At 44.8% G+C, this 235,291-nt stretch overlaps 6 protein-coding genes and 1 long non-coding RNA gene across 33 annotated transcripts; 5 read left to right on the top strand and 2 right to left on the bottom strand.

The window, feature by feature from the left end:
* The first annotated feature begins 4,733 nt into the window (after positions 1–4,733).
* Positions 4,734–15,501, top strand: LOC102100737 (transmembrane protein 45B-like). The gene is made up of 6 exons (XM_005528426.3): positions 4,734–4,808; positions 10,926–11,120; positions 11,623–11,835; positions 12,888–13,072; positions 14,020–14,165; positions 14,811–15,501. Exons 2-6 carry the CDS (start codon positions 10,937–10,939, stop codon positions 14,926–14,928), a joined length of 846 nt encoding a protein of 281 aa, XP_005528483.1. The 5' UTR covers positions 4,734–4,808; positions 10,926–10,936; the 3' UTR covers positions 14,929–15,501.
* A 3,699-nt stretch (positions 15,502–19,200) lies between these two features.
* LOC102100553 (transmembrane protein 45B-like) lies at positions 19,201–27,210 on the top strand. Of its 3 annotated transcripts, none has more exons than XM_088066818.1 (6): positions 19,201–19,329; positions 24,137–24,335; positions 24,598–24,810; positions 25,454–25,638; positions 26,255–26,400; positions 26,646–27,210. In XM_088066818.1, exons 1-6 carry the CDS (start codon positions 19,297–19,299, stop codon positions 26,773–26,775), a joined length of 906 nt encoding a protein of 301 aa, XP_087922944.1. In that variant the 5' UTR covers positions 19,201–19,296; the 3' UTR covers positions 26,776–27,210. The 3 variants fall into 3 exon arrangements, with proteins under 3 accessions (XP_087922944.1, XP_005528482.1, XP_087922945.1); XM_005528425.3 differs by lacking the exon at positions 19,201–19,329 and adding an exon at positions 20,662–20,693; XM_088066819.1 differs by lacking the exon at positions 19,201–19,329 and adding an exon at positions 23,263–23,406.
* An 11,703-nt stretch (positions 27,211–38,913) lies between these two features.
* APLP2 (amyloid beta precursor like protein 2) lies at positions 38,914–87,064 on the bottom strand. 7 transcript variants are annotated; one of them, XM_014257341.2, is made up of 18 exons: positions 86,926–87,064; positions 64,574–64,747; positions 63,230–63,359; positions 60,071–60,183; positions 58,412–58,578; positions 57,344–57,561; positions 55,579–55,746; positions 53,501–53,616; positions 52,804–52,878; positions 51,490–51,648; positions 50,922–51,050; positions 46,897–46,996; positions 46,173–46,343; positions 45,554–45,589; positions 42,771–42,853; positions 41,842–41,916; positions 41,189–41,344; positions 38,914–40,441 (listed from the first exon to the last, which is right to left on the bottom strand). In XM_014257341.2, exons 1-18 carry the CDS (start codon positions 87,004–87,006, stop codon positions 40,340–40,342), a joined length of 2,253 nt encoding a protein of 750 aa, XP_014112816.1. In that variant the 5' UTR covers positions 87,007–87,064; the 3' UTR covers positions 38,914–40,339. The 7 variants fall into 7 exon arrangements, with proteins under 7 accessions (XP_014112816.1, XP_014112817.1, XP_014112819.1 ...); XM_014257342.2 differs by having other exon boundaries at positions 42,774–42,853; XM_014257344.2 differs by having other exon boundaries at positions 42,786–42,853.
* A 7,111-nt stretch (positions 87,065–94,175) lies between these two features.
* On the bottom strand, positions 94,176–109,581 carry LOC148182578 (uncharacterized). The gene is made up of 3 exons (XR_015774506.1): positions 109,504–109,581; positions 99,165–99,219; positions 94,176–94,940 (listed from the first exon to the last, which is right to left on the bottom strand). It is a non-coding gene; the product is annotated as an uncharacterized LOC148182578 (long non-coding RNA).
* On the top strand, positions 109,547–154,558 carry PRDM10 (PR/SET domain 10). 10 transcript variants are annotated; one of them, XM_088066740.1, is made up of 25 exons: positions 110,558–110,785; positions 111,806–111,904; positions 119,751–119,944; positions 121,685–121,852; positions 123,420–123,479; positions 123,964–124,029; positions 126,069–126,188; positions 127,134–127,341; positions 127,727–127,968; positions 128,996–129,199; positions 131,088–131,160; positions 131,800–131,917; positions 132,857–132,986; positions 134,990–135,214; positions 140,241–140,588; positions 142,366–142,521; positions 143,225–143,404; positions 144,285–144,395; positions 145,455–145,655; positions 146,221–146,364; positions 147,441–147,611; positions 148,847–148,987; positions 149,618–149,786; positions 150,393–150,505; positions 151,252–154,558. In XM_088066740.1, the coding sequence occupies exons 3-25, from the start codon at positions 119,852–119,854 to the stop codon at positions 151,486–151,488; spliced, it is 3,678 nt and encodes a 1,225-aa protein (XP_087922866.1). In that variant the 5' UTR covers positions 110,558–110,785; positions 111,806–111,904; positions 119,751–119,851; the 3' UTR covers positions 151,489–154,558. The 10 variants fall into 10 exon arrangements, with proteins under 10 accessions (XP_087922869.1, XP_087922867.1, XP_087922868.1 ...); XM_088066743.1 differs by lacking the exons at positions 110,558–110,785; positions 111,806–111,904 and adding an exon at positions 109,547–109,612; XM_088066741.1 differs by lacking the exons at positions 110,558–110,785; positions 111,806–111,904 and adding an exon at positions 109,671–109,687.
* A 1,045-nt stretch (positions 154,559–155,603) lies between these two features.
* Positions 155,604–173,766, top strand: NFRKB (nuclear factor related to kappaB binding protein). Of its 6 annotated transcripts, none has more exons than XM_088066826.1 (26): positions 155,604–155,706; positions 156,351–156,491; positions 156,892–157,093; positions 157,185–157,312; positions 158,387–158,561; positions 158,756–158,857; positions 159,434–159,507; positions 159,920–160,004; positions 160,234–160,414; positions 160,612–160,720; positions 161,253–161,379; positions 162,303–162,368; positions 163,303–163,382; positions 163,463–163,503; positions 163,927–163,984; positions 164,822–164,996; positions 165,319–165,425; positions 165,865–165,988; positions 166,388–166,464; positions 167,093–167,313; positions 167,821–168,100; positions 168,762–168,980; positions 169,412–170,188; positions 171,001–171,107; positions 171,839–171,974; positions 172,692–173,766. In XM_088066826.1, the coding sequence occupies exons 2-26, from the start codon at positions 156,369–156,371 to the stop codon at positions 172,815–172,817; spliced, it is 3,900 nt and encodes a 1,299-aa protein (XP_087922952.1). In that variant the 5' UTR covers positions 155,604–155,706; positions 156,351–156,368; the 3' UTR covers positions 172,818–173,766. The 6 variants fall into 6 exon arrangements, 5 of the variants coding, with proteins under 5 accessions (XP_087922952.1, XP_005528476.2, XP_014112823.2 ...); XM_005528419.3 differs by having other exon boundaries at positions 163,924–163,984; XM_014257348.2 differs by lacking the exon at positions 155,604–155,706 and adding an exon at positions 155,907–156,003 and having other exon boundaries at positions 163,924–163,984.
* A 5,898-nt stretch (positions 173,767–179,664) lies between these two features.
* ST14 (ST14 transmembrane serine protease matriptase) lies at positions 179,665–201,924 on the top strand. Of its 5 annotated transcripts, XM_088066814.1 has the most exons (21): positions 179,665–179,913; positions 180,096–180,258; positions 187,245–187,275; positions 191,029–191,188; positions 191,393–191,520; positions 192,063–192,133; positions 192,547–192,707; positions 193,147–193,182; positions 193,458–193,695; positions 193,831–193,970; positions 194,384–194,481; positions 194,970–195,079; positions 195,887–196,017; positions 196,259–196,363; positions 197,383–197,490; positions 197,832–197,945; positions 198,133–198,261; positions 198,635–198,821; positions 199,467–199,741; positions 200,036–200,172; positions 200,698–201,924. In XM_088066814.1, exons 3-21 carry the CDS (start codon positions 187,273–187,275, stop codon positions 200,857–200,859), a joined length of 2,493 nt encoding a protein of 830 aa, XP_087922940.1. In that variant the 5' UTR covers positions 179,665–179,913; positions 180,096–180,258; positions 187,245–187,272; the 3' UTR covers positions 200,860–201,924. The 5 variants fall into 5 exon arrangements, with proteins under 5 accessions (XP_087922940.1, XP_014112794.1, XP_005528475.2 ...); XM_014257319.2 differs by lacking the exon at positions 187,245–187,275 and having other exon boundaries at positions 179,666–179,913; XM_088066815.1 differs by lacking the exons at positions 179,665–179,913; positions 180,096–180,258 and adding an exon at positions 182,182–182,202 and having other exon boundaries at positions 187,241–187,275.
* The last annotated feature ends 33,367 nt before the right edge of the window (positions 201,925–235,291 follow it).

Below are 235,291 nucleotides of genomic sequence, written 5' to 3'. Positions count from 1 at the left end.
TTAGGAAAATTAAATTAAAGGTAGCAGAAATGATAAATGTTTGCTTGGGAAAGATAGTTGGAGCAGAAGTGCTGGAGAGGAGGATAAGGGCGGGGGGGAAGATTGTAAAGATGATGACTACAGGAAGAAAAGAAAAACAAATATCAGTATGGATGACACTTCCCAATTTTAATTTCAAAAACAAAGAGCTCAGTGTTAACGTGTGAAGGTGATGATCTGATTTTCTCTCTTTTCAGATGAAACTACCCACCACATCTGAACCTTCTGGTCCCTCACAGCTTCATGTCCCCGGTAATCTTACCATGACTCAGAGGTATTTCTTCCAGCTTCAGGTGTTGAAGATGAACGAATTCCTCCCCCCAAATTCCTCTTGCTTTATTAGGTGATCTGGGTATGGGTAGCAAGGCCTAGCCGGGCTGGGGAGGTGATATTCCTCCCTCTGCCACCGAGATGTGCCCTTGCTCCATCATTGCTGAATGGCAGCCGGATGGAGGGGGGAAATCCCCAAATCAAACCTTCCAGGATGTGTTTGCCTGGCTCCCAGGGACGATGTTGATGTCACAGTCCTGAGGACTGTCCAGCTCCCCTAAAACACCTCTCTCATATGTGTTGCTCTCCATGTGAGGTGTTTTAGGGGAGTATTTCCTTCCCTTCCCACTTATTATTTTTTTTTAACTGCTCATCAGCTGTGAGTTATTTTTTATCCTGTTAAAATTTCCCACAGAGTTTGGCCACTTTGTGCTTCCTTTTAGGTGCTGTTGTTTTCATCTTTCACCACCTCTCCCTGAACCTCCCTCTCTGTTGCCTGTCACTGTTTTCTGATGTTCTGCCTCCTCTTTCTCTTCCTCTTCTTTCGTCTGGCTATACAAATTTCCTTTTCTGTCCCTTATTGATTCTCTTGCTATGTCCAAGCATGCTACAGTTCTGGCATCCAGCTGGGACTGATGTAGCTGGAATCACATCAAGGTTGAGCCCTCCCTGCTTTTATTTAATTTTTATTTAATTCTATTTGTTCTTACCCAGTTGGAGTCTTGGATCTTTTCACAGGGGGTTAACAGAAACACTTATGGGGGTTGTCTTTGCTTATGTTACCTTTCCTTGCCCAATTCTGCCGCAAAGCAGTTCCCTTTTCCTCCTGGCTGTGCACCAATGCTGTTTACTCTCCACAGCTGCAGATATGCCATACTGGATTTATTCATCTCCTTTTGCCATTTGGCAAACTCCTTCCTCAACCTCTTTGGTGGGAACAGGGCATTTGCAAGAATTAGGTCACATTTTGGGCAGAGTCTGGTGGGTCCCTTGTCATCTCCCCAGGGCACTTTGGACTCCCCATCTTTCTCTATGTGGGGACTGAAGTGGCCCATGGAGAGGAATAAATTTGGGTGATGGTACCGTGGAGCAGCTTCAGGTCTCTGCCCCTTCCACTGTCCCAAGCTACTTCAGCGTCACTGCAAATCTGGGTTGCACACAGTGAATGAACACTCAGGCAACAAGCAGCACTGAGATGGGAGGATGCTGTGAAGGATCATCCTCTGGGTACCAGGAAGACTTAGGGAGGTGCCACCAGAAGGTGGCTCACTTAGAAATGGGAACATCTAAGTACAAAACCTTTTGCCTGCATTACACAGACAGTTTTGTGGGTGCAGGAGGTGGGGAAGGAAAACGAGACATCATCATTTTGGTTGGAAAATGCATCGATATTGCAGCAAGGGACCAGAAAAATATCTGTGTCTGGCTAGAGTGGCAGCTTGCTTTCCCATTTTCCTGCCTCTTAAAATTGCAGGCAGCCCGTCCAGCTCCTCTCTCCAGCCACGTGGCAAATGACTCTTTCATCTGTCCCCTCTGCCAGCACAGGAAAATAAGGGAACTAATTTCCCGGCTCTGACACTGCATCATTTCCCCCATTTCTCTGAGCTGCTTGTTCTGAGCTCTCTCTGAGCATCACCCCCTCGGCACGCTCCAGCCTGCATCCCAAGCTGCATCCATGGAGACTGCAGGTACTGTCTAACCACACAGCATACTGAGATGATTCGCAATCATCTGTTTTCTTTGTCATTCCCAGCTTTGCATGTCGATGTGAAGAGACTGCCAGGGTGTTATTTACTGCCAGATCTCCTGTGGATATGTTTAGGAGCTGCAGCTCTGCGTGAGATAAGCTGGGAGAAAATAGACATCAGGAGGTGGAAAATTAGAGATGGACAGGACACAAAAGAGCTTTTTTGAGGCCTCAAAAATTCCTAGAATAGGAATTCTGATTTTTTTTTTTTTTTTCAGGACTGATTTAATGGAAAGGCAGTAAGATTTAGAAAAGTTGCTGATCAGGACTGGTTTTTTTAAGCTGGATGTGCTGTGCTGACCAGAATTCCTACCTCCAGTGGTAGCCCAGTGTGAGGTGCCCCCGCCGAGGGAGGCAAAGACTTAGTTTTAGATAAGCATTGTTAAAGTGAGAGGCGTGGCTTTAAAGCCCAAGAAAAGTAAATTCCACCCTCTGCCTCAGAGGATGGGCCCTGAGAGCCCGGGAAGAGTTGCCCCACCCCGGAGCCTCGTGGGGTGGCAGCCCAGGGTGTTCTGATTGGGTTTGAGCCCCTGGGGTTTCTCCCTTGCTATGTTCCTATTAGACCCTGACCTTAAACTCCACCCTTGTTCTGTCCCATAAAAGCCACCATCCTGCCTCTGTTCTGGGCTTGCTCTCTGTCTCTGGATTTAAGCTGAGTTTGTTCCTGTGTTGAATAAATGGTTTCCTGAGATTAACCAAGCAGAGGCCTGTCTCGTCGAAGTCCCATGCCAGTCAGCAGAATCCATAACCTCCCTGGACTTGATCCTGCAGCGGCAGGACACAGCAGCCCAGTGCATTTGGATGGTGAGAGACTGAACTGGACACAGGTCTGAAGAATTTGCAGCCTTTACATGTTGTTTCAAGGCTGTCTAAGGAACTGTGAAGGTTTTAAGAGTGGCTGAGCTCTAGGAAGTTATAGATATAAGTTGGAGATGATGTCGGGTTTTGATGTGTCTTATCAAGAAATGATTGTTCAGGCCCACTTGGAAATGAGACAATTCTGCTAGGGTTCTCCATACCTCCAGATCAGGGATGGCCTTTACTACAAGAAATACACCCAGACAGGTTGTTTCCTTAAAGTAAGATCCACCCCCCTACACACCCCGTGATTTTGTTCTGCAAATATTTGAAGGTGCAAATTTCCTGGTAGCCAAGAAACACCGACATTACTCGGCAGAGTTTTGGGTGGGAACAAACTCCAATTCGGAGTCAGGTTTAACTAAAGTTTTGTCTTTAGCTAAACTCAGCTTTTCTTATGTAACAGCAACTTCATCTCTCATTTCTCTGCGGCGTTTTTTGGGGTCTCATTTGCATTTTTGGACATCCCTTGGGGTTTTTTCATGAACTCGTAGAAACTCCCAAGCCTAGTAATTCTTCATTTTTTCCCAGGCCCTACATCTCAACAGTTGTTTTCCTTCCATTTATTCCTCAGCCTCAGTTTTGGGGTTAGTTTTCTGGTGGTAAATCCTTCTGTGTCACTGGAGCGGGGTGAGTGTAAGCCCCTCGATTAATTCTGGTTTATTCCAGGGTTTGTGGGACACAAAATGTCATCCGACTCCTGGGATATTTGTGAAACAATTTAATAAAGAGACAAGAAATACTTGCAGCTTGGCTTTTGTCTCTGGAAAATTTGAATTATCCCACCTGAAAAATATAGAGGGTTTGGGCATCCAACCCCACCACTGATAAAAAAAGAGGATGACTGTGGGATGCTCTCTCCCTTCCAGCAGCACTTACCTCCCTGGGAGGTGAGAAAGGATGGATCAATTGAAAATTATTTATTATTTAAGAACTCATCTGTTTAAACAACACTGTGGGATCAGGAGAGGGAATAGGTTTGATGTCAATAAATAGAAATAGTAATACAATAATAAAAGAAAAAGACAGGGTTGGCAGACAGCTCTTCTAAACCTCAAGTAATTTATAAATCAGGGTGGATATACTTAAAACATTAAAATCTAGCTTTCTTACTACAAATTCCTGGTGGCAGGTATAGCTGGTCTCAGTGCTGTAAGTAGCTGCAGTGGTCCCTAAAAGTGAGTAAAACCCAGGGCTGGAGTACATAAGGCCCTGTCAGAGCTTCTTTACAAATAGCCATAATAACACTTCCCTCCCTCCCAAGAGTGTCATGAGGGTTAATTATTTAACATTCGTAAAGCACTTGCAGGACTGGAGATGAAAGTGGAAAGTATTATTAAGGATAGATTTGGTTTTATAGGAGGCCTGGTCAGAAAATTGCATTTGGAGTTGAAATATGGTTTATGAGTGGGGATCCTAGGAGGCTCATCCATCAGACCTGGAAAGCATGGAAAATGGAAAATGAAGTGCTTTGAAGGAGTTAATCCAGTTAATTATTAACGCAGTGTTTTGGGGATGAGGGGTGCAGGCACCTGGGAGTGGGAGGGTAATGCCCCACACAGCTCCCCTGTATCCCATCCTGCATGAGGTGGGTAATGGGGAACTCTGATGGAAGGAAATTTAATCGTTGTACAAAATCTGAGAAAATTAGGATATGGAGGGGGAAAGCCTTGAGACTTGCTGAAAATTCAGCAAATCATGGTGGATTACTTTTGTGGGAGAAAACTGCAAATTAAAGCACCTGGTGGGTCCAGGAATGAAGGATTTCTGTGTCACCTTTCCCTTCCAGCTGGGGTTTGGGAGGCAGGGAGGAGGCAGGTGAGGCGGGTGCCACGGGCAGGGGAGGAGCACAGATCACCTGGGAGCAGGTGCAGCACCAGGATCACCAGGACAGGTAAGGCTCTGCTGGCAAGGGCTGGCACAGGATGGGGGCTCTGTTAGGAAGGAGCTGGCATGGGGAGGGGGGAGGTCACCCCACACCATGGGATCGGAAGGGACCCCCTGCCTGCCCCTTATGGATCCCTCATTTTGGCATTCAAACTCCATAGGGAGAGAAGGGAGGGATCATGGTGGGTGAACCACTGCTTCCCTTAGGAAAGCAAATTTGGGAGAGATTTAAGGATTTAAGTGTCCTCAGCCCACCGGGATGTCCCCCTGCTCTGAGGTCCCCGTGAAGGGCCTCATAGGGGATTGGCTGCTGTCCCTGCTGGGCTGGGAAGCAATGTGGCAGCCCAGCAAACCCGCAGTTACTTTTTTCAAGGAGGAAGTTGGAAAATAAACATGATATGTGGGGCCCAAAATAGGCAGCGAGGAGAGCGGGGCAGCCTGGGGGCAGCAGGGCCCCAAAAACCCCTCACCACTGTGCAAGGAGCCCTTGCTGGCTCCCTGCTCCATTCCCAGTCAAATTAAATGCAAAACCTCTGCCTCACAGCCAAACCAAAATTGCTGCTGCGTGCACTGAACCAAAAACTCCCTCCCCACCTTCCTCTACCCACAGAAATGCCTAGAAAAGTCACTTCTAGTGCCTAAAACCTCAGAGATCGTATTTGTAGAGTCCCAGAATGGTTTGGATTGGAAGGTTCCTTAAAGTTCATTTTGTGCCACGTCCCTTGCTGTGAGCAGGGCCACCTTTGCTAAAGAGGAAGTTTTTTTTCCTTCTTTCTTCTGTTCTTCCTACCAGCTTATCATCAAAAAGCTACCAACCCCTCACCTTAGCAGTGCAGGGTGTGATGGCTGAGGCTCCAGGCTCTAGTGGAGGGGATGTTGGGGACCATAGCTCTGGGGTACCCAGGGACAAGCTGTGGTACTCAGCAGGCTTAGGGTTATGTGTTTTATGGATATTTTGGGTATATATTGCAATGGAAATGGTTTTAATCCTTTGTCTTGGATAGTTTTCCTTGAGGGATGTTGAAGACACTCAGTGCTTAACCTGTGTCACATTCTGAAGCAATTGGGACAGTTTGAGGACAAGCATTCATCTACTCTTTGGAAAATGCCCAGAGAAGTTGTGGAATCCAGCAAAGTTGTGGCTTTCCCACCCCTGGAAGAGTTCCAGGTCCAGGTTGGCTGGTACTTGGAGCAACCTGGTCTACTGGAAGGTGTCATTGCCCATGGCAGGGGGTGGAATTGTATTATCTTGAAATTCCCTCCAACCCAAACTGTTCTGTGATTCTAGGATTCTTGAATTTTGATTTTTGTGGCATTTTTGATGGTGATAATGTTGGGTTTGAGTTTATTTTGGGTTAGTACCTGTGAGGGGTTACTGGAGTCAGGGCTGCCCCATCACACATCATGGAGCAAGGGAGGCAATTCAGGGCACAGATGGCAGCCATCCCTTTAGAAAGCACCTTAATTTCTTTACCATCATGTAGAGGTAAAGAAAAATGCCTTTCAAGATGGTGAAGTGCATTTCCTCCAACAGATAATTTTTAAAGTCAGACCTCACTGTCTTATTTGTCCACAAATAAACAAATGCAGGTTGCAAGAGAAGGAATGACAAAATGCCTGTTCTGAGACCCTGTAATTAGGCTTTGGTTAATTTATTTTATTTCTCAGCTTTGTTCACTGGGATGTAGCTTCTTGCTGCTTCCCTGTTGGCAGGGCTCAGAGCAAAGATAGGGATGGAGAATCCAAACCAGAGGCTTATAAAACAGGAGACAAATGGAAGCAGAATAAGGAAGAGGAAGCAGAGCTGTATAAGTTCTCCATCACTAGTTTTTATATTTCTCTTCCTCAGTGTCTCTTTCTGGGTGGCTCCGTTGTGTCTATTAAATAGACTTCTAGTCCAGCATCCTGAATTTAAAGCTTTCATTCCTATTTGAACTTCCACGTTGGACTTTACTGTTTCAGAAGGATTCAGCTTGTGTTCTCTGTCTGCAGCCACTCCTACAATACCTGATGGTGCTTCAGATACTTCCTGGCAATTGAGCCTAATAGTTTCCAATGATGAAGATAATTTTTTAACCTAAGTCCAAAGCCCTTAAGGATCCTTTAGAGGCAGAAATGTTGCTTTCTTGCTTTTGCAGCTGCAGCTGAGCTCACCTCAGTATGAGGAAGATGATTGCTCAGTGTCACTGTTAACACTCCCTGGTGCAGACACAAACAGAAGGAAAAGAGAACCTGACGATAATGGGATGGAATGGTTCAGAGTAGGGTTTTAGCCTGGCATTAATGCATTAGGGATCCAGCTCCTGCAGGAGCTAATGGAAGTGCTGCTATGATTATTAGTGTCTCTGCAGACAAATAAGACAACTCTGGTAATGAGTGAGGCAGCACAGGGTACAGGGAGAGTTTATCACTGTCTGATGCCTCTCCTGATACCTTTTGTGTGTCTCCTGCCACCTCTCTGTCCTCAGAGACAGAGATATCTCACCCCTGTGTCTGGACCACTGCCATCCACATCAGGTGCCAGATTTGGACTGTGGGGTTATGTTGTATTCAGGGAGACATACCGAGGATATGCAGAATAGGGAAGGAGCTTACTGAGGATGTTTTTTTGAGTGCAGCACCTCAATAGCTGTCAGTCTGTAGGTCTGGGTTTGATGTGCTCCTGCAGCTGCAGATTCAACCAAAGAGCCCTTCTGGAAGGCTGGAAATAGCTTCATTATTTCAGATAAACATTTCAGTGGCGTTCCTCACCTGTGCCTGAGCTCAGCCTGGGTGGTTTTTTTGCAAGTCAATTTCTCCTCTTTGAGTCAACCTTTCCCTGGGGACCATCCCTGTCACCCACAGATGCTTCGAGAGCCAAGCACAGGTCCTACAGTGAGCAAGCCAGCTCTAGTGTGTCTGAACTGCCTGATTCACATGGGCTGAAGGGCAAAGTTAATTGTAGGGGTGATGGATGTCAGCTCTTCCCACTGGTGAACTTTATACTCTAATTTTCTAACTGGGGAAGATGGAAGTGATGCCCTGACTGAGACACTATCAATGGACTTAAACCACAAAAACCCCTCAGTAAAACCAAATGAGACATTTGGAATAGTAAAATGGCCCTGGTTTTGGCTAAAAAGAGAGTTTATGTCTGCTAGGGTAGAGTGAGAAGGAGGTGAAAGCCTAATTGGCTTCTCAGGCTCCTTACCATCCTCCAGATGCCTCCCCAGGTGGTTGGTGCATTAGCTATAAACCAAGAAAAAAACAGCTCCTCTGGGAGGTGATAAGAGCAGATGAAACAGTAAATCATTAAGCAGACACAGCGTAGGGCACTATAATAAACAGGGGGCAAAGAGCAGGAATGACAAGCCAGCAGGGACATGGGGTGTTGCCAAACGTGGCTGGGTGATGAGGGAAGGGACAAAGTCGTGTTCGGCAGGGATGCCCTGGGATGGTGGCTGTGGCCACCAACAGCAGCACCCACTGGACCTTCAGCTTGTTTTTCTCCCTGCTGATTGTAAGCATGTCTCAGTTCCTTTGGAGCTACAGGGATAAACAAGAGCTGTTTGCCCCAGGGCACAAACATAACTGTAGTTGGTTTTTTCCTCTGTGCTTACCCACTGCATGTTTTTAGAGGAGGAAGAGAAGCAGGAGAAATAGTTTTGCTGGTCACATGTACCAGCTGAGCCATGTGCTTCCTGCTATCAGGCATGAATGGAGACCAGCAACCCCAAGAGTCCCCATCACCCCCTGAGCTCAGCCCAGATCACATAAGCACTGTAAGGTGGCTGTGCATACCCCATTTAGCTGATCTTTTAATTGTGGTTGATCAGTGTATCCTTCAGGTCATCCCAATTTGACTGCATTAATCTCAGGTGGAAAACCATCAGGCCCCACTTTATATCAGCCTTAAATATGTAACTGCAAGAGCTACGTCAGTCATATATTTGACTGTATGTTGCTGTGGTCATGTTATAATTATAGCATTAATACAACATGATATGGCTGTAATCCTTCTTGTTGTGGTACTCTGGGATGGGTTTGGTTCTGCTTCCAGTTATTACCTTGATATTTTATCTTTCTTCCTTGTACCTAATCTAAATTTCCCCTCTTTCAGTTTAAAGCCATTAACCTCATTTCATGTATATGATGAGATTCTCTACTCACCCAGAAAATATAGATTTTTCAGCCCTCTCCATGGCTTGGGAATGCTGCTCCCTTAATCACGGGGAAACAGGTGGATGCTCCCATTCCCCAATTGCCCCTTTCAAAGGACTGCAGAGATGATTGTATTAACCCACTGGAGTGTGCCAGCCCTGCTAGTAAGCAGCATCTTGCTTTGATTTTCTGTTTAATTATCCAATGCACCCTTTGTCAATAATTCTTTCCTTTTAAGTCATGAGACAAGGCAGAATCCTGCAGTGCTAATAGTGACCTGCAAAGCTGCCAGCTCATACCCCATGCACAGCTTTTCTATTCTTGGATTAAATCCCCCCAAAATTCATCTTCATGAACCCACCGGGATATCTCAGAGGTGCTTGGTGACAGGGTTGAAACCAGCCTGGTGGCACTGCAGGGACATCAGCCCCATGTGCTGCCATGTGTGGCTGCATGTATCAGGGTGATGTTTTCATGTGGAGCCAGTGTTTGCTTAGCTGGAGCTGTTGGATTAGCTGTTTGGTTAAACCAGCTCAGATGAGGCAGGTTGGTTGCAGGGATTTAGGAGATTAGTTTTAACCCAGTGGATTTTCCTGCTCGGGGGCAGACTCCTCTGGGAGATGGTATCTGCATCAGCCATGGACTTCAAGGGATGAAACAAGGTGTCCCTGACACAAACCAACCTGAAATCAAATATTAATAAAGCCAAAGAAACAGCTCCCTTAGTCCAAGGCTGACAGCAACAACTCATGTTTAAGCCCACACACAAATTATCACCTGTGCAACAGCAGAATAAGAACTTTTTTTTGGTTTATATTTTCAGCAAGTGGGGACTGAAGCCTGAAATGCTGCTGGGGAAGGCAGTTTCAGGATAATTGGGATGTCTGGGATAGGGAGGTCAGATCCAGCTCCAAACCGTGCAACTCCTGCAATGTGGAGGGACAGCATCCACTCCACAAGGGAGACAGTTTCCACCCAGTGTTAAGTGTGGAATGGCACAGAGAAGTTACTAAACAGAGAAGGAAGTCCTGGGCACCATCAGCACAGCCTTTGTTATCAATTAAAACATTCCTAATTGCCCAGCCTGACATCACCTCACACCAAGGCAGCCCTCAAACGTATGGTTGAAGCCGCATGAAAGAGCTGGTAAGTTCTCAACCTAATTAAGAAAACAGCAAACAGGAGCTGGCTGGGTTTAATTGCTGTAATTCTCCCAGGGAATGGGTCCCCCAGCATCCTGCAATCCATGCGTGTGCACTCTGGCACAGAGGCTCCAGCAGCTTGATGCAAGTCCTGGTTTAGGGATGCTCAGGAGAGGGAAGAAGGGGTGTGAGCAGGTCAGGATGCAGGAAATTACTTGATTTGTTTGCCCAAACCCACAATGTTTTGTTTCCAGCAGCTTTTGGGGTATTTTTGAAGGTAGATTTTTAACAAAATGCTTTGGTTTATAGAATACATGCAGGGTATTTTTCACCTCTTCCATGGCCTGAAATAATGCCAGAGATTTTAAAAAATGTTGGACTTTGCACACCACTTCTGTGGCTGTTCATGGAGCTAAAGAAACACTCTGCTTTTTACTCCTAGACATTCCTGTTTTCCTTGTGTATTATCTCTCCTATCTGGTCCTGAAAAGCCTGCTCTGTCCTGGTCAGCAGCAGATCCTTATGCTCATACTTGCAGAAGAGCAATTAAAGCTGGACCTCCTGCTGAGAGGGATCCTTGGAATTAAAGGTTCAGGTTGGGCTGTGTCAGACATTGAAGCAGATTTGGGGTCTTTGAAACAACTGTCTTTGGCATTTCCAAGTCTTGGGGCAAGGACCTCAGAGAGGTCCCAGGGGTTCCCAGTGCTCCTTCCTATTCCAATGTGCTTGGTCAAGCCTACTCCAGTCCTCCCTGAAAGGCAAATCCTGTTTTTTCCTAGTGTTATGCCAAATAACTTGTGTAAATTGAATAATGACATTATTTTTCTTTGCCTTGTATTCAGAGGTTGACAGGATGGCGAATTTTAAGGGTCATGCACTTCCAGGCAGCTTCTTCCTGCTCTTTGGGCTCTGGTGGTCTGTGAAATACCCACTGCAGTATCTCAGCCAGAAAGTAAATAAGAAATCCCACAGGACTTATTGTTTCCAGCGTGTGGATGCCATTGAAGGGGGAATCAAAATCTTCTTTTCTCTAATAGGTAAGGGTTATATTCACTTGCTATGCCAGTATTCATCTAGCCTGTGGTGATGACTGTACAGAAGCCCTGACTCCAGAGAAACTGGTCTAGATGTGGAAGGATCAGAGAATCTTTGAATTCTCTGCTGGAAAAGACCTCTTAGTTCATTAAGTCCAACCACTGACCACTGCCAGGTCCACCATTAAACCGTAAACTTAAACACCACATCTACATTTTTTGAACACTTCCACGTACTGTGAGTCCAGCACTCTCCTGGGCAGCCTAGATGCATCCTCGATATCCATCTTGACTTGGTCTCTGAAATAGTTTGATGTCGAAAAGCAAGTCTCACACCCCTTCCCAAAGCTGAGCTGCCATTAAACACAGGCCTGGTTTTTCCATCTAGTCTTTTCTCCCTGATACAAACTCACCAGCTCCTGCTTCAGAACCCCCAGCAGCTAGGAGTAGTCTCAAGCATTGCAAATAAACCCCCAGAAACTCCATGCTCTTGGGTGGCCTGCAGGGATGCTGGCGGAGCAGTTCGTCCCCGATGGTCCCCACTTGTACCTGTACAGCGGGGAGAAGCGCGACTGGGTGAAGCTGATGAACTGGCAGCACACCACCATGTACCTCTTCTACGGCCTCTCCGGGGTGGTAGATGTCCTCACCCACATCTCTGAGGTGGTGCCGCGGGGTCTGGATCGCCTTATGTTGGCCGTGGCCGTGTTCGTTGAAGGTTGGTAGAAGGTGGTGCTTAATTCAGGGAGGGATATTGGGGACCAAGTCAGAGAAGGACTAAAATTTACCTGTCCGAGATATGGCTCCAGATGCCTCTGGAGAAAGGACACATCGTAGGGGATATTTTGTTGCAGGCTGGAATAGAATGAGATGGGAAATACACTCATGGATAGGTTCTTGCAGTGGGATTTCTGGGATTTGGGTTTGGGGTTTCTGGGGCTACTGTGGTGCAAAGCAGCAGAATGAGATTCTTCGTTATGATAAATGGCTGGTGGACTCTGCATTCCTCTGCCATCCACAGGCTGTTCTTCCACCCCATGTTCCCCCTGAGAGCCATTAATTGCACTGCAGGCATCATTAGCCTGATCTACTTGCGTGAGCACGTGGCAATTTGAAGTGATTTATTTCAACTTCAGCATATCCTGAATATCATTCTGTCCTCAGGCTGCCTTGCAAGTCACCAGCCAGGATTCCAGACCCCTCTTGGATGATAGAATCATATAAAGACATGCCTTGGAAAGAAGCTTAAAGATCATCTAGTTCTAACACTCTCCCATGGGAAAATAAGGTCTTGTTTATATAGAACCCTCAATGAAGGCACAGCTTCTGTTACATTTCCTTTCCCAATCACAGCAGTTTCTGAGGCAGCAGCAGCAGGAGCAGCTCCAGATGCATAGTTTGGCATGTAAGACCAAAAAAACATTTACAGCTCCCCAAAAAAAAAGGTGAAGTTTAGCAATAAAAAAGAAGGACACAGCAGAAGCCTGGCTAGAAAGAAAGGGTCATTTGAAGAGGTGATGGCACAGATGTGGGAAGGCAACTACCCTGTCCTTGGTCACTGTATTGCTCAGATCCTCCTGCCCCAAGGTTGGGCATCTCATCCTTCCAGGATGCTGGGATGCCAGGAGGCCTAGGGGATGGTGCTATGTGGAGTTCCTTTTTTCCATGATGGCCTGTCTCAATTTGCCATCCAGGCAGGTGATTTACTCAACTCAGTGGCCATGGCTGCTGTTGTTAATGCTGCTCTAAGCAGGACTCGTGTTTTGGCAGGTTGTCTCTTCTATTACCATGTCCTTAACCGCCCCATGTTGGATCAGCACATCCACTCCCTACTGCTCATCACCCTCTTCATCGGGGCTGGCAGCATCCTGCTGGAGGTTTTCCTGCGTGACAACATTGTCCTGGAGATGTTCCGAGCCAGCATCACCATTGTCCAGGGAACCTGGTTCTGGCAGGTCCGTTCTGCCTTCTCAGAGCAATGAAGCAAAGGGAAAAGAGGGGAACAAGTTGTACATCATGTATCAATCACACATCTCCCAAGGATTATTTTGCCAGGCTCACTTCATAAATAGCTCATAACCCAGAATGAAAATTTACTTATCACAGGTCATCTCTGATGGGTACTCCTGATGCAAGAGCTGCTTGTTTTGGCTTATTGCTTCTCCAAGGGGAAGAGCAAAAGCAAGTGAGCAACATTTTGCAGTACCTAAGGAACAAGTACTAATTGCTTATTGTGTCTAATGCTCCCTGCAGCCTTCCCTCTGGTTTAGTGGAAAGATACAAACTCCACCAGCTACAAAACAGCTGAGTTAATATACAGCCAGCTGCTTGCTTTGGTAGGAGTTGGAAAAGCAAAGAAATCAGTTGGAGATAATTCCTCTCAAAACTAAGCTGTCAAAAAACTCACCAAACAAACAAAGAAACAAAACCAAACCAACCAACCAAAAACAAGCAAAAAACTAACCAAAATAACCACCCCAAAACCAAACCACTTTCTCTTTTTCAAGGCTGCGCTAGCTCAAACCAGCCTTTCTTCAGAGATAGAAAACTGGGCTGAGCTTGTAAAATACTAAATCTGGAATATTACAAGGATGGCTTGGAATTTGGAATGCTGAAGGACAATTGTGTCTGAATATTGAGCAGAAAAAATCTGGGCACAGATTGGCTTTGTGTGGCCTGTCATTGCAAGGATGGAGTTCACTCTTTTCAGCAAAAACCTCTATCCTGGTCAGGGCTCAATTCTGAAGAAATTTCTCAATTTCTTCAGTCACCACATGAATAAAGGTAACTCTCTGTGAGAGTGATAAGGCTCTGGCACAGGTTGTTTCCAACTCTAACTGTTCTGGGATTCTAGCATTTTTTTCCCAACATAATTGTTCTACCAACTTCTTGTTCCACCCAGATCGGTGTTGTGCTGTTCCAGCCATGGGGAGGTCCAGTGTGGGATGAGAATGACCACAGCAACATCATGTTTCTCACGATGTGCTTCTTCTGGCACTGGGCAGCTGCTGTGGCCATCCTGGCTGTGAATTACACCCTCACTTACTGGTATGGCTGGGACAGGAACTGGGAAAGGCCTGGTGGGATGTCTGTAGTGAGACAGATGTAACTCAGCCCTTCCTGCAGTACAAAATCACAGCCAAATAAGCAGTCCCAGACTACTGCAGGTTTTAGGGCATGGTATTTGTTGAGTGCACAGAATGTAGAACAGTGTCAGTGAGAGATACAGGCATTAAACAGGGAGAAGTTAAACAACCGAGTCCCTAGTGGTACTCCTGGAAGTCACACTGCTTATGTCCCTGTACACTGAGTACTGAAGTAAAACTTTATTTTGATAGAGACATCAAAGCATTACCAGGACCCCCTGACACTTCATCCCCTGCCTTGCAAGGACTTCAAAGCGGTTGAAGGTCACTGTATTCTTGTAGGTACAAAAACTAAAATATTACCAGCCCCCAGTTTGGCTTTTTCAAGGGGATGGGAAAATTATCCCACTTTAAGGGATGTTCTGAGGGATGCTGTGTGAGCTACAGAACAGATAGTTCAGTCCATACCATCAAATAGACTTTATACAGAACAAAAACCACTGAATCCCCCATCAATAGCATTTTAGGATGTCTAGAATGAGGGTTCTGGTGAGTGGCATTAGGTTGAGGATTTTTCTAATAATGATTTATTGTTCCTGTGCTACAGCTGTCTCCAGAGGTTCCGGAGGGGCACTGGAGAGCCCTACATCAGCCTGGGGGTCCGGCAGCAGAAGTGTGACAGCAGCTCCCAAGCTGCCTTCTTGAATGGCTCTGATGAAGACTGAAGAGGGTGAAAACTCCTGCTCCAAATACATGAACAGTCCTTTTTCTGGAAGAAACCAATATAATGAAATATTTTTGTTTTGGAAGAGTGAGAGGTGCCCCCATGGTGCTGCTGGGAAGAAGGCTGATGGGGTGTCCGCCCTCCATCCCTACCTGAATATCTCTGGCTCAGACTTGGGCACAGCTTGAAGTGATTTCTAGCAACAAAACAAAGCATAGAAATTCAACATGACAAGATGTCTTCATTCTATGGGCTCCTCCATGTATTCTCATAGGGAGGGAGGGCATCCTTTGGCTGGCTGACTTTTCCAAGAGCCTGGAGGCTTTGACCTGCCATGATTGAAGTCAGAGAAATCTCCAGGCTGACGTCATGCACCTCTGGTGCAAGGCAAGGAGGATGAATAAGAGAGTTTTGAATGTGAGATTATGGCAATTTTTGCAACACCAGGGCTAGATTACAAACAATACAAATCTTATTACTGAAGCTTTGAACTAAAAAGGGGTTTTGTTAATCATTTTCATGTTCACTTAAAGGCTAAGAGAGTAAATAAATGTGAAATTAAAATCCTCACTGAGCTGATCGCCTTAAATTTAAGACTGAGAAATTATAGAGTGTATAATAATAGCTTAGAAAAATCCATCCCTCAGGCCTGCAAAGCCTGAAGAACTGCAAGATATACAACTATGCAGCAGGGATTCATGAAATGTCCCAGTTTCCATTGAAAACAAACCCCCTCAGCTTGGAAAGCAAGAGGAAAGAGGCACATGGTTTGTTTTTAGGCTGCCTTTACTAGCTAATTTCTTGCAAAAAGTGACTGGAAATATCATCTCCTAGACAGGAGGAAAATATGCTAGTAATATGGGGATTTAAAAAAAAATTGTATTACACATCTGTATATATAAATAAATAAAATAACCACCAGCACAAGGTAAATTGCAGTTGTTCATGTTGCAAACCCTGGGGCTGGAAGGATGCTCTGCACTGAGATCTTCTCCCTAGTGGGGAATGGACAGCAGAAGATTGTTTGCGCTCATGTTCATGACTGCACAGAAAAGCAGCTCCTGGCAGGTCCAAGGGAAGGCAAAGCTCATCCTTTAACCCTTTTCCCCTTGTGCAAAGAGCCTGTCACAGACTATAGAGACTGCAGCCTAGATTTCATTGCTTATTAACAGTGCTATAAAGAGTAGCTTTCCTTGAATGCCAGTTTTCCTGTGTATCTACTGCTATGCTGGTTTATTTTGCAGGGCTGGATACTGGGAGGTGCAAACAGACTGGGCATGATGAGAATGAATCAGCAGAGATGCATCTCTGTAAATCCATCTCATAAACTCATGACTGGGTCTCATGAGTCGTAACCACTGAACATGAGGAGCCAAGGCAGAATAAGTTTTCCAAACATCACAAATTCCTCTGGCTGCTGTGGGAAGACACAACCTATTTTGCAGATGCCACCTGCTAATGGCAGATAACCCCCGCCCCCCACCAAGAAGAAGGGAGCAAACCGAGTTAATGGGAGTGCTGCAGGACAGTGATGGGTTCACTGAATAGCAAAAAGGCCTTGTGTGATGCTCTGAATTATTTCTGGTCTTTTGTGAATTATTTTCTTTTAGGAAACAGCCCAAGCATCACTATTCCCATTAAACAGCCATGGGAGGGCAGCAGCTGCAGTTGGACTAGGAACAGATCCAAGCTGGATGCAGTCATCTTCCTCCTTCCCACCCCCGAAAGCCAGAGGTGTTTTCCATTCCAGGGCATACAAATGGAAGCTGACTTTGGTTTTTAAAAGCACTCCCTGCTTTTGGAACTGGGATAGGGTTTATTTAATTCTTCACAGTTCTTAATCAAGTTGCTGTCACCTTTCCCCTCTCCTTTCTTTGGCTCCTGTCACTGTATGGCGACAAAACACCTTTTCCCTCCACAGCACCCAGTGTCTGGAATAGTTTCTGTTTGCCTCATTAAGTCCCTGCTCCCACAAACATCCCAGGACTGTCAGCAAAGCACTCACTAATTTGTTTTCCAGCTCTGAAGCACATTCTTTTTCAAGGTATGAAGGTCAAGAAAAGAGGAGAGATCCAGCCTGTGATTAAGGAAGGAAATACAGTTTGGGTTCATTTCTGCATGAGTATTAATGATTTTCATTTCAACTAAAAATGGTTTGTAAATAGTTTAGGTACCAAACATGGTATGAAGGTGTCTGGATCAGTGGTACAGAGATGGTTTATTATATAGAAGTGCAACCATAAGCCATTCTCACATTTATTTCTTGAGTGATAGATATTTTAGGACAGTCCTAGATGGAGACTTGCTTTTAACAGAACATTAATATCAAACGGTTTCTCTGGATCATGCTTTTCATCATATAATCTTTGGACTTGGTGATCTTGGAGATTTTCTCCAATCTAAACCATTCTATGATTCTATGAAGTGAGTTAAAGTGTCTCTTTACTGGACCCATCAGCCACGCAACTGAAGTGGACTGGGGGTGTGTTTTTATCTATATCAACACTGATTTTAAAAAGAGCAGGATGCCCTATGTGGTGTCTCAGGGATATAGTTTTCTTGTGTAACTGTAGCCTGATGTTTGATTTTGTCACTCAGGTGTCCTGCTCATCCATGGCCAGAAGGAGCTGCTGACCCTACCCTTGTCTTACAAAGGAGCCCAGATAACATCCCCAAAGCAGCCAAAGGTCTTGGCAGCTGCTCTGAGATGGGGAACATACATGATTTTGAAAATTCAGAATATTAGAAGCCTATAATATGCTTAAGCAGGTGGAGGAGAAATAGAACACATAGCAGAAATAGTTTGTAACAGACCACATAGGAACTTGGTTGCGAGGGAAAAGCCATTAAGATAAGATATATTGCAAAGACTCAGCAAAGCAAGACCCAGGTATTGTGAAAATCCTACAAGGCAGAACCTGTGGCTCCAGAAACCAGCCAGGACTAGACAGGTGATTTTGAGCAGGACAAGATGACCCGAGAGAGAGCCAAGCTTCCACTGTGCCTGCCCTAAAGCAGAAGTCAAACAGCAATCACCAAGGAAAACATTCAGCCTTCATCCCAGAGACCCCAGCCCACGACCACCAGGAGCTGTGGCAGCTAATTATAATTCGAAGCGAGAGAAGGCGGAGAATGGGCGGGGAGGGAGGCGTGGGCTTGTGGAATGAATGTGTATTTACACCTGGAACCTGTCTTGACCAGGTATGCATGATTTGGAGGAGATATCCTCCCATGTGTCCCTGATGGAATAAAACATATCTCTCTGCATTTTCAAGTTATTAAGTCCTGATTCCCGAAATCAGCTCTTACTGCAGCTGGAAAGACAAACCCTTCACCAGGAGCCAGCACAGCCCATCCAGGAGCCACTCATTCCTGGGGCAGAGATAGGATCTCTCACTGCCTCCCCACACAACCACTTTTACATGAGGCTGAAATGGAGGTGTAGCAGCAGAACAAGCCCTGCCTCTGCTTTTACCACCTGCTTATGAAAGCTGGTGTTAGCATTTGTCATAATAATAACAACAATAATAATAATAATAATAATACTTTGCACTTCCAAACAACCCTCCATCTGCAGCACTCGAGCTGCTGGCAAACCTTTAATTAGACTGTGCCTCCCACCACCTCCAAGAAGGAGACAAACATTATCACATTTTTTCATTAGCACCGAGGCTGATGATCAACCTTCAGGGAGAAGATGTTGCAGTTACAGCTGAGAGAAAAAGAAAAAAATAAATAAATAAAATTTTAAAAAAATTTAAAAAATGAAATCAAGTTCAATTCAGTGTTTAGCTTTAGAAGCTGGAGGGGGTCAGATACAGCTCTGCCACCTTCAGTCTTTTCCTAGGAGTAAGAAGGAGGTATATTCCCTAAGGAACTGAAATGGAATCACATCCATTTGTGCCCACAGTGATTTTAGCATGCCCAGAGTGGCAATGACCTGCTAGGGGATTTGGAGGGATTTGCTATCTTTTCTCTCAACCACCTGTCAGAGTTAAATCCTCATTTTTCTCGTCAGGATGGTTTAAAAGAAACCTCTTTTTTTCAGCTATTTAAGACACTGAAAACTTCTTTCACTGTCTGTAACTTAATTTGCCCTTTTTATAGAGGCTTTCTCTCTGGCCTTTACTCTTTACTGGCCCTTTATGGAAAAAGGCACATTGATCCTCTGTGTAGATACTTTCCAGCTGGGCCTTGTTTCCTCCTGTCACTCTCCAGCTGTTGCATTCCCACCTCACTTTTCCCCGCTTTCTCCAAGGGCTTGACTCCTACTTCTTGGGAAGCAGCTTCTTGCCCTTTGGGGTAGTTGTTTGTAGAGGCAGGTGGTTGTAGAAAGGAAAATTGAGCTGAAAGAGGTCCCCTTCAGCAGATGGTGATGCTGCTTTTTTTCCCAGCAAAAAAGGTATGGTTTTTGTCCTGCATTATTTTCAGGGGTAGGTCTGTAAGGAAGAATTCCTAAGAGGGTTGTATTTCTCCTTATGCTTGGATTTAATGTTGTAACAAGTTTCCTAAGCTTAAGCTTAGGTGAAACTGCATTTGTGGAATTTGCTATTGTGGGCTTCCCAGGACTCTTTTGCAGGTGTACTCATCCCTGTTCCAGTCATCCTGCTTCTCAGGCACCATTGGAAGTGAATAGTGATGGATGTAGGGTACAGCCTCTTGTTTTCCTCCCTTTCTCCCACTTGATGTGAAGATATGGGAATAAAAGGCTTATGGCTATGGCTTGGTGGCTTTTCTGGCCGTGCTGGACCACAGCCCATCATCCTGGGGAGGCTGCTTTGCTTCTGTGCTGCTCCAGCCTTGGGTTTCTGTGGGGCACTGGTGCACATGTCTGGCTCTGGGCAGGGCTGGTCCTGAGGCTTGCTTGGGGTAGATTTGGCAACAGAGTGAGAGAAATATACAACTTCCCAGGAGAACTGCTGGTTTGAGAATGTGGCTGCCCCAGGGTCAGGGGCTTGGGCAGTGCTCTGGGGTGATGCTGAATGTTTCTGCACCATCACCTTGATGCTGTGGAAGGACATGGGGTCCCTTGGGTGGCCTGAGGTATTTATTTGCCTGAAGCACTTGCACTGTTCATCTCTGCAGCCATCAGTGGGATGGGCAGCAGCTTTAAGGTGGCTTGTGTCTATGGTTGCTTGGTGAAGGGCAGTTTTGTGTATTGGAGAGGAAAAAAGGAGTGGAAACAGGCTACTGTGTCCTGCCTGCCCATCTTTTGGGGGAGAGAAGGCCCTGGCCCCTGCCTTCTCAGCTGCTGTGGGCTGGGAGGTGAAGCTCTCAAAGGCTCTGCTTTGGTTTGTGAGTTCCTGGCCCAAAATCTCCTGTCCTCAGGCAACTTTTATGACACTGGACCCCCTAAAAGAGTTATCGTGTCCCTGGCAACCCAGTTCACAGACTTACAGCAGAGCCCTGTCAGACCTTGCTGCTGCCTTATCTCTTCTTGGCTCTTTCCCAGTCATTCCCAACCCTATCCTAACAACTGAATATACATGGTTGGCATGGGAACAGGAACTGGCTGCTTATGTGGATTTTTGTAGCAATCTACAGGGGAGTTGTTGGCTGTTTTTTTAACAGCAGACAGGAGGTGGCCCAGGTTGTGAAAGGTGGTTGACTCAGGGTGCTTTGAACTGGCCCATGGGATGTTTGGCTCCAAACATCCTGTCTAAGGGGCACCTCCCCGTGGTGGCTTCTCCCTTTATCTACCTCTTCTGAGTAATAACCTCCTTGCTGACACACCTGGTGAGGGAGAAGGACAGGCAGGAGTTACAGGTAAACTCTTCCATCCATACATTGGTGAGCAGCTGTGCCATGGGATGGACATGGCTGCTGGAATTTGGAAAGAAGGGACGTGGGGAGAATATCCATGAGAGACAAAGTTTCAGTGTAATGACAGTTGTGGGTGAGGCTGGTGGAAGTGGTGCTGATGGTGCCAGAAATCTCTGGCTTTAGATCCTTTTTAGGGGCGTTATTGTGTTTTGGAGCTGCATCATAGCAGAGGATGGGAGTTGTTTAGGCTGAAGAAGAGAAGGCTCTGGAGAGCCCTTAGAGCCCCTTCCAGTGCCTAGAGGGGCTCCAAGAGAGCTGGAGAGGGACACCAGGAGTGTCAGGACAAGGGAGAATGGCTTCCCACTGCCAGAGGGCAGGGTTAGACAGGATATTAGGAGGAAATCCTTCCCTATGAGGGTGGGGAGGCCCTGGCACAGGTTGCCCAGAGAAGCTGTGACTGCCCTGTACCTGGAAGCATCCAAGGATGATGGAAGATTCACAAAGAGAAGACCTTCTCAAGTGTCTGCAGCCAGGTGCTGAGCTTGCCCCCTGCACACAAGCTGTCTGTCCTGGAATGCAGATGGTGAAGGGCAGTTCTGTGTATTGGAGAGGAAAAAAGGAGTGGAAACAGGCTACTGTGTCCTGCCTACTGTAGGGAATGCTGGAGTATCCAGAGAGACGGTAGCAATCCCCTCCACTAGTGCAGGTGGGGTCCAAATCATGGATGGTGATGGATCTGGAGCTGCAATGGCTTCAGGAGAGAGCCTGGAATTTGGGCAGGAACGCAGTCCAAGCCAAGCCTGAGGAGGCTGCAAGCAGTCAGGCACAGCTCTGGAAGGACAGCAGGCAGCTCCTGTATGGTGATTAGGCAGGAGCATCACAGCCTGGAAGCTGTGGAGGGAGGGAGGGTAGCTCAGGTTATAACTTCTGTCTGCAGCCACATTTCAAGTGCTCTGACAGACAGACCATCTCCCAGGAGGAATAAATAACCTAGTGTCTCTGCTCTTTCCTGGCTCCACTTACTTGGAGCTAAATGAGCTTTTATGTGAGTGTGGGCTCCAAAGCTGGAGTGGGGAAAGCCAGCAGGTCAGGGGTGTCAGGGTTGGGCTCATTGGGCTGGTCAAGGGGCTCTGTGAATGTGGGGGTTGTTTTCCTGTGCTTCAAATATGTGAGCTGTGCAAGTGGACTGGACTGTTGCTTGGAAACATCTGATTTTGCTGCAGAGTAGTGGCTGTTTAATAAAAGGAGGTGGGAATTTTTTTCTTTTTTTTTTTTTCGTGAGTTACATGCGAACTTCTGCTTGTCTGATGGTGGTTTGGGACATCTCTGGTACAAGAGAGATGTCACAGGACATGACTGGATTCTTGGAATTGTTCAAGGCCAGGTTGGCTGGGGTTTGGAGCAACCTGGTCCAGTGGAACATGTCCCTGCCCATGGCAGGGAGTTGGAATGAGATGAACTCTAAGGTCCCTTCCAGCCCAAACCATTCTGGGATCTGTGGTGGCTGTTGAAGGGCTGTTTCCAGTTGCTGGGAAGCAAAGGAGACTCATGACAGCTCCCCAAAGCCTTGCTGGATTGGGCTGCAGAGGGGTTGCAAAACAAGAGGGTCCCTGGCACTGCAAGAGCAAGGCTGGGGAGAGGGATGGTCATGGTAGGAGATTCCAGGGACAGGTCTCAAACAGCAGGTTGGGTCTGCTGATAACTCAGGTGAAGGGAGAGATGGAGGGTGGATGTGGGGTGACAGATCCCCAGGTTAATTATGGATGCTGGCATGGATTGGAACAGCCTCTGGAGCTGCAGGTGGAACATGTTTGTCATTTCTGGGCTCTGGAATGTCTCTGCTCTCCTCTCTTCCACTTCATCACATCAAATTAACGTTCCTGGCATGTCTCTTCATCAGGGTGGACTCCAACTACAGGCTGCTGCCCTTGCAGTCACAAGTAGGACAATGGTAAAATTTGGTTATATATCACACAGTTGTGTTATGCTTAAATGTGTTTTATTGTTGGTTACCTCAGATGTAGATGTCTCTGCTGGGAAGATGAGTGTTCTGGCTGGTGTGCCCAGACTATAATCAAGAAAGATGTGGGCTCTCCTGAGGCATCAGCCACCTCACCCTAATGCAGGCACCCAAAATAGAGCAGACAGCCATCCCTGATCCCCAGCTCCTACCTACTAAAGGCTGTTTAGTAATTTCCATCCTGAAAGGAAACCTTAGCACACATTTGAGTCTTTCCCAGATTGCATGTGTCCCAGAGATGCAAAGGATGCCAGTGGCTTCTACATTCCAGTCCTGTGTTTGCCACACAGAGCTGAGCCAGCCTGACCTATGTCAGTTCTACAGCTATAACCTGATCTGGAATGTCTTGCAGAGCTCTCCCTCACCTCAGGCACTTGCCACGCCACATCCTATCCTTGTTTTGCAGAGCCTAATTACTTTCTAGCGTGGGAGGACTCGGAGAACGTGCTGGAGTTGTTCATCCAGCCTTTGTGATTTGCTTTGGTATTTATAAACACAGTGAGGATGTGATTTGTGATGCAAGGCCAGGTCAGTGTGGAAGCTTTGGGGTGAGTAATGCCTTCCTCTGCACATCTGAGCTGCAGAAAAGGACCAGAAAACCCATGAGGAGGAGAAAAGTGAATCCTCCTCAGGTGGTAGAAGCCTTACAGAGAGCAAGGAGAGAGGTCTTTCTGGAGGGAGCAAGACAATCCCCAGGTAAAACAATGCTGGAAACACATAGATCATTATTTATTCCTTTCTGTGCTTGCTGCAATTCTAAGGAATTTTGGTATGGGCTGAAATACTTTGTATATATAAAGATATAAGTTTTCTGTACCTTTGCTCCTCGTCACCCTTCTTGGTTGGTACTCTGTCATTCATCTGACTTAGTCAAGGCTTTTTTTATGCCTTCAGTCTTTGAGCTCTTCCTATGGCGAGGAAATCTCTTGTGTCAAATCACCACTTGTGTGCCACAAGAAAGTTGTGTGGAATATGCATGAAACTCTTTTTCCAAATGTTAATGGTTCCTAGGTTGCCTTGTCCTGCACAGCCCATAAAAGCCTTCACTGGCTGGAGCTCCTAATCTAGCACTGAATTTGCACCCTGGAAATTGCCTAATTTGAAGCAAGTTTATGGTCTAAGGAAATAACTGTCATGTTGCTTTTTATTGGTAAAAACTTTGTTGTGTTTCCTCTTCTAATAGCTGTTATGCTTTCTTGGGCACTACTGTATTGTTTTCTGGCATGAAGTCCTGATGATTTTATGTGCAGCCACATAAATACATATATACACAGTGGTAGCTTCCCTGTGCTGATATCCCATTTCTGCTATTCCCTGTTTGCAGCTGAGCCATGTGCACCTGCTCTGTCGGGATCTGGGATGTGAGCAGCCCAAGAGTCCCTTGGTGATGCTTAGGTTGGTCCTCAGGCATTGTTTTTCCTTGCAGGTGCAGAGAATGAGTCCAATGCCAACAAACTTCCTGGGCAGTGCCCTCCGGGGCACTTTCTTCTTCACCTTTGGCCTGTGGTGGTCGGTGCGGTACCCCCTGAAGTACCTCAGGAGGAAAGGTGACACCGAGGGCCAGCCGGGCCATGGGCGCACAGAGGTCTTTGAAGGCGCAGTCAAAGCTTTCTTTGCGTTAGTAGGTAAGGGAGGGTGATGATGAGTCTCTGCCTAAATATCTACTAGCACAGCAGCAACTCTCTCCCACAACACTGGGCCTATTTGTAGTGGGAAACATCTGGCACAGGAGGGCCTGAGGACATGTACACGTGCCCTGGGATGAGAAGCTTGCTGTCGTTTTCCTGGGCAAACACCACTACTGCTTCACACCTGCAAAGGAACATTCCCTCAGGCTTGTCATTTCCCTATGTATAAGGAAAAATGACCTTTTCTCTCTTTGCCCAGGGATACTGGTGGAGCAGTTTGTCCCCACTGGTCCACACCTGCAGCTGTACAGCCCCAAGATGCACAGCTGGACTGACCTCACCCACTGGCACTACTCCACCATCTACCTCTTCTTCCTCCTCTCTGGCATCACAGATGTGGTCTCACACTCCCCGCTCAAGCTGCCGCCTGGCTTGGACCGGCTCTCGCTGTCCCTGGCTCTGCTTGTGGAAGGTGAATTGCACCTGATACTAGGGGAGGAGGGGACACAGAATAAGGAATTGCTGCAGTGCTCATGGGTGTGACAGCTCCTGGGCAGTGTGGGAGCCACAAAGCCAGACCTGAAGAGGGTGTGGATGCACAATGGCACTGGCTATGTGACAAATGGCCCTCCCTGCTCCTCTTAAATATGGATCTAGCCATAGCTGAATGCCACAGGGGATGCTTGTGGGATCTGTGCTTCTCCTGGTTGCCAGCAGCTCTCTCACTCTGGAGTAACAAAAATGTGTCCTCCCCCCACCTTGGTTGGATACGGAGGGGCAGACCCTGATACAAAACTCCCCACCATCTTTTGAGCTCAAGGTTCTCATCCCCGTGCTCCTCCTGCAGCCCTGGCTGGGACACAGGGCTCCCCACAGGTACACGGGCACAGGGACTTCCACAGATACAGGGGTTCCTCAGGAGCAGAGCAGAGCCAGTGCTGGGGCTGCCTGGTCATTGCAGAGGGAATGTGGTGACTGCAGCTGGTGGCTCTCTGGTTCTTCCCCCCAAGGCAGATCATGGCAAGGCCTGGAGCATGAGAGTGAGTTTTCAGATGATTTTTTCAAAAGAACAAATGCCCGAGTGTCCTTTGCTAAGACAGGCTGGATCTTGGCAGGTTTCCTCTTCTGTTTCCGTGACTACAGTAATGCTCAGCTGGACCAGCACCTCCACTCCCTGCTGGCCATCGCTATCTTTGCCGGAGCCCTCTGTGCGCTCCTAGAGGTGTTCCTCCGAGACCATATCATCCTGGAGATCTTCAGGACCATCTCCTTCCTCCTCCAGGGCTCTTGGCTTTGGCAGGTCAGTGTGTATCCAGCGTTCTCCTCAGATCTTTGCACTCAGGAAGGTGATAGGGCTCTCTGCCCCTTTAGGCACATCTGTTGGAGTTAAATTTGTAGGCTGTTCAAATATCTTTGTAAATAAGAAGAGGAAATGAGGCTTAATGACAGAGCTGCCATCGTGAAGAAGTGCATTTGTAACGTAGCAGCATGGACAGATCTGGAATGGAAAATAGAAATTGGAGCCCACAGGGAAGGAAACCATAATTGTGAATTTCTATTAATTTTATTAGGTCCATTTTCTTCCTCTGTTTGTTCCAAGTAATTGGAAATATGTGGAAATCTCTCATGTAATGGCCCAGCTTTTGGTCTAGGGGGAAATGCACAGACTGGTAATGTCACTTTTTGGTATGTCACCTTTTTCTAGGATGGTGGGCTTATACTGCAAGCCCTAAGGATTATCTGCAGAGAATCCATCTCCTCCTGACACCCTAGTGTCAGTAGTTGGGGAAGCCAAGGGCAGCACCCCAGGTGTTATTTGGGGTTATTGTCCACAGTCAACTGCAGCAGATGAGCTAAAATCAGGAGGAAATCAGGAGGGATGTACTAAAGCCTGACTTCTCTTTCATCTGGACCAGATTGGGTTTGTGCTGTCCCCTCCATGGGGAGGACCAGGCTGGGATCAGAGTGATTCCAGCAACCTCTTGTTCCTCACCATGTGCTTCTGCTGGCATTCCATGGGTGCTCTCGCTGTTGTGACCACCAACGCTGCCGCATCCCGCTGGTATGAGGGGGTTCTGGCACTGTGCATGGGCTGGGGTGGCCAAGAGCCCAGTACTGGGCTGGGAAATCCATGCACCAATGTTCCATGGGATAAGGAGTGTGGGTGTCCATGCATATCTGAGTGTGGCTTGTCTGGAAAGGGTGGGCTCCATGCCACCATAGAGCAGCCTTCCCAAGCAGGGTGGGGGGAGCCAGTGGCTCTCACTACCCACAAGTCCCTGACCATTGTCGCTGTCTCTCCTGCAGCTGCAATGAGTCCTGCCAGCTGAAATTTGGGGACATCGACGTGGAGTTGGACTGTGGCTTGTGCCTCCATAGAGGGAAGAAGACCTCCAGTGGCGCCTTGCTGCCAGAGAGCAGCTCAGATGACAAATGAGGTTGTGGTGGATATGGAAGTCTCTTCCCTGATGGTTTAGAGCTCTTGAGATGAGGTTTTTAATTAGTCTTCATAAACTACAGCGGCACTTGACAGTGGAGCATCAGAAGTAGGCGGCAGGACCCTGAGGTGGAGCATGGCAAGGAATGCAAAGACTTTCCTTCTGCATCCCTTTGGTAGCCACAAGTTCTTAATTCTCTGAGCTGCAGCTCAAGCTGCAGGCTGCAGGACTGTTTTGCTGTTGGAGTCCGACTGGTGTGGAAAATCTGACTATTTTTTTTAACATTTTCCTTTCTGCTTCCTCAGAAGGGAGCCAAGCCAGCATTCAAAGCTCCTGGTGGCTGTCACTCACTCTGGTGTTAATGGAGAGGGCTTTGTGCAAAGCTGAATGTACAGAGTATCTGTGATCACCAATAAAGTGCTTTAACACCTCTCCTCCATGGATCTCTTGAATACCATGCTGCAGGCTAAGGCAATGTTGGCTTCAAAATGCTTGGGACAGTGGATGAAATATCTGAGGGGTAGGACTATGTGTTAATGTGGACAAATCTGCACAGGGAAGGGTGTGTGCCCAGTGGATGAAAAGGTGGCTACTCTCCTGCTTGCTTATCATCAGAAGCTGAGTTAGGCACATGAGCCAGGGGTTTGATGTTCCTGGGAGATAGGATGTTTGCTGGACAGGGCGCTCAGCTGAAAGAGAGACCCTTGAAGCAAAATGATGGTTTCAGCTGGCTGGGGGTGGGTGTATGGATGGTCTTGGTAAGTCTCTGAGAGCCCTGCAGTGATCTCAGCTTTTCTCCAAGACCTTTATTCCACCTTGGTCACTTCCAAACAAAACCTTCCAGCAAGGGGCATCACCTTGCTTTTGGGATCTCCTTTTGTTTGCAGAAGAACAGTGTGGGGAGAGATTCTTCCTGTGGGGAGAGTGGGAGCAAAACCAAATTTAAAAGATAGGATTAGGAAGATTATTGAAAGAACATCACTAATCATTGTCCAAAAGTTAATCATCAGCATCTAAAATGTTTTTGCCATGCCCTTGGCTGAGGGCTGGGCTGGGTAAACAGGGGAGTACAAACAGCATTGATTTTATTGTCTTCCAACACCTTTACTGTATTCCCCTAAGAAATGCAAGAGCCATTTTAGTCTGAACACATCCCTGCTGTGCTGCACAGGCTGGGACGAAAGAAAAATTCCCCCTGGCTCAAACCTGTTGCAATTCCCAGCCCCATGGGAGCTCTCTGGAAGAGTGAGTACTGTCTATTTAGTTTTTTATTTTGCATTTTATTTTTATTTTTGTATTTTATTCTTATATTTTTTCCTTTTGGAGCAGGGCTGGAAGAGGACCAGTGCTTCATGTCCAGAAAAAAAGCCTTGAGGAGCAGAGAAAACCAAGTAAATGCAGTATTTTGGGCTCCCATATTTGGCACCTACATACAGAGGATGGTTAATTTGGATTCTGAAGCAGACAGCCCTCCTGAGCAATGGTTTCTCCAGGATCTGGTTGCCTTCAAGTCAGGCTGATGTGGATCCCCAGTACTGGAGTGAGAGCTTGTATTGTGCTCCATGAAGGTGATGTGCTCTCATTGGTAATAATCCTCCTGGGACTAGAAGTGGGGGTCATTGTGTCAAGTTGTTATAGACTGACTGCCACTAATGGGAAGCCCAGTGCAGAGGTTACAACCTTGTGTACTGAGCTTGGCTTGAAAAGAAGGGGAAAAACAATCTCTTTCCCCTTTGATCAACTGATGTTACTTTTTTCCTGGGTTTTTTTTCTGCCCAAGTGTTATCTTTGCAGTGCTGAATCTCTTACTGAGGATTTTGTGGCATAAAATGTCCATTTTGTTGGCGATGTTTTTTCTTTCTTTGAATAAATGTAAGAGCAAATAGTAATCATCCTGCTGTATGTTTTGACAAGTTCTGTGGGATCACGCTCCAAGACTGAGAGGGTTTCCTTGAACAGGGCACCAAATTTACCTGTTACCATTTTAGGTGCTAGAGCTGCCCCATATTTGAGATATGATTAATGTTTGTCATGTTAATAGAATAGAAAGAAGATATGAGGTTGTTGAGGCTGTGGCTGTTTGTTGAACAGTTCCCAGCTAGCCTGGCTGTGGGATTGAGATCTTCTCTAACATCTCTCTCAGTGAAGCCTGAGTGGAATAAAACTCATTGAGCAGAGAGTCAGCCCATGGCAGGGAGTTGGAATGAGATGATCTTTAACATTCTTTTCAACCCAAACCATTCTGGAATTCCATGACTAGACAAGATGCAAGTGATCATTAATGTCTCCATTGTCCACCCAAAACCATTGCTGGTCATGTGCTATGGACACAGACAACCCTGGAATAGGAGCTGGACATGTGTTCTGTTGCAGTCCCTGCCTCTCCAAGGTGGATTAGGATGTGTGAGTTTACTCACTGGGGACCTCGTTATTTATCGTACATAGACCTGACAGATGCTGTTCCTGTTATTTTCTGACAGAACATTCAATTCCTTGTGTAGCTCCTGTGGTCTGTCTGCACTGCTGGTCCCCAGGGAGATGCAGAGATGTGGATGATTTTCCTTTTCCATGGGCTGTGGGCTGTGATTCCCTGAAAATACCTTGGCCAAAAAGCAATGCTCTATCTCTTTGTCATTGCACACATTGTTAAGCTTTAAATGATGCTACACAAGCCAGGATCTAAGGTAATTCTTACCTGCATTTTACCCTTTTTTCTTGCCTAATGGCACATAGAAACACTAAGACTGGTGGTTTTGATGACAACTATTTTCTGCTGCATAATAAATTTGGAGAATTGATTGAGATATCCAGAACACACGTGCTGAAGTGTTCAGAAGGAACAGGGACCTTTGCTCTACCAGATTGAATTCACAAGCCGTTTCACAGCAAGGGCTGGGAGAATGTCATGGTAAGTTTTCCCATTTCCACAAATCCTCTGCTGCTGGTAAACGTCAGAAATAGGCTTTTACCTTGGAGGAACTGGCCATAGAAACCTTTGGAGGATGGCTGAGTGTAATTTTGGGTATCCTCTTGCCTCAGCAAGAGAGACTTCTCGAGACCTGCTTTACAAACCCTCAATACTCAGATTTGTCTGCAAAACCTTTTATTGTTATTGATGAGAGATTTGCTGGAGATTCACAATTTGAAGAGGAGCTGAAATTAGCACTTTTTAAGCACCACTAAAATTCACTGTTTCAGCTTAATTATTAAACCTAGCTTCCAAATGTAATGCAATTGCTGTTCAGAGGAGGATTGGATTTTCTAGGTCACTCATCTCTTCCAGAACTTATAAATTTTCATTACTTTTTTTTATGTTTTTTGTAAATCTTAATGCATTTCTTGCCTATTAACTCAAGTGAAAGAAACAACAGTCAGCAGTACATGGTTACTTTCCCCTGAGGATGCACAACCTGGATCTCACCCAAGGTTGTGGTGAGGCTGCACCTCGAATTGTGTGTTCAGGTTTGGGTCCCTCACTACAAGGAAAACATGGTGGTGCTGGAGATTGTCCAGAGAAGGGAACAGAACTGGAAAAGTGCTGCCAAGGAGGGGGAAGTTTTCCAACTCTGGCTGGAGTAGTTTTCTTGGGAGGCTGGAGGTTCTGGGATTGCCTGGGTGGTGATCATGAAGTGTTTGGTGGAGAGGAGGCTGCTCCTGCTTCAAGGATTCTCTGGGTTCCAGCAAGAGTTACACAGTGTAACAGGGGTGATAAACTCACTGTCAATTGCTAATGTATTTCCACTGCACTTGGTGAAACTTCAGACCAGCAAACCATTTGCTGAACGCATGTGTATAATGAGATGCTCAAATACAATGAATCTTAAGAGTTAGAGTGGCATTATTGAAAAATATACAGTTTTCCCCTGGATGTATCATCTGTGGAGTCTCATAGTGCTCACCTCTTTCCTGACATGTCTATGAATTCCTGGTAGGTGTTTCTTTTCCCAGCACTGCTTTGAAAATAGATACCAGTGACTGTGTTTCGTGGGGGGAAAGAAAATTTAAAAATCCAGGTGTGCCAATGTGCTTCACCAAAAAAATTGCCCTGTTTATTAACCTTAATAATATTTATTTTCTCTGCAGGCCATGGGGAGGTTCATGCACTGTGTGAGTACTGAGGCTGGTGTTAGGATGCCTCCTGTACCCAGTCTCTGCTGCTTCTGTGACGTGTTTTGTATTCACTAGGAGCATCCTTTTCAGCACAGTGGAGTCTGGTGAGATGGTTATTACACATCCTACTGATTTCCAGAAAGAAGGTTGGAACACCTTCCATGCAGCTGTTTAAATCTGGTGAACCTTTTGTCCTCAGGACACCTCAGCAAACCTAGCTCATCTTTGGAGTCTCCAACTGCAACAGCAGCCTGGCTTCTCTCTGCCTTCTTGCCTCAGTTTAAAGTTGGATATAAAGAAAGTTTTCTCTAATGCTTAGTATCATTATCCAGTACTTTCCTCTGGTTTGACTGTGTGTGCTGGGTAGAGATACCCACATATGGTGATATTGTGGTGGGGGCATCAGTTACCTGGATTTGAACCATGAGCTGCCAGCACTACTTGTCTACCTAGCTTTAAGCCATCAGTAGTGTAGCAAAACCAGGAAAAGCTGCTCTCCAGAACTGGTGCTGGGATGCTGAAAGAGTAGAAAATTGCCTCTTGTTCACCTTCCTATACTGGTGAGTTCAATTACCCCTCATTTCTCAGGGTCATACCTCTGGAAAAGAAAGTATGTAGTTCTTGCGTTGATGCGTGAGCATAGTAAACAGGTGGAATTTGAATCTAATAACATTTTTATTTGATTTGCAGAATATTGTGATTCATCTTTCTGCTTACCTGATGTGTTGCTCTACAATATGCTACCAGTGCTCCATCAGATGCTGAGTGCTGTCACTGCCATGAAAGGGTGGAAAAAAATGTCCTTTCTTGCTGGGTTTAGGTGGTTCTTTTTTCCCCCCTGTGGGCTGCTGGCATTTGATTGACACAGTACAGCTCTTGTTTCTTCCTTTGTTTCTTCCTCTGTTTTTTCTTCACTGGGAGACTCTACTTGCAACACAATGGACAAAACCCACTTAATTCTGCAATTAATCAGAAAAAAAATTCTACCTGGCCAAGCTGTGGCACAGCTCAGGTGATGGTTGGGTCTTAACTACACCTTGGGCCCCAGCAATGTCACAGAGACAGAAATTTTTATTCTTAAATGTGAAACTGATTTAGTTTATCTTAAAATTGAAAGGATTTGTTTTAGATTGTGTACTGTTCTACACAGGGCCAGGAGTTTGAGTTTATTTGGTTTTAAAAAGGGGGTTTAGGGGTTTAAAAGAGAGTTTTTTAGGTTTAAGAAGTTTTTGTATTATGCTGTAGTTCTGCTTTAACCTAATGTCGTATCAAATATTTTTGTTACAGAAGCCTTTGGAAGGTGGGAGCAGAAAAGAGTTGGCCTTTCCTAGAGATCCAGTGAAGAATGGAATATGCTCAGCTACTGGTTTTAATTACTGACTGAAGGAAAACTAAGTTACTCTGTACGTGTCTGTGTTTAAGTTTCCTAATGTTCTGTAGCAAATTCCAGGTAAAATTTGGATTTAAAAGGGAAAATAAGAACTGGAGATATACTTCCCAGCTTAACTCTTGGAGGCACAGCTGTAGAGTTTAATTAACCAATTGATTAGTTATCCTGAGCACATGGATCACTTGATTGAGCTTCTGTAGAAACCAGTTTTATATTTAAAACCAGCTTTAACGGCAGAGCTGGAGCCTCTCCAACAGCACTGGATGTGTAAACATGACTGTAAAGCTGTTTTGTGGGCAAAGAAATTCCTCTTCTTCTTTGGGTAGAGAACATTTATTCTGTGTTTTGTGTTTAATTGGAAGAGTAGAAGCTTCACAATTAAAGATGATTTAGATGAAGCACATGGGATCTTTGTTCAAGCAAAAGGCAACATCCTTAAAATAAAAATAAATATTTTTAATTTTATAATAAAATAATTTTTAAAATAAAAGTAGAAATAAAGTAACTTTTACCTTAATTTTAATTTTTGCTTTAAGCTTTGCTTACTTTTATTTTCATTTATTGTTATTTACTTCAATTTTCACTGTTTTCTTTTTGCTTTTATTTTCAGTTTTTATTTTTACTTTATTTTTTAAAAAATATATATTTATAGAAAAAAAAATTAAAATCCAGACACCACCAGCTCCCCCCAGACTTGTGCCACCCCCGCCAAAATCCAAACAGCTGCAATAGGTTCCGCCCTGATGTTTACTACTGTAAAAATGAAAATTGCAGCTGTTCCCCCCCCTCACCTAGAGTTTATACATTAAAAAAAAGCCCCCCCAGTAAAAGAAGTGAAACACCAATTACCTCGAACTGTAGTCCTCTGGTGTATTAGGCATCCAAAACCATGGAATATCAAAAAATTCTTCCATGTGAGCCAAATTCTGTCCTTCAGAAAAAATTGACTATGATTTCCATTCTGAAGCTCCTTTTTTAAGCAAGATATTCCAAATGTACCAGTAAAGTGTCGTGGTGGATGGATGCATCCCAGGTTCTATATAGCTTATATATATATGTAAACAAATATATATACTCATATATGTAGTCTGTAAAAGTAAAGAACACTTGAACATCCTCAAATACCCAGTGTCTTGGAAAAATATGAACTTACAGCACAGGAATAAATGCACCATCTACACTCAGAGTGTGATTCAGGGCACAAACTGGGCCATTGGAAATTCAAGTGTTCTCTGCTTTTTAAAAACTACACCTGAGCAAATAGGCCTGAAATTATATTACAATAACTTTTCTCATCTGTGGCTTGTAGTTCTTGATACAGCATCCTGAAAAACAAAAAGGATGCTTCAAGTTCAATCCCAAAAGCTGGTTTTGGTGCTCACTCTTCAAAACAAGGAGAAGGCAATTAGCAAAAGATAGAACAAACAACATTCCCAGGACCATGAGCAGAGAAAAGCACTAAACACATAATCTGTACAAAAAGGATTATTAATTAACTGGAATAGCTGAAGGCTGGATCTGTGACCAAACCTTAGCATTGTCCCAGTCTAGTTCTTGATTCTCAGTACTGGAGTGAGCTCCAGTGATTTACTTGTGTCATGAGCAAGGGGTAAACCCAAAATTCAGTTCTCAAAAAACCTCAGACCACTGGGAGTCCATCCCAGCAGAGAACAGCTGGATCATTACTTTACCTGCAGTTTATTTCTTTTCCAGTGTCAAAGTATTCACATGTACTTAACATAATGAGTGTTTCCTTCCTTGTGCCTGCTGAAAACTCATGCCCATAATTACATATTCACAGGATAACACAAAATCTAGAACAGGTGATCCTGTTATATCCAAAAAAGTGACACCAAAAGGTGGCACAGCAAAGGCTGAGCCTCAGAAAAAGGGCTGTACAAAAATAAGCTTGCCTAGAGGAGGAAAAAAGGACAATATTTCCCTGTGGCCTGCCCTCAAGGTCGAGTAGGGATTCCCCCTTTAGACTTTCCTGGCCTCAGATAATCACATAGTTTTTCCTGCCCCAAAATCCATGGATACAGGCAAGAGAGCTGCTGCTGAAAAAGGCAGTGTAATACTCGACCATGCAGAGACCCAAGCTGGGAGTTCAGTGTGATGCCCTCCAGAAGCTCTTTCCAGTCTTCATTTCTCCATGAGCCTACACCAGCTGCAGGATTATTCCCTGCTGGACCACCACACTGAGAAAAGAATTATTCCTCACCTTGCATTTGGTGAGGTAGTGCCAGCCCCAGGAGAACCAGCCCCACTCTGTTCTCCACAGCGGGAAGCAGAGTCAACACACAGGAGAACAGCTTGTCCTCTCCCCTTTCAAGCCTTTACACCACTTTCTCCCTGCCTTCTCTGATGTCCCTGTGTGTGGGAAGTGGATGGACAGAAAGCTCCCAACGCCTGTGTGTGCAGGCTCAGAGATAGAGAAGGACACAAAGTTTGACTTAAGACCTTGGAAAAGGCTTGAAGATTTGGAACAATGAAGTTATACAGACATGAAGCAAGAATATGGGTTTATACTTTAAACCAAAATATGTTTTAAGGAGAACTGTGCTTTATGTAAGTGAAAAAAAAGTTGAGCAAAATAGTGAAAAATTTTCAAGTTTAGCAATAGAGCTTGCTCTAGAGTTAGTAGGAACCTTAAGATGTAGCTGTGTAAGTTTGTGTAGTGCTATATGATTTACATAAGGATGTATTGCAGTAGAGTCACGTAATACAAAACAGTTACTGATTGCTGTAAAAAGTTATTAGTGAGCTTTGTGGAAGTAGTTGTGTTAGGGGTTAGGTGTCCTTCCTTTTGTTCCTTCTCAGCTATGGAATTTTTACCCATCAGTGTCGGGAACATCTGGTACTTGAGAAACTGTGCTTGAGAAACACAGTTCAGCTGGGGGGAGGTGAGGGGAAGGGAAGCAGAAAAAAGAGAGGGCAGGGGCAGCTGGAGGCTGGCTGCTTTCTTGGGCTGGAGAGCAAGACACTCTCTCAGAGCTGCTGTGGTCTTGGGAGAAGGGAATTCATCATCACCCAGATGGAGCTGCTGCTTCTTCCTCTTTCTTCGTGGGCCTCGCACCCCCTGTCCTGCCGGGACATGCGGCAGTGCCAGCCACCACCGCAGAGCTGCTGATCCACCTCAGCCACCGGGCAGGGATCTCAGCTCATCCCTGCTGTTCCAGCTGAGTGTTCCTCAGAGCCCTGCAGGAGCACCGGGACTGCCCGAGGGGGTTTGTGAAGCAAAGCCTCTCCTCCATCCCTTCCCGTCCCGGCCGAGAAGGCTGTCACGGGCTCCCTGGTTCTGTTTTCTTGTTAATGCTGTAGTTATTGTTGTTCGTTTGCCTTGTTATACATACTAGTGAAGAACTGTTATTTCTATCCCTAGATCTCTGCCTGAGAGCCCCTTGATTTCAAAATTCAGAGGGAGGGGGTTTACATTTTTCATTCCAAGGGAGGCTCCTGCCCTCCCTAGCAGACACCCGTCTTCTAAACCAAGAGAAGTTGATTAGCTAAGAAATTTATAAAAGATACTGTAACTAGAATTAAGACAGCTTCTGATGTGATGGCATTGGATGTAATATCTTAAATGTCTCACCCTCCTATGAAACTGATTATACAATAAACTATTTTTTACGAAGTCTCTCAGTCGTCCCTGTCTTGATAATCCCAACACCAATGCTTTCAGCTAAAAAAATAAATCCAGCCTGGCACCATCCAAGAGACCAGAGTTTCCCTTTTTTTTGAGCTTGCCATAGACAGAACCCTTCCTCTCAGAGACCTTGCAGGAGAATACTCCCAACAGCTGCTATAATGTAATCCAGAAGGGATATTAAATCCAAATTAATCATCTGCATCACCCTTACTCCTTGCTGACACTCTCCAAAGCACCAGAACTCGAAGTACCTTCAGTGTCTTCAACATCAGAGCTATATGTTTTACAGGAAGAGATCCTTCAGAGCCACACACACATGGGATGGGCAGAAAGTTCAAAGCCAAGAGTAAACACATTCAAAGCCTAAGGTATTTCGCTTCCTGCCACAGTCAGGCAGAGGAAAGCCCCTGGTGCGCAGGCAAGGACTCAGAGTAGGGAATAGATGTGCTCCCTTCCAGGGAATGTTCCCAGGGAGCAGGTGAAGAGGAGGAAGGATCCCTGCTGTCACATGAAACAGGTGAGATGCTCCTGAGAAGTTCCTGCCTCCAGAGTGGCCTCCAGCCCAAGTCCAGAGGATGGATTTGGAGCAGCTTATGTTGCTCCTGAGACTGCAAGGGTGTTGAGGATGCTAGAAGGATGGATCACTCACAGGTAAACTGACCCTTTATTCCTTCACCTCTCACAATCAGGGATCATATGGGGAAATCTAAGGCATAGAAACAGAACTTTGGCTAATACTCCTACCTTCCCACAGCACAGCCAGGCTGTGGGACTCGGAGCTCCATGAAGCTGTAACATGGGAGGATGAGGAAGCCTTCAGAAAACTGGGATATCCCCAAGCTGTTCCAGTCAAACATAGCAATTCAGGTATTAAATTCCACAGACTCTGTCCCATCACCTTGTCCCTTTAAGGGTTGTTACCCCCTCCCACTGACACATGACAAAACATCACAGCAAGGTTTTGGTGAGATGGGACCACTTTGCTCAGGTCCAGCCCCACCCACCACCTTCAGCCCCACACTCCAAGCACCAGAGTCTGTTCAGAGATAGGCCCAGGGAACCTCCCGGATGCCATCCAGAGACTGATGGTATTGAACAACCAGCTCGTTCAGCCCACAGCCCGTTATCAAATTGCTCTCAGGAATGCAGTGGTGTTGGAAATAAAATTTTTCATTAACCCATCCTGGCAGCACACACAGAGAGCCTCTGGGCCAGGGGTTGAGTGCTCCTGCTACAAAGCACAGTCTCCACACAGGTCACTGGTAAATACAGCAAAACGCTTAAGCTTTTAACCCTCTCACTCCTGCAGAATCACACATACATGAATTAAAACACCCTCATTTCTGTCAGGTGCTGCACTCAGCAGAATCTTCTCCCCGCCTCTGCAGCAAAGCTACCAGTGCCTGGAATCAAAATGTGAATTTATGGAGAGGCACCCAGAAGATTAAGGACGCTCTGACTCTTGCACTGGAGAAAGAGCTTTTGTGCCTGCTGCTGTACAGTTCCCTGAGACTTCCATCCCATGATCAAAATCAGGGCTGAATGATCAAAACCACACTTACAAGTGTTGCTCTGCATAAGGCTGGTAAAATCAATCCACCCACGTTCCATCCACTTGTTCCTGTGCACAGAAGGGGTCTGACGTTCATCACTGTGCCCTTGCAGGAGGGCTAAAAACAGCTTCAGAAGAAGGGAGACAAACTGACCCAGTGCTTCCTCTGCTTAGCATTCCCAAAGACCCTTCTCAAGCATCCTGTTTCCTCACCAGACAGCTATACTGCTCCTCTTGAAGCACTTCTTCTTTAAAATCAGTTTTTTTAAAATCAGTTTTTCGGTTGAAATGCAGCTTTCTACAACATGCTCCAAGTCTTTCCCCAACCAAGTGCTCCACTGTGCTCTGAATAATTTTAAGCATCTTACTATCATGAAACTGCTGATATTTCCCCAAATCACTCCATTGCCTCTTTGCTGGGATCAGCCCCTCCACTTGCACACCTGATTCCAGAAACACTTGGGACATGCCTTAGCATCCACATTCAAGCAGCTGAGTGTCAACATGACTTTTCAGAAGCTGTGGTCAAAATCCATCCTAAAGAATCGATTCCAAGTGCTTGGCACTTGTGCCAAAGCATTGAAGTAATAGACTTTGATTCCAGCCTGCTGCATTTATTTTGCAAAACTAATATAATTTATCAAAGGAAAAATCTAATACCCAAATTCAATTCTGGAATTCAATCTGCAGCCTCTGTGATTTGTTTCACTTGCAGGTCACCCTACCTGAGGGTGCACTCCAAGAATGGCTTTGGGCTGCAGATATGCTTTGGCATAATTTAAATTTAATTTAATTTAAAATCAAAACTCTTTTCCAAGTAGTTGTGACAAGCCAACAGACGACATTTTCTAGGACAGCATCTGCTCTTTCCTTGGTGTCTGAATAACTTAACCAGAATACAGAGGTTCCAATTAAACCAAGGAACTAATGTTTAAGGAGAAAACGGGACATGCAAGTGCTTCCTGTTCAAAATTGCTAAACCTTGTTTCCTCCTCTCCCTTTCTTCCTCCAGACCTATTGGGAGCTGCACAAATCCAGGCCAGGGACAGGAACAGCTTGTCACCACAGAGAGCCTTGGCTCTGCTTGCTCCCACAGGCTGTGCCAGCAGCCACCTGCATCCTGGGAATGGGGAGAACCATCCACAGGACCTCCCACAAGCAGCCAGAGGCAGCAGCAGCCCCAGGTCTCCCCAACTTGCACTCCAGCAGCTGCTTTAACACTACTCAGGATCTGGCCACTGGTTTAGCATCCTGCCTCCTCCTCTCCACTAAGCTCATCAGGATCTGGAAATACCAAAAAAGACTCCAGGCATGGTTATACATCAATACCTGTGCAGTCTTTCTCACCATCAGGGAAAGGTTTTGTGAGTTCCACAGGACACGGTGGGAGGAGGGGGAATTAGAGCAAGCCCATGAATAAAGAGAAGAAACAATCCGGAAGTTAAAGTGTTTATTGATGTGTTTAAACTTTGAACATTCCCCACAGACCACACTAAGGAGTTTGCAGGTAAATCTGTGCATAGTGGGAAGAAACACGGAAAGGGGAAGAAAAAATAAAGTCACAGGAAAAATAGAAAAAATACACCACAGGTTACCAGAACCCCCAGATTTAAAAAAGCCGTGAGCATTAACACCAACTATACAAGCATTACAAAGACATGATGATGGTGAGTGGAACAATGCCCCTTCAGGTCTTCCTGGGGCCTATGCATCCCATTTCCCTTAAAACAGGCAGCATTCCTTTCCCAACATGTCACTCTCTTCCCTCTCCAGCTAAGAGAGCTCTGTGTTTGTCAGCTCCCAAGGTCCCAGTTATTGCAGTTATTTGTCATTTTTGGCCCAACATCACCCAGGGAGATGCAAAGGCTCAGAAACCTGCAGCTCTTAACTACTTACCATGTTGGTGAGGCAGGAGAGCTGGGGAAATTAGAAAGTAGTAGCAAGAGAGGGCTGTTAATGCCAGGTGAGTACTGAAGGAAACTGGATGAGAACAGAGGATTTCAATTCAATACCAGAACTTCCAACTCTAGAGCAGAACTGAATCTGGAAGGGCAATGTGCAGACCTCAGTATGCACAAACCATGTTCTAACAGTCCACTAGAATTACTATAAACAGAGATACTAGAAGCCTTTTAACTCCTTGCCTCCAGGGAGTCTTGATTCCTAGAGCCCGAGCTGCTAAGCAGCAAGGTGCACACCACCAGCATATGAAGATGGGTTTTTTTTTTCCTTTTTTTTTTTCTCATTATAAGGAATTTTGTTAAGTTACCATTCCAAATTCCTTCCCTGCTTACGCTGTAATAGCTCCTATACTTAAATTAATCTCTTTGCAACTCCCAGTGAAAGTCACTTAAAACAAAAAAAAGGAAAAAAGAATAATGCTTTATATATAAAAGCCAAAATGACTGAAGAGCCACAACTGTCTCCTTTTTCAAGGTGGGCTGGTACAAATGACCCTCAATATATAGGTGGTCTATCAGAAATAAAAATCAGCATTTCCCATTTTTATATATATATAGAACTTGTATCAGACAACAGTACAACAGAACTGGTATTTTCCAGATTATTTAAAAAAAAAAAAAAGAAAACTACATCTCAGTCAAATATCTGCAATAGATCCATTTTTCCCATTTAAGGAGATTTATATATCATATTGTTATATTATCATTTCTTCACCCATTTAAAAGAATGGAAATTGTAACTCTACAGTAGTAATTATAGTCTTAATGATCCAGGAGTTCTGAATGTAAGATGAAGTCCTCTTGAAGCAACTGTTGGTCAGTAGTTGATCCAAAACACTGGACCACTTTGGCCCTTCACCCCGCATCTTTTCCCACCGGGGCTATTCTATCTTCATCTCTTTTATATCTGCATCTGCTCCAGGTATTTGTAAGTGGGATTCTCATAGCCATGGTTTTGCATCTTGCTCAGATGCCGCTCCTCGGGGGTGAGCATCGGGTCAACCTTTGGAAAAAACACATGATACTGGTCAAGGATTGATTTCACAGAACAAAAGGCAACTGACAAACACTGAGTGAATACCATGGTGAGCAGCAGACAGGTGAAAAAGGTAAACTGCAAAAGGTAATTTGTTTAATAGAGTTGCTTGTCCAGGACCTGATGCCTCCTGCTCACCCAATCCCCTGTGGGGATATTCTCACAAATTTGTCATTGCTCAGACAACAGAGCAAATCAGGGACACACTTCTCTCATTACAGAGGTTGCTATGATCTCTTGCATGAATGGGGCAAAGGGAAAAGCAGTTTTCTCTGGGCTCCATTAAGTTGTCATAAAAATGTGCAAGGAAGAAGGAGCTGCTCTTCAGCATTTGGCCAATCACAACATCTCAATCGTCAATTAGCCAGGAGGACAAATTGCTGTGGATTGACTGACTGACTGCCCTGCTAAAGACATTGACTGAAAAGCTCATTTATTGCTAAATCCTACTCCTAACCAGTCAGGGAAGCCTAATTGAATCCTAGTGATAAGCAAATGCAACTCTGGAGTGGCAGGTGCCAGCACAGCACACTGGGGACTGGTAGCTGCACACCAAGGAACAAGTGATGATGGTGTCAGCAGCGACAGAGTTAATTCCTACCCAGCCAGAAGCAGAACTCTCCATGGCCTGGAAGCTGCTGCCATCCCCTACCCACACACACATGTGATTCAACACTGACTATTTTCATCCTCAGTTATGGAGCTGTTTCTCACCTCCACAATTCCATGGCTGATGGTCCCATACTGCCTCTTCCTCAGCATCACCAAGCTGATGACTATAACAGTAGCTATGGCAACAGCAATCACCAACAGACCAATAAGGGCACTGCTGCTGAAGCCGAAGTCATCACGGAGAGAGCTGTCATTATCCTGAAGGGAAGAAAACAGAGCAGGCTGAGGAAGAGCAATGAGGGAAATGCACTGTTGAACACAAACCTAAAGCATGGCCACTAGTAAGGTCTTTGACCATCTGTGGTATTGAGGTAGGACTGATTATACACTAGACAGTGTATATATATCATCCCTAAGTATTCCACCCCTAAATACTTCGCCTCTAAATATCCCATCAAAAGGATAATGAATGCAAAATTCTTTCCCCACTTAGTAGCTCTGGACAGACACTGGCCCACATCATTTCCCTATCCCACAAAATATCCCTATTCCCCTACTTTTGCAGCAGGAGTCAGATTAATATCTAACATGTGTTCACTGTTTACACCTTCATGGAGAAGGGCTGTACTGTGTTTCACTCTGCATGAGCCCCCATAGGAGCATCCAGGCAGAAAACCCTAAGTTCAGTCAAAATGGGAATCAAAATCCAGTTTTAGGAATTTGTCAGTCCCTGGATTCAGCGGCCAAAAACGTACCGGCTCATCCACTAGCCCTCCAACACGCTCGGCGTTGAAAATCATCTCCTTCACATCAAGGGTTTCATCAATCACCTAAAAACAGCCACAGAAGAGTTTTATGGAAGGATCCACACAAAACAGGGAGGAGAAGGAAGAGGAAGACAGACAGGAGACCTTTAATGAACACTAGCAAAAGCTCAGGACAACCTACCATCTCCCCTCTGCTCTCAACAACATGGAATGCTCCCAAACTCTTATACAGCCACCAGAGATAGTATTACAGCTAGTTACCTCCAGACTACCTCAAACAAAAGCCCCAAAGGAAAAAACAAAACAACAACAGCAAAAAAACAACAAAACAATAAAAAAATAGGTGCTAACTTTGGACCAAGCGTTTCTGTTATGCAAGATCTTAACCTTGGCTTTAAAACAGCATTGAAAGGAAACCCAAGAGCTGACTTTTTAATTTTTTTAAACCCAAGTAACTGATGTGAAGTGGCTGTCAATAGAACCTAGAGAATTCTTAATCCTGTGGATAGAGACAACTCTTGCTCACCTTCAGAGGAAGGTGAGGCCTTCCCTGCCATGAAAAATAAGTGGGAACACAGAAGGAACACACCAGCATTCGGTGTGCTCAGACAGTGAGTTACCTAGTGAAAATAAAGGGATATCAAAAGGTCTCTGCTTGGGAAAAGCATTCATAAATCAGACTTCTCAGATTCAGACTGCTAAAGATTTGAAGCTCTCTCCTTCCCTTCCCCTCCCACCCTTCTATTGCTAATCAGTATTAAGAGCCTATAACAGTCACCAAACTGACTCCCCTACACCATATGGATAATGAACACACTGACATTCTGTGAGCTGGAATGAGACATAGAAACAAGCCACTGATATTAATTAGTGTCCACCGCAGGTTTAGCTTCACAAAATAAAGGTGGAGAGCTCACCACATTTTCATCCACCTTGTTCTTGCTGTTAATCACTTTTTCTTCAGCACCAATCAGCCCATCCAGCTCAGTCATGCCAGAACCTGCACCAAAAGAGCAAGGAGAGCCCATCAGCCCTTAGGAACGTTTTGGAAGAGTCACCTACTCCGTGTAGAGCTGCCATGCATCGTGCATTTAACTGCACAGACCACTGAGTTAATACTGGTCCTCATGCTGTTGTGTTGTGTCAGATGACAGCTCACAAGCTACAGTGACAAGTGATTAGGAGGGCTATTAATGAGGGGAAATGAGGTGGCAATGAGAGAAGCAGACAGGACTCATCACCAAAATCAGGCTGAGGTGTCAATCCAGACAAACTGCACCGTTAAGTGCTTCTGTTAGGTGGCCCCAGACAAGGCATAACACGCAATGAGTGCAGTAACAGCTGCAGGTGTCACCCTGGGTCACCAACACCCTTACATGACCCTGGACAGGAGTGGACACACATCCATCTGCCAAAAGCCAGCACACAGGGAATACTTGCGGCATCGCCTACTCTACTGGAGTCAGGCACAGCAGCAAGCACCTCGGGAATGACAATTCCAAGGTCACCAGCAATGTAATGAGCTGCTGCCCCATACCTGGAGCAAGCCCAGAAACAATAAATCCTGGGGCAAGGGAGGAGCAGAGAACTATACCAGCCTTTGTACCAGAATACTACTACCCCATTTCCAGGCTGGAACTAGCACTGGCTCAAGAGAAGAATATCAATTAACAGAAGGTCCTGGCATAAACTGTTTGAATCTAAAGCATTTATAAATAGATCGGATCAGTAAGAGAGTCTGATGCAAACTGCCCTGACCTGACATAACACAGCATGTTAAAAGAACACTGGTGTTCCACAGGCAGTAGGGACAATGTAATGACCTGTGACGCACTAGTGCAAAAGCAGGACAGTGAAGCCTCAAACCTTCAGTGGGATCTTTCCAATGTTGTGGGGGAAAGTCAGGCTTCGCTGGTGACTGCAAACCCCCCGCTCCGCAAAAACTGCTAAACATGCAAGGTGCCCAAGACATTATGTCAACAGCTGCTGGAATTGGCAGCATGTTCTTTGATGAGATGCAAGGAAAGGCTACTTGGCTTCAAGGCAAGTTTTTACAGTGACAAGTTTGTATTGCCTGAAAATGCCACAGAAATAACATTTCACTACGAAGCATCTCAAGTTTTAGTGCATCACATTTTTCTTCAGAGGCAGTAATCAGATTCCAAGCGTGGCCAAGACTGCCAGTCTGACTTCTCACAACTCTTGAAGCACGTCATATTATTATGGAAGTCAATCACTGGGATTTTCAGGAGAAACCAACCACAAATAGTTTGTACAGAACTACTCTATCAGCTTTTGGCCTATGCTTGCTTTATTCCAGTCTCAGGAGCCAATCCAGTTCAGTCTCCAGGGCTAAGAGTTCAGCTGCTGCACAGAGCTCTGCTATTTGTCTCAGGGTGCTGTACCAAGTAACACACCCAGTTCTGGGTAGCTCAAAGGCACAGTTTAAATTACATACCTCACAGGGAAAAAACCCCAAAACCACACACCTGCACAAAATCCCCGCCCCCTCAAAGCCCTTGAGCAATCCAATGAAAAGGGAAGGGAGAGGAGGAACAAGTGGAAGACAATCATTGTGCCCAAGAGACTCTTATATTTACCCAGACAGGGAGGACTAGCACAAATTTATCATCCTCGAGTCAACAAAGCAGTCATCCAAAGATTTAATAAATAAAAAATCAAACCAACGTCTGTCCCAATTCTTGCCAAAGCAGTCAGCACACTGTACACTGTTCCACAAGAAGGATGAAGGTGACTTACATTTGCAAAGAAACACAGATAATGAAAATAGTTTCAAGCTATTTGACCTTCACTGTGTTACAAAACTACGTGTGCTCACATGAAATGGTGATTAGCAAAATCATCTGCTCTCCTTTGAGACCCACATAATATATTTGGAACCAAAGGCAGATTAAAACACTGGGTTTACTCCACACACAGCTCATGCAGCACTACTCTGCAAGAGCCTCCATTTTCTACTTATCTTTCCCTTATTCCATATCACTAATAGAGACATTATTTAATGCTAATATTTCTATGCTGCTCTTAAAGCCACTTTTTAGCCAGGCACTGAGCTACTGCAGAATTAATTCTGAGTTAAGGGAGAAGTAGAAAAACCACACACACTTTGCTGGTATGGAGAGAGGCTGCATGTGGGAAGGTGATGCTGAGGAAAGCACAAACATGGAGGAGGAATCTCCTGATTTATCTGTCCCATACTAGCTGCACTAAAGACATAAAGACATTTAGATAGGAAACAGCCTGTGTCCTGAAGAACACTCATTCCTTGTTCAGCGGTGTTGCAGGGCATCAAGGACAGGTTCTACAGGAGGCAGAAGAACCTCTGGACTATTCCCCACCACCACAGCAGGGTTTAATTTGAGACATGTCACACATGGAGAGATGCAAAGCACCACTGGAGACACTGGCCAAGGCCATCTTTCCCAAGGGCTAAGAGCCACTCCAGGCACTCTGAGACCCTTGTGAGCTCAGCAGGGAGGAACACACTCACAATCAGATGCTCAGATTAGCTGGCTTCTTTAACACTAGGCCTAAACAAGCAAAACTGAACATGACTGATCTAAGTGGAAGAAGGGAAATGAAAATCAAGGTGAGTATGGAACTAAAATGAAGCTATCAAACACACTGAGAAGGTAGGAGAAGGACTGTAAGCACTGTGAGGGAGCAGCTTAGAACCAACCTTTTTTCATTGGATGGTACAAATCCGGCTGAGGATCTAGCAGGAGGGAAAACAAAAAACAAAAATAGCAGAGAAAGGAGATTAAGAGAGAAAGGAAAAAAGGCTTGTGCATGATTTGTGACTCAGACCCTGGGAAAAGCTTTTAGTCTACAGCTTTAAGCTCAGGACTGTTCAAACATTTTTAAAATAAATACACACACACACACACACCAGCTGTCAACACCCAATGACAAAAAAATACATATACATTTTTTTAAAAAAAAGGGAATTCCTTCACCCCTTCAGCAGATCACAGCACAAAGATTTGACATTACACAAGAATGCTTTTGTTAAAGACTGAAAATTAATTCCAGAATCAAGACACACTGTAAAAACTGTAAATACTCTGTAAACACTTGCTGCAAAATGAAAAGAGAGGACAATTTTGCAAAGAGAAGAATCAGAAAATCATTAGAGCAGCTCAGCAGCCATTACTCGCAGCACTGCTTCTCCAGTGAGTGAGGGATCCTGTCAGGGTGACTGCTTTACATCACCCAAAGGGATGGAGCTTTCTCTGTTCCAGCTGAGCCTACTGTCTAAGGAAAACCACCAATGAAACCCAATGTTCAATTCCACATACCTTCAGTTTCAGGCAAGGCTGGGAAGGTTTTCACCTGGAACGGATGGAAAGGTTTGCCATCCAGGGGAATTTCTTCACTCTCCTCAGAGCTCACTCTGACATCCACCTGGGACTCAGAAATAGAGGACGTGAACTGATCCATGTCTGCATGCTGTTCCTGAAGCAGCTCATCTGAAAGGAGTAAGAGGAATTATTACACAAACTGCATGAAACCTGGCAGCGACAGAGAGGGACAGATGGTTTGAACCAGGCTGAGGCAGGACTGCAGGGGAACATTGCTCTCAGGGCTGCCAGGCTATTTTATCTTGCATATCTCATCTGGAATTCTCAGTAAAGGCATTGGTTAGAAATACATTTAAATAAGGGCCACGAGTTTTGATGTGGCAAGTGGTTTTGGCAAGATGAGATTAACCTATAAAGGGAGAAAGCATCTGGGGCTTTCTTACAGATCTCTTTCATCTCCCTTAGCAAGACAGCTTTGCCATTCTGAATACTGTTGATTTTTTTTATTTTTTTTTTAATGGACAGTGAGAATTCTTGAGAACAAGATATTCTGACTGGCTGTTTTCCAAAGTCCAGACAGTATCATCCCTGAGCCTGAGCCCAAGCCCAAGTGCTTGTTGTCAAGGGGACCCCCTCAAAGAAGAGAGCAATCTTTTGGGAGCTCATTGGATACAAAAACTTGGGAGTTTTTTCACAGCAGCATAGGGGCAGACACACTAACCAATCTCATCCTGGATTTCTTCAGCCACATATGGCACCTTGTAGAGCAGAGACAAGCTTTGATTCATCCGTTCCTCAATCACATGAAGATGCGTCATTACCTGCAGATGTAAAAGAGTGTGTTGGAGTAAGCAAAAACTGTCAGCCACTTCATGGTACCAGTCCTTTCCCTGCTCACTAAAATAGCTATTACTAGTGGATTTGCCATGGCAGGCAATAGAGGACACAGATCCACCCAGCCCAATTCTCTGACTGATGCTCTCATGCTTCACTGGAACTGGCCGTCTGTAGATGGTGCTCTCAAGAGTTTAGGAAATGTTGGGAGTAAGGGAGGATTCAGCTGACTCTCACTGTAACCAGCTCTCTACTGGAAACACTAAATTGCCACCAAAGCTGGTATTTCCCATATGCCAAACATAGTCATAATTCATCTCCTGTAACAGCTTTGTTAAATGGATTCTTATTCCTGACTGCTAGGAAAGATACAGGCAAAAGGAGCAGACAGGATATTTTATCAGCTCTGGTTTCAGAACAAAGGTGCCTTTCAAACCAACTGTGGCATTACATTTGTCCTACACACCCACTCATTGGCACCAGTATTCTCCCTTCCTTTGAGAAATACATTCAAGCTCTGGGCAAGCTCAGATCACTCCTCCCAAGTACATTAAATTCAGCGGTGAAGTCAGGCCTGACCTGAAGAGGGTGCTGCATAAACAGGGATCAAGGAGAGCAATGAAACATTTATACAGATGGCCAAACATTGCAAAAAGCTAAAGAGTCAGAAAGACCTGTTTCACAGTCTGATGTGTGCCTGACCTGTAAAAGCAAGGATGAAAACCATTTAATTTTGCATGTGGCACTTGTCAATCAAAGAAATCGACTGAGGAGCTTAAAGAGCATGTGAAAAGTAAAGGGAATGGAAATTGAACTGTACCACCCACATTCCTTGCATGTCAATTTGTTGACACTGAAGCCTTCAGAGTGAATTAAGGATTGTTGAGGATTTAGCTTAAGAACACAGTCCACACACTCCCTTTTGAACTGTGGCAGCAGCAGAACAAAGCACTGGTCTGGGCTGTGCTTGACACATCTCTGAAAACGTGACCATGAATTCCACATGGAGAGCCAAGCATCATCATAACCACCAGCTGCCACCACTCTGGGGATGTGCAGCTTAACAAGAACTCCACAGGCAATGGGAGGAGACACAAGGTGAATATTCACTGCCAACACCCAGAAACAACATGGAACCCGTGGAATCTGCCACCTCCCAGTGTGAGGTTTGCTTCTGGAAAATCACTGTGACACCACTCTGTCCTTCACCAAAGGTGACAGCAACAAGCTCCAGATCGTGTCCTACCCTTAACCCTTAACAAGGTGGATATTTCCACCTTGTGGTTATACAGTTTTTTTATGCATTTTTTTCCTCAGTGCCTCTTTCTTCCTCTTGGCAGCACTGGATGTGCTCCACTGCACTGTCTCCCTACACCTCTCTCCATTCTTTCTTCTTGCTTATCTTTTGTGCACTGCAGAATTCAAAAATACTCCAAAGCAGCGTACCAGCCACAAACTGGGACTAGGAAAACATTCCTAAAGCTGCAACTAGACAGTGAGTTCTCTCTGAACCTGAGAAAGGGCACAACCTTCCAAACAGATTTTTCAGTGTTAACAGGCCATTCTTGATTTGAATTTTTAATCAGCTGGGCCTTTCAGCACATCTTTCACCATTTTAAAACAAGCAAAAACAAGTATCAACATAATTCCAAAGACTTGTGGAGTATCTGCAAGTACTCTTATGAGTACAATAGCCAGGTTGGGAGCAACATATTCACATACACTACCCAGCAGAAGGAAAAGAATTTTCTGGATGTTCAGAAGTAAAATACAGTGTAATGGTGCAGTAGGTCTAATGCTGGCCAAATGCCAGTACACCCATTATAATTATTTACTCATTTTCTGCTGTGAGATAAGGATTGGGAGGAGAGCAAAGCAGGCTCAAAACTTTAAAGGGTATAAAGAAAACTTTATTAACGGAATTAGAAGAAAAATAGTAAGAAATCAGAATAAACCTTCAGAACACTTCTCCCCCCAACTTTTCTTTCTTTTTCTAACTGATAATATATATATGTACAGAGACAAATTTGATATTTTCAGTCAGTTTACCACTCTTAAAATAATCTTTCTTCAGTCCACTTAGGGAGAAGAGTCTCTCCTGCCATACCAAGAAGATGTTTCCACAAGAAACTCTTCTCTTGTGGTTATAATTTTCACTAATAAAAAGTTCCAGTGCAGCTGCCTGGAAATCTGCCATTGGGAAATCCCTCCCATGGTTTGGTAGTTTTCCCACAGCTACCACCATGGGTCATTTCAGATTACTGGGGTGCAATTTTAAGCATAAGTGGTTCTAGCATAGAAACAGAAGTTCTCATCTTTTATCTCTGGGAACAGAAGTTTTCTTCTTCCATTCCTGGGCCATGGTTTTTCATCTCTCTCATTTCTCTCTGTTCAAGCTTCTTATTGTATCACAGCTACTTCCACATCCGCTTGCTTCAATATGGGTGCCTCAGCTCATAGCTGTGGTTAGAACGTTACATTCCCCCACAGTGCGTTCTGTGAGTTACAGGGGGAAAAAAAAAGTCTGATGTATCAATTATATCTTCCCCTTAGCCTTACAAGAGAATTTCAGCCCAAGACTAAGGCATCTCCTCATTCTCCTCCCACCTGGGATTTGACTCCTTCTTCACTGACCTTAGTGTCTCCGTGTTGTTTTCTTTACATGTCTCCAGCCTTTCCTTTTCTCTCACTCAAGAGAGGATTGATGTCTGCAAGTTTGATCAGTACACTGAGTTAATATATTGCCCAGGCCTGCGGATGGGCATGCCAGATCTCTGCCAGGTGGCAGCCGCTCTGGCTGCATGGCCATTTCCTGGCCCTGCTGCAGTCAATTCCAGCTGTGGAGCTGCTTTCTGCATGGGGCTGCAGGGCCACCTCTGTTCTCAGCGGCTTGATTTTCTGCAGTGCCAGCAGAATGGCTCGGTGGCTTCTGGCTGGAGCAGGGCCCAGCTGGCCTCCACCTGAAGCCCAGCAAAGCCTGCCTGGTCTGCTGGACGCGGTTGGAACTCAGCAGCAGCAAAATCCCAGCCGAGCCGTGCCACGGACTGAGTCGGCTGGGCTGTGGGGTGGAGCAGGGCCCAGTCTGGCCAGCACTGCAGCACAGCAGGGCCCAACCCTGCCAGCGTCCAGTTACCTGGTCAAAGGCCAGAAGCAAGAGTGCTTTTTCCCAGGACTTATTTGTCTTTAAATGTGATTTCAGAGGCGTGTTCAATTTTCTTCAGTGGTTTAACAGGGTACCAATATTCAAAACTAGCCAGCTGATTGGTTCCATTTAGTCCAGAGGAAGCTGTTAGCAGTCCTCACAGAGAATCTCAGAGAATCACTTCTGTAACTGATTCATTTTCTCTTTCAAAAGCAATGTTAAACCATGACAAATGGTACAACATAAACTCATCAAAACCAGATTTTCTGATAAAGCTAACAACATTGATCAAGTGCCTGGAAAGGGTTATGAATTATGCTTTGGAGACCAGGCAATAACTCTGCAGAGACACAAGAGAATTCCCGCAAACCCCAAACACAGGCACTATGAAGAACACACCTAAGGAAAGAAACATGTAGACACTTGGAAGAAGTGAGGAAGTCTGTTCAAGATAACTAAGTCCCCAGCAAATAAATTTCAGGAGTGCTTGATAAAAGCAAACATAGAACTGATACTGACCTAGTTCTAAACCCCTCAACTTGTCACTGTGACCAACAATGTATAAAACAGACCTTCAATTTTTAACAGAGTCAGGCACCAAGGAAAACCACACAGCAAGTGTGTCTGGTGACAGGAAGTAAGCACAGGAGAGAGGGAGAGCTCCACAAGGATGAAGTTCCTGTAGTACCCAGCAACATACAGTTTCCAGAGCCTCCAACAGCCAGGGCTGGGCAACAATGGCTCCCTTGACAGAAACCCCCCCCTCATACCTGGGATTTCATCTGTGCAGCCTTCTCTGGATCCACTGCCAAGACATGCTGGTAGTGGCGGATGGTGTGCAGCCTGTCCTTGTTCTCAGCACGGACGTAGCGCTTCAGGGCCTGCAGGATGCGGTGGGGCTGCAGGATGGGAGCAGGGAGCAGGTCAAACTGCTGGAGTCACCCAAACCCGCAGCTGAAAACAGCACTTCAGGTGTGAGCCTACTTTGGTGCTGGACAGATCTGTCACCTGCTCTCACCCACTAGATACATATATATTTTTTTAAAATTAAGCCCATTTGACTTAATTTTAAGCCTGTATGACTCAAAAAACCACACCTTATGAACAGTGCCTTATGGACACCAAATAAAGCAGGGCTTTTTTTCCCCAGGCAGGAAGGAGAGGGAGTCAATTACAGACCCACAGCCAAGTCTGCAGCACCAATTCCCACAATGCAGAAGCTTTCCTAGGAACCAATTCCCAGTTTCTGCAAGTCACAGACAATCTTCTCACCAAGACATTGCCACCTGCCATCCTACCCAGAGCTATCCTATTGGAAAAATATGAGAAGAAACTCACACGTGGTGGGTCAGCCTGCAGGGCAGCCAGGTAGTTCTCCAGGGCGATGCGACGGCGATCATTCAGCATGGCTTCCACACGAGCCAGGTGAGTCTCCACCAGCTGCTGCTTCTCACTTGCTGCTTCTTTCTCCAGAGATTTCACCATAGCCTGGAAGTGCTAGAACAAAGACAGCAATCAGTGTGAAGTACACTGTGTGACCAACAACTCCTGAAATCCCTTCAAACTAACAAAGACTGTCAAACTCCATATCCAACCCATTTACAGTTAGGAGAGAAAGGCATGGAGAAATGCTGATGCAGATCTCATCTCTGAAAGTTCAGTAGTGATAATGTGCCTTCCAAACTTCCTTCAAAGCCATTTCAAAGGTCTGAAGACTGAAAAGGACCTTGCACATAACATGTTGGGGTTGGGAGATCCAGACTGTGCTAAAGAACTGACACAATATTAACTCTTTCCCTCAACCCTGCAATATGAAAACAGGATTCATCCCTGCAGCCTGGAGCCATTAATCTGAATTTGCGAAAGTTCGTAAAGTATTGCATAGGGAATTTTCCATCAGCACGCCTTCAGATTAAATCTCTCTGTATTCTTTTAGAAAGATCATAGACCTCATTTCCAAACCAACTAGAATAGTCCACTAAGTGTTATGTTTCAACAGAGATAATGACAAACTTCTGGATTTGCACGTAGTTCTAAACAGAGACTTAAATTAAAAAATGCAAAGAGAAAACTGTGTTCCAGGATAAAATCCAAAGTGGTCTTAAATGCTGGAGTCAATCACTTAGCTGTATATTGGTTTGAGAGTAATTCACAGAGTTGTCACTGCCAGAAGAGCCTTCCCCTAATGATCCCACACTGCAATCCCTCATTAACTTCACAGTCCAAGTGAACTCTCCTCGTAAGGCAAAAGATTAGCATTTTGGCAGCAAACCAGCTTTATCTGCTGTCTAAGGTGTATTTACCAAGTCTGCCCAAGCAGGAAATCTGTGCCCAGATAGCCAGGGCTGACTCTGAACCAGGCTCGGAGGCTAGTGGTTAGTGCAAAACAGGCCAAAAGTCTGAAATTACAATTTGGCTCCACTGTTGCTGCACTTGAGGAGCAAGATCACTTTCTACTAGTGTGTCTAGGAAAGAACCTGGCATAGTATCAGATCATCTCCAGTTTTAAGAACAAAGCAAGCAATTGAATCAAACCTCCTCTAAAAGGCAGTTGTTGCCAGAGCAGGAAGGCTGTTCTTGCACCTCACTTCTCTTTTGTCTCTGAATATTGCAATCTCTCCCACTTTCTCCTTTAGGTCATTCCACTCTTACCTGGATCAGAGTCTGCCTTTCTGCCTTAGGGAGATTTACAGCCTGGTGCTCTGCTTCTTCCCACTCCTTTTTCACCTGGACATGAAAAGGACAGAACACATGAACAAGACACAGATTTAAATCTTATCTTTATGAGCTGATTTGCCTTCACAGGTAGATCCTAGCACAGCTGGCTGGGTTTTGAAAACACAAAAGAGCTGTTGTGAGGGTTAAGCCTAGCACTTAATCCCTCTGAGTAACAAGCCATGCTTCACAGAATCCCAGAAGGATTTGGGCTGGAAGGGACCTTAAAGCTCATCTTGTTCCGCCTCTGGCTATGGGCAGGGACACCTTCTACTAGACCAGATGGCTCCAAACTCTGTTCAACCCGGCCTTAAACCATTCCAGGTATGTGGAATCCACAATCTCTCTGGGCAACCTGTGCCAGGGCTTCAGCACCCCCTGAGTAAAGAATTTCTTCCCAGCATCTAATCTAACCCCTCTTTCCCAACAATGGAGAAATAAAAATCTGACTCCTATGGTGTGGTCATACTGAAAGAAACACACAGAAGGCTGGAAACTCGAAAGCAAGTCACTTCACCACCAATTTTTCCAGTTTTCCTAGGGTGGCTCCTTAAACCAGGACACCAGTAAAACAGAGGCAGCAACTCAACAAACAAACAATTGCACAGCACAAAGCCTGAAGGCTGACACTCACCCGGTCCATGCGGTTGTGGTGCCTGACCTCCAGCTGCTCCTTGGCCTTCTGGAAGCGGGCATGTTCATTGTCATCAGCAGGGGTTTCAAAGTAGACATCCACATCATCAGTTGGCACTGCATGAAGAGGGAAGGGCAAGCAGAGCATCAGAAACCTGCAATCCAGGACTGCAGAGGGCAAGGAGTGGAATCTCCATGCCTGCCTAATTAGTAGTCTGGCAAGCTGAGCCTACTGAACCACCACCTTCCAGAGTCCATTTTGGAATCTTTATGGTGCCAATTTTCTGTCCAACATCAGCACCATCAGTCCAAATGGCAGCAATGACCACAGGTCCCAGGACTGTTTGGCCTGCATAGTGCTGAGGTGAGCAGCACTCAGCTCCAGAAACACAGTGCGTGGCACGGCAAGATAAAGAACTCCTTTTCCCTTCCCCTCCACATTGCTTTTGGATGGTTTAAGTAACATTCTGTGCATTTGCTGTTTGCTGATAAGCTGGCTCCAGACATCAGTAATATGATTAGGGAGTTTGACAATAAATCTGCACAAAACCAGTATGTTACACTTCAAACCTACCTTCCCTACCAGATGCACCAAGAAGGACTTGCAGGCAAGGATATTAGACAAGACAACAACAGAAGGAGGCTCAGTGTGACAAAGTGACTTGTCCAATACACTGGAAGGTTTGTAACTTCAAGACATCCAAATTTGACAAGGGGAAAGACAAAATTTCAGAACTGATAAACTTCAAGCATCTACAGAATCCACATCGGGGGCTCTGTATTCCATATGCTGCAGTCCAGGAAGCGCTGAAAATACTGTGCTACAGTATTAGGAACTACACATCCCAGAGCCTTTCTGAAAGATCTGTGGCAAACATGATGCACTCTCTTGTTGCCCTTTGCCTGAGGGAAGGTACAAAGGGGCAGTTAAGGCAACCTGTCATCCATGTTAGTTATTCCGATGGAAAAACCTCCAACATGTCATTAAAGACAGCATGCTTCAGGAAAAAAATTACTTGGCACTTCAGCACGAACACTGGGTAAGAGTTTAGCATGCACTGCACCCACCAACCTTCCCTCTAACTAGGGGGAAATAATGACAACATACAACACAGGCACTACTGTTGTGTGCAAGGGACAATGTTATATCAGTCCCATATTCTGGCCCTGCTGCTGGCATTTCTAAACCAGGCTTGGACACAGAGAACTCTCTTCCCAGTGCCAAATCTTTCTGTAACAGGACAATCTTTTGTACAAAAAGCTCCTGACATCTGCATCTTTTCTTTCACCGCCTCAGTTAGATCAGCCCAATCTAAAGCACTTGCATGAAGCACATTTTGTAAACAGGATTATGGCTGTATAGTCAGGCTGCCAAGCCCCAGATAACACAAAAAGCCTTTGAAAAGCTTTAATGGTAGCTGAAGTGGAAGTGCTGGAGTTCAACAATAAGATTAATAAGGAGGTTAAAATGTTTTTGGTAGTTCTATCATCTGACATAAAAGCCAGTTGAAATTGCTGCCAAAAACCTTAAGTACGCAAAAACACAGGGACTGAGTTGTGATTTGCATTTCATACCAAGCTGAAAATGGAAAACTGAATTCTATACTACTGGTCTGATATTTTCCAAAATTAAAGTAGCAAGAAAATGCCTACTACCAGGAGAAGAGCTGCTTGTTTTTCAGGACCTACTGTTGAACAAACGCATGGTAACATGACAGGAAAAGCAAGGGCTTCCTTATGTATATTTTGATTAAAAAGCCAGGTTGATTAGGCAAGAGGTCAGAGACAGCCCCTGGTCGCTGCTGTAGATCTGGAAGAAGACAGCTGAGCCCTCAGCAAGAGCTGCAAATCACCAGGGAGCACAGACAGCATATGGTTTGGGGCACCTTCCCCAGGAACAATCACCCTGTGGACCTAGGGAAGTGAAGACAGGAGGAGACTGCTGCAAAGGGACAGACACCAGAACCAAAGGGATAAGCTACAATCAGGCCCTCTATTGCCCAAGGGAAGGAGGAGGAGACACCACACGCCAGACAGACAGTGGCCAGCTGCAAAAGGCCAGTGGGAGGCAGGACTTACTCATCTCTTTACACACAGCCATACAATACTCCTCTGACTCAAAATTGTTCCTGTTGCCTCCGCAGCCTCCATATATAAAGCGAATGCATTTTCTCTTGTTAGGATCGAAGTACCAACGAGGCATCACAGCCCGGCAGGGCCCTGTCATGGCCTCCTGGGAGCAGACAGCTGTGTGGAGACGGGTAAGAACATGAGCTGGTGAGGAGCACAGGCCTTGCTGAGCGATTTACATGATGCAGAGGTGGCTCTATTTCACTCCTTCCTCTGAGGCACAGGCCTCAGCATCACTGCTGCAACAACCCAAGGGCCTCTGTCAGTTTTGGGGGGTTTAACATTCCAAAGCATCCATCACAAGCTGGTCAGGGAGATGCTTTGCACGTTGTGTTTTGGAGATAGCCAAGCAGCTCGCTCTGTCTCTACACGGAGCTCTCATCTGTGAGAGACTTCTCCAGAGCCAGGGGCTGGGACAGCAGGAACCTGTTCTGCTGATGCCACAGCATTATGCCCTGGGTGCCCCAGTGGGAGAACCTCCACTCTATAAAACCAACAGCGTGGAAAGCCAGTCAAGTAGGGCTGCTTACAGCATCAAAGGATGTCCAGTTCACTGCACTCTGCCTGGACAGATACTCCACATCTTACAGGGCAGGTGTAGAAGTAAGTGAAAAAGCAGGCTAAACAAAGGGAGTGATCTCCATGCCAGCCTCAGTCACTGAGGTTTTAAGGTTTTAAACATCTATGCACCAAATATTAAAATTTCATGTAGCCATGGCATGGGGAATGCTTCATGGTGAGCCAGCAATAGCAGCTGGGATGCTCTGAGGCAAGAGAACAGATATAGTGTATAAATTAGCAACTGTTCATGGTACTTCTGGGAAAAAAGACTGTATACCCCCAAAACAGACACCCCAATCATATTCCTCCAAGGCTCTTACAACACCTGCAGATCTGCAACAACCCTGTATACTCATGAGCTAAGCCTTGTTTCAGCAAGGAAAATCATCTGCAGCATGCTGGCATTTTTCCAGAAAGATGTGAGAACTGCTGGCAATGATTCAGTGATCTGTAGCTAATTGAATTTCATTCCCTCTCTGCTCCTCCCTCCTCTGCAGACACTTCTACATGCAAAGTGTAAGGACATCACATAATGCTGAGGCACCACACCATGAGCCCTCTGCAAGGGCACCTACCACCCAACAAAAGCTGCCACCAGCACAGTAGATTCTACTACAGTGGAAAATATACCTTAACATATAATAAAGTTGGGGCAGTTGTGCTGGCTTTCTTTTGTGGAAGGAAAGTGTTTATGCAAAGGCAGCACCAAGAATGTTCCTCACCCTTAAATGACCAGATGGCACTTCTATAGAGCATGGCCCACCACTTTCTACTTCCTCATTTTAAGCTGGTATAAACCACCAGATTTTAAATTTACAGTGTACCGTGTTCCCTTTAAGATTTTCCAAAATTTGCAGATACGGCTTTTCTGACTCATCACTGCATCTTCATGAGGCATTTGTTTAACATGCCAAACACTGGGCTTCCTGCCAGCAGAACTGCTGTTTATCTGGAAACATATGGTCCATGCTCTAGAGAGAAAATTTCAATACTTGAAAGAAGCATCATCAGCTTTCCTCTGTTTGCTAACGTATCTAGCAAATAAAACTTCCAAGTGGCACTTATTGACTTGATCAAAACCCCATCACTAACTGACATCCAACAGGAATGATCTCAAGGGAGCAGGAGGCCTGTGGACTGGAATGTGTCTTACATTTCATGTCACTGCTCACTTCTTTTTCAGCCATAGCCTTGTCACTGCTGGGCTCTGTAGGGGTCTCTTCATTGTAGTCATCAACCTTGTAGCTGTCATAGTAGTAATCACGATCTTCCACCACATCCTCCTCCTCTTCCCTTTCATCATCCTCATCCTCATCTTCCTCCACAGCTGTTCCTGTGAAGTCTTCTATACCTGCCTCTGTAGGGAACTCACTGGAGGGACAGAGATAAATTAGGGAGTAACGTTAAGGCTAATCAATTGGATGTACCAGAATAATGATTCTTTACATCTGTTCTAGAAATGGGAGAAGTAAGTGTACCAACTATTGATTAGCCCATCACTCACAGCAAGGGACATCCCTCATTACAGACACTCCTACTGCTGCAGGCAGTTTCTCCACGGCTCTGGCTTCATGTGGCCTCTTTCCATTTTTCAGTAAGTGAAAGTCTAACCTTGGGGCAGGTTCCTACTGCAGAATCTCAGAATGGTTTGTGTTGGGAAGGACCTTAATGCCCATCTTGTTCCACCCCATTCTCTGGGCAGGGACACCTTCCATTATAACAGGCTGCTCCAACCTCCATCCAACATGGCCTTGGACACTTCCAGGAATGGGGCAGCCACAACTTCTCTGGGCACCCTGTGCCAGGGCCTCAGCACCCCCTCACAGGGAATAATTTCTTCCCAATATCCCATCTAATCCTGCCCTCTGGCAGGGTGAAGCCATTCCTCGTTTTCCTGACACTCCACGCCCTTGTCCAAAGCTCCTCTCTTGGAGCCTGTTTAGACATTGGAAGGGGCTCTAAGGTCTCCCTGGAGCCTTCTCTTCTCAAGGCTGAATGATCCCAACTCTCTGCAGGGATGAAGGGAGAGGGGGTGTTTAGCTCTTCTGGTAAAAGGGGCACGACAAAGCCATTTGTCCTCTTCAAGCTCCGGACACTCCTTTAGGAAACTCAGAAGCACAGAAATTTGCTCAATCCTCACAAGGGAGCTGCTGTGTGAAATATTCTCAAGCAGCAGCTTCACATACAAAGCTGTCAATATCTACACCAGTAAGAATTCTACCTCTTGTAAAGGTCATAGTCTTCATCCTCATCCTCCTCTTTGGACAGAGCCTCATCCACAACCTTAGTCTGAGGACAGCACACATATTCTGTTCCATGGAACTGGTCCACTCCACAGGGCAGGAGCATCCCGTAGCTGTGCAGGATCATCCCTTCTGTCAAACAGGCCTGAAAGAGGAGCCCATTCATGTCAGTTCAGCATCACGCTCTTCCTTTGGATAAAGCTCAAGTTTACCTATCAGAGATCCCAAGAATGGTTTAAGTTTTGCAGCAAAAACAACATATGACCTAAATCTGAACATCAAAGGAAAGTGGATTTGAAACCTGTAGTGTAAAAAAAAAAAAACCAAACCATGAAAGTCCCAGATTCAGAAACACCCAGTACTTCCTGGTGTTAGCATTTCACACCCCGGCCCCAACAACTACTGGTTTGTCAACATGGAAAAGTCCAGGGGAAAAAAAAAACTAAACAATTTGTGCCAACTCAAAGGAGAACACTTGAAAGAACCAGAAAGGGTATTTGCTTTCCTGAGCTGGCCATTTCATTAAACTTTATCTATTAAACTTTACATTGGAGCAAGTGAGTAATTGCTCAAATGGACTTTGTATCAATATTATTTTACCATGCTGTAGATGAAAATCAATTAGATAATTAAAGAAAAAGTCAAATGTAAACTATGCTTACACATTACATCTTTACACTTCTCTTAAACTAAGGAAATACTTGGCTTTGAAGTGCCCAGAAAAGAATGTAGAAAAGCTTTATTATACCCATCAGAACCCTTTTGTGCTTTGCTTTGTTACAGATTTTAAATGAGCCAAATATTGCTAGAAAAGTTCTCCAACTACATTTAAAGTAAATGATTTTTCAATTTTCTAGACATTAACAAGTCAATTAAAAGATAATTTCTCTAGTACAGCTTTATTTAGATGGATTTTTGCTCACAGGATTTTAAAGAAATAGGAATTCTAAGTAGAGCATCCTTAACCTCATCTGGTTAACAACTGGTCTTTGTGTTGCTGTTTCTACAGTTGTTGCTTCTACAAAATAGAAAACATGCACATTCTGTCATGATCTTATTTTGATTACTCCAGCTTCAAATGGGAGTGCAGAGCTTTTGCAACAATTTACCTAGTCTGATAAAAAAACCACAAACTCACCCCACCAAAACCATGGGCTAGATTTATTCTGAGAATATAATCCACCTCTTATGTAAAACCTCGACTAATCAGTCCCAACAAAAATCAGATTGCTCCCAGGCAAGCCCTCCCAACCAAATCCCCAGCAGCAGAAGGCATTAAAGCAAGATGTGCAAGAAAAATAGGAACTATCCTATGCCCACTGTATCTCCCTGGAAAGAGAAAAGAAAGAGGTATGAACCATTGGTTAAAGCAGTATCCCAGAGAGCTGACTTCAATTCCTAGCTCTGGGGTATGGATAAGCTATTTACAACAGCTTTCCATGAAGAATAACTCAATTGCTACACAGGTTTAAGTCACTTGAGTACTTTTAAATTTTTATCTCCTTGCTGTTTGCCTCAGTTCATTGACTGGAACATGGGAACAGTAATACAGAGAGAAATACTGCTATGGTCCAACACTACAAGCATCCAAATGGACAGATCTGGAATAAACACTTCTGTCCCAGTGGCTCCATTACCTCCTTTGCCACAGTGTGCCAGTGCTGGTGGCTTTCACACACATCCATGCGCTCCTTGTGGAAGAACCGGCATTTCTCAGGAACCAGAAGGACGTCACTTACAAACTCACCCACTGAAAAACACAACGGCCACAGTTCACACTCATTCAGCTTCCAACAGCAAATAAAGTCTCCATGAGAACTTCCCCAAAGTGCACTCTATGCATGTGCCTTGAGGGCTTGATATATTCTTGAAGGAGACAAGTCACACCAGCTCTGAAAATTATTTCTGAGAATCTAAAGAAAAACAGAACCTCAGAGATTCCAAGGTAAAACCATGGACACAGGGTGATTCTGCTGACCCCTAAAGCCGAACTGAAGGCAGAGTTTAGAGTGCAAGTTAATAAATAGTTGTTCTTCCATAAAAGGATTGACTGAAGATTTCAAGCAAATCTTTGAGAAGTCTGTGTCTGCACTAGGAAGTTTCAAACTACTAATCACCTATTTTCAAATGAGCTGCATCATACTAAACTTCCTTCACGCTGCCTGCTGCTGTAACAGCCTGGAAATCTTTATATGCTGAGAGTGTTATCTATGTTTTCAGTATTTGAGCAAGTCTTGTTTGGTTTTGTTTTGTTTTTTTTCCAGATGGTTTAATTAAAGATCAACTGCAGCACATTCACTGTCCTAACCAAAACACATAGGGCTGGAAAATAAAAACTATTCTGCCTAAATATTAGAGTACAACCAGAGTCAGTAAATATACTGCATTCCAATATCAAGATAACTACAACCTCACCAGCATGAGAAAGCTTTGGCACAATCTTTGTGCCAAACCCAGACTTTTGCTTTTGAGGAAGATGGGAAAGAGAATCTCTCCACTGTACAGACTTCTACTTTAGCTGGACTTAAAAGCTATTTAGCCTGAATTTCCATCATCATTCAGTTTGGTATCAATACATATGAACTAAGGATCAGAACTCAATGAGCATCACTTCCTGTTCTTATCCCAGCAAACGCTGCCACTGGAATCCAAACGTGACATTTTCTCCAAGCTGAGGTTTTTCTTTTTTTCTTGCAGATTCAAATGCTGCATTCGGTAATTTCAAAATAAGGAGAAAGCTAGATACTCTGAGAAGACCAGGAAAAGATCTTCAGCCCAAGTGTTTCAAAGTAGCATTCCCTGCACACATGGCCAGCAGCTTTAGGAGCCATTTGTTAGAATTGGAGAATAGCTTTTAAGTCAAAGACTTTTTCTCACAAAGTCTCCACAAAGCAGAATTCTTCATCCAACCTGTCTTTCACACCATCTTTTCAAAATATATTTTAAATATTGTTTGTGTGACTAATTTTTTTGCAGCTCCCTACTGATGATACTAAAAGATCATAGACACATCTCCAAGTACAGAGAAGTTAAATAGTTTAGACTTAGATTACCTGACAACTGAAGACAATGAAATCAAATTACCTTCCTCATCCCTTTCCAATTACTTACTTTTAAACTAACAGAGAGATTGTATTTTCTCCATTTTCTTGTCTCTAAACAGGCCAGTTAGAATTTTGAATTAATACTCTTCCACCTTACTCTAGGTTCCCTAAACCTAGGAAAGGTTTAAATGCTTCTGGTAATAAAAGTAAAACTGAGCAAACCAAGAGACTGTGGTTCTGAGGGCTGAAGGCAGAAGATTCATGAGTTTTTCACCTACAAAGGGGTTTGCCTTGGTGGGGGAAGAGCAGAAAAGATTAAACAAGGTATGGTGACAGGATACTCAAGGTACTCTGTGCATTAATGTATCAAGGAAAACACAACCAAGAAAGGGAACAAAATCCCACAGTTTGACTATAATCCCAGAGAAACGAAACACCTATTTATAAAAGGCAATTTGTGGTGTGTTAGAGACAAAGAGGTTTTATAGATATATGGACTCCAGACTTGCAATTCAGATCTGAAAACCTAACTGCCTCACAGGCTGGGGCCTGCAAGTCATGAACACTGTGAACATGAAATACACTAATGAAAAACCTCAATAAATAGTTTAATGCTTATCAAATTTGAGGGCAGTGTCAGTAAAATCAGCTTATTTTTCAGCTGGAGAATAGGCTTGGGGAAGGATTATTTCTAATAGAGATGATTCCTTATAAATCCAGGGATCTTGCTTTCATCCTTATTTCCATCAGAAGTTCTCCTTATGATCAGTCGGGTTTGGTTGTTTCCCAAACCTGAATTTCCACGTCTCCCAAGAAAAGCACCTTTCTCCCAGGATGTGTCCACAACAAATTTTATGTTTAATGAAGTGCTTTATGATTGTCTAGTGGAAGGCATTACATAAAGGACAAAGCACTCGCATGGTTCTGCTGCTTTGCTGGTGTTCTCCCCTGTCAAATCACACGGTAACCTGAGATACAGATACAAATTATGAAAACTGGTTCCTACTGAATGATCCCAGCAATCAGACTCTACCAAGACTTCTTACAAGTCTTTTCCAGTGGATAACTGAAAAGAAAGTCAGCCAGCTGAAACTAAGCTCACTCCTAAGAACACACATGGGGCAGCACAGTGTCACCCAGAACCCACAGGTCAGAAGTCACAAGTTAACCATTTAAAACATGCTGCCTGATTCCAGTGGGTGGGGAGATTCTGGAAAGTACCAATAAATCCATCACAGTTTATCTCATATTCTTTCACAGTTCAAAATGGGGACAGGGGATACAGCTGCAAGAAAAAGGGCCTCTTTGAAACAGCAAAGTTTAAATATAGTCATTGAAACAGAATGGAGATCTCCTGCCAAGACCAAGCAGGAAGCCTGAGCACACTGAGCATTTAAGTCTCCAAGGCAACAAAAATATTAAAGCATCACAAAAATAGGATCAAAGTATTAAATCCGAGTGTCTTTGTGGTACTCAGATACAATAGCCTTCAGGTTTTCATAGCAGTTGAAGAGAGAATGGGGATTTGTTTTTCATGCCAGGCACCATTATTCTACCACAGCTGTTACCAAGCTGCTCCAGAAAGGCAGAGTTCCATCTTGTGGAAAGAAAAACATTTCAGTGGAAGCTGTGGAAATGACAACCTCATACAAGAAAAGTCTTAAAACTGAGTTGTTCTCTCTGTAAGAATCCAGAAGACAACTCCGTGATTCTCCCATAGGAATACACAGCTCACCCACAGCACACACTCACCCAGGCACTTGTAGGGCACGACGATGTGAGTGTGGTCCTTGCACTGCTTCTTCCCACGCCTGCACCAGCTGTCGATGCTGACGGGCTGGTTGGCTTCTACCACATTGGTGATCTGAAGATCTGGGTACATCTGGGGAACAGCACAAACAGAGAGGTTTCTCTCCAGAAAAACAGACAATGTGCAGAGCAGCTCCTACCAGAGTAGTGAGGCTGACTCTCTACACAGGAAGTTGGAGTTTGCAGATGGACACACACTGTCCTCTGTACCAAGCTCAGTACAGCTGGAGACATAAAAAAGCTCCAGCTGTCTGTCACACGGGGCTTCAGAAACAGGTATGCCACTGCTTTGAGGCAGGAGAAAGCCAGGTCAGGGCAAGTCCTCACTGGCACTAAGCTGAGAGGTCTGGATTTGCACAGGAGTGGAGGAGGAGCATTGAGGTATTTGGGTCTGGAGGAGATGTAGCTGTTTAATTCTTTCTGGAGCAGCACAATACCTCCAATCGCCAACAAATAGGGTTTAGTAACATCTTCAGACTCTCTCATCACTTGTCAAGTAAAGCACCCACCTCCTCAGGTTTCCTCATGCCTAGTCCATGTATGAGGTATTAATTTGACCCTTATGCCCTGCTCAAGTTCTCAAGTCCAGACACCAACTTATATTTAGGGTTCTAACAAATGAAAAAAATGTAGCCCCAGTTATATCAGCCTTGCAAAACAGTTTAAAAAGTTTTCCAGTCCAGACACAGTCCATTCTGTTGCTTTCCCATTAAAACAAAATACATTTCTTGTGGTATTTTACAAGCCTGTAACCTCAGAGAAGCAATTAAAGACACTGGACAAGACACACTGTAACACTGATCTGAAACACACTAGATAATTATACCTTTTTCAATAAAGTCTAAAGAGCTTAAAAATACTGACAAATTTGATTAAAATATTTTTTTAATATTATGGCTGAGCTGAACATGTCATCGAGAACAGCACAGCCGCATTCTAACTAGAATAGGTGTCAGGTTCCATTTTACACAACAGGGAGCAGATACTGGTTAACCAGCTCAGGGGCAGAACATTGGAGTAAAGCCCTGCAAACAGATGAAGCTACCTCTGACTTACAGACCAAGTAACCTTCTGTGAGCTGATCTGAGGCAGCTTCTAAATCCCACTGCAGTGGGATTAGATGTCTTCCTGGCTTTTTCTGGACAGTAACACAGCAGGACAGTGCAGGGAATTGGACTAGGCAAAAGCAAGCTCATCTCCTGCATGGTTAATTTGCTACTGAGCAGCTAAATTGGAATCCAATTCCTTCACAGCAGTGAAGATTCAGGATTACACAGAAAATCTCACCTCCTGGCAGTATTGCAGAATCTCCTCCTTTCTTCCAAAGCAGCTCTTGGTCCCAGAAGTGTCAGGTTCCCATTTCCCAGTCTGGATGTTCACATGCATATTTAGCTTCCCACAGAACATGGCAATTTGAGGTTCTGCCACTGCAAACCCTGTCCCAGCATTGGCTGCAAGGGCCTGTGAAGACAAACCAAAACAAAATACTTTGACTGCATTTTCTGATCAAAGGCTCAACAACTCAAAGAACCAGAAACCCTTCAGCATCTTCTCAGATAGCTCCTGCTTGATCTACAATCAGTGGAGTCTTGCAAACTACTTTGTAACAACATTCCTTGAGATGCTGAGCCCACATAGAGCTTTTACCAGCAAGGTGTTTGTTTTCCCTGACCCTTTTTTTTATATTTGAAACAACAGCTTACCAAAACCAGGAGTAATTCCCACTAAAAGGCTGCACCTACATGGGCTGAAACAGATGTCTGAAAAACTTACTAAATAACTAATACTAATAACTTTTGGCAGAAGGACCTCTGTGAGGTTACACACAAGCAGGTATTACTACTACTAATAAAATAAAAGAACTGTGTCCCACTGCAAGAATCCTGCTCAGAGTTAAAAGCTATGTGTTTATCCTACTATCATTGAATATTTGGGATAGAAATACCTACAATTTTTGCTGAAACATACAAACAAAGATAATTTCTGCTGAATCAGAAAAAACAGCTGTGACAACAAGCCTGTTGTGTCCCACTCAGTGCACTTTTATAGAGCTGTTTCAGATGTGTATTCTGTGCACTTCCCAGACTGTACCAGCAGACAAGAACCTGACAGCTCAAGCCCACATTTGGGTCAAACTGCAGACTGATCAATGAAAACAAGGTCAGGGCCCTTTCTGAAATCTTGCTGACTGACTGAAAGAGGAAAAGAGGAGTAAATTAAATTGCAGACTTTTTTTCTGAGAAGACCAAGTGGATGCTGGGAGCTGAACACACTCCTTAAATAACTGTTCGCTGTTGTAAAAAAGAAAGAGGCATAAGGCAAACAAACAGATGAACTCCAAAAGCTTTTTAAGGTGTTTAGGGGAATAGAATCCACTTTAACTGCTCCAGATAGAAACAGCAATGAATGGTCTGCTGGCCCTAAGCTCCTTTTTCACTGGCAGGCAACACAACCTCAGGCTGCCAGTCCTGCCTTCATATTTAACTTTTTGTGCACTGAAAAATGCATAAATTACAGTGGGCAGTGATCATTCCCTAATGCCTGCAGACCCCCATCAACTCCTATCAATATCTGTATGCTTAAAGGAAATAAAAGAGTAAAGAGTAGAATTCAACTAGACAACTTCTTTGTGCAGCTCTTAGTTACTGGATATTAGAAAAAATAGTAACTCCATTACAATTAGCTCATTTCTCCCCCTCCCCTTATCTCTCTGCCTGGAGACAAGTCATTTCAACACTTACAAAGTCAAGGATTGTTTAGTGCTGAACACAAGATTAGTGCTTGGGGGAAAAGACCAACTTGAGGCACAAAGTATTAATTGAAGTATTAACTGCAGAAAAATGACCCCTTGAGTTTTAAGTACTATTCACCCCTGCATCATTTAAGAGAAACAGTCTTATACAAGTGGTTTCTACTTTGACCCTTCCAATCAACAGATGCTCACTACAGCATGTTTTAGCAAAGACCACAAAGTAAAGAAATGCCAAACTATATGTAAGAGATAGCAGCACTGATATCCCAGTATCAAAATGCTGCCAAGTTCACATAGATTTTCAAGTTTACTGTGGGTATGTTTGTTGTACTCTCTGTCCTAAGGAAAAAAAGAGTCACGTAGTTCAGGGACAGGAGCAACTCTGAGGAATAACTGAGGCTGGAAAAACAGTGCAGTAACTTGGTTCTTTCAGAAATCAAGCCTTTAATAAACATCTTATAAATGCGCACAGCAGAATCTGTGACGGGTCTTGCACCACCCTCCTCCCTGCTGTGTCTTTTCAAAAAAAAAAAAAAAAAGCAAATGTAGAATGATCCTTCAGAACTCCCTAAACACACACAAACATTTTAAGAGGCCCTTTTAATCTTTCCCCAAACGAACGCCGCTTTGGTACCAAGAACCATTTTCCAGAGAGCACAGGACCTGACATGCTAAAGGAAACAATTCCCAAAACAGTTTTTTGTTGTTGTTTGATAACAACATTGCAACCACATCCAAGTTTCACCCCTGGAAAGAAAAAAAAAAACAACAAACGAAAAGACATGCAAGATCAAGAACCCAGGAAGCATTAACCCTTGTAAGAATACAAGGCATCAAAAGAGAATAAATGTATGTGCTATGGTGGTGCTGCTGATGCCTGAAATCTGGCTCTTTCAAAGCAAACTTAATGAGTCTGCATCACAATAAATGAACTTCAGAGCAGGAGAGGTGCAAGCTCCATCGAGATGCAGAAACACCCATAAGTTAGGGTTAGGATATTCATTACACCTGCATGAGCAAAACTCCTGTTCAAACACATACCAATCTCCTGAAATCATGACCACCCCCTATTTACATACTGATGCAGCCAGTGTTTGTTTTTGCTGTCTCTCCAGCTTACACCCTGTAAGGGTATAATTCCTCCTTCTTGGATTGCTCGCATAGTTTTCGTATCAGTTCATATCAGAGTGCTGTTGCTGTAGCTACCAGAACATGCTAAGCCCCAATTCACAGCTGAACAAAGGAGACTTATTACTTGCTTGATTTCATCAGGCAGAAATCTTCTGTTGAATTGTGCTGTTGGGTGAGTTGATGAACTTCAATTTTTCCTCCACTGGCAGTCCACTCCAGCCCTCAATCATATCAGTTTCTTAATTTAGTACTTTAATCTCATTTTAGCTGTAGAGAGAGAATACAGCACCTCCAAACTTCATGAAGCCCACACCTTTAACACTGATACTTAAACAGGGAAAAAGGTCACCTACAAGAGCCTTTTGGGACGAAGCAACTTTCTGATGCTTCCCACAATTGCCTTAGGTGTATGAGAACTGGAAGTGGATCTCTCAGGCTACACTAATGTATCACTTTGCAAAAGGAAGGCTGTGGAACATGTAAGCCAGCATGAAACTTGGGATAAAGCCATGTGTTTAGTTAAGCTCTTTAGTAGTTCAAAGAATTCACCCATTCCACATTGCAAAGGGATGAACAAACTGACAGCACATTTTTCTCTGGGAATTTCCCAGCCATAAATGGAAGCAGCTGCTTCTTTCCGTGCTGGAGAGCAGCTATTCAATCCCTTGAATAAGCAGCCGGACAGATCAGGAGGGGCAGCACACATGATGGAATAGAGTTCATCCAGTTGTGTATATCTTTGTTGAACATTATTTTAGTAGCTATTATCTTATTAATACATACTCATAACACGAGAGCAAGACAAATGTTATTTGGGAAAAGACTGTTACATAAATACATTACTTTCCTCACTCGAATTTGCATTTACAAGATGTTTCAGGAGAAACTGGCCTCTGCCTTTAGGTGTAATCCTGTAATTCAGTTTGCCTTCCAAGACCAAAGAAGTTTTTGATTCCATAAACACATAAATCTCTGGCCAATTAATGTCAGTTAAATTCCTCACCCTGCCATCCGGTGCCTGATTTATGGTCCTGAAACAATGGAATTCAAGCCTCTTAATCTTTCTTTTCTCTCATGGAAGTGTCTGCCCAAGTATCCTAGCTTTTATTTACTACTGGCCTCTTCAGCTTCTGACACAGGGCTTGATGTGTGAGCATTACCCACGTGGATGCCTGGGCTCCAGGTGCTAAAAAGGGTCTTGCGTGCTCTTCCCACAAGTATCCCACATCCCAAAGGAGGGACACAGACTAGAGACTCTAGTAAAAAAAAGAATATTTTACATCTACCCCTGAAACACAAGCAGTAGATTGCAGTTCTGGTTTATAAAGACCTGAACATGAAAACCACATGCATGTCCTTTGCCTTTTACTGCCAGGATCTGTTAAACCTCATCACAATACAACTTATTTCACATGCTGTCCATACAGCTCTCTATGGAATGCTGTTCTGGAAAACCTTCTGACATGCTGCTGGGGACTTGGGGATTGAAGGGTGATTGGAGCTTTTCTCTTGTGAAGAGAAGCTGATAATTATAATTCACAGAAATCAGTTTCTGAGAGCTTTCATTAATAGCACAAAGGCATCTGCAAAATGTCGTATTTAACTGAATTCTGCATTTTCAGTGAGGTCAAACATGACCGTAGCCTCATCCACCTCATCAGATTAGCCAGAATGAACCCTTATTCCAGCAAAACCAGAGTGGATGGGAGTTTGAGAAGCATGGAGAGCCTGTGAGGAGAGCGCACACTGCCCATGCTTTCCATCAGGCTTCCACTGCAGAAACACGTGAGTAGCTCTCTGCATAAAACCCTGGAAAATTAAGCTGTTTTAAGACTGGAAGTCCAGCCTCTAGAATTTATAAGCTGCTGAAGAAAACTTCAATGGGGAATTGCATTGACTTGATGACCAACGAACAGTTTACTGGTTGCTGAGGGCATATCCTGCCTTAAGTAACCGGAACCCTTTATAGGATTCTCTACAGGTCAGATCAGATTTCCTGCTCCTGAAAGTTACATGTATTCCACAAACAGTTGCTGCTACACTGACAAAAAAAAAAAAGTCAGGAAAAGATTACTTGCACTGTTTGTTTTTAATTAATCAAAGGCCCTTTGAAAGTAATCCTAGTTATTAAATCAGGATCCACGTAAAACACAACCTGAGGGACTTCAGAACAGGATGCTCAGCACTGTCCTTATTCAGATAAATTATGCTGCCCACCTTAAAGGTAGAACTTTTTCTCCTTTTAAAAAAAAAATTGCATTTCCTACTCTATCTGAACAACTCTGCAAATCTCCCTATGTCCGTGGAATATCCACAGATATGGAGGATATAAATTGAATACTTTCAAGACCACTGAGGAATTCCAGCAGTTCATTTTGACACAAAAAAAGAGCCCTGTTACCTTACCAGCCTTCCTGTGAACACAACCCTTCATAGCTGCTGCTTTTGAATGTGTGAGGATTCTAATGTTTTGCCCTTTCTGGGCTGAAAAACTGGTGTGTTTGTGCAGGGACTCAACTACTTCAACTGCACTCCCCCCCCCCCCAATACTACTGTTACCTCCAGCTGATCTCCACGGGCCTTTCTCCTTCCACAAGGAGAGGCCAGCCCCTGGCAAAATGAAAATTAAGAAGAGCTGCAGTCACAAAGTGAAGCTATTGGAAGGAAAACAGCTGGGCTGGCATCATAAAGCTCAGCCCTCCTGGATCACAACATGCCACAGGGCCCTTAAATCTAACATTCATTACCATGAATCTCACCTAGGAATTAATGGTAAGTCAGTATTCAGGAAACCAACACTTAACTAAAAAGTGAGGGAAGTTGGCAGAAGGACTTTACACACAAGAACGTCTGGACAGAATAATTAGAATTCCCCTGGTTTTGGATTTATAACTTGTGGATGCAAGCAGAGCTCTCAATTCATGCTTCAAGTGGTGTTTCATGCTTTGTTTTCCTTAGCTGCTCTTCCTGTTTTTATTCAGCAGATAGGTGGCTTGAACCCAGGAAGGCTAATGAATGCCTGACACAGCAGGCAGTAAATCTACAGACTAGATCTCAAGCTCGTCCTAGCTTTATTGCTTTATTTTTTTTTTAATTGCTGATAATTACAATAATGCACATGGGCAGGGGTCCAAGACAGGAAGAATTACTGTCTGCAGGCAGATCTGGTGTGAGCTGATAATACCAGGCTGTGTTTGCTTTATAATTTAAACGGCAGAAATCTCACTAAAGCAGTCTTTGGCTTGCTTTAACTTGCTGGAAGGGGTGGAGTTCTCATCTGCTTGTCCTTTATTGTCTTTTGTGGTGGGGGAGTCTGCACCGGCAAAGAATTGCAAGCAAAGGCAGGAGCTGTAGTGGTAGCTGGGGTGCAGTTTATATTTAGATGTTTGTGTTTATAGCCAACATGAAGCCTTGAACAGTCCGAAGTTCAGTGACAATAATCCATGTACTTTCTTATGTGCTGACAGCAGCCGTAGGATTACAAAGACCTGCTGCAGCCTAAAGCATTCCTTACTGCTTTGCACATTCCACTGCCTTTCTGCAAGGGGAGATTTCCAAGTACCTGTGAGTCATGAGCAGCCATTTTGCCCGTGGAATTTGTACTTAGGATGTATCAGATTATTTCCACCTCCCCCTATAGTTTATCATGCTCCATAATGGCATACATGAGTCAATGGGCACTTAATCTGGATGTGAGACATTTGCACTGGGAACTGATGCATTTCAATAGGGATTGCTACACTGCAGGTAGTGCTGGTGCACAGCTAGGCTGGGAGAGAAGTGATCAAATCCAGGAAAGCCACAACTCAGCACTGCCTCAGCTTCCTGAAGTTGCTTGTGTAACATGGTTGCCTTTGGCATCCTCTTTTCTATCCCTGGAGAGCCAAAGTTCATAACAACTCCACTGGAACATTCCCTGAACAAATGTTACTGTACCCAGAACTGAACCCAGAATTTCAGGGCCTCAAGCTTTCAAAAGTACAGCTTGGTTGTAATGGCTGGGACTGGAATAGTTTAACAAAAAGCCACCTTAAAAATTGGAGTGTTCCACTGCTGCAGGATCAAGTCCAGGGAGGTTATGGATTCTGCTGACTGGCATGGGACTTCGACGAGACAGGCCTCTGCTTGGTTAATCTCAGGAAACCATTTATTCAACACAGGAACAAACTCAGCTTAAATCCAGAGACAGAGAGCAAGCCCAGAACAGAGGCAGGATGGTGGCTTTTATGGGACAGAACAAGGGTGGAGTTTAAGGTCAGGGTCTAATAGGAACATAGCAAGGGAGAAACCCCAGGGGCTCAAACCCAATCAGAACACCCTGGGCTGCCACCCCACGAGGCTCCGGGGTGGGGCAACTCTTCCCGGGCTCTCAGGGCCCATCCTCTGAGGCAGAGGGTGGAATTTACTTTTCTTGGGCTTTAAAGCCACGCCTCTCACTTTAACAATGCTTATCTAAAACTAAGTCTTTGCCTCCCTCGGCGGGGGCACCTCACAAAAAATAAGGGCAAGAGAAGAGGAAAGCACAAACACTGATAATCCTCACACAGCAGACAGGCAGGTCCAAATAGGTTTAATCAGCCAGGTCGTCTTCTATGTGTCACAAGGACGTAAGGGACCATTTCGAACCTGTGTCAGACACACTCACGGCCACTTCCTTCCCCTTGCAGCGGAGCACTACCACGACGCTATTTAAAGTTCCCTTTTTAAGGCGCCACCCTAAGCTCTATCCCAGCAGAGGGAGCCAGGCCTATTTATCACCGGGCTAAACTGAGGCACAAAGTCAGGGGACTTGCCTAAGGTCACCCAGCAGCAGGCTCAGCTTGGTTTAGTGCTGTCTCCTCGCTCCAATCTGTGCCATCACTCTGTCTTGCACAGCCTGACTAATTACCACTTTCCCACAGTAATTATTTGGGCATCTGACGCACAGAAACCCAAGATGTCCTGTTAGCCAGTCAGCAAGTGAAAACTTGAATGCAAGTTAATATTTTCACATTCACTAATATTCTACTGAAAAAATGGCCATGGGGCAATTTTGACTTCCTGGACTACCATAAGGGAGATCCAAACCAAAGCCTAAGGACAGCAGCTATGGCATAATAGTGTTTGAAAAGTTTAACTCTCTTTAAATCTTTCATTTCTGAGCTGATTGTTAATATGAACCATCACTGCTGATACCACAAAGGCATGACTGAGAGCAGCACATGCAGAGGACTACTAACAGATGCTATTTTGTAAGTAACTTCTCCACGGTTTGATAGGAGAGGTCGTGCCATCTTTAGGCACTTTAGCTACACAAGTGTTAGGGAATATGTATACAGGACACTGTAGTTATCAGGATACAGATTCCATACACAACGTACATTCAGAAAATCTTTCATCACTTCAAAGCAATTTGCTCAAGGCAAAAGTAACTCCTGGATTAAAACTCGTCACAAGTCACACACCCACATGAGTTCACCACTAACTTCCCCCGTGGCCAAAACTGGAAGAAAGGAGACAGAATAATTTAACATCAGGCAGACAGAAAAATAAACCTATTACTACTGATTAGAAGTGATTTAGCATTCCAGGAGGGAACAAACCAAAATTCCCTCCTCAAAACAGCCTGCTTTCTTGTGAAGCTCACTAGGAGTCGTGCAAAAAAGCCACTGCAGGAACCTCTGGCTCCTTGCTCTATCCACTTGTCTGGCCACTTGGCTGACTCCAGATAAAAAGGCTGCACAGGGTTAGGGTTAGATTGTGTTTTTATCTAAAACACAATGATCCAAAAGGCAAGCAGGAAACTGAAGTGCACATTTTAGCCGAGAATTTGAAGTGGCAAGGAAAAATTCATGGGGGGAAAGAAAGTAAGATCAAAGAAGGATAATAAGCAGGAATGTGGGTTTGCAATGCAGTCTGAGTTTGGTTCAAGTATCCATCCCCTTAGAGATGTTTTTCAGCATCACAGATTGATTATTTACGTGCACAGATTGCATGTGTTTTCGAACATGATAAAATACTTAATCAGGATTTTCAAGCCCTGCTATTAGGCTACACAGCTATTTCCCGACAGCACACAGGAATGATTTAGCACGTCCAGCTCTGACCACACTGGAGCTCTGTGAGCCATGACTATTGCTTTCCAACCCTAAATTCTCAATCTTCTGTAAAAAAACCTCAAAACTCAACCCAATTAATTGGTAATTCTTTCTTCCAAACAATTCAGATGAAACTTCAAATCTGCAGAGGAAACCATGAGGTTTTTAAGTCTTAGGTTTCCAAACCATGCTAATGACTACCTTTTGAATAGTGGAAACCACAGCTAAAATACAGGGCTACTTTTGTTCTTGCTGCTGCTCCCTGAGCTCTGCCAAGCTTCTGCTGATCCAGACCGAAATTAACAAGTTACCAGAAAAATTATGGAATAGCCTTGTTGTTTCCAGCACAAAACCAGGATACTTTTATAATTTAAACTTTTTAAGTCCACCGAAAAGCACAGGTTACTTCTACAAATTTCAAGTCTGTGAAACAATCAGCAGTTAGTACCTGTTACTGAGAACAGGTAGCAGCTCTGGGTCTTAGTAAATCTATTTAAAAATAATGGAAACTGGGATTTTAAACCAAAACCATCTTCCCATACACCTCTTCCTGTTACTTATTCAGTGTTATGGAGCATCTTTCAGGCAGCAGCTTACATGACTGCTCACATACAAAACAAAATCTTTTAAGAGCCTTTAATGTTTAGGTGTGCATAAATCAGTGCTTTAAATATATTCCTATACTGACACCAAGTTTGTTCAGCTCCAGTAAACATCTTTTTCCGTAAAGAAAATTTCAGTGTAAACACTGTGCCAAGAAAGTTCAGTTTACAGTTAGCTGCTCATTAGGAAAAGTTCTTATCACTCACAGCAATAAAAAAAAAAAAAAAAAAAAAAAGCACAAGAGAATTAACATAGCAAAACCATCTCAAATTGTCACCAAAATAGTATTTCATTTTCCTGACTGCAGCTATTTCTGATCCCAACAATAAAAGTGGTGAAAGGCTGCCAGCTGCCTTCCACTACTACCAGCCAACTGAAGGTGAGGGAGAAAGCCCTCAAGCAAGGGCAGAATGAAAAATGGCAAGCACTACCCTGGTTAAGCATGGAAGAGGCCGGAGTCCAGGAAGAAGGCTTGGAGCAACACTTCTTGCTTACAAGAGCCTGAGGGCAAAAGCTTTATTTATTTTTAAGCTTATCACACACAGCCAACCAGCCCTCAAAAGATCCTGTGATTATCAGCAGAATTCAGATTCAAATTTCCTAGTTTACCTTCTTTCAAAGCAGGGGATGAAAAGTGGACTTCATCTATTCCCTGGAACTCAAACACCTGGACTGAGCAGTCTGACACAAGAAGTCAAATCATAAGAAGCGTTTTGAAGTACCCCCAAAATTTGTCAGCAGCAGGGTCACAGAAAGTAAAGGACCTCAACAATGGTTTCATGTATTTCTGGTTTTTCCAGTCTTTAAAAGCAATCCTTAGTAATTTAGCAAGCAGTATTTTATTTCTGAAGCATTAATTCATCAGCTGGGGTTTAACAGTCACAGCACCACCCCACAGCTAGGTTTGCACACAAGATCTAATGGATGTATTAGCCAGTTCCTTCACAGGAAGCAGCAGAGCTCTACTTAGAATAGCTGCCTAATGCTATTAGAAAATTAAGTAGTAATTTATAGAACAGACTCAAGGTGGCTGGGCTGAGATGCCCATTACTGATTTTGATGATCCAGTAAGTAAAACTAGCTCCACAGAAGCAAGCCTAGAACCTCCAGTATTTCAGGGCTATCACTGCAGAATATTTACCTGGCTTTGACATGTTGAACACCTGAATTTCTTATGCTGAATTTCTTATGCTGAATTTTATAGCTCTTCATTCTATTGAGCTGTATCAGACTGTGTAGCATTGCATGGAAATAAAACAATATGGAAGCGGTGATTTTTATCTTTGATAAAATGAGATTTTAATTTGTTAATAGTCTCTTCCAGGTTTCCTGTGTACACCAGTAATTATTTCCTTGATGCTTCTATGCATTTTCTGAAAAATTTCAGGGTAAAGGAGAGAACACACTTCTTTTCTGTCTGCTTAGCTGAAACACAATTGACCATAAGATTAGTGGAAGAATTTCCATGCTGCAGCTGCACCTACCTGATGGTATGGTCCTTGAGTTTTATGTAATTTGACACTTCACTGAGGGCTTCGAAGCACAAAGCTATCAGGTGCTGAAAGCTTTATTCCAAAGTTGGAAGCAAAAACTGCCTGCTCTGCAACAGCAAGGGACACTGCTCTCTGAAAACGAGCAGGTGGGACACTTGTAGACAATCTTGATATGCCGTAAAGAGGCACTATCCACCGAGAACTTCCATCACTTCAACTGATATTCCTCTTCAAGGTCTCTGAATGTACTAATATTTTTTAATTTTTTTTTTTAAACCCTTTGCCCTGACTGTCCATCATAGCAGCTTTTTCCTTTTTTTTTTTTTGTTTTGTTTTGTTTTGTATAAAGGCCAGCTGGAGGAACTGTAAAGAAAACTGTCAAGGTATGTTATTTTGAACATAAGCATTCCAAACAATTCTTTATTTTTCTGCTTGGAAAAGGCTATCAAGCAGGGAAAGAAGTGACTATTAACTTTTACTTAGAGAAGCTTTTCCTTCACCTGCTCAGATGCTCTTGGGAGACACACTTGAATGAAAAAGAAATAAATGGTCAGCCTTCCAAACAAGTTTTGCTTTCCTTGACCCCACAAGCAGACAAGAATGGAAATGCTGACTGAACATGCAAATCTAACCACTTGGGACAGTGGTTGGAGAGTAGATTGATCTGCCTATTGATGCAATTAGCCACTCACCATTTTCCTAGCCATGGGCTGAGTCATTTCAATAGTACTTTCTCAAAGTCAAATGACACAAATAAAACCCTGGGGGAGTGGTGGTTTTATGTTTAACTGGTTGACTTCAGACATGGCCCACTAAGGTTTTGAAATTTTTTAATTCAGAAACCCGGCTATCCACACATCTCAGCTGCAGATATTAACTCTGCCAGAATCTGGCAAACCCTTGATGTAGATTAGCCCCACAGAATCTATTCAGATGCCTCCAAACATAAGAGAGCAGCACACCAGAAAGCTATGCTAAAATTATAGCCTGATGCTACAGCACAAGACAGCCAGAAGCATACCTCATTCTAATATTCTTACTTTGGACATCTTACAAAAAAAACAAAACATTGATAGCCCAAATGAGTTCCTTACCAGACCATGCTTTAATTATCCTGGAGGCTGCCTCTCCCTGCACAATGCCCAGCCAGCCTGGACAGCAGTGGGACCAGTACTACATGGATTTGTGCTGAGGCTGGGAACATTCTGAGAATATTGCATTGAGAACTTTTGTATCTCATTGTAGTACCTGTTGGAGGAGGAAACGTTTGGTAACCAGCACAAAATGGATTTGCAGGTGTCAAGGCTGTGTGGCAACTCTACAGCCTGGACAACCAAGACAAATGGAGCAACTATTCAGTCACAGTCACACAATTGCATTAGAGGCTGCCCATATTTTCACAGTTATACCTGTCAATTAAAGGATGTGAATGTTAACCGAGAGAGATGGGAATAAATAAGAACAGTCCTCTGCTATGGGCTGCTCCCAAAATTAACTCACTGCAGGAAGCATCCTCATAAATAGTGCCAAGCATACCATTTTAAGCGGAACTCAGAAGTTAAGGTAGGGCAGATGGGACCAACTATCCACTCAAACACAGAAGAAAAAAATGAAAGCAAGAAAGTGTCTCTACAGATCAAGTGTTTTGATATGCAAACTAAGCCCTAGTTTTATCTGTGATATGAGCATTTCAAATCTGGCTCAAGTTAAAAGATGTTCCTACCCTGATTCATTCCAACAGACTGGATCACTCCAGCATGTTCAGTTTGTCTACATCTTTATTTTGTACTTTACAGGACATTTGGTGTTTTCAGCAGCTTAATTACTATTTTAATCCTCTTCATCAGTGAAGAGCATCATCCTGGACATGCTATAGATAGAGACTATGAGATGGATGCTGCTCAGAGATCTAGCTGAAAAGCCACTCCAAAGCACAGCAGTCATTCCAAGGCAAATACCACAAAACAAAAAGAAATCTCTGCTTTGCTTGATCTGGTGTATCTAAAGGTTGCTGTTATAAACAGTAAAAATCAGCTCTCTTTTATGGCCTGAGAAACAGCTTAGAGCAAGTCAGCAGCATCCTCTTAAAAAATGACAAAGGATTCTTAGTGGCAATGCATCTCCAAATCAACATGAGGGGAAGAGCTGCTGAGAGTTTGGCACATTAAACCCATTTAACTAAAGCTGCTGCCAGCTGTACCTAATGTTTGTTATGCGCCCAGTTATAAGATCAAAATAAATGTAAGAATCACAGCCTAATAAATAAAATAATAGAAAATTATGAGTAAAGTTATCAGCCACTTAGAGAATGAGAAATAATGATTCAAATTTTCGCAAAAATCTTTAAAGACAGTGACATAAAGCTTGAAAAGCCAAATTGAAGCCAAGGACAGCAAAGCAAATGAAGTAAAGTCATCTTTGCTTTTGCCTAGAGCAAAAGGCCATTTAGGGTCTTGGAAAGCAGTGCTCCTCATGTCTCTGCTACAGCACACATGAAGCTTGCAGCCCAAAATTTTCCTGGATGTGTCCAATTCTTCCTTGGAGCACCCAGTTTTGCAGTTTGTACACACACACCAGTAAAAGTTTGACAGTGGCCATTTCAGAACAGCACCACTCCTGAAATCCATCAGCATCTATTACCAAAGGACTACAATGCTGCATTCTACTCAGGGCCCTGCACTGAAAGAGGGAATTAACATGCTGTGGATGCTCTGCTGAAAGCCTCCCATATAGTTATACTTTGAAAAGTATTCTCCTCATCACGCTAATTCCCATGTGAAGCAAGTTGCAAAAGCTTGCTCAGTAGAATTGAGCACAACAAATCCATCCAAACCAGGAATTTCAGCCTCAACTTCAAAACGCCTTTTGTCTGTACTGCGGATTTTACATTTAAGCAAATTCGGAAGAAGATTTCCTGCCATTTAAAAGCTGTTAAGCAGGGAGAGATCAGCTGGTTTAGGTTTATTTCTTTGTCTCTTAACCTGAGAAACAAAGATATACTCTGCAGCAAGACACAAGGATTTAAAATTAAGCATTAATTAAAAACACTATGCATAAAACACAGCACTATGGATTCAAACATAGGTAATAGATTTCAGCCCTTGTGATTAGCGTAACTTCTTATTCACAAATTCAAATGTGCATACCATGAAAAAGAAGATAAAAAATGCATAAGCACATAGGCAGAAGGAAAGGGATGGAACAGGTGACAAGCTGTGTTCCAGTCCATAAAGCCAAGACAAGGTAGACAAGGTAAGGATACAGCAGTGCAAACCCTTCCAGCACATCCAGCCTTTGCTCTGACAGGTCATTCATTTCTGCCTCAGCTATTGGGAAATTATTTCCAAGAAAGCGCTTGCGCCCTAAACAGGACATCCACATACTGAGTTCCTTTGTTGCAAGGCAAGTATTGATGCAATTTGAACAAGATAGCATTGATCAGGAGTGACATGGGCAAGAACAGGATTCTTTTTCCTCTTGTTTCTCCAGTGAGTGTCTCAACGCTCTCTCCCAAGCCCAAGCTTCACACACCCACAGAAGCACTTACAACTTCATTCTGTGACACCCTCAAAAATTCCATCAGCCTCTCCTGGGATCTGGCTCTTGCACAGCACTATGTCCATCCATGCTCAAAGACTGAGCTCTAATACATCAATACACTGCAAATGCAAAATCTCAATTTTTCTGGCTGGTTACCAAGGGAAAACCTTCTCCAACACCTGACATTTCCAGCACTGAAGCCTCTGGAAATTAAGTGGTTATTGAAACCCTGCAACTCAAACTACTGAGAGGCACTTAAATCTTATCCCAAGTCCAAAAGGAAAATGCAAGTATCTTGCTCCATTCAAGAGTAATAACCAGTTTCCACGATAACATGCACCCTCAACAATTTCTCAGTCTCCTTTTTTCCTGGCAGGCAGCACATTTCAGTCTATGCACAAGGAACTGCTGTACTCTGCATTTCAGGATTCGTCTTTGACCAAGGCTGCTAAGGCAGGCTTCTGTGCTCTGCTTGGGTCCTGACACCATTTAATTCTTCTTTAGGGTTTCTAAACATGTTTGTGATCTTGCAGCGTAAAACCAAACACCTATCAAATTCAATTTCTTCAATGAGGGCTTTGATAAATTATGCAGGGAAAGACTCACGTTCAAATGCCAATACACCTTCTGGGAGAGCAAACCACAGATTTGAACCAACATTTTGCATTTAATCTTTTGAGAAGAATATTTATGAGATTAAAGCAAATCTGCCCCTCTCTATTTCAGGCCACAATTACTGTAAGATGACCAGTGTAAGAAGTCAACCAATGCTTGGTATTAGTGAATTATCCTAATTCATGCAGATTCCTCTAGGACCATTTTTGGCAAGTTACTTGGCCCGATATAAATGACAGAAGATTAAACACTGATTAAAAAAAAAAAAACCAACTAAACTTAGACTTGGCAATGGGTCATGTCAAATCCAAAACCATATAGAGAATTTGGTGATTAAAAGCTTTATGCTAGAGGGTACCATACGTCTAAGCGGCGACCAGCTTCTGTTGTGAATATGCTATCCAAATCCGCTTTGAATCTAACAGGACTGCATAATATTTATTGTAACAGATGGCATGGGTAAGATTTTTCTTTTTGTTGCTGTCATTTCACACTATGCAATGACATCATAACTAGTGGGATTCATCAACACAAAATCCAAAAGAAACGGAACAAAAGCTTTTGGCAGGGAGTTGAATCTAAAAATAACATAAGAGCCTTTAAAGAAAAGACCAAAGATTAAAAATGCAAATGTTTGGCTTTTGATTTAAGCATCTCTGTACTGACGTTAGCATAAGGCAACTCCTGGAAAATACCAAGTAGTTTGCTAAACCTCTGTTTCATCTCTGCATCATCACCAGATGAAGATTTTTGAGTTTACCTCAGTGGCTCCATTTAGAGCTTTGTGGTGACAGGTTAAAGAACCCAAGCACAACATTTTCATGAGAAAATGCAAGCCCTGCTATAGTAGAGTGTTAACAGAATAATAAAACTCTCACTAATGCAAGAATTGAAAGAAACCAACCCCCTGACCCACACCTCAGAAGATCTCAGACATTTGAAAATATAACCAGAAAACATTTGTTGGAGGAAAAGAGACCTAAATGAGATCAGGAACTTTCAAGGTTGAACACTGCTTATATTTAAACACGAAGTCATCTGTGAGAAGATGATAATTAGCTACTCGTAAATGGAAGCTTCACTGAGTATCAACTGCTGTTACAGTCAAGTGAAGCATGGCCCCAGCCAGCTTGGTGTGCCTGTGTCTGCCTGTCCCTGTCCTTGACCTGGGTCAAAATACACTTTGCACTGCTATAATTTTGTTAGAGAGAAGCTTACTGTATGAAATTACCTAAATGCATCCCTGTCACAGAGCCAGAGTCTGGGATCTGAGTATTGAGGCATGTTTATCATCTGCTGCACCTCGGCACAATACCACAGGTCGGTGACACACCAATGACTCAATGCCTCACAAAGCTTCTCCAGCACAACGGGAAACCAAGCCACAGCTCCCACCTTCTGTGGGTTTTGTTGGGTTTTTTCAGGCTGCATCTAAGTTAAGCTGGCAATTTTAATGCCCTTCATACCTGGTAGCTTGAAAAACTTGAGCTCATACTCATCATTTGATAATGGTTTTCCGTTAGTCTCAAAGCACAGTGAAGCCATCCAAGCCAAAAAATCATTGACTTGTCTCCTCCATAAGCTTCCTTGAAGCTCACACTGCATGGAATAACAGCTTCAGAACCTGCTTCATCAACTGAAGGCCTTGTCTAGCCACAGCATTCTACCCCACAGCTCACCTGTGCAGGAAATCCTGGCACTAGAAAAAACTGGGGAGACTTTTTTTAAGGTCCAGAGGACGAATCCCCCAAGAAAGCATTGGCAAAGAAGATTAGACTAAACTCTGTATGCAGCCACTGATCTGCAGGTTGAGAAATAAGAATTCCCTCAAACCACTGCTAACAGATGTTACTGCACAGCCCAACAGAGTCATCTTGAGAAACAAATCATCAGGAAAAAAACAGCTCGAGTGAAGCCACTATCCTTGCAGTAAACACACCAAAATCAGGACAGCCCAACTGCACCAGTCCTCAGAGACTACTGGGCCAGTCCTGCCAGGAAAGATCTTTAAATCAGATGAATACATATGTATGTACATGAACTGGGTCTGCCTGTAGTAGAGAACAAAAGGCTTTCTGGACCATGCCTCACCCAGCAGTGAGTTTCCCTCAGGAAACAGAGTGCCAATATGTGATTTGACTTCCCATTGTCACCAGCAAAAATGGAAAGTGAAATAAATCACCAAAAGCCCCAGAGAGCAGCAGCATTTGACTGTGCACACTAGTTAAGAGTGACTAGGAGGCTACTGAAGATATAAACCAAAATTAAGGTCTGCAACATATTAATTTATTTGTACAAGAGCATTATCATGGCAGGCAAACATGACAACAAGGAATTAGAACTCAATTTGGTACATCTGCAGGTTGATCTTTCAAGAATAAGGAGTACATCCTTTTCCCCAATGGCTGTATACAAAACATGCCTGTAATACCTCCAAATGAAGAGCTGGTAAGCAGCTTAGCCACATGTGCTCTTGATCAGGTGGGCACCTGATTACATAAAGCCAAGCAGGCTGGGTTTGGCTGTTAGAGAGATTAGTTTAACATCACTTGCAGAACACTGGTGTTTCAATCATTTATCTCAGTTTGGAACTTAAAACTCCTACAAGTGCACATAAAGACAAAATTTTGCATTTTAAACATCAATCCTTCAGAGCAAGCATTAGAACTTATGGACATTTAAAAGCCAGGCTAAAAGGTGGATTTCACTTCTGTATTCTTTGGTACATGGGTTTTCCACATTCTCAAATAAGGTAGTGTAGCATAGAGAAAACTCAGTGACAGATATATATTTAACTCCAATGGAGAAGGCAGATGGAGGTGAAAGTAGTAAATCCAGTGCTGAACAACTTAAGAAAAAATAAAAAAGTGTCATTCACAAGTAGATCTCTATGTGAAATGTGTGTGTATGTAGATATATATATATCTATCTATCTCCCTGCTTACAGTTGCAGGAATTCATAAATTAAAAGAAGTCAAATCTAATGTTAAGAAACTACTCTCAAAGAAAACCCCAGCCAAATTATGTCCCCCAAGACGCACTTTTTCCCTATGCACTGCCCCTCAGGAGTGAGAGTGCTGCTCCTACAGCACCAACCCTGAAATACCACTTGCCCTATATAAGTAATAGTATTAACAAGCTGAAGTTACTTTTATCTCACTGTATCTGAGGAGAAGCCATCAGCCCTTCCAAACCAGAAAAAAAAAACCTTAATTTTGGTTAATTCACAATAAAGAGAGCCTGACAATTTACTCCACTCACATCTTCCTTTCTTACCGCTTTACAACTCACACTAGTAAGCATACAGTAAGTATATATCTACATATGGAAAAATTGTGTTTGTACAATGTTGTCAACCCATCTCTCCCCACAAACCTCAGACTTATTGGCACCTATAGGAAAAAGGTGAAAAGGAAAATATCGAAAAGCAAATTATAAAATAATACAGTTAATGCATAGTCAGAGAGCCCTAAATATTCCATTTAAGATATCCAGCAAGTAAAACCTGTGGTAAGAGATGCCATTTCACTGTGACAAACTCACTGCAAGTAGAGAAAGCAGAACACGTGCATAATGGGTGACGATAACAGTTTTGTTAAGAAAAAAAAAGGGGCAATCTTGCATGTTCAAGTATAGTTCTGAATTAGGAGCCTCTCCAGAAGGGTTTCTAGGCCACTGTGAGTACTCAAAGCCGTCAAATTAAGAGCAAGCATCGTCTTAAATTAACACCATGTTGCAGAGGTGCTGACTGCCTGAACTTAAAAACAATGACACCAAGTTTTACTGCACGGAAGAAGCACGAGAGCAAGAGTCTGAGGGATTGCATCAATTTCCAAAACCTTGAGGAGTTAAGGAGCAGAGTGTGTAACGTCCAAGTGTAGAGAGGAGAAAGGCTTTGCCTTCTAACAAGAAATAGTTGGGGATAGTGTATTCTTCTATTTTCAGCTAAGGAACAAGGCTTTGGTTTAAGTACATGTGTAGAAGCAGATGCTGCAGTCAAAGTGACTTACACTTTCAAGATTGAGCCCATACGCCTCCAAACAACACACACACACAGGGAAAAGCAATGGCAGAAGCTTTACAAGGCACATCCAGAGAGAAGCACAACTGGTGCAGAGGACAGGGAACTGCACTAATCCCTCCCTGCACTCCCAGGTGCTGGAGGAGCAGCAATGTGTAATTATAATACAGCTAAATACCTACAGAACGGCTTTTAAATAATATGCAAGTGATGCAATGACCACATTAACAAAAAAGTCAATCTCTGGTAGAGCTATTAATGCCTAAATAACATTTAATAGATGTGATAATTATTTTGCAGGTGAAACAAGGAGAGCTGAAGGCATCCTCCAAAAAGGAGCACTTACCTTCATGTGCCATCCTACAATGCAGCAGAAAACCCAGAGCTCTCTGCAGTATGAAATTTGCTTTATTTCCGTATCTTTGCTTCCGAGAAGCTTTTATTGAAGCTTAGAGGAGGCACTGCATATAATTACTTTCACAGGATGCTGTATTTCCTAACACCAGGAAGCAAAGTTTTAGGAACTGAGGGCAAACTAAAGGCCACAGGCTCAAGACTGGAATTTTCCTGAGCTGTTTCTGCTCAGGACTCGAACACTGAAGTGGAAATTTCCCTAGGTGGAGTTCTTTGTTCGATGCAGCAGGCAATTAGAAGTCCCCAAGGTCTGCAGAAATGGCACAAGGCTGATATTTTTGTCAGAGAGAATTTAAGCAATACAAGACAAAAATAATAACATGAAATTCTGCTGCAAAACACACCTTTTTTTTTTTCCCTCCTCCAAATTCTGGTGATTTCAAGCAGGCAGGTAACAGATGTAAGAGCTTTTAAAAAATACTAAACCTTATTTAAAAAAAAAGCAATATCAAGTCTGCATTGCCTTAGATTTGATTGCACAAAAAGGTCAAGTAATAAAAACAAACTTTTCACCTCCAAAGGCCTTGAGGGCACAGCAGAAGTATTTTATCATTGGAATACTGATCAAATTAGCATAGATTCATTTTCTTTTCCCAGCTGGCATCAGTGTCCTGTTTGAGTTCTTGGGGCCTTCACAAGCAAAATAAGCAAAATTCAGACACATACTGTTATGGAAATAAACACATTAATTGATGGGATCCATGATTTATCTAAACTCTTCTATTCATATTCATTTAGAAGAGAGACTGTCAGAGGTTATCAGCCATCCCCATATCATGATCTGAAAGGGAGACCGACTGTCACCAGCACCAACCCCTGGGAACGCCCTAGTCAAGAGTTCAGATACAAAAATTTCAGAGAAAAAAACAAACTGCCACTCTTCTTGGTCTGCAGGACAGAAAGAAAAACAGATTGTAGTTGATAAGAAGATTATCGGGTGTTCCAGGGACAGGGAATGGAAGCTAAGACAATCAAGAGACAGAAAATTTACCTAATGGGACCCTGCCAATCCAGCTGAACTGATAATTGTAGACATTGTTACATGTTTTTCTTAACTTTCAAATGACATCCTGATTTTTGATAAAAAAAAAATTTAAAAATCGCTTGCATATTTTTCATCACATTATCTGAAAAAATCCAGTAACGATCACAGTATAAGACCCAGAATAGAACCATTTACTTCCTGAACTCCGCATTGAGAGCTGTTCTTGAGCAAATCTGGCAGCAATAAAGACCTGAGAGCTGCAGTATCCCCACCGACAAGACAATGGGAGAGGACACAGCAAAAATAAGGATTAAAATGCCACAGCTGACATTTTATGCCAGCAGACAAACAGACCATCATGCCTTCAGAGGATGCAAATTGAATTGCAGGATAAAATTTTCATTTTAATTCTTCTCAAAAAGGTCAGTGACCCACCCCTCCTGGAGCATCAAGGTGTGACATGGCTGCTGTCCCTCTATGCCAATCCCAGGACAGGCAAAACCCAGGATCTGTTTCATCACACAGACACCAGGCTTTGGAATAAAATGACAGCTAAATTTGTTTTCCAAGCTGATTTTTCATGGCACATGTCCCTAAGTAGTAGATTCCAGAAGGGATGAGCATAGCAACCAAATTTGTCTCGGATGTAAGAGAGGAAGTGACCTGCAGCTGTAGGAGCTGCCAAACAGGTGCAAGAGACTGGATCACCAGCAGCCAGGACAGTCCCCTGCCAGCAAGGCAATGCCAAGGAACCTGATCTGGGTATTAGCTCCATGCCCTCAGAGCAGCTCCACCATCCCTCCTGCAAAGTAACCTCCACACGAGTTGTTCCACAAATAGCTATCAACCATGTTCCATTGATTAACAGAAATTTAACAGAAGGATTGGTACAAAGTATGTGGAATACTATTCCTCAATAGTAACCAAACAAGTACAAATCATGGACTAGACCAACTCCATACAAAACATATTAAAAATAGCCAAGAACCACATTTACTGCCAGTCAGAGTTTTGGATTTTTGCATCATACTGAGGTAGAGGTTCTGCCTAACCAAGCTTGCTAAAATTTACTGTAAACTCTCAAATCAAGCCATCAGTCACAAGCAGCCACAAGCGTGCTCTTTATCCAGCCCTAAATAACCCAGAACACTTCCACAAGACGGATGCAGCTGTTTTGCATTTCCAAACAACATTCAGGCATAATTATTAAACTCTGTTTACATGCCATTTCTGAAGCTCAGCACATACTTTGCTCCTTCCCTCTAAATAAGACAGGTTATTGTGTAAAGTTTTTGAACCCACAAGATTTTCTCCTACCCGTCTTGTTGTCTGGAGAGCTAGATTACATCGAGCTTTTAGATTTAGACTAAAGCTGGAATTTCCTCTATCCAGTTATTTTCATATATGCAAATAGAATATGGATTTCGTATATACAGAAGTAATACCTACTCGTATATGTGTGTGCATATATATAAAAATAAAAATTTACATATATATATATATATATATATACACACACACAGACTCCTATGGGCATCTAAGCCACTTCTATATGAAACGCATAGCCTTTACAATTGCCTGAAGCATCATCCTCGAAAGCCGAGCCAACCCAAAGATCTATTTTAGATCCATCAGCAACCAAATGGATTCGTTTAACCGAGGTTTTTCTCTAAGAAATGGCCCTCTAACAGTCCTCTAAGATTCTAGACCCTGAAGGTGGCCACTCCGGCTCCCGTGCCAAGAATGCCGAGGTCACGTCCCCAAAAAAAAACAGCCCCAAGCATGACGGTGCGACGGAGCGCCCGTCCGGATGAGCGGCCTGAGGGTTACGGCTCTCCCGAAAACACGGGTAAAAACACGAACTCATCACCCCGGGAAGGTCTCGGAAAGTCTGGACAATCTCCAGGTGGCTCCACAGTAGCCGAGACACCCCAAATCCCGCTTACCTCCCGCCTGCGCATCGGATACCCCCGAGGAAGCCCCGCCCGTCCCCGCACCACCCACATACCTCGATGTATCCAGCGAGCGCGGCCGCAGGCCCGAGGAGCGCCAGAAGCAACAGAAACGCACAACCCATCACCGCCGCCATCACCCGCCGCCGCCCGAGTGCAACTGCGGCCGCAGCGCCCCCGCGGGGACCCGCCTCGCCAGGCCACGCCCCCGATTACAGTGACAGCCGCGCGCGCCAATCGAGAGGCGGCGTGTGGCCCCACCCCCGCGACTCTATCAGCCAATGGGTCGAGGTGCATGGCGGGTAGGGCCGTCCCGCGGCGAGAAATGGCTGCCGGGAGCCGTGAGGGGGCCGGCCCGGAGTAGGGCTGGGTTCTGGCGGCTCGGCCCGGCCCGGCCCGGCGTCACCTCTGTCACCCTAGGCTACTACAGAAATCAGTCCCCAGGTAAAACTCCGCATAGGGGGGAGCCGAAAAAGTCGTGGCCTGTATCGCCGTCTAAAGGCTAAAAGCTTTACCCCACCACTGCGGTGAGCAAGAATGCTCTGGGGTAAAAAAAGCCTAATGAGATGTTTTCCTCATCTAAAAATAAAAAAAAAACGTTTTCCACTCAAAAAAACATCTCTACATCTATCCCCAGTTTCTCAAAGCCCTTGCAAGCAGCACGTTCCCAGCTGTTCAGGTTTCATAATAAAACTTAACATGTGTCCGTCTTTATTTTTTTTTTTTCTCCTTAAAATACAGCTATTGAATGATAAGAATGATAATCATCAATGGCTTCATCCTGTTCCCAACACCGGGTGCTCACCAGGCACTACCTGGAAGACATCACATGTACTGCCACACATGCTGCTCTATAAACACAGCACAGCTCTCTTTAAACAATATGCATATATTTTACTAAAAAACAGACACATCACCATCGCTACCTCCAGTTTGTGTTTCTATTCAACCAGAGCATGGCAGCAGTTCCTTCCAGTGCAGATGTTCTGGCACTGCTGGTGCTGCTATTTCAGGACACGTTTCTGGCTTTAAAACCAGGCTTTTGTGCCAAATTTGCATTGAGGATATTTTAATTTCACCATGTTACTTATAAATAGAAATTTTAAATAATTGGAATTTTAGAATAAGTAAACCCTTCAAGAAGAAAGTAGATCTACTAAGTGCAGTTGCTGATACCACAGACTTTACACATCTGTGCTGAGTATTTATGAGCCCCTTTTTAGTACTTTCTTGGTTTTCCCAATGGAAATGTACATCAGTCAGTTCAGAGATCATGCCCACCTTGAAGATGCAACCACTAAAGATCCCACTGGTTTCAAGAACATAAGATCTTTAAAAATACCAATATATTTTAGACTACTTGGACTTTTTTCACACTGACATGCAGTGAACCCACTGGCATTAAGTTAGAAAAGTAGTATCATAGAATCACAGAATGGCTTGGGGTTGGAAAAACTCACCTCATCCCACGCCCCTGCCATGGGCAGGGATACCTTTCACTAGACAAGGATAGAATAACCTATAGATTCCATATATTTGCTTTCATTTTAATATGAAGATACGTGAGGTGTTTAGATGGGGTGGAAAAAGATCTTAGTACAAAATGTCACAGTTATAAAACATTTCCATTCTAAACTTTTATATTCTTTACTGGCTCTTCCAAGTGCTGTTTTCTGAAATCGGAACATTGCTGAAATGTTGCAGATGGGGTGAATCTGTTCACAGATCAATAAGCAGCCCAGTTTTAATTAAAATTGCTCACTGGCCCACTGGTCACTTATTATAGTCTCTTTCTTAACTATTTGAAAACTCTTAAATCTCTTTTACTGCACTCCTCTGGCATATATAATTTTCTTTTTACCCTGGCCAAGTTCAGTTGAAAAATGGAGTAACAAGTTGCTTTTGAAAACTGGTACATTTTAATGTAAATATTTTAACGTGCAATATGAATACAGGAGTAAATAAGACATTCTGAGTTAGGCTTTTCCCTTTAAGAGGAGGGATTTTTTTTTCCTTCCCAGTCCAAAATGTACAAGTTCTTTATAAATCTTTGAGTAGGGGTGTCTAGGTTTGGAAGACGGGTGTCTGCTAGGGAGGGCAGGAGCCTCCCTTGGAATGAAAAATGTAAACCCCCTCCCTCTGAATTTTGAAATCAAGGGGCTCTCAGGCAGAGATCTAGGGATAGAAATAACAGTTCTTCACTAGTATGTATAACAAGGCAAACGAACAACAATAACTACAGCATTAACAAGAAAACAGAACCAGGGAGCCCGTGACAGCCTTCTCGGCCGGGACGGGAAGGGATGGAGGAGAGGCTTTGCTTCACAAACCCCCTCGGGCAGTCCCGGTGCTCCTGCAGGGCTCTGAGGAACACTCAGCTGGAACAGCAGGGATGAGCTGAGATCCCTGCCCGGTGGCTGAGGTGGATCAGCAGCTCTGCGGTGGTGGCTGGCACTGCCGCATGTCCCGGCAGGACAAGGCGAATGGGGCCAGGAGAAGCAGAAGAAGCAGAAGCAGCAGCATGTCGCTGTATTAGGAACGGCGAGAAGAACGACACAGACTCTCTAGGAGTCGATCAGGAGAATTTCCCTCTGTTTATTGCTTCAGATCTTTTTTATAGGCGGATACGTGAAAAGTACAGAAAAGAAACTCTTATTGGCTAGTAAATTAACACATCACCATCATTGGTCAGTGGGGCTCACCACCCCCCGACCTTCTCTTGTCAGAAAACAAGGAACAGACAAACAGCACCTGCAAGGCTGTTTTCTGTCTCTGAGGATTGTTTTAAATCCTCCCCATGATTTCCCAGGCCACTTTCTCAGGCAAGACTGAGAAAGCTATGCGGCCTGCTATTCCACAGGCACTATGCTGCCTGCTTCACAGTTAGCATCCATAGCAGCAGACACTGCAGCAGCAGCAGCAGCAGCAGCAGCTCTGTCTGGGTGAATTTCTTTCACCAAGCAACAGCCCCGAATGTGTCCTGCTCTGAAGCTCAAGAAACGAGCCAGCCCGCAGCTGCCCCCGCCCTCCCTTTTACCTGACCCCCTTCTCCCTGAACCCAGCCAAACTCTGTGTTCTCAAGCACCCAGTAAGTACCAGCAGTCAGATTTCCCTGCAACTAATGGGGAAAAATTCCATAGGTGAGAAGGAGCAAAAGGAAGGACACCTAACCCCCAACATGGGGCTTTCATTCGAGGTTGAATTTATACAGTAGTTAAAGCGCTACATAAATGAATTTACTTTTAATATGTATGTAGTGCTTGGTGAGAATTTATGTTCACAGCACTGACTCCAGCAGTGTTATCCTTGTCTTTCTGAAAAACCTTAAATCTGGTGACCCTTGGGTAAGTCTCTCAGCTAAGTCTGAGGTACAACCTCCACTGCATTCTCACCTGCTCCTAGTCCTGCACTGTATATACACCAGGGTGTAAGAGCTGAAGTCCTGCAGCAAGGCTGCAACACAGGATATTCCTCTTAAAGAGCAATGCCATCAGTGCTCAATTCACTAACTAAAAAGCAAGTGAGAAATCAAAGTCTGAGGAATAACACATTTCCCTTCATAGAGACCAGTCCTCCCAGGACAAAAAGTCCCCAGAAAAAAAGGCTTAATTTCCCAGATCTTGGTCCTTCCTTGGTGATGATCATGAGCTCTACATGCAGCTAAATTCATATGACTGCAGGGTGGCAGGGAGAGAGATTGAGAAAAGAACCTCCAGCAAGATGTAAAGGGAATTCAATCAGTTGGAAAAAACCCAAAGGCTTTCAGCATGGAGAGGCTTTGGGGATGGTTGTTTTCACGTCTGCTATTCATAGAGGAGCGCAGGTCACTACAGGCATGGTGACACTCACAATGGCCATGTTAATTCAGTGCACAGGTCCATTCCTGGTGAGCACTGGTACTCATCTGTTGCCTGTGACAACACCACCAGTTTGCACCAATGCTTCAAGGCTGCAGCACTCCCTAGGATGCCTCTCCTGCTGTTAAACCCGTCAGGTAGATGACATCTTACATTTACTTCCAAGAATACCATTTTACACAAGTTCTGGAGCTCTTAGTGCCCTTTTCCAGGACATCTTACTAATGAAGCACTGAGAAACTCATCCTCACCTTTGGCTGCAAATGTTTAATCTATAAGAAATGTTTCAAGTGAACATCTCTGTCCCTTATCACTTCCAAGACCATGATTGTACAAACAGTAAAGTGCATATTTATGATTGCAAAAATGTGCTCTTAAAGAGTAATGTTAAATTCATTATAAAAGGAGCAAACAGAAGTTAACAAGGAATACATCTGGTACCATTAAAGTTTCTGGGAGCAGCAACTTCAGCAAACTGGTACATTGAGATCCTGAAGAATGAGTTCAGAGAAGTGACGAAATCTTTGAAGATTCCCACCATTCTCTTGAACTCCTGAAATTAAAGTGTAAAATTAGTCTAGCCAGTGAATTGTAATCCTTTACAGCTAAATTTGATTGAAGATTTAAATGGGGGATTACATCATTCATACTAGTTCTGTGTGACAGTTATGTGCAAGGTAGAGCTTGCAGAGGTAAAGTTGAGTCAGTGTGGGTTTTAGGAGTAGAATGCAAACTGAAGTTAGACAACTTAAGAATGTGGCGGGATTAAGTAAAGAACTCCCTATTGCTTATTATTAGTGGAGTATCATAATCATACTCCAATATTATTACTGCTGAACAGAATTCAGCAATATAAAAAATACTAAGCAGTGCTTCTAGGAAATATATAGAGCACAACATGCACAAATGATACCCAACTAACTGCCCCAACTCATCTGGAGCCATCCTGCCCTTCAGACAAGACCTCTACCTGTCAACAAGGCTGTGTAAGGGGCAGAAAGCAATACAAAACCGTTATTAGCCAACTCAAACTTGATACAACATCCAGCTATTTAAGTGCCTCTGGCACATAGTATTTCTCCAGACCCATAAATATATCAGAAGGTTGCCAGCCTGGTCTGGAATTGGACGTATGTATTTTGCTGCAGTACTTCTGTGTGGAAGTCCACAGTTCCTGCAGCCTTGTGGCTCAGCCTTCCATCTATGACTTAAAACGACAACACACTGGGGACAAGATGTAGGAAGTCCAGCAGCAGTCAGATGAAGGAAACTGCTGAAGAAACTGGGCTTAAGATACACAGTGAGAACAAAGATGCTCCATAGAAAGAGGGTAACAAAAAATACAGAAGCCTTGAGAGGCAGACAGGAGCTTAAAAACAAAAAGGTGATATCTAGGGGAATACAGTGAAGTTTAGAAGAGTTAAAGATGGAGAATAGCTAAGAACAGATGCATTACAAATGGGGTCATACCATAAAAACAGGGATAAATGGAATAACTGCAGACATGAGGGAAAGCAGCACAGAAATCTTTGAAAAGAAGTGACACAGTAAATGGTGGTGGACAGCAAGCTTTTATGTTTCTGCTCAGAGACTTCTTTGAAAGGAATTGGAAGGGAAGGGAGAAAATCTACCCTTCATTATACCAATAAACCCTTAACTCTTGATGGCCATTTTCCCACTGCTCTGGTTCATGCCTGAAACAGTGCCATTCATCTGGCTTCTACTGAGGTGAGCAGATCTGCACAGCAGTTTGTGTTGTGTTCATCTCAAACACCACAATCCTTGTCTACAACATGTAACAGACTGTTAAGGAAACTAGCCTAGTATTAATATTCCTGTAACTGAAAACTTAAAAATAACCCTTGTGTTAGATTTGGAGATATTATGGATTTGCTGAAGCACCAGCACAGAAAGGTGCAATTGCATTGGAAAATGAAAAATGCATCAATCCAGGATGCTTAAGGGCAGCACAAGAGAGTGGCTGCTCAAGAAAGCTGCTGCACCTTCAACATTCTGCATATGAATCTCAGCATTCAGAAAATGTGCTAAATCTATGATCTCCTCTCATTTCTAGATGGGGGGCAAAACCAATGGTGAATTTAATTAGACAATTTGTTTTTCTGAAGACTATCTAAGGCAACAGCAATGTCTGAGACACAAGGAATCCATTTTGGAATCGAGTTGCACATATGTAGGATTCACTTCCCAGGAAAAGAAATTACTTCTGATATATAATTCAACAGACTAATGAGCCCACACTCAGTCTGAGGATCCCAAATGCAGAAATAGTAGAGATTAACAACTTTTTTAGCTAATACACAAGCTGGGAATTTATGCTGCTCATTTTCTCTCTCCAGACGGATCCAAGGTTTTGAGCACTGGCAGGATCTCAAGGCAGAGCAATGCCTGATGCTTCTCCAAGGAATTGAACACATTTAACCTGACACAGAGAATTCAAAAGACTGAGGGTCTAGAGGTCTACAACACAGTGGGGAGAGAGGAAGGAGAGGCTGCTTTGCAGAAAATATTTAGTGAACTCTCATCCTCTTGCTTGGTGATACATACCTTCCTGCAATGGCATCTTGACTCCTTCATCTCTTCCAGTCCACCTGTGAAGACTAAAGTGACATTTAACCTCTAAAGATGGCAGAATCAGTCATTCATATATAAAGGCAACCAAACCTTTCCAACTTAAATAAGCTGAACCCCACACCTGTGGTAGAGAAGCCACCTGAAAAAGCCCACGATTAAAAAGAATCCATTAACACCTGATACTGGCTCATTATAGCACTGAGATTTCTCTTGTTGTCCTTGATGTTTCTTCCCTCAACCCTCCTCTGCTTGCCTCAGTCATTTCAGCAATCTGAAAGGTTGTTCATTTTATAGAGGTCTTTTTTGAAAGATGAAAATTCAAATATGTTATAATTAGCTGCAGTTTCACATAAGTCAGTATTACTGCAGCTTTTATATTAGATCCTAATTTGTCCCACAAACGTATGTGTCAAATATTACAGTAGAATGACTAATGATATCAGACATAATGGAAGGATTAAGCATTGATGCAGGATACTTGCTTGAGAATAATAATTTTAACTTCTTTTCACTCATAATTTATTTTTGTCCTCTACTGTAAAAGAAAGCTGAAACTGAAAATAAAAATTGCTTGTGTTAGTGGCAAGCAACAGAAGAAATCTGATTCATGGTTTAATTCTTCATTCAGTATTCACTGGTAGATTAAAAGCCAAATCATCATAACAAATAGCACAGCAATGAACAACATGGAATATAAAAACCTCAAGACTTGTCCCATGTAGTGGTTTTGGTTTGCTGATTTGAGTTTCCTGGCCAGTGCACCAAATAATGTGGTGGGTTTAGCACTGACTAAAATCATCAGTGCACTTACTCATTTCTTGCTGTGAGATAGGGATTAGGAGAAGGGCAAAACAGGCTTAAAACTTAAAATGTATGAAGAAAACTTTATTAACAGGACTAAAAGAATAAGAAGCATCAGAATAAAACCTTCAGAACCTTTTTCCTCCCCCCACCTGACTTCTTTTCTTTCCCAACTGACAACATAGAGACAAAACCTGAGATTTTAAAACATTTACCAATTTTACAATAGTCTTTCACCAGTTCTTGTAGGGAGAGGAGCTTTCTCTTGCCATGCCATGGAGACTTCTCCACAAGAAACAGTTCTCCTGTGGTTTTTCATTTCCACGAATAGCAGCTGCCTGGGGAAAGATCTGCAATCGTGAAACTCCTCCCATTTTCACAGCCCACCTACAGCTGCATTTATGGGCCATGTCAAATTCTGGGATATTATTTTAAGGATGAGCTGTTCAAAAGCAAAGGTTCTCTTCATCTATCTCTGCGATCATCTTTATCTCTGGGAACAGAGGTCTTCTTCTCTCCCTGGGGGCAAAGGGTCTTCATCACTCTCTCCCCTCTGTTCAAGCTTCTCATGGGATCAGTCCCTTCAGTATCTATTTTGCTTCATCATCAATATGTCTGCTCACATCTACAGTTTGAACACTCCATTCCCCCATACTTTCTCATGAATTAAAGGGGGTATTCCAGTGTGTCATAGTCCATCTCAATGGCCTACGAAAAGAGCATTCAGCCTCAATTCCAGGCATCTCCTCATTCTCCTTCCGAGACTTGACTCCTTCTTCACTGACCTTGGTGTCTTCATGTTGTCTGTCTATGTGTTGTTACTGTTATTAATGAAATTAGAATGTTGACAATTAGGTCCCTTGGGTTAATGGCAGCTTAATTAAAAATGAATACAATTTAATAAATAGAATAGTAATTTGGTATAAAAGAGTATAGTTTAATAAAAGAATATAATTTAGTAAAAATATATATATTTATAATTTATATATATAATCTACCAGTAATTAAGTATTATTAAAGCATAAGCAAATCCAGCAGGGCTACAGGGAGGGCTTCCCACCCCACCTCACGTACAAAACAAAGCACTTCAAGCTAAACTTGTATACCGTGTGCTTATACATATTCATTAATGCTTCCCATACGTTTCCTCCTATTTCCGATTTTTCTGGCTTTACATCACTTTTTTTCACGGCACATGCCTCACTTGTTGCTAAGGGGTCTTCAGTCTTCTTTTGGTGGTCTTTTGGCAAAGGCTTCTCCTCTTCCTCGTTGTCCTTTGGATAACCTTACAGGTTTGTGTGTGCGTACTAAGCCTTGTGTTATGTAAGTCTACTTATTAGTCTGATATTTACTGATTTTTAGGCCCAATGCCTAAAGTCGTTCTAATTTTGTCCATCTCAAGGCTGTTTTTGTCTTGGGACATCACTTATCTTCCAAACTACATCCTGTACCTCAATTTTAACATGTAACATCTGTAAAGCTGTGCATCTGTCTTGTAACACTGATTCTTTTGATTGCTTCTAATAATACCTTTAATAACTGTTACAATTTAGTTAGCACGAAACAATTCCATTTATTACATCACTATGTCCGTTTCTCTCCCTTGAGAGAGGATCCAGGTCTTCAGGTCTCATCTGTGCACTGAAAGGGTTAAATCTTACCCAGGCCTGCGGATGCCTATGTGATCTCTGCCGGGGGCAGCGGCCGGAGGCTGCGCTGCGGGAGGATGGCTAGGATCTCAGCAGCCAGGCTAGCACTCAGAGGCAGCACGCCTCGGGCCGATGGCTTCCCCTCCCCCTGCCTGGCAATTTGAGAAAGCCAGCAGCGGCAGAATCTCAGCTGAGCCGGGAGCTGACGCTGGAAAAGGCCTCGCGGGCTCCCCGGGAAGGGGCCGCAGGCACCACGGCGGAACGGGAGCCGGAGGGATTCCCGGGAGGGGCCAGCGCCACAGCCCGGCCCGGCCCGGCCCGAGCAGGGGCCAGCCCCCAGTTACCTGTTCCGGGCCAGGAGCTAAGAGAGAGCTTTCCCGGCCTTGTCGGTTTTTAGAATGTGGATAGCACAGAGGCTGATCCAACTTCTAAATGGTTTCATCAGTTGTCAGTTCTCAGAACTAGCCAGCTATTGTTTTTTTCCAGGCACAGGGGAAGCTCTCAGCAGCTTCTCTCAGCAAAATCATTTCTGTGGGTGGTTTCTTCCTTCTTACTAAATATCAATTAATGCAAAACCAGCACATCCTGCTAAGTTAATGTGCAACCATTTGCGTCTTTGAAGTGTAATTCAACAGCAAAAAATTGATCCATCCCTCTGCAATCAGGTCCGATTCAGCACCTGTTCCACCAGGAACCATGGAACTGCCTGTGCTAACAAGCTGTTTCATGGCACACCTCTTATTTCACCCCCAATCACTTGTTTGAGCAGTTACTCAGTTTGCAAGAACAGGGTGTATGAGAAGGAACTTATGACACAGGAGCAGGCAATAAGGAATTTAAAATGTCTAGGAGACACATCATGACTGATAATACAGATTACTAGGAACTATAGTTTTCCATCAGCTGCCTGGTACCTTTAAGCACTTTTTTTTCCTGTTGCACTTAAAAGCAGAATAACTCCAAAAGTCCCTTCCTTACTTTAATTTGGTATCAGTACAGAAGGCTGCATTTTGCATCATTCTATTTAATAATAAATATTAAGACATTTCCTGTTGCAATCATCATTGGGGCCTCACAGTTCTCAAACAGTGAGTCATCCTTCTTATTTCAACTCAGGAATATTGACTTTAGGTGCTGGAAATGCACACCTGGAGACATAGGACCTGCAGCTTTTCCCTTAGGCACTATCACCAAACCCAACGTTGGGAAGGAACTGCAGGGTCTTTTCTGAGTAGCAGCCTAGTCTTCAACTGATGAAAATCAGTGGTATACAGGAATTCTCAGGCACAAGAATTCATATTTATAGACTTTGCTCCGCAAGGTTTTTATTTCAATGCCCCAAATACACCCAGGGCTCTACAGAGCTATTCACTTACAAACTCATTCAAGAGAGAGGCTTTGTATTGTGCTCTAGGGTTTTTATAACCTTTGAAACAGAGTTCTTTGGAGGGCCTCAAGAAGTGAGATGCAGCAGTGCTTTGGCAGCTTTTAAACTCCTAAGGCAGCAGGAAGTTTGAACATAGGTTCTCTTAACAATAAGAAATAAAGAAATACATGTATTTGAAGTCAGTGTCAGTTGAATAAAGGCAAAGAGCAGGACACAGCTGAAAGGAACTAGGACATGCAAGTAGAAGCTGAATCCCAGTGTCTCCAAAGGAAGGAGGGGACCGCCTACAATTTCCACCCCAAACCTGTGGCCTGAGGGGGAGAACAACCTCTTTCTGAATCACATTTTCTCAGAAGATGAGTCAGCTCCTGAGAGATCTTTAACAAAATCCCTGTCCTACAACCTTCCAATAGTCTTTCCCATATCTTGCAAAAGTTGCAAGAATTTGAAGTTGCTCCTTTTATTTTACCATGATTTTCCCTCATGGGAAGAGAGAAGAGCCATCACAACCATCTTTTGCCATTGCAGCTTGCCAAGGCTTGAAGATCCCTTTTCTCTCCCAACATTAAAGACATTTTGCCCCACAATAACGAAAAACACCATTTTGCAGGAGAGCTTCACACTCGTATCAGCGTATTCAGCGTTTTTGGAGGCAAATTACAAGGCTTCCTCCAACTCTAGGCTTTCCTGCCTCGTCCCAGTCACTTGGTTGACTCTCCAAGGTCTCCACCAAGATGTAGCTATTTGGCTAATTAACTGCCAGCAAATTCCCTTTTGGGATTTAAGAGCTGAATTTCAAATGGGAAATGATGATACAAAAATATATATCAGAAAGCAATGCAGTGTGAGTAATGAATCCTTTGCCACATGAATACAGATTCTTGGGGTCAGAAGACATCTTTGTTATAAATGAAATTAGAATTTTGACAACTAGGTCCCTTGGGTTAATGGCAGCTTAATTAAAAATGAATACAATTTAGTAAATTGAATAGTAATTTGGTATAAAAGAGTATAGTTTAGTAGCAGAATATAATTTAATAAAAATTACAATTTATATATGTATAAATTGATATATAAATTTATTTATATATAAATAAATATAACTTTATAGATATTAATTTATATTTATATATATAATCTGCTAGTATTACTTAATACTTAAAGCATAAGCAAAACTGACTGGGGTACGGGGAGGGCTTGTTACCCCACCTCATGTACAAAACCGAACGGGGTACGGAGGGGGTTTCTTACCCCGCCTCACGTACAAAACAAAGCACTTCAAGCTAAACTTGTATACCGTGTGCTTATACATATTCATTAATGCTTCCCATACGTTTCCTCCTATTTCCGATTTTTCTGGCTTTACATCACTTTTTTTCACGGCACATGCCTCACTTGTTGCTAAGGGGTCTTCAGTCTTCTTTTGGTGGTCTTTTGGCAAAGGCTTCTGCTCTTCCTCGTTGTCCTTTGGATAACCTTACAGGTTTGTGTGTGCGTACTAAGCCTTGTGTTATGTAAGTCTACTTATTAGTCTGATATTTACTGATTTTTAGGCCCAATGCCTAAAGTCGTTCTAATTTTGTCCATCTCAAGGCTGTTTTTGTCTTGGGACATCACTTATCTTCCAAACTACATCCTGTACCTCAATTTTAACATGTAACATCTGTAAAGCTGTGCATCTGTCTTGTAACACGATTCTTTTGATTGCTTCTAATAATAACTTTAATAACTGTTACAATTTAGTTAGCACGAAACAATTCCATTTATTACACCTTCATTCATCTATATTTTAATAGTTTTCCCTCAAAATTGCTTTTGGCTAAATTCTTCCTCAACATGCCACCTGGTACACTCTCAGTGGACAACAGCAAGGGCAAAATTTCACCAAGTTTTCTATTTTTTAAAATCTCATAGATCAGTATATTTAGATACATCAATATTTTACTGTGTATGATAAATAAGACACTCACTTCTGTTAAGAAGTCTAACGAGATCTTTTCCATACTTACTGAAAATACAGCTGGACGACAGACCCATTTGCCAGCTCCTTGTCAACTGGGAAGACTAAAAAGCAATCCAAAAAAATGTAGCTGCTTAGCAAAGATGTTAACTCAATATTTGCTAACCAATTGCAAAAGTCTTCCATCTCCCTTTCTCCCTTTCTTTTTCATAACTACCTTTTTAACTTCTAACGGGGGGAAAAATAAGCATATATCATTATGTCCTTAGATCAATTTATGCTTAAACACATACATACACAAATACACCCCTGCAACCTTACAGGGACCTGGGGATCCAAGTATTGTAATCTGCATTTAAAATTCAGAGTGTTCCACTCCTTGCATGATCAGGCCTTAAGTACCTCAACCAGATTCCTTCTATTTGTTCTGTATTCTGGAAAATATATCTTTACATAACCCTTCAAAAGAATCACTTCTATGCACACAGACACTGGCTCAAACACATCCACCAGTTTTCATAAACTGAATTTTTCAGATGAAAACTACAGATCACAGCAAGCAACTGTGGAGCTCCTGGTCTATGTTTAGAAGGGCTTACCTGGGATCAGGTTGATAAACTATTTGTTATTTGTATTTGTTATTTTTTTGTATAATTATTTTGTATTTGGATGCACTTCCTTTGGTACATAGGTGCAGAGCTGCAGCCAGAGAGCACATGTCGGGGGTGAAAGGGGAGTAGCCAGGGGTTTGCCTGCCCTACACCATGTGCTAGAAAAAATCTAGAAAAATCATGTGGGTAGATCTCTTGGCAGGGTCAGTAATAAATAATAATAATAAATTATTATTATTTTATTTTAATATTATATATTATACATTATTATTATTATTTTAATAATAAAAATAATAAATCTGTGCCACCTCAAAACCTAAAAAACAATGACTTATTTCAAGTCATTTCAAGCTTTCCCTCTCTACAAGAATATATCAAATATATAATTTTTTTTTAATTTTTGCCCTTCGTTTCCATGTTTTTCTGCACATTGCAAACTGTCCAAGTTCTCCAGGCTCTGTTCTCTCTTTTTTTTTTTTGTTAGACTGACTTCAGTGAAACCCTAGATCTGAAAGTCCCCAAACAATCAACAAAGAACGTATTTCAGTGTGTTAAATTTGAGAAGTGACAATAAGGGCTGTGGTATGGTACTATGATATCACCCACAGAGGACTGTTACTTCATTGTGAATGGAAACAGCATCTGGCACAGGGCCAGAAGTAATTTGCCAACGGAGCATCCAAGAAGTAAAGCAATGAAAAATAAGATTCAAATGAATTTATGACTATGTAAGTTGTTGTCTTCATTGGGAAGATGTTTCTTTAAAATCAGGTAAGGAAAACTATTGCACATTATGTCTTTTTTCCACCTTCAAATCCAGAGTTTGCCAATAGCTTTTCAACAATTGCATGATTCACTATTGAGGATTCCATGCTGAGAGAAGATAGCATTCTGTACAGCACAGGGCTTTTTCATTATTTTTTATTTTGTATTTCTATTATCAACCAACATGCCAGCTGTGAAATAAAACCTGGAGAAAAACATTGAAAGGAGATAAATTCCCAGCAGGTGTCACAGAGATACTGAATTGAGTTTTAGTCTTAATTACACCTTCCATGTGTTTTTTCTGTGTTGCAGTTGCTCTATAGTAAATGAAATAGTGTTATTTTAAAATACTTTCTTCTACACTAAAAGAGAAAGTAAACAGGTTAAAATAAAACTAGGGAAGTGATAGGGGAAAAAAAGAGAAACAGGCATCACCAGCACAGTTCCTAAAAGTTCTGCAAGGTATTAATGAGGAAAGAGGAGAGAAGAGACAGGATGTGGAATTCAGTGCAGAGATGAATACAGGAAATCACAGAATTCCAGAGTGGTTTGGATTGGAAGTGACCCCAAACCCATCCCATTCCACCCCTGCCATAGGCAGGGACAACTTCCACCATCCCATGTTGCTCCGAGCCCCATCCAACACGGCTGTGAACACTTCCAGGGATGGGGCAGCCACAGCTGCTCCTCTCTGTGCATTTACAGTGTTTGAAGGTTGAAGAGAACCACTAGGATGTGAAGCAGCTCATTCAACCTTTCGGGTATTCTCGGGTGAAACAGAACTCACCAGGGAGATGAATTCAGCCTGTATCAAGCTGATCCAAGTAGTGAAAAATGACCTTGTCATCTTAGGCCTATTCCTGTCCTTTGCCTTCCTGAATACCTCAGCAACTATACAAATAACTTTCAAGATAATCTTACCTCAGTGGCAAAGACATTTCAGTGTAAAAATCAGCTTCTGAGGGGCCAGGCTGGCAGCTGGCAAGTCTCTCAATTAAAACTACTACAAAGTTTGCTTTGAGAAATGCCATTGCTATTACCATGCTCTATTATTAAGGCAAATTCACTAAGCAGCAGATTTTGGAAGTCAGGGATTAAAGTCTGGGATCTTATGATAAACCTGAAGAGTCCAGATCCTATCTGAGTTCTCAGTGGGGTGTACTGGCTTTAGAGACAGTCTTCCCAAGAAAACAGATTTTAAAGCCCTGGGAAATACCAATTGTACTCTAACAGTAAAACTCTGGAAACAAGTCTCCCTGCAAAATAAAGGCAAAGCAAACCTGACACAATGCAGGACACACAAGCACACTCATCTGGAACTGCTGCAAACCTTTTATTGTGAACTGCAGCCTCATGCTCAGGCAAGCAAATCTGGAATTTTTCCACTATGTGCAGGCTGGGGTTACAGGCGTTCAAAGCAACAGTTTAACAATTCCATAGTAACAGAGAAATGCAAAGTCCTGTCATAACTTTACCATGTAAATCTGCTGCTTTGAAGAAAACGCCTTTGTTTTGGGTCAGGCTTGCCAGGTGCCTGGGCACACCTGGAATACATAATATTTGGGTACACCTGGACAACATCACCTGAGCTTTGATAATGAGGATTATTTCCTGATAAAAGACTGGCTCAAAATAATTAGGTTATTTTCTGTTCACTAAAAGATACTGGGGAAGCAAATTTGTTATTTCTTCCCAGGCTACAGTATTGGCATCCTTCGTCCAGTGTTGTTTCACTGAAGAACAGCAGAAGCCCTTCCAGCATTCCCTGCTCTGGGCAGCTCTGTGCTTTTCCCCTGAACAGCACATTCTTATGTTTTTCCTGTCTGTGTGACTACTGAAATTTCTTATTTGTAGCCATCTACACCCTGGCAGAGGCTGCAGCTTCAATCCTAATGGCTGTCTTAGAGGATATCCTTTTATTTTTATCACCTTCAGAGATAAGGCAGCATTAACTCCCTGAAAAATCCTGGCACTTGCTCCATTTGATTCCTCCTGTTTTCCTAAACCAGCTGTTTTCAAAGGTATTCAGACATCTGTCTGAATAGATGTGAATAGTGAATTCCACTTACAGTGTGGGTGGAATATACTTACCTTCCAAATCAGTTAAGTTAGAAAACATTCCTTCCTTTTAAAACTAATCACTCACTAAACAAACATTTCTCTTCTACCTAGACAACTACCCTCTTGAAGGACACATCCAACTCCAGAGAACCATGCTGCAAAAATACTTTCAATGCAGTCCAAAATGTATTAAAATACCAGTTTCAGGGTCTGCTCAGACAGCACCTGCTGCAGGGTCAGGACTCACGCAAGAAATCCCAGTCTCCAGGTTGGTGACAAGCAACACAACCCCATCCACATACCATAACGGGTGTGGTTCTTACACTTAAAGTTCCAGAATGTGGAAAAAAAATTCCAGCACTGTTTTTCTTTCCAAGGACCTAATTTTTAACATGTTATAATAAAAAATTAAAGAAGGACTTAAGACCACAATAAATAAAGACTGAAATCAATAAAAAAAAAAGCCAACCACAATTGTCTCTTTTTTTCTGCACCAGTCCTATGAGCTGTTAACAAATAGGATAATGATACAAATATTAGATTTAAGACATACTCAAATTACACCTTTATGAAAAAAAAGCCAAACCAACTTCTCCAAGAATCCATGGCTAAGTCAGGACTAAGATCTGCTTTCAGCACCTGAACAGCACTACAGCACTAAGTTAGACTTCAGAGGCCACTAATCCTGATCCTGAGCAGCTTCACCTGTGACCACTACTTCCACACCTCCCCCTTCTCCCCCCCCCCCCCCCCAATAAACCCAGAAGTCCTATTTAAGCCAAGCTCAGAGCTGTTACTTCTTGTCTGAATAATTCTAGAGGAGTATTGGGTTTTAGCTTAGTATAAATTGAAACTAGCTATGGCTCTTGAGTCTGTGCTTATTGTTCTAGACTTGGTAAGTTATTAATGGATTTTGTCATACTTTTATTACCAGCCTACATCATAACATACAAATTTAATTCTAATTTTGGACTTAGATCTGCCTTGTCCTCTTGAACTTGCCTGCTCATCTGTATTTCTGAATGCTCTCTGGATGCCATCTCTAGATGAACCTTAGTCATCTTCCATAGGTGCTGAAGGATGTAATGGGAACTGCTGAGTATTTCCACAAGCTTGGCAATCCAGGCTTTTAGATAAGAGCTGGAGATATCCCTGGGGATGTTTTTTGCCCCTAAAAATCAACCAATTTCTAAAACTGTATCATCTATAATGAAATCTTCTTTGTAAAAGCCTTGTTGCCCCACTAGAGCCTCTACCCCAGAGGCTGGGTAGAGAGCTGGGCATGAGGAATGTGTTAGAAGGAAACAAAAGAAACATGGTTTGTGTAGTCTGACAAAACAGAGGGGAGGATGTGACTGCTGTTGATAAATACATCAGAAGAATAAACACTGGGGTAAGGATACAGACCCTACTTAAAATGGATTAAATAAGTAGAAACAGACTTCAGAAAAAAGAACCAACTTGTCTTCAATGATGTGTTTAGTCTCTTGCTCAAAACTGCAAGAAAGAAAGAAAGAATCAGTTTCTTATCAGGGAAAGCCTGCTCAGGTTATACACTGAGGTATCTGTGATGGAGATGACTTGGTAGCTTGGAAACCCTTTGCCAGCTCCTATATCCATGAGAAAGTCAGACTTCTAATTTTTAACTTATACAGAAGGAGGAAGACTGCCTATCTGACAGATAAGTATTTTTAGCCTTTATACGTACTGAAAAAGGATACAGAGTTTTCCAAGCTACAAGACTTACTTTTAGCTGTTCTCTAAAAAGCCAAGATAAACAGAGTATAGCGTTAGTACATGTACAAAATAAAATCTTAAAATACAATTTTTTTTAAAGGAAATGCAGCTGTTGTCTAAACATCTACCATAAGTTATCACTGAACATATTTTTACGTTGCCTCTTTTATTAATCTATCAAATGTATGCAGAACCAGGAAAAAGATCTCTGAAGAGCCTTTCTTTCCTGACAAAGGTGGGGGAAAGCTGACTGTCATCTCATCACATCTTGAAAAAGGCTCTCAAAGGCTGCTGTATCAAATCCTTTCCCAGTGCTGGAGACAAATCTTCTGGAAAAATTAGAAAGCTTGTATAATGCACTATAGGAATAATTTTAATAGAGAATATTAAATTTTATTTAACTTTCTAATGAACTTAGAAATATCTCAAAGCATGGAGAGTTTTCGGAGTCATTCTGGCCTGCTTAATGGAAAGGAAACCCAAACACCCTCTGTGTTTATTTTGCAGTTGATGCACAAATTATTTCCTAATAATGGCAATGCTTCTACAGAGCAAGGGCTGGGCCATGGAGACACCTGAACTCCAGTGGGAAATCAGCTGGTAGCGTTGGGTGCTGGCAATTTAGTGCTGTTGGGATCATGGTATCTGAGATCCTTTCCAGAGAAGAAATGTGTGCACTAAATCAACAGTAATCCCAGCTAAAAAAGTAGCTGACCTGAATTTGAACTACATCTGTCCAGCGCAGATTTCTGGGAAATGCTCCAGGAATGAACAAATCTGGCAATGCAGGGAACTGGAGTTCCTGAGTTGCACTGGAGTTCCTGTATTTGCCTAAACTGGGCTGACAGGAACCACAATATGCTGCCTGTGGAAAGGCTGAGCCTCCACAGGAGCGGCTGAGCACAAGAAGGAAAAATCACTTTCTAACCCTGCAGAATCTTGCAAAGAGACAGTTTGCAGCAAAAGCTGTGAAATGTCAAACTCCCAGTTGATTTCTGTCTCCTTAAAACCATGGACTTTCAAGGTATCATTAGGAGCAGCAGCTGCCTTTATAAATATTGTTCTAATGGAGTCCGGGAGATATTGGTGTGTGAGTGACAAAATATTTTCCTGCAGGCACTTTGGCATCAGTACTCACTTTTCCTATCCCAACACCCCAACAGGGCTTTGCTAAATAGATTTTCAGTGAACTGAAAAACTGCCTTTTCCTAAAACTTGCTGTATCTTTTACCAAATGACCAGTGAAAATTAGGGGGGTTTGGGAGGAGGGGTGTAATGCAAGTTGTTTCCTGGCTTATTCTCTGCCTCTTTATTATTAAATATTGGACAAAAAAATGCCACTTGGTTGGGGACAAACCAGGCAAAAACAGAGCCAATAGTGAATGCATGAGGTGAATGCTTCAGCTAATGGTATGTTTTTAATTTTTTTAAAAAATTAAAATTTTGAGTTTATCCAGATGCTGTTACAACACCCTCAAACTTGTTTTAGTATTTTTTTTTTCCCAGTTAAAGGGTTTAATTCAGGATAATAAAAGAAAAAAAAAAGACTAACTTATTGTGGAGGAATTATTCTGAGAACCAAAATAAAATAACTTTATTGTACTTCTATGTGTTTTAGATGAGGCCACTTTAATTAAATTTATTGTGGTTTACTCTAAACTAGTGAATTCATGTTTTGTGTTCTCTGTGCAGGATGAAGAGTAATTACATTTCAGTTGCATTATAATTTAGCAGGTTGTAACAGACACAGGGACAGAGCTGAAATTTTTCCATCTTTTAGATTGGGGTTTTAAATCACAGCCAGCTGATGACTTGCATGGGGGTGGGAAGTGGGTGCCACAAAGCGTAGCCCAATTCCATGCACAGTTTAATTTGGGAATCTAGACCTAAGTACCAACTTGTCATGCACAGAATGAGACTGGGAGGTCACCGGGGCCAGGGAGGCAGTAGCTGCTTCTATAATTCAAATGAGTTTAGAGAACTTGAGCATTTTTCTTTGTCATGTTTAATCTATATATTCCTCATAATGGGATTATGTCATGGAGAAAAATCCAATAATGCAAGCAAAACCTGAAATGTCCATGTAAATGGGGGAAAAAAACCAGAAAATCTTTCTAAGGGGTCTGAGAGAGGGTTGGGGAACAGCTTTAGGCAGTGGGGTCCAGGTGTGCGAGGCTTGTTTTTAAGGCAGAGACTTAGGAGTGGTTTTCCTAGGGGAAAGGAAGGGGTGAGGAGGTCCAAGGAAAATAGGGCAAGAAGATACTAATGAGTAAATTAAATTGGGTGGAGTTCCAGTGTGCTTTTCCACCTGGAATCTGAAAAGGGGAGAGAAGGCAGTCAGTAGTACGCTTGCTTCTGTGTGGGAACTAGTGTAAAAATAAATGTTGGCGTGACCAGAGGGAACAGACAGAACAGGTAAGATGAGAGAAAGTGCTGCAGCAGCAGCATCCAAATGCGATGATGCAGGGATGGAGACGTGGATCTGATCGCCTGGGAGCTGAGCAGGGAAAGGAGGATTTTCAGGAGAGTTACAGCACCTTCCAGACTGGAGGTGAAGAGGTATATTTCATGTAGTTCACTTGAACTATGTAGATTAGAAATAAATAAATGAACCTCATGTGAAGACCTCTCTGCCAGCACAAGGCTGTGGGGCTGTGCTGGGCCATCAGAAACAACACATGAAATGTGGGAATTACAATAGGCATTATATCAGATGCTGGATATTAAAAATGAGATTCACTTAATAAATTATAAAAAGTTTAATATAAACAAAAAGACAATTAGGAGACAAAGGAAATAAAGCAAAGGGTTAAAATGGCCGGGTGCCTTGGTGCACTGCCAAGAGCACACCTGGTATCTCAGGAACACTCTTTTTATCCCCTCCTGCTGTGAGGGTTTAATGCATATTCAAACTTTTTCAACAAGTATTTAGCATGTCCCCTCCCTGGTTCCACCTATTTAGAACATGATCTGTATAGTTTTTGTTTTTGCTGACAATCATTATTTCTGCTGGTCATCATTATTCTTGCTGACCAACATTATTTTGAGTCTGGTTTCCTGTCTTCTGCAAATGGTCAGTGTTGATAACAGTCCCCTCATCCTTCCTTTGAGGGCAGCTGGGCTTCATATCTTTCCTCCCTGTTGCCGACGACCTGATCTTGGCTTCAGATAACAATTTGGGCTCTATTGTTCTTCCACTGACAACAGCTTGGGCCCCACTGTCTTTGCCCTCTGGGGTTTCCTTGCTGGTACTTAGGAGATTCCTTTAAGCTTAAAACTTGTTAGCAAGAAAAAAAGTACATACATAGCAAAAAAGTATTTAACATATAATATTCATCTTAATAATTGCGAAAGCCAATATCACAATACAGATTTATAACATGGATATTGCAGGGGATGAATCAGACCAGCATCTGGCAGCTTGGTGCATCCACAGTGAACTTGCACTGATTTGACTACAAAGGGAAAGAAATAACCTGTGGAACAACTTTCAATGTGAACTCTGTTTCAGGAAAGGGCACACTTTTATATTCCACTGTGAGACTACATCTCTTGGGGTGGAGCCACCGAGTCTTCAAAAATGTTAGGGAGACTCCTGAAAACCCCCAGAAAAATGCGTTTTGATTTTTTTTAGAAAGTAACACACACAGCTTTTAAAATTTATAAGAAATAAAGCAGTTTTGTTTGCTTTTTTGTATTCCCTTGTAGTACTTGTTCTCCTAAAGCTTCTGCATGGTATAATGAAATTGAAACTGATTCTATGGGACAGGGAAATAAATTGTCTCCATGACTCCCATAATTTAGAGAACTGCCCAGAGGTGTAAAGAAGTATAGTTAAGGGGAAAAAAAACCCAAACAAATATTAAATATATTAATATATATTAAACAAATTCTGCTGACTTGAGGTGAACCCATATGCAACATTTTAAGATCAAATTTGTTAACACAGTTTAGAAAATTTGTATCTCTATGGGCTGTTTTTGAAATTTTGATTGCTCATGGAAGGGGATCAGTACAGCAGGAGATGATTTTAATTTACAACACCAGCTCTTAATTTAAAAGACCACTCCAGGCTTTAAAAGGACAGACATAATGTAGAGTTATACCTCATGGCACCAAGATCTGACCCTCTCGCTGTTCTCCCAGCACAGAGACTGAGCAGAACCAGTTCTGTAAAAGTAGTGATTAATATTTAACTCAAATTTCCCCTTCCTGTCCTCCTGGGCTTTGGTCAGTTGGCCACAATGGCCCATTGAGGGATCTGTAGCTGCCCACACTGCAGTGAACAGTGGTTTACACGCAGTCCATGAAGCCATTTAGAATAAAACTAAAAAGTCCTAAAGATTGTCTGGCTTAAATATCCACTAACCTACTTGATTAAAGCTATCTCAGTGTGTGCTAATGATAAATGAGCAATAATAAAGGGATGTTTTTCCTTGCTACCCTAATACAAATAGATTAAACAAACACAAGTATGGCAGTAACTGCACTGGAATGACCAATTAGTTACATTTTTGAACAATTGTGTTTATTATCCTTTGAGCAGACATCTAGGACTCAGACACATGGACCATGAAAAAAATTAATCTACAGCACCATTTAGGGTCATTTTAGGCAGAAGGAGCCCTTTAGCAGACATTTTCTCATGGGTTGGCCTTCAACAGATATTAATAGCTCACATTTCAGCTTCTACTTTATCAGATTTAAGTAAAATTCCAGTGGAATCCTCTGGTTTTGACAAACTTTTAGGTAATTATGCTCCAAGGGGCTGCCAGATAGCACTGAAGGGGCTGCAGAGCATCACGGATGGGAGCACACAAGTTTGTCAGTCACCTCCTCAGCCAGGATGGAGCGGGGGATGGCCCCGGCCCCACCTGTCCTGGAAAATTGGGAGTGAGGGGTGTGGGAGGTGTCGCCGCCCCGCCCCTTCCCTCCACCAGGGGGCGCCGGGCGCACCCCCACCCGCCCAGTAGGGGGCACTGCCCACGGTGCCCACATCACCTCCCCCACGGGGGGCGGAGCCCCGCTATGAAAAGCGCGCCCTGGTTGGCGGAGATACCCCTGGCGGCGATGAGAGCGGGGCTCTGATTGGTCGCCACCACCAGAAGGTGGGAGTAAAAACCCGGGCAGAGGATGCCCCCCTCCCCCCACTCCCCTCCTCGCGGATTGCGGTGTTCCCCCCCTTCCCCCCACCCTGAGCCCCTGCCCCCTGACCTGGGCGCTCCAAGCCTTTCCTTGAAGAGTTCTGTGCCCCATCGTGGCTGGCGGAGTAGTTTCAGCCAATCAGCGCGCGACGCCGCGGCTTGTTGCCAGGCAGATTATGGTAATGAGGCCTGGGCGGCCACCCCCCCCCCCCTCCCCCCCCCCCCCCCTCCCGCTCTGCAGCTACCATTGTGAGGTGAGGACAGGTGGGGGGGTTCGGGGCCGCTGCGGGGCCGGCGGCAGCAGCCGGGGCGCGGCGCCCGCACGGGACCCCCTCAGGTAACGCGATGGGACGGTCCGGGAGGGCAGCGCGGCCCGGGGACGCCGCAGGGACCCGCCGGGGATTTTAGACTTGTTGTTTTAGTAGCACCCAAGATGGCGCCCGGAGCTGGCGGTGCGGGGCCGGGATAAACCGTTCGCTCCCGTCAGTGGGGGGGGGGGAGGGGAAGTAGGGCGTACTCATTCCCCTTCCCCCCCACACCCCGCGGGAGAGGTAGAGTCCGCTTCCCCCCCTCCCCACCCCAGCTGGGATCCCCCATCTGCCCCGGACACGGGGTGAAGGAGGTGCCCCCACCCTTGCTCCCCCCTCCATGCGTGGTACGGTCCGGACTCCGGCATCTGAGCAGCGGGGGGAAGCCGGAACCATCTTTTTGTCATTTCCCCCCCCCACCCCCCCAGCACTGTGAGGGTCTCATCTCTCCACCATAATTTTGGGCCGTTCAGCCCAGCTCCCCCTCGGCGACCGGTCCGGCCCGTTCGCTCAGCTTCTGCCCTGGCCGCCTGCCCATGTCCCTCCTCGGCCCTCAATGGTTGGGGCCAGCTGGCCTCCGGGCGCTCTCACGAGGGGCTGATAGCGCCGCTGCCCTCAGGCGGGGGCGAATGGGGGGGGGGGGGGGGGGGGCGCGCGGCGTCCCCCCGCGCTGGGGCGCGGCGGCGGGAGCGGGCGGTGAGAGTGGGGGGGGGGCACTCACGCCTGCTGATTGGCCGTGTGCCTCGCGCCCCTGCCTCCTATTGGCCTAATTAGAGGAGGGGGCGTCTCACCCCGTCTTCGGATTGGCTGTTGATGGCCGTGGAGACTTTATCAGGGACTGTGGCTGGAGGTCCCCCAGTCTGCCCTGTGAGGGGCAGTGGCCGGGTGTGTTCTTGGGGTCCCGTTCTCATGAGGTTCTTTTGCCCCAGGGGGCTTTTTGGGTATCAGTGTGGCCTTAGCAAGGCAAGGCTCCTGGCTTGGTATGGTGGGAAGTTAGGCCCTTCCCCAGTCTCCTGAGGTGGTTGCATTCATGATGGTCCTAGTGTGAGTTAGTAGCAGTTGCTGCACGTGGAACCTGTGGGGTTCACTGTTCTCCTGACAGTGGTCTTGGTGCCAAAAACCCTGTTCCTGTGGTCTTGGGTGTGGTTGTAGCAAGTGGATGCTTGATCTTGTGGCTCTCTTGCTCTGTGGGTGTTGGTGTTCAGTTGTCCCGTTTCCTCTCCTGTGCCCCGGTTCCATTAAAAGTGAGTTGATGTCAGTTTGTTAAATGGTTGAGTTAGAATGGAAGAACAAGGTCCTGAATCTATGCCTTTCAAAATTACTCATCCTAAAGGGATAATTCACCTTTTTTATTTCCCTGTACAAGAGCTATGTGTAGTCACCTTTTACCTCTCAGCTGTACATTGCAGAGCCTCAGGAGGGGTCTTACAGGGTCCCTAAATTAAAATTTAAACTTGGTTTAGGCTACTGACGGTAGTCACAGTCCTGACAGTGAAATGAAGGGTCGGTGTTTGTGATGCACTTTTTAGTACTTTGGCATCAACCTGTCTGGTGTATCACTATATATACTTACGGTTCTTACAGGTCTTTAAAGAATGATCAAGTGCAAAGCTGAGTGTGTAAAATGCCTACCAATGTTGCCCTGTGTGTTTCAATGGGAGTAGAGACTATATGGAACTTTCACTTTCTTCTGTCAGATTTTTAGTAATTCAGTTATTTTCTTTCTTGTAGAAAGTATTTTCTTTCTTGTAGTTAGAAGATGAGATGCTAATGAATCACCAACTGATTTCAGAAGAGAATTCTTCGCATCTTTTGTGGATGCAATAAAATAATTGGCAGTATTGAGCCTGCTAAAACCTTTATTTCTAGGAAAAGTAATACAGGAGCGTGTATTGCTCTAGTCTATCCCTAAATGGAAAGCTTCTTTCTGAAATTGTGGCCATTTTTGGCATTTTGCTACATGGATGCTTCTCTTGTGTGAAAAGAGACAGCTTTATTACTTTGTTTATAGGATGAAATATCTGTGTAATTATTATTATTATTATCTGATAGAATAATTTACAGTTTGATTTTAGAGTGAAATGGGTCTGTAGTATTGTCTGCTCTCCTCTGGCACCCTTTGTTCTACCCTTTGCAGAAAATTCCTGGATGAGCTCTCTTGGGGTAAGTTTCTCTGCAGTGAGCAGCCACTTCGAGTGTGTTCCTGACCACCTGCAGCTGCTGGCAGCTGTGTACACTGAATTCTAATGGACTTCTAAGTGTATCTAATTAAGGAGGCTGGTTTTGTATGGTGAATTTTGTTTGGACTTGAACATGACATTGGGTCTATTTGTCACTTTTATCTCGTGCTAGTAAAACATGCAGCTGTTCTATCGTAGCCCTGAAATGGATCTGTATGTCAGTCCCCACCTATTTGAAGGTGCAGGTAGTCCGTTTGTTCTCTGGGGTAGCGTAGAGCAGCAGCTATTCTGAAGGAGCCGCTTTAGGTATGTATTTTTATGTGCAGAAAAAGGTAATTTTATTTTTTTGAATTTTACAACAGATAAAAGTTCAGAGGAGAAGTGCAGGGGGGTGGGAGAGGGAGAGAAGAAGCAGTACTGCCCACTTGTAGGAAGGGAAGGAATCCCCTCCAGCTGACAGTTCTTTTGGGAAGAGTTTGCTGGAGGAGGAGAAGAGATGGGAGACAAAAAATTAGCAGGAAGAAGCTGGAGGGAAATGGTTTGTTTTCTTTCAGTAACCCCTAACAGAGCCATCTCAAAGGTTGTGCGGACAGAACTGTAGAAGACACTGATACAGACATTTATTTTCCTTTTGTGTCATCCTGTAGTTTAAATGCATGTTTTTCTTGGTTCCTTGCTTTATCAGACTTCTCTGTCCAAGTCCTTTAGGAAGACAGGATCACTGCCTTGAGCAGCTGGCGTCCAAAAACTGCAGTATGTAATTCAACAGCCCACAATATCACAGGGGCTTCAGAGGATAAAACATTGGGAAGATGACAACATGAGGAACATGGCCATAGATTCCCAAAGATGAGGGTGGGAGGAAGAACTCCATTTGCTGGAGTGGATATTTAGATATTGAGCAAGTGGGAAGAGTGGTGACTAAAGAAGAGATTTGCATATGTAGAAAGTAATGAAGTTGACTCTTTGCCCACTGAGGGAGAGGACAGTGTAAGAAACACTTTATTATACAAGAATTAGGACACAAGAGAGATGTCCTTGGAGCATCTCTGAGTAGGTGTCTAAACCCAGCCTAGGTAATCCCCAGGAGGATGTTAACCTGTGCTCAGACTGGATTCTCTCCTGTATTCTGTGGTAGAAATGGATTTTCAGTTACTTATCTGATAACTTGTGAGAGAATAGTTATATTAGACTGTTGTGCTGTCACTTTTGGTGCCTGGGCACTGTCCCTTTAGGAAAAGGACTGTAACATGTGATAGGCACAGCAGCAGAGGACTGGCCTGGTTCTAAGAGATCTCTTCCAGTTCACTATTGCTTTAATGATGGATGTCCCATGAGGATGTGGATATAGATTCATTATGCACAATGGCAGTAAAGAGTGAGTTGGTGTTTGGCTGAGATCTTCTATTTATACTAGGACAAAATAAATTGAAGCCATTTTTCCCTTTGTGGAAATAATTCTTGCTGTCCCAGCCCTATTATGATTTCCATTTTTAACTCGCCAGTAAAACATAAATATTGTGGTTTGTGCATGACCTGATTGATAACATTCATGCAAAATGCACCAGGGCTAGAGTTCCTTGAAACAGTATGTGCCTGTGATGGATGGAAATGCAGAGGAGATTGACTGGTCCTCAATGAGGTTAGAAACCTTTTTGCTGTAATGAAAGCATGTTCCTGCTAAAGGATCTCAGGAAATGCACTGGCTCTGCCTTCTAGGCAAACTGGAATAATTAAGTGTGAGATAAAGTTTTTTGCAGGCACATGTGATGTTCCTTTCGAGCATAATAAATAATTTTCATATTAAGAGCTGGAGGAAGACTCAGAGTTGTAAAACCCTTTTTGTACCAATCTTGCTGCCCTTGCACATGGCTGGGGTGACACACAGTTGTCAGTGAGCTTGGCCATGGGAGGATTAAGCCAATAGTCCCTGCTGTTATTGCTGCAGGGAGCCTCAGACTATGGCAAGGCTCTTTTACACTGGGGAGTAAATCACATTAGCCAGTTTATGCACTATCATTGTGAAGTGGGGGTTCTCATTTGAGATACTGAGTGGCTTTATTGTTCCCTGAGCAGGGAGGTGGTCTTTTCCCCTTTGCTCAGCTTAAATATTCCTCCTTTCTCATCCCAGAGAAGGGACAAAAATGAGAGTTTGGCAGCCACCGGCTTCCAGTTTTTAGCAGAATGCCCTTAGTGAGGCTCACAGAGGTTGCTGCAGATGAAGTCCCCAGAGATCCTGTCTCTGTATCTTGTATAGTCGCAGCATTGAAAGAAATTGTCATTCTTTAATAGCAGGTTTGCCAAGAAAATACGGTTATTGTTGATTACAATTTTTTTGTGGTGCTTTTTTCTGACTTTCAGAGCTTACCTTTGAACCCTAGAAGAGTTCACTGGGTTTAACTTGTGTTTAGAACACTTAGACATCAAACACAAACCAACAGTGACTTTGCTGTTTGTGGTTTTCTCTTACAGCACCATTCACTCCTGAGTGTTTGTGGGGGGATCATGGATGAACGTGTGAGGGGCCACATGTGGAGCTGTGCTGGCTCAGGGTGTCTAATGCTGAGGCAGCAAAGTTAACAAGGATATTGCTGTTGGATAGGCAATGAGGTGCTTTGCCCCTCTGAGCAGTGCTTTCCCATACTCTGGAGCTGAATGCAGTGCACAGGGAAGCTGCTGGTTTAATAACACAGCTCCAGAGAAAACGCCATCCCGCAGGAACAGCAGGAAGGACTTGGAGAATGTCGCAGAGGTCAAAAGGAGGTTTTAACCAAGATTTCCAAAGTAAATGAAGAACTGTCAGACAGTGACACCGAGGTGCTTTCCAGGCATCAGGAGCAGCAGAGAAGTTTTGTCATCAATGGTATTTTCTGCATTGGATGTCAAATGTGAAAACTAAAGAGAGATGGCTGTAGGCCTGTGACAGCAGCAGGTCCCAGGTGGTGTTGAGAAAAGGAAGCTAAATGTGATGGTTGTCCTGGAGGCATGGTTAATTTACTTGCGCAGCTCAGAATGAGCTAACGTTCCACTAGAGAAGATATTCCAAAGTCACAGGAGCTGTGCTGCTTCTTGTATCATGTTGTGTTGTGATTCGCGCAATATATAGCAACACACAGGACTGTCACTGCCTCACCACTGTCATGCTGGAGTGGTAATGGATTATATTTGTACTCTTTAGTTATGCCTGTTACTGTTTCAGCTTGTGTCATCACCCAGCATGGACAGGGTGAGGCATGCCTGTTGTTTGGGGAGGAAAATACTGTGTCTGCAGCTACTGTAAATGCCTTAACATCTCCCACTGGCATTGCTTCTTGCTCATGTTTGTGATGCTCACTGGGTTGTATGAAAGCATTGGGCTGCTGGCAGAATTTTGGGTGACTATTGGGCGATGTGTCATAATTGACTAATCTTTCAACTTACAGAAATGTAAAATCTCATCATCTTCAAGTTACTGAAGTATTTTCTATGAGCATACAAAGAAACCAACAAAAAAACAACAGTAAAAAAACCCCAAAAAGAAACCCAAAAAAGATGGTATATTGAAAAATATTTGAGCCAGGCCTCTTATATTTTATAGTGGACAGAATATAATAGAGACATATCTAACATGTACATTTAGCATGAGTTTAAGCAAGCTGTTTGGATTTCTATTTTACTAAACTTTTACATGGATTTTTATTACAAAATGTAGCCTACTTTATACTGAGAAAAAGCTGTTTATCCTATCACAATGCCTTTTATCTTTAATTATCTTTTTTTCTTTTAGAATTTCTGCAATTGAGTTTCAATTTCTGTTACACAGTTTTATGGTAATTCCTTGGATATAGAAGAGCTTCCTGTTGAGGTGCATGTCTTGGTGTTTGTTTAGCTTGTCTGAAAATGTCTGATGTGTTCAATACAGTGAGAAAAATCAACAGTTGCAAAGGATAATCCATGGGCAAACAGTGTAAAGAGCAAACAGGGAGCGCTCCCTGCATGCCAGTGATTTGTCAATGCTTATGTCCAAAGTTTCACATTTATTTCTGCTAAAAAACTACCAGAGCTAAGAGAAGACCGCAGGGAAACGTTAAAATTTCGAGACATTGTGGCAGTCAGTGTCAGGGCTGTAATGGGTATTGAGAGCAGGATTAACGAGGAGGAGCATCCTATGGAGGACCAGTGAGCAAAGTTAGTTTGCTCTTCTCGTCATCAGTGTCAGAAAATTTCCTCAGGTGTTGGTGTTTTGTGGCAATTCTATTGTCAGTGATTTTGGATAAGATTTTTCCAGCTCCTGACCTTGACTGCAGGGCTTGTTTCACAGCTGAATTTCAACACCTTCTCCTGTCTCCCGCCCTCTTTATTGCCTGTCCCTGGGACCTCTCTGGGACACAGCCTGTCTGCTTCTGCATTGTCTTTGCTCTCAGCACATCTATGTTTCCAGGGAAATGTGCTTTTTAGTGTGTTTTCATGATTACAGATGAACTGAGGGAATGCATACCAGAGGCAGATCCTAGGATAGATTTGGAAGTACAGAAGTTGAAAGCATCAGCAAATCCTGCAGTTTCTACTATTGTCCCTTACTCTACTGCACAATTGGCTGGGCTGAGCTGTTTGTTATTTTCATTTCTGTTAAGAGCAGCAATAACTGGACTGGTTATAGAATCTGCAGCACTGGGTCACTGAATCTGGCTCAGCCTTGCTTTTTTTTCCCCAAGATTTTAAGTTAGTGCTAACTTTCAGAACCATAAAATGACTGTCCTCTGCTTTTCTTTCCAACTTCTTGGTACTTCATTTTTCAGAGATGAATCTTAATACCCAGTTTTGTCTTTTAAAGACCCTGCCTGAACCCTTCGGTCTCCTTTGTACTCAAGTTGTAAGTTATCTGTGCCAAAATGACTCTGCAGGAGTGCGTCACCATCTTCCTTCAGACCTCCAGTGTCTGCTGGTGGGGAAGGTCAGCCAAAAATTCTGCTACTTGTTGCACCATGTGGAGTTAGCCAGAACTGTGCCTTTCCCTTAATTCAATTAGTAGTTAATGTAATTGCATTCTTTTTAACAGGGTAATTATATTTTTTAAAAAAAATCAAACCACCCCAAATGGAAACCTCCAGTGTTTGTTTTTATTTTTAGTTTTCTAATCAGTTAGGTAATTGATTAAACTACTGGCTACTTTTAGTGCAATTACCTGAATTTGCTCTTGATTAATACTGGCAGTCTAGGAAAAGAGCTGTTGTGGATAAACCAGCTGAAGAATATCAACAGGATAGGTGTTAAATTTTGCAAAGTTGTTCACAGTATGTTACTGACCTAAATGCTGTCATGTTTTGCATGAGTAGAGGTGATCATGTACCTGATATATGTATATATTTATATATTCTGAATAGAGAACATATACTTGATAAAATGAGTGAAGGAGATCAGTGAATGAGGTAGGATTAGATACAAGAAAATCCCTAATTTAATCCCTAATAACATAACAAGTAGCTAGGAAAAAGGTTCTGTGTAGGGATGAATGGTATTTATTTATAGATCAGAGCACGTGTACACTTGGATATATAAATAAATAATATTTATCTGTAAATTGCCCTGGCTTTCCACACTTGGAGAACAAGTGTGCTGCAGTTAATTAGTTGGTACTAAACTCACGCATTGAATGCTGGTACATGGATTTCTTTTTAATTTTTATCCTAAGTGCTTTTTGGGGATGGTTTGTATCAAGCAATATTAATAGAGATGAGATTTCTGTCCCTGCATTCCCATAACTAGAGATGTTTGGATATAAGAGAAAGTCAGGACAGTTCCCCAGTGTGTCTGCCTTTGTGGGGCCCACGGCTGCTGCATTGCTCAGCATGAGACAGCAAGTGTTAACTCCAGTCACCAGTAACAGCATGACTTGGTGTCTAGCAATGCCCAGAAATATCTTTCCCACTCTTTTTCTTTGTATATATGAAAGTAATATGATTTTTTGCTCCACCACACAGTTCAGTGATGTTAGCCTGAGACTTTCCTGCCCTGGTGATGTATCCAATTGGCCAGGCCCAGTGGAACAGTCAGCACTCAGGTTAGCACAGCTGAGTCTTTGCTGGCAAAATTAGGAGGAGACATAAAGTGCCTGCTGCTTTTTTTACCTCCTAATCTGTTTGTCAGTTTGTCAATGACAAGGCCAAATGCTAGCATTTATAGGGATAAATTATGACTAAAATAATTTGCATTTAAAATGCAAATGAATGAAAGCGTCAGCAAGGAGCCTTCTGCTTCCTTCCTGGTGCACAGATGGGTGCTGGCATTGGAGCAGTGCAGCAAGGCACTGGATATAAAATAAAGTTAATTGGAGCAGCTGAGAAATGAAATGGGCTCAGCCTCATGCTAATTCATGGTCTGTGATTTAATATGACTAATTAGAGATGAAGGATTGGGGAGGTGCTGAACCACGGACTTAACCCATCACCTTCTGGGATCACAATGACAGATTGAGAGGCCCCAGTAAAATTGCAAGAGGTGAATAAAATCAAACTTGGAAGCACTTTGTCAGGATCTTTTGAGAGTTTAAGTTACATTGTTCATTTTTAGTAGTTGACTATTTGTCTCAGTTTAGAAGACGGGTGTCTGCTAGGGAGGGCAGGAGCCTCCCTTGGAATGAAAAATGTAAACCCCCTCCCTCTGAATTTTGAAATCAAGGGGCTCTCAGGCAGAGATCTAGGGATAGAAATAACAGTTCTTCACTAGTATGTATAACAAGGCAAACGAACAACAATAACTACAGCATTAACAAGAAAACAGAACCAGGGAGCCCGTGACAGCCTTCTCGGCCGGGACGGGAAGGGATGGAGGAGAGGCTTTGCTTCACAAACCCCCTCGGGCAGTCCCGGTGCTCCTGCAGGGCTCTGAGGAACACTCAGCTGGAACAGCAGGGATGAGCTGAGATCCCTGCCCGGTGGCTGAGGTGGATCAGCAGCTCTGCGGTGGTGGCTGGCACTGCCGCATGTCCCGGCAGGACAGGGGGTGCGAGGCCCACGAAGAAAGAGGAAGAAGCAGCAGCTCCATCTGGGTGATGATGAATTCCCTTCTCCCAAGACCACAGCAGCTCTGAGAGAGTGTCTTGCTCTCCAGCCCAAGAAAGCAGCCAGCCTCCAGCTGCCCCTGCCCTCTCTTTTTTCTGCTTCCCTTCCCCTCACCTCCCCCCAGCTGAACTGTGTTTCTCAAGCACAGTTTCTCAAGTACCAGATGTTCCCGACACTGATGGGTAAAAATTCCATAGCTGAGAAGGAACAAAAGGAAGGACACCTAACCCCTAACACAACTGTAACACTGTACTAACCTGGTCTGGGGTTTTGTCCAAGGTCAAATCTGTCTGTACATGGAAAACCAGTTGGTGCTCAAACAAAACCTCATTCAGGCAAACTGAGGAACTGGTGACGCAAGTCTGAACATAGTGTTTTCTTGTTGGAAGCCTCAGGTCTATTTTTTGCATTATTTATTGATTTCTAGGCCTGTAGGTACCAGAAGGACAATGAGGAGAAAGTGGTATGGATAGCCTGTGGCCAAGGAAAGACATGCAGGAAGAATTCAGTGTACTCTTTCATTGCAATTCGTGCAGTGGTTGATTTGTTTCCTCCTTAATGGGGCATGGAAAGTGGCAAACAGAGGACTTGTCCATACTCAGTGAGATAAGTTTTCTGTTCCCTTATTCCCATGATGTAAGGTGTTTGGGTCTTGTAGGAAGTGTTTGTAAAGTCAAACCTATTTTACTCTGTATTACTGAGGTGTAGTAGCTGATAATAATAAATCCCTCATAGCTCCATGCCACGTGTCATGCTGGTTTTAATGTCTCTGTTCTGTGTTTTTTTTAGAGCCATGTTGCTGAAGATCACCTTGTCTTCTGGAAGCAGAAACACATTGAACAGATGAATCCCTTCAGCCAGACATTCCTCCAGTAGATCTCTTTCCCTTCATGGAGCACTCAGGCAGGGAGGAGATGGACTTGAAAGAGGAAAGTCCTCAGGTGTGGACTGAGTCTGCAGCACAGGAACAGAACAGTGCTCAGGTGATTAACCAGAGCTCTGCCTCTGCTTGGGCTCTATTGGGATTGGTGGGAGGGTTAGTTTCCATTTGGCCCTGATTTAGAGTCTAGAAGCTCAGCTTTCATTTGAGCAGAAATGCAAACATTTCTGTGGTGATTGGGGGTTAAAGCTTCAGAAACTGAGCAGTGCAAATTGCAGCAGTGAAGACACAGAGCTCTGAAATGAGCTGAACAAAACCAGGCAGTGGCTGTAGAAGTTTCAGTGTACAAATATATTTATGTGGGAGAGTAATGAACATGGACAAAATCTGTGCTCTGTGGCAGCCACTTTTGATGGCATCATTCGAATCAGCTGGAACTGTGGGTGGACCTTGGGGAAGGCAATATGAATATTTTTTTCCAGCCAGACATCTGGGTAGTGAGGAAGGGAGAAATGTTAATTGTGACTAATGCAGTCAGGTTCTGCTGTATGCAGCTTGTCTCTCTGTCTCCGAGACAACGCAGCTGGGAATTTTCAGAATTCTGCAAATTGATTTACTCTTTTAAATATGGTCGGAAAAGGGTGCTGCATGGTGTTTGACCCACAAGCTGAGAAATTCTGCCTCTCTTAGTAATTTCCAGCTTTGAAATTTGCAAAGAAAGGCGGTTTTCAATGGTCTGTGTCCCCTTCTCTCTACAATGGGATAACCATGCTGCTGTTTGCAGTTTTAAGACTTAGTGAAAAACATGGCAGTTTAAAGGTTTAATGAGTATTTGCAGAGTGCTCTCCAAATGTAGTGTTTGTGAGAGGATTTATTGTACAGAATCAGCACTGAGCATCCACAGGAGAGTACCAGGTGTCTTCTGAAGCATAAGCTAAAAAGTGAAACAAGATAAAATATGTAACTGTAGCATCATTTTATGTGAAAGAATTTTATGTGACTATGAATACTTGTACTCAAACTAGGTTTCCTGCTCACTGTCCTGTTTTTCCCATTCACTGAAAATGCTTTGCAGGATATTAAGGATGGCAAAAGCTAAACATGTTCCTGTTTTCACTGGAATCCAGTATTCTGGCTCATTTAATATAGGCTGCTGATCATCAGTTATGATCATAATATACTGGTAAAATCGACTTGTTTAAATTTTAAGTGCTGCCCTAGACATAACGAGTTCCAGTAGTCCTTGGAATCTGTGCTTAATGTTTTCAGGTATAGGTTTGACCATTTGAATAGTTGAATTTTCTACTGATGCTGCACCTACATACTACAGAGAAGCAGTCTAATATGCCCTACTGCCGCCTCTGAGAACTGCAGTACTATAACTTGAGGAATATCAGAGTTAGTAAGTTCTGTTAGCCTCTCATCAGACAGCAAAAATTACATCCAGCTACAGAACTGGCTGAATGAAATCATTATCATAAATTCTGAAAGGGATATGAGCATAAAGGAAAACAATATCCCAATAAATTTAATAGATACATCAGTTCATATTTGAACTTTTTCCCTTAAAAATTTTTGAAGTATCATGCAAGAACCAAGTGTGGATGGGTGCTCTTCGCAGCAGTTACGTCTTGAGTTGCAATGCAGAGTAAAACCAGAGACTGATGGGAGTTGTATCCAGATTTCTATTGGTAGAATAATTGAGTGAGATTTGAAATGTGTTTTTCTGCATTCCGATTAGTTGGGACACAAGCTCTCTCTGCTTTCCAAGGCACCCCGTGACTCTGGTTCTGTGTCCCACTGTCCTGTGTTGGTGCGAGTCGAGGATCTGTTTGTTCCCCAGGTGCACTTTGTCCCCGAGGGTGGGGCAGTGGCCCAGATCATGTACAGTGACGAACAGGAGCGCGGCCCCGCACAGCAGGTGGTTTACACAGCTGACGGCACCTCCTACACCTCTGTGGACACCTCGGAGCACACCCTCGTTTACATCCACCCAGTGGAAGCTACGCAGGCACGTGTGGTTCTGAGCCCACCCTGGTTTTGGCACCTAGAAAAAAATCTTGTTTGGGATAAAAGCCAGTTACCAGCCAAGTGGTATGACTGGAAAATAGCATGCAGTCGCTCCCAGCAGTTTTCTCTGCCCACTGCTGAGCATGGACTTCATGCTGTTCATTTGTCTGATGTGCAAATCTGCTTATCAGAGGATGATGAGGCTATGAATTATGAAAGGTTGGTTACTTCACTGAAGGTAGATGAGATTATAATTTACTCAAAAATGTTTTCCAGAATGAGGATAATCTCAGCAGAAATTCTGCCTCTTGTATCCAGTAAAAAGCTAAGAGCCATCTATGTTTTTTCTGGAAGAGTCTTTGTTTTGTGTAGTACAGTTGTCACAATTGATAGTTATAATAGTCATGTCTTTTTGCAGCGCATCTGTTTGTTCAACATAATTTTTTAGTCTCTGCAGAGTTACTGATTTTATAGACCTTTTATATTCTTTTTCTTCTGTGTAATCATATTAAATAGCCTTTATTCCCTTACAGCACATGTTTATGTGGGGTAAATATGCTATGTATCTCTGCCTCTGTGTGAACAGGTTAAAAAGGAACAAGCACGCTTTGTCAAGAGTGTTTTATAATATCTTTACTGACAGGGCAGATCAGCTGTGCTGCAAAGTGCACATACCTGACACCCCCATCATGCTGGCAGGGCCTCATGTGACACAGTGTGTCTTGTGCAGCTCTCAGCTGTCCCAGAAAACCAGCTTCAATGTGGAGGGATGTCCTGAGAGAATATGTCCTGGGAAGTTACTGGCCAGCTAACTCCAAAACTCTGAATGCTGTCATCATGTCAAAAGATGTGTAGTATTCAAACACTCTTATGCATCTATGGTGAAATTATTATAGTGCTAAAGGAATTTGTATTATACCGTGATTTATTTTGTTGTAGCCAGGCTGCTACAAGCTCAGATATTTCTAGTTTTGCTAAGTAAGGCTGGCCTCAGTCAATCCATAGCCTTGCTTTTCCTGGGATTCTGTCAGGGCTGTTCTTGCAGAATATTGAAATTGGCATGGCTTCTATGAAATTAAACAGCATCCTGGCCATATCAAAGTCCCATATAGGATGTGCATGATGGTTCCTCAAAAGAAAGCATGCAGCAGTCTTGTGAATTTTCAGGAAGAAAAAGCTCACAGTTACTTTCTATCCTGCCCTGAAGTGTTACACATTAAGGGTATAGATAGAACTGTTGAATTTCATCTTGCAGATTTTATCAAATCGACAATTGACAAAGTGATTTTGGTAAATAAAAAAAATAAACCCTGTGAAACACTTCAGCTGTAGAGATACAAAGTGCCACATAAATATATTAAATCTTTATGGAACATTACCTAATTTTTAATTTCTATGTGTGTAGGTCTATTTGGGTAAGCTGAAGTAATTTGCTGTGATAACGGGCAGGTTAGGAGCTGACAAAGGCTCAAATGTGGGTTGTTCTGTGGTAGGCAGGGTAACTTTTATGTGAGTTGGGAGTAAAAACCCCCAGGGCTTGTTTGATAAGCCTTTTTCACTTTGTCTAGACTCTGTTTACAGATCCGTCCCAAGTGGCTTATGTCCAACAAGATGCTACCACCCAGCAGGTAAGGAAGAGATATTATTCATTTTGGGCCTAAAACTCTGAGGGAACAGTTAGGGAAGGTAAAGGGACATTTGTGTGGTGTGGGAGGGTAATGAGCTGTCTCTGAAGTTGTCCAGTGACAATCTTAGACTTGTACTAAGACCAATGACCAGCTTGAGCATGAATGACAATAAAAGTTAAGAATTATTTTAGGTTTATTCTCTTTAATTCATATTGAACAAGAATTCTAATTTACTGCCCCAGATAGCATGAAAAGTCTTTCAACAGTGTCCCTGCAGCAGATGGGGCTGATGTAATCTGAATGTGCCATTTTGGAAAGGCTGAGTGTTCAGTTGTCCTCATACAGATTCTGATCCAAATGCCTTTAAGGCCACAAAAGGTTCTCCAGGGATTGAAAAATTGGATTAAATTCTAGGTTTACTAGAAACATCACAGGAAGTTAAGTGTAAAACCTGAAGAAGTTCAGTGACTGGCTCTCTTACTAGGTATGCTGGGCTTGTCAGTGTGAGGTGGCCTGGGAAGAGAATAAAACTACAGCCTGTGTTTATAAGGTTATGATGATTTTTTCCTTATGCTTTTTACACCCATCACGGATGGGGAAGTTTTATTATTAACTCTTACTGGTATCTTTGGGGACTGCACCATGGTAATCAACTGTAGACAGGTGCTTTCACATCTCTCTGGTTGGAATACTCTGCTTGTCATAGACTTTAAATCGTTACTGCTTGGTGGGTCTTTAATGACATGTGTGAATGGATGTATTAGATCCAAATCATCACCAAATCCATCATTAGAATATGTATTTATTGAAAATCTTGGGGCAGAGTGAGGAATTGAATGTGTGCTGAAAACAAATTTTGTTGCTAAAAGACCTTCTAAATGGTTGAGGCAGGGATGGGAAGCAATGACTGACACAATAAAGGTGTTACTTGTCTTCTCATTCTCTGGAGTTTTGCTCTGGAATTTTTTTGTCTGTTCATTTCCTTGCATTAAGAAGCCAAAATTTCCTATTTAATTGTCATAAAGCTCATTTAACTAACATGTATATGATTAATTAAAAATAGAGATTACTTGTGCACAGTGCAGATGGCAGTAACAACAGAGGTGATCTGCTGTTATTATCCTAGAAGCACTTGTCTGTGTGTCTGCAGCCTGTCCTCCATTCCAACACTGTCTGACAGTAGTCCTAACACATATATTAATTTTTGGTGAATGGTTAATCCCTCATTGTATCAACTCCTGCCTTTGCAGTTGTTTTTACATCAGTGTTTCATGTGGGACATCCCTGAACTGACAACTAATGATAAAATAATAATTAAAGCTCCTCTTGTCTTTCAGAAGAAATTTTACTGTAGAAAGAAAGTGGGAGGTTTATAAAAATAATGTCCATAATGCATGCAGTGCCTGACATGGAAGTGCAAGTAAGGGTATGTTTGGTGTGATTAGTAGAAGGGAATGCTAACAGGGGTTACAAATAGATCCAAGTGTGTTTGACCCTCTCTCCTTGTTGGCACACTGGAGGAATAATGATGCCTCTTCTGTTGCCACTTGGCATCAGAAGTGTCATTATCAGACTATCGTGGGTGGTTTCCTCCTCACCATCACACCATTCCCCGAAGTCTTCTTGATATTGTTTTTCAGGAGTTTCATAAATTACTCTTAATACCTCTTTAAATAAAGCAACTAGTTTGGAGTTCTGAGTGCGCACATTATGGATTTTGTTGTCTGCTCCCTCACTACTGGAGCTGCTTAACAGTTAGAGGCACAAACTAGAAGCCACATGATGTCAGCTGTAGAGAGTGACGAGAAGTCATGCAAAATAATGGTGCAAATTCCTGTATAGATAAGCAGGAAATGAAAGGCAGGAAAGGTGATTCCTAGGGTCTTAATTGTGCTTTGTTTTATTGCTGAATGGATGAGAACAGTGTGGTAATATGCATTAATTTGGTTGTTACAGCACAAAAAAGTGAGTATGTAAACAAAAATGTATAGTGTGAGCAAATGTAAAGAAAAATAATTGTTGGGATCCTCTTGTTTGAGAGCTTGATCCTCTCGTGAGGTCAATACATCATCCTGGTTTTTTAATGGATTCTGGATCATAGAATCACAGAATGATTTGGATTGGAAGGGACCTTAAAGACCAGCCATTGGCAGGGTTTGCTCAAGGAAAAAAGAAGTCAAAAAAAGAGGAAATATTTCTTAGTCCTTCTTTTACCTTTTCCCTTGAAAATGAAAGTAAATTTGGTCATAGAGGAAAAGAGACCCCAAATCACTCGTTTTACCGAGAGCTAAAGAGCTCCTAACATCTGTTTTTAGTGTCATTTGAACCCAGGCTGGGTAGGATCTTAATTTAAAAATGTGTAATAGGTAATTCAGAATTTGCAATCTATAGATTTGGAGCCTTTCCCTTTGTACCAGGAGCTACAGGTTCTGTCCAAGCCCATCATCCTTATTTGAACCCCAAAAATCATGAGAATGCCACATTTGAGCGAGTGCGGAGCTCAAGGGCGCTATGTATGCCAGGCCCTGCCTGTGTGTTAAGTGACTGATGGAAATGCTGCAGTGCTAAAATGAGTGCCTGTGATTTTAGGTAACGGTGCTCTTGCCTGCTGCTGCTCAGAGCATGAATCCCACCAACCTGTCTGTGCTTGGCAGCGTTGCTGACCCCCCCCAGCCAGTGACTCTGGAGCAGGGGCCACAAACAGATAGAGTAAGTTGCCAGGCACCCTTTCCTTTTCCATGTACTAGTACACTGATTCCATTGCTCCGTCATCTCTGGGGATGAAATGTGGCTGAGTGATATGGGAGATGCGATAAAGCTGTAGCGCAGATTTGTACTGTCTTCCATAGTCTCACCATGGATTGTATGGGGGTTTAGGAGATTGTTTATTTAATATACAGAGAAACCTGTTTCGCAGATGGTTCTATGAGCAGCCACCTAAAAATTCTATCAGTGCTGAAAAGTGAAGTTAACAGAAGTGTTAACAGCAATATCCACTGGGTTTCCTCGTCAGTGTTTTCAGGCAGCTCTGCTGGGTAATATTTCTTGTTCTCTACCTGAGAAACCTGTGTGGGTGATGGAATATGTGCCAAACTTCAAATGTTGTGGTTCTTTTAAGGAAGGAAAGGGCTAAATTTGAAAATTAGTGGAAGAATGCAATGCCCTCAACTGTCTTTCATGTCCCGTAGTTTATATCTTGTCTCCACGTTACTTCACTCCTTACAGACCTCTACCTTTGTTCTCTGGGATTGGGTTTGTTGGATTGTAAAGAGAAGATCATGTGCCAAAGTGCAGAATTCTCTCACTTGTATAAAAGAAGTTAAAATACAGCCTTAGGCTCTAGGTAATATCCACAGAGCCTGGACTTTGTTTCAAACTTTGTGCAAGGGTCCAGAACTTCCTCAGAGTTCAGTTTCTTCTGAGAACAGAGTCCTTGGCAAGGTAGAGCCAGGGTGTAATACAGGTTTTTTGAGTGAGGCCATCAGCAGCAGCGAGCAATGCAAAACATCCCTTGGTAGTCATTTAGCACCTTTCCTAGTCCTCCTCTCCATTACCAGAGGCAGCAGGAAGGGTAGATTAGCAAGGACCTTCATTGCTTGTCCTTGTGGTTTTCTTCATGAGTCAGCTTGAATTGTTTGTGAATTCTCTCCTCAGGCATCATTACCGGTGCACAACCAGGTGTTACCTCCTATGGAGGCTGTGGAGGGTTCTGATCCTTTAGCACCTTTGCAGAATCAAATGGAAAGGATAGAAACAAAAGAGGAAGATGATGAGGATGAAGATGAGGATGAAGATGGGGAAGACACTGACATGGATGAATGGGATCCAGATCCACCTCGACCCTTTGATCCAAATGATTTGTGTAAGCATGTGCAGTAATATGTAGTGTACTACCTGTCCTGCCCACTTTTTTCTTCCCTCTCCATCAGCCTTTTAGTAAAGAAAGGCAAAAACTATTCGGATTTTAGCAGTAATGAATAAATGTTAGCCTTTATTCCCAGAAATGTGAACTCTAATTGGACTGCATTACTGAAAAGACAAAATTCTGCCTTTAGTGAAGTCTCTGAGCTGCTTTGTTTTTATTTTGCTGGACACTGGCCTGTCTAATAATTTAAAATGTAGACAGATTATTGACATAAGTGTTCCCACAACTGAGCCAAAGATGTTTAGAGAGAGATAAGGCTGTCTCTGAACTGGTGTGTGGGTATCTGCCTGAAAGTCATGTCCTCTCTGCCTTTGTGTTGCAGGGTGTGAAGAGTGTAATAACGCACATCCTTCAGTGTGTCCAAAACATGGACCTTTGCATCCCATCCCGAACCGGCCTGTGCTGACCAGGGCAAGGGCCAGCCTTCCCCTGGTGCTCTATATAGACAGGTTTTTGGGAGGTGTGTTCTCCAAAAGGCGTATCCCGAAGCGTACACAGTTTGGGCCTGTAGAAGGACCCCTGGTCAGACAGACTGAGCTCAAAGACTGCTATATCCATTTGAAGGTAAGGGTGAGAAAAGGGGGAATCAATTTGTCCCTAAGCTTTGATTTTCATTAATTTGTCACTCTATCGTGATCAATTCACTAGAGATGTTTTGTTACTTCCATCTCTGAGTGTAAATAAGAAATACCCAGATGGCTTTGATTCCAAATCTGCTCTCTTATTCAGGGTGACACACTAATCCTGGTGAATGTTCTGGCATTATGGTGATAGGGTATATATATGTATATATAGGGTGCATAATATGAAAGGCTGTGAATCACTCTCACATGAGCTGAAGCAGCATCTGGACATAAAAATAGCAGCCCCTTCTGAGGACGTTCTGCAGCCATTCTTTTGTGTCATGTCGTAGCTTCAGTTCAAAATATTTTTCTTATCTTTCTGTTCATAAGATGTAGGGGACAGGAGATACTTTTATTCCCTTCCTCTTGCCAAGTAATTGACATGGGGTAAAATGGATTTGAGTGACTTTTACCCATTTATTTAGTGGTTTCATTATAAAAAATTAGTTGTTTATTTGTTAGAGTTTAGATCCACATTCTTAGGAGAGCTGTGATGGTCAGTGTCTGACAAGCAAGTTGTGACCATAGGCAGATTTAGCAACCAAGAGAGTTCAGCTAAAGAAGTGCTGCTTCCTGCTTGAGGCAATGTCATGAGTCAAGAAATGAAAGGAAAAGTGGGTCTGCCAGTTAGGAACTTCTGACTGATGTTTCTGTAGCCTACTAAAGCTACAGCTACTTATCTGTCATTTGTTATAGTCACATGTTCATACTGTCCCTGACCCCTTTAATGAATGATTCTTGTCCTTGAAAGCCTTGGAAGGATCCATTGTGCCTCCCTAGTTAACCTTTACCTGTTGCTAAAAATTTTTCAACCTGTTTCTGGATCCCTGTTAGTAAAGAGAGAAAATTAAGTATGCTTTCATTGCTCCCCTAATGTTGCATGGGCACAGTAATTTTCTTAGTAACTCAAATTCTTCTGAATGTGCTGCCAGGCAGTTACAGTCACATATAATTGGATTTTGCTACAGGTTTCTCTTGATAAGGGTGACAGAAAAGACAGAGACTTGCAAGAAGACCTGTGGTTTGAACTTTCCAGTGAGGCTCTGTGTAACTGGATGATGTTTGTGCGTCCAGCTCAAAACCACCTGGAGCAGAACCTGGTGGCCTATCAGTACGGCCACCACATTTATTACACCACCATTAAAAATGTGGAGCCCAAGCAGGAACTCAAGGTAATCCATCATTGCTTGTCTGACAGGATTCTCTTTTTCTACTGATTAAATTGTATCTTAAAAGTTTCTGCCTAGTAAGTGCCAGAAACTACTGCTGTGAATAGTTTCAGAGATTTTTTCCTCTGATGGCCTGAACTGAATGTCACTGAAGTCAGTAAGTAGTTAGTCAACAACATAGGTATTTTAATGAGCTTTGTCTCGTGAGGAAGTTTAAAATAAAAATATGTAAATTATTTCTCTCCCTGTCATGTTTTACACAGCATGTATTTTGTTGATACAATCTAATTTTTATTGCAGCAATTTTATTTTTTTTAATTCTGGATGCCCTTTCCCGTTAGCCCTGTGTGTTCCTGACTTGTTTTCTGGTGCCTTAAGTTAATATGGTCTCTCCCTTTACCTTGTTTTCCTTGAGATTCTGAAACTCTACATGTGAAAAATGATAAAGGATATTGTGACTACCCTGTGGTTTGCTTTTTGTTCCCTCTAAAAATTTATTGATTATGTTGAGCTCAAAGCAGGATGGCTGGCTGAGATGGCCTTAATTTTCAACATTTTTTACTGGAAGAGGGAACCAAAAATATTGACATAATGACATTTTGTTTTTCTTCAAGTCTCTTCTTGCATGTAGATTTCAACAATTTGTCTGGAAAAACAACTGTTTAGTAAGCGCACTTACTAAATCAGGGCAAAAGTATACTTATATCCTTTAAGAGCAGGACTGTCTGAAATCAGTCCCTAATTTTTTTATGCTGAATTACTAGAAATCTTACAAATCCATTTTAAGTGCATTCAATCATAATTTTCTCAACAGTTTGTAAAACAATTTGAAATCAAACTTTAAATGTGTACAGACCTTCCTGTGAGAGCATAATTTTTGTTAGTTTATATGTTAGCATCTTCTGGGGTAAAATGGTTTGCTAATTGTAAGGCTTGGTAACATGATTTCCTCCCCAAGTGGATGCAGAGCATTCATGCACATTTTGTCCAGAGATTGAAATAGTTGAAGCTGGGAAGGTCTGATTTGCCTGCCAGGTGTGTGGTCCAGGAGCTCCAGGCTTTTATCTTTGTCCAGCTGGTGAGATTCCTGCAGAGTGACACACCTGCTGGAGAGTCCTTGAAATCCTACTCATCTCTGCCTGTGGCCCACTACAAGTTCAAACTTGTCTGAGTTTTTCATGCTGAAAATCTGTTGATGCCTTTCTTGAGAAATCTCTTCCAAAATCCACTTTTCATCAAACAGATGAAATGATGGAAGAATTCTCAGCTAAATGTGAGCATCTGCTTGCTTTTAGGCTTTAAGAAACTTTGTCTTCCTGCCTCTTGTGGTTCACTTTGTTGAAGGCTCGAATTCCTTGTATGACAAAAGTAGATCCATCATGCTGGTGCCTGTCAGATCTTTGTTTTGGGAGGCAGGACCAAATCCTTCAGAAGCATATTAAATGCATTTGTCTAGATGGTGGTGCCTATTGTCTACGTAAGGAGAGCAGGAGAAAAGAAATGGGAAATCCCCCAAGTTAGTAACATTTCCATTCCTCTTGGTACAAGTATCAGAACTCTGCTGACATCCTTCCTTTACAGTCATGTAGGTGGGTTTGAAGAAATTAATCTTATTTCCTTTAGAGCTACTGGTAGCTATGTGTGAGATTAACATTCATGTTGGGAAGCTAGACCTTAAAATTAAATGGATGTACTTCCTGGGCAAAGCTCTTTCATTCCTCAGTGGGGGCACATTTATCTTACCATACTTATTCTTGAGGATGAAAGGAACAATGAGAGTTAGTGGTTGAAGCAAGTGAAGTAAATGTATTGCTTAAAACCCATTTTCGAATAAATTTCCAATAGTTTTGGTTCCACCTAAGTGTCCTGCTACCTTGTGCTCTTGCTGCAGGTGTGGTATGCTGCCTCCTATGCTGAATTTGTGAACCAGAAGATCCATGACATAACTGAGGAGGAAAGGAAGGGTAACATGGGATCTTCTGCTTTCAGCGTGGTGGTGGTTGCGAGTTACACTCCTTACTTTCAAATATATGGCCTGTATAGTGCTCCCAAATTCCTGCTAGGTTGGAAAAAGTTAAACCAGATGTTGATTGTGTTATTTGGGCTTATTTCCAATAACTCTTCTCATGAGAATATTACCTAAATTTAAGCCTTTGTTTCAGTTTCTGTGAAGCATTAGGTTGCTTCCTCCCAGAAAGAGGTCTGTTTCTGTACTCAGTGTCTACTGTGTGCCATAAACTGACGTGTGACTGCTTTAGATTTAGAAATTTCCCTTGATATCCCTTAACTTATGCCAGAGGCACAATCCCGTAGGTGCTCTTCCATACAGGGGTGAATTTCAGAATCCCCCTGAATTTCTAACAGTGTTGTTAGTCCATGAGAATTGTCCCCAGTGATCTTTCTGTGTCTTTGTGATGATCTATGGTCATAGTACAGTGCAGAGGGCATAAAAGCAAAGACCAGTGGAGCAGGGCTGGGTATTCTGCAGCCTGTCTAACCTTCAGGGGAGAAATATGGCCCACAGAGGACAGAGAGGCTGGGGGCCAAAAAATTAGGTGTTTAATTGGTGATGAGTGAAATGGTGTTATTGACATTTCCAATAGTGCTCAGGGAGCAGGAAAAGAACTGGCCGTGTTATGAGTGCAATCGGCGTTTCATGAGCTCGGAGCAGCTCCAGCAGCACCTCAATTCCCATGATGAGAAGCTGGACTTCTTCAGCAGGTATTGGCAGCCTTAGCTTCGCTTGTGGATCACTATGGTGCTTCCCCAAACATGCAGAAAGGAGGGGCTTTATCCTGCAAATCTTAGTGACCAACTCAGGAGAGATCAACTCAGCACCAGAAGGAAAAATCATGGCAGTAGGAGGCTGACTGGTATAAGAGGCTCTGTGAAAGAAGTAGCTTGAAAGAAATACTCTGTTGAAACTGGTGAGGTTTTTTTGTTTTGCTTTTTTTTTTTGACAAAGACTTTAAATACTTGTAATGCTTCAGTATCACAGTATCAAAATAATGTGTTTCTCAGAGATATGAAAGTACAGAGCTTGGAAAACAAGGCTTTTAGTGCCTCATTGGCCTGGCAAAATAGTTTATCCTGACCTATTAAAAACTGAATTTACAAACACCTCTCACAGAGCAGAAGACATTGGTGCCTTCTTTCCCCTGAAATGTAGCAAGTGACTCTGCTCTCTTTTGCTTTTTTGATGCAAAATTGTTCCCTTCTGTTTAGTGTCTGACATCAACAGCTGAGCACTTTTTGGGGAGGGATGTTGTGGCCTCAGATTTTAAATGGGTTTCCTTGTGCACTTGTTCCATCATGCTGAAAATGCTTCCAGCATGCCATAAACTGGAGTGTTAGAAGTGGGAGGCTTGTCATGGCAGAGGGCTGGATGGAAGCAAGTAGTCCTCTTGGTCCCATGATTACTGGTAGACATTTTAATGTGTTCTGAACCTTGGTTTCTCATAAAACACAAAATAAATAGATACCAGCCAGAAACCTATTGTTTTTACTGCCAGAATTTCTTCAGTTTTTATTATTTACTGCATCATTGTTGCTGAGTTGAATGGATGAGTAGGGATGCTGAGAAAGAAAGCACAAAATCAGTGGAGAATCTAAATCCATCTTTTTTTGTACCTAACATGAAGCACCTCTTGTATTCTGCAGAGCCAGAGGCCGAGGTCGTGGGCGAGGAAAGAGGAGATTTGGACCAGGCAGACGCCCTGGGCGACCTCCCAAATTCATGCGCATGGAAGTAACCAGTGAAAATGGTGAAAAGTGTGAAGAAGGGACACAGGTATATTTTTGGAGATAGGGGGAAAAAAATAGCACATGGAACGTAAACTCTTAACTAAAATAATTTTGGGCATCAGTGCAAACTAAGGGTGTACTTTGGACTTACACATGAGTAATTCTTGGTTTCTAGCTGGAACTCTCTGCCAGGAGGGCACACTATTTCCGTTCTATAAAACCTGTAAAATCACTTGGGTTTCTGCAGCAAGTTTCACTCCAAAGCACTTAGCAGTGAGGTGGGTTATTGTGGCAGTTTGGCAGCCCCACAGAAGTAATTTGGACAGTAAAACTGTAATAGGAATTTAGGTTCCTGTTTGTCCTTTCTGGAATGTGAGATCAGCCTGTTCTTTCAACTGTTGCTGGTGGAATTAAATCAGTTTGAGATGTGATTCTCTAGAATGTTTTAGTATTAACAGAAGGGCCTCCTATAGGCAGGCTTATTGCAAAATGTTCTTTTGCTTGTAGCTGTTGCTTATATTCTGCAGGGATGTAATATGATGCATTTAAGTAAAAAGCTAAATTCTCTAATGTTGACCATACTTAGGTTACCACTAAGTCCTTTTATGAGCGGTGACAGGAGGGATCAGTGCTCTAGTTTATGACTTAGCTGAAAGTTGATATCTAGAATGGTAATTTTCCTCTGGCACCTTACTGGGTCATGGCTCCAAGCTGACTCAGAGGTATGCTCAGATGTATACTCTGCCTGTGAATTCCTGCTGCAATGCCCTAAATGCTGCATTAAGTGCAGGCAGTTGTGAGCTCACCCTCTCCACAGGCTGACATGACACATGCCTGCCTCATTTAGACAAATAAACCTAATGTTGGTCCCAAACCCTTCACTCTAGGGAGGTGGTGCTTGCTGGGCACAGTCCAGTGTGTGAGTGGCCTCTGAACTAGACGTAGCTTGTGTCCTGCCAGCTTGGAGCGTGACCCAGGGCTGGCTCATGTGTGTCTGTGCAGTAGGACAGGGTGATGCCCCAAGCCATTGGAGATCTGCTCACCTCGCTAAAGCTGGTCATGAGTTCTGCCTGGGAACTGTAGTCAGGATGCTGTGAGTGTCAAGGTGGAAACTTGCTGCGCGGACCTGGGCTGGACACTGAGGTTGTGTGTTGTTTGCTAAGGGTTTCTTTCTGGTAAGCACTCACGGTCTGTAAGGGCCTCTTTCCTTGGTTTTCTTCTGCTACATCCGCTTTTGTGTTTTGACAGAACCAGCCTTCAGCCAACATAATTCAAGATTAATTCTGGTGCTGTTTCCTAGCTTGTGCTTTTAAGTTTCTTCAGTTGCATTACGTGGTGTCAAATAAAGATCTATGTGTGTTTTTTCATGTAATAAAAGATGATTCCATTCCAGAAGAGTTGTTGGAACTTACAGGAAGAGAATGTAGATTTTTGGCATGTGCTTCCTGCTCACACCTCCCTTTTATGCTAATGCGAAAGGGGAGGAAGAACAGCTTTGTGTGATATATGGAAGTGATGTGTGCAGAGCTAGAAACTGGATTAAAACACCACATAGTTCCCAGTGTGACCATCTCATTTGTCGCTCCAGTTCAGCAATCCAGATACTTTGTTAGGAAGAAGACACTGCAAAATGACACATAATGTTTCAAAGGGACAACCGTTTCCGTGAGACAGAAATTCTCTCCTTTCCTGGATCATCACTAGTCACTTTGGTTAAAGCAGAAATACTCTTGAGTGCAGAAGAGCCTCCTTGGCTATTAATAGCCAGATAATGCTGATTGTCTGTGACTGGTCAGTCAAAGGGATGGCCCATTGAGAGTCGCCCACCTGCAGCACTGCTTCCCTGGTGCTCTGGGTGATGCTGCTGTAGGTGAAGGTGATGTGCAGTGGACACAGCAGGAGAACTGTAGGAGTTAGTGTAGACACTACACTGTTTTGTTTATAGCTTGTGATTAAATATGTACAAATCTTGTTGTCTACTGAGTATTATCAAAGTGTTTTTCAGTGGGTGGGGGGAATAATCACTGGTTGTATGATTTGCGATTTCAGGACTTGCTGCATTTTTCCAGCAAGGGGCAGTTTGATGAGGCTGGACAAGCCCCACTGAATGGGCTGGAGCAGCAGGAACAGACTCCAGTGCCACCAGAGCCACAAGCAGCACTGGAGCAGCAGGAAAACCACATACTCCACGTCCAGCCGCAGCACGAGGGGAGTACAGTGCCCACACAGAGCACCATGACAGCAGATGACATGAGGCGAGCAAAGCGCATCAGGGTAAGCACAGAGGATGGGGGATTGCATCCACTGTAACCCAGGGAATACCAGGCCTGCCTGCCAGGGCAAGCTGGTCCTCCTTTCAGTGTTGTGTCCATTTCCAAATCCCAAATAAAGCATCTCATTCCTAGCAGTTTTCTTTGCACTGAGAGGAAGACAAATCTCACGTAAAGGACTAGTATCTCATAGGTGCTAGTGGGAACTGGTCAGGACCTGGAGCTGATTGAATTCCACCACAGTAATTCTGACTTGGGAAAACAGTCCATTCAAGCTGGTAAGCAGGGGTGCTTCAAAGAGCTGGCAGAATTGCAGTGCTGCAGCACAGACTAGAGACTTGCTCACAGCACCATCTGTGTCTCTCAGAACTCAAATAATTGCCAAAGAGGAACCACAACCTCAGTTTGGATCCACTTCGGTGATGATTATGATGATACTTAGTGACAAAGTCCTTTTTTGGGGTAGAAAACCCTGCCTTTGAGAGCAAAACCTGTGTTACGAACAAACAGTATGAGCCTGAGCTCTGTGTCAACTGGCTGAGCTGTTTTTCTCTACTATGTGTGGGAGAGAAATGATTCAAGCAAATAATCCTTGAAGCTTTGTAACTGGGAGAGCAGTTTATTTAGCTTAAAATCTTTTTCTTCCATGTGTTAACTTTGGATTAAGGGAAAGGAGCAGCTGTGGTGGGGGTAAGGGTTCATTTTTAGGGGATGAGGAGGGATTAGGAAAGAGTTGTGTAACTATTCTGTATAGGAACATGTTGAGCCAAATTTTGCTTGCAGTTTACAGCAGTATATATGCAAGACCAATGGTGCTGCTACCCAGAAATACTGTGGCATGTCTTGAAGGAAGAGTTTGGCTTGGGTACAATAAGACTGCACACATTTTAACTGTACAAAATGCTTGCAGTCTCTGAATCACAAGTTTCTACCAGTGATGTCATTTTCATATGTTAAAAGCTTGGAGGATGTTTTACTGAATGGTATTGAAGGGTGTTTAGTAGAGTACAGAGATGCTGAAGTTTTGACAGGGCATAGGGATGTATTGCTTACAGTGTGCTACAGTGTCCTCAGTAAGAAAAGAAAATGTTGGCCATTTCCCTGAACTTTTGAATCCAAGATGTGAACTTGAATCCTTTGAAATAATGAATGTAGGAAGAAAAAGACAGAAATTCTGAAGTTACTTCTTTGTCTTGTGACTTAGCATCTTTTCTCTGTAAAGTCATCACAAATTGATGACAGCTCAGAGGAGTGCAGTGGTGGATCAGTGACATATTTGTATCTCAAGTCTTTCAAACTTTCCCTGTACCTGGCAACTCATGTTCAGCAGAGTCCTGAAAATGTTTCAAGTCAGGAGCACTGGCAGAATGGCAGATGGATAGTTGCACACACCTTTCCATATTGCATCAGACTGTGAGCAATGAGCACTTGAGATAAGACTAAACCAGCAAACATAATTTTTTAAGCACTGAAAAGCCACCTTCTGAACACTCACTCAACTCAGCTATCCACAGCACCTGCCTCCAGTAACATGTACTTCGTAATAAAAGCAAGCAAACATTTGGTTTTCAGATATGTAGTACGTTATTCGCTTCCAAATAACAGGTAGAAAGTCCTGACTCCTGGTTATGATTCTGAAACCTGTGTAGCTCTAATTCTTCCTTGTTACTTAGATAGGACTTAGTTTTCAAAACCAGTCATTCTTTGTGAATTGCTTCAGCTTTTCTAGGACTTAAGACAGTGGTGCTCTGAGGCTGCTTTCATGCAAGCTGGAAGCACTGATCTGTCCTGTCTCAGGGTTCAAGTCCTGATAGAATCAGTTCATTCTTCAGCCTCTGTTTTAGAGCCTGTGGGGCTTTCTTGGAGCTAGATCTTAACTATGGCAGTTGTGTCCCTAGTATTGGAAAGAGGTACACCCTTCAACTCTTGTAGAAAATTAGAGGAACATTGTGGTCCACAGCCAAAATGAATATTTGTTTTTAGTCCAGTTCTGGGCAGTATGTAGGGTGTCTGTGTGCTAATACCAGAAACAGGAGGGGTAGGAATATGATTTGGAAAGCACAGTCACTTCTTTCATGGTGAAAGAAATGCAACTGATTGTATAACAAGGAGCATAGCCAGTAAAATGAGGTTAGAAAAAGTCCCTTCTCCTTAACTTTTTTACTCTTCCTTATCCCTGCCCTGTTGTTATCCTGCCCTAATTATTCCCGTCTGCTGAAAGCCTTCACTTCTCATGATGGTACTGCAGTGCACATTGCATCCTTGTTAATCAGCCCCAGAAAACAGGAAAGGTCACAAAACACCTTCAAGATTATCTGTGGTTTTTTTCCTTGCCCTTTAACTCCCCTTAAGCAGTTACTAACTACAGAGTAAACCTTGAAGATCTGTTTAGTGTTTCCTGAGGCAAAAAAACCCCTCAAAGCAGTAAACTCTAATTCAAAGAGCCGTTGTAGTGACCTGGAGAAGTCAAGGCTTTTGTTTTCTCAAGTTCATTGCATAATATAAGTATTTTTCTCTCTCTCAATGCTGCCTGCTGAGCTGAAGCTGCAGGTAGATTTGAGTTTTTGTTTCATTGGGTTTTTGCTGAATCCAATCCAATGGTAAGGATCAACGCTGTCTTGTCCAACTCCTGTTTAGTTTCCTGATTGGCCCTGCACCATAAATTGTTACATTCATTCTTTAGGTCACCAGTGTAACATTCTTAGGTCACCAGAACTAACTGTTACCTGAATAACGATTTGCATTCTTCTAGTTCTTTTCATACCAGTTCTTTGTAGATTTAAGGTGGATTTTATAGGAGTAAATTGCTTGTATGAAGTGCCATAATATCAGTCTTAAAGTTTTGGAGGATTTGTTTGCTCAATTGTTTGTGCTGGATCAATACTACAGGTTAATGAGACAACACTTAGTTCTGTTTTTATAGTTGATAGAGCAGTAAAACATTTCACCTTCTGTAGCCCTTGAGATAACAACAGGGCTATGTTGAGTCTGGCCTGCTGTATTAGCAGTCAGCTCCCTGCTAAGGTACCAGTGATCAAAACTCAAATTCATAGTGGAGTTCAGGAATATTGAAATACATCTTTTCACCTGTTTTATTAGCATCTCCCTGTGGTTAACGGGGAAATGATATCCTTTGGAATTCTCCAAGCAGCACATCTGTTTTTGCACAGCACATAGCCATCTTTCCATTTCCCAGTGTGACTTACAGTAGTTCCCTGTGTTTCCCATTGTCTCCACTTGTAAAATGGAGAATGGTGATGATGACAGCTCCTGGGAAGCCCTATCTGGAGCTCCTGTATTAAAGTGTTAATATTTTTTTTGGTAGCAAAACATTTGCTCTCCTGTTCTTTCCTGGAATGAAAGTCTGTGTTTCCCTCTGCAGTTCAGATGGTGAAAAGGATCTTTCAGGTCCACAAATTTAATTCTTAGCACAGCATTTCACAGTATTCCCAAGCTCTTCCCTCATTCCAGCAGAAGAGCTCCTAACTTTACTTAATCAGTGTCAGCTGTTGGCACGCACTTAAGGGACACAGCAAATGTCATTTGTGTCAGCTGCCACATTCCCATAAGCAAAGGAGACAGGAAACCAGGGAAATTTGTTTGCAGAAGTCTTGAATGTGTCTCATGGAGAAGTGGGTCATATGGAACACATGTGAGCAGAAGTGTCAGCAATATTTTAGTGGAATCCAAGTGGTTTGGGTTGAGAAAGACCTTAAAACTCATCCAGTTCCACCCCACTGCTATGGGCAGGGACACCTTCTGCTGTCTCAGGTTGCTCCAAGCCCCATCCAATCTGGCCTTGAATGCCTCCAGGAAAGGGGCAGCCACAGCTTCTTTGGGCAACCTGTGACAAGGCCTTACCACCCTCACAGCTGAGAATTTCTTTCTAATATATAACCTAAACTTATGCTCTTCCACATTACTTCTCTAACTATCATGATGTAGATTCTGTGTGCAACGTGAAAAGTTAAGACATAAATAAATAATGGTTTATAGAAGTATTCTTGAAGAGGAATAGAGCATTGATATGTATTTTGAGTGCAGTATGCGTGACAGTGTACTGTGGGATTTCACAGGACTCAATTCCAGCTTTGCAAGTATCCAACATGAAAGTTCTCATCCAATATTGAAATGCAGGTGCAGGATCCCCTTCCCTTTTTCTAAAGACAGTACATCCAGCAGCATCTGTTCCTCCAGCAGAGAGTGCTGGGTCAGGACTGGAATGGCTCTATAAGATTTATCTGAAGGGTAAGGGGACAAAACTAAGTGAGAACAATCACAAAATGTTACAGAAAAGGCAGAGTGAAGACAAACACACGCCAAAACAAAATAGGGGCTGCAAAGAGACATTGTGCACAGTAGGAGTGGGGAACTGCACACAAGTTCTTACCTGTTGCTCATAAAGCTGCCATTCTGCCTTTGGCATCAAGTTTTGAAACTCTGTTCTTCTTTTTGGCAATAGTAAAAAAGTTCAGACCAGCATTTCTTTAATTTATGTTCCATTAGAAGTTCTCCAGGCAATACTAAACCACTGCTGCACATCTCTGTGGTGATTTTTGAAGGTTATCTAGTAAAGGGCTGTGGAATTTCATAAACCCTGCTCCTGAGGGAAATACAGGGTGCTGGCTCACCATTCCTTTGTGTGCTGGCTGAACTTATGATGTGATGCCAAATAATCAGCTGGAATTGCAGTTTTTCTCAGGCCCAGGTCTGTGCTTCAGACAGGGCTTAGTTTTATTTTACAGAAAAATGGCATACTTAAAGACAAGTCAGCTAAATCAGAAGAAATCGGGGATAGAGAGAAAACTCCTGCACTGTGTTCCGCTAACTCAGGGTGTAGCTGCAGGTATGTCCCCTGCTTCTGCCTGTCACAGCCTCTCCTGCTGTAAATTGGAGGCAGCATATGATGGAAAATAATTTCTTGAAGTTTCGGTTCACTGATCATCCGGTATATTTAATCCTGAATATATATGGATGTAGAATCTATACATGTTAATGAAAGCTAATGGTCTCTTGGATTCTTCTTTCAGAATGCAGCTCTGCAGCACCTGTTCATCCGGAAATCCTTCCGCCCGTTCAAATGCCTGCAGTGTGGGAAGGCCTTCCGGGAGAAGGACAAGCTGGACCAGCACCTGCGGTTCCATGGGCGGGAAGGGAACTGCCCTTTGACCTGTGACATCTGCAACAAGGGCTTCATCAACAGTGGTGCCCTTGAGAGCCACATGAAGTTCCATATGGACCAGAAAACATACTCCTGCATTTTCTGCCCTGAGTCTTTTGACCGCTTGGATCTGCTTAAGGATCACGTGGCCATCCATGTCAATGACGGCTATTTCACCTGCCCCACCTGCAAGAAACGCTTCCCAGATTTTATCCAGGTGAGATGCTGTACTGATTTGAAGCACTGCTTTGGGGGTCTCTCACAAGGCTGTGGGTTTCTCAGTGCACTCCCTGTGTAACTGCACAGCAGTTCATTCTCACAATGTGCAGGGGTCCACCTCAGTCAGAAATTGAAAAGGAAAAGTGACCAAGTACTGCTAGACATTGTTTTATGACACTGAAGTGCTCTGTCCACTAAATCATCAGATGTGATGCTTCAATCTGGCATTAGAAGGCACTGTGCTGCAGAAGGGTGGGTGCCTTATTGCCAAAAAATGCCTGAAGCAGAGGTCCTGTCTATTATGTCTCTGTGGAAAAAAGACGAAAAGGAATTGTCTTTTGCTTATTCAGATTGTACTTGAGCACACCTTGCCCTTTGTCATTACAACTGAACAAAAAACCAAGTGGGTTTACATCTTTAATCCCTTGCCTGTTTTCTGTCAAGATAATTCATTTGAACAGTTTGAAGAAATGCCAGAACAGATCAGGACACTCTGCTTCCTGACTTCCCCTCTGGGCTTCAGCTGGGCACTTTATTCTCCTTCCCTGCACTGGAGCAGTGAGTAATGCAGCTACTCTGCACTATGCTGAGCACTTGGACAAGGTCATTAGTAGAATTTAAAGATTCTATTTCCATGCCCAGTAAGAAACAACTGAGATGGACCGTGCACATATTCATTATATTTCCTAGGAACAAAGCAATTGATGTGTCTTACTGAGCTGCTGGACTGAAATTGAAATGTAGAAACACAGTTTAGATCAGTAATAGGAACAGATAGACTATTCACTAGGCTAAAGAGGAAAGGATGGGGGAAAGTGATTTACTAAAATAATTCCATCCTGGCAAGTCCTTTATCTTCTGTAAATGTTCAACAAAGAAGAATGCTGATGATTCAGAAATGCTGGACTACAACTTAATTCCCTGTAAACTTTCCCATGCAAACAATTGAAAGTCCCATGGCTGTCTTCCAACTATTCTGTTTTATTTGTGACATTTAACAATGATTTTTTTTTTTTCTCTTCTCACTATATGAATAATTTAGACTAGTCACTGCTGCCTACTGAAATACTTCTATGTGGAACAGGTAGAGATGCCAAGTTGTTCCATGTATGATCAGTATTAGAAGATGGTAAGGATTTAATTAGAGACCCATTTTTTGAGTAGTGCTTGCATTTCAAATGTTAAACCTCACTAGTCCCTTTATTGGGGGGAGGAAAAAAAAACCCTCTAAATGTTTGAAGAGGTGAAGGATAGTCCCATATTATGGAGAAGTAATTGCCGTTCAGGAATAGTGTGCAAAAGCTAAAATGTGAAAAGCAAATGCTTTTCTAAGTTTTTTTTTTCTTTGCCAGTTGTAATTGCAATTGCATTGTGTCTAATTGAAAGGAATTAGTCCCCATGTTTTGGTTTCTTATAAATGAAAGGAAGATAATGAACCTCAGGTGAACGTGTTAACTTGAGGGCAATTCTGTGCAAATGGTACATTGTGGACTTTCTCTGCCCATTAAGTGAAACTATTCAATAGCTGATGCCTTCAAGAATCATTCTTGAAGAAATCAAATCACCCATCCAGATGAGTAATAAAGATGTTATGGCTTTACAGAAACTATTGCTGAGGTATCAACTGTTCTGATCAAATACTTTTTAAACTAAAGCATATGCAACACTTTCAAAACCTTTTCCTTTAATTTCATATTGCAAAGAGTTTCCTAGACTGTGTTACCACTCGCTTCCCTCTTGAATAAACTGCATTTTTCTGTGATCTGCCATTTTAGGTCAAGAAACATGTGCGCAGTTTCCATTCTGAGAAGATTTACCAGTGTACAGAGTGTGATAAGGCTTTCTGCCGCCCCGACAAGCTGCGACTCCACATGCTGCGGCACTCAGACCGTAAAGACTTCCTGTGCTCCACTTGTGGCAAGCAGTTCAAGGTGAGGTGGCCCTTGGCTGGATCATTACTAGTACAAAAACCACTATTTCTTACCCTCTTTCAAGGAGATAAGCTCATGTTCTCAAAGGTGAAAGAAAATAACAATTGTAAACACATAAGACTTGCCTGTGAGTTGCATGCATTGCTTGGTGTCCTGTGTGAGCTATGACATCCATTTCTGAAGGACAAGGAGCAAGGTCACCTCAGCACCTTATTTCAAATAGATCTTATTCCTAATAATTTAATAGCAAAGTAACTTTCTATCTGCTTATTAAGAACTGGGACATCATACATCTCCATTGCCAGGTGTTCAGATTACATTGCTTGTATCAGTTCAGTTAAAAAACTTCTTGCTGATGCCAGTGGATTAATAATGTTCCTGGACAAGATTCCTGTGTCCATGGCATCTATCTTGTCAGCACATGTCCTCCAGGTGCCTTTCCAAATCCTGCTGGAATAGATGGAGCAGATTGTGAGCCAGGTAAATTGCAATGGCAGCAGCCTGATCCCTCTCACTAAGTTTGTCATGGGATACTGAGGGAGTGGATATTTCTGGGTGAATGAACACATTTTTCTGAGAGGAAAATTTCTCTCTCTGGATAGAGGTCCCTGAACAACTCAAACTGTGTCTTTTACGTGTAACAGACAGTATGGCAGTTTCTGTGACGTTGCTAACATTTTTCTCCCCAATTTCTCCTTCCCAGAGGAAGGACAAGCTGCGAGAGCACATGCAGAGGATGCACAACCCAGAGAGAGAGGCCAAGAAGGCTGATCGGATCAGCCGCTCTAAAACTTTCAAGCCTCGGATTGCGTCCACTGACTATGAGAGCTTCATGTTCAAGTGCCGCCTCTGCATGATGGGCTTCCGCCGCAGGGGCATGTTGGTGAGTGCCTGGGTTCTGTTACAGCCTCTGTACTCAATTCTGATGAATAGATAAGGAATAAAGATGGAATTCCCGTGTTGGAACACAAGGGAACATATAAGGGCTTGGGCTGGAAGGGACCTTAAAGTTTTTCTCATTCCACCTACCTGCCATAGGCAGGGACACTTTCCTTTAGACCAGGTTGCTCCAAGCCCTGTCCAATCTGGTCTTATCCAGCCAGGATGCTGTGAAACAAATTTTGGCAAATTTTGTAGCTGAGTTGAGGTGATACATCTTTTTTTAAACCTGTGTGTTTTACCTCTTCAGCAAATTTGCACGTTTTTCTGCCTGTGCTGTACATATGGTTGTCAGTACCATATTTCAACACTAATAACGCGGACTGATGTGTACTGTATTTAACAGGACATGAGATGAAAATACTGTCTCGTTCAGCCTTACTGTCTCAGTTTTCCTGTCTTTTGTTTTTTTTCTTTCCCCCCCTTTCTCGAGGGCCTCTTCTGGCCATGTCTTGTCACTGCCTCTGGGTAAAGGCTGTTCTGCAGCAAGAGATTGTTTGCAAAGGTTTCACAGGGGTTCTGATCTGGGCAGAGGCCCTTTACACTACCTCACTCTCAGATATCAGCTACAAGACAGTTCTGGCAAACTATTTCACCCCTTCCTATCTAATTTTGGTTAGAGAAACTGTAAATGGGACCTAGCAAGACCACATTTACCTTCAACACTTAAATATGAGTGCACAATAACCCTTGCAGCATCAAATGCTTCCAGTGCTGCTGGCTTGTATTGTTCAGTTTTGGTTTGGCTGTTACCCATGTCTGGAAGAAGCACCAATCATTTGGCTTCCAGCTGTAATATGTTCTTGTTCTCTGTTTCTCTTAAGGTGAATCATTTATCAAAGAGACATCCAGACATGAAAATAGAAGAGGTGCCAGAGCTCACGTTGCCCATCATAAAACCCAACAGGGATTACTTCTGTCAATACTGCGACAAGGTGTGTGGGAAGTCACCCGTCAGAGGATAGCTCACTCCTAGTCCTGGATGCAACAAATTTGTCTCTGCATAGAAATCTCTGGCAGGGTTTGTAGCTTTCCTGAGGTGCTTGCCAGCAGCATTCCTGCAGTACTGTCCAAAAAAAAAGACGACAAAATGCACTTGGGCCATTGCAGTGGAATGCTAATTGAAAGCTGCAGTTTTCCCCTTTCTGCTGTGTTAGGCATTGGAAAACTTGAATACTGTTACCCAGCAGACAGTCACTGACCCTTAGTCTTGTGTTAGCCTAGGACTAAGTATCCTGTCTGTGTGTAATTCCTGGGCAGTAAGTACTTTTGGCTTCTGTATCACTTCCAAAAGTTAGTGTTTAACACCTTTTATTGTAAACTACTTACTAGGTCATGTGCCAGTAATTGCCAGTGGTCAGTGGAGCCTGAAGGTGTTTCTGGAGTACCTTTGGGTTCTTGCTCTTATTCTCCTTTGCCTTTTATGCCTGGGGGCCTTTTTACAGGATATATATACACCAGGGAGTGTATTTTAACTGTCCTTATCCTCAGTATGTCTTTCTGTGATGCCTCTTTCCTTTTGATTGAGAGGAGAAAAAATAGTTTTAATTATTAGATAGTAGTTGTTTGTTATGTGCCTAAAAAGAACTGAAATGTATGTTGATCACTGAACTAAAACAGTTTGATGCTTTGTGTCAAGTAGAGACAGCAACCCTCATAACAAAGTAACATAGGGCATTTGATCTTCAAATATGGCAAAAAGGGTTTTCCTCTTACCTCCTTGTCCTGCTTTGGTGTTTGGCTGTGGCATACAGTATGTTCTCAAAAGGCTTCTCTGTGCTACACACAAAGGAGTCAGTTGCTTTCAGAGGTTGTTGAGGTTGATGAAACACTGGAAGGTGTATGTTCATGCCTTTTATTGTAATTGTTTGGGGATTTAACTAAATGTATTCTCTAAAGCAACATGCAGACCTTCTAGATCAAGATAACTGGTATCTGTTTTCTATGCAGACACCAGGATTGCACCATTTTAATTCCAAATCTTTGCCCTGCAGGTGTACAAGAGTGCCAGCAAACGCAAAGCACACATCCTGAAAAACCATCCTGGTGCTGAGCTACCTCCAAGCATCCGGAAACTGCGTCCTGCAGGCCCAGGAGAGCCAGATCCCATGCTAAGCACCCACACCCAGCTGACAGGCACCATTGCCACCCCTCCAGTGTGCTGCCCTCACTGCTCCAAGCAATACAGCAGTAAGGTATGGGGGGTTCTGGCCTCAGACAGCCTCTCCCTGGGAATGGTCTTTCGCCATGGTCTCTGTCACCTGTATGTCCACAAGAAGAGCTCTCTTCTTCTCAGTCAGAGTGCTGGTTTCATGCTGTGTTCTGACAGTGCAGGCAGAGTCTGGTTGTTTTAGGGCCAAAAGATTCCATGAATAGTTTCTGTTCCATGAATAGAACAGATTTCTGCTGAAAAGTTACCAGAGCACAATCATGAATGGAAGGACTTGGAAACTGCTCTCTGATAGTTACAGGGGAGATGAGCAGGGAAGCAAACATGACCTTTGGAAAAAGTCATAAAACACTTGGCTGTGTTGGGGTAAAAAACTGTTGAGGACAATACTTCAGTGTCACCTCTAATCAGTGGCAGGTTTGTGAACCTTGTTTTCAACTTTGTTGACCAGAGGAGCTCATAATGTGGATCTTGATGCTGCTTTACTGAGGGAAAGCTAAAAGCCGTGTTTTGTCAGGCTCTTGGATTTCACATGGCCCTGAGCAGAGTTACTTACTATTCTTTCAACGCTCCTTTGCTTCTCTCTGCAGACAAAGATGGTGCAGCACATCCGCAAGAAGCACCCGGAGTTTGCTCAGCTGCCAAACACAATCCATGCACCACTGGCAACAGCCGTCATCAGTTCCACACCAGCTGTTCTCACCACCGACAGCACAACCGGAGAAACTGTTGTGGTAAGGGCTGGAGGCACACAAGGGCAGTGCAAGGAAACGCACAGAACAGGAGCCTTCTGGTATTAGTAACCCTGTTTTTTTTTTGGCAGACATCACTTTTAAACTTGTATTAAGACATTATTTGAGATCACTTCTGGTTTTGAGCCTGTCTGGTACAGTTTTGCACTGTCAGGAGCTTTCATTTCTTTCTGGAGCTTTAAGGATTTGTCTTTTATCCTCAAATCCATTTCTTTCTTTAATTCAGACCTACTGACTCCACATAATGAACTAAGGGGTACACATCTCATGGATTTTCACTGGGAATTTTCTCCTGAAGTGAGATGCAGTTCCTGACATCAAGAGGACAAGTTTAGCTGTGACTGGGGACTGGATCAAACTGTGTTCAGGGAGTCGGATCTTTTTGTAATCCTTTGAACAGCACAGCACTGAGCAAGATGAATCTCCAGTGGCTGACCTCTCTGCTGTTAAGTTAATATGTCAGCTGCCACAGTAGTGAAAGCTAAGACTAGAAAATGTGTCCTTCAGTGTTGAGGGATACTATGTAGTTTTAAAAGTCCTATTGTTCACAGTTTAAAACTTCCTGTCTAAAGACTAACTGGATGAAAGAATGTTGTGCTTGAAAATGGAGAGGTTCAATCAGGATGCTGTTGGCTTCATTAAACGCAATTAAGTTATGTACTAAATGTCTTTACACATTAGAAATACAGTTGTCACTCTGACAGGGGATGAAGAAAGGTGGAGTATGTTCATGAACCACTTCTTGACTTGGAAACCAAGTCAGCTCTTCACAAATACAGGACTTTTGTTGTTTAACGGAATACTGGTATGCCATGAGATGAAAATAATTGTTTTTACTATGGTATGTTGTTAGCTGTTAATGGTCCTGACTAGGATTTAGACAGAAGAGAGCAATTCTAGTTGATGATCCCTGGTGACTATTTATGACCCCAACCTCTGTACACATTAAGCTCTTGTAAATAAATGACCAGATCCACCATAAGTGTAGATAAAAGAACTACAGCCCTGAAGAAGTACATTAATATGATGATGATCTATATCTCTCTCTCCCTGCTCAGACAACAGATTTACTGACCCAAGCAATGACAGAGATATCCCAGACCCTCACTACAGATTACCGGACTCCCCAAGGAGATTACCAGCGCATCCAGTACATCCCTGTGTCTCAATCCACAACTGGCTTGCAGCAGCCACAGCACATACAGCTGCAGGTTGTTCAAGTGGCCCAGGTGAGTAACCTTGCTGTGCTTTTGACCTCTTCTCTACCAAGCCTGTGTGTTCTTGTGGCTCTAGTGCACAGAAGAGTGGTAAGGAATAGTTACAAAAAGTGCTGCTGCTACTTTTTACAGATAAATCAACTGATAAGGCATAGGGTTCCCTTCATAAGCACTTGTACCAGGCATAAATAGTCCTGCCAGCCTTGGTCAGCTTGCTGGAGACACATCAGTACAGTACTGACTTAGTTTTACCTATTTGGGCGGCCTTGCTCAAGTCTGTTCTAGGAATGTTTTCCAGTAATTGGAAAGGTGGGTCAGTGGGTGACCCATTTTCTGCAGTTCAAGATTGATTTGTACTTCCTTGTCCTCAGTGAGTCAGAGCCAAAATTTGGGAGTACAGAGAGTGGTTGCTTGTTCCCTTCTTAGCATCTATTAGAATATTCATTTTCTTGATGCTCAACAGCCTCCTAAAAATGAAACCAGAGTGTAACTAGAGTAACTGGTCAGAGGAAAATATCTCAGGCAGCTGTAGGAAATCTGTTACTCACTGGAGGAAGCTGAAGCTACCACATGTTTATATTTTAATCTGAAATTCTGTGTTCTCTCTGGCCCCTCATTACAAATCAGGTTATGAATTTGGTTAATAAAGGCCTAAACAATGGCCCCAGTCGATAGTGACTGTGGCTGTTGTAATGATAGAAGAACATGAACACTGATTGCTGGAGGTAATATTAGCAAGATCTTAATTTTATAAATATCCAAGACTTGTAATTCAATTACTGCAATTGATATCATTAGCAAGTGTTGCTCAAAAAAATCTTTAAAAACCTCTGAGCACTTGTCTTGATGCAGAGCTGTGTCAAACTACAGAACTGGATATGCAGATCTCAAGTATGTATACATTGTACAGAAAGATGCTTACAGAGAAGCGATTAACACTAATCCTGTCTTTCAAACCCTTTGGTTTAGTCCAGCCACTGCCAGAGTGTGCAGTGTGACACACAGCTTTGTATGATGTTAGGCAAGTCCTTTCCATTGGCATCACTGAGATGTAATGGCACAGAGATGGTTCTATCTATTAAGTGTACTTTATCTCCCAGGGTGCAAAGAAACTCAACAAGGTTCAACAGGTGTGCTCCACTAAGGCTTCTACTTCATTATTCCAGACCTTGTGTCTCAGATGAGGTTTACATGGCTGCTTTTGTAAATAATTTGAGATATAGACCTCTGCTTAATTTTTTCCCCAGGCTACCTCACCTCATCAGTCCCAGCACTCCACAGTGGATGTTGGGCAGCTCCATGATCCCCAGACATACACCCAACATGCCATCCAAGTGCAGCACATCCAGGTCACAGAGCCATCACCAGCAACTCAGTCATCATCACAGGTATTTCCCTCTTCTCTTCAGAAAATGCTTTTCCTACCAGGCTGCTCAGCTGGCATATTGCATGTGCTAATGCAGGGAATAGTGTTTTCTTTGCCATTTAAAGGACCATACATGAAATGATTCTCACATTGAGATCATCAAGCGGTGCCCAGGTGTCTTGGGGTATATGGGGGTGTTTTGTTGTGGGTTTATTTGGGTATTTGTTTTGTGGGGTTTTTGGTGAGAGGTTTTTTTCTCCAACAGTATGTACAAAGGAGAGAAAAATTATTGGAAACAGACATATTTGCAGCTAAATGGAGTTTGTCAGTTGGAAGATATAAATGGAAACTGGTATTCCTCAAATATTTGAAGTGCAACTCTTCATGCTCTAGGGTAGAATTTTGCCTCTAACCTCTAGTCACTGCCACAGACTCACTTTGGCAAGCAGCAATATCACTATTTCAGTTTCCTGGTCTGAGCTTATTGACCATAGACTGAAGCAAGTTGGAGGAAAGAGAGGAGAGTTCTTGTGCTTAATATGCTCTGGAACCCATCCTGTGTTTTTGCTTAATGAGAAGGTTGTAGTTGTGACAGCACAGAGCTGTACAATTCTTACTACACCAAGAACACTTGCACCCTTTTTTCCTTTAGGTTGGGGGTCAGCCTTTGAGTCCTTCCTCGCAACAATCTCAGCAGGAACTCAGTCCCTCACAGATGCAGACAACTACATCTACACCAAACCAAGCCCTCCAGCAGCAGCAAGGCTCCTCAGTCCAGCACACATATCTCCCCAGCAACTGGAATTCATTTCGGAGCTACTGTAAGTGTCAGCAGTAGCTCTAACTACTTGTCTGGCAAGTGTGTCTGACTAACACATACCCTATGTCTTCAGCTATCAAATGGGTCAGTGTTTTCAGAATTCATTCAGCTTTGTGGTTAATATTCATAGATATCAAGAAGATAAAGCTTCAGACAAATGTAAATGGGTCTACCAGCTCTTCCACTACCACCCTTACTGATCCACTGCATGGTTTGGACAAGCACACTGGGCTCCTTTATTCCAAGGAACTTGCACACAGAAAGAATCCATGTGTTAGATAGCTACTTGTTCAAATTTGGATACATGCTTGAAAGAATTGTGTGGAAGAGGAGTGTGACATGAAGATGATTTCTAATGTCCATGCAGTTCTGGATGGTAATTCTGTGATGCTTAGAGTGAGAACAGGATGTGTTTTCTCTGCATGAATTGCCAAATCTCCAGCTGGTGTTATCTGGCATAATTCTGCTAAGGCCTGTAGGGTTCTACAAAGCCTTATATCACCTGAATTTCTATTCAATACCCACTGTTTCAGACTTTAAAGTGATTTTTGGAGGTTGTCTTTGAGTTTGACTGGAGGTCTTGATTATCCAATTTGCAATTTTCTAGCATCAGAGATTCAGATGATGACCATCCCACAAGGGCAGTACGTGATCACAGAGACTGCTGTGGGTACCCCTGTCACCAGTGTTAATGCAGGGCAAGTGAAAGCAGTTACGCAGGTAAGGAAAACCATCATGGCCTTTTTTTCATACAGAATATTATCAGGCATAAAGCTCTTCAGCTTGAAGGTTTAAAGAATGCCAAAATCACGACTGGGGCACAGAGTGGAGGTAACTAAAGAGGTGCAGGCTGCACAGTATAGTCTGTGTGTAACCATTTACAAGGCTCATGCTGTCTGGCTCTTTTATGTATGACTCCTTTTAGTTTAAAATCTTCACTTAATCACATTGGTAGAACAAAATTATTTAGTGGTACTGCTTAGTCTTAAAAATATTTATGATTAAGCAGTATCTATTAAACCAAATTTCAGAACAGCTCCTGGAAACATTTCAGTAGCTGTTATCTGTAAGATTAGAAAATAAGAAGAGTTCCTGCTATTCCTTGTAAGCAATCAAGCATAAGGAGGCAGGTCATTGGTCTGTGTTGATCTTGGTCACTGGGAGTGCAACTTCTGCTAGAACATGTGCAATACAGGAAAAATCTTTCTGAATAGTTGAATTGAAAATTTCTATTTTAATATGTAGTGATGGTCTAATTGTGTAATGAGTTTAACCATTTGTAAATTAACCAAAATCCAAGTCCAATTTCCTTTGAATCAAAAGACAGGCATTATGTTACTCTCAAATACATTTAAATGAAACAGAGCTTAGTTTTCTAATTTCCTTGCTCAAACCAATTTGAGTTAGAACAGAGAAATTACAGAAGATAGAATGGTTATTAATTATTTTCTATATTCCCCATGCAGACTCACTATGTGATATCTGAAGGTCAGCCTGATTTGGATGGTAAACAAAACTCTTCACTCTCCAGCGAGGTTCAGGTGGGCATTTCCCAGCCCACAGCCCACACGGATCCCTTGGAATCCCAGACAAGCAACCAGCAGCAAACCACTCAGTACATCATCACGACCACCACCAATGGGAGTGGCGGGAGCGAAGTGCACATCTCAAAACCCAGGACTTTCTCAGCAGAGCATGAGTGAAAGAGCCTCATGGTACCATTTGCTTGTCCTTGTCCCCTCCGTGAAAGCCCAGATGTGAGGGTACCCTGGGGCTCTATATGTTTTAATGTATATGCTTACCTTCCACTAAAATCTTGGAGCTCTTGTTAATGCTTTAAGAGGGTTCACTGTGACCATGAAATGCCCTCAAAATCCTTCTGGGATGCTTTTAATGCAGCTTTTAAGAAAAAGGACAAGAGAAATGAAACCTCTGCTGGCCCTGGACTTTATTTTTGGCATGTCTGCTGACCCTTATTTTTCCTTTATGTAAGCGCGTCCAGAAGACAATTTTATTTCAGTTGTATGGGAAAAAACTTGCCTAACTGAAGGCTTTCTGGCAGATTGTCATATGTATATTTTTAACAGGAGCCATTAAACAGGAGAACATAATGTAAATTACTAGAATATGGCAGAACTGCTTCCTGTGGCTTCTAGCAGCCAAGGTGAAAGGGAGTGTCCCTGTGCCATATGAGCAGAATGCCTGCAGAAAGGAGCAGCAGCAGCCAACCAGTGGCTCCTGGTGTCCCCATATGGGGATTGGATTGAACAATGAAGCTGTGAAGATGTGCCGAAGCAGTCTATTAAATTATTATTTTTCCAGCCCTCCAAAACTGTTTACATGCTGTCTGCCCTGCCGTGTTTTACCCAGCAGTTCCAGAAAGCAGGAAAAGCACAGTCTTAAATCCATGTTGTTTGGAACAAACTGATTGAAATGCCAGGAGCACCTGAGGGGTAGTACAGAGCCACCGTTACTTCTTTTCCCTCCAGTGTTTGCCGGAAAAATTGCTTTTTTGCCTGTAAACAAAGGAAAAAAAAAAGGCTCAGCTAAACCTGCACAGCAGCTTCTGCTGTGATCTAAGATAGTTGTGCCAGGAAAAAACGAGGATACACAGCACTCCTCTGAAGGGAAGAGGTCGTTATCTCTGTGGCCACCTCAAAGTAAACATATTTCTCCTCTTCAAAACTGGATGGAGAGTTGGTTACTTTGTTTTTTTTATTTTTTTTTTCCAAAAAACCTTGTTAACAATGCACTGTAGTTCCTTTGGACAGTTCCAGAAAACAAATAGCCCTGGACTCGGGAAACACACAAGAAACGTACTAGTGGACCACTATTTATGGGACATGGAAAGCTATCTATAAGGGTTGCCTGGTGTGATGGACCTGGTCTACATACAGAATTCATGTTGCATTTAGGGACCAGGAGAAAGGGAAAGAGAAGGTTTATCTTTTAAGGCCATGTAATATGTTTTTCCTTACATGGTTCTCCTTCACAGGTTGTCTTGGTTGGTTGTTCAAGGCATTCTGGTGATTTCAAGAACATGACTAGATCTCCATTGACTCCTGATGGGATATACCATGTATGTCTGAATTTCCATTCATTGCTGTAAAACTCATCCCAGAACATCTGTGCATAACAGGATACATTTATTTATAAAACAAATGCAAAGAAGTGTGCTGTGTCTTAAAGGCCCTTGAGACATAAGAACTTGAGAGTCTCGTTTTTTTGATTTGTTCTCTCTTGTACTGCACTGAGTGTGAATGTGGGACTCTTCCATAGGTATTCCCATGGATTCAGGTGTGGATTACCCATGTTATTAGGCACTACATATTGCAATATCAGGTTTTATGGAGTTAAAGCTCTTTGACATGAGAGAGAACTCCACACTCAGGCTGCACAAGAGCAAATGTTGTTCCTTGTGGGCAAAGCAGTGTAGCAGGTATTGCTTTGGTAATTAATGTATCTAAGTGGGCTGTGGATAATGTGGCATGGAAATAGTATTGAGATAAATCAGTTGGCAAATACTGGCCAGCTCAGACCTGTTCTGAGGTCACTTTGAAGTGACTTGCCAAAATGTGGATTACTTTGTTCCTGGGCTTTCTCTTCACTTGCTGTACCACCATACTGCAGCACTAATGAACCAGGTAGAATTAACATGGACCAGAGCTCCCATTTGGTCAAGTGCAATGAGTGACCTTAAATTCTGTGGATTTGGCAGCCCAGCCACTGTGGCAGTGTGGGCAAGCAACCACAGTGCCCAGTAAGTAATCTGAATTCATGTTGCCAAGGACTTTAGAATTACAGTGTTTGGCCTTGCAATGTTGTTCACGTGGGAAGAGAGTAGGGAGAATTTTGTCTTGGCTTTCTTCAGGCTGCTGCTGATTTAATAGCAAGCCAGAAATGCTACAAGTAGCAGGAAAATAGCAGACTTGGAAATGGGAGACAGGGAATACTTGGGATACTGCCCTGCAGGAGTAATTAAGACTCTTAAAAGTTTGACAGTAGCTGAGCATCAAATATGTTCCCATTAATGGTGCTGCAGACGTGGGATTTAAAAACTATTTTGCGCTATTCACCTTTGCTGTAACGGTTCATGAATGAGGACAGTTGTACCAGTTATTTAAAACTGAAAACTATTTAAAACAGAAAACCATTTTAAAACACCCTTTTTGAACTCAAATATTCTTCATCAAAGTTTCTCTGCACTGCAGCAGCAGCACACTCGGGCTATTGGCCTGATTCCAGGTGAAGTAATTCCTAGTGTCCCAAGTTGAATGAATTGCCTGCAAAAGAAGCATGCCTGGAAATGGAAGTACCACAGATTTTCCTTCCAAAATAAGGAACTACAGTGATTGCACAGATGGCAAAGGTTGCACGGATTTTTTTTCTCCACTTCTGCAGTGCAGAAGGTACAGGATGTATTATTGTATTTAAACCAGAGCAATCCAAAGATCTAAGTTATGTCCCACAGAAGTGTAAATCCAGAGTCCTCTCAGTTGCCTGCAAGGTCTGTGTTTTGTTTGGAGATGCTGTCCCTTGGAGGCATTTTGGGTCAGATTCTGTATTTTCCTGGAGGAAAAAAAAAACCCCAGCCTGCGCAACCTGATCTTGCACCTCTTGGACTGCTTGGGCCGCACCTATTATTTAACTGTGTATGTTTATTGTACATTTGGTGACTGTTGTTGTGTTCAGAGTCTCGTGCAACCTGGCAGGTGTAAAGAAAAAAAAACAAAAACAAACCAACCTGAAAAGAATAAATCTGTTTCTCTTTTTTTTTTTTTCTTTTTTTTTTTTTTTTAATCATTCATGATGATCAATCTGTTCATTGAGGTAAGGTGTTCAGTGCAGTGGAGGGTGAGTCAAGTGGGCTGTGGATAAATGGGATGATAACAGTAGAGAAGTTACAGGGAAAAATACATTTGCTACTCTCTGGATGGAACAAAGAATTTCTGACCGCCCACAACACAATCCAAGGGAGAGTAAGTGGAGAGTGGAGTGGAGCCCCTGTGTTTCTGTTGAAACAAACAGGCCTTGCAAAGTAAGAAATTTTTAAAACTATTTTTCAATTTAAAAGGTAGTACTTTCTAGCTGATTAGCTGCACATCATCTGAAAACTGAGGGAGATAAGGATGATGACCATTGGATCAACAAACCATGACAGAATCCCTCTAGGAGTGACTCAAGTCCCCATCCCAGGGTTATCTCAGGTACTATTCTGACATATCCACTCCCAAGGTATGACCATCACTCACTAAGATGCGTGACTCAAGTCACTCAAGCTCCACCTCAATGTAAAGAAGTATTTGAGCAAGTTAAAAACAGGGAGAAGTTAGGGAAGAGTCCAACGTAACTTCTGCGCTGAATCTGTCTCTTGCTCATTGAGTAAGATCTACACTCTGTCATTTACCGTGGGCCAGGTTTTGTCACGGATTAGAGATTGTCTGTTCATTGCTTTGGACACATTTTTGCTGTCAGGTACTGTCACCTGCAATCCTGAACCTTAACCTGTCAAGATTTTATTAAATTACTGTTATTCTGGAAACCGTTAATATGAGTCCTTGGAGGGGGTTGGCAGTGGGTAAAGGCGTGGAGACCCAGGAAGAACCTCTATTTGCTGTATTAAAATTTGCTGCATTAAAATTTAAAATCTTCAGCCTTTTCAACACTTCACTGTTATATTAGCATATCATCTCAATGACTAATCCACTGAACCGGGCTGCAGTCAAGCCCTATAAATCTGCGACTGATAGGCGGCTTCAGCATTTCATAATTACCTCATTTTTAGGGGCACTTCCACGCCCTGCAGCCGCGCTATCGCGGCCTGTCGCGACTCGGGGCTGTGCGCACGCGCAGTGCAGTGGGGCGTTCGCGCAGGCGCGGCCGCGCCGCCGCCTTCCGCCTTCGGCCGGGCCGCGTGAGGGGTATGAAATAAATTGTTTTCTTCGCTCTTCCACCCGTTTTTTAGCGGTTTTTTAATCGCCCTTTCCTTTATTTCGGGTGTTTCATGTGTTTCTTTGCAGCTCAGAAGGCCTGGTTGTGTCGCGCCGGCGGGGACGGGGCTCGTGGCCCTGTCACACCTTCAGCCTTAGACAAACCCCGCCTTAGACCTGACCTTCGGTTCTGCACATTTAAACCGCTTTCAGGATTTATATATAGTCTGTCCTGGTGTTTAGCAGTGTTGAGAACAGTTCCTGCAGGTGGAAAGGAAAGTGAGATGGGTCAGCTGTACTTCCCAGTCTACCTGCCTGGAAAAGCACTTCTCCATTGGCATGACTTGTGTTGTAATTGAAGAGTAAATGTTTCTATATATCTATATGTGTACTTTCTACATAGATGTATATAAACATATATATATACGTGTGTGTGTGTACATATATATATATATACACACATGTATATATGCATAACCTTTCTATGTATGTATAGAGATATTGCAGGCCAACTCTATAGCTTCCATTTAAACAACCACCCATCAAAGGTGGCTCATCCATCACTCCTTACATCAGGATGGATGTATCTGGGATTGGGATTTCTGTTTGTTGAGGGTTTTGCTGTTGTTGTCCAGGAGCAAGAGAGGTGGAGGATGGATTCCCTGGATCACATGCTCACAGACCCCCTGGAGCTGGAGGGCAATTGCACAAGGATCTTGGAGGACTGCATGCTGGGCACCACACGGGTCAGTCTGCCCGAGGACCTCCTGGAGGATGTGAGTAGCGCTGAGACACCTCACCTTATCATAACCTCTATATAAATGATGTGTTTGACTTCCTTTTGGGGCTTACAGAGCAAACTGAAAAGAGGAGGTGTTTCTGACTGCCTTGGAAAAAGTGTCAAAAACGCCTTTGATTACAGGACGGTATCTTTTAAATCAGTTTTATTATGTTCTTACTGTTTTTAAATTGCCTTTAAGAAGATTGTTACAAGCTTTGAATTTATTTTCTTGTTAGTAGTATCGATTTCTTGACCTTTCCTCTTTATGCTCTGTTGTTTCCTGTGTTTCATAAAATACTGTCTCATGGCTGGAGTTACTTAAAAAGCATCAAGGGCTAGAAAATGGTGAAAGACGTGGCTGCATTTTCTTTACTGTTGTTTCTTGCTTTCTTTAGCCTGAGATCTTCTTTGAGGTTGTCAGCTTGTCAACGTGGCAGGAGGTCCTGACAGATGAGCAGCAAGAGCACCTAAAAAAATTCCTGCCTCACTTCCCTGAGAACAACCAAGAGCATCAGAACAAGCTCATCTCAGCACTGTTCAGTGGGGAGAACTTTCGATTTGGGAACCCGCTGCACATTGCCCAGAAACTCTTCCGGGGTCAGTCAGCCTCATGAGCTTCCCTGCAGGTTTGGGGTGAGTTCTCAGCTAGCAGCTGAAAACCCAGGTATGTGTTTTGTCTTTGTTACAGATGGGCACTTCAATCCTGAGGTGGTGAAGTACCGGCAGCTCTGTTACAAGTCGCAGTATAAGCGTTACCTGAGTTCCCAGCAGCAGTACTTCTACAGGCTGCTCAAGCAGATCCTCGCTTCCCGCAATGTGAGTGTGCTCTGGGATGAATAACTTGTTTTTATAAAAAGTGTCTTGGTGCAGTTCTCTGAGGCCTTTCCTTTGATTAAGTGAATGAGTAATGCTTCTGGATTTTCCAGTGGCCCAGGGAGAACTCCAGACCCATTGCTATATTTACAGATTTCAGATTGTAACTCTCATAGCTCTCACTGGTGTGTAACTGTCCTCTTTTCATGTCCACCTTCTCCCCACTTCCTGCATTTTCCCCTTTACAACTTTCTCTTTTGTTAACAAGTCATTCTGCCATTGTTTGTTTACCATTTCTGAAACAAGTACAGTCGCTAAATGCAGTTAGAAAAAATGTAGATCCAAAACTCTAATTCTCATGTTTGCAAATCCCTGGTAAAGTCTTCCTCTATGGATATTTTATCATATGGATATTTCTCAAATTGTTGCCAGTTGAAATGTATTTGTTACTCATTAATCTTTCATTACACTTAATCATGTAGGGATGTAGAGGAAAGTCTGTCTTTATAAAATGCCCTACAATGCTGTGGGAAATAGAGAATCCCAGAATGGTGTGGGTTGGAAGAAACCTTAAAGCTCATCTCGTTCCAATCCCCTGCCGTGGGCAAGGACACCTTTCACTAGACCAGGTTGCTCCTGGCCTTGAACACTTCCAGGGAGGGGACATCCACAACTTCATTGGGCAGCAATATGGAATACATAGGAAGTTACTTCCTCTGTAGCTGTGAGAGGTAACTTTTTTTTTTTCTTTTCAAACAGAGATAGCATACTATGTCGTTGTCATATATTTGTGTAGAAACCACCCCTTACACCAATGATTTAAGTTCTTCTCAACAGTTCACATAAAATGTGTGCAGAAGAAGGTGTAGGAATTTCACCTGGGTTTTTTTTCTTCCCTTTAAATGATGGTCTAAAATGCTTGGTTTAAAATCCTGTGTGTGGCACATAATGATCCTTGTACAGATCTGAGGTGTTGATGGCACTGCATGGTAACCTTGCTGGAAGTATCTGAGCTGGGCTTATCTGTCCTGGCTTACAGCACTGTAGCTGACATGTCGCATGAATCCCTCCCTTCAGCACTTGCTGGAATTAGCCAGGAAAGGAGGCCCTGACATGACCCTAAGGAGAAAGCGCTTCCCACCGACATATGACTCAGAAGAACGAGACAGACGGACACACCGGCGCTACTTGAAGATCTTGAGAGAAGTGAAAGAGGAATGTGGAGACACTACCTTGTCTTCTGATGAAGAAGGTAATGCCCTGGGCTGAACTAAAGACTCCAGGTATGAATGGAAAAAGACGCATTTTTGACGTGGGGACAGAGCCTTTGCTAAAAAATTGGATTCTGAGCTCTACTTCCACTGGCTGGGATCTAATAAACACATGGTAATAGTTACACAGATTGGTGATGGGTCTTGCAGAAGTAAATTTATATCTCTCTTTTAGATTTAATCTCTTGGCCTCCAAGTTCTCCAGCACGTTGTTCAAGTCCACCAGTTCCCCTCAGAGTGATCCCCACATTGTCAACCTTGGACATGAAAACTGCAGGTGAGAACCAAACAAGGGGTCAGTATGGGTAAAGGGGGGAGAATTACCTTGAGACCCTGCAAGAAATCACTTTTAAAATCTGTTGTTTGATGGGAAATCTTGTAATGCTTCATTTTTGCAGTATCCACAACAGTTGGCTCTTTTCCCAGTTTAATCTCTTTCTTCTTTCAAGGCCAGTATTTTAACACAAGAGTCATAGTTTCTGTAATACCACAGATTCCTCTGTTGTATTTTGTCTTTAGTGGTTGAAGCATTAGCATAGTCCAGTTCAAAATACTTGAGAATCCCCCCTAAAGTGACTGTAATCAATTCTGCAAACTCTTCAAACTGGTTTCTGGCTTCTTTTCTCTTTCATGCTTGCGTCAGCAGTGAAATCTGATGACTGAATGAAACACTGGAATGAATGAATCAATCAGTCAATCAATCAGTCAGTCAATCAATGAAATTCGTATGTGGAGAAATTAGTTACTGAAATTTGGAGATTGATGGAAGTGTAAATGGATAGAAAATGGCATTCTAAGAAGTGTGGAAAGTAACAATAGTGGAAAACTCTGAAAATAATTATTTTCATTGCAGACAAGATAGAACTTGGGGAAAGTGATTTAAAGATGATGTTGAAGAAGCACCATGAGAAACGAAAACGTCAGCCTGTAAGATGTCAAAAAGTCTTGGGGATGGGACCAGATTTTATCTTTGATGGTTTTATTTTTTTGCCATGAAGATCAGGGTACTTCTGGGTGACAAAATGATTGCTATTTTTTGTGTGCACCCACCCATCAGCCCTTTATTGTAACCTGGGTTCAATTGTCAGCATATAGGTGCAGCTCCTGGCCATGTTTATCTGGATAGAAGGATTTTATAATTTTAGTTACGTGTTTTGGGGAGACAAAATTTTGGATGTCAGGGTTAGAAAACTTCCCAATTTTTATTGCAGTAAATGGTTTAATAAGCTGATCCTGGTTGAGTTTAGTGCATTTTAGTATTTGGATACATCTTCACCTTGTTGCTGTCTTAACACTTTGTCCTTTCTCTGTTTAATTTCTCTCCCATTGTCCTGTGTAGGATCACCCTGATCTAGTCACGACAGACCTGACCCTTGAGGACATCATGACTCGAGTGAATGCTGGAAGGAAAGGTTCCTTAGCAAGTCCGTGGATCCTTTGCCTCTTCCATTTCATATATGTTGGTTTATAAACTAAAGGTTTTCTGTTGAGGGGAAAAGTAAAGATTTATGACAACAGCTGGGAAGGTGGAATGATTGAGGTGTAAACGAGTGCACACAATTTCTAGATACATACTTAAATAGTTTATGACTCTCATTTAGATATAATGAGAAGCTGTCTAATTATTCTTTTTAACTTCTATCATATCTAAAGCCTTATTTGACCTTGTGACCCTCAAGAAAAAGGTGAAGGACAAGGAAGATAAGAAAAAAAAGAAGCCAAAAATTATTAAATCTGAGGTGGAAGATTTGGCTGACTCTCTTGGCAATGCAGATGGACTTACATCAGTGTCTCAGAATTTTTCCCCTCTCCCTCTGTCGTCTGTCAAAGAGGAGTAAGTGCTTCAGAGGGTCCTGAATACCTTGCATGGATGGAAAAAAGAGCATGTTTCAGCTCACATTTTTCTGGGACTTTTGCAGGTTGTGTTTTTGTGCAGTTTGGGATGTGTGAAATGCGTGGTGTTCAACTTTGTATATGGAGGTGAATATTTCTTAGGGAATTTACTCTGCTTGTGTTCTCTTTCATTTGAAGACCTCTTGAAGATATGAAACCATGCCTTGAAATAAATGAAATATCATCCAGCTTCTTTTTCCTTCTTTTGGAGATACTGTTTGTGGAAGGACCTGCTACTCTCTCTGTGGTAAGCAACCACCCACGTATCTGGAAATCTTTGCAGGAAGCAAAATCAAAGAATAGAGGAGCTTATACCTTTGTAATAGTGATTTTTCTCCAGACTTAGTTTGCTGTAAGTTTTAATAAGATTTAGATTACATATTAAAGAAATTAAACCTTGTGGGAGTGCTACCACATTCTGGTTTTAACATGTTTCATGAGTTTAGTCGTTTGAATCTGTGAGTCTTTCCGTATCTGTTCTATAGATCATGGTTAGGTATGTTTTATATATTAAGGGCAGAGATGGTTAAGTTTTTTCCCCTTCTTTGGTGCAGTGTTTACTTGAAAAAGGTGATTATTTCACATACATAGTAATATACTTTCTTGTAGTATATATTTATATACTTTTATGTAGTATATGTATACATTTTTGTAAAAGTATTTTTACATAATAATTCATTTTTTGTTCCCTGCATACATTCAGCTGGTTTATTTTCTGTGAAGACAGTCATAGTTTAAAGTATGAGATCATTAATAAAATAATTATTTTTCCTCTTCAGCTTGAAGATAAAGTTCTTGATTGGCAATCTTCTCATGCCGGTGCACTAAATAACTGGTTTTCCTTTGCCCCTAATTGGTCTGAATTGGTTTTACCTGCCTTGCAGTATTTGGCAGGCGACAGCAGAGGTAAGAAGAGATGTAAAAATACTAATGATGCTTGTTCCTCTGTTGTAGTCAGTGCTGGTTTGCATAATAGCTCATCTTTTCATTCATCACCACGATAAATCCCTGTATTGCTGGCAGCATTTCTGTTATAGGCTGTTTGGCTGACATGTCTTGATTGTGGTTGACTTGTTTTGCATGTGGATAGTAGATATGATCCAGCATGATTCCCAAGTTCAGATCATACCTTCAGGGGAGGTATTTGAAGTAGGAAGGAATTAGTCTCTTCCCCCACAGTGTGAAGTTGTAGTTGTCTTTGGGGAAAATAAAGAATGAATTAGATAATGCCCTGAGCAATCCAATGAAACATGAGGTTGGCCCACCTTGGGCTTGGACCAGCTGAGTTTAGTCATTCCTTGCAAACTGAATTATCCTGTGGTTCTGATTTGCTTAGTGGGAAGTTTTAAAGATAGAGGAGATTGTGGTGGCCTTGCAGCATATTGTCCATAATGCTGATGAGTACTGTAAATCCCAAGTTCTGTTCCCATGAGCCCCATGTTTTTTCACTGTTCAGTAACAGTCCCTGGGGCCTATATTTCTTTTTCTTCTTCAGATTGAAGATAAAGTTCTCAACGGGCAATTTTTTCATCCCAGTGCACTAAATAGCAGGTCTGAACATGGTGAACAGCAGGAACAGGCTCTCAGCTGACAGCCTGTTGTTGGAAGGCTCATTATCCTGTTCTGTTCTTTCCTTGTGGTTGCTCTTATACTCTGAGATGCTCACCTTCCCTTTGGACAAGGATAAATTTAGAGATGCACTTACATAATAATTTAAAATGCTCCATCTGTCACTGTGAGTCTTTAACATGACAGTTTGCATTACCAATGTAGGATTTTGAGGTTGGACAATTTTATAATGTCCCTGACATGCACATTTGTCATTGTAGATGCTCCTTCCAGCTTCTCACCTTTTGTTGAATTCAAAGAAAAAACTCAGCAGTGGAAATTGCTTGGTGAGTACCTTGTGTTCTTCTATGACGTGTACTATAGTGAAGGTTTGTTGTTTTCTCCAGGACTTTACTTTTCATCTTGCTGCAGCCTGGGGAGAAACACAGAGCTGTTAATTCCATGGTTAGACACTTTCTTTTCTTCTAGCTGAGTTAATATGTGTTTTGAATTTGGGGTGTTCACATGACATCAGTATCAGCAGCAGAGCATAAACAAAGACACTGGGCTGTATTTCTTTCTGTTGCTGGCTTAACCATGTTTGTCAGCCTTCAAATTTGTCTGAACACCTTCATATTTTACCTTCTCTTGAGCATACTTTGGATGTTTCAGAGTAATTAGTGATTATTAAAATTGCAAAGGAATTAAGCTTCTCTGTAGAGCAAACTGATACTATTCTCATTTTCAAAAGTGGGAATCAAAGACCAAATTGATGATCAGTGAACTCATACTGATTGAATTACAGGTGTTTTGTGTTTATGTTCATTCCTTTAATTACTACACAGAATTTTTCATTCTTAACTATGGTGATTCTAGTGATCATAATGGTGATTCTAGTGATCATATTTGCAGATATTTGGAGTCAGGAAGCTTTTCCTCTGATCCCTTTCAGAGTTCTTGGTAGAGGTTATGTAGGCAAGTGTTTCTGCTCCTGGATTCAGTAATTGGGATTACTTTGGAAAGTGTGAACAGGTGTGTCCCAAACAGCATCTTGCCTTCTGTGCTTGGAGTTGAAGCACCATCCTTTGTACCAGCACAGGGGAATCACTGGGATTTAGCATTTCCTAAGCCTGGAGTTGTTCAAATATTGCAGTTTGAACATCTGTGACTGGTGATGCATCGAGGAGGGGAAGGGAACAGGAGAGGACTGGGAATTAAAAGAAGATGGCTTCCTAAGAATTAAAAGACTTCTATTTTTACAATTTCATGATTTCTTACTAGGTAGTTACCAAGATCATGAGAAGGAACTGGCAGCACTATTTCATCTCTGGTTGGAGACTAAAGACCAGACTTTTTTCAAAGTGAGTCAGACAAAAATCACCTAGGGGCACGAAACCTGACTGTGTTCTATCCAACACTGACATTCTCTCTTTCTCAATAGGAAAATGAAGACAGCTTGGATGTCATGCCACTGCCCAGAGTGTAAGTGTGTAACACTGCTTGAAAGCCTTTGTAGTGCTGCTGAAGCTGGGAGGTTTAGGCCTTGTGCCTCTGGATCTTAAAATAAAACAATTTTACATCACGGGGCCGGAGAAAATGTGATAGTTTGGTTTTATAAATGCAGTAACTGGACTTTAAAAAGTCGACTGATTTTATCCAAGTTCACATATATTATTAGAGCAAAGCTGAAATCTAGCTTAGGTTCTGCTAATGAGATTTATAGGCCTTGCTTGCCTTTGGGTAGTGCACACAGCATATTTTAAGATCTCTGCAGGGCTTACTTTTGTTACTATAAATACATTCAGAATTTGTTCAGAACAATTTGCAGAAGGATGAGGGGATTCATCTTTTGGGACAGTTGTGGGCTTGTTGTGCTCTGAACTGAAGGTTCCTTTGTTTCAGAAGGACTGACTATGTAGTCCGGCCTAGCACTGGAGAGGAGAAACGGGTGTTTCAAGAGCAGGTAAGAAGACAATCTTCATTTTAAAGGCACTTGCTAAAACAGTTGGCCACTAAACTACCAGGATTTGTGTGGGATGGCAGTTTTATACTTTACACAAATGTAGTTAATGTGAAGAATTGGTATGTTGCTTCTGCCATGAAGTTGGTATCTTGGCCTTGCATAAAACTTGCTAATGATGTAGCCTAGCTGCTTGTTTCAAAACCATCAGTATTTCCAGTGGGTAAAATTAATTTGGTAAAAAGTAATTGGATAAAAATAACGAAATTGATAGTGTCAGTTGGTTGTGCCAACCCCACTGTCTCCTTTTCCATCCCCCCCCATCAGAGGACGACGTGTCTCTTTATTTTTTGGGCATGTATGTGTGCAAGCGAAAATTAGTGTCAGTAAGTGCACCCATCCACTTAGTTATCTTGTCTGTAGTAGATGCAAGTGGGAATTAGAGGGAAAACACATGATGGGCATTCTTCTCCCTTCTCTCCATGTGCTGTCTGCCCAACAGAATTTATAAGTTAAATTTTGGAAATGTCTCTTTAGCCAGATACAAGGACGAAGGGGAAGGGAACAGAAGGTGTATTGCTTGTATTTCTGGCACCTCTCCAGTCTGTACAGTTGCTTGATTGTGAATGTGTTGTACCTGCACACTTTCCTTAGGAGGATTGCATTTTGCATGAAGTAGTTTGTGATTTTCTTGATCCAAAATAAGTTTATATAGCAATATTTGAGCCTTTAGTTTAAAAAGGTTTTCTCTAGAGAATGATAACAACTTACCTTGTAATATAGCATAAGGCTTTGCTGTATGTTTCCTGGTAAAGTCAGTGCTCTTGTGTCCACCTCCAGGAGCGTTACCGTTACAGCCAGCCCCACAAAGCTTTCACCTTCCGGATGCATGGCTTCGAGTCAGTTGTTGGTCCTGTGAAGGGGGTATTTGACAAGGAAACCTCCTTAAACAAAGCCCGGGAACATTCTCTCCTGCGCTCAGACAGACCAGCATATGTCACCATTTTGTCCCTTGGTAAGGTCATAGCCAAAGAATACTTTTTTAAAGAAAAAAGCCATTCCTCTGGCCCCTCAAACAACTACTTTAGGAATCTACATTGGGGTTGAATGCTGTTCCCCAAGTTCACTGCTATTAGCACAAACGGCACAGTTGATGTACTTTAAAATGATCCTTTATAATCTCTCCTCATATTTTTGAGGGATTTTAGGAGCTAGATTTTAGTGAGTAAGTAGGCACTGTAGAGCAGCCCCAAAATGTATCTGGAGCACGATATGGAGTACTTGAGTACTGATGCCCAGTTACAGCTGGAAGTTTAAGCTCTAGATTTGTGTTTCAGTTCGTGATGCTGCTGCTCGCCTTCCTAATGGTGAGGGAACTCGAGCTGAAATCTGTGAGCTGCTCAAAGATTCCCAGTTCCTAGCTCCAGATGTCACAAGTGCTCAGGTAAGTTGGATGTCATGTCTGCCCTCAGATTCTCATAAAAATACACTGCATGGACCCAGGCAGTAGGGCCAATAGTTTTTATGCTGCTGTGATGAGCAGAAGGGAGCTGTGTACTACTGTGGCAAGTTGGTGCAAATCTGCACCAACTTTGGATGATGAAAAAGTATCTAGGAAAGCCACAGAGTAAACACTGTCATAGAGCTGCTCACATTTTAGATTGAGGAACAGTCAGTTTTCAGAGCTTTGGTGGAAGCTCCATTTAACTCAAGGTGGCAAACGCTATCCTGTGCTGCAGCATCTGCTCTCAGTCAGTTCTCACTCAGATGGAGATTGCTCACATCTTACTCAGGTTTTATACTAAATAGGATCACTTTTCTATTCATCAGCTTTGGCTAGTCCAATGAGGCATATCTTGTAATCTGTGAATTCTGAACTTCAGGTTAACACTGTTGTTAGTGGTGCTCTGGACCGATTACATTATGAGAAAGATCCCTGTGTGAAATACGATATTGGACGGAAGTTGTGGATCTACCTGCACCGGGACAGGAGTGAGGAAGAGTTTGGTAAGCCCAGTTTGGTCATATCTTAAGAATTAAAAATGTTTATAAAGATGGATAATTTGTCAGATGATGAATTTGTCAGTCTAGTTTGTTGGTTTTTTTCTACTCAGTTTGCTCATGTCAGCCCTTCAGCACTTAAACCCAGTCTTGAAGAGCAGTGTGTCAGTTTGAAGCATTTGTTTGAAAAATACCATCCCATGTGCAAAAACTGCAGATGTGTGTTCTTATGTGTCTTATTTTCAGCCTTTTTGGCTAATTTACTAGATGTTTTTCTTCGCACTGTTACATGACTGTGTGTGTTTAATTCCTTGTCTGAAGAAGACTCTACAGCTCTTACTTAGCCTCTTCCTTAAATCAGTTTGCTGGTGTTCAGGAGCTATAACCATTAATTTGTCCTTGCAGAACGGATCCATCACGCTCAAGCTGCTGCAGCAAAGGCCAAGAAAGCTCTTCAGAAGCCAAAACCTCCAGCTAAAATGGTAGATTTCTTTGCTTAGGGTTGCACAGCTGTTTTTGGGATTGAGAAGAACATTAGTCTTAATGTAATCCATAAATCTGCATCCATAGCAGGTGATGAAAATTACCATGTTTGAGTTAGCAGTTCATAATGTATATGAATGTCAGTGCACAAAATGAAGAGGGAGTGAGGGAACTTTTCCTCCACCCAGCTTCTGCTGCTATCCTCTCATTTGTGCTCCCTATCAAAGGGATGGTCTTTCAGAACTAGTTTTGAGGTCAGTTTGTAACAGAGTGTGTGGAACACATCTGTTCTCTCCCTTGCAGTGCTGAAGCTGTCAGGGTTTCCATGTCTGATATTAAATATGTCTGAAGTACTTGTCTATTGGCACATTAACCAAGGTGGAAATCTGCATGTTCTGAATGTTTTTCACAACTGAGGTGCACTTTTCCCTGAGAGCAGGAGCAGCCAAGCACACCAATTCATCCATGGCTGCAGCTGGGGAAAGGCAGACAGTCATGTTTGATTTCAGGATTTAGCAGCAAGGTGTCAGTCACCACTGTACAGAGCTCAGGTTGAAGTGCTCAGCCTACAGTAGGGTGCAGCAATCAACCCCAGATTTTGTGATGCTGGATGTGGTTTCCTTGTAGAAGTCGAGTAGTAAGGAGGGCGCTGTGAAAGCCGTCCCCACCAGCACAGCAGAGCCTGGTCAGCTGAGCCTCAGTGACTCCAGCATGCCACCAACTCCTGTGACTCCTGTGACACCAACTGCACCTGCATTGCCTGCAACACCCATCTCACCTCCACCAGTGTCTGCAGTCAGCAAGAGTGTATCTGGTGCTGGGTCAGAGACGGCAAAACCCAGCCAGAGGTACTGCTTCTGTCCCCTATGTCACTTAGGAATGCTGCTGGCTGTTTTTCAGTAATTTGTATAATTCAGTAAAGAGGGAGTTGGGTTTATTTAGCCTGGAGAAGAGGATGCTCAGGGGTGACCTTATCACTCTCTACAACTCCCTGAAAGGAGGTTGGAGGCTGATGAGAGTTGAACTCTTCGCCCAGGAAACAGCAACAGGACAAGAGGCCATAGTCTCAAGCTGTGCCAGGGGAGGTTCAGGTTGGGCATCAGGAGGAATTTCTTCACAGAAAGTGTGATTAGACATTGAAAGAGGTTTCCCAGGGAGCTGGTGGAGTCCCCTTCCCTGGAGTTGTCCAAGGAGCAAGCGGACATGGCACTCAGTGTTCTGGGCTGGGTGACAAGGTGGGGATCAGTCACAGGTTGGATTCAATGATTTCAGAGGTCTTTTCCGACCTCAGTGATTCTGTGATTGTGTGAATTTCCTACATCTTCGCTGACCTACTGGCTCTGTCTTTTCCGTAGTGTTCTCCTCGTGTCTTCCCCCACCATGCCCCAGCTGGGGACGTTGCTGTCCCCAGCTCAGAGCTCACAGGTGCAGCCAGGGCCAGTGCCCACCCCGCGTGTGGTGAGTCACAGCAGCTCCTCAGGCCTGCCACAGGTCCGCGTGGTCACTGCCCAAGCCAGCCTCCCAGCCGTGTCCCAGCAAGCCCCAGTGGTCACCCAGCAGCAGCAGCAGCAGCCCACATCAGCGCCTCAAGTCCGTGTTCCAGCTACATCTACACAAACCAAAGTGCTCCCTCAGGTGAGTTGGAAGGGGTAGAGTAGCTCTGACATCTGATCTGACTTGCAGTGTTTTGATGTGATGCACAGGCATTCGGTGCTCATTCGGAGCATGCACTAACTGCAGGCAAGAGCACAGAAACAGTTTTACTTATGCAATACTGTTCAGTGCTGTTTTTCACCTAGTTACCTGGCATGATTAAATTGTGCATAACAAAAAGTCCATAGAACTTAGAATCACAGAATCGTTAAGCTTGGAAAAGATTGTCAAGATCATTAAGTCTAGCCATGAACACAGCAATACCACCATGTTCACTACTAAACCATATCCTCAAGTGCATCATTCGCACATTTTTTTGAACACTTCCAGGGATGGTCACTCCACCACTACCCTGGACAGTCTGTTCCAATGCTTTACAACCCTTTCTGGGAAAAAAATAAATTCCCAATATCAAAGTTAACCTCCCTGGTGGAACTTGAGGCCAGTTCCTCTTGTCCTGCCATTTGCTACCTGGAAGAAGAGACTGACACCCACCTCAGTACAATTCCAAGCAGTTGGAATCCTTGCAAGGGAATTCTCATTAATTCCTCTGAACTCACAAGCTAAGGCACAATACAAGAAGAATCACTAGACCATTCCTACTGTGGTAGTCTGCTCATAGTCTTCCTCCTCTCTTCTGTAGGCTGTAATGACTCTGCCTGTAAAAGCTCAAAGTAGCCCCGTGCAGGTGCCGAGAGCAGGAAGCTCCATGGCCAGCCAGGCAGGTATCAGTGTGACAGGGCTGCCTGCAGTGCCCAGCCCTGCTGTGAAGCCAGTTACCAGCTCTCCAGGCAGTTCTGCTGCCAGCACCTCCTCCACCACTGTCATTCAGAACGTGGCTGGCCAGAACATCATCAAGCAGGTGAGAGGGAGGGAGAGACAAGGAACTGGGCTCCACGACCTGATTGTTTCCTGTTTGTTGTGCAGATGTGAACATTGGGGAGCTGTAATGCTGTGTGAGTTGGCAGACTGTGGAGACTGACGTAGTGCTGGTTTTGTGTGTTTGAGCCCTGTTTTCACATACAGGTGAAATGTGTTTGTGCAAGTTCTTTAGTGATCTCTCCTTCATTTTTTTGGAAAAGAAACCAGCCCCACAAATATTTCTTATTTCAGGTGGGATTGGGAGTGCCATCTGATACACAACCAGAACCATTTTTAGTAATGTAGTGAGTGCTAGTCTTAGTCCACTTGCATTCTAGTGGAAGCAAACATCATCCTGTTGGGAAGTTCTGCTTTGAGTGTACATTGGACCTTGTCCTAGTTTGACAGAACCATTTCTCTGATCTCTCCCAGGTGGCTATTACAGGACAACTTGGCATGAAGACTCAGGCTGGAAGTGGCATCCCACTCACAGCAACCAATTTTCGGATCCAAGGGAAGGACGTGTTGCGCCTGCCCCCGTCCTCCATCACCACAGATGCAAAGGGACAGACAGTGCTGCGCATCACTCCAGACATGATGGCCACCCTGGCCAAGTCACAAGTCACTACTGTCAAACTGACTCAGGACCTCTTCACAGCAGCTGCGGGAAGCAGTGCTGGTGGGAAAGGCATCTCTGCAACTTTGCATGTGACATCCAACCCTGTCCAGACTGCTGAGTCTCCAGCCAAGACAAGCACAGCATCTTCTGTCTCTTCCAGCCCAGCTGGAGGCACCGTGGTTAAAGTGACTCCTGACTTAAAGACTGCAGAGCCAACAAGCTCTGCTTTCCGTCTGATGCCTGCCCTGGGCATGACTGTGGCAGATCAGAAGAGCAAAGCCATAACCACAGTGGCATCCACGGAGGCCAAGCCAGCCGCCACAATCAGAATTGTGCAGGGGCTGGGTGTGATACCCCCCAAAGCTGGGCAGACCATCACTGTAGCTACTCATGCTAAGCAGGTGCCATCATCCTCGGCGGTGAACGTTGCTGGCACAGGCCACACCTCCTTACCCACTGTGAGTGCCACAGTGTCCAAAGCAGTTGCTGTGGCCTCAGGAGCTGCAGGGACCCCCATAACCATCGGCACAGGAGCCACGGCTGTGCGGCAGGTGCCTGTCAGCACCACAGTGGTATCTACATCTCAGGCAGTGAGTAATGCTGAGCTCTCACTGGGGGTGGGGAAAGAAGGGGGGTGCCAGAATACACTGATGATACACTAAAAACTGCTCTTTGCATTCAGAGACTCAAATTAATACAGCAGAGTCATACAATGATTTAGGTTGTAAAGGCCATTAAAGTTCATTCAGTCCCACCAGAGACACCTTCCAGTAGATGAGGTTGCTCTAAACCTGGCCTTGAACACTTCCAGGGATGGGGCAGCCACAGCTTGTATTCTGGGTATGGGTCTACAATTGATTTCATGGTGTTCAAATTGCAGCTAAATGCCCCCAAAAAGTCAGATACTTCCCTTATCTCTGCTTGCAAGTGAATGAAATAAACTTTGCATATCTGAAGTCTTGCCTCATGCAGCTCTGTGTCTTGACCCTCACTTTGGCAATAATTTCCCTTGGAATGGCATCACAGAGCATTCAGAACTAGAAGTGCTTGTTACTTGTATTCACTTTTTTACTGATTTCCCCCTTTAATGCTATTTTAACGCCCAGATCTGAAGGCACCGTAAACTATCATGGCTACAAAAACTAAATTATGTAGCTAAACTTAGTTTACTGAGATTAAAAATCATGATGGTGCAAAGTTGATGTGGATTTTCAGGGTTCAGGCGGCTGTGTAGTGAATGAGAGGGAGGTGAATTTTAAGGACCCTGAATTGGAGCACAGATTTCATCAGCAAAGCTGCTGCTGGTTTCTGCTCACAGGACTCCCACAAAACAGCCAGTGTTGTCAGGCAGTTTCTCTGCGGAGCTCCCCATGGCTCCTCACCTGTTCTCCCCATTCCCCAGGGCAAACTTCCAGCACGGATCACAGTGCCTCTGTCAGTGATCAGCCAGCCAGTGAAGGGCAAGAGCGTGGTCACTGCCCCCATCATCAAGGGCAATCTCGGTGCCAAGTGAGTGCTTTGCATCTTGTAGTTCTGCTTTAGAAATTGACTGAGGAAGGTCTGTGTTCAGTGAGTTCCTGGGGAGCTAGCAAGCAGAGGCTGGAATAGGATTGCAGTCTGTTAACAGGTCCATCAGCTGCAAGAAACTGAATGGATATGGTGTCTGCAATGAGATTGTAATTTTTCGTTATTTATTTTGAGACACAAATTCTAGCAAATACACCAAAGAAAAGACATTCTGTGCCTTGAAACCAGCTGTTCAATTTGTTCAGTGTTAGTTTGAGCAAGAATTAACACACCAGAAAATATTTGTAATCTGAAGCCATCTCTCTGTTCAAGAGAAGTTAACTGCCTTAGTGAGAATTCCTCTGGCATTCAAATATTGAAGGCTTTTTGTTTATTCTTCCATAAATTCTGATAGTGTCTCCTTTAGTTAATATTTCAAGTGCTCAGCTGTTTTCTGCTTTGAGAAGTGTTCAGGTCTGATCAGGCTAACCCAGCATGGTCCAGAGTTAATAGGTGTGATTTGTGTGCTAAATTAATTCTCTATCACTTACAAATACTGACATTAAACTTGTCGCTAATATATTTGCCAGTTTTATGGGGAGGGAAAAAAAACCACACTACTTAAAATGGTTAGAACATGTGGTAGAACTATAAACTCTGAAGAATGGTTTGGAGTTGGAAAGATCAAGCCTGCTGTGCTGTTTACTAACGTTTCAACAATTATTTTTCCTTAGCATCAGTGGATTAGGCAGAAATATTATCCTGACTACAATGCCAGCAGGGACTAAACTGATTGCTGGGAACAAGCCCGTGAGTTTTCTGACTGCACAGCAACTACAGCAGCTGCAGCAGCAAGGCCAAGCCACGCAGGTAAGGGCACCTAGAATGATCATTCCATTTGCTATTTTATGACTTAACATCTCCATGAGGATTTACACTGGATACATGGGTTGTGGAAGAACAGGCACACAGTTTGGTTTTAGTGTCTGCATTATGCACATGGAATCAATCATCACCTTTACCTTTCTTCCATCCAAATAAAGTTTTTAAATGTTTTTGAACCACTTCCAGTATGACGAATGTAAAACCAAAGGTCCTGTCAGGAATTTTCTATACACTCAGCAGTCTTAGTGCATTGTACTTTGGCCTTCTGTAGGTCACTTTACCTTGAAGAAATCACATAACTGCTGTGCATATCCATTTTTCTGTCTGGAAACATAGTGCTCCTAAATTCCAAATAATTAATCTACATTGACTGCTGATAGTAACAAGTCTGTAGAAGTGAAGATCCAAGTCCTTCTGAATATGTGTAAAAGCAGCTGACATACACGTTTTTATTCAAACTAGTTTTCAGGCCTTCCTCTCTAACCTGGAAATCTCCTGTCACCATCTTATGTGGGCAGTGGATGGAACAATCATCTTATGACAGATTCTGTTCTGACAGTGGTTTTGGTGCTTGGTGTTGTTCTGAAAACTGAGTTTTTGTTGGCAGCAGAAGCAGGTACTTTATTAGAGCACAATGCAGGTGCAATCACCGTGTCACCAGATTGTTCTTGAGACAAGTTTTTTTCTTTCTGTTTCACACAGGTGCGAATTCAAACAGTTCCAGCCTCGCATCTCCAGCAGGGAACAGTCTCTGGCTCTACTAAAGCAGTGTCCACTGTGGTTGTGACAACAGCTCCATCTCCAAAGCAGACACAGGATCAGCTGTGAGCACTGTTTTGAACATGAATCACTTCCTAGGAACTTCCCTGAGCCTGTTGTCATCCTCCATCCAACCAACCACCTGAGGCTGCCTAACCCCAGCCATGGCTTGGGATTGGACTGGGTTCTGCCCTTGCTTCTCCATGGTTAGCACTGCAATATCCGGGTAGAAACTCCACAGAAAAAAAAAAGCTGTACCTGCAAAATAAGATGTTTCAATCTAGATGTGTAAATCCAGGTTCTGTGGAATTGATGATTTAAGAAATGTCTTCCTGTTCTTTTTCCATCCAGAGGACTTTCGGCAAATACAGTTCCTGTGCATTTTCAGTTGTAGACAAAGCAGTTATCCTGGATCTTCATTAAGCAGGGAAAGTTGCTTGGTAGGGTTATTCAGTGGCTTTTCAAAATCATGGAGAGGATGTCTCCTTTTACTGGCTGTCACTACTGTTACCTAGTGACTCAGGGCACCGGAGTTACTGTAACTCACATCCATGTAAAAGACAAGGTGGGAGTCAAGGTGTTCTTTTGCTGTAACAGAGTGAGTGACCATGGGGGAGAGGGAGAGGAGATACAGAAAGTCACTGTGTGAGTCTGTTAGCAAATGGGACTGTAGTGGAAAGGAAAAAGTTGGATGTTCACAAGAAAGATCCTCTTTTAGTTTTCCTCAACAAATAAACCTTTTTATCAGTGGAAACTAACTATACTTTGGTTTATAAGGTTGGAATATGTTTTCAAATACACCCAAACTGTTGTCTCTTGGTTTCTGAAGATATACTGTAACCCACGACCCTGGCCATTAGTTTTGGTTTTACTTTTGCAGTTTTATTTGTCTATGTAAATATTTTTTAATTTTACATGTACTGGAGATGAATTTGTGACTTTTCTGACATGACCTTGAAGCTGAATGAGATCAGAAGATGTGTTGGATCGGGAGAATAAAAGTATAGAAAGCCTTACAGATCTCTGCCATCTTTCAGTTCTCTTCAGCATGTTTTGTGTACAGTCATTGTCCAGCTTGCCAAGGGCTAATAGCCTGTCCATCGTCTTGGTAAGATGGTTCTTTTTAACCTGGTCTTTTTTCATAGGCTTTTTTTTTTTAAAGATGTGGTTTGCTCCAAGGTACATATTATAGAATATAAAACATTTAAAGAACCAAATTGTACAGTTCAGGACTGCTGTGATTGGAGCTCTGTGTGTGTTACTCTTCTGCTAGGCTTCAGGCTGGGATTGTGGATCTTTCTGTACTGTATCTAACCCACTTCAGGGCAGCTTTGAAGGAAAACAGATATTTCAGTAAGAAAAGAAGTGGCTGGATATAAATACTGAGTTGGTGGGACACATCAGCATTTGAAAGTAAGTGTTTGAATTATGGTTTATATGCTTCAGGAACAATTTGGAATGATAAAGGTTTTCTGTCCTGCTTTGTCATGTTTTGTACATGTTTTGCACATTTATTAACCAGGAGCCAGCAGAAAGGTGGTGGTTTGTGAGGGAGGTGAGGACATTCCGAGGTCCTTTTAGTTGTGAAGTTAAAAGAAGAAATTAAGGAGGCAACAAGCAATTTCCTGCTATTGCTTATGTGAAATAGCCTCTAAATTCAAAACATAATCAAGGTAATCCTGCTGTGTTCTGTTCATAATTAATAAATTAATAATTAACCTACAGTCAAGTGCTGAAAGCTGGTTACATTGTGAAGACCCTTTCATTTCTATCCTTATAAATTTCTTGCTGAACAACAGGAGGCTTTGCCAGTATTAAGCTTAAGAAAACAAGAAACCTGCATCTAATCCCAGAAGTTTAGTGTGTCTCATGTGGTTGCTGCTGATTTTAAGTGTCTTGCTGTTGATCACCATCCTGTTTTTGAGCAAATTCTGCATCCTGGCTGCTTCTCTTAGGTTCCTACTCTTTTATTTTGAAGTCTGTTTTTTGCAGAAAAGAGCATCATGCACTGGATGGGCTTCTGATTTTGAATGGCCATGTGGTGGCTTGGGTAGGACGTGTTTACTCCTAGCTTTCAAGAACGAAGTACAGCCTGTTATGATTCAGCTGCCACCTGTGAGATGAACTGCTCCACTCTGGTTGAAAAATAACTCCTAAGCTACTTCGAGGCAAGAGCCCTTGTTTTAATAAGTAACTTGACTTCTACACAGGAGGCAGAAGGGCAGAGGAGGTCTACAATGGTTTTCTGGGGTGTGCTGAGACTGGAGGGGGTGTATCTATAAACTAGACTATGTTCCAGGTGGTGTATGCTCCCACATCTACCTGCTCTGCAACCTGAAAGCTGTTCTGAATGAGTCCTGCAGTAAGAGCTGCAAGGGCAGCATGCAAGGGAAGGCAGCCTAGAGAAAGTACTTGTACTGACATTACCCATTTTCCACCTGTCCTGCTTGATACTAAAGGGGCATTCAGCCTGATGAATCTCTACCATTACCTTTTCTAGTTAAAAAATTAAGTACAGTGCGTTTTTGTCACAGTGAGATGCTCACTAGTTATCAAAGAACCTTGTTTATCTCTTAAAAGCTGTGGATTAGGAGTCTATTTCCACCAAAAGAATATTGTCTAAAACCTGCTTAAAAAACTGAGCATGCTACACAAACAGCCACAGGCCATTTAAAACCTTTCTAAGCTTTATTGTAACAACTGCTTTGTTTTATTTAAATCACTGGATGAAATCTGTATTTATATACCTCAGTAGGATGCCCTCATAACCCCGTGAACTCACCTTGAGGTTACCTCAGGTGTTCCTTTCAAAAGAATCATTAATTGGTCATGTTTTAACAGTTGATCTTCATTTTCCTAATGCCTTTGAAAACACTGGCATTGTTTTTAGTAAATGCAAAAAACCTTGTTATTTGTTTGTCACATGGCAAAGCTGAACCACCTCACAACAGAACCAGTTCTTGTGCCTGCCACAAGTTGGGTACGTGGTGCCTGAGCTCAGGACCCTTCTGGCTGGGTGCTGTTCTTCCTATAGGGTAGCAGTCTGGAGTTTAGACTTTGCTTCATAGCCTAAATACTAAACACAGCAGTTTGTTGCAGAGCTGTGGGGAAGGGACAATATGTGCTATTGGGTCCATGCTGGAAACTGGCTTTGATAGAAAAATGATTTAACCCCAAAGGGGCATAAATACAACTGACTCATCTCAATCTGAGATTTATTGGAGCCTAGTTATGTGGATAGACCAGATGTGTGTAGACCCAGAGGTGGTAGGCTGGAATCATCTTTCTTGTGCTTTGAATTTCTCGGTAGATAAATCTGGATTTCTCACCCCTAGACTGCATTTGCAGCTGCTGATCCCTCCAGAGGACAATTTATTTGACCTCCCTCCTGTTCCTGTAGGGTGAATCACCCTCTGCATAGAACCATTTAGTCTTGTGGACTATTAAAGGAATTCTGCATGAGTAGTGCGTATTTGGGCTATTGATGATTTAATTTAGGGATGATGCAGGTTATGTCAAGTGACCCGTTCAGTGTGGATTAGTTCATTCGGGCCTGGATTAATCTCGTACATGGCATCCTGCACTGGGGCCTGAAAACTGAAACTCAATCAGAGGTCAGTATTTTAAGAACCAATCCATTTCTTTATGTCTGGAAATGTTACCAAACCTATTTGGTGAGCCTTGCACCCATATCTCCTAACATTACTTTTTTTCACTGTCCTCCAATTTGCACCTGGAGCAAAATAAGTCACCTGCCAGACCTAAGATCCTTGAAGCAGAAACGTGCTGGTCCTTCAGAGCTCCAGGACCAGGTGGTTTTGCCAACCAAATCCCAGAGGAGCATCAGTAAGTGGCTGTGCTGACCCACAGCAAGGCCACCAGGGCCTGGAAAATAGAAAAGCAAACCTGCTGGAGGTCACAGTGTTCTTCCTGCTTGCTGACACTGCTTGAAGAGTTAACAGGGACCTGTAAAGTGCTGGCATTGTTTGGAACTTGGTAAGTGGCTTTAACGTTTCTGTTTGTCATTCTGAAGCAATTTATGGCAACAATGGAAAATTTTTCAGTTTGTGCTTGGAAAGCAATGGCTGCTTGGTATTTACAAGACATGCATACAAAAATATGCTTCTATATATAGATAATATGCTTGATTACTCAAAAAAAAAAAAAAAAGGAATTTGCATTAAGAGCTTTTAAACTCCTTAAGCAAAGTGCTTGTAAATTAGCCCGTGGTGAGAATTATTCTTGTATACTCAGTTATACAGTGAAATTATGGGTATGAAACAGTCACAAGCCCTTGAGTCATTGCAGCTTTATGAATGACTGACATCCCTTTGCACTCCCTTTGTATGTGTAAGGAGGTTCTGTTTCATGGCTGGGAATGTCCTGAGTACCTTAATGACAACCCAACCTACCCAGTTTAATCATTTGGTAAGCTGAGCTTTTGCTTTTGTCACTGATCCTGTACTGAGAATGACTTCCAACTTACGATGGCCCCTGAAATGGATGTGAAGGTGCCGGTGCTGGTGCAAAGGCTGTTCCTTACCTCTCCTGTCACTTTCATCATTGCAATGTCATATACAGCCTCCGTACTTTACCAAAAATCCTGAACTTAGCTGGGCTGTTGTTCAACCTCTGCTAGGACAACTGGGAGGAGGGAAGGTGTTAATGTGCAAAGCTGAGTATTTCCCAAAAAGCCCTAAGTACTTCCTTGGCAGAAAATTAGCACCCTATTGCTTTGAAGGGCAACAGAAAAGTTTAGTTTGTTTTCAGGCAGTTGTGACCAGGAGAGTCCCAGTCAGAGCGGTGAGTCCTTTGTAATTTTAATTACAAAACTGAATTAGGCTGGTTGACAGGATTTATTGTATTCTTACTTTTAAACTTGTGTTGTGGAGTCAAAGAAATGGTGTGTGTGTGTGTGTGAAAGGGCAGTTTTCTGCTCACTTAGCAGAAAAGGAAGTCCTTCTAGTGGGAAGGAAACGTCCAGTGACTGTGTGTATGCACCTGAATTTTAATATTTTGTCAAGAATTGCACAGTTTGCATTAGGACTGGAATTAATCCCTGTTTACCTTTTTCCTGCTTTTTTTATGCTTTAAGTCAAGCATCACAGAAAACAACCAGTGGGTGGGAACAGTGGTCCCAGTTCATATATTCTCCAAGGGAAGTGATCTCTTCTCTCAGGAGCTGAGATGGGTTGCAAGGTGAGGCAGGTTTCCCAACATCTCTCTGCCATCTGGTGGAAGGAATCCGAGGGCTGTCCTTCAGCCCTTGGGAGTCAGTAACAAATACTTGAATTGTAGAGAATTGCTCAGTTCACCAATTTTTCATGCAGTGAGAGAGATGGAGTTTGGTTATTACAGAAACTCAAAAGACCTTAATGCTAGAATAGATTGTTGTGAGAGGAGGGGAGTTGCCAGACAAATATTATACCCAGATGTGCTGCTTTCGGGGTGGAAGATGGACTAAAGCAGGCCTGCAAGCATGATCCAGCCAGCAGGGAGCATCTAGCACCATCCAGGAGAGCACGGATTGATTCTCACCTCTGCCAGACTGAGATCTGGGGGAGAGCTCAGAGCCTATCTTCCTGCCTTAGGTGGACACATCAACAGCATGTGCAGTGTCCAGCACCCTGGGACAGCTGGAACATCAGGCAGTTCCGTCTGAAAGACAGCAGAAGCTGAACCATGAAACAGCAAAACCCAACAGCAAAACCCAACAACAGCAAAATCCCTGGTCCTGTGCACCAACAAAGTGAGGAAACAAGAGGAGTTAGTGAAAAGTCCAAGCTGCATGCTTTGTCTTTAGTTGTAAACACGGACACAAAGTCTGAACTTGTGGAAAATAAGGAGGCAAGGCAGGTGAGCTGAGGCAGCTCTACCTGTTTGTAATAAACCGAAACGAAATGGGCAATTCCAGCGAATTGTCTGCATCTCCCTGCTTTAAGCTAAGGCCTCAGTTTACACATTCGCAGCTCGTTAGAAGGCAGACTTTACCTGACTTGGAGCTTTGGGCGTGCCCAGTGGTTTCAAAACACACTGTGCCAGAAACCAGGCGTTCAGGCCTGTCCACTCTTGCATTTACAGTTTGGCTGACAAACCCTGCTGCTGCTGATTCAGAGCTCACAAAAGAGGTTCTCTGCTTTCACGAGCCATGGAAGAGCTCAAGAAGGCCGCCTGGCTGTCTTTATAGTCCCGGCAGCAAGCTTACATTCTAGTGTTTCCTAGTGCTTTGTATTCCTTTGGGAGCCCCATGACTGACAGGTGGCTGGCACCAGAAGCAGACGCACGGCAGATGACACCCCTAGATTTTGGAAGAGAGTCTAGGAGCTGTCTGGGCTGTGTTGGAGGTTGCTCTCATGCCCATGTCATCCTTGGGATGGAACAGGGCACTAGACCCCTTGCTTCTGGCCAGCTTTCATGATGTCAGGAGGGCAAAGTTCTGATCTCCGCTAAAATCATGTCTTGGGAGCAGGGCTCTCATTCCCGAGCTGGTGAGGGAAACATTTGAGATCAAAGAAGTTCCCATCCAAATGACACAGTAATCCTTGAACAGCTTTGGGAAGGGGAGTGCCACCTCCCTGTTCTGCCCCTAAGCAGCGTGTGGCCAATTGAGGGCAACTCACTACACTTTTCCAGCTCCCATTCTCCACAGTCGGTAATTATTCCCTTGCACTGCCGATGGAGAGGCCGGATAAGCCCAAGATGACTGCGCCCATCCCCAGCGCTACCCAGCCTTTGCTCGGGGGGCTGCCTGTTCAGTTGGAAAGCACAGCGCTGCTGGATGACGTTTACCTCTCCTCCCACTGAATCAGCCTTTTATTTACTGTTTGGAATGCAAAGTAACAGGACACCCTGTGAGTTTTATCTCTCTCACAATCTTTTGTAATGCTTTGGAACTTGCCGGACCGGATTGAGCGTTTGAGATGGGGTGGTTTCGGGGTTGCTTGGCAGGAATCTGGGTGGGAGGGCACTGTCGGTGAATTTTGAATGTGGGAGTCGCTCTAAGAGCACAATCCTTGAGCCGCACTACGGGAAGGAAAAGCCTTTGTCCCTGACTGAATCTGGCCCGCCGCTGGTGTGGATGGATGGTGCTCCTTCGCTAGAATTCCTCGCAACTGCCTCCACCAGAAGACTTTTCCCCCGCAGGCAGCCGGCCTTCATTCCTTATGTAAGCAGTTCTTCCCTTCTTTCACGTGCATGGCATTCCCAAGGCTGGGAGCTGATGCGGAAGGATCCTGCCTGCCCAGAGTTTGCTGCTTCTGCAGCTGATCCTTGTCTGGGGTTCGAGCTCAGGGCGATTTAGCTCGTGCAACTTGCACAGATTCTGACCAAGCCGGACTTGGTTCTCAGATTTCAGGACTCTCCCTCCTCCCAAACTTCGGCTCTGCTCTCAGGATGCTGTTGTGGCTACATTGAGACAACGCAAGGAGGAGGAGGTGACAGCTTTTAAAAAAACCCAACTGCTTCCAGCGGAAACAGAGGCTTTGCGGCTGACTGCTGCCATTGCATGCGGGTGAGTGCCTTGAATTTTATGCTTTATTGCATTTTCACCGTGCCTCGGCTGCGCTCAGCATCCTTCAGTCAGACATGGAAGTCTCTCACCAAAAAAGGCACGTGGCAGACGGGTTGGGAATTGTTATTGTATGTTTTGGGTCTGTACATTGTCCAGGAGGGGACCTGTTCGCACCACGGTGACTCGGTGTAATGGCTCCAGCAGCACAGAAACGGGAATCCTGCTATTGAGGCCTCGAACCAGCTGTCTCCCAGCTGTATAATATTTATATTTAGTACATGTATTGCTTGCTGGTTTTCCCCACGGTGACTGCATCCCCTTGTTCAAAGAGGGCTCATGAATTAGTCTGGAAGATGTCAGTGGCTCGAATTGGCAGGAAACAGTAAGCTCTGTGTCGAACCAGGGATTGTGGATCTTCACATTTTGCCCTCATCGCTCACATCTCCGAGCACGGGTGTTTGCCTGGCATCAGCCCGGAGGAGACCGGTGGATGCGCCAAACAGGAAAAATGTGTAGAATGCAGGAGCAGTGGTTCAGCTGGGAGCATCTGCTTTGTACCCAAAATATGTTGTTTCACGGGGGTGTTAAGACAGACTGTAGCCAGGCAGGTAAGGGAGTGGCTGTAAAAACAGCGCTGGCTAGGGCTGGGCATCAGCGGGAGCGCTGAGAGGTCCTGACATCAGCAGCCTGACTAACATGGCACCTTTTCAAGGGGAGTATATTAAATCCAGGGATGCTTCCTCCTGTGCCGTGTTCTGCGGCGGGTGGAATTCTGGCAGCTGCTGAGGGGCAGGGAAGGCGGTGGTTTATGTGTTTCTACAAGAGCACAGAAGTTAGGTTGTGCTTTTCACCACAGCAGGATCAGAGACCTCACTCCGTCTCTATTTTTTCCCCCAAAAAGCACCTGCAAAAAGCTCGCAAAACTTTTGCTCAGGGGACAATTTAGAGCAAGGGAAAACAAAGGAGACTCAGCAAGGGATTTCCTGCGTGTGATCAGCAGCACTTGTTGTACCAGAACCAGATTTCTGGGAAATTTTAACTGTTCAAGTGTTTAAAAAATTCAGTTTCAGGGCTGAATGCAATTGGTGTATAAAGGTTTGGGTCAGTGGTGGGGTGGCCAGTTCAACTTTTGATGCGCGTATCACATATTCATGTGTCACTTACTGTCACATGTAAGACGGAGAAAGGAAGAACCTTTCCATGGAAAAGTTTGATCCAGATATTTTAATCCTGACTTGCTCTTGAATGTGAGAAACCTAAATATTGGAGTGTGTGTGTGTATGAACCATCTTTTCAAAAAGAGGTAAATGGTGAAGTAAGACTGAATGCAGCTCTCAGTGTTAGAAATTATTTCAAACCTGCATAAGAGCGTTCTCAGAACCCCAGTCCCTCCTTCCCCTCTCTATTATGAAGCCACACAGTCCCCAGGGGCTGTTGCTGTGTGACATCCCCTGAGTGCCACATTTGGGTCCACGTCAAGTTTCTGCAGCACTGCTGTGTTGTTCACTTTGCATCCGGTCTCTGTTAGCCAAGAGAAAGCTCATTCCTACAGTGCTGTAGCCTTGCTGTGAGGGCAGGTTTCAGGCGGGGAAAAAGGAATATTTTGCTTCTAAATGTACCAAATGTTTGTGATTGTCCCTGGGATAATGTTGGGATGAGGCTTGTCCCTGGGATAAACTATCTGTTCGTGCTCAGGGTGCCCTCTTTGCAGCGGGGTTTTCCCCTTATTTCTGCGGAGAGGCGGGAGCCGCAACTGGGCACGGGAGCGGCACAGCAGCCGCGGGGCGTTTCCGGCTGCCCGGGAGCGCAGGAAGGAGGAGCTGGGCGCCGTGCCCGGGCCGGAGCCAGCGTGCCATGGCGGCCTGAGCCGCGCGGCGCTGCCCGGCCATGGAGCGCGGTCCCCCGGCCAGCGGTGCCAGCGTGCGCTACAGTACCCAGCTGCAGGTGAGAGCACACCTGGGCGCGGGGAACTCCCAGAACACCTGCTAGCCTTTTGCCGAGCTGCCTTGTCCTCTGCTCGCTCTGGTTCCTTTGAGTCTGGTGGGTTCAAGGCGGCTCTGGATCTCTCAGGAAGGGGGAGATTCAGCTTACCCTTGGGTAAGGTCAGGGGAATCTCTTTGGGGAACATTGCTGAGCTCAGCAGAGCAGGAAAAAAAATCCAAAAGAGCTTTGGGGAAGTGGAGATATCCACCTGTCTGTGCTGGCTTTGGATCTCCTCGGTGTCGGTGCTGCCTCTGCTCCGGGGGTTTTGGTTTCGGCTTAAGCTGAGGGCACTGGGGTTTTGAGTAAAGGTAAACTCCGTGCTGGTGAGCTGTGTGCAGAGCCTAGCTCTAGGTGGTTTAGCAGCAGATCCAACTAAGCCTGTTCACGGGTTATAAGGGCCAATTTTAACCGAGGGCTGTGGGGTTTCAGTAATTAACCACTGCATTATCTGTGTGTTCTGAGACCTGAGTGAGCTTCTTGTGTAGTTCTTCCTGGCTGACGGTCGGGCAGGGATGTCTGAGTTTGGGTTGTGCCTCCAGGGCCTGTTCTGTGCCACTGAGCTGTTCCAAACCACAGGGGTTTGGGTTAAAGCAGGACAGCAGCATTTCCCACCCCACCTGCAGACTGTGTGGTGTCTGTCTCAGAGGCCTGGCTTTAGTAGTTATTATCTAACGGCACCAAAAGAGCTGCTGGTTTTGGCACTGATTGAAAAGCTGGCCTGCAGCAAGAAATTTTCCCTTGCCTCCAGTCCCACTGTCCAGTGTGTGCCACGGCTGGGAATAGGAAGGAGATGCTCTCACTGAAGCAGTTCAGCTTAAGCTCCTTGTTCCTTGCCAGGTCAAGGTGACACTTGTGTGACATGATCTTCCCCTCCAGGCTTGTTCTCCTGGCAAGCTTTGTACTCCATTTGTCTTTATGCAGGACTGAGGGCTCGAGCGAGTCCTTTCCCTGGTTCTTGATCAGTTTTCCCCTGTGTCCATTCAAGAGGGCTGATCTCATCCAGGACAGCTTCCCTGAAAACAGTACCTGCCCTCCTGGCAGGAAATAACCCCAAGGAGTTTGTCCCCAGTGGACTGTTGTTGGACTTGGCCCCTTATAAACATGAGAGTGGAGTAAATGAGTGGTTTTGCAATGTGTTGTGTCTTCTCCTGTGCTGGTAAAGGAGCTGCCGTTTCAGTTCTTGGGCTGACGAGAAGCTGCTGCTCTTCCTTGGAAAGGTGCATAGTGTTTCCTTGGATAGTGGCCTGCAGGTGAGCTGCTGCTCAGGCCAGTTTGGCTGCTGTTGGTGCCAAAAGCAAACAGGGATAAGGAAGACACAATAAGAAAAGGGCTGAGGCCAGACCTTTGCTCAACAAATGAAAGATCACTCTGTAAAACCCTCGAGGGAGCAACCAGAGTGTTTTGAGGGCCTGGCTGTGGGGAAGGTATCAGAGCAAAGGTTCTCCCCTTGCCTGGGGTGGAATGTATGGCTTCCATCCAAAGGCCGCCAGGGACAGACTGGGAAATAGTGCCCTGCAATATCTAGGCCATGGGCTGGGGAGGAAGCAGCCAACAGGGATGGGTTTGGCAGACAGAGACTTTCCTGGTTGGAGGTGCTCATGTTTTCCTTGCTGTTGGCTTCAAATACTGGAGACTCATGGTCCTGATCCACCTCAGAACTGTAGGAATGAGTGAAGTGTGACAAGGATGACACTTCAAGGTCTGGGGCTCAGCTGCTTTGATTAAGCTGCTGGAGGCAGTTCTGTTTTCCAGACAATTCTGTCTGTACCAGCAAAGATGTATGAGTGATTTAAATAAGCTGTTTGCATCTGTGGCATGTTTCTCTGCTGCTCTTGGGACATCACTATGCTGTAAGGAGGAATTTCATGGCTCATAGCTACACAGATCAGGGCTGTAGGGTACCTTTATTCCCAGCTTCTCCCCAAGAGTTGCTAAGACTTAAGTGTGAAATTCTCTGCTGCCACACACAGAAGAAGCATGGTAGCTTTTTCTGAGGTGCTGCGATGCAGGACGGAGCTGAACTGATCAGCCTGGATGAGGCAGCAAGCCAAGCCTGTGCTATCTCTGCAAACATTAACATGAGTTTCTTCTGTAATAAACCTAAAGGAATTTGGTTTCTTGTATGACTCAGGGTGGTCACAAGACAATCAGATGCTGTAGAGGGTTAAGCTCAAACTCAGTGTGTGAAATACGTGTGTGACCTGTATCTTTTACTGTTGCACCTGCCCTCTGTGCCTGGAAGATACAGTGTGGAGGACTGTCCTTGAGCTCTTGCCCCATATTCCCTTTTTAGTTTTGATGTCATCATTTTATAGCTTCATTGCCCTTAATACAGGACTGAAGACAAAAATAATGTGCTGGCAGAGTTTCTTCAGTGCTTTGCTGCCCGTGGTGGGGCAACACAGCATGAATATGCCTCACCTAAGCTTTGCTCCCACGTGTGCTCTTTCCATGTATTTTTTTTTGAGAGTAAGAAGAGATGTGAGCAGATGATTCTTATCAGATATTTTTCCAGAGAAGTTGTTGGGGTTTGCAACAAGAGATGGTGCAGCAGTTGATTTAAGAAATGGTGTAGCTGTACTTGAGTTACGTGGGTGAAGTGAGTTGCACATGCTATTTACATTTGTTTTACTTTTCCTGGTGGGAAACAGGCTGTTTCCCCTCACGCCAGCACTGCACAGGTGGTGTTGGCTTTCAATGTGATCCAGGAATTCTCAGCTTTTGAAAATACTATTTTTCTGGCTCTTTTTGCCACACAAGCCCACTCTGTTGGTCTCCTGAGCTCTGACCTGGCTTGCTGTCTGTGTCCTGAGATTGTGGCTGAGTTGACAGGTTTCATCCCTCTCATTTCTCATGTGGTATTTGTTTTAGTTTTTATTGAACACCACCCGAGGCAGGTGTGGCTGGAAAAGGGGAGGCGGGAATTGCCTCTTGGATACACAGGCTGGGATCTGCAAGTTGTAATTGCCTTCAAGAGTCTAACCATGCAGTCCAATGACTGCTTCATCTCCAACCTCCCTACATCTCCTCTAGCTTGGCATTTTATGGGTTCCTTTTCTTGGTTGTGTACATTGGTATCAAACAGTGACTTTTTGTAAGACTTGATTTGGTTGCATACCTGCTCTTACCTTGTATGATGTGGGCAGCTTTGGCCATGAGCAGTCCTGTGGCAGACTAGCAGAGTCTGGAGTTGGGAGAGTCAAAGGAAGTAGGTGAATCTCACATCTGGTGCTGGATAAACAAATTACCTGGTGGTCATAAGGGACAGGTGAAACTAATGGCCAGGAGCCCAGTCCTTCTGTGAGTCAGGGTCCTGTGAACAGATGCAGACACTGAGGGAGAGATGGAGCAGCTGTTTTGGGGGAGAGGGGAACAGTGAGGGGTTTGGTGCCTGGGACACATCACCATCTTAGTGGGACTGCCAAACAAGGCAGAAACCAGCCTCTATGAGGGATACGGATCCCAGAGGTACCCCTACTTTGCACACATCATGCTGGAGAGCTGTACTCCGTGGCATATCCCAGCCTTTCCATGATCCCCCACTGCAGGAGGATCTCTGCTTTCCCGTAAGATCTTGTAAGGTTCCCACCACCGCTGTCTGCCAGCTGCATTTCCGGCTGACAGAATTAGTCACTTCTGCATCTGGTTTGTCCAGTTGGGCAGAGCACAGTCACTGTCTAAAAATATATTGTGTGGCTTACAGAGGAGGACTGGCAAGTCTACTCTTCCCAGGACTGAGCTCGGACTCTGCACAGAGGATCAGGAGCCCTCCAAGTGCTCTTTAAATCCACCTATGTACACTTCTTTTCAGAGTTTCTTTGTGGAGTCGGTACTCAGGGGAAACTGAGGCATGAGAGACCTGGGGCAGAGCCTGTCTGAACCTTTCCCTGAACTGGATTTGCTGCCACAGCTGATGCTGTGACCTGATGCCTCTGACCCTGTGTGGGGAGCCTGGCCATATCAGCAAGGACTGAGTGAGGAGGAGGAGGAAGTAAATGCTCCTGTGACTAAGGCAGAGAGAATATCAAGGGAGGTTTTCTGTTAATAATGTTTATTGGAGCAGTTTCCTCGAGAAGGGTGAGACAGTCAGACCTTGAGTCACTTGGCTAGAGATGGTTTCTGGAGGAGCCATAGACAAGGTGAGAGCAGGACTTGTTCAACTCTCTAGTCTCTAGTTTACTGCTGTCACTATTCAGAGCACGTGAGGAAAATGTGCAGCAGCCATCAACTAAAGGAGATTAACATTGCAGTTGTCTTTTTCTTGATTTAACTGGGATCTTTGAGCCTATCTTGCATGTGGTTTTGTCTGGTTTCCATCTAGCTCAGAGGATGGTGACAGGGTATTTTAACTCCCAAGTGCTGGGAGTGAAGGGGATGTGTAGGACAGGAAATGAGAGGGGCAGAGGCTGAGCTGCACAGGTAAGTCTGGTCCTCAGGTCAAACGGGTGGATTTTGTGTGGAGTGTGGGCAGGGACGTTTCAGCCTCTTAGAGCTTGGGACATGGGACCTCAGCTGAGACCTTCTGCATGGCCTGATTCATCATTCCAGCAGTACTTGGGGGATGCTTCAGATCCTTCTCTGGGTATTGGGAAGAGTTTGCAGGAATGGATGTTGCTTATCCAGGCCGTGATGGGTGAGGGCTCTTCACACAAGTGTATGTGTTGGCTGAGGAGCATAATGGCATCCATAAGGTATGGGAATGGGAGAGGATGAGAGCTGGAATACAACACAGAGGATGAGAAAGGAGGGAAACCTCTTTGGATGGTGTCTCCTTTCTATCTGCCTATAGTCACAAGGTAACTTCTGGCAAGTCAGCGGCTGCTTGTGTACCTTGTACTGGAGGAAAAACAAAAGAAACCTTCCCAGAAGTCCCTGCACTCCTGTCATTTCTCCTGTGTTGTTGCTGGTTTGGCTTTGGAGCAAGAATAAACTGACAAAGGCATGCTGTAACTCTCACAGGTTTAACATTTTTCATCCTTTTTTTTTTTTTTTTTCCAAGGAAGACAGAGAAATTGCCTAAAGAAAGAGCAGATGGTGAGTTTTCCTGCCTAATTTCCTTGCTCTCAGGAACAGTGCATGTGCCTGTATGTGCTGGAGGCAGAGGGGAGATCTGTTCGCCTTCTGATTTAATCACAGCGATGATTTTCTCCCTGGGAGAGCTTTCTCTCTGCAAGGACACAGGGAATGTTACAATGCATCACCCGCAGTTGTGTGTGCAGTGTTGTATAGCAGGAACTCCTGCTTGCCATTGAGCCTTATTTTTTTTCTGACAGCTTGGTGAAGCTGAAGCTTAGGAATTCTGCAGAGGGCTGAAGGATTTTCTTATGGAAAATTGGTTTTCTTTGCAGTTTTTCCTCTCTGGCTCCAGGAAGTCTGAGGAAACTGATAGATCACATAAGCCCCTGAGACTGTCTTCTTGCCCCAGGCTCCTGCAGATGTTACTAAAGAATTAAATACTTTGCTTTCTGCCAACAGCAGCAATGTCTTGGAAGTCCTGAGAAGGCTCAGCATTGTGAACAGCACTGTGGAGGGAGAGAGAATGTGTTTGCAAGTTTTGTGGCCAGTTTCTTCTCTTTTCCAGGTGGTGGTGGGGGGAGGGGGGGGGGCGGGGGTTATTATGTGATTGGAAAACTGGTAGGAGCCAGATGGATGTTTGGAAGACAGTGTGTCAAACTCCAGGTAGTTTTGGCTTTGACTGAAGAGTTTCTTGATTTAGGATGTTTCTATGTATTTAAGCTTTATTTTGTGTGTCATATGTTTCAAAATTTCCTTGGGTTATATCTTCAAGCTTTTTGTGTAAGATTAAAGCCAAACAGGAGCATTCCCCATGGGGTTGTCCTCTGCAGGCCTGCGAGGTCTGTTTACTTTTGAGGTGGGTGGATTCTGGGGATGGAAACAGTTCTTTCTGCCTAGCCTTAGACAGTAAAACTCAAAAATGAACGAAGGCTCCTTCCCTGAACTGCTAAATGATAAACTGGGAGGATTCTGAGAGCAGCTGGTGTGAAAACTGCTGGGTTGCTCTGGTTTGGTGGTTTTCTGGTGTTTGCGGAAGATTAAGCTTAGAGTCCTTGACAAAAACTCAGAGTAAGGTGCCTGCCACTTCCCTTTCTTTCCCTTGTGAAGGGGCCCCAGGCAAATACCTAAAGGAGGAGAGGCTGCAGTGGGGTGTGGAGAGTGGGAGGAGAGTGCAGGCATTGGGTGAAGAAAAGGGCGAAAGAATTGGGGGAATGCTTCAAGTGGGAGCTGGGCTTTTTCCTGCCAGGCGAGGCTGAGGAAAGATAAGATGAAGCACCTACTGGAAGTTCAGTGAGGAAATGCAGTGAGGATGATTTATTCCCTATGTATGCACAGCAGGCTCAGAGGTCCCTCTGTTAGTAGGATCCCTTTTGCTAGTGTCTCGGTTCTAGAAGACAGGTATCTGCTAGGGAGGGCAGGAGCCTCCCTTGGGATGAAAGAATGTAGACCACCTCCCTCCGAATTATTATAATTTTGAAATCAAGAGGCCTTTAGGCAGAGATCTGGGGATAGGAATAACAGTTCTTTACTAGTATAACCAGGCAAACAAACAACAATAACTACAGCATTAACAAGAAAACAGAACCAGGGACCCCGGGACAGCCTTCTCGGCTGAGACGGGATGGAGGAGAGGTTTTGTTTTCACAAACCCCCTTGGGCAGTCAGTCCCGGTGCTCCTGCAGGGCTCTGAGGAACAGTCGGCTGGAACAGCAGGGATGAGCTGAGATCCTGGGCTGGTGGCTGAGGTGGATCAGCAGCTCCGCGGCGGTGCCTGGCACTGCCATGTCCCGGCAGGGCAGGGGGTGCGAGGCCACCAACAAAGAGGGGAGAAGAAGCAGCCGCTCCGTCTGGGTGATGCCGAAATTCCCTTCTCTCTCCCGCAGCAGCTCCGCCACCCCGAGAACGAATGTCTTTCCCCGAAGCCGAAGAAAGCCAGCCAAAAACTGTCCCCACCCTACTTTCCTGCCCCCTTCCCTCCCTGGCCCCGGCCATTCTTTGTCCTTTGTCGAGCACCCACTAAGTACCCACAGTTACGGGCAGGCCAGAACAACAACATCAAAAAAAAAGGACACCTAACCCTCAACAGCTAGTTATTTTTCGTAGAATCTCAGAGTGGTTTGGGTTGGAAGGGATCTTAAAGCCTGTCCGGTCCCACCCCCTGCCATGGGCAGGGACTCCTTCCACTAGACCAGGCTGCTCCAAGCTCTGTCAAACCTGGCCTTGAACACTGCCAGGAATGAGGCAGCCACAGCTTCTCTGGGCAGCTTGTGCCAAGGCTTCACCACCCTTACAGGGAAGAATTTTCCAGTCTCCTCTCTAACACTATATTTATTTATATATTTATATAGCTTATATTTATTTGCTATATTTAATTTCAAAGCCATTCCCCTGTATCCCATCAAGCCATATCCACCTTGTCCATATTTTTCCTGAATTTAGGGACTTGTGACATTTGCATCAAATTAACCCAAGCTGTTGGAGTAGGTTTGTGTGATCCTTGGGCTGAGAGAGGACGGGCAGAGTCTGACCCTGTGTTTGTGTAGACAACATCACCCTGGAGTGCAGAGCACGTGGAAATGCTGTGGATTTGTGCGAGTCGGCACTTTGTGCCCTGGTGTCTGTTCTCAGGTTCCAGAGCCCAGGAAGCTGCTGAATGTCTGCTAAGGAGAAAATGGGAAGGTGGTGAGCAGAGGGATCCTCCTGTTTTGGGCCTTTGCCATAAGGCATAAGCCATAAGGCCATGCCATAAGGCATAGATCCCTTCCTGCCCAGGGGAGGCACAGATTATAGGCAGATGTGGTTAGCTCTGCCCACATCACTGCCAGTGCTGGGAGGAGAGGAAGTGCCAGGGTAGGTGCAGATCCGGGCCCTGACGATGTCCAACAGTGCCAAGGATGCTTTGTGGGATCCTCTGAAAACATCTGGGTCTGCAGCTGTTCCAACCCCCACCCCGGGTCAGAGGTGCAGGTACATGAGCAAGGCAAGGATGGAGGAACGGAACACAAAGTGGGAGAAAGTGAAACCCAGGGGCACCAATGGTTTTATAGCTGATACAGAGCTCGATGCTTCAACACATCTTCCACTTCTTCACCCAGCCCATTACGGGGTGCTGATAACAGCAAGAGTTATTCTTGCTATTCCTTGTTCCTTTCTTCCACATCTTGTCCCAAGAGCATGGTTGCTCGTGGACGGTGGGGGTATCTTGTGTGTTCATCTTAATTTTTTGGTTTATTTCTTTTAATGAATGTTTGTGCTGGATGGGAAACTCCAAGCAAAAACACAGGAGTGCTAGTTGCCCAGGAGACATGACAGAGAGCTGTGAAAATGTAAAGGAAAGAAGCAGCCTGATTTCTTCTTTTAGGGAAATGCGATTTTATAGCATGCTGTGCCCCAGTAGCTCTGGGTGACATACCTGCACGCAGTGAGCACTTAGTTGGGATGAACAGTTTCTCTGCAGTTTCATCTGCAGAGGCAGATTTTGAAGCTTGTAGGCTTGTGACCCTGCCATGGTCACAGGAGGATGTGTGGGCTTTCCCCTGAGTTTGCTTGAGCTCGTGACCTTATATTAGGCCCAAAAAGGAATTAGGTGTGTGCAGAAAAGCAGAAGGGTTTGTCCTGCCACGGCTGTGGAGCTGCCGATGCTGAGGTTTGCCCTCAGTACTGTCGCATTCCTTGTCCCCAAACCTGCTTCAGGCTGCTCTGTGGCCAGACCTCCCCAAGCCAGGCTTTGGGAACAGCCTTCCCACTGCCCTGCTTTTCCTTCTCTCCCAGGACATGAACAACCTGGACGAAGGGGTGGAGTTCCTCCCTGCCATGAACTCCAAGAAGATGGAGAAGCGTGGCCCAAAGCGGCAGGTGGTCATCACCGTCCTGATCATTGTTTTTCTGCTTGTCTCCCTCATCACTGGCCTTCTGTTTTGGCACTTCAAATGTGAGTGTGACATCTGGTGGGTGGTGGCATGTAGGGTGACACCCTGGGAACATACCCATCCACACGTAAAAGCTTTGTTACCCGATGTTGCTCACATGTGCACCATTTCCACCTCCCTGCCCCAGTTGCTGTCACTGTGGATCTGTGACACCAGTCCCAGCCTTGACTGCCCTTCCTGACTGACCCTGAGCTATTCTCTTCCAGATAGGAACACACCTGTCCAGAAGGTTTTCAATGGCCACTTGCGGGTTCTGAACTGGGAATTCCTGGATGCCTATGAGAACTCCAGCTCTCCAGAGTTCAGTATGTTGGCCAAGAAGGTGAAGAGCACGGTAAGAGGTTTCTTCCCTCCCTCCTTCTGCAAGCAGGGAATTTTCCTCTTGCCCCATGGCCATGGGGATATGCCATGGAAGATTCCTTGGAGCTTTCCTTGCTCATTGTGACACACTGACTGGGAGCAAGGACCTTCTTTGGAGCTGGATCTTGACATCCCAGCTCCAGCCCAGTGCCATGGCATCTCCTATGCCAGAGCAAATCTCAGAATCACTGGATGAGTTAGGGCTGGGAACTGCAGCAGAAAGTGTGTCTGAAGGAGGCTGAAGCTGTGTCTGGTCTTCTCTCAGACTTGGGGATTCACTTCCCCCAGGGAAGAGTGGGGTGAGCTGAGTCAGAACAGGCTGTGATGGGCAGTCCTGGGCTCTTCTGGGGCTCTCAATTCTCCTTCTTTCTTTCTTTGGCTCTGCAGATTCCTGCACCCAGGGATGCCAGGTATGTGCCCTGGTTTTCCATCGTAGGCTTGAAGCTCTGTCTGTCTTTAGCCTTTCCCTTTTCATCACTTCTAGACATGGTGAACACCCCTTTTTAACCCTTTCAGGTGGAGGAGATCTACAAGAATCATGCTGATATTGGTCCTTACCACAAAGAGACAGTGATCACTGCCTTCAGGTGAGTGTTAGGCACTGCCTGAGCCCCAACTGGGATGCTGAGATATTACACAGCCATTTACCCTCCTCCCGGGTTTGCTGGGATGGAAGTACTCCAGTAGTCGCACTGAGTGACAAAGGAAAGGATGAGCAGCAAAAAGTGACCTGAAAATGCATTTTCTTTTCGACCAGATGTCTTGGGAAAATCCAGGTATGGTGCAATGAACTGCAGTGGGTGGTACCTGGCAGCATTGAAATGGACTCCCTGGACTGGCAGGGGCTTTTGCTGTTTGCTTAACTTGTCACTGAAACTCTCCCTTCCCTGTGGCCAGGCTCCAAAAATGGCTCATCAAGTAGTTTGGCCTCTTCTTCTAGTGGTATTTGAGTCCTCCCATGTCTGTTCTTGCCCTCACCCCACAATTGCCCTTTCCATAGTGAAGGCAGTGTCATTGCCTACTACTGGTCAGAATTCCTTGTGCCCAAGTACCGGGAAGAGAGCCTGGACAGGGCGATGGCTGACAAGCAGAGCCTGGTCCAGAGGTGGAATCCCCGCCTGAGAAACCCCATGCTGAAGGTGGAGTCGGTCATCGCTTTCCGTGAGTATTGGTTCCGCTGTCCCTGGGCCTCTGCATGGGACTAGGTGGGATATTTCTCGGGAAGGAGAAGGTGTTGGTCACATCCCTCCTATGAGAAAGCCAGCCCTGAGGGTGTTGTAAGGACCTGGATATCACAGCACAGCTTAATGGGATGTACAGCCTGAAGGGGGCTGCACAGACCTGCTTCCCTTTGCTGGAACGCTCTGTGGTCTTTTCTGAGCCCAGGGAAGAGGGACAGGGATGAGTTCTCCCTCTGCAGAAGAAAAGTTTGCTCCCTCAGCTCCCAGAGGCCAGGCAGGAGCAGCTTGCCCTGCCAGTTTGCAGGGAGAGACTCCACAAGAGAGGCCAGATCAATGACTGTCTGAGGAACAACCTTGGCTTTTTGCCCAGGGATTTCCCGTAGCCCAAAGGGTGATGCCAGCTTTGTTTTCTCCTGCAGCTGTGGACCCCAGCATAGCTCACGCTGCCCGGGACAGTAAGTACAGTTTTTCTTCCATCTTGGTGTCTTTAGGGTGGTGTTTCTCTTGCAGGGTTAGGAAGGGTCTGGAGAGAGGTGCTCTGCATGGAAGGCAGACCCCATTGTGCTCCTTGGAGCTGGTCTGGGGTTGGACAGACTGTGGCACAGGCCTTGCTGTTATCCAGGAAGAGCCATCTGCCCTGGGATAGCCTGCAGGAATTATTCTCTGCATCCCAGGGAAAGGCAGGGCAAGGCTTGTTTGCCTTGTTAACTGTTCCCTACTCTCTGGGCAGAGAGCTGCATGTTCTCTCTTCACGCCAAGGAAGGGGAGGTCACCAGTTTCACCACACCGGGCTTTCCCAACAGCCCATACCCCAACAATGCCCTCTGCTACTGGGCATTGAGGGCAGATGCCAGCTCCAGCATCAGTCTCACCTTCAAGACCCTGGAGCTGGAGCCATGCAGAGATGACAGTGACTACATCAAGGTGTACGACTCTCTGAGCCCTGTGGAGCCCCACGCCTTGGTTAAGTGAGTGTTCCTGTATGGTACCAAGTCCAGGGTGATCCTGAGATGTCCTGCTCCTGCCCCAGCTCAGAGCTGAGCTGTGCTGCTTTAGTCTCCCTGTGCAGCAGTGCCTTATGGATTCTGTCCTTTGCTTCCTAGGCTTTGTGGGAATTATGCCCCATCCTACAACCTGACCTTCCTGTCCTCCCAGAACATCATGCTAGTCACATTGGTTACCAACAAGGAGGGGCGATTCCCTGGCTTTAAGGCTGAGTTCTTCCAGCTCCCAAAGATGAAAGGTGAGCAGAGGCCTTGGCCTGTTTCCCCATATCTTCCTGCCACAGGCAGCTGAACAGGGAGGTGGTTGTGGCTGCAGTTAGTTTGTCAGAGATGTTTCCAGGGCTGGCGCACATGAAAGCAGGTCACCGCTTGGTGCTTGCCTTGCCTATGGTGTTCTTGTCTGCTGTAATGATGTCCCCCGAGGAGGTAAAAAATGAGAATTATGTTGGATTAGACATGCAGATTGATGTGTACAGGAAGCGCCTAACTGATCTCATGGGTTCTCTCAAGCCTTGGAGCAGAGCTGCTTTCTCCAGAGAGTGACTTAACCTTGTTAGAGACTGTTGCCTCTGCCTCCAATGACAGCCAGCTGAGGCTTGGAGAAACCACATCCAAATCTCTAACTTGTTATTACCTTCCTGCTTGTGTTCAGCCTGCGGCGGGACCCTGAAGGGAGACAGTGGCACCTTCACAACTCCCTATTACCCAGCACACTACCCCCCAGACACGGACTGCGTCTGGAACATTGAGGTGAGATGGGCCCCCTCTCTTTCCCTTAACAAGTCTGTCAAATGACTGTGGTCATACAGGTCATGGTGCAAGGGAGCTCGCAGCAGCTGGGGCCTGGAGGCTCCAAGTCTGACATGACTGAGTGAGACTTTAGGAGCTGGAGGCAAAGGCAGAAGAAGTTGCAAGAGGCCTTAACCCCACAGGAGCTCATGAAAAATCCTGTAGCTTCACACAAGAAGGATGAGAGTGTGGGCTTTGGGGCAGGCCAGTTACTGGCTACTGACCAGAGGTCTGGCTTCCACCCCTCTGCATGCCTGTTCCACTGGGGATTCTGGGGCCGGGGTGACTCAGTGACTTTTATGAAGCTGTTTCTTTTCCTGGTGGAAAACTGACTTCCCCTTTTCAGTTATCTTCTGTTCTCCCCCCAAGCACAACCCTCTTCCTGTGAAACTATTCATTTTTCCTTGCTCCAGAAAGCAACATCCCACTGACTGTGCTTCCTTTTGCAGGTTCCCTCTATAAAGAATGTGAAGGTGCGTTTCAACATGTTTTTTGTGCTGGAGCCTGGGATCCCAGTCACCTCCTGCACCAAGGACTATGTGCAGATCAATGGCACGAGGTGGGTGTTGGGTGGCTGAATCCATGGAGGGGCTTTGTTTAGTTACACAGAAGCTTGTGCTTTCCTTAATCTGCTGTGGGAACAAGTGTGCTGGTGTTGTCAGGGCTGAGAGGACGCAGGAGGGGTGCCCAGGACTGCCCCATGATGAGTAGGGAACCCCACACTTGGTTCTGTGGGGTACTGCAGCTGAATTTCCCCAGGTGCTGTGGAGCATCACAGTACGCTTTCCTGTATGTAGGAAGGCAGGAACATCTGGAGTACGTTTGCTTGATGAGCAGCTCTCCATTCTCAGGGCACTCGTTTCCTGTGATGCGTTTCCTGATGCATTCCCCAACCTGATATAAGCTGGGCCACACAGAAAACTTGGTACCTCACAGGCAGGCGATTAATCTTGTTTCACAATGTTTTGGACAAGGGAGCTGACTCTGCCTCAGAGAGAGTTTCAAAGTCAGCACCTGCCTCTGCAGTGCTGTTTACATACACGATCCCACCTGCCTGTGGTGAGATGGGATCCTGCACCAATCCAGTGTATCTGAGATCAGACACATCATGGGGCAGTCAGGGATGTGGAAGAACTTGTTCCTGGTCATTCCTAAGGTCACAAGTTGGTGTTTGCAACTGGCCCAAATCTTCTGCCAGCAGCAGCAGCAGCAGAATTCGGACCCTGAGGCACAGCAGTCTGTGCTGGGATCAGACCTTCTTCCTGCCTCCTCAGCTCCTGGGGTGTGGAGGGAGATCAGGGATAGAAGGAAGTTTTCTTGGTGCTGACCTCCAGCCCTTTGAGTCCCCTTTGCTCTCTCCCTGCAGGTACTGTGGGGAGCGCTCCCAGTTTGTAGTGGCCAGTACCACCAACAAAATTGAGCTCCGGTTCCACTCAGACCAGTCGTACACAGACACAGGCTTCTCTGCGGAGTTCCTGTCCTATGACTCCAGTGACCGTGAGTTGAAACCCTGGGGGTGGGGTGGGAAAAGTGATTTCCCTGAGATCTGGAGCTGTACTCTGTACACTGCCCTGTAAACTGGGAAGCATCCCTTTCCAGGGGGATAGCAGCATGTTTTGCTTTCCTGCAAACCTCCTGGTCTTCCTGCTGTGTTCTGCTATAAGCAGGCATAGGGAACTCTGCAAGAGGGGATGTAGAAGAGGGCTTATGTGTGATTTTGTCCCTTTCCCCCTCTCAGCGTGCCCTGGCAAGTTCACTTGCAATACCGGCCGCTGCATCGACAGGAGCATGCGCTGTGATGGGTGGCTGGACTGCGTGGATGGCAGTGATGAGAGGTCCTGCAGTAAGTCCAGCCTTGGTTTCTCTTTGGCACAGCATGGGAAAGGCCATGTTGCCCCGAGGTGGTTAGGCTTGTTCTGGGTAATGTTACTCAGTGCTGGCTGAAACCAGCATTGCCATCTTGCTTCAGGCTGGAGTGAGACTCAGTGCACAATTTGGGATCCCTTCTCAGCTTAGGAGCTGTGGGTTCCTGCTAATCTAGCCCTCTCCCAGTGGCATCCCCTTCCCTTTCCAGTTTCTCCCATCTGGGAATGTGTTTTTCTGTGTAATTCTTCTGGTTGTGGGTTTGTCTGAGCTGAGTGGTGTGGAGGGACATGTTTTGTTACCCAGCTGGGCAGGCTTTGCGGAGCTCATCTGGGAAACCCGTGGGACACACTGTTGTTTCTTTGTGCAACAAGTTTTCCTCCTGGATTAGCAGAGCTGTCCTGTAGTTAATGCTATTGTCCAGGGTCTGCAGTTTATTAGAGAGGACAGGATGCCCTGGTTTGGGAGGGGCAGTTTTCTTGGGAAGAGTGTGCTTCTGGCCTGTGACCTGGTTTCTCAGGTGCTTTCCCACTGCTCGCAGCAATTGCTTTGCTTAAGTGTTGCCTCTGGCTGTCCTGCTGTTGTGATGTCAGCTTCAGCTTCCACTGCCTCAGACACAACAGCTCCATAATGGCTTTGTTCTCACAAAAGTGGAAACAGTGTGGATGTACTGTGTCATGTATTTATGTACACGTGCATGGTCCGAGCTGACTGCTGGGGTTCCTAAGTGCTTGCACACCTGGTGGGAGAGCTGCCATGGTGGGCAAGTTGCTGGTGACTCCACAGGTGCCTTTGCAGGCCTCTTCCCTAATTTCTAGCATTGGAATAGCCTGCCCAGGGGAGTCACCATCCCTGGAGGCATCCATGAAATGATTGGACATGGCACTCAGTGCTTTGGTCTGGTTGACAAGGTGGTGATTGGTCTCAGGTTGAACTTGATGGTCTTGGAGGTCTTTTCCAACCTAAATGATCCTGTGATTCCTTACTCTGCTCTTCCAGCATGTACTGACCAACAGTTCAGGTGCCAGAACGGCTGGTGCAAGCCCAAATTCTGGGTCTGTGACAACGTGAACGACTGCGGTGACAACAGTGATGAGCTACAGTGCAGTGAGTGACTCGACCTGCAGGCACAAAGGGCTAAGGGCTCAAGCAGGCACACAGAGGGCAATGGGGGTGATGGAGGTTCGTGGAATGGAGGGAAGCAAGTGCTGTACTGGAAATGAGCAGGCAAAAAACCCAGGCATGGTGAGGGCTCACCTGGTACAAGTGAATGAGAGCTCAGAGGATGGAAGGATGAGCAGTGATGTAGGAATAGAAAGGGCTGAGTAACTGAGTGGTGGTGTGCAGTTTGGAGAAGAGGTTGGAGCTGCAGAGGCTTTACTTGTCTTGGTATGCTGAGGTGCTGCAGGATTCATGCCCGGCCCTCAGAAGCTGCTCTCTCTCCCTAGGCTGTGCAACTGATAGCTTCAAATGCAACAATGGGAAGTGTGTCCCCAGCACACAGAAATGTGATGGCAAGGATGACTGTGGGGATGGGAGCGATGAGGGCGGCTGCAGCACAGGTGAGGGTGAGCTGCTGGGTGACAGCCATCAAATGCAGCCTCTCTCTGATGGAATTCCTTGGGGCTGGGCACCCTTGTGTGTATGTTTGCATGGAGTAGAAATGCCCTGGGGGTGGGCAGAAGAGGTGACAGTGATGTGACCTCCCCAGAACCAGGGCTAACCCCTGTGCCTCCATCCTGCCTTCAGTGGGCCAGACCATAGTCCCCTGCAAGGAGTACACGTACAAGTGCCGCAGTGGACGCTGCATCAGCAAACAGAACCCTGAGTGTGACGGGGAGCAGGACTGTGAGGACCACTCTGACGAGGACAACTGCAGTGAGTGCCTGAGGAATGGGGAGACATGGGATCCTGAGCTGGGCCTCTCAGAGAAATACCCTAGTGTGGCAGAGAGCCCCTGGGTGTTTCTGTGGAGGAGCTTGATCTGGGAATATCCAAGCCGTGTTCTTCAGTGGTCTGTGGAGTGTCTGTGTGGTTCAAGAGGGCTTAGATAGGTAATACAGGGACTTATCTCCCCTTTACAGAGTTGGCCAGTAAATATTGTAGCTAATTTAGCATCTGTGTGGAGTGCATCAGCCCTTTCTGGCATGGGTAACAGGGCACTTGTGCTGTCACATGTCTTGGAGGAACAGAAGGAGGCATGGGATGGGAACAGGAGAAACCAAGCACCTCTTCTTCTTCTCTGCCCTAGACTGTGGGCTCCGCTCCTACGTCAGGAAGTCACGGATTGTTGGTGGGCAGAACTCGGATGTGGGAGAATGGCCATGGCAGGTCAGCCTGCACGTCAGTGGCCAGGGCCACATCTGTGGGGCCTCACTGGTGTCGGCAAGCTGGCTGGTGTCAGCGGCACACTGCTTCCTGCCACTGCAAGGCATCAGGTACCAGCCTCACATCCCCGTGCTTCCAGGTATTTCACAGAATCACAGAATATGTTGAGTTGGAAGAAACCCTCAAGGATCATCAAGTCTGGCTCCTGGCCCTGCACAGCACCATCCCCAGGAGTCACACCATATTGTCCAAATGCTTTTTGAGCTCAGTCAGGCTTGGTGCTGTGACCACTGCCCTGGAGAATCTTTTCTAGTACCTGACCACTCCCTGGGGAAAAGAGCCTTTTCCTGATATCCAGCTTAAACCTCTCCTGGCACAACTTCAGGCTATTCCCTCTGGTCCTGTCTCTGGGCACCACATAACAGATATCGGAGTCTGGCCCTGTTCTCTCCCTCACATGGAAGTTGTGACTGCCATGAGGTCTCCCCTTGGTCTTCTCTTCTCCAGGCTGAACAGACCAGGTGCCCTCAGCTGCTCCTTATACAGCTTCCCCTCAAGGCTCTTCACCATCTTCACTGATCTTCTTTGGAAGTTCTCTAATAATTTAATATTATTCTTATATCGTGGCAACCAAAACCGCACGCAATATTCCAACACAGACTTTGAGAGGCATTCCTCAAGGACACTGTTTAAAGTAGTGGGCAGTGCTGTCTCCGAGATGAGGTCTCACCATGTGTTTCATGGCTCTCGTGCAGGTACTCAGACCCCAGCCTATGGACAGCCTACCTGGGGCTGACTGACCAAGGTGACCGCAGTGGCCCCAATGTGCAAACCCGCAAAATCAAGCGCATCATCTCCCACCCCTTCTTCAATGACTACACCTACGACTACGACATTGCTGTGCTGGAGCTGCAGAGCCCCGTCACCTTCACAGCTGTCGTCCAGCCCATCTGCCTGCCTGATGCTACCCACAACTTCCCTGTGGGCAAGGACCTGTGGGTGACAGGATGGGGAGCGACTACAGAAGGAGGTGAGCACTGGCATGTGATTTGGGGTTGCATTGATGTATTTTAAGCAGGTTGCCAAGAGAACTAGGGCTGCCACATCCCCTTGAAGCATTCCAGGCCATGTTGTACAGGACTTGGAGCAACCTGGTCTAGTGGAAAGTGTGGCCCTACCTGTGGCAGATGGGCTTTAGTACTCTTCGAATTCAAACCACTCTGGGATTCTACAAGTCTATGATTTCTTGTGTTTCTTGAGGGTAAAAACAGGGAGCTGCTTAAAAAGGTGTATTTTTACTTAAGCTGCTCCTCCATCTTGGCAGGCTCAGGAGCCTCCATCCTGCAGAAGGCAGAGATCCGGCTCATCAACCAGACTGTGTGTAACCAGCTCCTGACAGACCAGCTGACACCACGCATGATGTGTGTGGGGATTCTGACTGGTGGTGTGGATGCCTGCCAGGTAAGGCAGCACCTGGATTTGGTGCTGGTTATTGGTTATTAGACAAGGAGAGAGGCCTTTGCTCAGCCCTGCTCATTCTGGTACTTCCACTTATATTTACATTTTTAACATAAAACAAATCGATGGGAATCCTTCTGGATTCAGACAATGGACAGATTACAATGGGCACCAGCAGCAAGTTGCATCGATGCATGACTTAGACTCAAAAACTACAGCCCAAAATCACAGGATTTAGACTCCATCTCACCAGGTAGGACATACAACCATACTTCTGGCTATTATTCAGTCTTAGTTAGCAAGCCAGGATGCTTGACTGGTATTTTATAGCTCTTTGTTCTGGCACTGTGGCTCTTATTGCCATGCTTAAATATTTGTTTCAGAGAATGGCCAAAAAGTTCTAATGACAGCTGACTTAGACGGACATTTACTGATTATTTCTTGCTCAGTTTTTGTGATTGACTTTAACACTGTGCGCGAGGGTGATCTATGGGGTTGGTGCTTATGCTCCTGTATGGTTCTGTGCAGGGAGACTCTGGGGGACCTCTGGTCAGTGTGGAGCCCAGCAGTCGGATGTTCCTGGCTGGTGTGGTGAGCTGGGGCGATGGCTGCGCCCAGAGGAACAAACCTGGGGTGTACAGCCGGCTCACGAGCCTGCGAGACTGGATCCGGGAGCACACAGGCCTCTAGGGATGGATCCCTTCCTGAACACCACTTGGACAGCACTGGCTAGAGACACTTGGCAGTGCCAGCCATGCACAGCCTCTACTGTGAACTTCAACCTTCCCTCTACCTCGCTGTAAGCGCCTGGGACTCCATGTGCAACCAGAGCTGATGGTTTGGTTTAGCCCTTAGTCTTAGAAATCCATGTTTGGAGAAGTTTTCCTTGCGGGGTAAGCTAGTGCAGCTCCCATGAACAATGAATGAGCCATCATTCAAGATTACATATAGTAATACACTAAAAAAAAAATCCAAAAAAAAAAGACGCTTTGTGTTTAGAGGCAAACTTTATTGGACAATTTCAAAAACAAGGTTTCAGCTTATATTTTAAGTCATGCATTTGTTTTCAAATGGCCGTCCATACCCCTTTCTCTGGTGTTCAGCCATAGGGGGGTTGAAAGGAGGTCTTAACATAGTTTTGGGGGGATCCCTTTAGGATCCCTCTATTGTCCCACACCATGGTCTCCTCCTTCTGTCCTCTGTCCAACTCTGCTTCTGGCATGGCCAAGTCCAGGGCTGGGGGCCTGAAAGAGATGTTGGGCTGAAACACCATCACTCACCCCGAGGGAGATGCCATCACTCACCTTAAAGAAAGCCATGGGCAGGGCTCAAACAGCATCACTCACTGTGAGGGAAGCCACAGGCAGAGCTGCTGGTACACATGGAGACCCAGAGCCACTGGCATCACCGCATTGTGCCTTAACATCACACTGAGCTGAGCTGATGCAGCTGATGCAGCGTGCTCCATGGGGCCTGGAGTCAGTCTGAAGAGCACAAGGGCTCCACTGAATTCTTCCTGGAGTGCTTCCCACAAGGACAACACCAGTCAGCTGTGCACACCAGCATTACACCTATCTTACTTTTGTAAAGAAAAATGTGACTTGTGAATGTGATGATTTTCTTCCTTTTTCCTCTGTAGTCTGTTCCTGCCTCAGCAAAGCACACTCCAGCTGAGTTAGTCTCCTCACCTGTAAATACATTGTTTTGTAAAACTCTCAGAGCTGAGATGCTGCAATAAACTGGGATATTTTCTAATACTGTGTGGTTCTTCCTGAGTTTCTGTGCAAGTGTTCCTGAAACAGAAACCTGCACACAGACCCCCAGTGCTAAGGGGGGAAGCTGAACCTCTCCCAGTAAAACACTTCACTACTGCTATGCACAGCAGCTCCACTGTGAGGGAGAGACATGTGGAGTCTGGGGAGAAATCCTCACAAGAAACAGCTGTAAGGGCTCATAGGAGGATGATTTGTGCCTCAGCCATCTCTGCGGACTTAAGGAACATTCTGAGATCTGTGCTTACACAGCGCTACAGCAACACAAAAAGAAGCATTTACTGTGGTCATTCTGTTGCCCACAAATAGTAAAAGTACTAATGTTTTCATTCCAGTGTTACACAGTTTGCAGTTAAGCTCCCCAGACACACGGCCCATTAAAAGCTTCCCTAAACATGAGTTGTTATGGATGATGGTCCCCAGAAGATACCTGGGATAACACAGGATGCAAAAGCATGAAACAGTTCATGAGAAGACCCCAGCAGTTTGGCCCCAGCACCTGCACCCAGGGGAACAGCACTGGGCGGTTCCATCACCTGAACACCAGCTCCAGTGTCTGTTCTCTCTCCTTTGTGCCCACATGCAGTTTGGGGGTCCTGCCACAACAAACAGGATCATGGGCAAGCAAGAAGACAGCAGGAGGTTACTTTCCAAATTGAAGTGCAAACTCTGTGCAACCAAATCCACAGGTTTTGTTTTACTGAGCACAGTACCACGACACCCTTCTTCCCACAAAAGCCCCATTCTGCAGTCACTTCCCTGTGTCTGAGTACAAAGAAAGAACTGGCCATGAAACTGGCCACCAAAGGTCCACTGAGCCACCAGGAACATGGGAAACCTCAGTTCCCGCTCCTTCATAAGGATTACAAATGAATAAATAAAAATGAAAGAAATAAACCCTAGGTCACTGAGCTCCAACCCCACTAGATGTCCCTCTTGGCCAAGGTATAAGGGCTCCTGAAACAGCGTTGCCAGGAAGAAGGTTTGAGAAGTGTGAAGGGACAGGCTGTCACTAAAGGACATGGAAATACCAGGCACAGGTCGAGCAAGAACACCACCGAAGTCCGGCTAAAAAGCCCCTCTATTTCGAGTTTTTCCAACCTTACATAGTTTTACCAGCCAGGTTACCCTGATTGGTGGAAGAAACAACAACCTCATTGATCCCATTGGTGGGATCAGAGAAAACACAACAAGGACATCTATTTGTATCTCTTTACGAAAACAATTCTAGAGAGAAAAACCTGTTCCCAGGAACTGTTACCTGGGAACAGATGAGCATCTGTCAGGCATAAATTTTTTCACGAGCTCAGAAATCCTGTCCACCCAAGCAGACCTGGGCCCACCCATGCACCTGGGCTCCTCTCGGCACATGTAGACTTTTCTGGGCACCGCTGGGAACACCTGGGCACACCTGAGCCCCTCTGGACACGTCTGGGTACACATCGACTCACCTGGGCACAACCGGACTCATCTGGGCTCTCCTGGGCACCTCTAGGCATACCTGAGCATACCTGGACATGCTTTGGCACCCCTGGACACATCTGGGCCTACCTGGGCACACCTGGGACCACCTTGGAACCCCAGGGATCATCTGGGCAAACCTAGAGTCACCTAGGCACATGTGGGCCAACCTGGGCACACCTGGGAACACTTGGGCACACCTGAGACCACCTTGGAACCCCTGGGAACAGGTGGGCCAACCTGGGCACACCTGGGCACACCATAACACACCTGGGAACATCTGGGAACTCTTGGGTACACCTGGGCACTCAGGTGCACATTAGGGCACACCCAGGCATACCGTGGCACAGCGGGATGCACCCAAACACACAAGGGCTCACCAGGGCACAAAGAGGCACACACAGCGCACACTCGAGCACACCCGAAAATATGGGGGAACACACCAGGGCACACCCGGGCACATCTGGGCGCACCTGGGCACTCCCAAGCACACCTGGATACATCTGGGCACGCCTGAGCACACCATTACACACCTGAACACACATGGGTACACTTGAGCACACCTGAGCCCATTTGGGCACATTTTGGAAAATGTGGGCCCATCTGGGCCCATCTCTGCACTCATGGGCACACCTAGGCACACTTGAGCACATCTGGGCCAACCTGGGCACACCTGGGGATACCTGACACTCCTGGGCTCCCCATGGCACATGTGCGCCAAGTTGGGCACAACTGGGCAAACCTGAGCACGTCTGGGCACATGCGAGCCAACATTGGCACACCTGGGCAAACCTGGTCACATCTGAGCTCACTTCGGCACACCTGAGCAATCCTAGGCAAACCTGGGGACACCTGGGCATTCCTGGGCACTCTTGGCTGCACCTGGGCACCCCTGGGGACCTGTGGGCAAACCTGGGCACACCTGAGGAAACCTGGGCACACTTGAGCACACCTGAGCACATCTAAGCCCACCTGGGCACCCCTGGGCACATTTGAACACTGCTGGGCTTCACTAGGAACGCCTGGCCACACCTATGCACACTCACGCCCACCTGGGCACCTCTGAGCATGCATAGGATCTGTGCACCATTGGGCACACCTAAGCACTCCTGAGCACATCTGGACACCTCTGGCTATACATCAACTCACCTGGGCACAACTGGACTCATCTGGGCTCTTCTGAGCACCTCTGGGCACACCTGAGCATACCTGGACCAACCTAGGCACTTCTGAGAACATAGGCTCTTCTGTGCACCACTGGGCGCACCTAAGCACTCTTGAGCACATCAGGACACCTCTGAGTACATGTGGGCTCACCTGGCAACACCTGGCCACATCTGGGCACAGCTGGGCTCCACTGGGCACTCCTGGACTCCTCTGGAAACTCCACGGCTCACCTGAGCACATCTGGGCCTACCTTGGCACCCCTGGGCAAATCTGAGCACAGCTGGGCTTCACTGGGCACACCCAGGCACACCGGGACACACCCACTCACACCTGGGCAGAGCTGGACACATTTGCTTCTCCCCAGGGACACCTGGGCCAACCTGGGCAGATCTTGGCACACCAGGGCACCTCTGGGCACACCTAGGCACTTCTGTGCATCACTTGGTACACCTGGGCACACCTGAGCACATCTGGGCTCACTTAAGAACACCTGAGCAATCCTAGGCACACCTGGGCCCACATAGGCACTCTTGTGCACTCCTGGCCGCACCTGGACACCCCTGGGCACCTGTGGGAAAACCTGGGCACATCTGAGCCAAACTGGGCACACCTGAGCTCACATGGGCACACCTGGCCACACCTGGGCTCACATGGACACACCTGGGCTCATCTGGAAACACTTGGGCACATCTGAGCACTCCTGGCCAAACCTGGGCACTCCTGGGCTCTTCTGGGCACATCTGGGCAAACATAGGCACACCTGGGCCAACTTGGGCACACCTAACCACACCTGGGCTTACATGGGCTCACCTGGGCACACCCAAGCTTACCTGGGCACACCTGGGACCACCGTTGTACCAATCGGCATATCTGGGCACAGCTGGGCTCCCCTGGGCACTCCTGGCTACACCTGGGCATACCTATGCACACCTGGGCACTTCGGGGCACACCTGGCACCATCTTTGCACCCCTGGCCAAATCGCAGCACATCTGTGCCCACATGGGCTCACCTGGGCACAGCCAAGCACACCTGGGCATATCTGGCAACTTCTGGAGACACCTCAAACCACCTTGTCACACCTGGGCATATCTGGGCGCACATGGGCTCACGTGGGCACATCTGAGCATATCTGGGCATATTTGGCCACACCTGGGCACACCTGGGCATACCAACACACACATGGGCACTACCGCGGAACATCTGGGTGCTCCTGGCCACACCTGGGCACTCCTGGGCTCTTTTGGGCACATTTGGGCCAACATAGGCACACCTGGGCCAACCTGGGCACACCTAAGCATACCTGGGCATACCTGGGCTCTACTGGGTCTCACCTGGGCCAACCTGGACACACCTAACCACACCTGGGCTTACATGGGCTCACCTGGGGAGATGCAAGCTCACCTGTGCATACCTGGCAATTCCTGGGCACACCTCAGACCACCTTGGCACGCCTGGGCATATCTGGGCACATCTGGGCTCACATGGGTGCATCTGGGCATATCTGGGGACACTTGGGCACATCTGGGCACACCTGGGCATACCAACACCCACCTGAGCACAACCGGGGAACATCTGCGTGCACCTGGCCACACCTGGTCACTCCTGGGTTATTCTGGGCACATCTGGGCCAACATAGGCACACCTGGGCTCACCTGGGCAGACCCAAGCACACCTGGGCACAGCTGAGAACTCCTGGGCACACCTGGGACCACTGTGGTACCCCTGGACACAGCTGGGCACAGCAGCACTCCACTGGGCACTCCTGGCTATGCCTGGGCATACCCATGCACACATGGGCACTCCTGGGCACACCTGGCACCATCTTGGCACCCCTGGCCAAATCTCAGCTCATCTGGGCCCACATGGGCTCACCTGGGCACTCCCAACCACACCTGGGCATACCTGGCAACTCCTGGGCACACCTCAGACCACCTTGGCACAGCTGGGCATATCTGGGCATATCTGGGCTCACATGGGCACATCTGGGCACATCTGGGAACACTCAGGCACACCTGGGCACAGCTGGGCATACCAACACCCACCTGTGGACATCCTGGGAACATCTGGGTACGTCTGGCCACATCCGGGCACTCCTGGGCACTCCTGGGCTCTTCTGGGCACATCTGGGCATACCAACACCCACCTGGGGACATCCCAGGAACATCTGGGTACACCTGGCTACACCCGGGCACTCCTGGGCACTCCTGGGCTCTTCTGGGCACATCTGGGCAAACATAGCCACACCTGGGCCAACCTGGGCACTCCTGGGTGTACATGGGCTAACCTGAGCGGACCCAAGCTCACCTGGGCAGACCTGGGACCACCGTGGTACCCTTGGGCACAGCTGGGCACAGCTGGGCTCCACTGGGCACTCCTGGCACACCTGGGCATATCTATCAACACTTGGGCACTTCTGGGCACACCTGGGACCATATTTGCACCACTGGCTAAATCTCAGCTCATCTGGGCCTACATGGACCAACCTGGGCACACCTAAGCACACCTGGGCACATCTGGGCTCACATGGGCACATCTGCGCGTATCGGGGCGCACTTGAACACACTTGGGCATACCAACACACACCTAGGCATTCCTGGGAACTCCTGGGCACACCTCAGACCACCTTGGCACACCTGGGCATATCTTGGCACATTTGGGCTCACATGGGCACAGCTGGGCAGAGCTGGGCTCCACTGGGGACTCCTGCCTATGCCTGGGCATACCAATGCACACCTGGGCATACCTGGCAACTCCTGGGCACACCTCAGACCATCTCGGCAGTTCTGGGCACATCTGGCCACATCTGGGCCAACATAGGCACAAATGGGCCAACCTGGGCACACTTAGGCACACCTGGGCACAGCTGGGCATACTAACATACACCTGGGCACATCCAGGGAAGATCTGGGTACAGCTGGCCACACCTGGGCACTCCTGGGCACTCCTGAGCCCTTCTGGTCACCTCTGGTCCAACACAGGCACACCTGGGCCAACCTGGGGACACCTAAGCACACCCGGGCGTAAATGGGCTAACCTGGGCAGACCCAAGCACACAAGGGCACACCTGGAAGCTTCTGGGCTCCAATGGACACTCCCAGATTTCCCACTCCTGGGCACACCTGGGACCAGCTTGGCACCCCTGCCCAAATCTCAGCACATCTGGGCTCACATGGGCACATCTGGGCACAGTTGGGCACACCTGGGGACTCCTGGACACACCTGGGATCACATGGGCACACCTGGGAACACCGTGGTACCCCAGGGCGCAGCTGGGAACAGCTGGGCTCCTATCGTCACTCCTGGGTACGCCTGGATATATCCATGCATACCTGGGCACTCCTGGGGACACCTCAGACCACCTTGGCACACATGGGTAAATCTCAGCACATCTGGGCCTACATGGGCTCAGCTGAGCACACCCAAGCAGACTGTGGTGCAGCTACAGGAATGATCCTATCAGCCTTTCGAGGAATGGATATTGGGGTTCAATGCAATCGAGCCCCGCCAGTATTGGGCTTCACACACCCCAAAATCCCTCCCAGCAGGGGTCGGTTACCCTTGTTCTCCTAAGAACTGCGCCAGGAGTAATAGAGGGGTTCAAGTACCGTAATGCCTCTATTAGAGGTATTTAGTGCTGGGTCTATCGCAATAACTGCCTTTGGCGTAACCCGGATCTGCTGCTGCCTACCGTAATGCTCCTAATAGTGGTGCACTGCCGTAACCCTTCTAATAGCATCTAGATTGCATACATAACTACTCCTGGGCACACCTGGGCACACCTGGGGACACATCTCAGCACACCTGGGCATACCTGGACACACCTGGGGACACATCTCAGCACACCTGGGCACCCTCGGCCCCTCCAGTGACACCCCTCCTCTCGTCCAGAAGCCACAGAGCCAGGGCAAGGAGAAGAAGAAGCCGGGGCAACCCCCAAAGCTCTCCGGCCTTTGCAAGGTGAGTGACAAACCCTGGGTATGCCCCTTTTTATAAGCCCCGCCCCTCCACCTATAGCCACGCCCTTCCCAGAGCCACTCTTGAGACGGGCAAAGCCCGAATGCCCTTCACTTAAGGGCCCTGAATCGGGGTGCAGGTACAGAAATCATTCTTCCAGTCATTCCAGGGCTGGATACTGGGGTTCAATGCATTCAAGACCCACCAATATTGGGGTGCAGGCACCCCAAAACTCCTCCCAGCTGGGGTCGGTTACCATTGTTCTCCTAAGAACTGCGCCAGGAATAATAGAGGGGTGCAAGTACCGTGATGCCTCTAATAGCTGCAACTCCAGCAATAGCCGCCTTGGGAGTAACCTGTTGCTGCTGCTGCCTACCGTAATGCTCCTAATCGCAGCGCACTGCCGTCACCCTCCTAGTAGAAGCACACTCCGGTAGTGATCAATACCAGCTCAATACCGGAACCCTCCTAACAGCAGCGCACAGCATAACTGAGCACGTCTGGGCACACCTTAACACAACTGAGCACACCTGGGCACACCTGGGGACACACCTCAGCACACCTGGGCACCCCCAGCCCCTCCAGTGACACCCCTCCTCTCGTCCAGAAGCCACAGAGCCAGGGCAAGGAGAAGAAGAAGCCGGGGTGACCCCCAAAGCTCTCCGGCCCCTGCAAGGTGAGTGTCAAACCCTGGGCCCACCCCTTTTTGTAAGCTCCACCCCTCCACCTATAGCCATGCCGCTCCCAGAGCAACTCTTGAGGTTGGCAAAGCCCTGATGCCCTTAATATAAGGTCCCTGGGTTGGGGTGCAGCTGCAGAAGTGCATGGCAGAGTAAAATGGGCCAGGAAAATGCATTTGCTTCATGTGCCCTTGTCGTTGCCTAGGAACAGGTAGCAGCATAAACAAGATGCGGCTGAAGTTCTTCCAGGCGACAGCTAACGTCAATTGAGCAAGCGGGCTTACCACGGCTACGGTCCTCTGGCATTCTGAAAGCTTTGCGCACAAGCCGGATGCTAAGCGCCTTCCTTCTCCTTCTGGCATTTCTCATGCATTGCCAGCCCTGGCCGTGAATGGTCGCTATCCCGCACACATGGTTTCTTGTGCCGGTTGCCAAGCGCTCTGGAGCACTGTTTATGATGAAAGTGGAACGCCTCTTGCGGTTCCATTCTCAGAACTCCTGAGTTAAGCAATCTGCGACTCTTGGTGTGAATGCCAAGAGTCCAGCCCTTCCAGGAATGGATATTGGGGTTCAATGCATTCAAGCCCCGCTAATACTGGGGTGCAGGCACCCCAAAACCCCTCCCAGCAGGGGTCGGTTACCATTGTTCTCCCAAGAACTGCGCCAAGAGTAATAGAGGGGTGCAAGTACCGTAATGCCTCTAATAGCTGCGCCTCCCACAATAGCTGCTTTGGGCGTAACCCGGATCTGCTGCTGCCTACATAATGCTCCTAATAGCGGTGCACTGCCGTAACCTTCCTCGTAGAAGCGCATTCCGGTAATGATCTTAATAAAAGGGTAATACCGTTACTAGCCTAATAGCAGCGCACTGCCGTAACCCTTCTAATAGCTTCCACATTGCATAACTGAGCACATCTGGGCACACCTCAACACACCTCGGGAATCTTGAGCCCACCTGGGGACACATCTCGGCACACCTGGGCACCCCTAGACTCTCCAGTGACACCACTAATCTCATCTAGAAGCCACAGAGCCAGGGCAAGGAGAAGAAGAAGCCGGGGCGACCCCCAATGCTCTCCAGACCCTGCAAGGTGAGTGACAAACCCTGGGCCCTGCCCCTTTTTCTAAGCTCCGCCCCTCCACCTATAGCCACGCCCCTCCCAGAGCAGATCTTGACACCGGCAAAGCCCTAACGTCTTTAATATAAGGTCCCTGAATTGGGTTGCAGCTACAGAAATGATTCTTCCAGTCATTCCAGGGCTGGATACTGGGGTTCAACGCATTCAAGCCCCACCAATACTGGGGTTCAGGCACCCCAAAACCCCTGAAGAACTCTTCTGCACAGTGAGTTACCTTCTATAACTGTTTATTGTTGTATTGTTGTTGTGAGACCTCATTGCTGGGTGAGAAGACATGGGGAAATTAAAGGCTGTATAGCACTGTTAATTCATCACTGAATTCTTGTACTCTGTTAAAATCATAACAAAAGGGATTTACACTGTAAGACACACTTAACTGTAAGTTAAAGTAAAGGTCACAGTGCTAAAACCTAAGAGCAGATAGCGTTGAGCTCCTTTATATTCCCTCTCCGGCAGCTTTTGTGACTCCTGCCTCCAAGGTATCATCAGATATCCCCTAGATCTTGCAGTGGAAGAGATGCTGAACCATCAGCTGTTCCATATTCTACACCACATGTCTTTTTACCATGCTCCTCTGAGAAGCATCTCTCCCTTCTCTGTTTCTTTGCAGACAAGAAGGGACACATTGGGATTGCCTTTGTTCTTTTGCCTGTTAATAAAAAGGCTGCTTGCGGCTGTGTGCAGTGGCAACTGCATCACAGAATCTTAGAGGTGATTATTCACAGGTTAAGGAAATAATTCCTTTTTTTGTCACTGCTGCACTGAATTTCATAGGCATGTGTGTGGCTCGATGCCTAAGATATTTAAAGCAGGTTTTATTCTTACAGGTGTTTTGCACACTGAAGTGTTTGCCCAGGTTTTGTTTCCAAAAGTGAGGTATAGCGCTGGGTGTTTAATTTGGTATGTTACTTGTTCTGTTGTGTAAATAACTGCAGTGTCCTCCCTTGTGCCTGTGTATTGCAGGGGCAGGTGAGTGCTGGTTATAAAGGTGGTGATAATTAGGAATAAGCTGTTTAAGCTTGGATAAATGTTTAGAAATCATTGCTTAGATATTGCTGTGTAAAACGCTCACTCGCAGTGGGAGACTTCTCCAGGGTCAAGCTGTTCAGGTATAAGCAATTTATTATAAGGGTAAAGAGAGGGGAGACCTGTGTCCACCACCAGCCTCGGCGTCCATGTGGTCCGGGGGAGGAGGGAGAGAGCGGGGAGAGCAGGAGAGGAGAGGTTGGAAAAGGGGAAGGAGGGAGTAAGAGCAACAGAGGGAGAGCAGGGGAAACCAGGGAGGCTTAGGAGAGAGGGGGTGGACAAGAGAGGGGTAAGAGGGGAAAAACCAAGAGGGTAAGAGTAAGAGAGGGAAAGAGTGGAAGAGGTAAGAGAGGGGGAGAGGGGGCTGAGAGAGGAGTAAAGGGGTAAGAGAGAAGAGCCAAGAGGTACGAGAGAGGTTAAGAGGTAAGAGAGAAAAGCTAAGAGAGAGGTTAAGAGAGAGAGGTTTAAGAGAGAAAAGCTAAGAGAGCAAAGTTCTTGTTACAATCCAATATATCTTTTTCTATAGTGAATATTCTAATTCCCAGTAACCAATCACTATGAGATACACCCACTAAAGATTTTACATACAGTGTTGCATTTGAGGCTCTACAAGCTTTACAAGTTCTTTCCTTGCTTCTTGGCCTTTGGGGTTTCTGTCAGCAGAAGGGCATTGTTTTATCAGCAGGGATTCTCCTTCAGCTGGATTGGCTATTGTTCTTTGGTTACATAGAGTACATACAGTACTCTGTATCTTATAACTCAAAGCAGACTTTAATTTCTACTTCGATTCTAGCCTTCGTATTTTCAGAATCTTCTGCCAAACAATCACATTCATAAGGTTTCCCTGTTTCACCCTCCCCAACAGGCAGCGAGTTGTGCTGCGCTCTGATAATTCCATACTCAACCTGTTCCTCATTTCTTAAAGGTTCACTTCAGCCTTGAATCAGCAGGTCCCTAGGTTTGATTTTTTAGGATGCCATTCCTGTAAGATTTTCCCCTGTGAAGACCTGAGTATGTCCTGTTTGACCTCCAGGATAATGAAGGGAGAAGAGCTCCCGTTGATTCAAGAGTGAAGCAAGGCCTCCAATCTTGGCCTCGGGCTGTTTCAAATGGGGAGGGATCAGTGTCCTGACTTCTCTCCCACAGAGGCAGGGTTCCTGGACGAGGTGACCCAGGACAGCTTCGTGCTGGGCCCGGGCTACAACCGCCCCTACCAGCTGGAGCCCGCGGTGAGGGAGCCCAAGAGCATCCAGCTGTACCAGCACCGCAACCTCAAGAGCTGCATCTGGACCTTCGACGCTTATTATGACATGACCGAGTTAATTGATGTCTGTGGGGGCTCTGTCACCGCTGACTTCCAGGTGAGAGGCCCATCCAGAGCTCTCCAGGTATCCCAGATCTGTCTCAGTTCTCAGGCACAGCTCTGCCTTGTGTGGAGCTGCTGCTCTGCCCTGCACAGGTGGAGCGTGGCTTTTCCCCCCCTCACCTGGAAGAAAACAGTGCTGTGTTCATTTATTTCATTTAATTTCCATTTCATTAATTTTCCATTTATTTTATTCTCTAAATCTTCAGAGTGCCAGGAAAATACTGGTTTTTTTAATGTAGGGCCATACTGGAAATATAAAACATTCTCAGCTGGGCTCTCTTTTATAATTTTGACTGTGTTCTCGGCCAATAGAAATGAGCAGAGGACAGAGCAGAGGCAGCTCAGTCCATGCTCCACAACATGAGATATTTTAGCTCATTTCCTAATTAAGAGACCAAAACCCAAAAATGTTCCTCTAGAAACGAGTGTCTTTCCCTATTTGGGGTGTCTCACTGCCCTCTCCTGGCTGCATTATCCATCTGCAGCCCACTCCATCTCCCCCAGGCTCTCCCATTAAATTCCCAGCCCACATTGCTTGGACCAGCATCATCTCTGTTAATTCCTGCCAGCCTGGAACTAGTTCATGAAGTTTCCTTTTGTAGCTCCAATTGTTTGCACAAACGCAGAGGAGCCGCCTGGCCGGAGAAACTGTCCAGTGGAGCATGTGGAGCCTGGCCCCAGCCAGGCTGGAACATCTCCCCAAATTCTCCAGGGCCTGCAAAGTACAGCTGCACTCTGCAGATAATAAATGGAGAGCTCTGGGAGGCCTGAGCAAGCAGAATTGCTCATTTTTAATTCACAGCCTTGGAAATCAGGGGGGTTTTGAGGTGAAATTGTGCCCAGAGTTCCTTTGTCCCGTGGTCCCAGGGAGCCTTAGCACTGCCCCTGGATTACAACGCAGGTTTGTCTGAGGTACCTACACGTAAAGAACGTCCAGAGTCACCTCTGACTTCACTGGAAGGTGCATAACCCCCTTTTTGGGGATTTATTGCCAGGTAAGGGACTCTGCCCAGTCCTTCCTGACAGTCCACATCCCTCTCTATGTGTCCTACATCTATGTGGCGGCACCAAGGGGCTGGGCTTCCCTGGAGCACCACAGCGAGATGGAGTTCTCCTTCTTCTACGACACCGTTCTCTGGAGGACAGGTGAGCCTGAGGCACTCCAGGGGCTATGGAAGAAGTGGTTCCTTCATGTTTTCCCCTTAGCTCCTGCACTGCCCCCAGAGTCCTGAGGGAGTGGGGAACTCGGAATATTGCCTTCCTCTATGCTTGCGAGGGGCTTAGGCAGCCGATGGCTGACGGAGGGAGCGTGCAGCTGGCTCACTGGAGGGTGATCCCAGCTGAACCCTGCCTTGTGGAGGTGTCCCAAACGCTTCTGGGGCTGGCAGAGCCCAGCAGAGGAGAGCGAGGGTGCTGTGTGGGCTCCCAGTGGTGCTGTCCTCGCAGGGATCCAGACGGACAGCGTGCTCTCGGCCCGCCTGCAGATAATCCCCATCTACATCCGCGAGGACGGACGGCTGGTCATCGAGTTCAAGACGCAGGCCAAGTTCAGAGGTGAGGGCAGTGATCCTGGCAGGGACACAGAGCAGGGTCACACAGAGCTCTGCTCTGACGGCACAGGCAGCGGAACGAGTCCCCGTCCCCGCCGGGAGCCCCTCTGCCCCTGCGAGGTGGAGCCTCTCCGCGCTCTGCCTCCCGTCACCTCCTTGTCCTCCGCCAGGGCTGTTTGTCATGGAGCACCACAGCCTGCCAGATGTCAGGTCCTCTTTGATAACTCCAGAGCACCTGGGAGGCATCGAATTTGACCTGCAGCTGCTGTGGAGTGCTCAGACTTTTGATTCTCCCTACCAGCTCTGGAGAGCAACCAGCTCCTACAACAGGTGAGGGCTGGGGGTGCAGTCCCCTCCAGCAGCTTCCCCCACAGCACCACTTTCTCCCTGGCACCCCTCCAGCAGCCACACCAGCAATAGCATGGAATGCTCAGGAGCTTGGTCAGAGCTGGAGCACCGTTGTACTGAGAGAAAAATCAGTTCAGCCTCTTGGAAAGGAATTTTTCCAGCAGTGCAGCCTGTGGATAGACTGATCCCAGAGTCACACTTGGCCCTCAGGGACTGCTGGATGACATTGCTGGGGCAAGGGAGAGGTGCTGCCCTGGGTGAAGAGCTTTGAGTTCTGCTTGGTGGCTGCAGGGTCTCCTGTCTGTTCCCAGGAAGGATTACTTTGGAGAATACACCATCTTCCTGATCCCCTGCACGGTGCAGCCCACGCAGCCGTGGGCAGAGCCTGGAGCCAAGCCCCTGCCCTGCACGGCTCACGTTCCTGAGCGGTAAGAGGGCAGGAGGGCAGGCTCGGCCCCTTTGGGGTGCACACCTGTCCAAACCTCATCTCCCCTTTGTTTCCTTCCTTGTCCAAATTGCAGGTTTTTGATCCCGATCGCCTTCCAGCAGAAAAACCGCCCAGTTCCAGTTGTTTACTCCCTGAACACAGAGTTTCAGCTCTGTAACAACAAGAAGGTTTTTCTAATGGACCCCACCAAATTGGAAAGGTCTCTGGCAGAAATGGATTACAAGGGGGCTTTTTCCAAGGGTAGGATTTACCTCTCCTCTTCTGCTTGTGCCCAGCGTTTCTGCTTTCACAGCTTCCATTCCCTGGAGAAGAAAGGGCAAAACCCACATGTAGCTTTGCCTCTTCTACAGCAGTAATTGACATCTTACAGCCCTGTAAAACAGCAGTGTGCTCTGGCACCGCGTTTTGTCACTCCCACACAGAGAGCCCTTCCCGAACAACCCAAACCCTTCTGAACACGGATACTTGGCTCTAGCAGTTTTCCTGCTTGGGAAATTTCACCTGCCCCTCTTTGTCCTGACCTCCCCAGGGCAGATCCTGTACGGGCGCGTGCTCTGGCACCCGGAACAAAACCTCAACGCCGCTTACAAGCTGCAGCTGGAGAAGGTCTACCTGTGCACAGGCAGGGATGGCTACGTGCCCTTCTTTGACCCCACGGGCACCATCTACAACGAGGGGCCCCAGTACAGCTGCATCCAGCCCAACAAGTACCTGAAACACCAATTCCTCCTCCTGGTGAGTGCTCTGCTCCTGCTTCTTCCTGTTTGGGATTTGCTCTGGCAACCAGCAGGTGGTGGCTGCAAAGGGATGAGGAAGGGAGCCCGTGGGGGATGTTTTGTGCTGCTGCTGCTGCTGCAAGCTGTGAACACAAGATTGGTTTTCCCCACCCTTTGAGTGTGTTCCTGAATCGGTGCCCACGTGTAGGTGTGGAGATGGGGCATTCGGACTAGATCCCTGACACAGGTGTTTGGTGGGGCTCTGGCTTCCAGCCTCCCTTGGGAAAGCAGACAGCATCCCTCACGACACTTCTCTGACTTTCCAGGACCGAAACCAGCCAGAAGTGATGGATAAGTATTTCCACGATGTGCCTTTTGACGCCCACTTTGCTTCTGAGCTGTCCAAGTTCCACTCAGTGAGCAGCATGTGTGGAGTTGTTGGATTTACTCTCAAGGTGGATGCTCTCTACAAGGTATGTAGTACCCAGTGCTTTTGGTAGCCCAAAATGGACTTCTCTGTCCAGGACCTCCCAAACACTTGGTGAATTGTAGACTCTGGGCCTTCAGAATTCACCTCTGATACAAGAAATGAAGATTAGGATGTTAGTCCCATAATTTATTTTTTTTCCCCCTGAGGCACTCATGAGAAAGCTCTTTAAAAACACATTATTCACGTTCCTGAACGAATTAATGCCATTGCAAAGGCTGGACACCTCACTGGGTGGTCCGTGCTCCCGAGGAGCTCCCCTTGAACACCGAGGTGGAGCTGCCCCGGGGCGCCCCGAAGGCGGCGGGCGGCCGCTGCTGCACCGTCAGGAACCTTCATCCACCGAGGGACAGCGGCGGCCTCTGCCAGGGCCAGGGCAGGAAAGTGAAGCAGGTGCACTTGGAAGTCAAAATCCACAGCAATTTGCATGACGGCACAGAAGTTTAATGGAGCACACACATTGGGAAAAGCTTTTTATAAACTGTAAAATAAAGATAATCCAAAACTGAAAAGGCCCGCGGGTATTTTTTTAGTCTGGTGAGGAGGGGCAGCTGTCAATTCCCCCTGCTCCCGTCTTAGCGACTGCACCGCTGCCCTCCCTCCGTGCTGCTCCAGCTCTCCCGGGCTTAACTGGGCAGTGTGGGGAAGCCATCTGCGAAACCCTGGCATGTGGGACCGCTGAGCCAGCCGAGGAGCAGCTGGGTTCCTCTTCGTCCTCCAGAAGAGAGTAAAGCTAAAATAACCCGCTGTGATCGGGGTGTCCCTTCTTGCGCCGCCCCGCCGGTCCCACTCATTCCCCTGGGGCACGGCGGGCCGGAGCCCCACGGAGCTGCTGCGCCGGGGAAGGGAAGGAGGGAGACGCGGGCGCCCAGCTCGGCTCGGGCCCCGCCGCGGCCTCGGGGCTGGCGGAGCGGGGGGACCGGGCCGGGAGCGCTCCGGGGCTGCGGGACCGGCCCTGCCCAGGCGGGGGCGCCGCGTCCGCACCGGGACCCGCAGCCGGCACCGCCCTCCCGCGGCCATCCTGGGCCCGGTACCGATCCCGATCCGCCCCACGGGGGAGAGGGCGGACCAGGGCGGACACCGGCAGGACCCGAACCCCCCATCCCAGCTCCGGCTGTGGGCTCCGTCACCCGCTTTCGGTCAGCCCCGTCCCGGCATCGCGGCAGGAGGGGGAGTCGAGTCCAGGTGAGGGAGTGCCCAGTCCCCAGCCTTGTCTCAACCCCAATCCGGCCATGCTCCGCCGCCCCCGAGACCCGCCACCCGGCGCCGGCCGGGGGAGAGGCGGCACCGCTCCGCCGGCGGACACCGGCAGGACTCTGCCCCGCTGCAGACCCCGTCCCGAGCCGCGGCCCCGCCGCAGCGCGCAGGGCCCGGAGCGGAGCCCGCCGGGAGCAGCCCCCGGGCCGGGGCTCGCCCGGCGCCGAGCGAGAGTCCCGGGCCAGCGGCACGGGGGGCGGGGCCGCATGAGGAGCGGGGCCACGGGGCACAGCCCGAGCGCGCCGGGGACCTGCCGGGGGTCCCGGGCGGCGCCGCCTCTCCCCCATCGGGCGGATCGAGGCGGCATCGGGCCCGGCATCGGTCTCGGGCCCGGCATCGGTCTCGGGTCCGGGATCGGTCTCGGGCCCGGGATCGGTCTCGGGCCCGGGATCGGTACAGGCCCCGGGATCGGTCTCGGGTCCGGGATCGGTCTCGGGCCCGGGATCGGTACAGGCCCCGGGATCGGTCTCGGGCCCGGGATCGGTACCGGGCCCGGGATGGCGGCTGCGGACGCGGAGCACCCGTGTGGGCCCGGGACAGCGGCACGAGGGGGGCGGGGTCAGGGAGGAGCGGGGCCGGCACAGCTTGCGAGGGGCGGGGGCACAGAGTGAGGGGCGGGGCCGGCACAGGTGTGAGGGGCTCCAGAGCGGCTGCGCGGGGCGGGACCGAGGGTATTTAAACCCCGGAAGGGCGGCGGCCGCCATTTTCTCCGCAGTGCCGGGGAGGAGGCGACTGCGGCCGGTCTGATGAGGCGCTTCTCTCTCCTCTCTGCTTTTCCCTTCCTTCTGCTTCCCTCTCCTCTCTGTTTTTCTCTCTGCTTCTTTCTCCTCTCTGTTTTTCTCTCTTCTCTCTGATCTTCTCTCCTCTCTGTTTCTCTCTCCCGTCTCCTTCTCTCCCCTCTCTGCTCTTGTCCCCCGTCTCCCCCTCACACCGCCCGCTCCCTCTCTCCCCTCACCTCCCTGCCCCCCCCCCACCCAACCTGACCTCGCCTCTGTTCCTCCTCTCTCTTCCTCCCGCTCCCTCCTCACCCGACCCAACCTGGCTCTGCCCTCCGTTCCCCTTCTGTCCCCGCTCCCTTCCCCTGCTCCTTCTTTCTCCCCTCCGCCGTCCCTGCCCCAGTGCGCCCCGGCCTCTCCCTGTCTCCCGTACGGCTCCTGTTTATCCGTGTCCCCCTTCTCCCCTCCTTGTCAGCGCTATCGCCCCTCTGTCTCTGCCGCCCCTTCCTTCTCTGTCCCTTGTTCCTTTCTGTCTTCCCCCGCAGCCGCGGGGCTCGGGGCGCCGGATAATAAAGCCCAGAGGGCCGGAGCCAGTGCCCCCGGCGGGAATCCCCGCACGGGGCTGGAGCCTGCGGTGCGGGTCCCCCCACGCACAACACGGCCCCACACTGCCGGGTCTCCCCACATCACACTGGGGGCTCCCGGGGGGGCTGGGGATGGGAGGGGGGCTTAGGGTGGGCCCCCTCCTCCAGAGGGGTCTGGGGTGGGTTAGCGAGGGTTGGGCGGCTGGGGGGGGGGGTTTGGGGTGGGGGCGTTTAGGGTGGGCCCCCTCCTCTGGAGGGGATCATGGGTGGGGGGTGGGTTAGGGAGGGCCCCCTCCGGAGGGGGGGTCCAGGGTGGGAGAGGCAGGGGGGGTCTGCCCCCCTAAGCCCCTCCCACACCGGGCCCTCCCCTCTGGGCGGGGCCCGGCTCAGCCCCACCCCAGGACCCCTCCTCCGGACAGGGGCTTGTGGGGTGGGTGGGGGGGAATAGAAGGGTTTACGGCATTGCGGTACTTGCACCCCTCTATTACGCCTGGCGCAGTTCTTAGGAGAACTAAGGTAACCGGCAGGGTAACCGACCCCTGCTGGGAGGGGTTTTGGGGTGCCTGAACCCCAATATTAGCGGGGCTTGAATGCATTGAACCCCAATATCTGGTTCTGGAAGGGCTGGAAAAATCGTTTCCGTACCTGCACCCTGATTCAGGGCCCTTAAGTGAAGGGCATTAGAGCTTCGCCAGTCTCAAGATCGGCTTTGGGAGGGGCGTGGCTATGGGTGGAGGGGCGGGGCTTAGAAAAAAGGGTGGGGGCAGGGTCTGTCTCTCTCCTCACCAGCCTCAGGAGCTGCTCTGGGAGGGGCGTGGCTATGGGTGGGTGGGTGGGGCTCAGAGAAAGGGGCAGGGCCAGGGCTTGTCTATCTCCTCACCAGCCTCAAGAGCTGCTCTGGGGGGCGTGGCTATGGGTGGGTGGGCGGGGCTTACAAAAATGGGCGGAACCAAGTCTTGTGTCTCACCTTGAAGATGCCGGGGAGCTTTGGGGGTCGCCCCAGCTTCTTCTTCTTGCCCTGGCTCTGTGGCTTCTGGACGAGATTAGGGGTGTCACTGGAGGGATCGAGGGTGCCCAGGTGTGCTGAGGTGTGTCCCCAAGTGTGCCCAGATGTATTGAGGTGTGCCCAGATGTGCTCAGTTATGCTGTGCGCTGCTGTTAGAAGGGTTACAGTATTGAGCTGGTATTGATCATAGCCGGAGTGCGGTTCCAACAGGAGGGTTATGGCAGTGCACTGCTATTAGGAGCATTACGTAGGCAGCAGCAGCAACGGGTTATGCCCAAGGCAGCTATTGTGGGAGGCGCAGCTATTAGAGGCATTACGGTACTTGCACCCCTCGATTACTCCTGGCGCAGTTCTTAGGAGAACAATGGTAACCGACCCCTGCTGGGAGGGGTTTTGGGGTGCCTGCACCCCAGTATTAGCGGGGCTTGAATGCATTGAACTCCAATATCCATTCCTGGAATGGCTGGAAGAGTCATTTCAATACCTGCACCCCGATTCAGGGCCCTTAAGTGAAGGGCATTCGGGCTTTGCCCGTCTCAAGAGTGGCTTTGTGAGGGGCGTGGCTATGGGTGGAGGGGCGGGGCTTATAAAAAGGGGTGGGTTTAGGGCTTGTCTCTCTCCTCACCGGCCTCAGGAGCTGATTGGGGGGGCGTGGCTATGGGTGGGTGGGCGGGGATTACCAAAATGGGCGGAGCCAAATCTTGTCTCTCACCTTGCAGATGCCGGGGAGCTTTGGGGGTCGCCCCGGTTTCTTCTTCTCCTTGCCCTGTCTCTGTGGCTTCTGGACGAGAGGAGGGGTGTCACTGGAGGGGCTGGGGGTGCCCAGGTGTGTTGAGGTGTGCTCAGTTATGCTGTGTGCTGCTGTTAGGAGGGTTACGGTATTGAGCTGGTATTGATCATAGCCGGAGTGCGCATCTACGAGGAGGGTTACAGCAGTGCACTGCTATTAGGAGCATTACGGTAGGCAGCAGCAGCAACGGGTTACGCTCAAGTTGGCTATTCCGGTAGACGCAGCTATTAGAGACATTATGATACTTGCACCCCTCTATTACTCCTGGCGCAGTTCTTGGAAGAACAATTGTAACTTCCAATTGTAAATTTGTAAATTGTAAATCCCCATCAGAAGGATGCCAGCCACAATTGAAGCAGATCCTTGGACAGACAAGCCAGAGGTGTTTAGGCCTCGTGTTTCCTTGTTACCCCAGAACCAGCCCCTAAAGGGGAACACAAAGTTCACAGACTTGTATTTGAAATTAATGCCATATAAAGAACAAAACATCCTAAAAAATCTACATATCATACAAATAAACCAGCTAGATTCTTTATGCCACTTTTCTGTGGAGCAACAACTTTACGGAAGTAGATCTTGTTCTATCAATACAATGTTTTATTATTGATGGGCTTGTTAAAATCAGAGTGAACTCCAAGCACCCAGATATTCACAGCAGGCAAACATCTCTCTGAATACAAGTGAAAAGGCCAGAAGGGCTGCTCCATGTTACCTGTGATACCCACATTTGTCTCTGGAGTACATCAGGTGATCAATGCATGGCCTTGAATCTATTTTTTTTCCCTGTGTTCCTCCTTTCCATCCTTCTGCATAGCCTTGTAGCGGATAAATCTGTTCTATAAAGGGCCCAGCTGACTGTGAGCAGAAGGCAAAGCAGAGGATTTGTCAGCATGAAAACCCACACTGCAAAGATGAACGAGCATCAGTGGCAGTTAAAAATCTGCTAGAAATGCTAATATCACACTACCCTCTCTTCCCTGTTTTCCATATAAAAAAGGAAAGGAAGTTGTGTGTGAGCCAGAAAAGCTAAAAGGGTCGAGCAATGTGGCCACCTGCCATCCCACACAGCTCGGTGTGACTTAATGCACCAAACACAAGGGAATCGTTGTCAGCTGGGTAATAGACACCACGAAGGACACAGGTTTTCAGTGCTGTCAGCAGCTGCAACGGGAGGATTGCCTCTGAGAAACATACCAAAACAACAAAAATTTAAAAAAAAAAAAGATTAACATCTAGTTCCACCACACATGTTTAAATTTATATACTATATTCATTTATATATGACATGCAATATATAAAGTATCAAAATATACTATTTTAACATGCATACATATATTATTATATATTAAATATATTATATACATTTTATATATATTTATTATATATACATATATTAAATAAATATATATAATACATATATTAAATATAAATCTCTTTGTATATATTGGCATTACTTATATTTCTTTCCTTTTCTGGGTGCACATACGTCTATATCTTTATATATTTAATATACATTTCTATCTTTTTATTTTTGTAGTATTTATTTAAAAGCCCCGCTGCTAACCTAATAAAAACCAAACAGTCCCTTTATCTTAAACAGTATTTAAAAATCTTTTAATATATATTTTTTATCATATTTATATACCTTGTTGATATACATAACACATAACATATCCTAAAATATATCATATTACCATCTATACATATATAAATCATATTATATATTATAAATTATTATATATGTATATATTTCTATTACTTATTTTTACTTATTTTTACACCTACATATATATATATTTCTCTATACTTTTATATATTCATTCTTTACATATTTTATTTATTTTTATTTTCCTTATTTATTTAAAAACCCTGCCTCTAACTAAATAAAAACCAAGCAGCCCCTTTATCTTCAATATTTGTTAATATCTATTTTGATCATCTTTATATGTACAGGTATATACTCGGTTGATAAACTCCCCCCGCCCCGCCCGCACCTATCACCGTTCCGACACACAGAGCAGCCGCCTCCTCGGGCCGCTTTGGTCCCAGCGCCGGGGAGCGACCGTTCCAGCCTGATGCAATTCGGTTTTCCTCCATTTCCCCGGGCCGGGGAGGAGAGAACCGAGCGAGAGGAGCGGCGGCAAGTTACGGGTCGGCGGGAGTGCCATACCCCAAGAATGTGACTGCGGCAAGGACCCCTGCAGAGGGAGGCATCGGCACCGCTGCCTGTCGGCATCCGGCCAGCTTGCACATGGCCCTGGCGCCGTTGAGCGCACAGCCCATGTCCGCATGGCCGGAAAAGCCGTGGAAAATTGCGCCGGAGCGGCGTCGACGTCGGGGTGTTTGTCAGGCAGTCGATCGCAGATACCCACCGCCCGGGGTCCTTGCATTTTCCCGCCTTTTTGGCCACCATCCTTGGAAGGTCAAGCCAGCCGGGACTGGGCAACCATCTTGTGCGTGGCATCACGTGACTTCCGCCCTTTCTGGCCGCCATCTTTGTTGTGGCACAATGAAGGCCCCCGCTGCTCTCAGCGCGTCTGTCGAGCTTACTTGCCTGAACAAAAAACCGCACAACGCCAACCGACTCCGCTCACTCCGCCCCATTTTCCGCTGCCTTTCCCAGGGCGAGGACGATGGCGGCGGGGCTCAGCGGCTCCGTAGCTGGGCGGCGGACGTGCCTGCGACGGCAGGCATTGGAATCGACGCCTCTGCCGGAGTCCTACCAGCCGGCCGCAAACTTCAGTGTGGCAATAAGCCCAACCCGGCACCTGCAGGGGGAGGTCCCGGCTCGGCTCGGCTCGGCCTGGTTCCGCTCGGCTCGGCTTAGCCCCACCCGGCTCGGAGCACAGCTGCAGTACCGGTCTGTGCCCACAAGGCAGCAGCACTGCCACAGAGCTCAGCCCAGGGCTGGGCACGCCCCTGCACATGCAGAGAAGCGAGGCGAGAAACAACGTGTGCAACCCCCTTCCAAAAACTCTTCTACAGGGAACGCCCTAAAAAACCCCCCATCGAAACTTAGCAAGCCCTGCCTCTAACCAAATAAAAAACAAAAAGTCCCTTCATTTAAATATTTTTAATATCTATCTCTGTTGGATTGATCTTCTGGATTTATACACACAGATATAATGCATAACAGATATTAAAATATATTACCATCTATCCGTATATTTTTCTTAATGAATATTAATCAGCTTGTCTAGATTTAGATAACTTGTATATATATATTTATGTATCTCCCTATATTTATTTCTTTATTATAGATGTGTATATTTTCACTTCTGTATTAATCGTTTAAAAGCCCTGCTTCTAAGCCTCTAACCAAATAAAAACCAAAAAGTCCCTTGATTTAAATATTTTTAATATCTATGTCTATAATATTGATCCTCTATACTTATACACATAGATATATTGCATAATAGATATTAAAATTTATTATAGTAACATCTATCCATATAGTTTTCATACTGAATATTAATCTACTTGTCTAGATTAAATTACTTGTATTTATTTGTTTTTTATGGCTATATATATAAATATATATATATATTTCCCTATATTTATTTCTTTATTATAGATGTGTATATTTTCCTTTCCATATTATTTATTCAAAAGCCCTGCTTCTAACAAAATAAAAAATAAAAAGTTCCTCTATTTAAATATTTTTAATATTTATTTCTATCATATTGATCTTCTTTATTTATACACATAGATATAATACATAACAGATATTAAATTATATTATATTAGCATCTATGCTTATAGTTTTCATACTGAATATTAATCTACTTGTCTAAATTCGGATTACTTGTATTTATTTCTTTTTTATGGCTCTCTGTCTCTACATTTATCACCCTATATACATTTCTTTATTATAGATGTATATATTTTCCTTTCTATATTATTCATTTAAATGCCACGCCTGTAACCAAATAAAAAACAAAAAGTCCCTGTATTTAAATATTTTTAATATCTATTTCTATAATATTGATCTTCTATATTTATACACACAGATATAATGAATAACAGATATTAAAGTACATTACCATCTATCTGTATATTTTTCATATTGAATATTAATCTTCTTGTCTAGATTTAGATAATTTGTATTTATTTCTTTTTTATGGCTATATCTATCTATCTATCTATCTCCCTATATTTATTTCTTTATTATAGATGTGTATATTTTCATTTCTATATTATTCATTTAAATGCCATGCCTTTAACTAAATAAAAAACAAAAAGTCCCTTGTTTTAAATATTTTTAAATATTTTTAATATCTATTTCTATCGTATTGATCTTCTTTATTTATACACATAGATATGTTGCATAATAGATATTAAAATTTATTATATTAACATCAACCCATATAGTTTTCATACAGAATATTAATCTAATTGTCTAGATTAAATTACTTGTATTTATTTGGTTTTTATGGCTATATATATAAATATATATATATATCTCCCTGTCTTAATTTCTTTATTATAGATGTGTATATTTTCCTTTCTATATTATTTATTCAAAAGCCCTGCTACTAACAAAATAAAAACCAAAAATCCACTTGATTTAAATATTTTTAATATCTATTTCTATCATATTGATCTTCTTTATTTATACACATAGATATGTTGCATAACAGGTATTAAAATTTATTATATTAGCAATTATCGTTATATTTTTCATACTGAATATTAATCTACTAGTCTCAATTTGGATTACTTGTATTTATTTCTTTTTTAAGGTTTTATATATATATATATATATATACACCTATATATATATATCTCCCTCTCTTTATTTCATTATTATAGATTTCTGTATTTTCATTTCTATATTATTCATTTAAATGCCATGCCTCTAACCAAGTAAAAACAAAAAGCCCCTTGATTTAAATATTTTTAATACCTATTTCTATCATATTGATCTTCTTTATTTATACACATAGATATAATACAGAACAGATATTAAAATATATTATATTAGCACCTATCCATATAGTTTTCATACTGAATATTAATCTACTTGTCTAGATTTAGGTAACTTGTATTTATTTCTTTTTTATCTCTCTCTCTCTATATATATCTACCTAGCTCCCCTATATTTATTTTAACATGTATATATTTATATATTTCTCTTTCTAATGTTCTGCTTTTTGAAATTTGCATTTCTTTCTCTTTGAAACTCTACCAATTCATTCAGCTAACACGTCAGAATGACAAAAATATAAAGTCCTAGTGAACCCCAAGTGCAGAACGCGCTCGTCTCTACGGAACTTAGGCACAGAAATTTCTCTCAGTGCATTTTAATACCTCATGGATGCACAGATGTGTTTTATACACTCCCATTTTACAGGGAAGGAAGAGGTGGAAAAACAAAACCCACTTTCTTAACCCTAAGCCATTCCTGACATAACAAAACCCTAATGATGGTGTGCACAGAGAGGGGGTTTCTTTCCAAGGGAATTTAGAGAGGTCAATTCCTGTTCCTTGCCAATACCTACTGTAAAAACCAGAACAACTCCACAGGTTTTTGGATTCTGCATCCAGCCCTCCCAGGGAATTTCCTGGCAGCTCGGGGTCCCCTCTGGGGAAGGGTGTCCAGCACGAGCCCTCCCCATTCCCCGTTCACCTTGCTCCTCCAGCTCAGCATGTGCCTCCCTCTCGCAGGGACCTCAGTGTGCCCCAAGGGACACAGGAGCCCCCCAGTCTCCACCCCGTCCCCCTCAGCCTTTGCTCCTCACCCCCAAAGAAGGCAGAGAACAACTCCAACTGCCCTGGACAGCAGCACCTTGCTTTATTGGAAGCCCTTCTAGGTCTAGACCCCCTCCCAAAAAGGAGCTCTGCTGCAACAAGGGGGGCAGGTCCCAGAAATCGCTCCCTGAATTTTGCCCCCGAACTTGGACCTTCGACCTCTGGCCTTTGACCCCAACCTTTGACCTTTGACCCCGTGACCTTTGACCCTGTGGCCTTTGACCTGTTACCTGTGACATTTGACCCCCGTGACCTTAGACCCGTGATTGTTGACCCATGACTTTTGTGTCCGTGACCTTTGACCTTTGATCCCTTGACTTTTGCTCTTTGACCCGTGATGTTTGACCCATTGGCCTTTGACCTCTGCCCTTTGACCTTTTGACCCCAACCTTTGTCCTTTGACCCCTGACCTTTGACCCCTGACCTTTTGACCCCAATCTTTGACCTTTCACCTTTGACCTCTGACCTTTGTCCTTTCTCCTTATGCCTTTGACCTCGGACCTTTGACCTCTGCCATATGACCTTTGACCCCCTGACCTTTGACCCTTGACCTTGAGCACCTGACATTTGACCCTTGACCTTTGACCCCTGATCCTTTGACTTTGACATTTGACCTTTGACCTCTTGACCCCTGGTCTTTTGACTTTTGACCCCTGACCTTTGGACCTTTGACCTCCTGTCCTTTGACCCCATGACCTGTGATCCATGACCTCTGACCTTTGGCCTTTGAACCCTGACCTTTGACCCCCCGACAGTTGACCTTTGACCCCTGACCTTTGACCCTCTGAATTTTGACCCCCTGGCCTTATTCATGACACTAGCCCTTGAAATGGTGGTGGTTGTGTTTTTCTGGTTCAGATATGGTGCTGTGCATTTATTTTTAGTTAACTAGGGTGGTGCATGCGTATTTCTGGTTCGATATGGTGGTCTGCAGATGCATTTTGGGTTGAATATGGTGATGCGCATTTATTTGTGGTTAAAAATGGTTATGCAAAATGGTTAAAAGTGCTCATGCATTTCTGGCCAAACGTGGTGCTGTACATTTGTGTGGTTTCCGGATGCTGTGCCACGCGTGTTTTGGCGGTGTGGCTTTTTTGGAGGGTTGTGTGGGTTGGTTAGTGGATGGTATGGCGGTGTGCATGTGCTGATGAGGTGTGGTTTATTTGGAGGGTTGTGTGGGTTGGTTAGTGGATGGTATGGTGGTGTGCATGTGCTGATGAGGTGTGGTTTATTTGGAGGGTTGTGTGGGTTGGTTAGTGGATGGTATGGTGGTGTGCATGTGCTGATGAGGTGTGGTTTATTTGGAGGGTTGTGTGGGTTGGTTAGTGGATGGTACGGCAGTGTGCATGTGCTGATGAGGTGTGGTGGATTTACATGGCTGCCGTGATGTATGTACTATTTATTGGAAATATTGGCAATATGATTTTGGTGAACATGGCAGGGGTGTTGCTGTCATCGGTGACGTTGTGGTGGGGGGTGAAGCAGCATATATATCATATGGGCATATATAACATCTATACATATCTTATTGATATTGAATATTAATCTACGTGTCTATATTACTTATATTTCTTTTTTATATCTTTATATATTTATTATAGATTTGTACATTTTTAATTTCTATATTATTTATTTAAAAGCTCTAACTCTAACAAACACCAAACAGCCCCTTTACCTGAAACGGTAATCAAACATTTTTTTAATGTATATAAATATAAATTTGATAAAAATAGACTACATTGATATATGTAAAACGCACATTAGATATTTGTCCTGGTTTAGGGTAAATTTGGGAGAAAAGTTTTGAACGGGGTTTTTAATAAAGAAAATTTAAGTGGTTTTTTTGGTTTGTTTAATTGGTTTGGGAAAAGATTTCTTTGGAGGAAAATTGAAAAAAAAGTTTATTTAATTAGTATTTATAAGTATAAACAAATGAATAATAATAAAATTTGTTGTTGTTTGAAGAGATGGTCAATTTAGAAAGTTCTTGTTGTGAAGTGTAGTTTTGTTTGTTCAGTTATATATCAGTTTTTTTGGTGTTGCAAAGTGTTGAGGCCCAGACCCCCGAGGGCTGTATGTGTGAGTTTTTGGTGTTTGGGTTTTCAGTTTAGAGTACATTTGAATAGATTTAAGAGAAAGGAAAAATATATATAGTTTGGAGAATTTTTTTGTTTTAGTTTGTTAAAAATTAATTCAAAGTAAGGGAGACTTTTGTTTTGTTGTAGATAATATCGTTTGGAGAAGGATGTGGGGGAATGAGTGTTGTTTTAGAAAATAACTTGTGTGGGGTGTTTTGTTTCTTTTGGAAATTAGTTATATACATACAGATAAGAGTAGTGATATTGAGTAAAAAGTGAGGTTTATATGTATTTTTTATGTAATGATGAGATTTTTTTGAGGCATATATTTTTTGAGGTATATATTGTGTTATTTTTTTGTATTATTTATCATGTGTCATTTGGTTTTTGAGTAAAGACAATTTTATGGCGTTTTTTCTATTTAACCTGGAATTGATTTTAACTGCTTTTTTAAATACATTTTTATATTTCTTATTGGGATTTTGGTTTTGTTAATGATATGTCAGGGTTTAGATTGGGTAGGGTTAGTTTGCTTGGTGGAGTTTGAGGTATTAATGAATTAGGTGGCTTTTGCTAGATGTTTTCTAATATTTGAAAGATTTTTTTATTTAATGTTTTTAAGGTGGTTTTTAATAGTTTATTGTATCTTTTTATTTGTACTTGGTGCACGGTAGGGGATATGATATATTTACTGAATATCATGTTTTTTAGTTTAGGTGTTGATAAGGTTGTTTTTGAAATGAGTTTTATGGTTTGATTTAATTTTTTAGGGGTATTATGTTTTTAAAGGATTTGTTTTTTTAAGGTTAAGGATGATGTTTTGAGTAGCAGTGTGAGGTATAGGGTAGGTTTTTATTTATTTAGTGATGTTTTTTATTATTGTGAGTATGTAGTGTTTATTTTGGTGTGTTTGGGGTACAGTAATGTAGTTAATTTGTTAGGTGTTTTATATTTCTGTTTGGATTATTGTTTCTTATAGGGGGTTTGATTGTAGTATACGTTTTATACTTATGGATAATGTGAGAAATATTGTTTATGGTTAAATCTATTTTTTGGTTTTGTGTTTATTTGGAGATGGTATTTTTATTTTGATGATTCAAGGTATGAGATTATTGACTTAGGAACAATTTGGTTTTGTATGTTTAATTGCAGTTTATTTTCGATCTTTTTATTTTTGTAGTTGCATGTACCTGTTTATTGCTTTGGTGGTTTATTAGTTGTATTCATTAGTTGTATTTTTGGAGATATGAATATTTATATGATGGATTTTTACAGGTAGTTTGTTTTTGTAGTGATTTCTTATTTTTTAGTAGTTTATTTTTTTTTTATTGTTAATGAGGTCTTTAGTTATTTTTATAGAGCATTGGTTATTATTTATGAATTAGAAGGTAGCAATTTGGTTAGCTTTTTTTTAGTAATGTTTAGGGCTCATTGAATGGTTTTGAGTTTAGTAAGCTGTTGAGGTTTTTTAAGTAGATTTGGTTGTGTTAAGTTTTATATAGTTTTTTGTGTTTTGTTTTACTTTTATGATGTGGTATGAATTATAAGTAAAAAGAGTGTAGTGGGGTTTTTTGCTCCTCTTCTAATAAACTGGGTATAATTACTAATACACTTTTAAAACATGTTACTGGGATTGGGATGTAGGGGAGCACAAAGAAACTATAAACTCAAGCTACTTGGTACAAACTTCATTACTTTTATGAAGTTTTTATCAATCATTATTACTGAGCTTCGCATAACAGCTATTTTAATCTGTGCCCTTTTACTGTGAAAGTTATGTAGTAGGGACAATATTGGAGTTATTTTTGGATAAGAAAATAAACTTAGGGACAAGAAAGGCATTAAAACCTCAAGAAAAGCTCAGAGACTAGAACTACATGAAGGCCTCCACCCTGAGAGACACGAACTTGATTAACACCATTACAAAGTCCTTTATCCCAGCACACAGTAAGTACCAATATAACGTAATCAGTATAGGTTTTTCTTGCTCTTCTGACCCCACATTGGGCAGCAAATAATGCAATGCTTAGAAAGCTAAGACAAAAGTCAAAGTGCTGTGGGGTAACTTCACAGCTCCAGACATCTTGTGTCAATTTAGGAACGCCCTCTAGACTCCAACTATGCCCTACATCACAAATTTCAAATGACAAGGGCCTGGCACTTGGCCTTTTACACCTACAGCCAGGCTGGGCAGCAGGGCAGAGCAGCTCCGGGACAACTACACCCAGACACCCGTGACACACAAGACAAGAGACGAGGGGACACAATGGGGAGACACAGCTCCGGGCCACAAGAACGGCCGCAAGGACCGAGAGAACGCGGAACAAGATGAGCCAGGTGAGAATGAAGGCGAGCTGATGAAGCTCGCAGAACCCGGGAGGAAGAAGATGCTGACGGAATGACAAACTCCAGGAACTGACAGGACGGATGCCCAGGAATCTTAGGATCACAGTCCCCTACCTATCTTTGCATTTCTTCAAGTCCTAAGCCGCAACAATGGATCCTCACGGCGCACGGCTGTCGACACAGCTCGGAACAAGACCTCTAAAACACATCCAATCAGATGCTTTTCAAGAGAGACGCAATTCCAAGGCCTCTGAGAACTCCCAAGGCAAAGCTTCGATGGCGTCGGGCCGAGGAACCCAGAGATCGGAAATGCTACGAGTGACACCGGGGTTTCTGGTAAGCCCCCAAAAGATATAAGGCAAGGCACGTACAACATGAGAGACACGAAAGACACAGAAGGCACGATGGACAAGTGACACGACACGTCCCGGGGCTGCTCTGTCCTGTGCACCTCAGCACTGTAAACAAAAGTGAAGCTCTCCCACCGTGTGGCCTAAGGGGCCACAGCCTGGACCTCCCTGTCCCCAAAGCAGACTCAAAAATCCCGGGTCACGAGTCCCGGACCCGGCACCCCGCTTTCACCCCCACTGCGGGTCGTAGCCTTCGACTCAGCTCTTGGATGCCCAGCGGGGAGGATCCACACAAGGATGCCCAGGAAGGCTGTTGCACTATCCAGGAAGTTCCTGCCATCACCAGGCTGTCATCTCCTGGTCAGCTACAATCAAGAGGACCCAATATCAATGCAGGATCTTAGCGTCACATCTGTGACACATCTAACCCAGCGCTTACCTTCTCTAGAGAATGCCCAGGTTCATGGGCTGCACACTTCACCCCACAGGGAGGCAGAGGCTTACTGCACAGCAGTATTGGCTGACACAGCCAAATTACCACCACCTGAAGGAGGGGAGGAAGACTCTCCAGTCAGTGAGGGACAGGGAGCCCAGGGTACCCCAAGGATGGAAACCCCAGCTTATATGACAGCAGTAGGCCCTAGCACCCACTATCTCTTCCTGGCTGGCCCTAGCACCAGGGGTACTGCCTGCACCTCTTGGAGGTTCTGGCACTCTGCTGCTTTAGGGCTCCTGCCTGCAGCTGCCTCAGGGAAATGGTGGTACTATTAGGGCTGCTGTTTAGGGTTTGAATAATCCTGTACTCTACCTTATATCCCAACCTGTACCCCTTTTATTTTCACTGTTTGTCTCCAGCCCTCGAGCTTTTGACCTCTGAAGCCCTCCCTCAGCCTCTCAGTGTCACTGCCAAGCTCCCCCACTGAACCCTACAAACTTACAACCCTACGCTTGCAACTGGGGATGCTCCTTATACATAGGCCCCAAGAGATGTCCCTTAGCCGGGACCAGGCAATCCACAGTTGCTACTGAGAGGAATGATGAGCTTGTCTTTACAAAGAAGCTGTGGGTCAGTTGATAAGATGTAGCTATCAGTGAGAGACAACAGAAACAATGGGATGGATTCCAGTAGAAGATCAAAGAGGCACTGAAAGAACACTATGAATTCCATAAAAGTTAAGAAGGGATTATGCATTGGGGGTGGGGGGGGGGGAAGGTATCACCGCTGGTATCAAGCGTTCCAGGAAGCCTGTACCTCTCAAGTACCTCAGCCTATGGGGAAAGAGAGAAGGGACAAGCGGCCGGGAATTAGGATAAAAAGGAGGCTGCGCCCTCCAAAAATTTGAGAGACCCCAGGAGAATGCCCCATGGCCTCTCCCTTTATTCAAATAAAGTAAAAGGACTCCTCTGTCTCCTTTTTGGACATAAACCTCTAGTGTTTGTGGATTAATTTTCCTGACAATTTTTGGGGGCTCGGTCCGGGATATTTCCACCATCCGGGGCGGCGGGCAGCGAGTGGAGCTGAAGGCGCGCCTCACCCAGTTTCGGTGATCAGCTCCCCTTGGTGGCCGCCAGCACTGGGCGATCGATTGGGTTCCCGAGACTGTCCAGGAGACAGATGAGTGGCGGACCAGGGGGGTCTGCGAAGAGTCCACAGGGAAGGACCACTGAAAATCTCACCGGGGAGTAAAATGGGATCTTTGGGGAGGAAGCCTGGGAGGGCACCCATGGAGGGTAGCACAGGCAAGCCTGGGAGGGCACCCATGGAGGGTAGCACAGGCTAAACAGGGCACCCATGGAGGGTTGCAAGGGTACAGCCGGGAAGGGGTCCCGGCAAAAGGGATGACGATCCCATAATAGCCCTGGAGAGTCCCTTGGGGAGAATGCTGAGATCTTGGGACAGATTATGCATTCACACAGAAGTAACTATAGAGATGGTGGTACAATATTGTTATTATGTATGGCCAGAGTATAAGTTGCCAAATGGACTTATATGGCCACCTTAGAAAACAGAATTCATTTGTGTTGAGTTCTGTGAAGGTATCTAGAAGAGAATTAGAAAAGATGGATTGAAAGGGAATGTGGATTGATGGTTTAAACAAACAACAAGAGAAATCTATGTGTTAAGGAAAAAAAAAAAAAGAAGAGGAAAAAGGGGGGGGAAGAAGAAAACAGTGAAGATTGAAATGTTTTTCAGCACCTTCCCCCATCTTGTCCTCCGGTGTTACCAGCTGACCTAAGGCCAGCTGCAAGTCCCTGTATCCTCACCTTCCAGAACTAGAAGGGATCAGGGAAATGCTGCTCCTACAGCTTCACCTGAAAATAACAGTGGTGTAGAGGGAAGGGAGCAGCATATCATATCAACGCCTGGAACTAGAAGGGATCTCGAGAATCCATGCCCGGGGCGGGAGGGGGCAATAAGGGGAGTCAAGAAAGAGTCTTTGACAGGGATAGATGGATTGTGTTAGTGTGCTGGAACAGAATTGATTAACAGAGAATATAGAGAGATATGGTTGAAGCAGGGACCAGGAGTGGAGGTGCGGGACCAGGAGCACAGGCTGGGGGCCTGTGAGGCTGCTGGGACTCAGCATTGGGCAGTGCCTGACCCCACCGGCCCCAGGCAGGGGCAGCAGCAGCTGCCGGCCCTTTGAGGCTGCAGGAAGCCCTGGCCGCCTGTGGTGCTGCCAGCCGTGCCTGCCGGGAGCACTGGAGCGGGGAGGAGCTGTTTGGACAATGTGGCAGGACAGGGACTGGCTCTAGTATATGGTGTGTGGTAAATAGAGTGAGCACAAGGAGGAAAGGTGAAGGTGATAGCCTTTTTCAGGCCAAAGAGGGAAAAACCGCAAGGTCCAAGGGGTCCCCCATGTTGTGAATTCATGTTGTAAATATTGGCTTTTCACAATTATTCTGATAAATATATATTATATGCTTTCACTATATTCTTTTCTCTCTTAGTAAGTTATAGGCTTAGGTAGGAATTCTGAATAATAAAGATATGTTTCATCCGGACAAGGCAAGACAATGGGAGGATCAAGCTGTGGAAAACAGGCTGTTATCAGCAGCAGGAAAGGGAGAGCAAACTGTTATCCAAAAAAAAAACCGGTACCAGGACGTGGGCAGGGGGGAAAGATAAGCTCAGCTGCCCTCAGAAGAAGGATGAGGGGCCCAGACTCTTATCAACAACTGACCATCTGCAGAGACAAGGAAACCAGACCCCAAAAGAATGCTGACCAGCAAGAATAATGATGACAAGCAGAAACTGAGACTGTGCAGAAGCATGATCTAAGAAGGCGGAACCAGGGAGGGGACATGCTTGAATATGCATTAACCCCTCACAGCAAGGATGGGATAAAAGGGGTATCCATAGGATACCAGGTGTGCTCTTGGCAGCGCGCCAAGGCACCCGGCCGTTTTAACCCTTTGCTTTATTTCTTATGTCTCCTAATTGTCTTTTAATTTATATTAAATTCTTTTTATAAATTATTAAGTGAATCTCGTTTTTAAGACCCAGGACAGAGGAGACGAGATTGGCCACAAGGAAGTGGCAGAGGTTTTCTCTCCCCAGCAGGGGAGACCCAAGCCAAACAGCAGTTAGGAAAAGATCAGTGTGCTGTCTTCAGAGCATAAGACACTGAAAACGGCAATGTCTGCAAAAAAGCCAAGAACAGCTGGACTGCCGAGAAAGTCCAGAAGATAAGAGAAATAGATTGTTAAGAGTGTCAAAAGCTCTCATTATATCCACCAACCTAGAGCTGTTATCAACTTTTAAAGTGGATCTGGATCGAGGAGAGGTGTGTGTCTTAATAAAAACAAAGACCTCTCAATTCACCTTAATTTTTATCCCCGAGGGGGAAAATTGTCTAAAGAATTTTTTTAATTGCTCAAAGGAGTTGTGAGAATTGTAGTTTCTTCTGTGGGCTCAGAAGTTTGAACACATCTTTCTCTGAAAGAATTGTAAAAATTGTAGTAAATTAATTTAGAAATTTAATTAATTTGTCTACATGAAGTTTTGTGCAGAATGGCTCCAGTTTGGAGGGGACCACACCCCTCTGCTTTTTGTATGTTTTGTTGTAAAAAGCCAGAATTGGCAAATTTCAGTTATGAATCCAATGCTGCAAGTCATACCTTGTGG

This window comes from Pseudopodoces humilis, chromosome 25 (genome assembly GCF_049639895.1).
Source record: "Pseudopodoces humilis isolate 2021_Gansu_Grassland_sample_001 chromosome 25, ASM4963989v1, whole genome shotgun sequence".
Lineage (NCBI taxonomy): Eukaryota > Metazoa > Chordata > Aves > Passeriformes > Paridae > Pseudopodoces > Pseudopodoces humilis.
The sequence above is the reverse complement of the archived record's forward strand: the minus strand, read 5'-3'. Positions and strand labels throughout refer to the sequence as shown.

Bases quoted from the DNA above. Each gene is read 5' to 3' on its own strand.
- LOC102100737 (XM_005528426.3), top strand. From the start codon at position 10,937: ATGGCGAATTTTAAGGGTCATGCACTTCCAGGCAGCTTCTTCCTGCTC. The intron at 11,836-12,887 runs GTTGGTAGAAGG...GTGTTTTGGCAG, and splicing joins CGTGGCCGTGTTCGTTGAAG to GTTGTCTCTTCTATTACCAT. The intron at 13,073-14,019 runs GTCCGTTCTGCC...TGTTCCACCCAG, and splicing joins AGGGAACCTGGTTCTGGCAG to ATCGGTGTTGTGCTGTTCCA.
- LOC102100553 (XM_088066818.1), top strand. From the start codon at position 19,297: ATGGTGATGCTGCTTTTTTTCCCAGCAAAAAAG. The intron at 24,336-24,597 runs GTAAGGGAGGGT...CTCTTTGCCCAG, and splicing joins AGCTTTCTTTGCGTTAGTAG to GGATACTGGTGGAGCAGTTT. The intron at 24,811-25,453 runs GTGAATTGCACC...GGATCTTGGCAG, and splicing joins CCTGGCTCTGCTTGTGGAAG to GTTTCCTCTTCTGTTTCCGT.
- APLP2 (XM_014257341.2), bottom strand. From the start codon at position 87,006: ATGGCGGCGGTGATGGGTTGTGCGTTTCTGTTGCTTCTGGCGCTCCTC. The intron at 51,649-52,803 runs GTAAGAGTGGAA...TCTTTGTTCTAG, and splicing joins AAAGGCAGACTCTGATCCAG to CACTTCCAGGCTATGGTGAA. The intron at 42,854-45,553 runs GTTGGTTCTAAG...CTTTTGGTGCAG, and splicing joins GTACCATCCAATGAAAAAAG to GTTCTGGCATGACTGAGCTG.
- PRDM10 (XM_088066743.1), top strand. From the start codon at position 119,852: ATGGAGCACTCAGGCAGGGAGGAGATGGACTTGAAAGAGGAAAGTCCT. The intron at 127,969-128,995 runs GTAAGGGTGAGA...ATTTTGCTACAG, and splicing joins ACTGCTATATCCATTTGAAG to GTTTCTCTTGATAAGGGTGA. The intron at 144,396-145,454 runs GTGTGTGGGAAG...TTTGCCCTGCAG, and splicing joins TCTGTCAATACTGCGACAAG to GTGTACAAGAGTGCCAGCAA.
- NFRKB (XM_005528419.3), top strand. From the start codon at position 156,369: ATGGATTCCCTGGATCACATGCTCACAGACCCCCTGGAGCTGGAGGGC. The intron at 160,415-160,611 runs GTAAGTGCTTCA...TTTCATTTGAAG, and splicing joins CTGTCGTCTGTCAAAGAGGA to ACCTCTTGAAGATATGAAAC. The intron at 165,989-166,387 runs GTAAGCCCAGTT...TTGTCCTTGCAG, and splicing joins CAGGAGTGAGGAAGAGTTTG to AACGGATCCATCACGCTCAA.
- ST14 (XM_005528418.3), top strand. From the start codon at position 182,146: ATGGAGCGCGGTCCCCCGGCCAGCGGTGCCAGCGTGCGCTACAGTACC. The intron at 194,482-194,969 runs GTGAGATGGGCC...TTCCTTTTGCAG, and splicing joins ACTGCGTCTGGAACATTGAG to GTTCCCTCTATAAAGAATGT. The intron at 195,080-195,886 runs GTGGGTGTTGGG...CTCTCCCTGCAG, and splicing joins GTGCAGATCAATGGCACGAG to GTACTGTGGGGAGCGCTCCC.